This window comes from Aythya fuligula, chromosome 14, assembly GCF_009819795.1.
Source record: "Aythya fuligula isolate bAytFul2 chromosome 14, bAytFul2.pri, whole genome shotgun sequence".
In the NCBI taxonomy this organism is placed as follows: Eukaryota; Metazoa; Chordata; class Aves; order Anseriformes; family Anatidae; genus Aythya; species Aythya fuligula.
In genome coordinates this window covers 19,139,860-19,400,542 of record NC_045572.1, presented here as the reverse complement: position 1 = coordinate 19,400,542, position 260,683 = coordinate 19,139,860, and the positions used below count along the sequence as shown (strand labels likewise).

At 45.8% G+C, this 260,683-nt stretch overlaps 6 protein-coding genes and 1 long non-coding RNA gene across 21 annotated transcripts; 4 read left to right on the top strand and 3 right to left on the bottom strand.

Annotated features, from left to right (window-relative positions):
* Positions 1-2,099: 2,099 nt before the first annotated feature.
* On the bottom strand, positions 2,100-3,454 carry POU4F3 (POU class 4 homeobox 3). The gene is made up of 2 exons (XM_032197229.1): positions 3,280-3,454; positions 2,100-2,984 (listed from the first exon to the last, which is right to left on the bottom strand). The coding sequence occupies exons 1-2, from the start codon at positions 3,397-3,399 to the stop codon at positions 2,100-2,102; spliced, it is 1,005 nt and encodes a 334-aa protein (XP_032053120.1). The 5' UTR covers positions 3,400-3,454.
* Positions 3,455-20,439: 16,985 nt separating this feature from the next.
* Positions 20,440-40,479, bottom strand: RBM27 (RNA binding motif protein 27). Of its 5 annotated transcripts, none has more exons than XM_032196831.1 (22): positions 40,383-40,479; positions 38,854-38,972; positions 38,053-38,177; positions 36,814-36,905; positions 36,295-36,306; positions 36,025-36,218; positions 35,016-35,276; positions 34,233-34,466; positions 32,785-32,919; positions 30,519-30,668; positions 28,528-28,675; positions 28,085-28,238; positions 26,694-26,957; positions 26,436-26,564; positions 25,594-25,716; positions 25,035-25,109; positions 24,764-24,928; positions 24,240-24,344; positions 23,937-24,128; positions 22,808-22,894; positions 22,244-22,354; positions 20,440-21,618 (listed from the first exon to the last, which is right to left on the bottom strand). In XM_032196831.1, the coding sequence occupies exons 1-22, from the start codon at positions 40,439-40,441 to the stop codon at positions 21,532-21,534; spliced, it is 3,021 nt and encodes a 1,006-aa protein (XP_032052722.1). In that variant the 5' UTR covers positions 40,442-40,479; the 3' UTR covers positions 20,440-21,531. The 5 variants fall into 5 exon arrangements, with proteins under 5 accessions (XP_032052722.1, XP_032052723.1, XP_032052726.1 ...); XM_032196832.1 differs by having other exon boundaries at positions 35,016-35,273; XM_032196835.1 differs by lacking the exon at positions 30,519-30,668.
* Positions 40,480-40,807: 328 nt separating this feature from the next.
* LARS1 (leucyl-tRNA synthetase 1) lies at positions 40,808-68,798 on the top strand. Its single transcript, XM_032196781.1, has 32 exons — positions 40,808-40,856; positions 41,081-41,199; positions 43,475-43,562; positions 44,272-44,352; positions 44,785-44,925; positions 46,033-46,194; positions 46,454-46,566; positions 47,003-47,066; positions 47,595-47,662; positions 48,005-48,230; positions 49,538-49,625; positions 49,732-49,808; positions 50,457-50,510; positions 51,487-51,627; positions 52,275-52,352; positions 53,378-53,463; positions 53,556-53,621; positions 53,722-53,804; positions 54,450-54,588; positions 56,099-56,311; positions 57,702-57,759; positions 58,719-58,782; positions 59,275-59,458; positions 59,687-59,777; positions 60,655-60,795; positions 61,396-61,536; positions 61,639-61,749; positions 62,863-62,973; positions 64,332-64,436; positions 65,581-65,676; positions 66,653-66,785; positions 68,383-68,798. Exons 1-32 carry the CDS (start codon positions 40,851-40,853, stop codon positions 68,586-68,588), a joined length of 3,534 nt encoding a protein of 1,177 aa, XP_032052672.1. The 5' UTR covers positions 40,808-40,850; the 3' UTR covers positions 68,589-68,798.
* A 9,291-nt stretch (positions 68,799-78,089) lies between these two features.
* Positions 78,090-112,225, bottom strand: SH3RF2 (SH3 domain containing ring finger 2). Its single transcript, XM_032196915.1, has 9 exons — positions 111,854-112,225; positions 99,143-99,412; positions 96,615-96,710; positions 94,535-94,858; positions 89,360-89,454; positions 85,362-85,591; positions 83,113-83,480; positions 82,161-82,456; positions 78,090-78,183 (listed from the first exon to the last, which is right to left on the bottom strand). Exons 1-8 carry the CDS (start codon positions 112,223-112,225, stop codon positions 82,163-82,165), a joined length of 2,049 nt encoding a protein of 682 aa, XP_032052806.1. The 3' UTR covers positions 78,090-78,183; positions 82,161-82,162.
* Positions 83,217-128,812, top strand: GRXCR2 (glutaredoxin and cysteine rich domain containing 2). 7 transcript variants are annotated; one of them, XM_032196919.1, is made up of 10 exons: positions 83,217-83,506; positions 93,526-93,625; positions 94,327-94,431; positions 96,940-97,118; positions 97,574-99,382; positions 99,765-99,856; positions 120,353-120,369; positions 123,315-123,805; positions 125,833-126,048; positions 127,690-128,812. In XM_032196919.1, the coding sequence occupies exons 8-10, from the start codon at positions 123,461-123,463 to the stop codon at positions 127,867-127,869; spliced, it is 741 nt and encodes a 246-aa protein (XP_032052810.1). In that variant the 5' UTR covers positions 83,217-83,506; positions 93,526-93,625; positions 94,327-94,431; positions 96,940-97,118; positions 97,574-99,382; positions 99,765-99,856; positions 120,353-120,369; positions 123,315-123,460; the 3' UTR covers positions 127,870-128,812. The 7 variants fall into 7 exon arrangements, with proteins under 7 accessions (XP_032052810.1, XP_032052809.1, XP_032052807.1 ...); XM_032196918.1 differs by lacking the exon at positions 94,327-94,431 and having other exon boundaries at positions 123,417-123,805; XM_032196916.1 differs by lacking the exon at positions 94,327-94,431.
* Positions 128,813-129,551: 739 nt separating this feature from the next.
* On the top strand, positions 129,552-146,830 carry PRELID2 (PRELI domain containing 2). Of its 5 annotated transcripts, XM_032196927.1 has the most exons (7): positions 129,552-129,648; positions 134,499-134,556; positions 136,533-136,606; positions 137,686-137,846; positions 140,226-140,331; positions 145,700-145,765; positions 146,221-146,287. In XM_032196927.1, the coding sequence occupies exons 1-6, from the start codon at positions 129,574-129,576 to the stop codon at positions 145,742-145,744; spliced, it is 519 nt and encodes a 172-aa protein (XP_032052818.1). In that variant the 5' UTR covers positions 129,552-129,573; the 3' UTR covers positions 145,745-145,765; positions 146,221-146,287. The 5 variants fall into 5 exon arrangements, with proteins under 5 accessions (XP_032052818.1, XP_032052817.1, XP_032052819.1 ...); XM_032196926.1 differs by lacking the exon at positions 145,700-145,765 and having other exon boundaries at positions 146,221-146,830; XM_032196928.1 differs by lacking the exon at positions 146,221-146,287 and having other exon boundaries at positions 145,700-145,766.
* A 69,475-nt stretch (positions 146,831-216,305) lies between these two features.
* Positions 216,306-225,662, top strand: LOC116494663. The gene is made up of 5 exons (XR_004253893.1): positions 216,306-216,434; positions 217,731-217,909; positions 219,630-219,810; positions 219,906-220,192; positions 224,583-225,662. It is a non-coding gene; the product is annotated as an uncharacterized LOC116494663 (long non-coding RNA).
* The last annotated feature ends 35,021 nt before the right edge of the window (positions 225,663-260,683 follow it).

The following is a 260,683-nucleotide window of genomic DNA, read 5'->3' as shown; positions in this document are numbered from 1 at the left end:
CTCACTGGCCAGCACATGTGAAGGAGAGAAGGAGCACACGGGAGCTCTTGTTTCAGGGAGAGTAATTGTAGATTTTGAGGTCTAAAGTTCGTTTAGGAGTTGTTTTACATCTTTAAGCCATTTTTGGGACCTGGCCAAAAAGGACAAATGCAAAATTGTCACACAAACATGGGCAAAATAAGAACAGTCACAAAAAATAAAACCTCGTGGACACCTTTGCTGCTGTAAGAACAAGCACAATCCTATTTCCCTTCCAGAAGTGAACAGGTGAGAAGGGCACCACAGCTGCAGCGTAGGCTTAATAACTACCAGTGAGCGGAAACACAGGCTACGTGAGCTAAACCTGGCTGAGCTGGGTTTAACACAGGCTGGAGAGAATCGTACACCCGTCTGAGGGCAGCGCTAGGAGGCTTGAAGTTATTCCTGAGCCTTGCTGGAAGCCAAACGCCGTCAGGCTGCGACGTGCCGCCGGCAGCAGCACGGCCCGGGTGCGGTGCGGGTGCGGTGCGGGTGCGGGTGCGGGTGTGGGTGCGGGTGTGGGTGCGGGTGTGGGTGCGGGTGTTCCTCTCCGCGGCGCCCGGGCACCTCCTGTCCGGAGAGCTGCTGGCACCGGCCGCGGGCTGCGGGACGGGGGGCGGCGAGCTCAGCCCCGCAGCCCCCGGCAGCGCCCCGCGGGCTGCTCCCGGCCCGGCCCCGGCGGCTCGCACGGCCCGGCACGGACCGGGCGGCCCCGGCCCCCTCCCGGCGGCTCTCAGGGCACCGCAGCCCCGCGGGAGGCGCCGGCAGCCGTGAGCGGGAATGGGGCGAGGTGGAAACGGCTCTTACCTGGCCTTCCTACAGCACAGTGCCCGCTCCGAGCCCCGGCAGCGCCGCCGGCCCTGCCTCGGAGAGGATCTGCTGAAGTCCTAGTGGACGGCGGGGAAAAGATGCCGTCTGAATCGCCTTCTGCCCTTTTTATACTCCGGCAGGCGATTAATATTGCATCACCCTTATTTTAAATTTTCAGAACCCGCAATATAATGTAATGGCATGAGGGCATTTATTATTAAAGGACGTTTGATTGGGGGAAAATCATTGGGGCCGATTGGAAGCACCCGGAGCCAGGGAGCGTTCAGGCTTCCCGCGCCCCGCAATTAAAAGGCTGAGTTTGTCAGGGCGCTGCCTAATGGGGCAGGAGGGGGGGGCCCGGCTCCGCGGCTCGGTGTTTGTCACTCAGTGAAACGCCGAAGTGAAATATTCAGAAGAGCGCTTCCACCATTAATTTTTAATCGTTAAGGTGCTTCTGGGAATCATAAATAAAAGCCTTTTCCCCTCTTAAACAGCATCAGAAATGAACCCGCGGTAGGTGCTCTTTGGGTGAGTTTTTGTTCGAAGCCCGGCGGAGGGGCTGCGGCCCCGCGCGTAGCCGCGGCGGGCACCGGCACCGGGCACCGGGCACCGGGCACCGGCACCGGGCACAGGTCGCCCGTGCCGGGGGTGGCGGCGCCCACAGCACAACGGGGGCCCGGCGGGGCGAAGCCTGGTCCCGCTTCCCGGGGGAGTCGCACCGCCGGCGGCTTTTCGTTGTTCTCGCACTCGCGCACGTTTCCTTCGGTCCTCCCGGCGCCGTCCGCCCAGCTCGGGACACGAGAGGGAGCCAGAAAAGACACGGCCCCTTCGGGTTGAAAAATAAAGCCTTTATTCCAGAGTCGAGGTGGGGAAGAGCGCTCGTGCCGGAGCTCTCCGCGGAGGGTCGGGACGGGACGGGGCGGGCGGGACGCACAGACCGGGAGGGGCGCGGAGCGCGGCCGCGGGGCTCGGCTCCGGTGCGGGCGAGCCTCCGAAAGCCGCTCCTCGCTCCGCCACGCCGGGTCCGGGCACCGCGGAACGGCCCCGCTCGGCGGCCCGGCCCCGGCAGCCGTCGGTGCCGCGGGGCGGCGGAGCGGGGGGCTCGGGGCTGGGGCCGGGGCGCCTCGGCCGTGCCGGGGGGCTCGGGGGGGGGCTGGTGGCGGCCCGGCCCGCCCCGTCCGGGCGCTCGGCGGGGCCGCGCGGCCTCGCCCCGTCCCGTCCCGCCGCAGCCGCGGTGCGGAGCCGTCGGGGCGGCGGGGCCGGGGCCGCCGTCAGTGCACGGCCGAGTACTTCATGCGCTTCTGCTTCTGGCGCTGGTTGCAGAACCAGACGCGCACCACGTTCTTCTTGAGGTCCAGCTTCTCGGCGATGGCGGCGATCTTCTCGGAGGACGGCCGCGGCTGCAGCGCGAAGTAGGCCTCCAGCGAGCGCTTCTCGGGCGCGGCGATCGAGGTCCGCTTGCGCTTGCGCTCGGCGCCCGCGAAGAGCTCGGGCTTGGCGGCGCGGTCGCGGTGCGCGGCCTCGGCCTCCTCCAGCCAGGCCTGCAGCACCGGGCGCAGCGCCGTCATGTTGTTGTGCGACAGCGTCAGCGACTCGAAGCGGCAGATGGTGCTCTGGCTGAGCGAGCCCACGCCCGGGATCTTCAGGTTGGCCAGGGCCGCCCCCACGTCGGCCTGGGTCACCCCCAGCTTGATGCGGCGCTGCTTGAAGCGCTCGGCGAAGGCCTCGAGCTCGCGCGGGTCGGACTCCACGTCGGGCAGGCAGGGGGGCGCGGCGGGCAGCGGCGGCGCGGGGCCCCCCGGCGGGCCCATGCCCACGGCCAGGTGGCCCATGGCGCCCAGCGGGTGCGGCGGCAGCGGCGGCGGCACGGGCGGGGGCTCGGGCAGGCCGCCGACGGCCAGCGAGGGCGAGAGGTGCTCCAGGAGGTCGGCGTCCAGCGCCGGGTGCGCGGCGTGGTGCGGGTGCGAGGTGAGCGCCGCGGGGTGCGGCAGGGCGGCGGGGGCGGCCGAGGTGCAGGGGACGCTGCTCATGGTGTGGTAGGTGGCGTCCGGCTTGAAGGGGTGGCTCTTGCCGTGGGAGACGATATCGACGGCCGCCAGAGCCTCCGCGCGGGCCAGCAGGCTCTCATCAAAGCTTCCAAATATATTGCCCTGGAGCTGCGAGCAAGAATGCGCATAGTGGAGTCAGTGGGGAATACTGTCATCTCCGGATTAAAAACCTTGCCGAGCACAGAGATTCCTCCTCAAAGCTCAGGTCATAAAAATTAATATGAAGGCAGAAGCTTTGCTGGAAGAGACGTGTGGATCAGAGACGAGAGCGAGAGGGAGAGGGGAGAGGGGGGGAGAGAGAGGCTCGGAGATACGCGATTGTTCTGGTGACATGAAAAAAACATTAAGCGAGTGCCTGTCAAAAATTGTGCCTTAAAGCGGTAATTATGCTTAATCTACATACCTGCGGGGCTGGGAGGCAAACTCTGCGCATAGCCTCCGAGCTGGAGTGCAGGCTGGAGTACTTGGGCTCCTGGAGGGCAGCGTGCATGGTGAAGGGCTGCTTGGCGTTCATGGCCATCATCTTTGCACACCTCGCAGGTAGGCAGCCCGTGACATCGGCTCAGGGTTGTCTCTCTGCCTCGCCACTGTCAAAGTGAGCTATTTTCAATGACAGAGCTTCCCTCTCCGCGCCCGCTCGCGCCCCCCCCACCCGCTCCTTCACTCATCTTACACGCTGCCTGCCAGCCCCGGGCCCCGCGCAGGCGTGCTGCGGGGCGGCACCGGAGGGCACCGGCACCGGGGCAGCGCCGAGCCCCGCGCCCCGCAGCCCAGCCCCCGCGGCCGCCCGGACGCGCCGTCGGGGCCGGGCCGCTCACCGGCGTGGGGCGGAGGGGAGAAGAGGGGGGCGGCGGGCAGCCCCCGGCCGGGCAGGGCCGGGCAGGGCCGGCGGGGAGCGGAGGGGCCGCGCCCGCCGCCCTCGAAGCGCCCCGGCCGCAGCCCGGGAGCTGCCGCCGGCGGCGGCCGTCGGGGGGAGCGCCGGGCCCTGCCCGCCCGGCGAGAGGCCGGGGCAGCCCGCCAGGAGCGGCCGGGGGGCGCGGGGCAGCCGGTGCCGGGGGAACGGGGCGGCGGGGGCAAGTTTCTCCCCGACAGCGCGGAACACGGGCGAGGCCCGGCCAGGGCCCGGCGGCTCCTTGGACTCGGCCAGGAGGAGAGCAGAGCCCGCACCCCGGGCCCGGGCGCGGGAGGGCTCCCGCAGGGCCGCCGGTGCCGAGGTTCACACGAGGTTCCCGCACGGCTCACAGAGCCCCTGCAGCCCTGGCTGAGCACCGCACGAGCCGCTCGGCAAACTGGAAAGGCGGCGGCGCCCCCAGCTCCCCCCAGGCGCCGCCACAGCAAACGCCCCGCGCCGCCCAGGGAGCCGGGCTCGGGCTGCGCCCCCCGGGCAGCCCCGGTTCCCCCCCCCGCTGCCGGGCCCGTCCTGCGCCCCTCACTCGGGCAAATCTCCCCTGAAACCGGGGCCGCGGGGTCAGGCCCCGGGGCCGCAGTACGGCCGCGTTACACGGGAGGAGGGACCCGGGAGTAAAATTCCGCTGATTTCAGCGTTTGTCGGCGTTACGAGGGTACAACATTACGGGGGGGCGACATTTCCGTTGAGGTCAAGATAACGCAAGGAAATATTTCCATCGAGGAATTTGTTTTCATAGGAAACCGCGCGTGGGCAGACCGCGGGGCTTCCTAAACGTCGTGGGCGCAGCTTCAGGTCCCGGCAGGGCTCCGAGGCGCCCCGCGGCCGGGTCGGGAGGCTGCTGGGCGAGGTAAGCCCCTCGCAGGCTGCCCCGGGAATCCGAGCTGAGCCGTGCTCAGAGCAGGCAACTCCACTCCCAAGCGCCCCAAATAGGCTGGAGGTGGGCATAATTCTCCTTTGGAGCAGTTGCTTTATTTTCGATTTCTCATAATCGTCGCACATGGTCAGACGTGACACCTACCAGACTTGATGGTCCGTGAACTTAAGCATTTTGCAAGCGTGAAATTTCCCGTTCTTAAGCAAAAATAAAATCTACGCCCAGCTTTAGAGTTTCCAAGAGCTTTATGAGCCCTAATGCACACCGAACAAGAGCCAAAGGACGTGCTGGCTTGGTTTCCTGACAAGCTTGGATGCGGCCAGAGGAAAACAGAGGCACAGCTCCCGTGGGGAGATGCCCTTCGTTCAGGAGACACCCACATACCCCGAGTACACTCACAAAGTCCTGCCTCCACATCGCACAGCAAGGGACAATGAGGGCTAAGGGGGCAGCAGCCTGCTCGGTAACCCGCTCCAAGGAGAAAGTTGCACAGCCCCAGGCCGTACCCAGTGCTCTCCTCCCCGCGCCGACCGGGCACGGCGCAGGAAAAAACCCTTCCTCGCCGAACAGGCGGCCGGGGCGAGCCCCCCGAGGCCGGGAACGGGGCCGGGAACGGGGCCGGGAGCGGGACGGGCACAGGAACGGGCCGGGCCGGGCCGGGCCGGCAGCACCGCGGACAGCGGCCGGGCGCGGCGCGGCGCGGGTCGGGGCTGCAGGCACGGGGCTCGGCGGAGCAGCCTCCTGCCGTCGAGGGGGAGGCGGCGTGCTGCCGCACAGCTCCCTGCCCTGATTTATGATAAAAAATTTAAAGGAAATCATTTATATTTCAAAGGGCCTAAATAGCTGCATGAAAGTTTTATCTAAAGTGGCACCATATTTATAGGCAGCCCCGCTTTGGTGGAAGTAATTAATAGAGGGATAAATTTCAGACCTTTGTTTTGTTTGGAATCCTCCCTTTATTTAGGCCTGGCTGGTTAACGTAAATAAATAAGAGGATACAAGCAGAGTGCTGGACGTGAAGCTGGAGGTACTGCCTGCTCGCCAGAGCACGTCTCCACCCCCCCAGCTCCGAGAGCGTTTGCAGGGGGCCGATGCTCTCCTCTTCCGTCCCTCGGCTGTTGCCAGCCTTCCCTCTCGAGCACGGAGCTGCCGGAGCCCTCAGCGAGCTCCTTTTCCCATCCCGCGTGAAAGGGCAGGCGCTGCTCAGACGCTGCGCTGCAGCCAAGCGCCACGTGCTTGGATGGAGAGCTCGGGCTGGGGCGGTGCCGCAGCAGCACACCCCGAGAACGCAGCTTGCCGACTGCCCCTGGTAAGGACAGCCTTCCCCTTCCCCTTCCCCTTTCCCTTCCCCTTCCCCTTCCCTCCCGCAGGCAGCTGTTCTGAAAGAAACCGGACTGGGTAACCTAGCTGCCGAGCTCCCTTTAATTAAAGCTGTAAAATATTGATGCTCCTGGCCCCGTCTACTGACGTTACACCTTACAAACAGAGGAGAGAAGTCCAAAGGATAAACAATAACAAGTTAAAAGAGCCCAGATGGTTTGCCATCAGAAACTATCTGCAGACTCAAAGGTGTCACTGCAATAGATTTCAGAGATCATTCACCTACTGGTAAATAATTAATGGTAGTTCTGGAAGGAAAAAAAAACACCAGACCCATACCCTGATGAAACATCACTGGTGAGTCATTGAAAATCTGAAGGTAGAAGTCAGATTAAAAGCGTGCATTTTACCCGCCGTGCGGTCTTGTTCAGTGTCACAATTCAAAGATCATTACCCATTTTCCTAATACATCAAAATATTCTGTTCTCATTTAGAATTTAATTCAAAGCCCATCACAGTCAGCGAGTTGTCAATAGGCTCAGTTTCATTATATAATTGAGTTTAGGAATTATGTAGTAAACGCTTACACAGGACTGACGGAAAGCTTTGAAATACAGCAGTATGTTATTTAACCACAGGTCGTTCTCATATATTCTCTACAATGGGCTGTAAATAGCACTACTTAACACCATCACAAAGCCAAAATGACCCATGAAAATTTCCTCAACTGCGATTTACAACAACCACATAATTTCCTGCAAACCCAAAAGCATACTGCTGTGATAGTTTACATTTCAAGATGCACGAGCGAGCTGAAGCACGCATACCAAACACAAAGATGTTTTCCTTGTCCTCACTGGGTGAACACAATAGTTTATACCTGCCTTCTGCTTCCTACCATGGAAAACTAGATCCCCTGCCCTGGCCACGAAGAAGCCTGAAAGGGGAGGATTTCTTTGTTAGTCCCTAGTATTTTTCTTTACTGTGCATCTGAAAATTATGTCTGTTTTAGAAATAATATTTTTCATTTTTCATTCAAGATTCAAGTCATAAGTTCTTTTTGCTGAGATGCAGCGTCTTATCACAAATTGTCTGCTTGGAGGAGGAGTGAAGAGTGCTGACTTGTGCAGGTTCCTGCAGAACCTGGGTTTACGAAGCACATTTCCAGCCCCATGAATGAGCAAGCAACGCTGCACACAGCATGATATGGCTGTTCCACTGCACAATCTGATCGAGGAAATATCTAGGATTACCCAGACAGTCAATTATTCATCAGCTAAACGGCCAAGCATCAATTACCTGGCTTGATTCTCTTATTCATTAAGGAGATTGAAGAGCCCAACTTAACAAAGCAAAAAGAAAGTTGCTAAGTTACAGGAGCTGCCCGGCTCAGTAGCGAGGCCGCACAGTGTCAGACTTCCAAAGGAAACCGGCCTAAAGAGAGGAAGTCTCTCAGGCTATAGGGTAACACTCCCAGCGCTCGGGTTTAGGAAGCCCATACCTCCACAGGGTTGAAAGCAACAGGGGGTTCTGCAGAGACAGGGCTTTGCTGGAGGCTTACCTCCACCTCTGCACAGCGAGACGTCACCCGGGGCCTTGACTCAGGAGAGCTTGAGAAAACAAGAGGTGGTGAGAGGGTATTTTAGAGAGGAGCTTGAGGGGTTAGGGAAGGACTGGCCTCATCCTGGGAAGCTTTTAATTGAGGTGTGGGTGGGATGGAAACTGGTCCCGTGTCGGCACAGAAGGCTGTGAGTGGTGTCACCACGAAGCTGCCACTCGGCAGATAGCCTCGGCAAGGTCCTGCACCAGTGACACCTCACACCAGGTTCCAAGACAAAACACATCCCTCCTTTCAGCTGGGCTTCCCAGCTCTCCTGCTCCCCGCTGTGCCCGGGTCCCCACGTCCCGCTGCCGAGGCAGGGAGAGCCGGGGGGCTGCAGGGCTGGGGGGCTGCAGGGCTCCTGCAGGGGCAGCCAAGGTGCGCAGGGAGGGCTGGCTGCACAGCCAAAGGCACAGCCCGCTGCCGTTCAGCAGCACATCCCTCACCCCTCTGGTGAAACCCCGCAGGTTTAAATTGCTTAATGATGCCCAACACTAAAAACAAATGAACATTTCCAGTGCGTGTTTGATGTGCAGCCCCGCTGCACCTGGGGCCTGTCTGAGCAGCCTGGGGCACGGTGCAGGAGGGTAAAGGATCCCGGCGATGCTGGTGTGTGGAGAAGCAGGAGGAGAACCTGGGCTTTGTCTCGTCGCTGTGCTTGACAGGAGGCACAAGCAGCCGCGCCTGTACGGTAAGGACCTTCAGCAGGACACACAGCTCCAGCTGACAGACAGCCTACCCTGAAGCTTGCTGGAGCTTGGGAGAGAGTAATTAGAATAAATTAACAGTCAGAAAACTGTAAGCACGTACAGTAACACAGCCGATGACACTTTCTCAACCGTCCTGTGACTGCCAGACCACTCTTTCTTTAAGGGGATTTGAGAGAGTGATACAGGGCGTAGCATCTTGATGAGACGAGCAAGGTTCTTACTAAACGGGTTTCCAGTAAGTACTTGTCTCATCATCAGTATTGATCTTCTCTGGTAGGGAGCCTTCCCGGGCCATATAATTCAGCTGACATCACCGAAGCGGATCAATGCCGTGTGCTCCGAGCAAGGGCCTTCCTTGGGCAGCTGGGTGGCTCCCTGTTCTGACGCTGCCCCGCGTCCCCTGGATGTCACTCACGTCCCTGCGAGTGCTGCCTGGGCGCTGGCGGCAGTGCAGGAGCCGCAGTGTGCGGTGCTGCAGCGGGTGGCTGCCCTGGGGCACGCTGCCGAGTGAGGAGCAGAACAGGAGGGCCCTGACAGCAAAAATCTAAATTAAAATTGGATGTGAAATTGGATTTTAATTGGCCATTTTATCTCACTAGATATGAAACAGACATACAATAATAATAAATAGATTAATTGATAGGTCCATTAATATTATTAAAAGTTTCCTTTAGACACCATCAGGTGAGATTTTTTTTTTAATGTAAGAATCAGGGGGCTCACATTTGCTTGAATATGGAATATTCAAATGGTAACCCATAGGAATGTGCTCTTCAGAAATAATAATAGAACTTCTTTCCAAAAAGAGAAATGAGGAAATACTTGTGATGTCCATGCTGTTTAAATTAAATTATTAAGGCTCTCTCTCACCTTCTGTGGTTTAAAACAAAACAAACAAAAACTTTTGCCTTTTTAAATTTTCCTTCCATCTAGATACATGCAGGGGAGCCATCAGAAATCCAAGTTCTGGCTACATTAGTGATTACAGACAGGGGGCATGGACAGTCCTAGAAGGCTAGGTAAGGTGTTTGCAGGTATTCCTAGAAAAAAATATTATGGCCGTATTAGAAAATTAAAAGGGCCAAAGCTACACTGCAGCACTGAAATGCTTGGGTGATGGGAGGTAAGCAGCGTAAACATCCTGTCTTCCAACTGCACGACTTGGGAAACTGACGCAATCTTATTTCTGAATTTTTCAGTAAACAAGGTTTTGATTTGAGGTAACAGGGATGCAGGATGCCAGACAGTTCATGCTAGCTGGGAGGTCTTCCTTGTACTCATTTGTAATGTGCATGAATTATAGAACTTGTTTCTTGTATCTTTCCCTGAAATTAAAATTGTAACAAAGCAGACTTCTGTGCTTGTTAAAAATAAAACCTATCTATTTCTGATGAAGATAATATGAGCAACACAACGATATTTTCCAAGGCGGGAGGAGAGCAGAGTGCTTATCTGTCAGGCATCTCTTTCTTCTTATATTTGCTCCTAATTCTAGAAATACATCTAAATGTAGTCTAACAAGACTCTGTTCCACAAGAAATTAATGAGGAACAAACATTAATTATTCATGCCCTGAAACAGTAGGTCTGCTAATGTTTCTGCTAATCAACAAGTCAAACAGCTGTATCTTTGCAAGGGCAATCTTGGGGAGTATGAAGAAAGAGCAACATTGATCCTCTTTACTGGACTGCCCCCAAAGTTTTCTTCTAAGCTCTTGCATTTCCCTAGCACAAATCCAAGATTCCTGCTGCTTTCTAATGACGTGCATTGTAATGGGACTGAATCGAAATATATTCCAGCAAAACATCACCTCTGACTTGACACGACTCTGCTGGGGAGGCTACTGGGAACTCCTGTGCTGACTTCACTGACCTGGATTCAGCCCTACATAGGGAAAGTGAAGGGAATGAGCCAAGGAAAACCAACCAACCAACCAACCAGAAAAAGGAACAACAGGTTCAGCTGCACGGGTCTGAAGCAGAGACTGAACAATGGAACAAAAGCTTCGTTTCTGGTCTTCTGAATCCCAGCTCCAGGTCAGAAGGCTCTTTGCATTATCTAAAATACAGCAACACACAGGGAACATCCGACAACATGAAAAATGAAAACTGTAAACAGGTTTTAAGGTCCCTTCCAACCTAAGCCATTCTATGGATCTATGTTTTTTAGGGCTTACTTTTCCTGCAGTCACCTTTATTTAGGTGAATGTAGTGAAACGAACCTAGGCAAATGTCTAAACAGTGGCATTTTGTAACAGAACACACTTAAAAATTAATAGCTTGGTTTGGAAAACAATAAAATAAATGGAAGCATAGTTAGAAAACAAGCTGCCTTCAGACAAGAGCTTAAGATATTAAACAAAATTTAAAAATGTATTTCCTTCAAAGGAGTAAAGATTATGTAGCCAGGAAAGGACTTAGAATCCTCCCGCTTTGCCCAGATTCACTGGCCTGAAGCTGTGCTTTTGGTCGCTGTGAGACTGTTTATTGCTTGAACAAAAGCAGCATGGGGACTGCTCAACGTGTGTTTAAGCAGACACTCCTAGGCAGCCTCCGTCTGATTCAGCAAGCAGTGTTTGCCTCCACATCCGGCTAAAGGAGCCACAGAAAGCATATGGTGGAAAAACTTGTGAAATTACACTAGCCAGCAAAATTCAGCAACAAGCAAGTTCAAGCAAACAGTGCCAGAGAAAGCAGTTTAGCATCCTCAGGCATTCCCTCCAACATTACCCGTTTGCCTCATATTTACCACATTTTGGCCATCATCCACAAGCTAGAAAGAACAAATATTTCCACTTCATTAATAAGCAATCCATGATAATTAACATAAAGATGAGAAAAACTACATGTTTCTGTAGGAGAAAAAAAAATCAAAACCTTTTGAATGCTGAGAGGCAGCTTTGCACTCCCCCCTTTAAATGGCTTCTGAAACATTGCAAATCGTGTTGAAGCACCGTGAGTTCAGGACTCAGCCTCACACACATCCTCAGTGCCAATGAGTTTCCACAAACCAAAGGGATTTTATGACTTGTCCTTACTATAAAACCTCTCATCTATGCGTCCAACACAGCTGGAAATTCCATCAGCATTGCTGCATCTTAAAACTAGCCCAAGGAGCAGGTCAAGCTGCTTAAATCCTGCCTCCACATCACAGGCTCCATATCATAGCTGGCGCTGCAGCAAGCAACGCACTTTCCTCCCAGGATCCCCAGACGAGCTGGTTATCAGTTTAATGACCAAACCCATAGCACATTCCTGCTCCTATGCTCCAGCAAACAATTTTCCATCACATGTGCCTTGGGAATCGTTCTGAATTTGTTCCAGTTGTACAAAGCACTATGGGACCCCACACCGAGGATTACGTGTTGTGTCCAGGAGGGAACGTTTGTCAAGATCTGCACCCCTGAAAGCTACTGATAGCCCACAGGCTGAAAATTATAGGGAGCATGGATGTCTGGGAGGTGGTGGATGCTTGTGTGCCCTGTAGCTCTATAAAATTATTCAGCTTTGTGCTGCCTTCACATTCCTTTTACATTAATGCTCTCTGAAATCTTCATTAAAATTTGAAATTAAAATGTAACAATCAGAGGGGGATGGGGAGAAATCCTGTCACCTGACATTAAACTCATCCCTTCATCCATTTACATTTCCTGGATTTTTAATTAAAGAAGTCACACCAACCGCTATATCAGAGTTTGGGGAAAACAAATTGTCACTGGCCAAAGCGTGCATGTGTTAGCTACACTCCCTCAGCAAGCCCCACGTACGGTGTCGGTGTTGACAAGCCAAAGTTTCCTCTGCCACTTAGCTATGTTTTATTGAAGAGGCAGCTCTGCAGGGCCACGTCGCTGGCAGCGCCTGCTGTACACACACCAGCTGAATTCCCTTTGCCACCGCAGATGCTCTACGGCTGCGTGCATTACGCTGTATTTTTAGAAGCTCTGCATGTCGTCTTCCGTGTGACATCTCTTTGCTTCTTGCATAGTTTTTCACCTATCAAACCCACCAAGAAGCCTTGTTGTGATCAGGCAAAGAAAAAACTTAAGTTCCTAAGTAACTTTACATTTAGAGGAAAACACCCCACCTAGAAAGCCCTATGGGCAAGAAATATTTCCAAAGCAGCAAAAAGTTTATGTATAAAAACCTCCCCTTCGATGCGAGGTCTATCACACCGCCTGTTTTCCCAAGCTCTTCTGCTGAATTGTGTACCGGGATGAAAATATTGTCTTTCCCGTAGGTGAACACGCACACCCCTGCACTGTCCTTCCCTGCAGCCACTGCTGCCTGCGGCCCGGCTCCAGGGGCTGGAGGGGCTGCAGGGCCAGGCTGGCCACCAGGACACGCCGCCCGTGCTCCTGCAGGTCAGTCCCTCTCCGACCAGGTCTGCCCCACTCCAGCTAAGATAACATATACAAATATGCAAATGCACGTGTACTCGTGTGTGCAAATATGTACATGTTTATATGCACATGTAAACATATGGAGTGCTGAAATCTCAGAGGCATTAGTGTAGCACTGATGCGATTTTGATCCCATCCTTCTTTTGTTGCTGCTCCCACCTCGCTGCTGTCCCCGCTTGTTGGTTTAATGCCACGTCCATACCAGACAGCACTGCTCGCTCAGAGAGGCTGCACTGGTGCTGGGGCAGCAGTGACAGGCCTGTGGTGAAAGGAAACTGTGGGGCTGGTACCAGCTCCTGATAATCTGCATGTAACTAGAAAAATAAAGGAACAACCTGACTGCAAAGCGGACCTGGTGCTCCACATTACATAACACACAGTGGCCGCATTATAGTTAAGGTAAGTCTCTCAGCAGAACTTCCCGTGGTGACCTTTCCACACGAGCAGCACCAGGCTGAAGTTTTCAAGCCTGTAAGCACACAGCTCTGCTGCTTGAACAAACGGACTAAGGAAGAAGAAATTCACACCGAGCAAACAGGAATCAGAAACAGACCAGGAGCCCCTTCCCTTTAGGAGGAATTTAGTTCAAGGAAGCCCAAGCCACGTATAAGAACTCCTCAGGCTGACAGGTAACAAGCTGAGCTCGGAGAATTCAGCTCATGACAGACTTTTCTACCCAGCAGCCCAGGACACCCGCAGAGCACAAAACGTCTCTGCCTGGGGAGAGCCCCACGCTGTGCAGGTCCCCACCGCACACTGTGCCCGTCCCCACGCTCTGCCTGGAAGCCGACCCCGCTGCCCCGCACCTTCAGCGGTGCCTGTCTCAGCGGTGCTGCTGTGCCACCTCCTGTGGAAAGCGTTATGCTTCCTGCACAGAAAGTTTAGGTTTCCAGGGAACACTTATATGTGAGGGTTGCCAGAAACGTGCTCCCAGGGAGCTGCAAAGTTGCAGAGGAGGTGTTGGCTCCTCTCAAAGCCAGTCAGAGCTCAGACAACTGAGAGAAGTGTTTAACAGCAGCTCACTGAAGCATAGCAGCGTAAGAAGCATGCCTAGGGCAACACTCAGGCATCTTGAGGCGTAACCATGGGCAGGAGCTTGTTTCCTGTGTGGAAGCAGGTTCAGCAGCACCGACCAAGGCAGCACCGAGACTCGCAGGGTCTGCCTTCCCCACTGGGCTGCCTCCAAGGGTGACCGTCCCTCCTCCCAGCTCCTGCAACAGCCCCAGATGTCGCTACGCCAACTGCTGTGCTAGGAAACGAGGGCAGCGGTGCTGGGGCTACACTGCAGCAGCAGTGCCTGGCACAGGGAGAGGGGAACCTTTGTTCTCCGTAAGGTCTGTGCCCCTGCTTGTGGAGTAAGCAAGGAGGCTCTGGCCCAAACCGTGCAAAGGCTTGCATTGCTAATTGTAAAAATACTTTCTTATAGGCCTAAATACGTGTCAAGTTACACATACGTCTATCACGATTTATACTTTTCTAATATGGGTATCAGAAGTTGGAAATTTGCTTGTTAGAGAACTCCTCGTCACTTTTCTTTGACCTACAGATAACCCAAAGTCACATTAAAAAGTGAAAACGAAGGGTGGATGAAATTGTTTGACATATCTTTAGCCACCAGAGACCACGCAGAGGTACATTATATTGAGTTGACTCCAAATAATTTTCACATGAATTACTAAAGTGCCAGAAATGTATAATTTATTACCATTTAAATAAATCACGGAGCAGAAGTGCTTTAAGGCTACCAGTATAACATGCGCAGACTAGATAGACTACATTTACCTCAGAAGTACCGTGGAGCTTTACCACACTCACACGACCAAGGCAAAGAGCAGAGGAGGTTTGGCTCCTAAACAAATCAAACCAACGATACCAGCAACCCAGCCACTGAGCGGCAGAGGAAAGCTGCTGTGCTCCGCTCTTCTTTTGAGAGGCGGCCAGAGTGAAAATTATCATTTCTTGTAGTGTCAAAAGGGTCCTGCCTCATGTGTGCAATATTCAGTATTTGTGCAATCACAAGTTTAAAAACCACAACATCAGCTTTTTCTATTAATATGATTTTTTGGGTCATATGAAAGCTGCAAGATCACAGCTGAATATGTTTATAAACTTTCAATTTATGCCAGGGTTAAAAACAAGACATCAAGGAGGAAAATATTGAAAAAACACAGCAGCATATAAAAATCTGTATCATCATAACTGAGTTTCCTATTGTGAAAGCGCATGTAAGATCAAATTGAAAACAAAGCAAGCAGACAAATCACAGTAAAATGCATTAGATTTGGATGAACATTGCTAGGGTCACAGAAGATATTGCTTTAAAATATATTTATCCTGGGATTAACATAAATCCTGTGTTACATGGTTTCCAATAAATTTTCTGCATCTCCCTTCTTCCCCAGAGATGCAATCCACCGTGCAGGCGGGGACGGATGAAGCTAGGGGCGAGACTCGAGACACCAGCCAAGCAGCCCGCTGGCAGCGCTGCTGCACTCACCTCTCTGCAGGCCTGCACGAACCTGGACGGGCAGGGAATAGGCACAGGTGTCCCTCTGGAAACCTCTCCCCCCAGTCATTGCTGCTCAAGGTCCAAATGACACAAAAAACCAACACCAGCCAGCAGAGGGGAGGGCACGGCCCGACGGGCTCACCCCTGCCACAGCCTGGCATTGGCGGGCCTGCGTTGGGGGTGCTTGGGGCACCAAACGAGGTGCCCCTGCCTGACAGGGGCATGAGAACACAGGCTGTACTCACCTATCCTCAGGCGGTGTTGGACACTGGCCGAGCCCTTCATCCTTATTGCAAAAGTCCCAACTAACCCCCAAAAGCCTCAGCAGGGATGAGCAGAGGGCAGTGAAAATGCTGTGGGGTAGGCACCGGGTGGGAGGAGGGCATGGAGGGGCACAGGCACCGGACACCTGTAACTGCAGGAGGTGGAGGAAACTGCTGGCCCCCGACTTGTAAGTGGAAAAACTGTAAGCTGATGAGCTCCAGCAGCCGAATGCCAATGTAATATGCTCACAGTTTTATAAGAAAATAAACCTTGGGCTGCACCCTGTTCGGAGCAACCCCCACCACTCCAGACGAAGCAGCTATCGAGGCGCTGCGGGGCACAGCTCCGTGTGCAGGCCTGGGACAAGCCGCTGAGGGGAAACGCTCCGTTCGTGCAGCTGTCTGACTTTTAACCGAGTGATGTGAACTCAGTTCCGATATTCACAATGTGCAGATACCTAATGATGCAGATTTCTAACAGCAGCAACAAGTTCAGATAAACATTAGGTTCTGGTGCTTCTAACTGCCGGTTGCATCCGTCTCCAACGGGGGGAACACCCGAGGGATGCTGAAGCACCTCAGGTGCCGCGGAGCAGTTCCCGGCCTTCTCCTGCCCTCTGCAGGGGAGCTTCACCAATGCCAGGTGAGGTTCTCCAGCCTACACGGCTCACCCGCTTACACCTGGCTCCTACAGCTGAAGGGAAGGCCCCCGGATGGAGGTCAAAGCCCTTTGAACACTTCCCTGGCGCAGGCACTTTCTGTCGCCTGCACCCCCCACCCGTACCTCAGGGCACTTCTGTACCTCAGGGCACTTTTCTGGGAGCTGCTGAACCTCGCGGGGTGAGTGCCCGATGCCAAGCACCACGCTGTTGCTGTTGTCCCTCACTGGCTTCCCCCATCTGGCTCCCACCTGCAGAGCCACAAGCCCTGGGTCTAGCACAGATCAATCTACCTTAAAATTAACCAGCATCAGCCGGAAACACTCCAGGGGCAATTCTGAGGAAAAAAGAGAAAAACCTCTATTGAAACCAATGGTGGCACGTTGGTCACCGCAACTGTGGATCCATCATAGAAGTAAACAAATAAACAAACAGAAAACCAGCAGCGCAAGTGCACCAAAGTGTTCTTTAGAGGAAGTGGAATAGTAAAAACTGGCATAGCTCACTTGTTTAACTGCCTACAGAGTCCTCACACCTAAGAAAGGTTTCAGGTTCTCATCGCTTTCTCCTCAAGGACAGACCCCAAGCCCAGCATTCTGCACCGTGCTGCTCGGCCAGCTGGAGCCGGGACGCCGGGAAGGCTGCTGCTGGCACCGGCCAACACCAGGCAAACCATTTCACCATCTTCAGCCGCACGCTTGTGTCAGTACTCCTGACAAGAAGCAGAAAGGTGTTACACTACCAACGGATACATTGGATACACAAGACAGAACTGGATCCCACGATTCAAGAAAAATTAAAATTATATTACCATATTTAGGAAACCTCTCTATATACAATTACTATTGAATTTCATACAGACAGAAGTGTAACTACCATATTAGGCCAAGAACCTCTTCTTAGAGCAACAATTTACCTTTATGTATTCGTTCAGCTAAAGCAGTTACTTGGCGTACCTTTCTTTAAAATGGCTGAAATTCCTTTCCGTTGATTTAGTCACATCCTACTAAAACATAGTTCTTTCCTTAATAGGGAAAATTTAAATATTTGAAAAAGGCAGGGAAAAAATTATCCAAAGCCACATATGTACACAAATAGAAAATGCTATTCTCCTTTCTTGATTTATTTTTATTTTTTTTTTTTTTGCTATTAAGATTAATTTTGATCATACAGAAAAATGCTTTTTTTTTTTTTTTTTTTTTTTAAAGGAAAAAATATTTCCCATTCAAAGTCTAGACTCCATTTCTTCAAGGGATTTTATTGCCTCTTGCAAAATAATGAGGATAAGTTGGTGATTGATTATTTATATTATACACAGGAAAGCGGACTGTGGAAGGATTCTAAAATTAAATTGACAATGAAAATAGGGCAAAAGGCATAGGTTTATCATGAGAACTCTGTTCTACGATAACAAAAAGCCAGTTCATGTTCTAAAACATTTATATTGCAGACCACAGAGATGAGAGAGAGAGAGAGAGAGAGAGAGAGAGAGAGAAAGTATAATCACAACAATTAAATGTACTAGCAGGTTCCTTCCACTCCTCCCCCTATCCCTCAGAATGAACGCAGTGAAGAAAGGAGGGAGGGAAAAAAAAAAATCACATCCCTGTAAAACGTCTCTTTCCAAAAGTCTTATTGCAGCACACCAACAATCCAGGTTAAAAAAAAAAAAAAAAAAAAAAAAGGAATGTGAGAAAAGTGTAAGAAAAGATCACAAATGTTTACATTCATGAAAACAAGATTGAAAGGGAAGGGAATAAGAGGAAGTAGAATAAGAGAAAAAAAAAGAAGGAAAGACCAAAGATAAAGTTAATGATAAACAGAGTAAAAGAATAAATTAGTTTTCAGACCAAAATGCTGAGGGGTTAAAGATTGCATTTATACAATTTTTGGTTTTGCACTCGCTATTTTCAATAACCCAGCAATACTGGAAATCTGTAAAAGAGACCATGGAATCCACTGTAATCTATAAAACAGTCGTCTTTTCATATTAGAATTTTGAACTGTCCCCAGAGCGTAACATTGTCTTTACTGGAACTCTGCTCCCACTTAAATATGACTAGGGCTTATCACCTGTGTCTTCTCCCAACAAGTTAGCTATCTTAATCTGCACCATTTCAGAGCACTGAAGCACTTGATTTTTCTCCTACCTGATTCAGCAATTACTAATGAACATTCACTATTAAGCAAAATAAACTTGCTTGCATTCTCCACATATAAATACCCTTCACACATACTTCCAGAAAAAAAAAGTGATAACGCTCTTTTTGTGATAATTGTATTTTTTTTTTGAATGGTTCTGCTGTCCAATTTATTTAAGTTAGTTTTCATTTTTTTCTAAATCTTGAACCATTCCATAGTATATCTTTATTGCAAAAATTCAACATGCATCTTAGAAATTCAGATTGTAATCAATAAAACAAACATTACATATATGAATTTAAATGTATAAACAGTTAGAAATTCAACAATATCTCCTATTATACTATTACACAAGTTCACAATTTTGTAAAAACTATAGTACAAGTTTACTATACACCAAGAGGAACTTTATTCCTTTTCACATGATTTTGCTAAGGAAAAAAAAGTGTTGGGATTTTCCACAATAAGCAGGCAACTGTTTTCATATTTATCCTTTTAACTGTTGGGGTTTTGTTCTTTCTGCTTAGCTTAATTAGATAATGAAAGGGAGGTAAGTATAATTCTATGTAACAGATAATTTCTTTTCCTATCGCATACACTTTCAGTGTTCATACACTATGCTTAGACTGGTAACATCTTATTATACATGTCCTGTAAATATACTTGCTGGTGTACAGAAGTCCCAGTGTTGATTATAAGTTCTATCTAATGTACTCTCTGAAGTTCATTAATTTCACAATAAAATGTTACCATAAAGCAAGCTGTACTGTCATGTTACCTATTAAAATAAACAAAAAACACACGCAAAAAAAAAAGAACAGTTTAATATTGCCTAGTACATACATCCTAAGGTACAGGGAGATAAGCTTTGGCAAAATGAAGGTCACTTTCAAGCATCTTTTCTACTCCTTAAACACCGCAAGTCAGATACTGCTATGCTGCCCATCACTTAAATCCCCAATAATATAATAATAGCATGCTTTCAATACACAAGCTGAGTTCAGAGGCACAACTCATTTTTGTGCCTCAGCATTTACAAATCATGTTTGGGATGTCACTTGAGGATTTATGTAAGCCTGCCAATGTGTACTCTAAAGGGAAAAAAAAAAAGTAATCATGTGAAGCTCTCCAAAAATCATTAAATAAAGCTACCACAGTCGCTTACTTCCTGTCTTGCCCAACTTGAAAAGCCAGCACGTGTGGGAAAGGGCGAGTGTCCCTGAATATAGCGTGCCAATCAGGTGTCATTTTAGAGCTAAAACCATATGAAAAGGAATCCCATTCTACGCGTGTCAAAGGCTACTGCAATTTTTCTTACAGCTTCATTCATTCACTGTAATTTTCATTTTCCAAATACAAAAATACAACAGTTCTTATTGAAATCTATACGCTGGTAGTTTTAGTACACAAAAAGCAAAATATTTACAAAATTATACAGTTTAAGAAAAAACTCTGTACAAAAAAATATATAAATCCTTTGTTCCCTCTATCATTTTTAAACTGTCAGGACTCAAATATGGTTGCTGCAATGGATTTTTCAAAATATACACTGACTGAGCCACAGACATTAAAAAAACATTAGAGATAATGGGAGAAAAATCAAGACATTCTAAGTATGTAGGATTGGCTTTCCCTTGTTTCTTTATGTACGCAATTTAGCCTCAATATTAGCAGGAAAGTCCTAATTATAAAAAGAGGTTTTAATGTGAAGAAGAATACTGAAAGGCATATCTTCAACTGACAAGGAAACAAACAAAAAAAAAATACTATTTTGATTTTTAATATTCCACCACAGCAAAAAGGTAACAGGGGAACAGTAAATTCAAAGGCTTGCTCAACTCCATGTCATTAGCTAAGTTCAGAGCCACTGAAATTTAGAGGTCTTGATGCAAATTTTTCTTTAGTTGGGAATTTGCTGACAAATAATTCTGGTAAACTATTCAAAAGAGGAGCACAGTTTTGCACCGACATTGTTTATTTTGTATAGAAAAGTACATAAAAATGTACTGAAAAGTGTACGGTACAAATACAGAGAGTTAAGGAAAACGCTTCCTATATAACACTTGTTCATGAACTGCAAAAGCCACATAACAGTTAAGATACATGGCTTAAGTATCTAAACTTGTTATACTAATTTCTATTATTATACACCATTTTTGGTGTGTGTTTGCTTTTTCCTTTTTTTTTTTTTTTTAAATATGGTAAAGTGACGAGGCAAGTAAGAATGTAACGGTATTCACCTTAAATGTGTCTGAACAAAACTATACTTGAAGATAAATGGTTAACATTCCCAAACCAGGTCTGAACACTACTCTGAGGGCTTGCTGACCAGCAGACTGACATTTTTTGGATAAAAATATTTTGCTCTGAACACTTTACAGATTTGGCTTGAACATAAATAAAACAGGGATGGAAGAAGAGTTTCTAATGGCTGGTGAGCAGTTCCCAATTTCATTCTTTTTGTGGAAAGCATAAAACATCATATTCACAAATACTGAGATGCAAGAAATGAACAGTATAATTTAAATTTGAACACTGTACTGAAACTACAGAAGGAAATCTCAAACACTCACTCAAATCTGTGTCGTTGCTGATGTTTTTGTGGAGCAGGATTTGAAGAAACAGAGTGAACTGGACAATATTATAATAATAACCTGTTGAATTACTTTTTCCATCTCCTCTGACAAAAACCAGAATATAGAAACTGTGTGGCCTTCAAACATCCTTAAATAAGTGAAGGATGAATTTAGCCACGAATAATTTCTACAGTGAGTGATTGCATATGAAATAAAATGCTACCTTTTTTCAATTAGTAAATGAGGCATTTTTTCTTTCATAACATTTAATGAAAGTTTGTGTCTTTCCCCCAAGCCTGTAATATTGCTAAATAAAACCTGTAACATCTTTTCAATTATAAGCTAACAAATCAATCACATTATAAAAAACAAAACAAGGTAATACAGGTGACACGAAAATAGGACAGGAAAATACTAATATTCACTTTCTTTCTCTCTTTTTAACCTTCTTAAATAGAAAAGAATCACCACTCTGGTGAGCTTGATAATTCTGTAAAAAGTTACTGGGCCTTTGGCTAGCTTGGCATCACAGCTCTTATCTGAAATGTTTTTATAACAAACTTTGCTCACTTTAAATCTTGTGGTTTGAAAAGAAAGTAAAGCTTTTTTTGGCTCATCAACTTTCTTAAATAAAAGTTTAAAAGATATAGCTTGAACTATATTCCTAAAATTATACATTTCCAACATCAAGTTTCATCTTCTCCAAGAACGGGATTCATCCTCATCTTCATCATCATCATCATCATCTTCATGCAAAAATAAATCTGAGGTTTCAGTCTCCTAGATAAAGAAAAAAATGGTTTTTAAACAAAGAAGTTCCATGCTGTATCCTAGGAAACTTGTACGACAACACAGACTCCCCATTGCTCTTTACATCAGGTTCTTGTTTACAGTAAATCTCACTGAAATGCACACAACTATTTACCACAAGCTTTAGGAAAGAACAGTAGTCTCACACATAAGAAAGGGAAAGGAAGCCAAACTTCAAAGAAAGCAGGAATAAACAACCACCCACCCTCTCTGAAACAAGTTTCTGTCAAATGCCTAGGCAGAAAAGCCTTTAAAAGCCTTAAAGTGTTCATAATTACAATCTAAGAATATACATGTACAGAACTTATCCCTCAGTAGAGAATTAATAAAGTGAAAAAAGATTAGCAGCATGTACATATGTGAGGATGTGATGTTTATCATTTCAATTTAAAAATCTAAGTTTTTGGAATGGATTTATTTTTTTCTTTCCTTTTTTAAAACATGGAAGTTGTACCTGACTATTGAAAAACAGTTCAGTTTCTGGCTTGCAGAAACATTTAATGGAATTTCTCAGTAAACAAAAAACCTATCTGAAAAGAGCTCATAGCTTTTAGACTGTTAAAAGAGTGATAACTTTATCAACATATTTTCATACCTCTTCCTTAGGCTCCTCTTCCTCAATTTCTGTTGACACAGAAGGTACCTTAGGTTTGTACCATGATATCTGTAGTCTTCGGTCTTTGAACCTGGATCCCTGGTTAGCAGCCTACATTGTGTTTAAAATGAACATATTTTCAAAAAGAGAATCAAGTAAAGGATTTTTAAGATCATCAATAATGAGCTAGACCCAGTGAATACCTATCACGGCAGAGGTGCATCAAAATATCTCAAACACATAATAATCATCTGCTTCAGTCTCCAAGAGCAACTTCATTTAAACCTGAACCTATAAACAATGCTCATCTACTATCAATCTGAAAAGACTAACAGAGTTCTACACTGATGGGAACATTGAACCTACATCAGAAAAGACCTTTACTAACTCATGTTATTAAACATGAGTTATTTCACCTTTTAGCAAACTATACGTAAAAGCAACAAGTATTTGCACTATCTAGCTTGAAATAGCAGGATCAAAGCTAGCTCAATTTTAAAACACAAGAAGGCAGACATGAGTAGTTTGGAACCAGGAAAAAAAATAATCCATTATTTCACTTACATTCTCAGCTTCAGAGCGAGATTTAAAAGTTAGAACAACACTTAGTGGGGAATCCTCTTCTTGAAGGTCTTCAATATCTCCAAATTTCTGTAAGAGGAAAAACTGATTAGGAAAAATAGTAATATTCTCCTCCAGAAACATGATCATCATGTACTACAAATACATTGTTCTGTACCACAGCACTACTGAAACCTTGCTATTTTTTGGGCAGAAAAGAGAGACAAATCTCAGCTGCATCATCTGGCAATGCTGTAGCATTTGTACTTGTATTTTTGGGCAACAGCTCAGACTTATTAACGTTCTAATAAGCGGGGGTTTATTTTGCAGGAGAAAAGGCACTATATAGCTGACAGGTGAATCCAGAGAATTCACCACTTTATATCTTCTGCCTTTCAATCTTGTACTACTACAGAGCTGTTAAGTCCTTTAGAGCTTATTTACTTGCAAAAGAAGAGATTTGATCAGTAGGAATCAAACTTTGCTATATAGCTCCTGAATATGCTAAGTACAGAACATTTTTTTCATGGAACAGGAAAAAAAAAGTCTAGTATGGCTAGATTAACAGAACATTGCATCTTTAGAAACGGTATACTGCATAATGTTAAAAAATTGAATGTACACAGCAATGATAGATGTAAAAAAAAAAAAAAAAGGACAAAGCAAACTAACAAACACACACACAAATTTATCTATTTACGAAGTATTAGATTATCTCCCGTACAAATTTACTACGTTTGCAAAGGGAAACATTTTATTCTGGGTAGTGTTAACTGAAGGAAATGTCCAATGTGTTTATCTTTTATTGTGTTAACTCAGGTCTGATACTAACATATCAATTAACTCAGCTTGCAAACTACCAGCTATTTTCTGTACAAGTTTGTAAATAAGTTTAACTTACAGAATTAATAAGATGAAGCCATTTGGCTTTTCCTATTAAAGGAATGCATTGGGCAGCTACTGTAAATCACCTATAAAAGACATTATATTTACATCCTTGATAACTCTTGAAACTGGTTATCCATAGCCTGTTCCATGAATTCAGGATAAATTTGTTTGTATTACAGAAATAAAGACTTGCATCTCCAACTCTCTTCTCCCGTTTCTCTATTTAACGTAACCTAATACTTACAGAGAAGTGCTGTAACAATTCGTCTTTTTCTTCTTCAACAAATCCTCCAACTGTTAGTGCTTTGGGACGATGGTCTACCACCATGTGATTCAACATGCCCCTTCCTCTCCCACCACGACCCCGCCCTCTTCCTCTTCCTTGAGCTGGCATTGTCTTTCCTCGACCAACAGGCAAGATACCTAAACGGGCAGCCTGTTTAAAAAAAAAAAAGGCAAATAATATATAAAGCTTATCTGCAGCTTGAAAGGATTTAAAACATTTATATATCAAATACATTAGAAACATAAATGCAGACACACTTACTTCTACTTGTAACTGATTTAGCTTTTTTCGCAGTTCAGTTGTGTCTTCTCCAGAAGAAAGTCTTTTATGGAAGTCCAGTTCTGCATCTAGAAGTTCCTTTTGTGCCTTTAAGAGAAATGTATAGAAAGAGAAAGTGCATGGGAAAAGCAGAACATGAATGTCTGCTTTTAATATTTAATTCCACCTTAGCAATAAATTTATATAAAAGATAAAGGCGGACCAGCACACAACTTCCATATTTTCCTCTAAATTCAGTTGTTTGTTTTACTTGCCTCCATGTGCTTCCCCCCACCTTTTGGAGGGACCCAGAATTCTACACTTCAGAACAGGAACAAGCTCGAGTAGGTTATATGCAAACTGGGTCACCCAAGGTACTTAAAACTACTGCTTGGTTCTCCATAGCTATCGCTCAAATTCAAAATACTGCTGGGAAGTACACCGATCTAACAGTGTTGTGTTTTTAGGACACATCATTAGAAACAATTATAGGAGATTGATGACCAAGTGTCTTGTACAATAAATACCTCTGTCTTGGACTTTAATTTTGATGGTGTAGAGGTTGCAGATGAAGTTTTTAACTCATCCTTTAATTGAGATATTTTTCCTGCTAGCTCTTTTAAGGTCTTCATTATTTCTGCTCTCTCTTCTGGTTTCATAGTCTTATTTTTCTCCAGCTTGGATATCAACATCTATGTATTAATAAAAGAGCAGGAATATAAAACTTTAGCAAGAACAGCACTGAACAGATGCCTAAAAAAATCAAAACACATTTACTGGAAGCCATTCCAAACTTACCTTCTGACATTCTATTTGTTTTTCTAACATCTCTTGCTTCTTTTTCCTCATGTCTTGTTGGAGTTTCATTGCCTCCTGTGAGAAGAAAACTCTTCGAATCAGAAAAAGCAGTCTAGCATTGTATGTACTCGTATGTCATATTTTCTTCTTCAAGATATATAAGCAAGAGCCATAATAAAAACTACTAGTCTGTGAACTACACTAGTATTAGTTATATCTGCTCTGGAAAGTAACAATTAAAACTTGCCCACTTCCTGCTCTGAGGTAATCTATTATTTTTTTCCTTTCCTTCCAACACCCCTTGAATATCCTGTGCTGTCGTTTAAGTTTTCACATCTACAGAGATTAAAACCAGAAAAATATCAACAACCCCTTATCGCTCGCTCTTTAAAAACAAAAACACCAACCCTCAACCTGCATCTGCAAAAGTGAATCATAAAAGTTACACTGATCATGTGTAGAAAGCTACATAGCAGTATTTGAGGTTTAATGTGTCTTTCAGTCCTTTCTTTTTAAAGTACTTTGACCACTACACTGTCGTCAACATATAGCAGAGCACCTGTTTTTTTTTAAGAGCTTCTTGCACATCATGAGGTTTAGACCCTGCACCAGGCTTCATAGCTGTCTTTAAATTTGAAGTACTGTAAACCGTTTTTGAGTGGCTTGTAGAAGTAGGAAATGTCTGAAATTGTAAAAATACACACACACAGAAATATGTAATAGGTTAAAAAGAATGTGATATACCACCATCATATAGTTTAAAGGGAGATATTCTATAAAACAAACACAAGCTTCCAGATTTATGCAACGATTCGTAAATTAAAATACATGCATAAAGTCATTAATCTAACGGTCAACTTGCTTGGAAGCAATCATGTTACACACTTTTGCAGAAAATGTTTTAACAAGATAATTTATTTCAGTCGTTACCCAAAATTGCCTTTGTATCCCAATATCCACTAGGAACACTGCTGAAGCCAATCTTTTGTAACTGCACTATATTCAGCTTGGTAATACAAACTAACATCACGCTTACAGATCAAACACTTAAAAGAAATAAGGCAGTAACAGTCACTATACCTCACTGGGAAAAGCAATCAGATTTATCAACAAAAAGCTGACGTCCCATGTAGGCTGTCAAATTTGTTTAATAGGAAGCACTGCCAAAAATATTTTATGATACTTAAAATAGTGGTACTTTGTTTCTGAAATAATTCTCCCTAGTATATATAAGCAGCTGATGAAACTAAGAAGTGACTGACCACATTGTATAGAACTTCAGTGATAAGGAAATAATCTACTAGGAACAGAATTGTCAAGTTCTATTTGCTAGGTCCCTTTTTCAGCTAATGGGTAAAAGCTTTAAGCGAGTATAAAGATGGTCAGCTTTCAGAAACATACCTGAGAATCCTCTCCTACAGCCCCAGCCTGACTTAAATCAGACTGACTTCCACCTGCTGCTCCAAGGCGACGTTTCACTGGGACTTTATTAAGGACATAGGCACCAGAGGCCAGAGGTTTACTCATTGCCTGTGTATCAACAGATATTAAAAAAATAAATGGGAAAGGCTCTGTACTCTGCATTTTTAAAGTCAACAGCTGTCACTTAAGAACACTGATAACCTTCAGCATATCGAAGGTTTGTTTATGAAAGCATACCTTTGACATATTGCTATGCATCGTTACGGCTGGAGGCGTGGTCAGGGCTTGCTGCTGAAGGTGAAGCTGGTGATGAAGAGACTGTGAGGGTGACTGCTGCTGTGGTTGCTGCAGCAATGGGGGATTCTGTTCACTTTCTCTGTGCCACAACACCCTTATAAACCGGTTGTTTAAAACTGCCTCTGTGCTTGAAATTGCCTTCCTGGCCTCATCGTTAGTTAAGTACTGAATTAGTGCAGCTTCAGGATCATTCTGAAAAGCAACCTAAAACAAAAGGTCATAAAAATACATTATTTCTCAAGAAAGAAAACATCTCAACCAGTAGCAAACGAACCTACAAATAATCTGCAGGAACAAGTGGAATATCTAACGATATTAATAGCTCAAAAATGAAGGTAACTATTTTATATAATTAAAGCCAAGTACATTTTGGAAAACACACATAATTACAGCAAAGACTATATGCAGTAAAATAAAATCAAATAAATAATAAAAGAGACTTCTCCACCAAATATCACTGGATAATCAAAGCACAGTAAAACACTATTGGGATATGACTGAAGAGGCTGATACAAAGCCCAAAGCTTTTTATTCTACTCTTCTGAAATAAAAATATTGTCCAAGGATACGTAGTGCAAAGATTCACCATATTTCCAAAGAAACATTATCCAGCAATCATGAAACAGACAGATTTTCCCCAAAAAATTAATCATCACAGAAATAAAAACATACTTCGTAGTACGATATGGTTGAGGTAATGTGTTTTAAATGCATCATTTAATTACCATCTTCTGGGCTAGGCTAAAACCGTCAACTCAAGAAATAGGGAGGCCTCCCAGGTATGTCTTTATTCAGGCCTCTAAGCAAGGACTCTGGAAGCCATTGTTTTGTGTAAACAAAACAAAAGGAAATTAAGTAGTACTTTAACAATGCAACTACCTGCGTTTTGCTTATACAGTGCTTTTCCACTTCTTATAATGCAAGAAACACCACTGAATTTGAGCCAATTCTAGGATGCAAAATGATAGTAAACTGATGCATAAAGACTCTCCTGTAGCATCATTGCCCAAATCCTAAGAAATAATGCAGGACTTCCATACAAAACAGAATTTGCTGGAAGATCTCTCTCAAAATTTATGCTCAAGTTGCTCAAAAGCCTGATAGATACTGTTAAATTTGCAAGACTTTCAAATGTTATAAGACCTCATGAAGGCAGAGGACCAAGAAAAGGCTTTTTTGAATTTGATTACCTACTTTTGTTAGTCTCCGCTAAGATTTCTCAGAAACAAAGTACGGCTACTGTATTCAAGAAGGCTCCAGGGGAAATAAAATACCCACATGCAGAAATAAATAAAATAAATAAATAAATAAAATTGTACTTTGTTTTTTACCTGAATGTTTACAATAGTTCCAAATTTACTGAAGTGTTCGTTGAGCTGTGTAATATTGTTCATTTCTGGTGGAATTTTTCGAACTTCTAATTTGGTATTAGTATACTGATTCTTTTTCAAAAATCCTGGCTTATTCTGGTTGTTATTTGCTTGCCTAGAGAAAACGAGAACAAGATATTTGTTCAGAAAGACATAAATGCACCGAAGTAGGGCAGCCATTGTTAACACACATTTAACTTTTATTTTCTCATTAGAAGTACAGACTAGAGAGTAACAACAACTGAACTACCCTACCCCCTAGTAGTTAGTCTCCGATTATTATTTGGACATAGATTTTCTGACTCAGCCCACTCAAGTTACAGGGACTAATGAATCGCTCTATTTACAGCACTGATAGCATTAAAGTGCATTCCAGTTAGTCAACTGCAGTCATTAATTCTTACTTTCCCAACCATGGTTTCTTCAGCGGTGGACATTCCATGCTACTTGGAGATCGTTTTCTGCTGTCTGGTTCAAGCACAACTCTAGTTACATTGCTGCTATTATTCGTAATGGGAATGGGAGGTTCAGTCTGGATGATAATATTGGCAGCTGGAGGAAAGGAAAGGAATGGAAAAGATGTATTGTTTATCATACATCAATGGAAACATTGACAGCTTGCATTTAAACATCAAGATCGAGATGATTTTAAAAACCTAAGAAATAAAACTACGTTCTGTTTATAAAGTTACTTCAGAGATTGCTTGCTAGCCTAACAAACCAATCTGAGGAAAACAAGCATTTAGTCCTGCAAGCAGAGATGGGATTTTCGACCTTCAAGATTAGTATCAGTTTGAAGAAACAAAAATAAAACTTAATTTTGCAGGTACTGAAGCTTTAGGTTCTGCAGACCACCAGCACCACAAAACAAAACAACCCACTACATTCTGAGATTTTGGCTTAGAGTTCTGGAATGTGGCATGGGCTTAACAAACAACCAACTTTCCCTGAATTAACCTTTGATAGTGAAAGGCAACCAAGAACCCATTCCTCCCACTGCTATCCCCTCGCCACCCCTCCATCCAGTTTTCAGCAACAGCAACTGTCAATTGAGCACAGCTACAGCATGAGATTATATTCTCTGAGATGTTAAATTTATTATTTGAAGCAAATTCTACAAACACAAATCCGAAGCACTAGATCATAACTTGCCAAGTATTTATTACATCCATTTGAAAATTACACCATTGCTGTTGGCTTCTTGTGTATGCCAAATATTCAACTCCTAAAAAGAAGTCTGAGTTGTAAATCAATTTTCTGTGGTTTTTATATATGCCAGAGCTCTGCTGATTACACTCGTAAGAAAAAACAAGACTAGGCTTTTTCAGGCATACAGTTTCAGTCTTACATTGGAGGATGATTTCAGAGTAAACCTTTCAGGTACTTGACAAAGGCAGCAAAACAAGCGGCCTGAAGCACCATAACCAAACACAGACCCATTCCTTACAACTGGAATGGGTTCTTAGAGAGACCAGCAATAGAGCCCCAACCCTGCCTTTATGACATTTATTAAGATGAAAACAGCAACAACAATTTCTACAATAACATTTAAAAATATTCTTTATAGGATGAGTCACAGGAAGGGAATACTGGGAAAAACCCCTTTCTTATCCACTAAGAAGCACTGAAGTGTAACAATAAACACTGAAATTTACCAACTTTTCCTTTACAGATCATGGGGAGAAAGCAGGAAGGAGAAAGAAAGCTATGCTAGCAGAACAAAAATTTCTTTGAAGAGCCTTGACTTCTTCTCTATCCTAAAAGAGGCTTTGTACATGCCACGCTACATCCACATTCATCCAGCTTATGATTCAGAATTACTTAAATGTAGACTGGGATTTCTACAGGCTAGGAGAATTAGAATTCTACCTGCAACAATTATTTTAATATAGCATCTGGCTGACAAAGTCAGACCATCAAGTACAAAAACATGATAGCTCCCCTCGCAACTACTATTGAACCAGACGAGACAAGTATTGTGGATCATCACATCTGTGCCCCAGCTCTTAAACATGCCCTTGGCAAATCAGAAATTTCTTCAAAACATACTGTTTAAAGTCAGCTTGCTGTATCATTGTTCCTTCTAGAAGCAACAGCACTCAAAAAGTACCTTTGTAGGCTAAAGACGAATAAAAACCCAACCAACCAAAAAACACCAAAACAAACCAACCTTGTAACATTTCCAAGCCAGTGGTTATTTTTAATCAGTAAGTCTGCTGTTACTTCAATATGGTCGTATTAGCGTTTTTAAAAAAAGTTGAGATGTCTGAAAATTGCTCTGAAATACTAGATCAGTGAGAAAAAAAATATGCTGCTTTTAGCCTGAAAAGGGGAAAATAAGTGTTGACGTTCTTGGACAAAAATAGCAACAGCAATGACTAGAAACCCTTCCTACCTCTTGGATTTGTATCCATCTCCCCAGATGTTAGGCCAATTAGATTTGGACGCTGCGTTTGTGCTCTTGTAAAGAACTGTCGATATTGAGATCTACCAGCACTGGTAATACTAGGAGCTTCAGGGTTATAGCCATCTGGCTCATATGTATCTATAAAAAAAGGAGAGAAATGAAAGAATTTTTCAAATGCGTTTAAGACTCAGGGTTAATTTTCCTTTAAGGAAACGCATGGATGTCCAAGAATCAGAAGCTGTTTTGGACGAAGAGAAGAGAGAACAGAGGTTGTAGAGCCAATGTGTGTAGCTATTTAAAGCCCTCATCTCAACTTACGCCTAAGTCTATTTGGGCATATTCCCCTTCAACGACTGCTACTGCTTGTACGAAGTGCATAGATCACAACTATCGAGTACTGATGATGAAGTGCCTGAAAAAGAAGTGAGGTTCCTGTATCATATCCTTCACTGAGTCTGACAGTGTTTCACGGGGAGCAACAAAATATCGAGTTTGAGCATTTATTCTTACATCTTATCCTGAGATGTAAAGAGATTTTGAGTCTTTGTTGCGCTAACAGATGATGTTACTTCAGGGAAGGATTTTTGGAGAAGAATGGGCTTAAACGATTCCAATCAAAGCAAGCTGAGAAATCAGGAGATTTGACCGATACTTACCTATTAAATTATCTTAATTTATGCGAGATTAGCTGCCTACCTTCATTAAAGTACTAACGATTACTTAACTACAAGAGACAACTGTGAGAACACAAGATGACAGAATTGACTCATGTTGTTCCTCTAGTCCAAGGTACATCAAAGATGATGTATTTTTCCAACAATAAAATGGAAAAGCTATACAAGACCTTGAATGAATTAAACCCATGAAAAGCCTCCATAGGAACACAGCACATCCTGGAACAGAAACAGGTGCAAATACAGGGGGATCCAAAAGACCTGAAGCACTCTGCATGTCAGCTCCTTGTTCTAAAATGACAACGAAGACTTGACAATTTAAAACAGATGCCTCAAAACTTCAACACTGATGTTTTGTCATGCAGTGCTGAATCTGCAGTCAGGAGTTTCAGACTCTGCCGAGAACTTTCATTAAACTCGTGTGAGCTGAACTAGAAGTTTCTCTTCCAAGATTCTTCGAGCAATTGCAAGAGCAGTTCATCAGCAGTTTAACCATAACAGTCCAAGAACAGGACGTGAGAATCAACCTCCACACAGGTTTTGGAGAAGAGAATTACATAGTGCAATTGAAGTCAAAGATGCCCCGTGAGTTACAACACACCGGATCACTCCTTAGAAGAAGCTCTGAAGCTGAAAGAATCTGATGGTAGCATGGCCTGACAGCACTTGGAGACAACTGAACAGAGATCCTAACAAGATATTTGAGTGACTGATGTTCTAAAAAGCATGGAATTCATGAAGGAAATGACATGGACCATAAACTGGAGCTCTCATTTGAATAAAATCTAGAATATTTATGTTAAAAAGAACAATAAATATTATAATTACTTATTATTATTCATTGTATTATTTATAATATTCCAGAAAGGTATATTAGAAAACAGATTTTAATCACCTTATTTTGCTCACATAAAACATGAAAATGTCATTACCATTTTCATTATCAAAGATATATACATTTTATTTGATTTAAACTGAATGATTTGGGTTTCTCCAGCTATTTTGTTATTCCTTTCATGAAAAAAATAAAAAAGTGCTCTGTAAGGAAGATATCATGTCCATTGAGTTAGAAAGCCAGGATTAAGTCAATTTTGAAACAAAAACAAAAACAACAACAACAGAAATAAAATACTAATGCATATGAAGAACCTAAAGAAAATTTTGGTACACAGATGAGAGAAAAAAGTCTCTCATATGAAATAGTAGCCAGAATTGTGTAGGAATAAAGACCAAGTTAAACAGTAATTACAAGTTTGCAGATGCATCTTTTCTCTACTGATGTTCTACTAAACAGCTTGAAGATGAACACATTTTTTTCTTATCCTACAGTTTTATTATTTTGAAAATATGAAACCGAAAAGAAGCTCCTGACAAATGATCTTTTCTCAGACAGTGACAGAACACTACTGCTATCTCACACAGTAACAGCAGATGAAGCACTGACCACAAGGAAAGCCATCAGACTTCTTTTTAGATTTGTATTCACTGGAGGAAGATAAAGGTAATCACTTCTAATTACACAAGCAGAGGAACTTTTAAATTTACATGCCAAGCAGATTTTAAAAAAGAAATTTGCTTACGTTCTGATACTGTGTACAGTAGGTTCTGGGGTAACGGAGGAGGTAGCCTTGCTCCTACAGAGGCAAGACTGGGCACGGCACTTGTCCCAGGCTGGTCACGATTATTTATCAAACTTGACTGTGTTAAAGGTGGTCCTACAACGACATCATAGAATCACTAAGACTCCACAGATAAAATGTACAAACAATTCTGTGTGATTTGTTTATTCCTTGTAAATAATCACAACGCATGAGAAGTCCCACTCTGTTACGTTACTCTGATTCCAACACTTTCCCTTTCCCAGAAAGAAGCTTAAGGAGGGGAAGGGGAAAAAAAAAACAAAAAACAAAAAAAAAAAAAAAACAAAAAACAACCAACCAACCAACCAAACAAACAAAAAACTATTTTTCTTCCCCAGAGCTTTATTACTGTTAGAGCTTGCATTAACAAAAGCAGCTCCTCCCTCAGCTCTGCCATGGAGAATCAAGGCTTGCTCAGAGCAAGACATACCAGCAACATTTAGATTACAGTTCTAGAACAAAAAACTACAGGGTGAAAGGAATTAACAGGCAAGGAATCTGACTAATTTTTGCTTTGTTTGTACCATATACAATATACATACTTCAATTTACTATGTAGCCAAAGAGGGGCAGTGAATTAATCCTATGCAATGTACTAAAGCACAACGACAATCAGAGAACTCTGAACAGCAGCAAGCCAACTCAGTACCCTCTAAAAGGCTCAGGCAAAGTTTTGAGTAAGTTATCCTGGTAAGCAGAAAAGCTTGCCTTAGATAAGGTAAATATGGTATTTCCTACCTTTGCCATTTTAAGCTTTTGCTATTAGGGTTTGTGAAAATACATAATCCAAGGAAACAAAGGCAGGAATAAGACTAAGTGTGTACGAACAGATATAATCTACAGGTGCCTTTCACGTAATTGTAGCCAGGCACAGTTTCACCAGGAGCACCACTGTTTTGGAAATAAAACTAGCACAAACAACAACTATATTCCCCAAGATTAATTTCATAATTAATCCTTCTATTACCACTGTAAAATGTTTTCTAGAAGCCTGCCCACTAATTGCCTCGTGTTAACCCTATACAAAAACTATTTCTTATCCCATAACTGCTGCTACTTGTTACAACTATGACAGCATGTATTGTGTAACTGGAGTCAAGAGTACTGAAACAGAGTGACCATATATCCAATATACTAAGATTTTTCTTCACAGAATTTACAATATGCAACGAGATAAGAAAAAAGGTTGAACAGACTCAGATCACTGTTGAGCTAAAACAGATCTCAGCTGCTAAGAACAACATATAGTATAGTACAAACACAGATGTATTAGAACTTTCAATAGATTAGATCTCAAATTTTTTTCATTAGGAAAAAAATTCCTTTCCAGAAAGAGCCATCATTTTAACTTTGTGACATACAGTAAAACAGAAAAATGTTTAACTTACTTGGTACAGGAAGCACAACAGGAGGTGGTGCCTGTGGATGAGCTTGTGGTACTGGCATCCTCATATTGCGAGCTGGACCTGGCATCGGAGGCAAAAGCATACCAGGAGGAGGAGGAAGTCCAGGAGGTGGTGGAGGAAAAGGAATCATACTTGGCAAGGAAACTTCATCTACTACTAAAGGATCGTTTCCATGATCAAACTGGCAAAGATCACCAAGTACACAAAATCCTCTCTCTGCAAAACAAGAAAATTATTTATCTTCTTAAAGGAAAAAAAAAATAGTTGTCAACAATTAATGTCATCTCAGTTTTTGCTGGAATTTCTTACTAAAGAAAACATACAATCAATGAATTAACATTATCAGATAAGGTTTCAAATTACTTCAAATTATAGTAATCTTCCATAAAAGCATACAGACATATGTATGTATGCACAATAAAAGCCGTGGAAAAACAAAGCATGAATATGTACGTTTTACATTAAACACATGTAGTGAAATCTTTTTCAGAACTGCCAGTCATTAAGTTATTTGCCAAGGCAAATCTGCAGCATTGTGAACAAAATCCTTATGTTCTGTCCAGCAGCTGTCACATTATGAATGAACTGCTGTCAGCAAGGTAAGTTCCTTTCCCAGTAAAATATTGGGCATTCATGCATTTTTACATATAAAGGTACACCACAATCTACTGCATTTTGACTTGCTACACTTAACTTGAATACCTAAAAAAAAGTTACAGAATTATTGAAACGAGGTAGGAAACCGAAGACTAGAAAAGAGTTTACCATCATAATCTCGACATCTTCTTTTAGGTGGAGGGTTTCTGCCAAATGAACTGGGATTGCTGTGATTGTTATAATAATTTGACCAGCTCTCTGTTGTGTTTTCCAGATGGTGCGCAGGTGCAATTACAGTAACAGCACTGGGAATAGATTGTGCAGAAGAATACTGTTCAGTAGAGTTACTTGGAGACACAGAAACTGGATTATATGAGCCTTCAACATCATTTCTTTCACTCTTGAATTTTGATCTCTCACGGTGCTCTGCTTAGAAAACAAAACAAAAACAACAAAAACACAAATTAAGTACATCTTCATACTTTGTTCTGTGCATCCGAGACCTGAAAAAAAGATACTACACAACAGCATAGACATTTACTTAAATATTCAGTGTTCTGCACATTAAATTGTTCTTAAAGCAGATTAGTCTTACCAATGGAAGACAAACTAAATATAATGCAAACAGGGTTTTAACTTCAGAAATTAGTTAATTTCTGCTCCTTATCCCTTCTTGGATTACAGCTTTCTTTTGAAGTAGAAAGGGGGAGAAAAGCAACAAACCAGTAACTAAAGTGGCCTCAACACACACTGAAATGTGTGGTAATCTGTGCCTCTTAGTTTTCCAACAGTTCTGAATCAGCCCTAAAAGCACAACGTGTGGTAACCACCTTGAATTAGAAAGAAAACTTCTCTAAAAATATACAATAACAAAGTGAAAGAGATTTATACTACTTAGCAAAAATATAGCATGTCTTTGAAAAGTCAACAGCTTTGTTAACACATACAGCACATAAATATCAGCTACTGATATACACCTGTGGATAAATTAAGATGTTAGTGAATAACACAATTCCCTTAATTATTCTACTCTGAAGAACAGCATCTTAATGATTTCAGCAACATGAAGTTCTCAAAATTTGCTCAGACTGCTCAAGGACATCTGCAGCCTGGTAGACTGTACACCACACGTCACTGACATTAGATCTTGTCCTAAAGCAACACCTTGAGTACTCACCAACATTTCTGCTTGAATCGCGGTCTTTGCTTCTACCCCTACTGCGGCTACGACTTCGGCTTACCCCTCTGCTTTTACTACGACTTTTACTCCTGCCTCGTCGCCAGCTGGACTTGTCTCTGTACAAGTCACTCCTGTCGTAGTATCTGTCATAGTCCCTCCATTTTCCATCATCTCTCTTTTTCTCTCTGGTTCTAGAAAAACACATATGTAGACCATATTTATGAAAAGAGAAACCCAATTCAAAAACAAGTTTGCAAATTAACATACCGTTTTTCCATCCTGTCCAGTTTAGACAGCAAAAAAAAATAAAATATATTTGAATCAGAATTTCTCCAATTACACAGAAAAATACAGAAGCACTCATTCATAGAAACCCGCTACAGGAGGATGAATAAAAGTAGGAAAGGTGGAAAAGTTATAGATGAACAGAACAAGTTCTAAAAACAACGTTGACAGTGTGTGTTGGGGGTGAAGTATAGGGGAGGGGCAGTAAGAACACTGCCGCACCCCAACAATGCTTTTCATTTATCTAACAAGGGAAAGAATGGAACCGAGAGCATCCCTAGGTATTAACATTTGAGAAGTACTGTCACCTTTCCCAAAGAGACTAACATCTAGTGAAGGGTTCTCATGCATGAGATCAGCACTGAAACACATTGCAGACAGAAAAAAGTGGGAAGGAAATCATTGCTTTTGTGAAAATCCTAAGAAAGAGGTAAAAATCCTCAGTTAAAGACTGCCAGCAAATACAGAAGGAGATATCAGCATTTTGGTTCAACTACTAGCCTTTGTTCACTGGAATCTCCCCGGCTTCTCTGTGGACTAGAATGCTTCTTTTTCCTGCCATCCCGCTCTTCTTCAACTGATTCTTGAAAATTCTGCTTAAGAGACAGCCACCAATTAAGCATGAGCATAGCTTCTTTTTTTTTTTTTTTTTTTAATGAAAAGAAAAAGACCAAGATTAATTTCATAACAGAGTTAGTATCTTGTATAAAACAACATTTTAAGTATTACTTGCACAGAATACCTAAGCACGTCAAGTAATCACACTGCACAGGTTGATGGGCTCTGTGCTTTAAATCTTTCAGGATTTTCTCTAGAGGAGAGGCTCCAAAGTAAAGCTACTTTGAATTTTTGTTTTTAAACAGGATTCACAAAAGACAAATGTTATATCCACTTTCTATCTCATTAGAATTAGCAGTTATACAAACCAGGCATTTTCTGAATCTCATAGTAGGAACACAACAAAGGAGAACTACTTCTCTCAACATAGACAGGCCGGTAATTCACATTTTGAAATAAATGCTTTAAAGCCAGAAAAAAAAAGACAAAAAAAAAAAGACAATAAACCAAACCTGTTCACATAGTTGAAGTAATCACATTTCTCGCTGGCCTCAACAAACGCAGTATTATAAGTCTGAGTTTCCCCAATACTGTAAATCTGTTTGAACGCATTTTGTACGTTTTCATGCATTTGCTATTTTACTTTGCTTAGAAGTTACTGTAAAGTTGGGTGGCAAAAGTTTTCCTGCAGTAATATTTAAGAGTTTTTGAAGTCAAAACAATACTACAAGGCAGGCTTATTAAAAAAAAATTCATCCGTGTTTAAGATTATATATAAAGAATTGGTAGAAACACTCAAGAATTGGCTTGACAAGGCTCTGGATAGCCCAGTTTAAGGTCCTGCTTTCAAAACAAGATCGGATGACATACAGAATATACAAAATTGAAACAGGAAATGATTTGGGATGTTTTTCCTTCTTTCTCATCTCTTAAATCCTTTCAAATCACTGTCAGCTCTTATTGCCAGGGACATCTGAATAGGATTTCTGAATGATATTAACCTAGATAAAAGTAAATGTTCTTTCTGAATGATCACCTTCCATTTCCATTCAGATACACAGGGACAAAAAAAGATTACTAGCCACAACAAAATAGATTTTGCTTTTGCATTTTACCTCACAGATGATACAGCAGGGATAATTTGAAAATTAGAAACAAGTAGAGAAAAAAAAAAAAGGTTACCTCCTCCTTGACTTCTTCTTTTTCCTGACTTGCAGGCTTTGCTTCTACTTTTGTGGGTTCAAGAGAAGGAAGGTAACTCTTTGTGTACAGACTTTCAAAAAGTTTATCTACAAAACCTGAAGTTTCTGCGGATAGGGAAGACAAAGATTATATACCAATTTAAGTTCGTTGTTTGGAATGGCTTTACCAGAAGAGACCACAAAAAAAAATAAAATCTGGGTAGACTGCTTAAATCAGGAGCAGCAATGCCTTAGGTTAATGAACGTTAGTTCCATTCGAGGAGATGGAATTACAAGACAAAAAAAAAAGAGACTTTTCCTTCAATCACATTTACAAATTTGCAATGTTCTAAGGGCCAAGCGTGACTGAAACTTACATCAAATCCACAGTTAGTCTGCTAGCTACAGGGTTAGCAATTTAACACTTTGAATTTAAACCAAATTGCCCTGAGAAGCTTGTCAGAAGCCTGAGAGATCAACGTGGGTCAGGTTTTCAGAAGCTATCAAATATCTGATACGGAAACTTCTGGCAGCATGATGTATGTTTTAAAACCAAATCAAGTGGTAGCTTTTATTTTAGAGGATTTCCTCCCACCCACTGTGAACACGACAGGCTACAAAACCATCTTGTGGAAAAAAACACACACACAAGATTTTTGTTCCTTCACACTCTGTAAGAAATAATCAGTTTATAGATAACAAGAAATATTTTGAAGGAAACATTAGCGTATCACTCTCCCCCCACACACACACTGAAATGAAAACCAGGGAACAGGAGATACAGAAGCGTAGACCACGGTACCTTTTTGCAGAAAGACGTCCAGCTGATCAGCACAGAAAGCTTTCAGCTCTTTCTCCGGTTTGTCTTTCTTAACTAACGCCACAACATAGTTGGCTAAAGCCGACGGGTCTGCATCACATCTACGGAGAGAAAGAACCATTCCTGATTCTGCTGAAGAACGCCCAAACCACCGCGTGTCAGACGGGCGCTGGTGCAGGAGGGCCACTGCAGAAAGCCCAGCAACAGCCACGGGACGCTGCTCTGACACCCGGCACGGACACAGCCACTCCTGGATATCTGCGATGGCAATCTTTTTTCCCCAATTACAGCCAGACACTTTAATCGCCTTGTGACCACCTCCCGTGCCCTGCCGCAGCTGGCAGCCTTCCCAGTCTTTCGCCCCTTCCTCAGGCGTGCTTCGGCAGAGCTACCTTGCTGCCTTGTTTAACAAGGATCCAACTCTAGGGCAACTGAGCAGCCGTCAGTGTTTTGCAGCTTCCTCAGTGCATCGCAGCCACCACCAAGTGTGGCCGTCCCAGAGCAGCCCAGCAACTTCCCGGAAAATCACCGCGTGCCTGCTTTGCAGCACTGAACTGGCTTTGCAGCACTGAGGCAGGGTCACAGCTCCTCACTCTGCCTCTCTTCAAAAACACGCGAATGCAAACTATCAGAGGGTAGGAAGGACCCCAAAAGAGTTGGGTGATTTATTTTTAAATTAACATTTAAAGAGAGGAGCGATTTTTTTTTTTTTTAATAACGTTAACCATGGAAATACAGGGAAACAGCATAGAGCGAGTAGACCCCCGAATTACCTCAAATAATGAAAAACTAAACTAACAAGCCTAAAGAAAACTGCAGATGACAACTGGTGAAGGAATTCCCAGTGAGCTGTCAGTCAGGCAGCTCGACTCCAGATTAATTCGCCTGTTTCCGAGAGCTGACGAAAGCCGCATCAGACACAGCAATTAACAACAAAGAGCCCACAGACCCTCAGACCGCGCGGCTCTCCGCACACGCTCACCGAAAGGCGCAGCCCCTGAGCGCAGAGCCCCCGCCGCTGCCTCTGCCCCTCCCTGACCTTGCCCAGCCCCTGCTCCACGCGGGAGCGGCTCCCGGGCTCCTGCACCGCAACGCGGCGGCCACAGCCGGGCAGGGGCTGCGGGCCGAGCGGGGCGGGCCCTGGCCCCTACCCCCTGCCCCCTGCCCGGCCCCAGGGGCGCGGGGCCCGGCCGGCAGCCAGCGCTGCTGCCTCAGGGCGAGGCACCGGGCCGGCAGCCGGCACCCGGCAGGGCAGCGGGGCCGCTCCGCACCGAGCCCCCGGGGAGCCGCCTGCCGCGGGGCCGGGGGCCGGGGGCTGCACCCCGCGGCCGGGATCCGGCCGGGCCCAGCCCCCGGCCCAGCCCCGTCGGCTCCCGCTGCCGGTGCGGCCCCGCCGCGCTCCGGGCCCGGCCCTCCCCGAGCGCCGCCCGCGCCCCGCGCCCGGCCCCAACGGCCCCGGGCCCGGCCGTGAGGCGGCCCCGGCCCCGTCCCGCTCCCCGCCCGCTCCTCACATGGGCTCGAGCAGCCGGGCCAGCCAGGACTTGAGCGCGTCCACGTTCTCTATGATCATGGCGCCGCCGCCACCATCGCCCCCGGCCCGCGGCGGTTGCTGCCCCGGCCCCTCCCCCGCCGAGGCCCGCTCCAGGAACCAGCGGCCGGCCCCGCCGCGGAGCCTGCCGGGCGCGGGCGGGGCGGGGCTGGGACAGCAACCGGCCAATGGGGCGGCGGCGCCGCCGCGCGGCGGGCCAATGGCGGCCGGCCGGGAGCGCGACCCGGAGGTCGCCGCGCGAGGTCGCGCGAGCGCGTGAGCCCTGCGGCGGCGTCCTGGGGGGGGCCTTAAAGGCGCAGCGCCCCGCCGCCGCGCGGCCGGAAGGGGCGGGGAGGCTGCACCCCCCCCGGCCCCATCACACTTGGTACGGCCCCGTCGCGTCACGGGGCGACGCTGCCCCCCCCCCCCGTCCCCTCCTCCTTCCGGCGCCATGGCGGTGAGCGCGACGGGCGCGGGGCCGGCTCGGGGCAGCGGGGCCGGGGCAGCCCCGCGGCCGTGCGGGCCCTGCCGGGGCCGGGCTGCTCGCGGTGGGGGGGAGGGGTGGGGTGGTTACCGGGGGGTTGCCGGGGCGTTGCCGGGGCCGGGCAGGTGCTCGCGAACGCGCTGTGGGGTCCGTGCAGGCAGCGGCAGCCCCTTCAGCCCCTGTTCTCCGCTTCGCAGGAGCGCAAGGGCACGGCCAAGGTTGATTTCCTGAAGAAGATCGAGCGGGAGGTCCAGCGGCGCTGGGAGGCCGAGCGGCTCTTCGAGACCGATGCTCCGGACGCGCGGAGCCACGGCAGGTACGGGCGCTGCGGGCTGCGTGTGCCCGGAGCTCTGTCCCCAGGGAAATCTTCCCTCAGTAGCCGGGCAGGGAAGCAGCGGCTTCCTGTGAGCGGGCAGCGCGCCTCGGCCGCCCGGAGGTTGTCCCTGGGTGAGCGTTCCCCTGTCGGGGGCCGTGAAGCGGTGCCGGGCGCCTGTTGGTGGAGTTCCAGCAGCCCCTCTCGTCCCTTGGTGTGTTCAGCACCATCCGGGACCTGACACACAAGGTTCCCGTTTGAGGTGTTCGCTTCCTGACACATAGGAGCCTCTCTCAGTATGGTAGAGGAGTGGCAGGGCCTGGCAGCCCCCAGGCAGGAAGGAGCTCTCCTTTATCTGCAGCGTGGACCCGCTCTGCTCCGCTGAGAACAGAAAATCCTGTAACAAATACCTCGGGTCCCGGCGTAGGTCAACCTGTTCTGCTCTGTGTATAAACGGACAAAGGCCGGGGGTGTGATCATTACGCAGATGAGGTGCTGTGATCTGTTTTATGTATGAACTGTATTGATGCTGTGTGACTTGTTCGTTGCTCACAGAGCTTCGGCTGGGCCTGCTCTTGTTGCGAGCTGCGGCTTCAGCACTGTTGGTCTCGGGACTGCGCAAATTGTGACTGACACGTCTGCCCCTAAATGGGTCAGAGGAGTTGAATCCTAAATCTAGGAGGCATAAGAAAAGTGGTTGTCTGGGTACACTTGTTGTTGGCATTGTAGAGTCTTTTTTTGGTTTAAGAGAAATGCAGTCTGAAATGTAGGGTTGTAATTGATACTGAGTTTCTGACAGAAATGAACACGGTAGGGCATTTTGCAATATTGAGCAACTGTGAAACTTCAGTGTTCACTGCGACTACATATGCCCACCCTATAAATCAAGAAAAGTTGCTTTGCTGACTTGATTTTGTTATACTCCAGGTAAAACAGTGTGCTTTTACTTCAGTGCTTTGTCAGAAACTTCTGTTTTCAGAAAAGAGCTGATACTACTGCAAGCTACCCTAGAAGAGAGAGAGGCGCTGCCATGTACGTTTCCGCAGTTGTTGCTCATGTAGTCACAGTGGGACCTGATGCTGTGCAGGAAAAAGCTTTACCTGTGATGCTTTTTGTTAAGCTGAGCTCTTGAAGCTCCGTGGTAGTGTGATAGAACTGCTGTAAGAGATTTGGTGCCATTCGTGCAATATTCAGTCCTAGGAAGTGCTAGCAGAAACGTCCGCATCAATATTACATAGCGCAGTTATTCAGAGAAAACGAGCCAGGAGAGATGACTTATTGTGTGGTTGATTGCTTCCAAAATTCAGGCTTAATGAATTCTTTGATATAATCTCTGCTTATGCTTAAGGGGATTCCCTGGGAAAAAAGAAGCCCCTTCCTTAAAGGGATGGTGTTCCACCACAGCTCTTCTTTGGGTGCTTTAACAGCTGATGATATTTTTGTTTTATTTCAGTTACCTGACCTCAGTTCCAATCACTGCATTTCGTTGCATTTCTGCTTCCTTGCTTAAAGCTTCCTCTGCGAATGTAACTTCCGTGTGTTTCTAGAGGTGCTGTGCCTCAGCCTCTTCTTGTTTTTTGCAGTTTCCATTTCATAATGCCCTTGATAGGATTACTTATGTTCTTTCATTTTGTTAAAACAAAATTCCTTTTGTTGGTGTTATCTGCGTGTGAATCTGTACTGAGTTACCTAGGCATTTTCCAATCCTTGTTGGTGTTTGTCACTTCAAATTCATTTGAGCTACTATGAATTTCACTGTGTTTTTCTTATTATTATTATTATTTTTTTTAATAGAGCATTCTACTTTTAATCTGTGCTGGTTTCAGTTAACGTAACGCTTTCCTTTGATAACGGCCATCTGGTCTTGTGGTGGAATATTCCCGAGCTGCTATCTGCCTGTTATAGAAGGTGCTTCTTTTGGTGTTTAATTTCCTCCCGCTTGATTGGTTTCATTATTGCTCTTAGCTTTCTGCAATTGCTTCTTCTAAAATACCAGTAGCACCGGTCTGGTCTCTGCTATGTGTAGCGCTGGTGTGGTCTCTTCGCTCTTTCCCCGAGACAGACGCTGTCTGCTCTAGTGCCTGAGCAGCTGCCAAGTTTTAGTTTTGTGCGAGTTCCCTCATGATATTGCAAGAAAAAGAAGTATTTAATGTTGCTGTGAGCTGATAATATGGGAACATACCTAGATGTTAACTGTATTATTTATGCTTTTCCTGGTGCTCACTTTTGAAGGATGTTTCTATGTTTGTACGTTTCAATTCTTTGATTTTCTTTTCAGCAAAGGAAAGTACTTTGTTACTTTTCCTTACCCCTACATGAATGGACGACTTCACCTGGGACACACGTTTTCTTTATCCAAATGTGAGGTAAAGTTTTCCATCGCTAATACTTTTAAAGGCTACTTTTAAAGGAGCTAATGCTACTTTTGTAGTTACTGCTAATTTTATAGTTAAATGTCAAGCTAATGGAATGCCTTGCTAATTACTTCGTAGATTCAATCATGATGTATTCAAACTTTCCTTTTTTCATATTTCTGGAGGCAATATTGGTGGTTGAAAAGAAAGACTACGTATCACTTTTTTTTTTTTTTCCAATTTATTCTGGGAAACTAGAATACAGGTGTTTCCTCTGGTTCTTCCTTCACATTTGCAGGTATTTTTAGGAGGTGCTGCTTCCTATTGTTTGTTTAGCTGCTAATTAGTACAAACTTCACAAAGAACTTTATTGTCTTTTTTGTTTGTGAATACTGTGCTCTGTTACCTGTATGTTAACAGGTTTTAGATACTAATGGATAGGATTCCACAAAATTCATTTCTTCTTTGCATTCTTCACTAGTCAAAAACAGTCCCCTGAAAATTAGAAGGCTTTGTACTCAGGCAGCCAGTCAGTGGCAGACCTGGTCACAAAATGTGTTTTTACCTTTTCCTACAATTGGCTTCTTAGATGCTGTTGGCTGCATTTGTTTCTCTTAGTAGCTTCATGTGGAAAAGGAATTACGTTTACGTTTTGGGAAGGGTGTTGATTTAGCCCTCTACCATTCTTATTTCATTTGTTTTGTTTTTCCACTTCTTATAGTTTGCAACTGGGTATCAGCGGCTAAAGGGAAAGAGTTGTTTGTTCCCGTTTGGCCTACACTGCACGGGGATGCCTATCAAGGTAAGAGTTACTGAGGGTTTTTGCTCATGCTTTCCATGTGTAAAGGTGTTTGGAGCATTGACTGCTGTCTGTCTGGAACATTATGGTAATTTATTCAAAAAATTATTAAGACAGTGTGATTTGGAACCTGAATTTGTAGTTAAGATGTGTTTTGTGCTTGAGCTATTCAGTGTGACGTTCTAGAAAATAAAATGCTTCAAAATTAAGTCCAAGTAGTTTTTTTTCATTTGCAAGTAAATCCTCACTGTAAGCATCATCCTGCCCTGGCAGGCTTTCTTTAAGTTGCAAGGTGTCCCAGAAGGTCACGTAACGTCCAGTAAAAGTTGAAGTGTTGTAGTAGAACAGAGTGTTATCAGTAGAAACTGATCCTTGTCAGTTGCTTCAATCATAGCTATGGAAAAGTACTGATAGTCTACCAATAACTCTATTTAGGCTTGTGCAGATAAGCTAAAAAGAGAAATGGAATTATATGGCTGCCCCCCTGAATTTCCTGATGAGGAGGAAGAGGAAGAAGATAACTCTGGTAAAAAAGAAGAAGAGATTATCATCAAAGACAAAGCAAAAGGGAAAAAGGTAAAGTTGATTAAACAAGGACTCAGGATTGGCAGCTGTGCTCACAAAGCTTCAAAGTACTCATTGTAGTTTGGTGTTCCTCCTACACGCACTTCAGAGAAGCCTGTGATAAAAAATATTTTGATTTTGTTTTCAAGATAACTTGGTCCTTTTAAGGTTGACTCGAAAAAAATGCATTTACTGCATGGTTCCAGAGATACCACTTTAATACATGAAAACTTAATGATAAGCTGGTGCACTGTTTGATAGCCTCCTAAGAGAAATCAGATCATCTGGAGTAATATAATATCTGAATCTTTTGCTGCACAGAGCATTCACAAACTATGAAATAACCCTGCTTTCTTAGTGGTAGGGGTTAGATGTGCTATTCTGAGTACTCTATTTTAAATGCCTTCAGGAAAATCATTCAAAATACTGTGATTTATCCGATTTTTTAAGAGATGCATGATTTTGTGAGTATCACAAGGCAAGGAAAGAATCAAGTCCAGGAAAACTGTAGAGGTGTTCTAATCTGTACTATTTATTCCAAAGAGATTGTTGCAGTATAAGTATTAGATTGAGGATTCTGCCTGTTATGCATCAACAGTAGGTAGGATCTTGATTGCTCTTGCAGATAGTTCCAGTTGGGTAGAAACATAAGATAGACAAAGGACAATAGCTGGAAAAAGTAGTATGAGCAAAGTACCAGCAGAAAAGGCTTTTATTACAAGGATTTGGTATAGGACCGCTCCACCTTTTCATGGTAAAAATACACATTTGTTTGACCAGCACATCAATTAACTGGTCATTTCTTGCCAGTGTCTCCTGGCACACGTTTTCTGCAGATGTATCCTGATATCGAAGCATGTATCAGTTGAAAAGAAGGGAAGGGTACAAAATTGTGTATACTTGAACTTGAGATAGGAAACGAAATACTGTAGATCAAACTGTAGTTGTCTTCACTGCTTGTGAAAGGCAACTAGAATATTCACATTAACTTCTATATCTGGAAATAGAAACCACAATGTAAGTGGAGGGGAAAATGCACTAGAGCATATGAAGGTATTGTCAATGTGAGAACATGCATTTTTTTTTTTTTTATTTTTCTAATCACAATTCTCCTGTTAGAGTAAGGCTGCTGCCAAGACTGGGTCTTCCAAATACCAGTGGGGAATTATGAAGTCTTTGGGTCTATCTGATGAAGAAGTAATTGGTTTTTCTGAAGCTGAGCATTGGCTGGATTATTTCCCTCCCCTTGCTGTCCAGGATCTGAAAAGCATGGGATTGAAGGTAACTGTATGAAACCTAAAATTCAATTATGCAAGCAGCCATACTTGACTTGTTACTACATTTGTGGATATGCTTTTGTCTTTAACACATCAGCTCTGAAAGACCAAACACATGCACGTTGCTCCCTTAGTATGATATGTACTTGCAATATGTTTTTGGAGAAAAGTGTCTTTTTTAGTTTTAAAGTTATGGTTTTACTGTAATTCAAATTTCCTTCAATTTCTTTATTTACTTACTAAAAACTCTTACACATTTCCAGGTGGATTGGAGGCGTTCTTTCATTACCACAGATGTTAACCCTTATTATGATTCCTTTGTACGTTGGCAATTCCTTACCCTAAGAGAAAGAAATAAGATTAAGTTTGGGAAACGGTAAGTCTGCCATGAGTTTGTGAGTTTGGATGAACTCAGCTTTATAAAACATGGAGCCCTGTGAAATGTTTCTAGAACTTGCCTATGACTCGAATTAAACTAAAATCCTTTTATTTCAAATGCCCTATAAACATTGTAACGTAGTGTCTTTATTGTGCTAGCCGCCTTTGTGAAATAGCGTCCCTGTGTTTTAGTTTGACAACAGATGCCGACTCAAAATAAGGTCAATACTGAAAGCTCTGGCAAAAACTTACTGACAGCAGTGGAAACAGAGGCAAAATTTGAAAATAACCATTTAGGGAATTTCCTTTTAGGAAAATCCCTAAAAATTAGGAAATATTTAGGGAATCTCCCTTTTGATACGAAGCTTTTTTTCCTTCTCTTCATCTATAGATTATAGTACTTACTACTAAGTGAACATACACCTTTTTTTTAGGTACACAATTTATTCTCCAAAAGATGGACAGCCTTGCATGGATCATGACAGGCAAACAGGAGAGGTAATATTTTTAGTTGACATTTTTATGCGTTGCTTATGGTTCTTAAATACTGAATGGAAAAAATGTATCTTGGTCAAATGTATTTTGTACATACTGTACTATCTGTTCTCAGTTGTCAGTACCTGTGAAAATTGAATGAACTCCACTTTTGAGAATACTTATCCTGAACTGTGGATAGTATTTTCCACTGTAGCTATTTCCTGTGATTATCTGGCAATTTGTGCCACCAACATCACTACAGCATATCATTATCTATTTGTTGAAACAAAACAAAAAGCTTTTGTTATGTTGCTGAAATAGCTGCTGTCATGAATAAATTTTCAGACGGAGGAATAAAATAGAACCTCTCTTTTCAGACTGCATTTTATTAAGCAGCCATTTCTATCAATAGAAATATGATTTTATTTGAAGAAACAACTGGTGCTTTCAACAGCGTTTGTGTTAGGTGACTACAGAATAGAATTTATTTTCTTTATTGCTTGAGTCAACTTCATATATTGATTGGTGCATTGTTTATGTGAACTGTAGGGTGTCGGACCTCAAGAATATACTCTAATAAAAATGAAGGTGTTAGAACCTTACCCAGCAAAATTAAGGTAGGTCTTGAATTCATAATGGCAAATAACTTCCATCTTATGGCCAGAAGTAACCATTAAATTAGTCTGTTCTACCTAATGCAGAATTTAATTTTGTAGTGTTATTTCTGTCATGCAATGACTTGGTCTCTGTTTTGAGCTGCCATATTCACTAATCTGTGTGGAACACAAATTGGGAGTTCAAAAACAAAGTTAAATTAAAAGCCCCACAAAGAAGCTAATGAGCCACTTTCATCCCTTAGGAAGTGTTACTTACAGTTCATATTAGCTTAAGAGCATGTTTTATATTACCCTGAATGTTTTTATTTTGGTGACTTATAAAATACTTTTTCCCCCCCCCAGTGGCCTAAGAGGAAAAAATATCTTCTTGGTGGCTGCTACGCTCAGACCAGAGACCATGTTTGGACAGACTAACTGCTGGGTTCGCCCAGATATGAAGTACATCGGCTTTGAAACTGCGAATGGGGATATTTTTATCTGTACACAAAGAGCTGCCAGGAACATGTCCTACCAGGGCTTTACAAAAGACAATGGAGTCGTACCTGTTGTCAAGGAACTGATGGGAGAAGTAAGCATCTTGCAGCTTGTGGGCCAGGTTTATCTACTCCTGTGAAGCTTGTACTTAGAAAGGTGGTTGTAGAATTCTGCTTATAAAGAAAATAGAGGAACTACAAAAGAAAATCTGAGTGTCAAGTAACTTGAAAACAAAAATTAAAAATGCAAAAGAGCTTCTTTGGCAGCTACTACTACATTTGGGAGATTAACCAGATGCACTGTCTCATTGACAAATGCATTACTGTTGCCTTTAGCAGTACTGATAAATGAATGATTTAAGTAGCGTTTTTGTGTGTGCTGCAAAGAGTGATGACTTCCCTGTGCTAGGAGTAGAAAAAGAAGAAAAGTAACAGCTGTAAGGTATTATGTGAAAAAGACCAGTGCTGAAGCTTCCATCTTTGTGAATACAGCTTTCTTAGTTTTGTAGTTGAATGTTAATTTTTGGTATTTATGGAGAACAGAAATTAAAGGGTAGTAAAAGCGTGGTTAGAGGCATTTGTTCATCCTAATCCAGAGTACCTTCATGCTGTTTACCTCATTTGATCTTTGTTGACTAAAATCTTTCCATCCTTCTTGATCCTGCTTTGCGTTAAGTAGAAAGCACACTTTTTTTTCTTCATTAGTAGAGATGATATGAATCCAAGCAAATTAGAGAGGGAGAAGACAACTGCAGCACCTGGACTACCTCTTGTCAGTGCATGAGTCTTGACTATATGCTTTTACTGCCTTTAGTTTAATCTAGCTTTCAAAAGTGGTTAGCTAATTCTTATAAAACATAGTATAGAATAGATTCAGTTGGAAGGGACCTACAAAGGTCATTGAGTCCAACTGTCAGACTACTTTGGGGCTTACCCAAAGTTAAAGCATATCATTAAAAGCACTATCCAAATACCTCTTGGCTGATGCCTCGTGCCTGTCCATGTCCACCTCTCTAGGAAGCCTGTTGCAGTGGCTGCCTACCCTCTCAATAGTGTCTTGATGCTGATGTGATCAAAACGTTTGGACACAAACTGTTTTCCTGCTTCTTATCTTTTTTCCAGCTCTAGACTTTCTATTTCAGTAATTTTGCTTTGCTCTATATTATTTTGTGTATATTATCTGCTAGTTGATTTTTTGACTAGTAAATAGTCCGTGTATTATCTCAAATGGTACACGGATGCTTTTCTTTGTACTTCTCCTTGTCTAACAATACATGTAGTTAATTTGTTTATAATATGTGAGGAATGCCAGCAAGTTTAACATACTATCAGTAAGCAGAGCTTACTCAGCTAGACTGAAAAAGTGCTCTTTATAGTAATTATATTCTTTTGCCCCATGTAGGAGATTCTTGGTGCTGCACTTTCTGCACCTCTCACCACCTACAAAGTTATATATACCCTTCCCATGCTCACAATCAAGGAAGATAAAGGTAACGTTGCAACAGCTTCGTGCCTAAGCCTGTTTGCACACCGTACATCACGTTGTCAGTATGTTGACTAATTTTTTAAATCTGTTTTATCTTTTTCTTTGTCAAGGAACTGGAGTGGTAACAAGTGTCCCTTCTGATTCTCCAGATGATCTTGCAGCCCTGAGAGATTTGAAAAAAAAACAGGTCAGTCTCATACCTGAATCACTTTTCTTTCTATTTCCTTTCCAGAGTGTGGAGCAACAGAAGTGGATATCCAGTGGGTAAAATGAAACTCCCTTTGGTGGTTGTTCTGCCATCTCTAACTTCAAATCGAAGTAGTTAAACAATAAAAATAAAACCAGCTGAGGTCAGCAAAGTTTTTATTCTCGGTCTTCAAGGAGGGTTTTTGATGAGAATGTCACTTCTGTATCTTAACATACAGAGAAAAGTGGCAGTGAAATGGAAATGAATTCCTGTTGTGAAAATAACTTCCAGAGATGAGCACTCTGTATGAATTCCAAATTTCAAATGCATTTCAGGTTCTTAGAGTAGCTGTTGCTATCACAGCTTCAGAAGGACATCACTGTCTAAACAGTTGTCCACTGGCTGTTGAAGTTCCATTCTACACAGCTCTAGTGTGGCTTTTTCCATCTTAGAAATGTATACATTCTGATAGAAAATCACGTGAAAATGAGACCGGAATTAATGTCAGGTGCGAGAAATGGTGAGCATGAAGAGAAGTATTTTTGTCTGTTTGATAATAAAATATTGTGTCCATGAAAGACAGTAAAAACCTTCAAAGATAGAAAAGTTTACTTCTATTCATGTTGTGTTTTTTTCTGATTTTCAAAGGCTTTCAGAATGAAGTATGGCATTAAAGATGAAATGGTCCTGCCGTTTGAACCGGTGAGTACACCCAGCTGTGTGCATCTGCAGAGCACATGGCTTTGTATTCACTGATGAGAAATGTGCCAGAACTGCCTGCCTCTCTCAGAATTTCTATCTGATTTCTCCCGAACTTCTACTTTTCAGATGAAAGAGATTGAAAATTCAATGTTTTCATGTTTTGTTACAGTAGTAATATTTGGTCTGTTAGGGTTTATAGTCAAGATTTATTATTCTGTGCTATACCAGAGTTAAATAAAAGTACCAATTCTTGTGGAAATTACTGTTTTGGAGAAAGTGCATCATTATATTGATAACCTATTGGTTGGTTAAAACTTAAAATAACTATCTTGTCTTCAAGGCTGCATCTGTTCTGTGCAAAGGGCTGAAGTCCCTTCCTATTAACACAGACTCATGGCTGAATCAGTTTGCATTGGAAAACAGGTGATGGGTAAAGCTCCCCCAGCATTCCGTATTACCCTTGCTTCCACAGGCTAGCTTCAGTGCTGGTACAACTTGGTACTGGCATGATGTGAGGAGATAAAAGTGGGTTATTGTTGGTGGGAGAGCAGATCAGAAGTCCCAGCAGGGACTACCAAGAGTTCTTGAGCTGATCAGTGGAAGTGCACCGATACGCCCGTGTAATTTGATTACTAATAGATGCTGCAAATTTACACACAGAGTAGCGCAATGTGGTAGAAGTTGGCCCTTGTCTTAGCAGCTGCTTCTGTTGTTATTAGGGCCGTTTAATACTGCTTTTTGCCAAGATATCATTCAGCACAAACACTGTGCAAGTAATAACCACCTCTTGTTTCCCTTCTTGATCTCTGGTTCAAACTCATGTTAGCCTAAGGCCTGCAAATCAAGCAAAATATTGTCTCTCGTTCAGTGCATCACTTCTTGTGAAGTATGTCAAATCTAGAAGACGAATCCTTGTGTAGATATTACATTGAGATAACTTGAAGTCAATATGTGACACTGTTTTGTTAATTCTCAGGTGCCCATCATCGAAATGCCAGGATATGGCAACCTTTGTGCTTCATCAGTCTGTGATGAGCTCAAAATTCAGAGCCAGAACGACAGAGAGAAACTTGCTGAGGCCAAGCAGAGAGTATACCTGAAAGCATTTTATGAAGGAGTAAGTAATAAAAGATTTGGCTTTGTTTGACTGGGAGAAAAAAAATCATGGGGCAAGGTAAATAAATAATAATAATAATAATAATAATAAAAAAAAAAAAAAACAGCAGGAAAGAGGGAATTTTTTTTTTTCAAGAGTCCATTTTACATTAAGAATTTTTCAGCAGTTGCATTCTACAGTTGGAGGAGTTGTGTAGAAATGAAGAAAGAACAGAGAAATGTATGAATACAAACCGAGGCTCATAATTTGGTTTCTTAGCAAGTGGTCACGTTAAAGAACTGATCAATTTGGTTAAAGTATTGATTTGGAAACTGATAGGGAAAGATGGCAATACATTTTTTTTTTTTTTTTTATCTACTTGTGTAGTGGGTTACTGTGATGTAATCCTCAGCTGTTTTTTTGTAAACTGGAAAGAATTTGCTGTTCCTACTAGCTATGTGGGGTTGGCTATATGCATGTATACAGCTTTGGTTTAGGTAAAGAAGATTGTCTATTAAATAAAACAAACCAACAAACAACCTGGAAGCTTGATTCCTATTTGTGCCCATCAAAAATCCAGTAATCACTATTTCTTAGATCCAAAGACCTACTGCACCTATTTCTTCTTAATTTAAAAACAATCAACTCTCTTGACTCCTCTTTTACAGGTAATGTTGGTGGATGGATACAAAGGACAAAAAGTTCAAGATGTCAAGAAACTTATTCAGAAGATGATGGTGGATAATGTATGTCATAGAATGCACGCAACTTCTCCTAAATCATCCATTTTGTCTTTTTTCACAGTAACAGTCTCTGAAGAAACCTCTCTTTTGTTCTGCAGTCCTCTCAGTGGTGCTTATGGGTAGCTACAGAGTATATTGTACTGCTCAAATCGCTTGTGTTCTTCTGTTAAGTGGGATGAATAGCTTAAGTAGAGATATCTTATTCCCTGCTTCATCCCATCACCTTGTCTAGGAAATATTTTGGTCTGATTTTCATCTTTGATATAGCTGTGAAGATACTGAAAGTATAGGATCTGAACTTAAAGGCTCTTTCAAGTAGAAGTAAAGGGTAGTCATTACATGCAGACACCCCATGTCTGGGTGGGGAACGTCAAGCAGAGGAGAAAGAGTAAATGAACAATGATTGTCATTTCTCTGGTAAGATTTTTCCTAGTGAGGACTGGAAGTGAGAGAGTAATCTGTTACTTTGTCACTATTAGCTTGTCATTGCGGAACTGTATGTTCAGCTTATAACATAACACTTTATCCTGTTTCATCCTGTATCAGAATGTATGGTCTGAAGGAAGAATTAAAGCTCACCATTCCATTTTTATTTGCCTTCCCAACCTCTTTTTTTTTTTTTTTTTTTTTTTTTTAATGGTAGCTGTGATTTGTTATATTTTTTAGATTCTGTTGTGAATAACTTTTTCCCAAGAATATTTTCAACTGCTAGGGGCATAACTAATGAGTAAGTTTTCTTTGCTTCTGTCCTCCTTTTCGTAATGAATGGAGACGTTCTTCACAGAATTACATGAACTGACACATCTAGGAGGTACATAGTCAAATGTTATCCTTATTTTGCTGAAGCAAATACTGAGGTAGACAGCCAGTGCAGTTATGAAGACCATGCAATAAATGTTGTAAAACAAATTAGAATAAAGATGGTGGTTTTTAGATGTGAGGATTTTCAAGGCTCTGATAAATTAGCTTTATTGCCCTTTATCTTGGCTGTATTGCCCTTTTAGGTGCATAATGATCTCTTCCCATAGGATGAAGCCATGATTTTTATGGAACCTGAGAAACAAGTTATATCAAGGTCTGCTGATGAATGTGTTGTGGCCCTTTGTGACCAGTGGTAAGCAAAGTAAATCTGTAGTTAAAGCATTACTGTCAAGTTATTTCCAACTTGCTGATTGCTTTGTTATGATAAACTTTTCATGGCTGTAGGTATTTAGATTATGGTGAAGTGGGCTGGAAGAAACAGACGTCAGAGTGCTTGAAACATCTAGAGACGTAAGTTATCAAAGCAGATGTAAAGAGGAGTGATCATGTGGTGGTGGTGGTGGTCTAAGAATACTGAGAGGAGTGATTAGTAATAGCTTATTGCTTACAGGTTTTGTGAAGAGACTAGAAGAAATTTTGAAGCTACTTTAGGATGGCTACAAGAGCATGCATGCTCAAGGACGTATGGGTTAGGTAAGCAATAAACTTATTTGCTCACTCATTGCTTCATGAGCATGGTACTCATTACTTCATTTGGAAGGCTGAAGCATACCTCGGATCCAAAATGGGACAGTTAAATCTGTTCTATGCTTATCCAATTTAAATCTTGACACCATATCCCAGAGAAGGCACCCGTTAACTCGTAAACTTGTGGGGCTATGGATAATCTCTCTGGCATCTTGTTTTTTGACTGGGCAGTTGATTTGGAAGGGATCTTAGCAGAAGGGACTAATTCCATTTCTTGGGTGTTCTCCTCAAATGATGACTAGCCTTTGGCATGTGTAGCCTGCAAGGTGTGTAAGCAGGTGCAGCTTGACGTGGGACAGCTGTTATAACTGCATTATAACCTGCAACAAATAATCATGAATTAACATTTGTTTATTGGTTAGTTAAGATGCTGGCTACAAAAATGGCAAGTATTTTCTATTGAATGAAACTTTCGAATGCACGGGTTTCTTTTAAAGGATTTTTAAATGTGTAAGCATGAGTACTTGCAGAAGGAGAGAGATTCCACTAAAAGTCATGAACTGCTTATGTATGCTTGAATGTCTTGCTTGTTAGACCTGCAAGTAGGGATGATGCTGGCTGTGTCTGGTACCAGGCTTCCATCTTTTCCAGGTACCCGTTTGCCTTGGGATGAGCAGTGGCTGATAGAGTCTCTCTCTGACTCAACTATCTACATGGCCTATTACACAGTTGCTCATCTGTTACAAGGAGGGAACCTGAGCGGCCAGGGAGAATCTCCTCTAGGCATTAGGTAAGGAGAGTGAAGCACTGAATTTGCTTGTTTAATTTTGTGTCCTCTTCTGAATTGTTCTTGACAAAGACTTGTCAAGCAGGCTGATTTGCTTTTGTGTTTAAAAAGCATTACTGTCAAAACTTAACTTACTTGTTAGATAAGTTGTAGCAATGCTATAGAGAAATACAAAGGAAAAAGGGAAGTAGTACTGTGGCTGGAGAGTGGGAAGGAATGTCCTTGAGAGCAGAACCTCTCCTGTGTTCAAACCTCTCTAATTACAGAGAGGTTACCTACATCCTAGTAGTGTCCGGGAACAAACTTTGGAGTGACCATCCTTAGCACTGAATTATAGATTTGATGTATGTAATTAAGTACTTAAAATTGCTTTGTGCTATTACATGAGTAGATAACATCTTTCTTTTTAGTATTAGCAAATACTTTTTTTTTTTTGTTGACTAAGACTAACTCTGTAACTCTGGGTACAGTAAATAAGGGATTCATGGCACATGTCATTCATCATTCAGATACACCAATCTTTAGCACCAAACATAGAAACGAAGTCACAGCACCCAATAGTAAGTTAAAGCATAGAGCAGTAACCACCTGCTAAAGCAGAAAACTGGTGCATATATGGCTATTCTGAACTGCTGGTATTGTCTGTCATTTGAACTGTGTTTAATATGTGCAAAAGTAGTTTGAATTCAGAATGTTTTTTTTTCCTCTTTGTGTAATACAGGGCCAAAGCACCTTAGTAGATGTTAAAAGATGGTAAATGTGGATTTGACATGATGTAATTTGAAATGTTTTCAGGTAGTATATGGTAGACTCCAGTGAAATTCTAAGAAGCTAGGAATAAAAAACTATGTAAAACAATTTCTTTTAACTTGTGGATTCTACTTCCAGTAATTGTTGGAATGTGTCTTATTTGGTAGTAATTTTGAATGAATTTGGTATCCCAGCTCTGTGTTGGTAATGAGGGGTGGGGGGCGCACAGGAAGCGGGACACATTTTTCCATGTAAGAGGGTGATCTTGAATTGTACAGAAATTTTCTTGTATTCCTGCTATTCTACTTTCATAGAGACCAGAAGGAATGACAATATGACCTAGTGCAAGCAATGCAGAGAAACTTACATACTAATAGGTTTTCATTACAGAATTAAGGTCACAAGGGGTGCCTAGAGGGGAGGGCATTTGTAAAATAAATGGGTTTTCAGGACGTTCAAGATTATACTTTAATTATTAATTGCTTTTTCTTTAAGGAAGTCCTTATGGTTATTAGGAAATATCAAAGGGCATTTTAAGCAGGGCATGGCATGAGCTGGTACATCTGAGCTCTGATTTTGTATTTGATGTTTGACTCCTTCAATTTTGAACAAAATACCTATATTTTTTCTGTTCGTGTTTGCTTTTCAAATGTGGAGTATGTTGTGAGAATGAATCAACAGATTTAAGAAGTTTTGTTCAAAATGCTGTGGCTTGTAAGAGGAGTTTTTAATCTCAGATTGAGATGTCAGTAATTCTGTGCAGGGCACATCAAATGAGCAAAGAAGTTTGGGATTACATCTTCTTCAAGGCAGCTCCATTTCCTAAAACAGATATTCCAAAAGAAAAGTTGGACAAGCTGAAGGAGGAGTTTGAATTTTGGTATCCTGTGGATCTCAGAGTCTCTGGCAAAGATCTCGTTCCAAATCATCTCTCATACTACCTCTATAATCATGTGGCTATGTGGTCAGATCAAAGGTAAGTTTGGAACCAATGTAAAACAAAGGTGTGCAGGAGATAAAGCTGGAGTGTTTTTAGTTTTGATGGCTTTGCTAATTTTTTTGATTACCTAACATTCAGGATTAGCTTAAAAACTTATTCTTTATATTGCAGTGTTTTTACTACTGTCTATACTAGAAGTTATTGAAATTGAAGGCTTTTTACCCTTGTTTTTCCTTTTTTTTTTTTTCCCTAGAATTCTTTAAAGATTTTAAGATACAAGTTTTTTTTTTTTTTACATACAGATTCTAAAATACTGGCTACAACAAAACTGAAATTTAACTGCATAATACGACTCTCAGTCAGCTTGTTGAAACCCTGTTCTAAACGCTGGAATGCTTTCATGGAGCAATCAATTTGGCAGTTTAAATCATAGCTCTAGATCAAGCCGAAGGATTTGCCTGTTCTAACTAAGCAGTACCTTTTCTTGTTACCTCTTTAGAGGGTACATGTTAAAAACATGTTAAACCAGCATTGCTGTATCTTTAAAGCTTTTTCTGTCTTTGAGAACTGGAGAATATACAGTAGCAACATCTAGAACTATATTCATATGCAGCTGTTGAAGGAAGCTCTGGTGTTTGCCACTATTTTTCGTTTGTTTTGGCTATCTGTGGAGGCACGAAAAGCTCACAGTTAAACAGCCACATTAGAAAGAAAACATATAAAAGTAAAGAATCTTTGCTGTAGCCTTCATTCACCTTTCTAAAAGTCAAATGTATTCTGTATTCTATGGATTTTCTGGTGTTGAATCATATTCTTGTACTGAGATTTAAGTGAATTTATTATCATTGCTTTCTTAATTACTTCTCATGGACTGTTGAAACTGTGTGTGTGTGTGTGCATATAACGATGTGTAAATAACGATGTAGTTCCTAAGCATGAATATACTGTTTGTACTGCCTTGAACCACTAGTTAAAAGATGCCTAAAATTGTACGTAGGAAAAGGTGTTTTCTCATATGCAGTAACAATGATCATGGAGAAGGAATCTGCTTCCTCCACTGGTCGAGATATGTGGGTTTGCCCTACAGAAGACCGTGTAGCTCTATCCAGTGCTGTTGAGCAATGCTAATCACAGTCTTTTAAACTAAATATAGCTGAAGGGAGGGAGGTGAGGTAAGTGAAGTGTAATTGTCGGTGCAATGCTCCCTGCTTTGCATGTCAGCAATGGTAAGCCCTAGCCCTTATATTATATTTCTTTTCATCTTCAAAGACACTCCTTGATTTTTTTTTTAAAGCCACCTCTCCAGATACTTTTTGAAGATTCCATTTAAATTATTCATCCCAAACAGGAACATAAAATGTTTATTTTATCTTTTAAAAGGAATATTTTTACTAAATTATATGCTTTGCATCTTGTCTTCAAACAGAGAAAAATGGCCAGTAGCTGTGAGAGCAAATGGACATCTCCTTCTCAATTCTGAAAAGGTATAGTAAGGTTCTATGTATGTAGCTGTCAAAATAGGCACTTGCCAGCCAGATTGAAAAAAAATCTATCTAGGAACTTAAGAGGAAGAAATTGTGAAAACTTCAGTTCCTTCTTTGGTGCTCTTGAGTTTTTCATTCACTGGAGGCAAAGACATGCCTTTCCTCCCATACTGTCTTAACTCTTTTTCCTGTTGGCTCTTGTATTGCTTCATCAGTTTAGGGAAGATTTCAGTGGATTTTTATTAAGTTTTAGGATAATTCAGAATGTAGAATGCTTTTTTTTTTTTTTGACTGCATTTTTGCTTTGTTAAGGCTTGGAGTAGGTATAAGAAGAAGAAAAAGTTTGTGTGACTAACTTTGTAATTCCAACAAGTTCTGAAATTGAACTTTATTGAATTTAAAAGTGCCTGAACCTTGGAATTTGACCTTGGAGACTGTCTAATTGAAACAAAAACAAAACAAAAATAATAAAAAAAAGCAAACAAGCAAAAAAACAACAACAAAAACACAAACAAGACTCTACCTCAAAAATTGATGTGGGATAAGTTGAAAATGCCAATTACAGAGTATTATTTTGATTTCAGAAATTTAATTCAGGTAACTTTTGGGATTGAATTTTGGTATCATTTGTCCTATTTTTCAAAGTCTCATGAATTCTAGTTTGGAACCCAAATGAGACAGAAAGCTACTATTTCCATGCAGTTGTGGTGTATGCAGACCTTAGTAGAAACAATTTGTTCAGTCTCAAGAAAGATCAGGAACTGGATCAATACCTGCAAAATTTCGTCCGTCTTTGCTATGAAACGTAGTTCAGTTTTACCAAACTGCTTTTGCTGTGATTCATGAGAAAAATTCTCAGACAATCAACACTTTCTCAGACAATAATTCTTGTTGTCTGTCTTGCTTATCCAACAGCAAAATGAATTTAGAGAAAAACAAGGTTTTTCTATTTCTTTCAGATGTCTAAATCTACAGGCAACTTTCTTACACTAGCTCAAACTGTTGACAAGTTTTCTGCAGACGGTAAGTATGTTTTGACCTGTTACTGTTTTTCAATTTTAGTCATTTTGGCATCATTAATGTTTTGCTCCGGAAGGAGCAGTGGATATATTGGAGTATTTAGCTGCAATAAGTCTACCACTTACCAGCTGGTTTTGTTTGAAAAGACAACACTTGTTTAAATCCAATACTTCCAATGCTGAGGCTTTCTAGAAGGTGCCTGGGTGAAAACCCGTTCTCGCTGGAGTTCAAAACATCAGACAAATGCTGTTGTGTGTGCATAAATGCATGCCATGCTCTTTCTTGCATCCTCATGTTTTTTGAACAGTGACTGTACTACGCTCTTGTTGTCTGTCTGATCTTCTTCCTTTTTATAAGAAGGGCAGTGTATGCATCATGGGTAAAGGGCATCTTTTGAGATATCTCTAGTAATAGAGCTTGAGTCCCTTGCCTCCTACATCCCTATCTACCAGCTAATTGCATGCCTGCCATGTTAACTAATGTGGTTTCCTTCAGGCATGCGTTTAGCCTTGGCTGATGCTGGAGACACTGTTGAAGATGCCAACTTTGTGGAAGCCATGGCTGATGCTGGTATTCTTCGTCTCTACACGTGGGTGGAGTGGGTAAAGGAGATGATTGCAAACAGAGACAGTCTAAGAAGCGGTCCTGCTAACACCTTCAATGACAGAGTCTTTGCCAGGTACTGTACAAAGGCTAATGTAGTTTAGTCTTTTTTTTAATCTTGCTAGGATCATTTTTGTAGGTTTTTTTTTCTTTCTACAAGTTAACTAATTCCATAAAGCAAAACACATTTTTGACTCACTTCCAGAATAGTGATTGTGTCACACTACTGACATTGATTGTGTTGCTTTACAGTGTTGCTGTTAAGTGAAGTGGACAATATTGATGATCTCACTTTCCTCCCTAGTGAAATGAATGCAGGCATAATGAAGACGGATCAAAATTATGAGAAGATGATGTTTAAGGAAGCACTAAAAACTGGCTTCTTTGAGTTTCAGGTAGGTGATCTCTCTTCAGGTGTAGAAAACTAATACTTGCCATTTATTACTTTTGTGTGGATTTCTTTTGATCCTAATGTCTTTGATCCTTAATTGTACTGCTGAATTGGAATCCAAATTATATCAGGAAAAAAAGACCACTTCAGTAGTCTTAAATTATAAAGGTCTTTTTGTGGCATTTTGCAAAAGTCCAGAGGTGGGCACCTGTGATGCTGCAAATAGTATGAGCAAAAAGCTGTTTAAAAAAAGATGCTATTGAGAAGGGTGTTTCCTTTTTGCTCCTTTGGAATAAGGAACTCTGCATAAGAAATACAGGTGATAATCAACAGAATTGTTTGGAAGTAGAATGCTTTTTTGATATGCTCTATAAACTATGTCTCCAGAGTGTCTGCTGAACCATGCCACTTCACATAATTACAGAGACTCCTCTATGTGGTTCCTTTGTGTTGCAGGAGTGTGATTAAGTAGGCTGTATTGTATGCATAAGGATAGATCATATTCATTACCTTTTTCTTACTACTTTTTAGTATTAGTAGTAATATAACTTACTATTTAGCAAGTTATTGAAAGTGTTAGTACCTGATACACAGTTGTGGATATTTTTGTATGTTATGTCTGCTCAAAAAAACACTTCTTCTTTTGAAGTACCATGCTATTGTACAATGGTCAACTGACAGCTTTACACTCGCATGCTTAAGAATGTAATTCTTTTAATAATACATTATTGAGTTCTAAACTTGTTACGTTCTAAAGGAACGTTAGAGCAAAGAATTGTTTTTAAGTGTTTCTCCATGTCAATTAATGTGTTCACAATGGTTGTTTTAACACATATAACATTATTTTAACATTAACAGTGGTTAAACTGGCTTTATTTCAGGCAGCAAAAGATAAATACCGTGAGCTGGCAATAGAAGGAATGCACAGAGAGCTGGTATTTCAGTTTATTGAAGTTCAGACTCTGATCTTGGCTCCCATTTGTCCCCACTTATGTGAACACATCTGGTCACTGCTGGGAAAGGTACTAGTAGTATATGTTTCAGTATTGTTATTTCATTCAGAGCTAAGCTTTTGCTGATTTTCAGTAAGGCCAGTATCAGACTTGAGGATGTCATTCAAATGCAGCTAAAAGAAACATCTGTCCTATATCAGTGTATGAATTGCCTTAATGGGTCATCACCCATATCACAGCAAGCATATTGAATTAATCTGTATATTCATGGTTACTGTAATGATATATGTAACTTTCATACAAGTCACTTTGACTATCTTCTCACTGAGAGGTGATCTAAAATTAATCCAAGTAATGAAACATTTCTACATTTATGCATGAAACTTAGCTTTTGAACTTGTGTTGGCAGGTCAAGTGGAGAAATAAGTACTTGTAAGTGAAGTTACGTGGCTATATGGCAGGTGTGCTTGTATATGTAGTCTTTAACATACTTGTAAACTAGTGCTTGTTGGCTGTACGCTTGTTCCTTTATAACTGAGTTATGGGTGGGTGCTCATTGAGATTCAAATTGTGTAAGCCAGTTTCCACTCAAGCTATAATGGTTTGAAAAACCACCAGACACTAATGTATTTTTATCTCACTGCAAGTAATTTCTTCCTTTCTTCAAAGCCTGATTCCATCATGAAAGCCTCCTGGCCAATAGCAGGTCCTGTGGATGAGATACTAATTCGCTCTTCTCAGTACCTCATGGAAGCAGCTCATGAGCTCAGACTTCGTCTCAAGAGCTTCATGGCACCTGTGAAAGGAAAGGTGAAGTGTACTAAGTCAGCCTTAAGTCTTCATACTCAGTAATTTTGGATTGCCTCAGAACTCCCTCCTGATGTTACTTTTTTTTTCCTATTGTTCCCTTAGAAAAGTACTAAAGAATCTCCCCAGAAGCCTTCTCACTGTACCATCTATGTGGCAAAGAACTACCCGCCTTGGCAGCACACCACCTTATCAGTTCTGCGCAAGCACTATCAGGTGACCGCTTTTGTTTCTTTGGGCTGCTTACCTGCTTTTTTGTACTCTTATTTTCTATCTCTAAAGAAACTTATAAGCTGTAACTTGCTACCTAATTACTTAAATATGAGGCAGTTTTGATTTCCTTTATGCTTTTATATCTGTCTAGTAGTTTTCAATGCTTAATGAAGATGTTTGGAGGAACACCACTGATTGAACAGTATGACCTTGTTCCTTTTGACAATTTGAGTGAAAACTGGCCCATGTTTTATTATTTTTCATTTTTAAAGTGATAAACTTTTAAAATATTCTCTTCCCCAGGAGTATTTCTGAGGCAATGTTGTTGACTAAGAGATTAATGTTACTATGCAAGTGGGTTTAGAAGCATTTTGTGATCTCTAAGTAGGTGTATACCATTCAGTGATGTTGCAAGAAACATGTTGAAATGCAATATATCTGTCATAAGCAGAAGAAATTAGCTTCTGTGAAAGCAGAAGAGTCTGCTTCTGATGTGCAAACTGGTGAGAATGGCTTTTGGCATGCTGATGCACCATCATCTTTTTCAGCTTAAACAATCAGTGTTGTAGCTGATAGATGAGAGTTATGACTCTCAACGTGCAATATTGAGTTAAAGCAATGTTCTTTAAGTAAAACTTGTCTTTAGAGTATTAAGTTTCAGGAATTGTATAGCCTTTCTTGTATCAGTATTGAATTCTGCTGTTCAGTCTGATGCACTGACTTGGAGTGTTGGCAAATATCTGAACTGTGAAAGCAAAATATAAACAATTTGGGAAAACCACTGCATGAAAATCTGCTTGAGGCAAGACTTAAATGTGGATTTAAAATGCATCTTAGATAATTCAGGTACCTTAATATATAGTCAAAGGTAAAAGAAGAAAACACAGAATAATACTGAGTTGCTTGAATGGCAGTAGGTAAGTGGTTTTGGTCAAGATTTTACAGTCTTACTTATAACATTTTTTAAAAGGATGAGAAAATGATTGTGTGGAAATCAATGATAATAGTGTTTGCTGGTATTTTGGGAAAACATGAAGGATATATGATATTAAAGGGCAAGTATTTATTTTTTTAAATGATGCCTGTTCTTTTAAATTTATATTCATTAATATCCAGGACAGTGGAGGTCAACTGCCAGATAATAAAGTAATTGCCAGTGAGCTTAGCAACTTGCCAGAGCTGAAGAAGTATATGAAGAAGGTTATGCCTTTTGTTGCCATGATTAAGGTAAGTGATAGAGGGACACTTCTTGTATAGAACAAAATTAGTGATGTCCTGGGCTGCAGCGGGCAAAGTGTTGCCAGCAGGTTGTGGGACACGATCCTTACCTTCTGCTCAGCACTGATGAGGACGAACCTCTAATACTGTGTCCAGTTTTAAAATCTCTTGCCTCATTCTCTTGCCTTCTAAGGTCATTCTAAATTATTCTGTTTTCTGATAGCTCAGACTTTTAGAGGAATAGAAAGTACAAAGCAGCTATGAAGCTGTCTGTATAAGTGAAGTTTTTAAAACGAGGTAGTATTTATTAGATCAGCTAGTACAGTTTAAACAGATCAGACAAACTTTCAGATGAGTAAGTTTAGGTCTGAAACACGCCTGGTTTTTGATAGTGTTCATCTGGCAATAGTTAATGATTCTGTTGCATGCAGGGAATGGGTTGGCGTGCTGAGGCTTACCCAATAATTGATCCTTGCCCTTTCTAAGATGATTGGTAAGTGATTACATATAAATACATAGAGACTTCTGAACTCAAATTCCTTCGACCAGTATATTGTTCTGTGAAACTGATTATTCAGCAGTTCCAATGTACAAGAAGCATTTTTGCTTTTGCTTCCTATTTCTTCAAAAGAAGGCTTAAATCCCAAAGCTGTTTCTGTGTTTACAAAGGGGAGAAACTCATTGTTAATTTAGGGAATCTCGTACATTAAACTGACGAGGAAACTACTGCCAGGATAAGTCTGGAGCAGAGCTTCTAAAGAGACATCTGGCTCAGCATATGAAAGTGAGAAAGGGACAGGTTAGATTCCAAAGACAAAGTTCAGTTTTTTTAAGGTATTTTTTATATTGCCATTAATACTTCAGATCTTGTGATTTGGTTTTCTGTACTAATGAAGTTACCTTTATGTTAACATATACAGTGATTGTTATTTCCCTGCAGAGAACTTGTTTTACAACTGTTGTGAACATGTCCAGTTGTTGTATGCTCATTCTTTGTTTTAAACTAGGTCATAAGACTAAATTTCCTGCTGTGAAACAGCACTGAAATGCTGACTTACTTGGAGAATTCTCAACCTGCACATTAAATAGAGATTATAAGTAACTTAATATAGAACACCTTTTGAATTCTGTATTAAAGATGCGTTATAATTGCTCTTACTCCTCCCATCAGTGTCACTAACACCCTAAGGAAGAAACCCTATTACGAGAGAATTGTTGCTCCTGTGCTAGCATATTGTGCCAGCAGAGAGCTCTTATATTTAAAAGCCTGTTCTTTTCATGACTGATGTGTGTTGCTTGCCACTTTGAAGCATTATTTTACTTGCCATATTCAGAGGGTTTTAATCATTTTTTTTTTCCTCTGACAGGAAAATCTGGAGAAGAAAGGTTCACGTGTTCTTGATCTGGAACTGGAATTTGATGAACAGGCAGTGCTCATGGAGAATATTGTCTATTTGACAAATTCCCTAGAGGTTAGTATATATTGGCATCTTTGTTGCTTGATTCTTACTGGGATAGCTGGAGGATTGTCTCTTCGAAAGTGTCACTGGACAGGCCATTTTTCTCAGACCTAACCAATATCTTAAATTTTTCAACTGAAGAAATGAGAAGGAGATGTTCATAGGCATCACTAGTAAGAATGATCACAGCCTCGTATCTTCAGACTCTTACAGTGGCACATGTTAACTGCAGCAGATTACTTCACCCTCTTCAAGGAGTGGATTCTAGGCAGGGTTTTTAAAACTGTTATATTGTGAAAGGCCAGTCTAGAAGCATTTATGCCAGTTTTGTATGATAACCAAAATATTTGAATGAGAGAACAGCTCAGGCAGGTTTATAAGAAATAGCTTGTTTCAAGAATTAGAAGTTGCAAAAAAATAAACTACAAAACTTCATTTTTTTCACCTGTGCAATATAATAAATGTGGGTTCATTGGATTGCTCCTATATCAGAGCAAAGTCAAAAATGAGCAATAACTTTTGTTGTAAAACGTGTAAATTTGAAAAAACAAAAACAAACAAACAAAACAAAACAAAAAAAAAACAAACCACTAACTGGTAGAAGAAGCAGTTGTCCTGCTAAAAGGTGGAACTTCCATGCAGGAGAATATACAGAAGCATAAGAATTAGACTCCCAAATCATACAAAGTTTAACAGGAGTTGTCATGTTCTGTACCAGGGCATAATAACTCCGTATTTCCAGATAAGCTGGGAACTGGCTGTCTGTCTATCAAGTTTGCTACAGAAGACACTGTGGTTACTATGGGGCTGTCAGGTTTAATGCAAGTTTAATGTGAGTGTGCTGTCACTGCAAATGAGCCATGCTGTTTGTTGACCTACATTAGAAAGAGTTATCTATATAGAACGTGATTTGGGAAGTCATCCCTCTCAGCTCTGCTGAGCTCAAATCTGGAGAATGTGTCATTGTTTTGCCCGTCTCATCCTCCCCCATTCTCTACCCCTATTGTTAAAGGGATGAGAAATTGCAGCTTGTTGAATAGAGGACCACCAAGAATGTTGGGGGGGGACCTGGAGTGCATGGAGGTCTGATAATTCCTGTTGCTCCCTCCAAAATGATTGAACTCCTATTTACACGCACACATATCCTTTCTTACAGCTGGATCACATTGAAGTGAAGTTTGCTTCTGAAGCAGAAGATAAAATAAAAGAAGAATGCTGTCCTGGAAAACCGTTTTCTGTATTCCGAACTGAGGTAAAATCAGAAATTTAGATACTGGAAATCTGAAAACTTAAGTTAAAACAATCTCACAAGCATGCCATTTAAAAGTTATTTAGATATACAGAGGAATTTTTGCCCTTAACCCAACACCTCATCAAGACAGGAAACACTTCCTGAAGTGGTTGTAGCTGTATATAGGGGGCAGGGGAAATAGTAAATGTGGCTGTAATTGCACCTTAGCCTCAAGGCTCTTTAGGTCAAATCTTTAAATTGTGCTGACTGGGACTGTTAAAAACGAGTGACTTGAGCATCAGCATATTATATTTGTTTCTTTGAGCCACACGCCTCGATTACCACTCTTCAGATAATTAGATGGTATTCTAGTTAAAACACAGGTCAGAAATAGAGAATTGAGTAGTCTTGATTCTACTGGTCTTGTGTGAGTGTGACTGAATCTCACTTTACCATGGTTATTTAGAAATTCTGGCAGTTATGCCTTTTTTTTTTTAAAGGTGCTTTAAACTTCCATATGAAACTTAGCTTGCTGAATCCTAAGGTGTTTTTTAATATTTTCAATGATTCTCTGTTAGTTTAAAATTGGCTAATAAAACCACATTCAGTTGCATAAAAATAAAGCTTTTTGAAATTATTCCTACAGCACAGTGCAATGTAGTCCTGAAAGATTTAGTGAGTAATGTGTAAAATTAGTGAAACTCTATGGCAGTAGTATCATATATGAATATTTCTAGCTGTAATACTTTTCAACAGTAAAAATTTCATTGATTTCCCTAAATATGTCCTAAAAAATTATGCATACTGTGGCTTATATTTTAAAGATTCCTGTGAGTGCTTGCATTCTGCCAGTGGCAGTCAGTGTTTCTAAATGAAGGTTATCCATCCAGATTATTTGTTGATAGATTATGTTTATTTGTTTTATTTGCATGTTTCCCTGAGGCTTTAATCACAAACACAGTTTTTGCTTTTACTGTTATTACCGACTCTCTTATAGCCTGGTGTGTCTGTATTTTTGGTGAACCCTCAACCATCAAATGGCCATTTCTCTACAAAAATTGACATCAGGCAAGGAGATAATAGAGAGACAGTGATCAGGCGCTTAATGAAGATGGACAGAGGAATCAAAGGTAAGTTACTAACACAGAAGCACAGCTATCACATGCTGATCAGATTCACGTTTCAAGGAGCCAAGTGGGAAACAAACATGAAGTTTCTGGCCAGTGTAATGAAAGAAAATAGCTTTCTTAAAGGAATAGCAGCTGTGTTTGTGTTGAAGAATACAGAAATTAAGATTCAAACAAATCTGAATCACTGTAGAGCTGGGCATTAAAGGAAAGATGGACTTGATCCAACAGCTTGTGACAGCAGAGACATCTTTTCTTTCCTTATTTTTCAACAGCTTGTGTTTATATAAACGTTTATCTGTCTAACAAAGACAACTGCCCATTGATGGTGCACACAGAGGGAGGAATATACGATAATGTGCAGCAATATGCACTTGGGGAAATGTGCTGTGTGTGTAGTAGATGTGTATGCATATCTACTACCCTACTGCTGAGTGAACATTTTGAAATGATGGAAAAAAAGTGACTCTTCATAGCTTTCCATCTTTTCCAGAAGGTGTCACTGTTCTGTTGGTGCACAAGGGATAGGAGGTGGTACTGGAGGAAGGCTTGACTAAAAGATCTGAGGCTTCACAGTGATTTTCCTGGTCTGCTTAGCAATCTCTTATCTTGGTGTGAATTCTAAAATGGAATTGTATTTACAAAAATCCTCACCTTCCTCTTTCTCACAATTCCTGAATTCTTTCCTCAGAAAATGAAGACAGTAACTGCACAGTTACTCATCGCTGTCACAGAAACAAATAAGGGAAATATAATCCTTAGAACATGGTGTTGGGACCTGGGGATAAAACAGACAAATACTGTTTCTGCTAGTAATGTGCTCTGTAACCACTGAATGACATCTTTGGAGTGGGTTTAAAACTTAATGTGCATAGTATCCTTGAGAGAATATATTTCCTTGGGGACGATATTTTATGAGTACTAAGTCTTAAGTGTTGTTTTGGTGTCGTGGTTTAACCCGGCTGGCAGCTAAACACCACGCAGCCGTTCGCTCACCCTCCCCCCTCCCTCTCTGGGACGGGGGAGAGAAATGGAAAGTGAAGCCCGTGAGTTGAGATAAAGACAGTTTAATAAGACAGGAAAATAATAATAATAATAATAATAATGATGATACAATGGTGATAATACGAAAGTAATAATAGTATGTACAAACAAGTGATGCACAATGCAATTGCTCACCACCCGCTGACCGATGCCCAGCCTAACCCCGAGCAGTCCGGCCCCCTCCCCCCGGCTAGCCACCCCTATATATTGTTTAGCATGACATCAGATGGTATGGAATACCCCTTTGGCTAGTTTGGGTCACCTGTCCTGGGTCTGTCCCCTCCCAGCTCTTACTGCAGCCCCCAGCCTGCCCGTTGGCAGGACAGAGCAAAGGCTGAGATGTCCTTGGCTTAGTATAAGCACTGCTCTGCAACAATTAAAGCATCGGGGTGTTATCAGCACTCTTCTCATTCTAAGCCAAAACACAGCATTCCACCAGCTACTAGGAAGAAAATTAATTCTGTGCTAACTGAAACCAGGACATTTGGTTAACTTATTTGATACTATAGCTTGTGGGTAGATCCTCTAACCCAATTAATGAGTCTTTTTCTTGCAGATCTCTCTAAAGTGAAACTGATGAGGTTTGATGATCCCGTCCTTGGACCCCGTCGTGTTCCAGTCCTTGGCAAAGAAGAAGTGGAGAAAACACCTATTCTAGAGCAAGCCATCTTCCATATTAACCTGGATGAGAAACGTGTTCACATCACTGAGAATGGCCTCACAAAGGACATCGGTGACACAATTGTTTATTTAGTTCATTAAACTGGCACGCACATGGCTCGATTCCTGACAGTGAGAAGGTTCATAGAGTGACTTTGAAAGCATTTGTAACGAACAAAGATGCTTATTTGTTCTTAAAGAAAAAAAAAAAAAAACACACACCCCAAACAACCTAATTAGGCATGCAAGTTTGTCCCTACTCTTTTAAATGTGGATATAATAAAATTTAATAAAATTATTTTCCTCTGGCCATTTGACTTTGCTTCCTTTTTTTAAAAATAAATAAAAATAAAAAAAAAATCCCAAATGCTAACATGATAAATTTTCCTTTTCAGCTTTTCAACTGTGGCCTATTTTCAGTATCACTTTTGAGTACCATATGGAGAGAACTTGGCTGTAAATATCCCACAATAGAGGGAAAAACATTGCTTGTATGCTTACGTGTTTTACTTTTCAATGACCCGAGTGACCGACCACCGTTATGGTATTTTTACATGGACTTACCAATTCAGAAATAACTTGATACTGGGGAACTCTGGGTGCATTGCCTGGACCTGAATATTGTTGCATATTTGGCTTCCTTGGAGACAAATTTGTGCCAAGGCTGAGAACAGAAATTTCTTACAAAAGATATGAGCAAGGGCTTTCTAAATAACTTGAATTAGACGCTAGATTTGCTCTCTGAGCTCCAGGCGAGAAGGCCACCGTTTTGGTTAACTGCTAGCAAAAGCAGCACGTGGTAAAACAAATCCTTGTACTGCCCTGGATAGCAAGGTGGGACTTACAAACAACTCCCAAATACATGTGTTTTGGTCACCACGACTCTACAAAAAAAAGTTACCAGGTGAAGTGAACTGATCATTTCCTTGTACAAAAGCACCTTCATTTCCAAGAAGCAGGGAATACAGCAAGAAAACATTAATTTATCTGGCTGCTGCTTTGTCAATAATCCGAGCAGAGAAAAGTTACTTCAGAGGTTTAGAGCAAAAGTTGCTTTGTTGCTCTTACGATACGGGCTTTCTTGTTTCAGCCACCGCCTGGAGAACAGCCTCACGTGCACGCTGCACAGAGCTGGTTGGGAAGCCTGGGGGGTGTGTGTGCAGTTGGTTTTTTCTCTCATAACAGGGAAGTTAACCAACGGTGGTGTTCCTTACATTCTCAGTGTTTGAGTGAACCAAACAAATTGATTCTTAATCAGCAAGGCAGAGCTAATAAGCTGGATTTTTTTCTGCAATTGTCTGTTGGCTTCCAGGAGGTGTCACTGCTGTGCTCGTTCGGGTGCTTTTTTTCTCTAGTAAAAGCTGGTAACAGGATAAAGAGTTTTTGTGTGTGTGTGTGTTGGATTTCCCATGTTATTAAGAAAATTCTGGTCTTTCCTAATATTCTTCCTGGTATGATTTTAGTTTAAAATAATAAAAAAAAATAATAATCTGGAGAGGGAACTTTTTTTTTTTTAAACCCGAGTATGTTTTTGAAGGATATAATTTCACAGGTACAAGAACAGGCCTCTTTCTTTTATTTCCCGACTTCCAAATTTCTGCTGTCATGCAGTGGGGTATTTCCTTTACTTTCATTGTCCTTGGGTTTTCCTCTATTCAGAGGAAAGTACAGATACTTTTCGCAGAAATGCTACGAGCTATAAATAACATCACGGAAGGAAGTTAACGTTTTGGCAAAAGTTCAGTGGGACAGCAGGGGACTTCGGCCACGTCCCTTGACGCCAAGACTGGATGGGATCTGAAGCTGCACAGCAACTTCGGAAATGTGAAACTAAGCGCTAAACAGCGTGTAGATGTTTTGATGTCTGGATTTTTCCAAAGCAGAGTGAGTACGGTACCTGTCTGTGGTAGTGCCCTGCTGCCCGCCTCATGATGTGCAGGAGGTGGCAGGTTTGATTCAGGTTGTCTCCTGCGTGCATCCTGCCCAGAGCGAGCTCATAGCGAGACGAACGTGGGCACCAGGGCAACGGGGAACTCTTTTTCCCACCCATGTGCCTGTTATGCAGGCACTTGATGAATTTGCCTCATTAAAAAAAAAAAAAAAAAAAAAAAAAAAAAGAAGCTGTGTTAAATTTCCCCTGATATTAGTAAAGCGTTTTGCTGACTGACAGGATTCAGGTTTAGTATGTGTTTGGAAGGAGGAATATATTTTGGCTGTCCCTCAGAAGCGCTGAAGCTGCACCTAACTTCTTGTTGGAAGGATTTATGTCTGTCCTCAGCCGATTCAGCCGAGCACTGAACCTGATGTACCTGAGGACCTTCAGCCACCCCGGCCCTGCAGCGCGCTGCTCGCCTGTGCTCTCGCGTTCCTCTGGCTGAGTTGCTGCTGGACTGCTTGGAGTAGTGCAAAGCAGCCAGCTTCGAATTCTGCCTGGTAATTGCCACGAGTTTAAGGGCTAAAGGATGTGCTAGCACTCTTTGTGGAGCAGCACCAGAAGTAACAAAGAGCTTGCCCAGCACCAACCCCTCGCCTGGGGCCGCGGGCAGCGGCGTGTCCGTGGGGCAGGGCAGGGCGGGCGGCAGCGGTGCCCTCACCCCTCGGGTTGCTCAGGTTCCTCCAGCAGGCGGATCCATCTGTTTCCACCCCCCGTGAGGTTGTTGCTCCGTGGTGAACGCTGCTGGGATCCTGTTGCTATTTATTCCTTCCTGGATGACCCCTGGGGTTGGGACCTCTTTTTCTTTCTGGCCTCGAAAGAGGAGTAAGGTCAGGAGGCTGATCTGTGGCTAATGTTATAAATAATCTGGTATAGTATAAAAATCTATGTAGGAAAATCTATATAGGAACCATATAGATGAGGAGAAATGAAAGCTCCCTGTTGCATATTTCACTAAAATATCTTGTTCCTGACACAAGACTTAAGCAGGGCTGCCTCTGACTCAGGAATTCAGTTCAGAGAAGTTTATTAATCCCTGTGGGTTTTGCTGGCAGAAGAGAGAATTATTGACTCTGTGGCACCAGCAAAGTATCCCGGATCTATATTTTGTTTAAAGCAGTAACAGTTATTCTTCAGTGCTGTCTGGCTGTGTTAGAAGGATTGCTTGACCTTCGGTGAATTATTTTCCACTGAAGGGGGGAGCAGCTGAAGGCACCGAGTGAGCTGGAGGTGCCATCGGCTGCTGAGCAGCAGGGCGGCTGCCAGGGAGCAGCTACCAGCGAGGTTCTTTTAGAATGTTTTTTTTTTTTGTTTTTTTTTTTTTTTTTTGTTTTTTTTTTTTTGTTTTAATATTTGTGCAGCGCTTCCAAGGGGTCGCCATTAACACTGACTGGTTCTTGAGCTGCCTGTGTATGGAGAGGAGCCCCCTCAGCACGCACCCCTCTGGCAGCGGTCTCTGTCTTGCTCCTTCCCCAGCTTTGAGGCCCTCCAGCAGGGAAGGAAACGCAGGCTTCTGGTGGCTGTTTTTGGTTGATGGGCTTTTTTGTTCCTGGTTTTGGCTGGGTCAGTTTGATTGTGCAATTGTGTTGTGAGGTCTGGCTGCTTAACCTTGAAATCCCCTCCCTGATCTGCAGGTCCCTGCTCCGTGTCACCTCCAGCAGCTGCCTTCAGAGCTTTGGCTGCTGCAGGACGCAGCCGATGTCCAGGTACAACTCCAGCCGCTACTCAAACCACGGATTAGGCAGAAGGGTTGAGGCCGTGTTGTTTCCTTGCTTTTGGTATTTTTAAAGAAATCTCTTAAACCGTGCAGGGATTTCATAAAGAGGGACTTACAGGTGAGTTTAACAGAACGGGAAACGCTATATTTTTATAACAGCCTGGTGTTTAAAGTACTGTCATTATTTTGCTAAACCAGATTTAAACAATGCGATTCCATAGCAAAGGTCCTAGAGCATCAGTTTTGCTGAAGATGTTGTGCTTTGCTAGATGTATTTACTTCTGAATTGCAAACAAAAGGCAATTTAAATGAATTGCGAGCCTGTGATAGCAAAACATTATTGAATTTACTTCGGGCAATAACAGTGAGAGAAAACCAACACATCCAAATGGAGTCAGCACTGAGCAGGTGCTCTGAGGCTGGTGCAGTTTATGCTCAATTCTTTTGTTCCTCCTGGAACAATGTTTCACAGATTTTGAAGTCTCTTCACTACTGTTGGGGCCACAGCTAGAAAAGGGTTTTCTTTCATCCAGCTAGCAGCACCGTGTCAGCAGGCAGAGATGACGCCTGGAACCCAAAATGTGTCAGGACTAAATTCAGTGTGGGGTGTAGCGTTTGCCATAAATACAGGAAATTTGTTGGAATTCAAGCAAAGTTTTAAATACACATGCACATTAGGAAAGAACCCCTTTTCCTGTGGCTTAAATCTGTTCCTGTAGTATAAATCTGTTGGTGATCTGGGACCTTCAGCTGAGATTTTTCTTGTCTAGCAGCCTTGAAAAATTTTGGCCCCACAGCTGTGCAGGTTTATTTCCCAGTGCATTTGGGAAAGATGAAGACAGGCTGAGGGAGTTGGGGATGTTCAGCCTGGAGAAGGCTCCAGGGAGACCTTACAGCAGCCTTCCAGTACCTAAAGGGGGCTGCAGGACATCTGGGGAGACGGACTGTTCATCAGGGATTGTAGTGATAGGACAAAGGCAACAGCTTTAAACTAAAAGAGGGGAGATTTACGTGAGATATACAAGGAAAATTATTCACTCAGAGGGTGGCGAGGCACTGAGCAGACTGCCCAGAGACGCTGTGGATGCCCCATCCCTGGAGGTGCTTGAGGCCAGGCTGGACGGGGCCCTGGGCAGCCTGGGCTGGTGGGAGGTGTCCATGTCCATGGCAGGGGGCTGGAATTAATGATCTTTATGGCCCCTTCTAACCCAAACCCTTCTGTGACTCTGTGATATGCCCACTGCTACGGCTGGCACCGCAGTGTTTGGTCACTCCTTCAGCCTGCACGGCCGGGCGCTGCTGGGGCAGGGAGCCCAGTGCCTGCCCCTGGGGCCGGATCCACGCTGACAGCGGTGGGGCGCGAGGAGCCCCGTCCTGGGGTGCGCTGCAGGTGGGAGCCGTGTCCCGCAGCGCGGCGCCGAAAGCGGTGACGTTGGAGTGACGCAAATGTGAACAGCCCGTTTGGGACTCAGTCCCGGAGAAGATGGATTCCACCCACCAGCCCCCACGCTGTTCGCACCGGCTTTTGCAGGATCCTACAGCCAAATTCCTTTTTGATCTGAAAATCTGTTCTGTTACCTTGATGCATTTTTAAAGCTGAACTAATGCATTAAATCTCAAGAATTGCCCTGTCTCCTGCACCGAGGCAAAAGCGGTATTTGTTTCATAATAGAACGGCAACTCCAAGCAACTACTCATGTTTTTAAAGTACTTTGTTAGAGCGCGGCTGTATGTGGCTGTGTAGCTGCTGTAGAATTACATAGCCCAGAGCTGGTGCTGTAAAATATACATTACTGCGTAATCAGGGTGGCAGGGAACAAAGAGCCCTTTGAAGCTGTGCTGGAGCCTCCATTAAGGCTGAGGCAGGGGTGTCCTCAGAGCTTTCCGCAGTGAAATCTGCGGCTGGCCAGCTGCAGACCCCTCCGGACCCGAGCTCCCTGCTGAGCGCAGCCAGCGGGTGGGAGCGGGGCCTGGCCTGAGATGGGCGTCGGGGTAATCCTTGGGCTGGGTCTGGGCCTGGCCTGTGAATTCCTTCTGCTTGATCTTGGTGTGCAGGGTGAGGCGGTGAGCTGGCCCCTGCTCACACGGAGCTGCCGTCCTTCTCTCCCAGGGGCTCCTGTCCGAAGCCCGGCCTGCCCGCTGCTGGCCTGCTGCCGCCTCGGGGCTGAGCACTGGAGAGGAGCGCAGCGACCCCGCGCCAAGTCCCTGCTGCTGCTTCAGCTGGGGGCGGCGGGCTGAAAAAAGTCCCCGGCAAGGGAGCCTGAGTCATGATGCTCTCTATCCATCCACTTCTTCTCCCTCACCACCCACTGTGCAAAATGTCTTGCTTTTAAAAATAAAATGTATGAGTATTTTATAGCCATCTCTCTCAGCTGCTTCGCGTCGCATGATGTTAAGCGTGGATATGATGCCCAATAACCCGCTCTTCATGCTAGGCAGTCATATCGAAGCAGTTTACCGATCCAGCCGCGGCTTGAAAGTATGAACCTAATTTGTCATCTTGGGCTTGGACAAGTGAGCTGAAAACCATGCAGATTTACTCGCTTTTCTGAGAGGGAACAGCAGCGACCCAGTCCCGCAGCAAAGGGGGCAGTAACACAGCGCAACAGCAAGAGATGGGACAAAGCGGGGCAGGAGTTCCCCTCCCCTCCCCTCCCTGCACTGTGTCAGTGCCTCCTGCAACTTGCCTTTAACGAAGCAAGAGCGGAATGAGGTGACTTGCTGCTCTCTTATCCAAAGGTTTCAAAGCAGTCAAAAAAAAATTTTTTTTTTTTTTTTTTTAAAGTCAAGCATTGCTTAGTGCTTAATGTGATTGTTGTATTTGCTTGTAGGGAGGCAAAGAACGTCACCAGCACAGATCGGTGGCTGCCGCTCGGCCCGGCCATGGTGCCAGCTGCAGCCGCGGCCCCGAGGCACCCGGAGCCCCGCGGGTGAGGTGGGGGCGAGCACAGCTCTGGCTCCTGCCACCGCGGAACTGAGACGAGATCAGAAATAACCATTCCTGCTTTTTCATGCAAAAACTTTAATGGTAGCACAACAGCTTCTACAGGATGGAATAATGCACGTTTGGCTCTGAAAATGTCATCAAGACCCGTATTTTCCACCCGTTGACCTCCACCAGGCTAGCGAGCGAGTTTTATAGAGCGCTCATGCCGCAAATCGGTTCTGCCGCTTACACTTCCAGGTACAAGGTGCAGTAATCCACTTGTCTTCAGTTAACTTCTTAATTAATCTACAGGTTACAGACCTAAACTGCAGTTTTATAAACTTAGATAAGTAAACTTTTGAGAACTTAAAATATTTTTAAACCATTGTTTTTCAGTTACAGAAATACAAAATAAATATTTTGAAGATTATTACAAACCAGAAAATTAATATCTTTGTTTATTGACTTTTGTCTTCTCCTTAATAGTACGATAAATTGAAAAAGCCTTTTTAAAAAATGAACTTCACATCATGGAAAAAATATTAAGCATCACTGAATTTGTACAAGTATTTCCAAACAATAAAGTAAATATATGTATTCTATTTTTTTTTTCTACCCATCACCAAATAAGAAACGATTATATATCTTACTGTTTCTAAACATATACATGTAAAAATAGTCATTTCTCTTTTCTTATTTATAGTAACATGGCAGTAACATTTCACTGTAATGTTTCCTGGGCTCAATGCAGAAAGTAGGCAACAAAATTCACTGGTCTGTTATGCAGGTGACCACAGTAAATCACTATCCATTGATCCTTCCTGTCTCTAAAATATATTCAGGTTGGAAGTTTGGTATTAACAGATCTTTTGTCTGCTTTTATTAAGTGTATAGTCTTCATCAGTGCGACCGCTGTTCGGTGCCCTGTGTGCCAGACCAAGCGGAGGCCTCTGGTTTCTCCACAGCTTTCTGTTTGAAGCAGGCGCAGTCGGAGCGATCGCCCGTGAAGCTTCTGCCAACGCGTCCTGTAAGTCCCCATCGCTTCACCGGGGGTGCTGGGTTCTGAGCGCTGGTTTGCCGAGTGTTTGGAAATGTTACTTTTTAAATGGGACATACTGAGACTTGGGGACGGGACGGGACAGGACACATGACTTAAAGTCTATACAGCTATTATTACATTGAATATATGTAGTGGCACAAATGAACCTCAAATATTTGACAACAAATAAACCTTCCAAAATACTGATAAATGTGCATAGGAACTTGCTCATTCCTGGGCTGCTCTGGTGTTTCCAACCTAAATGTTTTGAGGTCAGATTTGTCCCTTTCACTTTCCTGGAGCTAGGTACAGAAAAGGGCTGGGGTGAGGGGCTCTGCCCCGGGCTGTTTGGGGTAAGGAGCCCCCCCGAGAGGGGGCTTGCCGGGACGGACTGCTTGTGCTCCTGGGCTTTTCTCTCCAGCTAATTTTTTTTTTCTTTTTCTTTTTCTTTTTTTTTTTTTTTTTTTTTTTTTTTTTTCTGAATCTAGCTGAGGTGCTTGGTGCTTTAACTGTTGTGGTTTTGGGTTGGTGGCTTATGAAAAACTAAACAAGATCAAGTCAGGAAATGAAACACGTGGAAATAAGTGTTCATTAGAGCACCTGGTGACTGAGAATATATCACGGCTTGGGTGTCTCAATGAGCTACAGCCTTAATGTTTGTTTGTTTGTTTTCTAATGTTTTAGGAAATGACCCATTACTAAAGGGAGCGCAGGGTGGTTGGGAGAGTGCAAGAAGTAAATACTGGTGTTGCACAACGTGGTCTTTCACTAACTTAGCGGTATTGCGATACCTTTTTTAAAGTCCCATGTTCTTGCAATCATGTGATCATCTAAGAAAGAAAAAACAAACCCTTGACTTCCATTTATAAAAGAGGAAGAAACTCTTGAGAATGACTGTCAAAGGCTCAGCAACTGGAAGACATAGAAATCACAGCCCAGCAGGGTTTCATAATTATTGAGCTACTGGTGGCACTTGGGTTTGTCAGACCAACGTGGTTCCAGCCAGCAAAGCCTCGAGCCTGCCCTTGCCCTCTTGAAGTCAACGCTGTTTCCAGTAGCACCTTTCTGTAATTTTTCAGCACATGACAAGATGTGATCATAAAGGCATTGCATTGCTTTGGATGCAGCATCCTCTTACGTGACTCGTGTCCTCTCACCAAGGAATAACGAGATCCTCTTCACCACAGAGCAGGTGCCGGTCCCCAGGGACGTTTTATAGACCCCAGTCTGGCTACAGTTCTCAGGCTCCTAGGAGAGCAGCCTGCCAGCTTCCCCCTGAGATGGCCGTGCAGAATTCCCTCCTGAGGTGCCCTATCGCTGTTATTTTCCCCAGGGCAGCCGTGGGAGGGAGCCCTTTGGGTGCAGCTCTGGGAGGCTGGGGGGCTTCCCTCACCCCTGTGCCTGAGACGAGTTGTCCACTGCGTGAAGTGTGGGGAGGGAGTTAGTTAATGCTGTTTTGTTACCTCTGCTGCCTTTGTTCGTAATTCATCAGGAAACATGACTGCAGTTCAAGCTCAGGGGGGTAGGTTACTTACTGAAGTGCTCCAAGGTTTCTGCCAGGCTAGGCAGGCAATTAAAGCAGAGCTGATGAATGGTCTGATTCAGCTCCAATTCATTAACTAATCATAAGAAATGAGCAGATAGAAAATAAGCCCAACTCAGGGACTTGAGAGAGGTTCGTTAAGGGTCCCTCTGTCCCCATGTGCTACCCTGTGTGCTTTTCCAGAGCTCTTTCCCTGCGCTCCCTGACAATGCGATGCTGCAGATGGTTGGAGCCCCAGCAACCAAGTGCCTTTGCATTCAGCCGGGGAGGCAGAGAGCAATGTGTTTTCATTACAGAAATGCATTATGCTGCAGTACAGTTGCAGTTGTATTTTTCCTTTCCCGCTGTTGTTTCCTTTGAGCTGGGTCACGGTGAGGCAGGGCTGAGCCTGGGCAGTTCAGTGAGCGGGGCCGGGGCCACTGCAGGGAGCAGCACGGGTGGGGTCCGGCCTTTCCCGGGCTGCTGGAGGAGATGCAGCAGCAGGGGCACGGTGCTGGTGTCCAACCTCTCTTCACTGGGGAAACTGGGCTGAAGAGAGTCTGGAAGAGGGCAAGAGAGGAGAGAAGATAAATATATACATATGAAAATGAACACACACCCTTAAAGAGCTCACCCGCCTCCATGCAGAGCTACCACCCTCCTGCCAACATGTGATGCTCCCTTTACATTGCTAACGATAAAAAAATAAATAAAAAAAAAAATGAGAGCAGCCAGAGGACGGACAGGGGTTTGGAGCAGATCTTCATGAGAGATGGAGTGCACTTCTGGTCCCCAGCCCAGAGCTGAACCAAGAAAATGCTGTTTGTGCTCCAGGCTCTCCCTGAGTGGCTGTTCTGCTCACAGAACAGAGGTGATTAGAGTAATTGTTCCAGAAGAGACATTTCTGGTCTGGTGCACTTAGAGAATTGCTCCTGGCAGACCCCGTGGATGTTTCCCCTGGTGTGAGCAGCCTTCCCGTGTCGATGAGGACTGCCTGTGGGGCACTGCCTTGCTCAGCGCTTGTGACACAGCTGCAGGTTAGCTCCCACTGGGGGTTCCCATTTAGGCTGGGTTTTTGGGAGAAAGCTCTTGAACCCTCCCTCCTTTTGCCTGCAGTGTTCCTCAGTGAAATACTCCAGTCCAGATGCTGCACCCCACCATTTTGCACTGGGCTGCAGGATTAAACCAGTGGGAGGTAGGCGTGTGGCTGGGAGTGCTGGGTGCTGGCAGTAAGATGCTTATTGGAGCTGTTGCTTTAAAATGCGTCCTGTTTTCAGTTCTTTCTTCCTGCACATTGTGGATACATTTAGGGAACTTATCACCATAGCATCAAAGCACTGAAATACCCTGTGCAACAGACTCTGAAATCTGTCCCAAAATAGATTCCTGCTTTTTTTACCAAGGCACCAATTTCATTGTCAGTGCTTCCTTTCCCTCTTGGTGCCTGTGACTCTGTGTGTGTGTGCACGCATGGGCACAAGTGCCAGAGCTTTTTCTCTCCCCATCAGCCCAACGCTGTCACGTGTTGCCATAACGCAGTGGGTCAGCTCTGGGGGAGATCTGTGTGCTTTTGGTGTTTTTGTGTTAAGTCTCCAGTGCCGTGTAATGGGCTGAGCAGTTTTACAAGCTTCCCTGTGTGCATGGGTCTGTGAAACCTCACTGCTGTTTATCTTGGTGGAAGAGGGTGGCTTTGCTCCATGAAAGGCAATGTTCTGAGCTGACAACGTTATGAGCAGCATCCAGCTGTTGTGAGCTCAGATGTTCAGACTTTATGGCTTATTAAGTCTTAAGGCATGCTGAGCACCTTTGGATTTTCCTGATGCTCACGGAGTCTACTGAGGCTTGGCTTAGTGCACCTGACAAATTGGGTGATGCTGTGCTTCCTCCCCCCTGGGCTTTGGTGGCAGGACTGAGGCGTGAGAAGGAGCCCACAGGCAGCTCTGCAGGTGTCCCTCTCTTTTTCTTTTTTTGCAGTCCCAAACAACTTCAGATTCTTCCTTGTTGCCCGCCTCTTGTGGGAGCCCGCCCCACGTGCAGATTAAATTTACAAGGTGACTTCAGCGTACATCTCTGCCTGAGGCCCCAGGGAGCTCCCGTGTGCTGTTTTCTCCTTGTCGCTCGCGTTCAAACACCTCTCTGCATGCAGGTTGTGCTGAGCCCCTGGGTGTCTGCAGTCACTGATGCGCTCCCTGCTCTCGAGGAAGGCTCCTTTTGAGGTCCTGATGGAACGGGCTCTGGGGTCTCGCAGGGCAGAGCTAATTGCTGGCAACAGGCGAGGATCTCAGATCAGAGCTGCTGCAGGCTCCCCGGGCACTGCCTCGCTGCTGGCTCTCGAGGGACCTCGTGCTCTGCTGGTCCTGGCAGGCTTGAGGCTGCCTCTTGCTGCCGGGTGTAGAAGCCCACCCAGGAGGGGCAGCAGGCACCAGCAGGTGCCCCGCTCTGTGAGCAGCGTGGACAGGGCCCTGGTGTTAGGCTGGGCTCTGCTGTACTAGCGGGAGGTGAGGATGCTCCTTTCTGGGGGCAGTCAAACACAGCTGTTCCCCTTGCTTCCCTACGTGTGCTGTCCCTTCTCAGCACCGAGCTGAGCTTCACATTTCCTTCCCATTTCTCCTCTTTGGCAGCATTTCTACCTGCATAATTAACTCTCACGTGTAGCTCCAGCCACCCATACCACTATCTTGAACGAGTCTCAGGGAGGTCAGCTGGCGAAATGCATTGGATGCTTTGTCAGCAGGTTACGGGTCAGGTCACACCAAGCCACCCGGCCTTTATTCAGCACATACCAAGCGATGGTTGGAGCCAGGCGTGAGCCGGCAGCCCCTCCTTCCCCTCCACACTAACTATAAATTACCGACTGGGACGATCCTGGACATACTTAATGCAATTCTGTTTATTTCTGACCGTGGCTGGGAGAAGCGCAGTTGTTCTTGGTTATAGAGACAATGTATGAGGCTTTCTGGTTTAGTTTTAAAGGGTTGAGAGGAAACTCCAGCGAAGAGCTGCCATTTTCTCTGTGTTGTTCAGTTCCCACTGAAATGGCATTGCTAAGAGCTGTCTTCACCCTCTTACTGCCACTTGCACCACCTTTTATACCTGGGAAAAGTGCACATTTTCAGTTTGTCAGGATTTTTCTGCAGGACCTTAAATGGTGACAGACAGCAGCAGGCAAAGAACTTATCAGTACCACTGGTTATTTCTGTGCTACTGAAAATCCCTTCTTGGGGAGAAGCCAGCTTCCTGCTTCACAAACAGAAAAGGCCTGAAAGAGCAAAAAGCAGGGTCTGTGGGCTAGTGGAGGTTTTTATCCATTTCATTTCCTTAATTCCAGAAGAAAACCTCCTTCTCCAAGGCACAGCCTCAGAGAGTTTCCATCCACCAGCAGAGTTAATTCTGTAGGTTCTGTATGCGATTAACCAAGGGTGTGATTTTACAGCAGTTTCAGAAGAAGCACAGCTGCTGCTGTTAGTAGCTGCTAGGAGATCTAATGTTTGTTTGTTGTGGCTCAGGTGGGAACCGGTGGTCTCTCAACCAGCAATGAAAGCGAGGTGTGAGAGCCAAAACCTGCTGTGCAGCAGCCTGCTGGGCGCTGCCCGCTTGCCCGTGTGCTCCCAGGGGGGTGGCTGCAGGGCTGGGCTGGGGCTGGGGCTGCCCCGGCAGAGGGGTGCTCTGTGCTGGGGGAGCGCCGAGTCCTGCTCTCTGCTCCTTGGATGATGTTTCAGGCATCCTAATGTAGGCTCAAACCCAAGAATCCCATTTAGGGTGTTTACAAAAGCAATATCCAAATGGGTGGGTGGTGAAATTGGAGTAAGCTCATGGCCAGCTGGGAAGCGGCTGTCAGGTAGCTAGAGGAAAGCAAGGGACGAGGAGAAGCAAGATTCAGTGCCCTCGTCTGCACAGTCTAAGTGGATGTTGTGAGGACATGTCCCTTTCTATTGTCCCTTTCCTCAGCAAATCACCTTTTAAACTATTTTCTGAGTTACAGCTCCTGGGCTAAGACCAGTGAGAAAAGCAAGCAACCGACCTAACAAAAAATCCGAGTGAAAGCCCCTCAGAAGGGAATGCGAGCATCCAGCTAGAAGCTGACTGATTTTGATTTATGGTTTCTTTATCCTGCAGAAGTAGAAAGGTAATGAACCACTGTTTTGATCTCTGTGGGTTTTCCTGTGGCAGTGAGGAGATCAAAACAAGTTTAACCGTTTCTGATACCTGTGTGCTTTCTTCCCTCTCCCGCTCCTTCCCCGACTCTCCTACAGGCAGCCCTATGCCGTGCCGAGGAGTGCTGGCTTCGTGTTGCCCTAAGCCCAGCTCCCCGCTGCTCTGCACAGTTCCCCATGGGGGTCCCGCAGCCCAGCCCGGGGCCGTGATGCCCGGCTGGCTGGGGCAGGGACAGCCGCTGCCCTGTGGGGCTCCCGAGCTCTCAGCTGGGCCCGGGTGCTGGCAGCATGGCCCATGGGGAAAATTCCCCGGCAAGGAGGGGTGGCACCGGGTGGGATGGGGAGGCACATTGCGGGGGGACACAGTGCGCGGCGGGGATTACCGTCAGTTCGCGGAAACGCTGCTGTAGCTCTTCCTGATGGGGAAGGTCAGCTGGCCCGAGAGGTCCAGCGATGCCGCCTTCGGGTGCAGCGCCCTGCGTGGGTGCAGGGGGCTGGCGCCGAGCCGGGGCGAGGGCAGCGCTGGCAGCTCGGGGCCCGGAGGGCTCCCCTCGGGCAGCGGGGGCTCCACCACGGGTGCCGGCTCCGTCCTGCTGCGGGGCAGGCGCGGGGAGGGCTGCAGGCTGTGCCGCTTGGGCGGTGGGGGGCTGTGGTTCTGGAACCTCACCGTCTTCACCTGCTGCAGTGAGAAGGGAACACGTCACCACGGGGAAGCAGGAGGCTTGCCGGGAACGCTGTGGTCCCCCCTGAGCTCCCAGGGCTGCCCCCCTCGGGGTCGGTGCAGTGACTTGCCCTTTGGGTGCCCCGGGAGGGGAGAGCTGTCAGCAGGGCAATGACGGGGTGTCTGCCTTTTTACCCAGGCAATGTCGCTCTGGCTGCCAATGGGGAGAGAAATCTCCATTCCAGGCAGCTCAGCCAGTGATGTGAGGGAGATTTGGGGGCACACAGGAGTGCTGCACAGCCCGGCCCAGCGGAAGGTCTGACATCCAGGTCTGGCATCTGCTCATTTGATACCAGACTCCTGGCGACCTCTGTGGGATTCATGCCTCATTTAAGACCTCAGAAACTCTCAAAATTTGATCACGTACAATGTTCATTCATTCACTCCGAAGGAGACCCTGCAGCACCCGGCCTTTCCAAAGGGCTTAATTTGAACAGCAGAGTCAGCAACACCATTACCTGATCACTTAATGCAGGTATGGATCCTGCCGATTTCTATCAAGAAAAAACCTGGTGAGAAGGGAGCGAAGCCCGTAAGGGATTGGGGCCATGGCCAGTGCTGGGCTGACACCAGCTGTGGGTCCCTAGAGGGCTGTGAGGTCCCCCCGGCCGTACCTTTTCGGTGCTGTTCCGGGAGGTGTCTGGTTTCACCAGGATGGACGGTGGAGCTGATGCAGGCGGCTTTGGGGCTGGCTCACTCTTTGCTGGAGGGTCTTTGGCATCCAGGATCACTGAGCTGCAGACAGAAGGCGTTCTGCTTTCCCCTCCTCTGACCACAAGCACTGGTGAAGCATCGTGGGAGAAGTTTGGCCTCATTCCTGCCTCAGCCACGCCAGCTCCAGGAGGGATGCTGTGCGGCTGGGCGCTGATGTGCTGATAGAGCTGAAACTGCAGCGGGCGCACCGCGGCCGTGGGAGGACGCCGCAGGGAGCCGGCAGCCTGCACGGGGCCCCCTGGCTGCCCCGGCCTCTGCAGGGACCCATCTGGGGAGCAAGAGCCACGGGAGGAGGTGAGTTAACAGGAATGCGGTGGGTCCCGAGAGGAAGACAACAGCAAAGCAAAGAGCAGAAGTGAGCGGTGGTTATGTATCAGCAGCCCTGTTCGCAGGCTGGTCCTCACCTCCCCAAGCCCTGTGCCGGGCAGAGACCCTCATTGGGAAGTACCCGCAGTGGGGAGGCAGCACATCCCCGTGGGTCTGGGCACCTTCTGCCATTTTTTTTTTTTTTTTTTTCTGAACAAGCAAGAACTGTAAGCACAAGCCCTTATGCCTGAGCCGTCCCCACAGTGCTCATGGTTTGGTGCTGTTTGTTGTTCCCACTTTGGCTGCTCCATCTGATACCTGCTTTCCAGGCTGCAGTGCTGGAAGTCACACACTTTATTTCTTCTGCAGCTTCTTGCTGTTTGCAAGATTGATTTTTTAAACAGAGCCACCACAGGGGAAGGAGTCCTTTGCAGTAAAATAACTTTTAAGATAAATCCAATTTTGAGTCTAAAACCACTGACAATAGTTCTTGCAAATGAGCCTCACCCCTGCCTGTGACACTGCCTATCTCCAGCCGGCAGCTCCGCCTGGAAGTATCGGGGAGTATGCCAGAGTTGCTCAAATAGACTTGGAAATATATTCCAGAGCAGCATGTATGTTCTGAAGATAAACCCCACCAGTCTCATTGGAAAGCGTTTAACAAACTGAGCTCTGAATAAGCTTTCAAAAAGAGTTTTTCTTTGCCAACTCAAAAAAAAATATATTAAAAAAGGAATCACCAGAATAACCACAGCTGGGGAAAGCCCGCAGTGCTTTCATGGGGCATTTGCTTGGGCATCCCCTGCAGCCCGGGCACGTGGGACCAGTGGCTGCAGAGCTGCGTTGGCTGGCAGCACGGCTGACCACAGAGTGACCCCTGCTCCTTATTTTTGTGAAGTATCCTTTCTCACCTTCAGCCTATTGATGATTTTATGCACCCTGGATATTTCCAAGCTGAAAAATTTTGCTCCAGAAATAGAAGTTATTCCATTCTCTTGATCATTCTTCTGTATACTTACTTCTAATTGTACTGTATTCTTATTGAGGTAAGAGAAATGTGAGGTATTTGGGATATGAGTTCACTAGAACTCCTACAATGACACAGCTGAGTTTTACTCTCTTGTTCTGAGTTCCTTTCTTAATAATTCCTGCTTCAAATAACATTTCAAATTAACCTTTTTAAATTGCTTCTGAGCATGGAGTTGGAGCTCTCAGAGTCATCTGTGACAACTCCAAAATCCCTCTCTAGAGGGACGCAAGTAATTTAGGGCCCAGTGCTGTGTGTGCATAATTAGGGCTTATTCTTCTCTACATCCCTGTATGGATGTTTCAGCTACCGCTCTAGCTCCCCGTGTTGCCTGGTGTTGTGAAATTATCTCGTGGATCTTTGCAGCCCACCTCAGACATGACTGTGCTGAAAGCCCCAACACCAGCGGCAAACTTTGCATCCCCGTCCTCGTGCCTGATGCCAGCCGCGCTCCGTGCGGGCGCTGCTCACGGCTGTCCCCGGGGGCCCGCGAGTGAGCTGCTCTGCGCAGCGCTGGTGGAAGCTTTTTGGCCGTCCGCTGTGCTCAGCAGCCACCTGTTTAGGCACTCCAGCTCCTTCAGGGAGCTCAGGCTTGTTGAAAAGACTGCTCTGATTCCCCTTTCCCCCGCCATGTGCAAGGTTCGCCTGCCTATCCTCTGATTCCACTTAGGGACCGATCGTATGGTCTCAGTACAGTTCACCTTTAGCTTGCTGGCACTTGTTTCACTTACTTTGACGGCCAGCCCTTTGCTCAGCACCCCGTAATGCTCAGGGCCCCTCCCAGCCCCCCGGCAGCACCCCTGGCCCTGCACTTACTCTTCCTGGTGCTGCCGCGGCCACGCCGCAGTGACGCCTGCCCCGTGCCCCCCAGCGCGGCCGCGCTCCTGCCAGGCGAGGGCACGGGCACGGGCAGCGCAGCCACCTTCAGCGGCCGGCTCTGCCGCTGGCCGCTCTCCGAGATGCTCCCCTGGGAAGAGAGCGAGGAGGTCGACAGCGTCCACGAGGCGTACAGGGAAGGCAGCTTCGAGTCGGAGAGGCTGGGCTTCCTGCTGGCAAGGGAGAAGGAAGGGTGTGAGCTGGCGTTCAGAGGCTTTCCATAAGGAAAGCAGCAGCTGGCCCCAAATGTGAACTGGGTGGGTTTAAATGCTCCTGCACTGCTCCTGTGCCAGGGTTTTGGTGGAAAACACTACAGATGGCACAGGTGGTTCAGGAGGGTGGAATATAGCGCCCAGATCAGTGGTTGAAGCACATTTGAGGCTCGTTGGGGTGGCTGAGCTGTGCTCTCCACTGCTTGTTCTGCTCTGTTTATCAGTGAGGTGGGGCTGTGGTGTTATCGGAGCTACTCTGTGAGCTGTGAAATGATATTGGGGGTGCAGGTGAGCCACCAGTGTGGGTGCACGGAGGGCAGCACGGGGACCCGAGCAGCACTGGGACTTCTGGTTCTAACTGGGAGATTGGGCAGAACAGAACATAAACAGGGAGCGAGGAGCTGAGAGGAAGATGAACCAAAAGTGGCAAGAGCACCTTGGAGATCAAGTAAGTTTTGGATTGACATCAGGATACTCCGAAGAGGCAGAGGCTGAGATCCCCTTGATCTTCTGATGGCAGTTACTCAGAACAAGGCAAAGTTGCTCATGAGGGAAGGAGGGGATCTGTTTTGTCTACCTCACAAGGAAATGGGGGAGAGGGAATGCTGGCTCTGGGCTGGGGACAAGCAAGGCACTGGGCGCTACTTTTCTAAATAACAACGTGGTAATCTGCAAAGAGGCTTCTTGGCTCATCCCCATGCTTTCTGTTTCAGACCCAGCACTGCATTTCTAAGCTCTTTGTCATGTCTTTGCCGAACCTGAGCAAATATCAGGGGAACTGAGGGCACAGGCAATTTTTTTCCCTCACCTAAATTGCATATTTTAATTATTGCTCTTTCTAATGTATGTTTGTTTAGTTAGATCAGCGGCTTCTAGCATTTAAATGCCTGCTCTAAAGACAGTATTTTGATGCTAAGAGAGCCTTCAGCTTATAGTTTCCCTTCTGGCAGAAAAAAGAAGAGTGGTGTCATCCAAAATGAACAAAGGCGAGTCTGAGACCAGACCAGCTGCTGCTCAGCCTGGCTCCCAGACTAACTCATCACTGTGTGGTGGCACCTGCAGGTCTCTGCCCAAGCTCCTGGCCTGCATTAATCAGCCGTGTGAGAAGAAAGAGATGTCCCTGCCAATATCCCAGACTTAAAACCAGCAGACGAAGGCTGACCGCACCATTGGTGTATTTAGGCTGTGTGCCACCCCAGGGCAGTGCTGCTGAACCCATCAGCTGCCTGACTTCTCCCTGCACCAGCCCCTGGGTGTTGGGGGGAGATGTGATTCCCACATAGTGCACGCAGCCAGGCAGGTGTGCAGAGAAATAAAGAGCAGTGGGAGGTGTCCCTCCCATGGCAGGGGGTTGGAGTTAGATGATCTTTAAGGTCCCTTCCAACCCAAACCACCCTATGATTCTGTCATCACAGCCCTGCGAGCAGTCACGGGCTGTTATCAGTGCTGCAGGAATCCCGTGCGGTGATTCCACCGGGGGGAGGAGAAGACACAGCATCCTACACGTGACCCGCCCCTCTCCACATGTCTCCGTTCCATATAAGAGAAATCAGACCTGAAAAGAGGAGCGACGTAGTTGCTGGGGAAGATGCCCACTCTCCCCGTGACCAGCGACATGCCCCGCAGCCAGCCGTCGTGGTACTTCCCAAAGATGCGGACCCCTTCTCCTTTCTGCAGCTCCAGCTCGTCCGGCCCATGAGCCATGTAGGAGTGCAGAGCCACGCACCTGGGGAGACAAAGGGGGGGTGAAGGGAGGGAAGGCAGCCTGCAGAGAAGCCACTGCCTGCGTGTGAAGCGCCTGGAGCACGTCCCGAAGCGCCTGGTTTTAGCCGTGCTGAAGAGGTGATGCTGCGGGGTCTGGGTGAGAGGCTGTCTGCCTGAAGCCTCCTCAGCCAGCGCTTGCATCAAATCTTTGGGTGTTGCTGGTACTGTGGAGAGAATGTGCAGGGAAGGAACAGCCTGTAACTTTAGGCCAAAGGGGATATGAATAAAAGAAAAGCCAGCAGGAATGAAGAACAAAGCAGATCTCATCAAGGCTTCTGTCCCAGAAGAGCCAGCCAAGCCAGCCAAGGGCGACAAGCATCGGGGAGGAGAAGGCTGCTGTCCTTACACAGCAGGTGCTCCATTGAAATAACTGGTTAGGGACCAACGGGGGCCTGTCCTGAGGCAAGGCACCCTGGAAGAGTGCAGCATGGTGCCCTGCCCAGGCGATAGCGTCAGGAATGTGTTCTGCCTTTGAAGCACCCCGTGAGCAAGAGGCCCTGAGACTGCTTGCCCTGAGCATCCTCTGGAGGCGCGGGAGGGAGCACGGCAGCACGGGGCGGCAGAGGCAGCGCCAGTGCTTGAAGCCCGTCCTCCTCGCTCCTCTTGTCCTGCCGCGACCGTGCAGAAACACGCTGGGACCCCAGTCACTGACACTGGGGGGGGGGTTAAGAGAGAAGCAGATGAATGAGGAGGGAGATGGATCTCCTCAGGACTAGTGAGGAAACTGGTTTAGAAATTCATTTGAAATTTCATTTTTCTGTGGAGAGGGGGATGTGATCTGCTCCCACTATTACGGGCTGTGTGGCAATTAGTGGTTATTTAAAAAAAAAACAAAAACAGGGGACTGTCCAAGACTATCCCATAACTTTTAAAATGGTTTGTTCTCTCTCGCTGTTGTTCAGAACAATCAGCTGACAGTTTGTCTAAAAAAGTCTAAGATAACTTCTGCTGCTGCTACTTGCACAGACCAGACAAAGTTCAGCGTAAGGGTGTTCTGATTCTGCAGTGGCTTATTTTATACAGGATTTGTCTTCAAGGGCAGGACAGGCACAGACTGGTTTCATATTGTAGGGTTGAAAAAGGAGCTGTGCAGAACAGGCAGCTGATAAAACGCTAAAATACAATCCTCATTCTGAAAATTATTTTAAGGCTTCAGGAGCGTTCTTATAGTTAGAAATCACTGCGTTTGTGTGCAGCAGTCTTGGATGACCTATGCTAATGCAAGAAAATAGCAAATACCATGAACATAGAACAGATTTCTAGATATTGCTCATGTGTACAACTGTACCCAAAGGTCTGGCTCAATACTGGGAAGGTGCTAATTACCATGTAGACAGCTTGTTGCTATTTGGTTGTTATTGTGTAGCTTACCACAGTGCCAGGCTGCTGAACCCTATTCAGAGGAAAACAAATAATCACAACATACTTACCTACTAATTTTAACTCTGGGAAACTTTTAAAAGATTGGATCATTCAAAACATCAGTGACCTTCACTGCCTTAGAGTAAATACATAGGCTCACTTAAGGTGTGATTAGTTTCTTAATATTTAAAATTTTTAAATGTACCATTGATAAGTGGGTGAAACTATATATACATAAATATGTAAGTGAGGTAGTAAGGTGCAAAGATAGTTCACCTGCGGGAGATATAATAATTCAAAAAGATGAGCACAGTAATTTGGAATCTGTCTCAAATCTTTCCAGCAGTGTATCTAAATTCTTCCATATCCCCTGATCTCCCTAAAATTAATCTTCAGCTGCCCCAGTAGGTCTCTGCGACCTCCTGCTCAGAACTGCCATGGATACTCATGCCTGGATGGGCACTCGGATCCGGACACACGGCACCCGCGCTCTGCTCTGCCTGCATCTCCTGGCACACGACAGCCTCAGGCAGGGCTGGCTCAGCTCAGGTGAAGGTACAGGACATGGCACGACACCACAGTGTTCGTTTCCTTACGTACATGTTGGCTGATAGGTGGTGCTGCAGGTGGGGGAGAGTGACAATGGCTGCTGAGTGTCCCAGCGATCCTGAAGCGGGGTAGTAAGATGCACTGACCTGCAGGGAGAAAGAAAACCACTGTTAGTCTGAGTATAGGCTTATTTTAGCCACTGGGAGAGCGACTGAAAGCATTTAACAGGCCTCACCCATGCTTCCAAAAAAACGAAGAAAAAAAGACACAGTCTTAAAGAGAGGATTTCTGTTGGCCTGTGGCTCTGAGGAGCACCATGTAATGGTGGATCTAGAGGAGACAACTGACTCAAGCGTAACCCCGTCTAGCAGCAATTACTTGCTCCTCTTGATATCTCCAGAAGATTGCAGGGAATGGAATGAGTATCTCAGTGTATTACATAGGAGACAATTGCCTGGCTCCATGCCCCGGTCTACATGGCAAGTAATGCTGGCTGTTGGTCTCAGTCTCAGCAGTGGAGCTGCAGGTGCACAAGAAGAGGGTTGGTGTGCACCATCCCTCTGCCATGCAGCCACGGACCTGCTGCTGGAGGGGTCTTCTGGCTCAGCTGGTCCCTTCCCTGCCTGAAGCTGCACTGGCCTCGGTACAGGGTCAACTAGGGTACATGCCTTTGAGTTTTTTACAAAGACATTTCAGGTGTGAGAGGAGTTGAATAAAAGTCCAAAATGTAGTAGGAGGACTTGTGGTCCTTCTGATTTAGCACTGACACACTTTCCAGGGTGCGGCTCGGTGGGGCTGGTGGAGCTTCTCCCACTCTGTAAGCAAGGAACTCAGCTTTCCCTCTCCCCATGAGGTTGTCTACCTGTGTCCGATGCACTTACACCCCCTGTGTGCATTGCTAAAATGAGGATGAGTTCCCTGAAGTAAATAAAGAAACAAGGCGTTGAGCAGACAAATATCATGTCTATGTATAAGTGGGATATGTCTAGATTTGCTGTTGCAGCTCTTGGTGCAGGTTCATCTTTGATTCAGGAATAAAAAGGAGCTTGGAAAAAAAGCATTTCTGACCCAGACTTTGCTAACCAGGAGGAGACTGTCACGTCTGCCAGGTGAGGGACTGTATAATCCTTGTTCTTTTACTTGTTTACCTCCAGCTGGGAGCACTGGCATTATCTAAAACCTCAAAAAAATACAGCCTTCACCCCAGTGATCCTTTAATAATTGTTATTAAAGCTGTTTACCATGTCCGTGGCTGAGGAGCTCCACAAGCACTTGCACGTGCATAGTGCAGCCCCCTTGGGCAGAGGAGGGAAGCAGCGAGGAGAGCCCCGCGCAGATGGGCACTTGGCTGGAGCTGCCCCTTCCCCACCGCCCAGAGCTACCAGGGCCCCAGCGCCCAGCGTGTCCTCCCCTCGCAGGACTCTTCTGTGCTTCAACAAAGGACCTCAGCCCCCTTCTGCTGTTGGAGTTCTGGGTTTAAAACTTGCTTGGGTAACAGCACTGAAGTCCTGCTGCATAACCGCAGCAGGCTTTAGGTGTTGAGGACAGATGGACAGATACTGGTTCCCTTTTTCTTTCTACTGTTCTGAAAGAAATCTCTTTCAGATACTTCTGTCTTTGTTCTTGTGCACAAACACAAAAACACAAAATGTGGGATGAGGCCAAGTTATGGGAGAGAAAACATGCTTCAGATGGGGTTCATCAGCTTGAGAGGCTGTGACAGCACTTCCATACTCGGGGCAGTCTGGGTGGTGGTGTGCCCTGCAATGCCAGCCCGTGCTCATTAGCTACCAGCAGCTAACAGATGGCATCTGCTTGCCTTGGGAGAAAACATTTGCTCAGCATGGTGGCTAATTTATCTAGGCCAGTAAAGGAGGACAGGCACAGGTGGGTCAGAGGCTCTCATGTACATCCTTCCTCTAGGAAAGGGAACCAGAGAGGTGGTGTGGGAAAAAGCAAAGAGGAAACTAAATATGGATAATGTGAGGGCTGTGATTACCATTTCATTAGTTCAGCAGTTAATTTCAAGGGTTTAGGATAAATAGGATGACCTCTCTGAGGCTAGTAAACTGCTCTTCCATCTCCAGTGTACTCTGCAGGCTGAAGGAAGCTTCCAGATGTAGGGAGCATGACATGGAGATGTTTCAGTCAGCTGCCAGTGCAACATAGGTTAGCGTTCAGAGCTGCTTGATGGAATGAGCAGTAGAAATGGGTACTGGAGCTACTAGATATGGGAAATGCTAATCCTATTCCACAAGCATATACAAAAATGCAGATAAAAAAAATCCAACAAACTATATTAGCCAACTATACCAACTAGACAACATTCTTCAGTTAAGGAATTCTGCTGAAGGGCTCAAAGGACGTCACAGGTCTGTGAGCTGCCTCCTGCTCCCTCTCCCCTCTCCTCGGGCTGTGTCCCCTGGCACATACAGCAGCACCTGCCCCTAGCCAGCAGGCTTGCAGCACGCTGGTGGTGGTCCCTGCTGTACCAGGAGGGAAAGGCACTGGCCTGTATCCTGTTGGGAGCTGCAGGACAGCATGCTTTAATGGAAATACATGTATTTCCTTGCTGCTGCAAACTGATTCATCAATCAAGGTGTAAGGCCTTTCAAAGAAAATAGAATTTTTCTTGGGAAGGTGGACTCTTCCCTCTCACTTGAAAGTCCAATTATCTTTCAAATGGCAAACGCCAAACAATTTAATCTGAACTTTTTTGATTGGTTTTAGCTGGCTGCCTTGTTTACACGCTCGGCAGGGAGACAGAGGATTAACTGGAACAAGGACAACGCAATCCCTCTCCTCTGAGGAGTGGTGCCAGGCAGGGGGCAGCACGTGGCCGTAACACCCTGCACTTCTGCAACGCCTTGCTTGGAGGATCTCCAAGTGCTTTACAAACATTAGGAGATTAGCCAGGTCTCTCAGCCCGCACAGGCGGGGAGGTTTCGTTATCTCTGTCTCACAGACGGAGGCCGAGGCCTATGGCGTGAGGCGGAGGCAGCAGCGCTGCTGCCTGGCCCTCACCAGTGCTGGGCCCGTGGGCTCGTCCCTCGGCCACTGGCAAAGCGCGTTGAGGGTGAGGAGTAGCGGTGCCCGGCGCTGGTGCAGGAAGGCCCAGGCTACTGAGCTCACTGCTCTGTGCCACCATTGCACTCCTCCAGTTTGTGCCCAGTGCCTCTTGTCCTGGTGTCATGCACAACTGAGCAGAGCCTGGCTCTGTCCTCCCTGCACGTATTTATAGGCACTGATAAGACCCCCCGAGTCTTCTCCAGGCTGAACGGTCCCAGGTCCCTCAGCCTCTCTGCACAGGAAAGGAGGGATAAACCGCGGCCTACTTTGTTCTCGAAACTTGCTCAGCCGGTGATTTCCCTTTCCTTCCCAGTGATGCTCTGTTTGTGAAAGGAATTGTCATGGAACCACCGCCCTTTCAGACACGCACAAGCCACACGAGGCTTTTCCAAAGCCCCAGCACTTACTACCAAGGCTAAACCTCCACAGGAGGCTGCCGCCTGGGCAGACTAGCCCTTGGGACAGCATCAGCTCTCGCCTCTTCCATTGCTCCTCAGTCCTGCAGCTTCTGTTGTAATCAGGAGGGTTCCCTTATCAGCAACTTCAGCACCGCGGCTGTTCAAGCTGATTACTGTCAGGGAGCTGTATGCGTCCTCAGTGGGATACGACCAGCAATATCTGGCTGGCAGTTCGTATCGAGGCTTGCGCTAGAGTCTCAGATTTCCACCTCAGTCAAATACCGTAACCCAGAGATGGAGATGGAAAGAGGAAAAGCTGCAACCTCCGTGGCCACGTGCACAGCACATAGATCCCCCCCTAAATCTGCAGGAGAAAAATTACTGTTTATAAGAAAGGAAATTCAAACCGTTCTAAGGCAACAAGTTAACACATTCACTCTATTGCTTATGCTGTTGACAATAGCTCACGCTGAGACACTTTTGGTAAAATTATATTGGGTTCATGAGACATGATACCATTTCAATTGAATTATAGTTCTATTGTAAGGCTTCATTTCCTCTCACATAAACCAGGATCTAACATCCAAGGCTCTTCACAGGCTATTGCTAAGTACAAAATGCCTGCTGGGTTTTATTGCATAGACACTGAACTACCAGGGGCTGGCTTATTGCTTTATAAAATGTTAGAGCAACCTTGAGTATGAAAGATGCCATATAAATCTAAACAAAACCTTTTTTCTCCCATTTCAGATGATCTGTGAAGATCCTGTATTGAGATCTTTAGTCAGAGTGTGAAGAAGGAATGAGACTCTTTCGCCTCCTAAAATAAGGAGAGGATATAGTCCAAAAGGTCAGTCTACTTTTATTAGCTCAGCCCCTAGTTCAGCTTCTCTCAGCACAGGCTTGGGTTTAGCCTGCCGGCAGGCAGGGGCTCCCTGGTAATTGGCCTCCCGTGGCAGGAGCCATTCATCTGAGAGAGGCAGGCTGATTGAGGACAGCGCAGCAACCCTGACTGCTTTTCGGGAGGCTTGATATCCCTGCTTAGGAGCAACAGGAAGCTAGACCACTATTGCAGCAGACGTCCTAATGCGGCTTTTTGTGAGGAAGCCTGTCCTGCTGACAGCTTGTCTCTGAGGGTTAGAGCAGCACGCTGCCAGCTGCTTACGGGGCTGTGCCTCGGTGCCAGGGACCTGGTGGGCTCTGGGCGTGCGGCCCCATTTGCTGTGGGCTGCGCCACGTGCGTGGTGCCAGCAGAAGCGCTCCACAGGTGTCCAGCGTCCCCGGATCCACCTGGACCAAATCCCCATGCAGAGGAAAGGCTGTTACCAGCCACTGCCTCCCCTACACAAGGTGGGAGTGAGGCCTGGTGAGTGCCCCTGGGGATTTGTGTTCCACACTGACCCTTTTAAAATTAAAAATACTGGATTTTGCAAGTGAAGGTCTATGTTTTCTCTGAGAGCTCACCGCAGTAGTGTAGGAATTGGAACAGGAGCACTTTATCTGAGTTTAGTTACTCTGATAACTTCACTTCTCTTTCTGTGAATTCCCCAGAGTCCCCAGACCTACGGACAGACCTTTCAATTCAGAAGGAGGGGAAAACATCACAGGCAGCCTGATGCTGCGGATGACAGTATCTCACTGATGCTGTCAGCCTGGGTATTGTGTCTCTGTATGTGTGTGCTTCAGCTTTCTGGGCACCCGCCTACACACCCAGTGTTTCTGTCCAGAGCCCACACCCCGCACCGCACCGCTCCCTCACCTGGGCAGGGGGGCCCTGGGGGGCGTCCGCCTGCTCGCTGCTGGGGGTGGCCACGCTGGGGTTGCTGGAGCTGATGAGCACCGGGGAGCTGATCTCCAGCACCGGCCGGTCGGCGGGTGCGTGCACCATGCGGTTCAGGGTGTTGAGGGCGGTGGTGATGGAGAACGGCCGCAGGCTCTTCCGCCGGGAGTCGGGTGCCTTGTGGAGCGCGGGCGGCTCCCTGCCCTTCGCTTTGGGAGAGGCCGTTCGCAGCGACGCGCACTTAAACGGGGGCGGCCAGTGGCTCTTGCTGGTCTGCAGGAGCTGCCTGGCTGTCGTGTTGGGCTGGAAGAGGCAGAAGAAAAGGCTGGTGATGCCGCTGCAGTGGTTCCCCTTCCCGCAGGCTCAGCCCAGGGGCTGCTCAGGAGCTTTAAGCTGCCCAGCAGCACAGCAGCGGGCAGGTTGCAGGTTTACAGGTTATCTGTACAAATTGTGGCTCAGTTATGTCCTTGATAAGTTTTCAGTGACAAATTCTGAATGCAAAATTACCAATGCAGAGCTCACAGTGAAATTTTAATTGGTTTGAAACATTTGTTGCTTAGACAGAACATCAGTGAGGCTAAATGCCCCACTCCCCACCGATACTCTGCGGAAACTTCATCCCTTGCCTAAGCCCTTGACTTGCAGAGGTGCACAAAGATGGCAGGCTCACTAGCAGCATTGCAATAAAGCCAGCAATAAATCAGAGGGGACATTTGGGCACACCTTCCTGTTCTGCGTCATGCTGGCAAGCTCAGGTGCACCTGGCAATGGGATGCTGCATCTCTACTGCCGAATTTAGGAACAGACTTGGAGAAGCTCTCACTGATAGCAGCTTCCCAAGCAAAGCTGGAGCCTCCCATTACGTCTCCGTAGCCCAGGATGTTCATGGTTCATTGCTGTTGCCCCTGAAAAGAGCCCAGCTTGGTAACCATCGGTTTTAATGAGAGAAGAGCCAGGCCCTGAGTTTGCACAGAGGCAACAATCAAGCAGTATTTCTTGGAAACTGCTGATCACTACAGTATTAATAGCAAAGGGCATGTGGTGACAATGTTTTTCACCATGATGACTGCCAAAGGAATTAATCATGATTTACTGCTGACATTAACGAATTGCAAAACTTTGAGATTCTCACCCACTCATGTGAGGCAATATGCCTGGCTCCGCGGATGAAGGAGAATTAGGCTAACACAGAACAGGTAGTTGTCTCTCAAGCGTTATCATTTTAAAGCATGGATTGTTTTCACATTTCCCTCCTCCTCACTTCTTAAAGCAAGTTTTAAAAAGCATTGTGTATGCATACGTACACATATAAGGTGGTAATATTGTCATTTATATATGTAATCAAACTTTAGCCAGAACCAAAACCAATTTTCTGCCTTTTCTAACACCAGGGGACTTGACAAAGAGGGGCACAAACTGGAACATCAAAGCCAAAGAAAGCCTCATGTTCCCCAAAGTAGATCTACCTTTGCTTTCTCCATAACTAAGAACTTTCTCCATAACGAATTCCCTGGTGTCTTTACATGGCCCTAGCTAACTTATTTCTGTTAACACCAGAGTTAAATAAGTCATTTCTGAAGCTAAAATGATTTCATTAAATGAAAAGACGTTCTACAAAATGTATTAGAGCTTCAAATTAGATGTTTTACTGATGTCCTTTTATAAAATAGCCACAAAGAGGCGCTTGCTGTAATTATGATGATTATAAGTATTAATTTTATTTCTAGGAATTCTTGTTGGTACCATGTACACCCTGCATCCCCAGCTGAGCCGTAGGAACACAATTAATGTCTAGACCGGTGCTCACAAAGGGCTGGCCGGGAGCGGGCGGCTGCAGGGGCTCCAGGGGAGGACGCCGCGGCCAGGGAGCGCCGGGACAGGCGCCTGCGAGGGGTGGCTCTGGTGCTCGGCCGGGGTTTGGAGCTTTGCCCCCCCCATTTCTCTGTGCCGAGGAGGCTTCGCTGCGGTGGGACGGGGCGCAGGGGCTCGCTCTGCCTGGGATGTGGCAGCGGCCAGCGCGCGGCGCGGTGGAAGCGCAGGTGCGAGCGGCTGTACCTACCTCCACGAACAGGACAGGGAAGATCCCTACTTTGTCGCCTAACTTGCCCTCTGCCCAGTTTCCATCAACTCTGCTGATGACGGTGATGATATCACCCTGAAAGGCAGGAGCACATTGTTACCAGCCGTCTCTTGTGGGAGAGGTGGATGGTGGGTGTGAAGATGGGCTCGCCCTGTAATTTCACAAAGCAGCCTTGTTAGGCAGCCTTGCCGGTGTCCCCTACAAAGTCCTCTGTTTGGCAAAGCTTTTGGTATGTATTTATTCTGAAACACAAGCTCCTCTGTCCTTATTCAGCACAATGCTCAAACACGTTTTTAATTTAAAGGTGCAAGCGTGGCTGAATCGGGACCATGGACACGCGTCTGACAGAGGAGACATGAAAAGCAGAGGAGCTTTCCACTTGTTTGAAGGTTTCCACCGCGTGGAAATGCTTCTGTAATCACCATGCCCAGAACTAATAATGAAAATGGTATTTTAGCTACGAATTAAGCAAAAAATCCCTGTGTAAGTGTCCAGGTAATTGGTGTCATGATGCCAAGAAACTCCGATCATTACTTCAGGAGCTGAAATAACCTGATGTTGCTGGCGTGTAGGTATTGAAATGCTCTGGAGGAAAAAAAGCTAGTTTGTGTTGACGAATAGCTAAATCTCTTTAGAAAGACTCACGTTTCTGAGCAATCCAGCAAAATTAAATCTTGTCAATTTTTAATATGCTTTGATTTCATCATTTTAATGAAATCTGCTGTAGGTTTATGGGGGGCAAGTAAAGAGAACTCTACAAGATTTTTTTTTATCTCTTTTGAACCAATGAACAAAGTTTGGGTTTAAACTTTTATCTGCTCTGAGGTTCAAGGGGTCAGAGAAGGCTGGGTCCTGCCGGCCAAAATATTTACGCCCATGCAGGGTACAAGCACGAACCTTCTACCTGAATTGGTGGAAATTTTATGTTTCTCTTGCAGCAGGTGAATGACTCTTCAGGCTCAGACAGGCAAATGGGAGCTGGCTACTGGCTACTTCCATGAACAAGAGCAAGAGATTGCTCTTCAGTGCCGCACACAGGTCCAGGCTTGTGGCCAGCTCTCTGCAGCTTCTCCTGAGAAGCCAGATGGACCCGGCGGCCCTCAGACATTCTGTGACTTGGTGGTTCTGTGAACTCTGGCCTCACCCATCCAAGGCTCCGCTGTGCCTCTGCTGGGGTTCCCCTGCCTGCTGCGGCTCCTGGAGGGAATCATTTACAGGGCTTGCAGTGAGAGGGCTCCCCAGGCTGCTCTGCATCACTGAGCATCGCATCACCTGGAGGCTTCTGCAGAGGGGAGCTGCTGAAGTTCCTGTGCCAATCTTCCCAAACTCAATGCAGAAATAACTGATGGGTGTTGCAGAGCTCGGGGAGAGGAGGATGTTCGTGCCTCTTTGAAGAAGCATCTGTTTGTTTTAGATGTGTGCTCACTCCCCGTGTGTGAACTCTGCTGTGGGAGAGGAGAGGAGCACAGCCTCCCAAAAGCAAATAAACAGAGTGAGTAAGCCCTGAAACAAAGGCAAATAAAGTGGAAGAGAAAAAAGACACACAGACAGCAGGAAGCTGAGGAAGGCGCCTCCTGCTAATAAGTAAATCCTAATGACAAAGGAAGGACTGCTGGCTGCCCAGGCTCTCTGCATCGGCGCTAGCAAGCTGAAAACCCCCACTTCACAGGGCTGCTGCTGATGTGCAGCGCTGTTCCAAACCGTTTTTTTCTTTTGTTTCCTCCCCTTCTTAGTCAGAAACCACATCTGGCTCCTGGCTGTTTGATTTCCCATCCCCTGGCCTCCCCACATCCGGCTCTGCCTCCTCAGACACCTGGCCTGGACCACAGCCTCCCTCCCCTGCCTCTCCTTTCTGCTGGGGAGAGCTCGAAGAGCCTCGGCCTGTGCTGCCAGCTGGAGAGAACAGAGGTGGCTTCTCTGCTAGGACATTGATGCCTCCAGGCACTGCTTTCTCTGCTGTGCTTTGTGATGCCTCACCTCCTTTTGACAGTATAGGGACAATTGACTTTGCTGGGAGGTGCAGTTACTCAGAAAAGTGTGTCCTCTAACCGAGAGCAAATGCAAGCTCCGCAGCCTTTGGGGAATAAAAGCAAAGGCAGTAAAAGTTCAGGTCCTACCCTGCCAGTGTGTGCATTGGCTGAATATGTTCGGGCTGCAGAAGTGAGGTATTACCAGACTGGAAGCAATTTTCTGTAACGTGTCAGTGGGTATCTTTTTGGTGCGTTGTGGTGCTGAGAGCAGCCCACCACCAGCAGCTGCTCCTCGTCAGCTAAAGCAGCTGAACCCAGGGGCTGAAATTGCTGCTCAAGATGACCTCATCCTGACTGTGTCTGTGCATGCCCTCGGGGAGCCATGGGGCTTTAGCCACTGCTGCCAGTGTCTGAAACCTTCCTGACTTTCAGAAGAGCTGCTCTAGCGCTGTGAAGCAGCCAAACGCGATACAATCCACAGAAGAAAGCCAGCCCAGCCCGTGTCACCCAGCCTTTGGCTGCGCAGGGTGGTGTTACCTTGTGAAATGTCAGGCACTCTTTGTTTTCACTTTTGTCCCTGCTTCTCAGGTCAAAGTTGTAAAGTGCTCTGCAGAGGGGTGGTGGCAGGGGCAGGTGCTTGATGACTTGCACAGAGCTGGCTGGGAAGACGCCGCTGATCCCGTTGGCCTCACCCAGGTACCAGTTCTCATCCAGCTGTCGGAGCAGCATGATGATGTCCCCTTTGTTGAACCTCAGCTCGCCGGGATTGTGCCCTCGGTAGGTGTACAGTGCCTTGGCTCGTGGAACCTGTGGGATGAGAAACAACCCTTAGAGCTCAGCTGTGACAATGGTGTTTCACATAGACAGAATTCCCCAAAAGTACTTGGTAATTACTGGGAAAAAGTTAGAGGTCTAAGGCTGAAGCATGCATTTACAGTGATTAACTACCCACATCCTTTCTTGATGTCTTTTTCTAATGAAGAAGCTCCAAAATACTTATTCCAAATTTGTATCTAGATGAAAAGCAGGCTGAACTTGTCTGAGAATATTAAGAAACAATTAATGCCTTAAACTCGTCTTCCCATGGGATTTTTCTGCCTGCTCTAAGCTCTCTTCTAATAAAATGCCTGTTGTAATGAACACGGTATTTCTGTTTCAGCATGTCCGGAGGTGACAGCAGCTGTGGAGCACCTGATGGCTGTCACCTGCAGGGCCCAACACAGCATCTTCAGGAGCAGCTACGGGATGCAGGTGGGTGCAGGTGCCTTCCTGTGGGCATTGCCCCACTTCAACACTGTGTGACTGTGGTTTTATGTCAGCCTTTAATCTGAGTTACAGGAAGAGAGGTTTTCTTAATGTTATTGTTGCTGCAGTATAATATGAGAAAGAAGAGAGATACTAAACCTAGCGGAAATGAGGGAACTTTACTATCTTGACTCTCATTGAAATGAAGCCACAAGGTTCACTTAAAATAACAGCTTTCCTGACCTTTATCTGTACTAGAAAACTCAATTTAATTTAATACACAATGCAACAGATCATTTAGATGGCTGAATAGATGCAGAGCCAGCCCTGGCCTTGCTGCTGTGAAGCCAGGCGGTCTGCTCTGGGGCTGCCTGCAGCTGCTTTCCTGCAAGGAGCGCCGTTAGGACGGAGATTTCTGCTGAGGTCCTCTAGATGTGTGTTTTGAAACGGCAAAGCCGAAAGGCTTGCTCTTTATGAACTTGTGTGGAGATCCCTCGAGCATGGTGCTGTGTCCCACAGAGGCACATCCTGAAACAAGGATCCCTCCTGTGGGCCCCGCAGCCTTGGCACAGCCCCAGTGGGTGCAGAGCCCTGGCTCTGCAGGTAGCTGGTGGTGGAAGTCGTAGTCAGGGGAACAGACGTCCTCGTGTGTGCTTGTGAAGCATTACGTGCGTACCGATGCTGTTTTAGCACAGGCTTGTGTTTGTACACCACATTTCCATCATGTATTGGGTGAGCAGTCCTTGCCTCACATCCAGCTGGGAACAGCAGGCACAGCAAGATGCTTGGCAGTGGTGTGCCGATGGGAGAAATTGCTTCTTCACTCGAGGCAAATAGTGATTGGTTTTGGCGTGAAGTAAGGCAGCAGTATGAACTAAACTGTAATCTGAACTATTAGAGGTGCAGGTATTGCTTTCTTTGAACTGTACCAGATTCCTGGCTTTGATAGTATCCTGTGTTGTGGGTTTGCTCTCCTTAATCCCTCCTGATTAACAGTAACGCTGTTTCTGACCGTGGGAGCTTTGCTGCCTTCGGTGCGAATCCTGCGTTACGGGACGGATCCATTTTCTGCCTTCTGACATGGCAGTGTCAGGGCTCCTTGGACCAGAGGGGAGGCTTTGCACTGGGGCTGGGGAAAGCAGCGCTGGCAGAAGGGACCGGTCCCACAGCGCGTCCCCCTGCCTGCCGTGGGGCTCCATCTCCCGGCTTTCTGTGGGGGGCTGCGGCATGGACGGGTGGGTGGCGAGGGGACCGCGGGGCTAGGGGCTTCACTTCCCCGGGTCGGTCCCCCTGGGAGGGCAGGAAGGGGAAGGAAGACGCAGCGCTGATTCCTGGAGTGTGGAAAAGACCACAGAAAATGTTTTGAGTCTGGGGAAAAGATCTTTCAGCACTCCTAAATGCTGACACTTGGTAGGGAAAAGGAGCCAATAAGTGGAAAAATTGTATGTACTGCGCTTCCTTCAAAGCATTTGGAACAGGAAGCAATTAGTTTAATGTTTAGTTCTAATTGACTCGTCCGTTAATTTGCACTAATAGTAAATGCATGCGCTTGGCTTGTTAACACTGAAAGCACATTGCTGAAAAAAAGGGAAATAATGAAAATCAGAGTCAGGCAAGCTTTGTTCTGCCATCCATCCTCAGAGCACAGACTGGAAATACTGACTCGGGCAGCACTCGAGCAAAGAAACCATTGCAGATGCCTGCCTGGGCACGCACACCTCCTCCAGCAGGGCCCAGGCTGCGGGTCTCCGGGGGAGAAAACCTGCAGGGTCACGGGAGGGCTCGGCCGCATCCGCGAGACTCGGAGACACTCCCAGTGTCAAACCAGGACGAGGAGCACGGCTGGAGTGCTTTAGGAGTGACCAGAAAACGTAAAGGACTCGTGCAGACTGTGAGAGCAGGGCTCCTAGAAGGGGAACGCAAACGTCCGGGAAGATGAGAGAGTGGTTGCACAACGAAATAAGGCCAAACATAAAAGGCACCAAGAACGAGTTATGGAAATGTATTAAAAATAAGAGAAACTCTGAAATGAAATGCAAACCTATTACTGCTGGGAAATGGTGAACAAGCAATGGGGTAGTCTGGAATGTTCTTTCTCCAGCAAGAAAAAGGATGATCAGATACCCTGAGAAATTAATTTTAATGAGACAGGAGTGTGGGCCTGACTAGAGGACTGAAACCTGGCTGGAACAGAGGTGTTTGTGACATGAGGGCTTGCAGAAACTCACCCCTGAGTGCGTGAAGAAAGGGTCAGGTACCCTCTGAGCAATTAGTGCTTGTCCGCAAGAGCTCCTGGAAGGCAGAACTGCTCCCGCAGGACGGGAATAAAGTTTCTGAAGCTGTGTGTGGCCACGACCCCTGCCTCCAGACATGCCCATGCAGAGCTGAAGTTTTGTTATAGGAAAACTTGTCTCCCTGGGTGCAGCAGAGTATTTCTGGCATTGCTAGAAATACCAGCAGCAGTGCACCTGGTGGGCAGGGTTGGCGCTTTCGTGGCCCTGCCACAAGTGCCGATTTGTCTGGCAAATAGCGCACGGGGGTCTCCTGGCTGTGCAGGGCAGGCGGGATGCGGCCAGCGCTGGGGTACGGGCTGCTGGCTCCCATGGTGGGGGGCCCAGCCACAGCTCCTGGCTGGGGAGGACGAGCAGGTCTGGTGCTCTCGGGCTGGGCAGACGCCAATGGAAATGGCCCTGGCTTGTGGCTCGGTGCCGGGAGGCTGCGGGGGAAGCGAGCGCAGCCGGCGGCGGGGCCCCTGGCAGCATCAGCGGAGCCTCCCAAACCCGTCCTGGGAGAAGGGCCCGCGGCACTCCCAGCTCGCCGCCGCAGCCCTGAGGTTCCTCGTCCCCGCTGCTTCCCCCGGCTGGGAGCCTGTGGCCTGGGCACCCCATGGCTGTGCCCTCTGGGACATTCCCAAAGTGGCGTGAGGGGTAACGGGCTGGGCCAGGCTGGACTGGGCTTTCTTCCTCTGGCTGCGGTCACAGCCTTCGCTTCTTTACCTCTTCTTTCACCTTCCTCTCACTTCCATGCCCTTTCAAATCTCACTGCTCCTTCTGCTTTCCAGCATCCCTCTAAGTCTCGTTTTTTCTCCCAGCTGTGTCCTGGAGCTTGTAACGATGAATTGGCAGAATCTCACCCAGATTCTGTGTGAGCAGAGCATGTATTCGCTCACTGAAACTTGTTGCAAAACATGTGGATGCAAAAGTATACTTAATATTAATGGTTATATGCTTCTTTAGCATCCCAAAAAATATTCAGAATCTTGGTCTTTTGGGACTTCTTAGTCGTTTTGCACACTCACAAGGTGAGGTCGGTGTGTCCCTTCATGGCCACCTCGCCAGGAATCGTTACAAGGCTGGTAAGCCCACGAGGCGGGTGCACCCCGTGGCTGTTCCCCACCCAGTGGATTTGAGGCTGGTGGGGGAGAAAGGGTTTTCTGACCATTCTTGGTATTTGGCACTGGCTGTGCTAGGCAGCCATCCAATACATCTGAGTTTCCCTCTGTACAAAACAAAGACGCAAATTAAAAATATGCACATGTGTGTGTAAAGAAGCGATTCAAAGCATCCCTTCATAGCTGGGAGAAATGTGCACTATAATTATCTTAAATGAGCTAGTTATAACGTCCTCGTTATTGACAGAGGGTTAACGTAAGAGCACACCCTCACAGCACTGGTATTGAAAAAAGAGAAGTGTATGGGGCTGCGGGGTGGGGGTCACCGGGGGCTGGCAACTCACGGTGCCAGGGGCGAGGAAGGGGAGCTCCCAGCACAGCGCTCTCCCCGTGCACCCCATTGGTGGTGCCAGGCGATGAGGCTGTGCCGGTGGCAGTGCCTGTGCTTGAGCAGGACGGAGGTGCTGGGCAGCAGGGGGCCGACACAGACACACAGACACACATGCCTGTGCTGGGCTCCGCTCGCTGCCTCCTGCCTGGCCAGGCAGCGCCCACCCCGAGCGGCCGCGGTGCTGAGCTCAGCGCTTCCCAGCAGCTCTGCCTGCTGCAGGAGGGTTGGCATCTGTGCCGTGCAGAGGCAGCGATATTGCCACGGCCCCACCATTCCCTAACACCTAACAGACTCCTTGAGAGGAGAGATTTATTCTAGGATAGTGCTAATCATTGCCAGGAAGAGAAGAAATCCACTCCTGGATGTTTTCCAGCTTGGTTTCTCTCCCAGTAGACACTTCGGATTCTGTGTGGAAGTGTTTTGGGGTTGTTTTTCATTTGAGGCTCTAACGCCTCGGGGCTGTTGGAGTGTTTGGTGCTGTGCGGGGCGGGGGGCACACAAGGAGCTGCATCCCTGGGGCTCACCCACGGGGCGATGCGAGGCAGCGCCCTGCCTGCCCCTGACGCCCTCGCGCTGGCTCCATGCCTGCGTGCCGGGAGCCCGAGTCTGAGCCGGGACTGGGACCCGCGGTGCTGCTGCATGCCGAGCTGCAGGCACCCACCACCCACATCAGGCTCCAAAGGGCATGGCGGCCTTTGGTAACGAAAAATAATCATTAAAAGCTGCATCCATTTGATGGCTAGATTTCTGCAAGCCTCCTTTAACGTCCTGCCAGGGACTGCCAGCCTTTCAGCTGGGATGAATGAGCCCTGCCTCGTTTCCTTTGTGTGATCAGTGCAGTTTTTAGGGCTCTTTAGGATCCAGTTGGATGAAAAGAGCTATTTGAATGTAAATTAATTGCCATTACAATTCTGTTTTTCTGCTTTTCAGCAGAGGAGATAACTCCAGCCTTGTCACATAGAACAAAACCATCAAAAGCGAACTTGTCATTTCAATCTCCTCATGTAATTATGTTCTGAGGCTTCAGACAGTTGGGTAGTTTCGGCATTCCTTCTCCCCGAGGAGGACGGCTCGCATCTTCCAGGCGCCAGCAGGCTGCTCGTGCAGGCGGAGCAGCTGGGGGGGCGCGGGACGGGCTGCGGCCAGGGGCTGGGGGCGAGCACACGGACACGGCTGGGTATGGAAAGCGTTGTCTGCAGCTACGGGTGCTGCTGGGTGTGTTCACCGGCTGGGGAGATGAACCCTGACCAGCGGGGCACGAGGCAGCAGGCACTGGGCACTGGCGCAGCCCCATGGGGTGATGGCAGCGGGGGGAGCGCTCGTGGCCTGCTCACCACTGGGCTCAGGATGGGAGCTGTGCTGAGACCTCCTGAGGCTGCTTCTGAACTTTGCCTGTTGTTATTCTGGCTGTGTAATGCAGGAGGGGGGGAGTGGGAAACAGGGAAAATGGTTAAAGAAAGTGCAGAGCAGCTTTTACCACAAGAAGCTCAGAGGATTCTGCACCCAGCAGCTGCCTGACTCAGTGCCGACGCGCACCCACCCCTGAGGTGGAGCTCAGCGGCTGCTTGCAGGAGCTTCCCAGCGGCTGAGAGGAGCACAGTGCCATATTAGGCCTCACCTGGCCCGCGTGAAACCGCAGGAGAGACTCTAGGCAGGCAGAACGAGTGCCAAGATGCAAGCAGCGCAGGCGTTACGCCAGGGCTTGGCTTCGTTTCGGGGATGTGCTCTCCTGGGCGCAGGTGGAGCTGCACAGGGGAGGACGGGGGGATCAGGCGGGGGGACAGGGGAGTGCTGGAGACGTGAGGGGGGCGCAGCGTGAGCACGGCCAGGCACCCAGTGCGGGACAGTGGCTGCAGCACCCGCACCGAGCCCCCCGCCTCCTCCCCGCCGGCGGCTGCTATCAGATGGCCGTGTCTCTGCTGCAGTCAGCACTCTGGGATAGTGGCTACCTTGTGTGTCATGGCTTTAAGCCGCATGGAAAACAAAATGTGTCAGCCCTCAGCATGCCTGGTCATGATTCTTCGGGACCTTGCTTCTCAGCCGTGGCCGTGTGCCACGAGGGAGGAAACCCAGGCACTGCTCCTCTCCGCTTTCTGCCCTCGCGTGTTCCTGCCGGCTGTGCTGCCTCCCTTTGCCGGGAAGGGGAAATCGTGCTGCCGCCCCAGCTCCCAGTGCTGCTGCTCTGAGGTCACTGTCCTCGCGGCCTTGGCTGTGCTCACTCTCACCCAGAGCTGGACCTGGAAGCAGGAGCCCTTCTGCCCTTTCTGCACTTCCATCTCCTGAAGGAGGCTGACTGACTCTGGAACCGAGTTATGCAAGAACCAAGCAGATGTGGTTTCCCAGCAGGCAGGGCTTGCTCTCCCTTCTCTGCAAAGCCAGCAGGAACTTCTGGGCCCATCAGTTGTTCAGGACCCAAAGGAAACCCTTGCAAAGGGATCCAATTTCCAAAGGACAGATGTTTGTCTCTTAAAAACAGTGCCTAAACTGCATTGCCCATCCTGGCACCCAAACAAGAGGGAGATTCCCTGAGCTAAGAGTAAAAGGCTAGGCTCAAATATCCACTCACAGGGTCCTAAGGAAAAAGTTTTCTTAAGAACAAAGACTATGATTCTTTATTCAGCTGCACAGCGGAATTCCGATGCTCAGTGGAGTTTGAGTACCTGACAGTTAGTAACAGCACAGCAAGAGCCTGCATTTAAGGGCGAGTGCTGCAGCTTCCCCTGTGAGAAGGGCAGAGGAGATGTAAGGGAGAGGAGGGGAGGCTCCGACTGCAGCAGGGCATTGGCGTCCTCCCTGCCGGCAGTGAGCCCCCGGGGCTGCCTCTGAGGTTTGCCCCAGCAGTGCCATGCAAGAGCTTTTCTGTCCCTGTGCCCCCAGCCATCGCGGGGAGCAGCACCAGGCAGGTGCCACATGGCAGGGCCCGGGGATGTGCCGGCCACGGGCGGGGAAGCTCGGCGAGAAGAAGGGGAGCCTCAGACTTTCAGCCTCCTCGCTGACCACGGCGCTTAATAGGTGAACGCGCTACCCTGCAGAAATCCTGTTATTCTATTCCTGACTTGCCAGCTGAGGCTGACTCATTGCCTTGGTAACAAATTAAAACACTTTCATGTGTTAGCTCAGCGCCCAGTTTTGTGGAACCAGGGAAACTTGCTCCTGCTGCGGGCCCCAGTGCCCTGCGCGGAGCAGCCCGGGAGCGCCCCGGCCCCGCTGCGGCCTCAGGCCCCGGTGGGAGCTGCGCGGAGCCGCCCGTGTGGGCCGAGCCGCCTGCCCCATGCCCTCCCGTGGCCCTGGGGCTGGCGTCCTGCACGGGAACCCCTGGCCAGGAGGACGAGTGGCTCCGCACCACCCTGTGTAACACCGGCTCTGCTCGTAGCCACCTGCTTCTGGGCAGCCAAATGCACTGCTGTGGAACGCGCCTCTGTGGGGTGCGAGTTGTCAGGAGATCGATACTGAGGCGGCTTTACTCTCTTCGATAGATATGGGATGTTGAAACTACATGCAAAGGGGGGAGAAGCCATACGATGGGGTGTGCGTATGAGGCCAAGCAGGGAACAATCCCTCAGGTTGCCCTGATGGAGGCAGCTGGAAGAGAACTGGGGCAAATCCATCCTCCCAGAGGGTCGCAGGACCCCACAGCGTGCAGCAAAATGCAGTGCCTTGATTTCCAGGGGAAGAGGCAGCCAGGGCAGGTGGCTGCCAGGCTCAGGGATGTCCTGCAGCCGGAGGGCAGCCTGCACCACCCCGAGGTGGAGCCGATGGGATGTGCAGAACTCCCCTGACTGCAAGGCCCATCCGGCTCCTGCCCAGTGCCACCCAACCCTGACACGTCTCAGTCCTGCGATGGCGCAGGAACCGGCTTTTGTTTTCCTTAGGGAAGTTGCTCAGTGATCGGGGTCAGAAAACGTTTGCTCCTGCTGGGTGCAAGCATGAAGGTTGCTTTGAAGAAGGTTTTGAAAAGAGCCAGCAATCCAAATCCTGTCTGTCAAATTCAGAAAGGAGCTGGAGATGTTTCTGGAGGAGCAGAAAATACCAAGGCGCAGGCACTATATATAGACGCCCATGTGAAGGTGGCGATGTTGGAGTGTGGTGTATTTTTATCCCGATAGAGGTGTTATCTGTCTATCTCCATGAAGTGCTGGAGGGGGCTGTTGCAGCACTCGGTTCATGCAAAGAGAGAACAGCCGAAGTCACAGGTAAAGAGGCACGGTCTGTTTCCACGGGCAAGCCGTCCCTCTCGCAACCCTTCTCCTCCGTCTCATTTGGCCTCGTGTTTGCTGCAGGACAGAGCCCACTGCCCCGGCGGCTGCTGCCCTAGCTCTGTGCGCTGCAGCACAGCGTCCTCATCCCTGGCAGCGCCAGGGCCGTGCTGGGCTGCAGCCCGCTGGGACGGACGCTTCGGCAGAGCAGGAACCGCATCTCGCACACGCCAGGGGCGGCTCCTCAGAGTTCAAAGGATTCAGCGTAAATTATTTACGCATTCACCTCCCAGCAAATCCTTTCATTTCTGAGTTCCAGACAGTTTATTACGTGGAGATCCTGAAAATCCTAAGTCTTGGCCTCTTGGCATAGACGTTAAAGATCTTAAGCCTGGCCAGACGTCCCCGGAGCAGCTTCCCAAGCAGTGCTCACCGGCCACATGCACAGAGCTGGAGCGCGCTTGGCCTGTGCTGGGACTTGGGAGGCACGTTCAGAAGGGCTGTCAGTGCCACCCAGTGAGAAAGAGTTTGGGGTGGGCTGCAACTGAAATATTCCCTGTCCTCTCAGGGCTTCGGCTCCTTGGAGCTCCTGCCTGCAGCCGGCATGGCGTGTTGATTGTGCAGCAGCTCTGCTGGGGACTGCTCGCACTTCACGCCGAATGTTGTGAATTCTTGGCTTGCTGTGTGACGAGGGGATTTATTTTGTTAATTATTTATTTTTGTTGGCTTCATGGACACTTGTGAGGCTGAAGAGCAACAAGCTGTCAAGAAAACACCTCCGAGAGGAGAAACTTCAGTCTAACTTGTGATTTCTCAGCTCCATGGAGTAATTCAGTTTATTTATAGAAGGTCTTTTTGTAAAAGTAAAGCATGTCCTGTATCCCGCTTTTGATGGCATATCTGGCTGCAGTGCGGCATGGTGCACATTAATTTTGTTTTGTAGCGTGGTGTGCAATATTGGCAGTAATTAGCAGTCTGTGCGGACTGGGGCAGTCTTTCTTTGGAGACCACACCACCTTCCAGCGCATTGCAGATGAACGCTGCATTTGGGGTTACCCAGGAAGCAGCTGCGGTGGGGCAGCTGTGCTGGAGCAGGGCCGCAGGAGCTCCGTGCCCCTTGGGGTGAAGCAGGTCTTGTCTGATGACACGAAGGCCAGACCAGTGCCAGCGCTACCCAAAACCCAGCAACAACCTCAGTGCGCCCTGAAACGCCGCTTGGTTATGTGCATACAAGCAAAAAAAATGCCTTTCAGGGCCATGTGCATCCCTCAGCGCAATGGTGCCACCTCCCCCCGTGCCAGCCCAGGGACAGGACAGGGACGGGCACAGGATGGGGACGCGCTGCCTGCGGGGTGGTGGGGACAGGCAAGCACCGGTCACGTTCCTGGGGCTCTTAGTGTCTGGGTGCCAGTGAGGCTGCAATCAAGATGCTCACGAGCTATCTCTGCATCTGACCAGCTGGTTTTACTACTCATCATTTTCCCCTGGTTTGGGCTTTTTGAACTCGGGTCATTTCAAGAGTACTATCAAATCCTTGAAGATGCAGAGATGAGAAAGTTAAAATCAGCTCAGAAGTTTGAACTTTTCCACAAAAGAGATCTAAAAATAATCTTAAAGCCAGATTTTTGTTTTGGAAGATGTCTTTGTGCTTGCTAAATAATAATAATAATGGTAGTAGGAGTAGTAATAATAATAATAATAACAGTAGTAGTAGTAGCAGCAGCAGTACAATGGTCTTAAATAAGCCCGTGGAGAGATGCTGATCTCAGACGGACATCATAAAGGGTCCTTTCCTGCTCACTGAAGTCTTCAAGTGTTTTGTGAGCATCCACTGGTGCCAGCTGGCCGCAGGGCTGGGCAGTGCTGGTGGCAGGAGCCAGCGCTGCTGCCGCTGCTCCTCCGATGGGAGGTGAGGTTCCAGTCCTGGTGCCCATCCTGCTCATGGGAGCCACGACCACAGACCGCCTCCCAGCCTCTTCTGCTGACAATCTGGCACTGTTTGGTTCTATAAAAGCCAGCTGCCACAGAAGTGTCTGCTCTGAAGTTCAAGTTGCTGGAGGCCTCTGCGTATCCAAATTGCTTCAGCGATGTAACTCATCACTTGTTCCTGGTGTTTGTGCGCTCAATGCTGCAAGCAGACAAGCCGTCCTTACTGTGCCTGGCCTCCTTGCAGCACAGGCACTTGCAGGGGTCCCTGCTGCTGCAGGGGAAGAGCTGCTGGTGCCAGGTGTCGGCCCTGCAAATGCTGTGCATGCACTCCTGCCCCCTCGGGCAGCTGTAGTGGCACAGCCCTGGCAGTGTGTGTTTGGAATCACCAGAATCCAAACGTGACTAATGGTCGCGTTCTTCACCTCGTAGTTGAGGTTTTCAAAGTATTTTCTAATTAATTAACTCATTAAGTCCAAGAGCATTCCAGTGTACTGTGTTTTACACCCCTTCATCAGAGAGCATGGGGAGCTGGGGCCATCCGGTGCCTTTCGGCAGCACCACGCGGTGCCGGCCCTGCTGAGCACCACAGCCAGGCTCAGCTTTGGCAGAAACACTTTGGGAGCTGCCAACGGGAGAGCTGCCACGGTGCAGCACCAGCAGCAAGTTTCTACCTGTCCTAAGAGCTAGTATGGAAACGCAAAAGGGGCGAGAGAGAAGAAAAATAAATATGAGCATGTTTGCTGGGGAGCGCCGCTCACTGCCAGGGATCGGGCTGCCTCTCTGAGCTGAGGCACGAATTCTTGGTACGGAGGAGCACGGGACAGAAGTGGGAGACACCCGTGGGGCCGGCCTGCCCACCGGTGGGCACACACAGCCACATGGAGGCAGCAGCCGTGGTGCTCCCACACGCCAGAGCCGCTGCTCCTCACCCGACTGCTGCGATGTGCCCCAGGGTAGGGCACTGGGCACCACGGCACGGGAATCGTGTCTGCTGCCCGTGGTAAAGGGACTCATTGCACATCTCAGGGCCACACCGCCACGTTTTCCAGTAGGAAAACCTGGGCACGAGCTCCAGAGATGGGTCTGGCTGCTGTGTGTGACACGTTCAGGATGAGCTATCAGTGCTCCAGAGCTTCCCTGCGGTGCACGCAGCAGCTCGGGCCCACACGACGCGCGGTGCCCTCTGCAGCCGTACAGCCTCACGCGCGAGGATACGCCTTTACAACACGCTGGGCAGAAAACCTGCTACGGGTCTGCCCCTGAGTTTGTGTCTGCAGTTCTGAGGAGTGCCCTCAGGTTTATCAGCCAATCGAGTCAAGCTTGTGAATGTTACGGAAAGCTTCCAGAGGTATTGTACAGAACAGTGCAGGTGAAAGAAATGGAAATCCAGGAATATAGCACAGGAACGGTGAGGCCACGAGTCAGTCTGCTCTCAAAATGCAAGCTGAGCCAGGCTCCTTACCAGGTCTCATACCACATCCTAATTATTTCAGGAAAGCTTTTGTACTGTTAGAGAAAATTACAGAAACAACTTACAATTTTAAAATTAGCCTAGGAAATCATCACTAGATGAAGCTGAGCTTAATTTTTTTTCCTTAGTGAACCTCAAAGTGTTTTACCAGGGATATAAACATCATTATGCCCACTCCTTCCTTTTTAAAGCCTGGGGAAACTGAGGCGCAGATGAGAAACACCTTTCTCCACCTCTAATAGCCTTGCAACAACTGATTTAATTGCTATCACTCAAAAATCAGTGAATCGCCTGAAAGTTAAAGCATCTGAAATGCCCTCCAAATGTCAGAAGCACCTGAAAACTCCAGAGAAAAACAGCTGCTGTGAAGTTTTTGTAAGGAGACAGGCAAGCTGTCTTTATCTAAGCCTGGGATTCGGTGCAATTACTGTTGTGATGAGCTCCAAATAGTCAAATATCACAAGGAAACAGCAGCCAGATTTGCAAACAAAAGGACAATCTCTCTTACTTCAAACATCAGCATGTATGCATAGCAGCAGTGCTAGCATGGAAGTTTCATAGCTCTTGGCACAGAGGAACAGATCTGTATGCCCACGGCAAAGTGGAGAATGTGGCTGGTGCTTACCCCATCCATGTGGATCCTGGGGCTGGTCGCCAGCCGGTGCTGGTGGAGCTGCAGACCCCGCGGCAGCCTCCGGATGGAGGCGGGGGAGGACAGGAGCCCCGACCTCTGCATTGAGCCGAACCGGGGAACATTCTGTCCGTATCTGACTCCGTCCAGCAGGCGAATGAGCAGCAGGTTGGACGGGAGCTGCTCGATGCCACAGAGGACGAGCGTCCTGCACTCGGGGCACCGGAGCTCCTTCTGGGATTTCAGGATCCTCTGCAGACAGGGCTTGCAGAAAGTGTGCTGGCACGGCAGCACCTTTGCTGTGGCGTCGAGCTTTTCAAAGCACACCGGGCACTCCAACAGGTCGAGCAGAGCCAAATCATCCATCTTCAGCACGGGGCTCCCGTCACGGGCCGCGCCGGGGACATCCACATGACACGGGCAGCCGACACGACGCCTTTGCGCACCCGCGAGACCGGCGCCGAAACCCTGGGCTCAGGCAGCTACCCTGCACGGAGAGGAGGGGAGGAGGAAAAAAGAGCAGAGCTCGACTGCCGGAGTATGTAATACATCCCACCTACATCGCAAGGCAGTGCCTCACGAGCCAATTTGCAAATGCATGCTTTGCGCTCCCTTCCAAGCCCCAAGTGAGTCATCCGTGATTCAGGAGCGCGAGGGGGCCGTGCCCAGGCGGGTGCCAGCGGCCGGGGAGCCCCGCGGCGGGCCAGGGGCTGCGGCGAGGCCGAAGGCTCCGTGCCGGGCAGGGCGGCTGGGGCAGGCCGGGTGCCATCCTTCCCACTCACGCTCCAGCAAAGTTTTCTCAAACACTGCCTGCTCTGTGGGTCATAACTGGCAGCACCGCACGGGTGCCACCAGCCCAGCGATGCGAGCCCCATTAAACATCGCCTTGAACCTGCTTTCTCTCGGCTCTGGCTCAAAGCAGCCGCCGGCTGCCCGCAGCCCCTCACACACCTACACACTGCCTTGTTTGCAAGATCAGTCCTAATTAAGCTTTCTATCTACCGGTTTTGACAGCAGTTCTATAAAAAGCCCTCCAAACGCAAATATAATCCTGCTTTACCTTGGAGAGACGCGGGGAGCTGCAGTGACACCCGCGCCCAGCCGGGCTGCCTGGGCTCTCCCTGCAGCCCGGGACGATTACTGCTCCCAATTCCACCCCCAGCCTGAAGTCACTCAACCCGTTCGGCTCCTTCGGGGTTGCGCCGATCTTCACTCAAGCAGGCGGCTGCGGGTTCAAGTCACAGCTTGTGGGAGCAGCACATCTCCCGAGCACCCCTGGGCTGGAGCAGATGCTGCAGCCAGCAGCGCCGTGACACTCGTGCGCCCCTCGGCCTGCCCTGGGTGCGCGCTGCGGGACGGCTCCGGCTGCGCTCCGGCTCCTTGCTCTGCTGCCCTACAACAGCGAGCGGCGGGTGGAGCAAAGATCCGAGAGATTCGCCTTTACTATCTCTTCCATACCTCAGCTGTGTGTTTGCAAACTATGAATTAGAGGAAAGGATTGTAAATCTAAAGGAGTTACTTCAGTCTGGTCCTTCTGCAGACAATGCACAGGACACCCTTCATGAAGGACTACTGCAGCAGGCGCTGTTAACATGGTTCTTTTAAAAGTTTTCCCTGCTGATCATGATTTTGTTGAAGCAAAGTTTTCCCTCTCCTGCTCTCTCTCTCTCTCTTTTTTTTTTTTTTTTTTTTTAATGGTGGCCATTTGGCTAAATTAAAACGTTGATGAACATCTTCAGGATAATGCAAAAAAAACACAATTACTTCACTCTGTTTCATCTCAGGTTTCCATCTACTTTGGTATTTCTTTGTAGCCTGTCATGTGTTGATTCATGCTTGGCTGACTGAGTGCACCATTTTTAATGAATGACGTTGAAAACATCTAATCGACTGGCGTTATAAAATGCAGCGTGCGACATCAACTACATTGAAAACAGTTTTTGAAGTTCTTTCCTTTTTTACATATTCTTCCCTATTTCTGTTCTGTGGTTAATACCTACATGGTGCATTTTCATCTGCTTAGAAATGGAAGAGAATTGTGAAATACTTTGCAGCTAGGAAATGGTGGGAGATGAAGCTGCCCAGCTGATTTTGTGCATGCTAGGTAATGATAATCTTTCACGGAATTTGTTTGTGAGTCCTTTTGCAATTTTTCTTAAACTTTTGGTAAGGCCCAACCTAGTCTGATTGTGCTGTCCAAACAACGGGTGGGGTTGAAAGTCTGCCTGAGAGGACACTGCTTCACGGGGCAGTTCTCTAGAATGGCAGATTTCCGTGGAAATCCCTGGGTGCTGTGCAGCGGGGGCGGGCGCGCTGCTGCCCCATGTCCCAGCCAGTTCCAGCCGTGCTCCTGCCACCTCCCAGCCGTGCTGAGCACTCATGGCCAGGCCAGGAGCCAGGTGCTCAGTGTCTGTGAGCCTGCGGCAGCACAGCAGCAGTCTTGGGGCTCTCCAAGGGCTGCATCTTCATTTTCTCTGCTGAAACGTGTCGCTGTTGGCAGCCCGCAGTGTTTTTTTCTCCCAAGAATGCCACGATATGCTAGAACTTTGGGCAGCTCTTTGTCCGTGAATTCAATAGTGATCACAGCCCAGCTCCAGCCTGCCCCGAGCGTGTGCACTGGGAACCTGTCGGGCAGGGAGCGGGGACCTCTCCTACCAGGAGCTTCCAAATCGCCCCGTGCAGTGAGGCCCTGATCTTGATTGCAGTCTCTGGGTTCTGCTGCAATATAAAAAAATGATGATGCCAACTCTTAGCATTTATATAACTCCTTCAGTCTTCAAAGCACTTTCCAAACACTAATTCATCTGTGGAACGCCCCTTGGGCTGTCACCCCCACCTTGTATGGAACTGTTCAGGGGACGAGGCCACTCCGCAAATCAGTGCCCGAGCGGGACCAGGCTGTGAGGCTGGTTCTGCACCCAGTGCTCAGACCGTCCCACCGAGCTCCACTGCCTGGCGGTGCGTCTTGTAACTGGGGCTGAAACACAAAGGCAGAGCTAGAAAGCTGCCAGGGCTCCCCTTTCATTTCAGCCGTCTGCGCTTGATGCCGATGCTGTAATTAGCTCAGGGCTGGATGCGGCGGGCGCTGCTCCCCCGCAGCGACACCGCAATGACCCAGCGTGGTCGCCCCCAGCCCCCATGGGGTGCCCTCGGCCCCAGGCTGCCCGTGGGGCTGTGCTGGAGGGCGGCAGGGCAGGGCAGGGCACGCTGCCCTGGCTGAGGCGGTGGATCGTGCCGCTGGGAGCTGGGAAGCAGCATTCTGGGCAGAAACAGCCGCTCCGCTCTGGTTCAGCGCCTGTGCCTGCAGGGAGCAGCGTCCTCTGGCCTGGCCCCATCTCCAAAGCTGTCTCAGGAAGCGGCTCGGAGGAATCCCGGACAGCAAGCACGCTTTGTCACCTCGGCTGGCGGCAGCCCCATGCCTAGCGAGGGGTTCTGTCCACCCAGGTCAGCTGCCACAAGGAGAAGCTCTCGGTGTTTTCTCAGGGCTGCCCTGGCGGAGCCCCGCGTCCCGGCGCATCGCTCCTGACCTCCCCGTGCAGGGTCCCCGGAGCCCACCCAGCGCTCACCTGCCTGCAGCTCCACCCCGCTGCTAAAACATTCTGCCTGCGAGCTTCCAGCGCACGATCGCACCACTGCAAATAGTATTTCCTTTTGCCAGTTTTGAATTTCACACATTTTAACATCGCTATTTCCAGTTCTTGTGATTATGAGACACTAAGGTATAAATAAGCTTTGCATTTAATGCCTTTAGATCACAAAGAACTCCATGCAGCTAGATGTAATTACTGCCTTTTATGGAGGGGGGAAACCAGAGGTGGGGTGGCTTCGCAAGGTCATAAAAGCGACCAGCGGCAGTCAAGAAGGGGCCCGACATCAAATAACTGCTGTGATCAGCCTTGCCTCACGCACGACCTGGCATACTGTGAGGCATCCTTATAACATTGAAATGAATTTCCTCTTCCTACGGCTGCCTGGGCACGGTTAACAGAAGACAAAGCATTGCTGTAGGAAATGGGAACCTCCTCGCCTCTCACCTCATGCCTCTGTGTTGAAGGGTGATGAACCTGTGGAAATCCAATGCCATGGCAAAGTGAACATGCAACTGGTTCACACAGCCCCGCTAACTTTTAAGCTGATTGCTGTGCCAAACAAGAGCTTCCTTCGGACCTCGCCGTGCCCTGCTGCCATCCCATGCTCCGGCTGACCCCGTGAGGGCGCGGGCGCATCCCTGCGTGGCTCCTCGTGCAGGGCTGCCCGTGGGGGCTCTGCGGTGTGCGGAGCAGCTCTGCTTCCCGCACCTCGTGCTGGCTGCTTGAAATAACAACGCTGAACGGTGTGAGCGGGTGGAAGGAGCTTCCCCCAGCAGCCCTTACAGCCTGTGTTTCAGGGTCCTTCACCTCGCCTGCATGCTCTGTCCCTCCAGGCGACCTGCTGGGTTGCTGGGGACCAGCCCCGCACCCGGGGACCCCGGGATGGGCACGGGGCTGTTACGTGGCTGCTGCAGCCACAGCCTGCATGTGAGGAGCCAGAGCTGGCAGAGGGCAAGGGCTCGGCAGCACCTCACCAGGAGCCTATAAAAAGCCTTCTGTCACACTGCTTATCGCGAGTGGGTGCCACACGCCTCCTCCTCCGGGGAAATAAGGGACCTCTCGTGCTTTTTTTAGATCCTGGAGGGCAGGGAGAGGGGGTGCCACTCACACGCTGCTACAAATTATAGATCTGATGCTAACAGCTTGTCCTCCTACCACCCACCACCCAGGCATGCTGAGCGGCTGTGGTGGCTGCGAGGGGAGGCGAGCGGAGCCCCCGCTGCCCCCTGCCCGGGGCAGGGATGGGGGCGCCTGCCCCAGGCACTGCCCTGCTCGCGTGGCTGCGCCCCATCTGCGGGCAGCGGCACCGGGGCTGTGGTGTGGCTGCCGCACGGGCAGTCCTGTGCTGAGGGAGAGAAGCTGCTGCACGTTTAGCAATTAGACATAACAAGGCAGCGTGGATCTGCAGGATCTGTGCAGCGTGGGGCCCTGCAGCGAGCAGAGCAGAGCAGAGGCCACCCCGTGACATCCGCCTGGGCTGCAGTGCCACTGAGGCAGCGTGGGGACACGGGGTGCTGCTACCCACATGGGACATGGGAAGTGCTCGGCCAGGTGTGCCACAGCGGATGGAGGGGCACCAAGCACCGAGGAGCCGCCTGCACCAGACAAGAAGAGAGAGTGTTTTGGAGCGCTGGTCATTGATCTTAGGGCAAGTCAAATGATGCCGTTTGTACCTAATGGCCTTTAACAGGCTTGCTGCTGGGTAACATGAAGCCTTCAGCCCATCCAAAAGGAGCTGGAGCAGAGTGGTACCTATCTAGAAAGAGAGAAGTATTTTTAAATGAAGCTCAGATGCTGATTTTCCTCAGGATAGCCTGCTACACACCCGCTGAGCTGGCATTAGCAGCAGCATGGGCACCGTCCCGTGCCCCTGGCCCCCGCAGCCAGTTCCCCACACGGGGCCGAGGGCAGGGCTGGGCAGGCTCAGGGCTGTGGTCCTTTCCCTGCAGTGCACTGAAGGACCACAACATGTGCAGCACTAAATCCTCCTTCACTGGGATTTGCCCAATAAGGGCTGAATCTGCAGGGATGCAATTTCCATTTTTTAAGACAAGAAGAAATAAATGTTCTCAAGTAGCAATAGACCCGAGCACCAGCCTAGCAGGCCTTTGAACATTGCTGTGAGTACTTCTCAGCTGCTCTTCACACAGGTCTGACCACAGAAAATGTCAGGCTTCAGTTACCTAATTAAACACAGATGCAAATAGCAACGCTACTTGCAAGGATACATCTCCCTTTAGTGTTCCCAGGTGCTCCTGGCCAGCAGGAAGGCAGCGACTGCCGCAGCCCAGCCAGGGAGGCGAGCTGGGTTATAAATGCACAGTGAGCACCAGTGCTGGGTGTGGAGTGTGGGGGTGAGGCTTTAGCAGCCTGTGCAGAAATAAATCTGCTGAAAATGTGTTTGTGCCTTGCTGAATTAAGGAGCAACCAGTCCAGCTATTTGCTGCCTCTTCGCTGGGTCTGTGGCTGGGGGCTGGCAGCAGGGCTCTGCTTTCCTAACAGCCCCTGCCCGAGCAGTGCTGCCTGGGGGAGGTTTGGGGAGCGGGAGCTGAGCGTGGCAGGGTCTGGGGAGCAGGGCTGCTCTGTGGGGTGCTCTGGTGTCTGTGCTGGGAGCACCCAGGGGCTGTGCCGCAGTCCTGCTGCAGGCTGGTGGTGGCTGTGTGCTCGCCTCCCATGCGAGGCGGTGATAGCGCAGGAGCTGTGGCTCCGTGTCACCACCTTGCTGGGAATGCTCACTGGGAAGTAAAGTGTTCTGTTGGTCGTTGGGTGTGCTTTTTCTTTTTTCTTTTTTTTTTTTTTTTTTTCCTGGGCTCTGGTTTCATGCAGATCAGTTCACGCTGCTCCCAGGAGGCAGCCTAGGGAGGTTTGCTTCTCAAGGTAGAACTCAAGCCCTGGGAATTTCCCTCTTTGAAGCACTTTTTTTTCCTGGTTTTTGTTTCCTTGTGACTTCAGGATTTTTATGCTTACTCAGGACTCTTCCCTCACCTGCCCATGCAGTCTCTCGGGCTGAGGTGGGTGCTCAGCGAGCTGACTTTCATCCGGAGCCTGCACCGCTCCTGGAGGTGCCAGGCATCCTCCGCTCCCGTTGACTTCAGCCCGCAGGAATGCGTGGCAGGCCCTGCCTTGCACGTCAGCCAGGAAGCGGCCAGCCAAATGAGACGTTCCTGGCTTGTTTTCCTAGAAAAATGGAGCCTTGTGGATTGGCGGTGGATGAGAATGTGGGTATGTGTAGCTGTGCCTGTCTGTGCACCCCCGCACCTTGTGAAGCCAGTTTGGTGGGGAGGAAAAGTGCCCAGAATTTTAAACATCCAGTAACTTTTATGAAAATGGGAAGCTAGCCCCGAAAAGGAGACCCTGCTAGCCCCTTCCTGGTAGGAATGATGCAACGTGCCTTCGTGAATCTACTTTGACTTGAAAAGCAGGTGCCAGGCTCAGAGATGCTTTCCTCAGGCTGGTGGTGTGATGGTCTCAGCCACCTCCACCCCGCTCCTGCTGCGGCACTGCAGGCGCTGCGAGACCCCCATGAGCACCACTGCCCCCGAAGCGGTCCCACAGCAGTGTCCTGTCCCCAGGGCCAGGTGCCTCTCCCTGTGCCTGCCCCCCCGCCTGGCCCCTCACACCTCGTCCTCAGGGGTGGGCCCCAGTCTGTGCTGGCAGCCGGTGCCTTTAAAAGGGAAGCAACTCGTCCTCTTTAGCTTATGAGATCAGAAATAGGAGGATACTTTTCCCTGGGGTGAGGACAGCGATGGAGGCAGGCTGCTGGGCAGTCTTCTCGTGTGGCAAGGAGCTGTGGCAGCCGCTCTGCGTGGTGCTGGGTCCCTGTGGCTGGCAGCTCAGTGCAGCCAGTCCGGTACCGCTGATGCTGCTGTGGGGAAGCTGTGCTCGGTCTGCTTGGCAGGGGATGGAAAAAAACACATTTTGCAATGAGTGACGGAATTAAGCTCTGTCTGTCAGGACAGGTGCAGCGGTTGCAGTGCTGCTTGCCGTGCCCTGCTGGGAATGCCAAGCCCTGCTGTGCCCGGCTGCCACGCGGTGCTGGGAGAAGTCCCTGCTCGCTGCTGCTGTGCCACCAACCATGGTGCTGCTGGCGGTCCCTCTGCAGCCTGGGGACAGTGGGAAGCAGCTAAAGGGAGCCCAGGGGCTGGAATGAGCTGTGAGCACATGAATTCATGGTTCTCAGGCCAAGAGCTGAGAACCAGCCTTGGCTGGGTAGCCCACGCTGCTGTGCAGGGCTCTGGCTCTGCTGCTTGGCATCTGCATCTCTGCTTTCGCAGGGGCTTATCTCAAAGCCTGAGCTGCTGGCTAACAGGCATTCTGCTCCCACCATCTGAAGGAGGAGAGAGGCTGTGGCTGCTCTCTGTAAGGATGTCAGGAGGTAAATCTTCCAAAGGAGAAGTGCTGTTACACTGGAGGACTGTGTTTGTGCAGGCACAAATGTGCACCAATTGGCAGCGAATAGACCTAGTCAAGAAACCAGAACATTCCTAACCATGCAGTGAGCAAGGGTCTGAAACAGCCTCTGACAGAGCCGCAGGGCCAGAGCCTGCAGGTGCTCCTGCCTGCTCAGCTCCCCACGGCGCGGTGCTGCGGTACGGGGGCAGCGCAGGCACCATGGGGTCAGGAGCCCCCCAGGAGCGAGGTCTGGGGCCAGCCCTGGCCGTGCAGGCTGCCTGCTCTGTGCTGCCCACGGGGTGCCTGGGGACAGGCTGCCCCTGCTGCGGGGAGACACAGAGCAGCAGAGAGGAGGAAAGCTTCCTTCTGCTAACACACAATTATGGTTAATGTGGCATGCTGATATTTCCTCGTATTCACCACCACTTTTACTGTGGTAATGCCACTATCTCCTCACCATTAGGTCTCACAACTGCTTTGTGATTCCTTCCCTTTCTCTTTGTGCATCCAGGAGGTGTCTAAGTGCCGGTGAGTTTTTCCCAGCATTTATATTAAAAAATATATTTTCCATAGGCTAGCAGCAAGTAGCTCTGTCTGTGACTTCGTGCAGTATCTTTTCTCTCCTGCTTTTACTTCATCTCTTCAGCACACACACACAGGGCCCTCTCCAACTCCATTAAATTATTGGCTAAAATTATCTTCTTGACCTGCTGATCTGAACCTTTCTGCTTGCTACTCCCACACTGAAACAAGCTTAATGCCTGTGTCCTTCCAAGCTTCTACCTTGCTCCTTTGCTTCCTTCCTATCTGCCCTGCCCTCTGCTCCATGCCTGCCTGCTCCATAGCCCTCTGGCCTCTTTTTGTGTCTGCCAAAGCTGGCTCAGGCGCTTTTGTGTCCCCTCTCCGCCTTACTGTAAGGAGCCGATGTTGTGCTTAGAGTAATGCGACCAGTGGGGCAGGGCTGCGGTGTTCCGGCACTGCAGCAGCTGAAGCCGTGAGGCCTTTCCACATCCCTGCATGTTGCCTGCCCGGTGCTTGCACAAGGACGGGCACTGCAGTGCTTGCTGTAAGGAAGTAAAAATGGGCAAAGCACAACAAAACATTTTTCAGCGAAATGTGCAGGTGGAAACATGTCCTCGCATTGTTGCAGGGCAGTTCGCGCTTGCTTTTCTATCTGTCCTAGTTTGTACATACCCGGCCTTGTTGCAATAGATCTAAACCAGCATGTTACACTCCTTAGGGCAAGGGCTGTCCATCTCTTTGTTCTGCAAAGCCAGCACGCTTCCAACAATCAGTTAATGTCTCTTGACGTGGAGAGGAGGATGAAGACAGGGTGCATGCTTGAAAGACAGATGTCATTAGAATTCATTGGAAAAAAGGCTGAAGTAAAGCACAGTGCGGTGATAACCCAGATCACGAAACAATGATTTCACTGCTGTATGCAAAATCGCTGTTACATCTTTGGTGAGGACTGACTGGCTGCAGGAGACAAGCCCGGGCTGATGCAGGAGAGCAGAGCGAGTGCTGCTGAGCGAGTCCCGCTGTGCTCCGTCCCGTCCCATCCCTGCCCTGCTCCCGGCTCCGTGCTGAGTGCTGCCTCCCTCAGCACGCTGCGGTGCTCCCCTGCAGGAGCGAGGCTGATGCGGCATCAAAACCTCTGCCTGGAAAGCCCCAGCCGGGCACACGCGGGGTGGGAAGGTTGGGGAGCGCGGCCCAGGCAGCCGCAGGCGGCTTGGAGCCAGAGGAAAGCTGTGTGATACTGCTCCAAGGATGGGATTGTTCTCACACGAAAATTACAGGGCCGTGGTAGGTTTGCTGTGTTGTGACAGCACCTGTAAGTAACTGTGTGTACTGGAAGCCACTTTGCTCGTCTAGCAAATGTAGCTTGTGACTGTGGTGCTCTCATTGCTGCTTTCAACTTCTTTTCCTGTTTGATTGTTCCCTTAATCAAAAGAAAATGAACACCAATTAAGCTATCTTACAAAGTGTGATTTGTGTCAATTAAGACTGCTGGTGTGCCTTTGAAAAGCAGTGATGCCAAGGCCTGGTTCACGCAGGACATGTAAGAGAAAGGGGTGGATCAAGCTTCTCGAGTAAATGCAGAAAGAGCTGAGCTTGATTAATGCAAATCAACGTGTTCTTATAAAGTGAGATCCTCCCGTTTGAGATAGGACGGCAGCCTGACGTGAACATTACAGAAATGTTTTGGAAATGCACAGGGTGTGTCCGGGGCTGTGTGTTTACACGGGCAGGTTCGTGCAGGTTCTCTCTGCAGAGCGCACCCCTCGCACAGCCCCAGGCACCCGAGGCTGCCCCAGCACGGCCCGGCCAGCACAGGAGGGCTGCTGCAGGAGGCTTCTTCCAAGGGCCGAGTGTGTGCTCCGTGTTTAACAACAAACACGCTTCTGAACGGCCTGCCTAGTGTGTCATGAACAGGAATTAAATGAAGCGTTGGCATTTGAAGGAAGAGAGATTTGAAATATTGCTGTGTGTACCTGATAAAACCAGGTATTAGAAGATCTTGAAAAGCCGGCCAGCAGTTGCTTTATGGGTGCATGTTGCACGAAGCACTCTTCGTTTTTCCTCTCAGAAGGAGAGGGGCACGGTGACCGAGCACCTCCTTCAGCAGCAGGGTGTCAGCCGCGGGCGGGGGGCTCCTGTGCGCTCAGAGGGGAGCTGTGTGTGGGGCACGCGGCTGCACCAGCACCAGGGAAATGCGGCCCTGTGGGGTGCTGGAGGAGGCCGGGGAGCTGTGAACCCCGCGGGGTGCTGGAGGAGGCCGTCTGCCCGCAGCACGGCTCAGAGCTCCCTGCCCAGCAGCTGGGCCCCCGCAGCCCCGTGCTGCTTGTCCCTGGGCAGAGCAGTGACCCAGTGGGGCGGCCACGGGGGGTGCTCCTCGTGCACGGGGCTGTGAGGAGCAGGGGCTGTGCCGCTGGCCTCTCTCAGGAGGCGGCTGGCTTTCGGAAATTAAAAGCGAACCAGAACGGTCAAAAGGCCTGGAAAGCCAGCAAGAATTACAAGTAGGGATTGAAAGCTAAAGAGAGAGAAAATCTTAATTAGATCTCCACCAACCTGTAGAGAAACACATTTGGATTAAAATGAAATGGAGCTTTGTACTCTCTGGGTTTCCGAGCAAGAATGGAAGAGGAATTATTCACAATTGCTATTTGTGAAGCTGGATTGCTTTTTCTGTGAACTTGTCTTTTTAAATTTTCACCTTGTCAGAAAACGGTGAAAAGCTGCGGGGATGGTGTATTTGGGATAGTTCTTATCACAGGACACGGCAGAAACATTTCCATGGCTGCAGAACACAGGCAGGGTTTCCCATTTAATCCTCTCCTCCCCACGGTAACTCCACTTCTCATTTCGTAGGCCAGCCTGTCCACAATTCAGCAGAGTTCAGCAAAACTTGCCTTCTATTTCAGCACCACAGATATTTTCTCTTTGTGAATATCTATCAATATTTAATACAGTGGTGTCGGTTTTGCCGTAAGATGAGAGGAACTACTAGCAACCTTGAATTATACATGGCGTGTCTGGGGGAGGCTGCAGAGGGTTTTCTTTTGGGCCCAAAGCTCTTCCAGTTGATCTCCAGGACCTGCGACTTGAAATCATAATCATGGATGAGCACCAGAAGAAGCTCAACCAAAGGCACGAGGGAAGGCCCCGCAAAGTGAGGTTCAAAATATCATCATCCTACAGCGGTCGAGTGCTGAAACAAGTCTACGAGGACGGGCAGGAGCTGGAGCCCCCGGCCAAAGAGCAGTCCCGGCGTTTCCTCCGGCACAGCTTCGAGCCGGGGAACCGCCCGTGCGCGGCGGGGGACGCGGCAGAAGGCAGGCTGTGCCCGCCAGCCAAGCTGAGTGCCCAGCGGATCAGCATATTCAAGGAGGATCAGCAATACAGCCTCGCCAGCACCTCGCCTCTCCTCAGCAACTGCCCCCCGAGTGCCGGCCACTGCAGGGTGAGTAACGCCCAGCCCCGGCTTCTGCCTGTTCTGTAGTGAGATGCAGCATTTCCGTGTGTTTCTATGCAGAGTAATCCTAATGCATCGAGAGCAGTCAAAAGTAAGGTGAATATTATCTTAATTAGTTATATTTTAAACATAAAAGTTGCATGATTTGAGCTGGCAAAAAGGCTAGTGCCCCTGGCAGCCTACCTGTGAGCCTCAGAGTGAGTCATGGGCATCCTCTGGAAACTCAGAATTGCCCTACACCCGCTCTGAAAATCCCACCTTAGTTTCACTGGATACGTTATTAACATCTAATTAACACCACTGATATAGAAGTGTCCTTTTAGCCATAATAAAAAGCAAGTACACATGTAATATGTTAAATTGATTCATATACGGGGATTATGTTCATTTTCTTGTCCAGTCAAATTAAACTTCTGTTATTTTTTACTGCCATTTGTTTTTATGAAACCTCTGTGTGCCAGCCAAACAACCCATGTAACAGCGTGGTGTATTGGTGCTGCTGCTAAAAACCACGTTATCCGGAAACAAAAACTCCAAATGAAGTCTGTTATTGATAGATTGATGTAATCAGCAGATTTGTGAAATTCAAGGTGGGTCTGCTCAGAAAAAAATGATAAAAAGGAAGACAGCAACAGGTAGCTAGCTTGTTCAATCAATGTACCAGGCCTTTCCCTGGCAGATACCTCATCTCAAATCCAGTTCAGATTGAACGACGAGCAGTTGTTATTCAGAGGCTGGTCTGTCCTTTGCCCAGGACACCCCTTGCAGACACCATCCCAGTCCTACACTGGCTGCTTGGTGGTACTGCCCCAGTTGCTAGCAGAAAGGTCAAGAATTAAGAATGTCTCCAGGGAGAAATTTGAGTACGCCAACAGCTGAAACACACAGAAAGTCGTACCGTCATCTGCTGTGGTCTCTTGAATAGACACTTTGACCACAACTAAAGGGACTTGGGAGTGCTTTAGAAAGCGTTTTATGTCTTAGTTTAAATACATTAAAAGTCTATTGGTGCTAATCAAAGTTTCAGAGTTGCATGTAGGAACACCAGACCGCTGATACTTGAACTATGTTTAGTTGATACGCCGGGCATCTAGTTTAACCAAAAATATCAAACCACTACGAATGTCTTTTGCCCAAAGACAGAGCACTTATGTGATCCTATCTATACCATTAATTTGTTCTGCATTCTTGGGTAATACTCATCTCTATTCCCTAGTCTCCCTAACCGTAAGTACTTTGAGTAATCATGCTATCCAATATCTGTTTTGTTTTGTATCAACATGCACTCAGTATTTGGAGACACCACGTCTGCATAAGAAATACGAGGTGTTTAAAGCCTTCTGCCAACGGGCAGGGTTTGAGCTCGCTGCCCCTCCATGCCTCTGCTGGTACAAAGCAGCAGGTGCCCGGCTGCCAGCAGAGCCATCAGCCAACCTGCACTGGATGGTGGGAGTCTGTCACGGCATTTTCTTAGGAGAGCATCTCCTTTTGCATCACTTCTTGACAGACACTTATACAGAGTGAAATATGAAGAGTGTGTAAAGCAATAGGCTATGGCAACTGCCATATGATACCTGGTAAAATGCTAAGGGAAAGAGGGACCAGGTAAGCAAAATGCTGCTTTCAAAATGTGTTTGACCAGATCAAGGCTAGTTTAAAAATAATTAGAAAAGAATGCAAATTCGAGTTTCCCCATGGATGGGTATTTAGCCTGGCTGCTAGGATCAAAATTTAACATTAGAACATTAGAAAATAAGCTTTTTTTTTTTTTTTTTTTTTTTTTTTAAATCATCTGACCACTTTGCCAGCGTTAATGGCCTGTCTTTCCATCTCTCCTCTCCTGTGCCCCTGTGTGCACCGTGCTCTGGAGGGCCGTGGGAAGCTGGCCTGTGGGGCAGAGCCAGCCTCGGGGTGGCCAGGCAGGAGGGAAAAGGGAAATTCTTCTGGGAACCCAGGGGTCGGCAGTGCTTGCAGTGTATTCATACGGGCAAGGCGTTGATTAAATCCTTCTACAGGCTTCCCCAGTCATAGATTTTGGTAAGATCATCATCTACACAAATAACCTGAAAATCATCCGTGCACCGATGGACCAGAAAGAGCTCATGAGAAGAATCATCCAGACTGAGGGAATAAATGACTGGGCCTTCATATACCACGAAAGGAAAGACAGAATTGGCACTGGACATAAAAAAGAGGTGGAGAGAAAGGTTGCCTGCAACCAGTATATGCAGGTAAGTGCATATATAAACAAAATTGCTTTTGTTCCCCAAGGCTTTTGGGTCTTGCAGCCCCAGTCAAACAGCTCAATATTCCCATCCAAGCCCCATCCATGTCTGTATCTGACACTTCAACTACATTTGGATTAAAAGCATCACTTTGTTCCTCTTCCAACATGGAGATAACTAATCAGTGCTGCAGCACGGTTTGCACTCTGGGGACAGCTGCTCTGTTTCCAGCGTCCTCATGTCTCCCACTTGATGTTTCCCTCGGAGATCGCTGACATTTATGTAGTTTGGCTTAGGTCCATCTTTCTTCACTCTCTCCCAGCGGAATAAGAGCAGGCCTGAGTTTCTCCAGCCTGACAAGGCTAAACACAGCTGCCGTGTGGCTGAGACTGCCTGAGGCTAAAATTTTAATATCAGCTGAAATAGGATTGTGTCTTCCCCTTATTTTCTCACGGGTTAGTCTTTGTTGGTCAGAATCCCAATTAGTCTGACCATAATTTGATCCCACAAAACAATGTTGTCATGCAGGGTAAATACCAAGCATTACAAATTTGCCAACCTGAAACCAACCTCCTGTGCATAATGCAGGTTGCCTTGGATGCTCTGCAGCCATGAGCCTTGCTTGGGGCTCACTTACGTAAAGACCCCGTGAAAAGTGAGAACAACCCTGAGAAGCTAAGCAGCCTTTTTGTCCTTTGTCAGTATTGAAATAAACATAATTTTCAGAAAGAGGGCTTTGACATCAAAGGTAAGATTCATCCCATCTACTGAGAGAATTGCTTGTCTGAGATATTTGGGAACAAAGAGTAAAATCTGAAAGAACCAAGACTGTGGATATTTTTTTTCCAGAATAGTTTTGGATTCTTTATGCACTGGTAATACAAATAATCAATGAGATGACCAAACCACAGGAAGGTTATTCTCCTGAGAAGTCAGCTAATTTGGCCTGTCAGATTACCATGTAGGCATGATGTAAAGCATACCCAGCACCAACTCCCATGTCTTAGTTAAGCCTCATTCTGTTCTGCTGGGTAAGGCAGCACCGCGGCACAGGAATGATGCAGGCCACTGAACTGACACCAAAATGGTGAGCCTGTGCCCGGGTACGTGCTTCCTGCTGCAGATTTTCAATCCTGGGCTCTGTGGAAGTAGTGAATTTTAAGCTGGGATTTGAAAGAGGCTGGCAGCCCTGGGGCACGTTGCAGGCACAAGGCGAAGCCTGAGAGAAGCCGCGCGTGTGTCAATGCTGGGGGACTGGCGGGGGCAGAGGGTGAGGAGCAGTGCACGAGGGAAGGAAGCGTGGCTTAACACAGAGCTGGTAAAACGGCCACATTAAGAAATGACAGGAAGATGGGGAGCTATGCAGACCCTTGCAAGAGGAGAAAAGCTGAATTTCAAAGTATTGTGTTTCAAACCCAGCCACATTAACTTTCCATTTTGCAGAAGTATCCACAAATCGTCCCCAGACACACAGGAGCCTTTACCTTGGAGATCTCGCTATAGAGAACCAAATGCTATTGGCAGAGTGGCGTGTCAGGAACCACGATTGCTTTAAAGACCAGAGGAGAGAATTTCCTGCTTTCAGCTGTTACTGACTGTGATGTCTGATCTTGAGTACAGATTTTGTTTGTGATCTTTCTGTTGCAGGAAGGAGATGCTGAACACGCTTGTTCCCAGTGTAAAGGATCAGGCTCTGCGCCTTGCTCGCTGTGCCATGGAAGCAAGTTTTCAATGCTAGCAAACAGATTCAGAGAGTCCTACAGGGCTCTCCGATGCCCAGCTTGCAATGAAAGCGGTGTGCAGCCCTGCCAGATCTGTGCTGCATGACCAGGGCTGCAGCAGTCCACAAGCACTGCACCGATACTTTGTGAAGAACTTTGAATTATTTCATCTTCAAGCAGCCTCGCTCTAACAGAAAGTTTTTTAAAGATGAGAAAGGCGCCTTACACACGTCTCACCGTAATGCGAACACAGCACCTCTGCTACCAACTGTTCCTCTTGTTTGTTACACACATCTGTCCAGCTTTTTAATCAGCCCAGACCCTGCTTTGCAAACATGCTGCTTGTAGCCCTGTGGGGTGAACATATCCAGGCTGCTACATGACAAGATCTGTGTAAATGTCTCCTGCATCAGCTTGGCCTGGGTCTGCTGGCACTGCCCCTCAGCGCAGCCGCATCCCCCCAGCAGGCACTGTGGTAGTGCAACAAAAAGCAGCAGCAGTAGGCGCAGGTTGGGCACGTCGTTAACAGTCAGGGTGTGAAGTGTGTTTGTATGACAGCAGGGCAGAACCAGAGTGGTGCCTCCTCTGGGTTTTAATTTGCTGAACATTTTAACATTACACCATCTTTCGCGATTAACTCTGAACTTGCCTTGCAGTGTCACAAGTGTTTCCCGAAGATTTTACTGATTCTTACATCTGCTTTTATGGACACGGTGATTCCTGTGGGGTCTGATTTATGGGGGAAAACTGAAAACTCTTCCCAAATCTGAAGCTATAAAAATGCACAGTAATTTATTATTATAAATAGAAGTTAATGAGTTTTTGGCCTACTTATGAGGAAGTGCTGAACTAAAATTCCCCTCTCCAATGCTCAGCACTTTTCAGGATCAGGCTGGTGGTGAGCAGGATTTTTGTTGCTTAATATTAATCCCATGTTGTAATCTGCAAGAGGTAAACTCTAATTAGTTGAGGTGAAGCAATGATGCTGAATACTTTGCAGGCTGCCACTGGTGGTGCAGAACACAAGGGCTTCAAAAGGTGGAGGCAAACAGGGGAAACGTCTTTTTTTTTTTTTTTTTTTCTTTCCTCCCTCCCCATAGCCTTAAATCATCACATTTCATATTCATGAGTAATGGTAATGCAGCCTTCACTTGCATATTACCGCTGAGACTGAGGAGTTAAGAGGCTGCTCGCGCGTTCTCGGTGCTGAGGCTGCACACCTTGGCAGGGCGGTTTACGGCCAAGTTTCTCCTTCTCTACGGGAGGCTATAAAACTTCTCCCCAGTACTGAAATCACTAGAAATAACGCCCTTTTAGCTCTTAGACTTCCATGTGTCTCCTACTGAAATTTTTCAGTGGGTACCAAGGGTTTAATTACAAATAAACACAAATGTAGCCGATGCCGGATTCGCTTCATTTCTCCGCCAGGCTCTGTGTGCACCCAGGCGGCTCCCCCCGTTTGGTCGCTGCCGCTCTCGTTTAGAAGTTCGCCAGCCTCAGATAAGAAGGAGGCGATCAGGCAGTGCTGCTGCCCGACACTTGCACGTTTACAGTAAAACCAGGCGCACACACGCGTTTAGGCAGCGTGTTCATTGTCCTCCAGCCACCCCCGTCGGGGCAGCGCCTTCCCGGCCGCAGGGGGGCCCGGGGCAGGTGCCGGTGCCTCCAACGAGCGCTGCGGTTCCTCACGGCCCGCTCCGTCCCTCCCGGGGCTGCCCCGGGGCCGGCCCCGCAAGATGGTGGCGGTGCGGGGCGGGCCCGCGGGCGGGGCAGGAAGGGGCGGCCGGGCCGTGCCGGGCCGGGCCCCGCCATGGGGGTGACGGTGGAGGTGCACCGCGTGTACCGCTACCCCTTCGAGCAGGTGGTGGCCAGCTACCTCCGCAAGGTAACCGCGGCCGCCGCGGGGCTGCAGCGCCTCGCAGCGGGCAGTGCCCGGCCCCATCGCGGCTCGGGGCTCGGGTGGGCGTGCGGGGAGCGCTGCGCGGGGCAGGGGGCGGCGGGGCAGGGGGCAGGGGGCAGCGGGCAGGGGGCAGCGCTCCGTGCGGGGCTGCTCCGTGCGGGGCTGCTCCGTGCGGGGCTGCCCCCTGCAGCTCCCCCTGCACGCTGCTCTCAGACCCGGCCCCCGAGCTGTGCATCAGGGCTGCCCTTCCTGCTGGTGCTTTCCTTGAACAGTAGCACAGAAGTAGGGGTGAGGTGGAATCCTCATGAAAAACTGGTGCTGGGCGTTTGCCCTCCTGCTGCAACCAGCTCTTGGGAACACCAAAGTGAAAAACAGGAGTGGGCCCCATGACGGTTGGTCTGGCCACAGGTGTTTAAACATTAACCACAGAAGTGAATGGGACAGTGTGGGGATAGCGCGGGGTGTTTCCTTGGCACAGAGCCCCGGGGGTTTGTGACTGTTCTCATCAGGACAAGAAGTCTGCACAAATGCTGGCTTTGGGCTGAATTTGCCCTTGTTTTAGCCAGCGTGCAGGCGAGGAAGGCTGTGCCCGTGCCCGTGCCGTGGGCAGGTGCCGGCTCCCAGGTGCCCGCTAGCAGTGGCCGGGCTGTGGCGGAGCCGATGCCAAGGGGAGCCGGGGACGCGTCCACCCCCGGCAGAGCAGAGCCCGAGCCCTGGGGGAGCAGCCCCGGCCCAGCAGCGCTGGGTGACGGCCGGCAGCGAGCTCCTCACGGCCTGCCTGCCGCGGGCACAGCCGCCTCCTGGCAAGGAGCTCTGCGCTGAAACTGTCAGGCCATTAACAATGGGATCGGTTTTATGGCTCGTGGTAGGAGCACAAGGCTTTTCATCCAAGAAATAACAAGCTTTTATTGCTGAAAGCTTTTGGAGACTGCGTTGAAACTTGCTGAGGTCACCAGGCTTTTGCCGGTGGTCTCAGTGGGGTCAGCTTCCTGCCTGCTTTGTCAGTTTCGCGGGATAATGACTGACCAGGTACACACAGCTCTAAAAGATGTGGTGTGTTTTTTTTTAATTGACTGCCTCGTTTTTTCTGGTGTTCGGCTCATTATAAAGGGGAACTGAATCCCTGTGGTGGTGCCTTGGCCTGTAATGAGGACCAAATATGTGTTGTGTGGAACTCAAGGAAAAAAATTTTGCCTAAAAATGCTTTGTCTGGAATCTTTCTATTTCTCTTCTGTTTCTCTTAATCATCTACAGATGTTCTTTTCTTGTCCTAGCACAAGACTTCAGAAAGATGCATTTAAGGTTTCCTTTAAAAACAGAAAAAAAAATGGCAAAAGAAAATCTTTTTTGTCCTGCTGCAGAAAGCCTGAGCTGTATAGTTGGCAAGCTTGGGTAGTCAAATTTACTCACCATGTAGTTTAGACTGCCACACTATGGCTGACTAATGGATGTGCTTTGAAATATTAATTTGAAAGCTTTGAATGAACTTGGAGAAGAAAAGGCAGGAGGCATCTTTTGCTGGTTTTTGTGAGTGTTTGGGAGCTAGCCTCAGAAGAGAAGCAGGGTTAGTGCTTTTCATTGTGAAAGATACGAACCAGAGTAGAAATACACATAGAAATTGTATTCTGTAGTATACTTCTGTGTGACTTAAGAAGGGCAGTTGGAGGTGAACAGTGAGGCTGATTATGACAGCCAGAGGCACAGAGCAGGGAGGTTAAAATAATCCTCGTTTGTATGTGCCAGCAAAGCGCATCACTTGCTTTTAACCAGGAATTCAGTATGATTGAAGGATTGGTTTAGTTACTCATAAATCCCATAGTTAAAGTTGATTTTCAGTGCTCCCGATCCTGTTCTTTCTGTCAGGGTCCTGCGAGTTGAACCACTGAGTGTTGTTATGTTGCGGTAGGGTAGGAGGGTGCAACGGGGCTTGCTCTCAGAGAAGGCCACAGTCAGGGTTCCTCAAGGGCATGTTTGTGTCAAGTCATCTCCTGGCTCGCAGAAGTCCCACATATTGCCTGTACTGGGGCATTTTCTGTATTGACTGCATCTTTTGACCTCTCTCGATTGATCACAGAAGTCAAGAGGATCATTCTGACTCTGGACGGCGTTGGTGTGTTTTGTTCTTCACCCCCTGCAATCCTCGTCCCCCTTACACACCTCTCAGGTTCAGTTTAAAGCACTGCTGCCCTCCGCAGCAAAGTTTTCACCCAGCCTCTCTAAAAATGTGCCCTGACCGCAGAATGCTTCCTCCACTTTGATAAATCAGTGGTCATCAGACGGACAGCCTTCTACCTCAGATACTGAGGTATATACTTGTATGTCAGTTCACAAATACCCTGGAAAACCTTTTGCCTGTGTCATGCATTTCTCGAGACACAGGATCCAAGTCCTGCAGCGCATGGCAGTCGTGAAGCCCTGCAGATGCTGCCCACATGTCTAAGCCCTGCCGTAGCTCCTGGTGGCAAAGGGCAGGTAGTGGCCCAGCTCCATCCTTCCTCAGGGACGTGCTGAGTGAGGTGGACACGTGGTGGCTGAGGTGACACCTCAGGCTGAGCCCACGAGCAGTAACTCAGGCTCAGTTCAAGTGTGACAGATTGATTTGTATTTGAAATAAATGTATCCGGATGTGAGAGGCCTATGCATGTATTGATTTTCATTGCAGTAAGTAATCTACGCAGTGGGTTTGCTAGAATTTTTTTTTAATTCACGTTTATTCACAACCACCACCTTTCCGACCCAGTAATAAAGTGAAGGAATGTGGAAAGGTTTAGCTGATTTCGCAGTGTCACCGCTTCATTTCCTTGCTGTTGGAAAAGAAAGAATCAGAATATATATGAATTTAAATATTATTATTTTTTGCAAGTCTTTGAAGCTGTCATTTTGATTTATGTGGGCTCCATTTGATCTTGCATGTAAAACCAGCCCTTCATTGCTTTGAAATACTTCATTTTTGTACAAATCATTATGTGTAACTGCAGTGATTTCTCTCTGCTGCTAAACACAGTGCTGCTTTTAAAGGTCTGCTATTTCCCTCAAATAACTTCTAAGAAACACCACTGTGGTTAGAAACTGCTGCTTTTGATAAATGATCTGATGCATTCCAGTTAGGAAGGGTATGTAGGGTCTTAATTCCCTGGATTCAGAGTAATGACTGATGGAATCAATTCTGTGTTGGTACTCGTAGAAAACAATCAATACATTTGCAGGAAGACCGAGTAGGGGCACAGGAATTACTCCCTTTTTAATTGTCACATTTTTGCAAATAGGGAATGGAAAGCTTCAATTTCAGTAAGCAGCGAAATGTGGCAATAAGTGTGGTGACTGCTCAGACACTCCCCGTGCTGGAAATGCGGAGGGATTTTCTGGCTGTGGGACTCAGCTTCGGAAATGCTGTTTGCGGGTGCCACGTTTGTGCACTAAGTCTCTAAAACGGACTCAGCATCTTTGGGAAACACACGACTGGCAGTCACAAAAAAAAAAAGAAAAAAAAGAAAAAAAAAGAGTATTTTAAGGACAGTCAGCTTCACAGCTTCTGCTGTTGATGATTTGTTTGGGGTCTTTTTAGAGCGACGGAGGGACAGACGTCTCTAAAGTGAGCACATCGGGAGTCTCCCTCCTCCTTGGAGGTGTTCGGGACCTGTCTGGATGTGGTCCTGGGTGGCCCTGCCTGAGACACCCTGGGGTCCCTGCCAACCTCGACCCTCAAGGCACTGGGGAAGCACGGGAAGGCAATTTACTGAGGGAACTCGTTGGAACTGCATGAATGACCGCCGTGGATGAGCAGCGGGGGCTCCAAAGCCCTCAGTGGCGCTGGGCATGGTGCCCGGGGTGTGGGGGCAGCCCTGTGAGGAGCGGGTACGGCAGGGCTGGGGCTCGCTGTGCCCTGCTGCCCGCAGCTTTAGGGAGTGGGGCCGCGCAGGGAGGCTGCGGCTGGCAGGGCTGCTCCTGAGCCTGGCAGGCTCTCCAAGCCGCTACATCTGCTTGTGGGCCTCTCGTGTTATTTCTTTTTCTGAGCCGTGTAGGAGATTGAGTCTATGTCTGTTTAAGTACTCGGGTAATAGAGCCTGCTATTTAGTGAAAGATTTATGGAAATGGTTCTGTGTTTCGCACGGTTGGGCCTTACAGCGTGAGTTACGTTGATAATGCAATTACGCCAGTACTGCCACTTCACAGCAGCGTGTTGTGGGGAAGGCTCCAGCTCCTGTGCAGAACAGGACTTGAAAACCTTGCGCTTTTAGAGTTGACTTTTGTTCTGCAGTGAGAAGCAGGAGAGCTGGGTTGTAGAGCAGCCTGCTCTGAGTTGTCGACCTTTTTGGCCCAGAACCGAAGATCTCGTCAGGATTTTGGAGTACCCGTGGTTACACATCGTAATTGCATTACCCAAATTGATTTGGTCTTAAAATGCAATTTCTCCACCTTTTCTGAAGCTCCCTATTATGTTCAATGCTGATTTTAATTTGGTGTTCAGCATGTCTCCAGCCTGGCATTTTTTTTTACCATGGATGTTACAGTAACTTTTCAGTATTATTTGAGTTCAATAAATTTTCTTGTGCTTTACATTTTAGATTTTGTTATTGACCTGAGTGTTGATCGCTTTGTGCAGTGGAAGTAAGGTCCTTGTAGCCCTGTCTCTCTCATTTCTCTTCTAATCTTACTAAGCTGGTCTTACCAAATTCTTCCTGATCCGAATGGAGTCTGCAGGCTGTTGATGCAAAGCAGCCTGTACCTGTTGAGAGAAGCGATGCGACTGCGTTCGGCTCTCCGCGTGGCAGGCAGCCCTGTGCTGTTACCCACGTGGCGAGCAGTAATGTTTACTCTGTGCATTTTTATCCCAGTACCCCAGTCCCATGGACAAACACGTCATGGCTGTAGAAACAGTGGAAGAGAAAACAGGTAAGCTGCCTGACTTTTCTTAAAAAGCTAACTAACGCTTCTCATAACCTTCAGTGTTAACTATTGAACAGCTTTATTTCAGTAGCAGCTGGGCACTGCACACATCCAGCATGCAGGACTCCTAGGAAAGTGAGACTGAGAAAATATTTAACCTGCCCTTACAAGCATGTGTTTTAGCTGGATTAAGCATTTGGATTTTCAGCGTAATCTGAGGCTGTCAGAGATGGCTTGCCTACTTTTCCTGCAGCACGTTCTGCTGCTGTGCTGTTCCCTGCCACTTCTGTGACAATTTCCAGCCGTAGTGCTCTGCAGACCAGGGGTAAGGCAGCTGGAATTGAGCACGGTGAGCGCTGGGGTCAGGCCTCAGGCGCTCCGCAGGTATTTCCCTGCCTCGCTGTGCAGGTCCATGCCCGGGGGACGTGTTGTTGTCCCACCACACAGCGAGGTGGTTCCAGGGCCCAGCCACCTGCACAGTGGCCCTGTAGGGTGCAGGCAGTCAGCCGGTGAACCCGGACCCTCAGCCTGCCCCTTATCAGGGTTCCTGGAATACCAAGAGTTAGACGTTACCACTTCCCAGTCATAGTGACGGGCAAATAAATGTGCTCAGGTCGGAGCATGGTTAGCAGATGAGGTCTGGTGGTCCTGCACGGGCTGTTTCCCATTGCTGAGGTTGCAAGATGTGTTTGCACTCAGGCACTTCAAGTAACGTGCCTGTGAGGTATTAAACTGTTGTGCCACCATGTGGGAATCAAATACCGTAGGACTTTGCACAGTAATTATTCCCTTCTTCTAAATACTGGATTAGTGATCGAATTCTCATTTGGAAAGAAGTAAGAACCTGTTGACTCTTAAGTCTTAGTCCCAAGTGCTTGTGGCTGCTCTTTGTTGTACTTTTGGAGATGTCTTCTGCCTTGTAGCTCAGGGTTAGCGGTGGCCCTCAGTGAGGTTGTTCTGAGATTAAAGCAAACAGAACATTAGTGCTGCCCTGGCATTTTTATTGAAGGGAGTAAACCACTCGTCTTGGAGATGCTTTTCTGCTCTCCGTTGCATGGAGATGCTTCGTATTATTTATGTGATGTGTTTGTTCCAGTCCTGAAAACCAAACCCCATGAAGTTTTCATTTCACGGACCCAACCAAATGCTGTTTGAGAACACACTCTTCTATCTCTGACAAGTCTTTAACCTGGGCTGCCTGCCAGTTGGGTTCTCGTGTGGTACTATCCCGAGGTTTCTGTTCTTGATCTGGGTCATTAAATATTAAAAGGCAAAGTGGTTCTAAAAGCCAGCCATTTTCTGAGATGGTAAATAACTGTAATTTGTTTCCTAATAGATAGTTTTGTCCTTGTCGCTGCTCCAATTCAATGCAAAAATAAATGCGTAAGGAGACACGGCGGCTCTGCAAATCATGTGTGCAGTACGTCTGCCCGGAGAACGAGCTCGAGAATATAAATCGGGGCGAGGGTAGAAATAAAGGGAAGCTTCAGGCTGCGTGTTGGCTTGGCAGCTCAGGGGCCTGAGCGCTTCCCTCGCCCCAGCCAGCGGCGTGCTGCGGGACAGGGCAGGACCAGGATGGGCCCTGAAGGCTGCCACCGGCACCAGGACCAGCCTGGCACTGCCTGCTGCGGGGCTTGGCCGCCCGGGATCACCGGGGCGGGCACAGGGAGGTGTTTGTGCCACGCTCTGTGAGGGTGCCTGGGTGCAGTGCTGGGTGCTGATCCCTCCTGAGGCAGTGCCCGTAGCAGCCTTGCTTACAGCCCTGTCTGGCAAGCAGCAGGCGTACTCTGTTATACTTAGAAAAAAAAAAAAAAAAAAAAAGTAAATAAATAAAAACCCTACTGCATTGCTAATTTGCCAACATTTCTGCTTGCACATTTGCTGTCTGTGAAGTCTTGCAACTACTTTTTTCTTTTTTTTTTTTTTTTTTGAAAAATGGTAATATCTGCTGCCGTAACTCTTCCCTTGGCTTTTACCAACAGATTTGTCTACAGGGATTGTTTACCGGAGGAGAATTGCAACGTGCAAGAATGTAATTCCTGAGATCCTGAGGAAGGTAACTGCTTGAGCTCCTGTCGGATGTCTGATCCATGACTTGGACCACGCTGGGCCGTTGTCTCTAACGAAAAGCCACTCTGAAAGGAAACTCAGAGGGAATTAAAATAATGCTCAGTGTGCCTCTGGCATGTTACAAGTTAAACATGGCATCGCTGAGTCCCTGTAAGGAGGATAAGGTGCGAGTCCTTAAAGGCTGTAGGAAATGCAAGGACCCGGGGTGTGCAGTCCCGTGGTGTTTCAGTCCCGTGCCTGGTGAGAGCAGTCCTTTCCTCACAGTTTGTGGGAGAGGACTAACCTCGATTTATTATTTGTTTGTTGCAGAGTATCTGGCAGCATACAGCCTGTATACAGAAAAGTATGTTTATGTTCGTGCATGGGTAAATAACTGTTTTTCAAGGCCTGCATGCTTCAAAGTATACATAGCTCTTTTTCCTGGTACTCTGAAGACTCTGTGTGTTTTTGCCTCTAAACATGTGTTTGTCTCTTCCAAGCCTCATCCGCCAAGGAGAACATATCATTGCCCTATACATGCAGAATGTAAAATAAGCCGATGGTGAGATTTCCATCCCTTCCGCAGCCCACGTTGCCAGATAAAAGCCTCGCAGGTTGAGTGGGCTCTAGAGGAGGCGGCTGGGGCAGGGCTGCCAGGGGCGTGCAGGGGGGCAGTGCCCGTGGCCCCCCCGTCCCCGTGGCCCTGGGGGGCGGCTCGCAGGTAACCCCGTGGGAGTGGGCTCTGTCCCCCCGGCTGTGAGGGAGCCGTCGGCAGCAGGGCAGGGGACACGAAGGGTCAGGTAACTTGGTGCCGAGCAGTCCTGCGAGTCTGGCTGGGGGCTGAGCAATCCCCAGGAATTTTGGAGCTTTTGCATGGCCTCCAGTGCGTGCTGAGGAGGTTGGCTCTGCTCGTCAGCGTGAGCCAGAGCTGATGTCCCCTCCTCAGTGGTCCTCAGTCTTACCCCCTGAGGCTACAAGTGTATGCCAGGTACTGAGAAGTGCTTCTACCCTCTTAAAATGCTTTTTTTTCTTTTTCTTTTTTTCTTTTTTTCTTTTTTCAAAGCTCTCCAATTCTTTTACTTGCAGGTCAGTGCCTTAAAAGTGCCCGACATCTACCTGGAAGAGGAATCATGGCTCAATATGCAGAAAAGAAATATGTCTATGAAAACTCACTGTCTCACATGGACACAGTATGCGTCCCTGAGCGAGGAGTCTGTCTTCAGGGAGAGCTTGGAAAACCCAAACTGGTGAGTGCCTGTGTGCCTGCTCCAGGCTGCTGTGGTCCCCTGGCCCAAAAAGTGTTTTCTGTTGCCTTTTGAATGCTTGGAAGGGTCTGAATAACAATTCTTTGCTGAGTCTTGACTGCGTTTAAAGCAGCTACTATAAATGTTCTGTGGCTTTCCGCTGGTTCCTTCAGATGCTGGGCTAGGTTCTCTGGCCAGAGCACAAATAATTGTTGGAAATTAATTTTCCATGTGCTCCTCTGCAGTCATAGAAGGCTGCCCCGCTGTTTCTGCACAGCAGGCACAGCCAGAGCATTCACTTTGCTCTCATGTCTACCAGCAGATGCTTGGCTAGCAGCTTAAAAATTATCAGCTACCTCCTGCTTGCCAGTCGTTGGCATGGAGCACACTTGCTCCCAAACAATTTTCTTTCTCTGGTGTTTGGCCCACCATGACCCAAAGGTGTAAGCTGGCATGGGACTTTGCCTGTGAGAAAGATAGACTTGTGTTTGTGCTGAGTGGAGCACAAAAATGTCTTAATGCATGTTTATGACGGGGTAGGAGTGGAATTTCTAATTCCTGCAGCAGTGAAACGAGCAGCTATGTAATACATGCAACCGTCTTTAAAAATAGATCTGTTTCTAGCTGATGTCAACCCCATTAGTTTTTACTATGCTCTGGTGTCCGCTGCAATTAGTCTTTACTTTTGCCGTGTGATGTTCCCTGGGAAGTGTGGCAGGGCTGTCCAGCAAGGTCTGCCTGGCTTCTGAGAGCTCTCAGGATGCTAAAGAAAAAAACCCACAACTTCAGGCAAAATTCAGTTTTGGGGGTTCAAGCAGTTTTGAAAGCCCAGTGCTGGGACTTTGCTGTTTAAGGATATGTTCCTCTTGGTTTTTAAGTCACGGTGTTTCAGAAGTTTGCTGAGCCCCCCTGTCCTTGCAGAGGGATGGAGCCTGTCCCACGGCTCCCTCCGGGGAGGACGCACCTTCCCCTGCACCAGCACGGCCTTGCAGCTGTAGGTGTTGGTGCTGCTGGTGCAGACACTCGGGCTGCCTCAGCTGGTCAGAGCCCCCCGCCCTGTTTTCAGGCCTGCTCCAGGTGAGGAAAGATGCTGTCCTCGGCGTGTTTCTGCCTCCCCACGCAGGAGAGCTGCCCACGGAGGCAGGCACTGCTGCTTGCTCTGACCCTGAGGCAGACTGGCACTCAGGAAAGCAGAGAACTCCAAACCCGGCTGTGCAGCTGGGCTGCCAGCAGCACGGGGCAGCCTCAGCAGTGACACAGCCCCTGGAGCAGGCTGTGCGCTGCTGCAGGGCCCCCCGTGCCCCTCCTCGGGCATCAGATGCAGTGAGCACTGCTGGCGAAACAGGCGCTCTGCCGTGGGAGGGCAGTGAGGGTTACCTGGTGTGTGATGTGTGCACGGTGCCCTGCACCACAGAGCGGGGTTAAGGATCTCCCACACAAAAGCTGCCCCTCGTGAAGGGCCAGGCGCCGGATGTTTTGAAAGCCTTGCAGGCTTTGGGGACCCTCCCTGACACCACCTGAACAATATCGCTAAAGACGCTTTAATTAAACTCCCATCACGAAAACAATTAGAGCAAATTTGTCGTACTTAACTAGTCAATAATTTAGTAGTTGGGTCTCATTAATAGACTTCACCCTGTGACTGTGCTGTAACGAAGCAGCATTGCCAGCTGTGTGCTACAGAAATCAATCTCAGATCGATATTTTCCTTGAGCTGCCCTTTTTGGTCTCCAAGAATGGTGAAACAGCAAAATTAATGGATCAGTCCCAGCCAGCACAGCCAGGTCCAGGGGTGCCCAGCATTCACTGCTGACGTCCGTCCTGTGCCGGGGGGAGGCTCCTCATCTGCACCAGCTCCTTCACTTGAGCTCCGTGTGTTTGTCTTCCTGATGGCTTGCATGTATAAAAAGTGGCTGTGGCCCGCTGGGGGCATCGGTGGTGCTGGGCTCAGGCGAGTGCTGCTGTGGTGGGAGTGGGAAGGTGTCCACGTCGGACCTCTTCCCCCCGCTGTCACTGCCTCTGTCTAGCTCGATGTCCCGAAGACCTGCAGAATCACACAAGCTTTGTTTGCTGTTTCTGTGGTAGGCTCCCATGACTTAGAAGCCTCGGTCTGTTGCCCGTAGGGTACAGCACCTCGCTGGCCCAGTCCTGGCTGGCGCTGCTGCTCCCGGCACTTGCAGCAGCTCCCGTCTGAGCTGGTCCGAGAGCCGTGACTGGCACGCGCCTCGTGCTGCTCCGTGCCTGCGCCTCCCAGAGCCTGTACACAGCGTGGGGGGACGGCGTGATGCCTTGCTTGGGAGTCAAGACAAAAACGTTATAAGATTTATGTTTGATTACTAAGTAGGCGGAGAAACAAGTTGGTGTTGTGTTCCTGTTCCGTAGGACAGACTTCACCCAGAAAGGCAGAATATCGGTTACGGGGGCCGGTTTGCTCAACCGTGTGTTGGAAGCTTTCGCTCAGTCATTCTTAAAGCAAGGCGTGAAGAAGGTAGGTTTATTTACTGCCTGAGCTTCTTCCTGGAGTTATATTCAAAATGTTTCCAAATCACCGCATTGTCTGGGATTAAAGCTAAGTTGGTGTTTTAAGCCTGGATTCCTAACATCTTGTAATTGTTGAAAAAATATTTGACCTTTTCTTTTGCCTACAGAGAACAAGCAGAACAGAAATGGATTTAGTTTTATTATGGTAATAGTTTTATTTCAAATACATTTTAAAGCATGGTATATGTGTCTGTATCAATTTCTGTAATTCATTCTTATTCCTGGTTTCCCTGAGGCATTGAAACAGTTTTTCTTCCTAATGTCTTATTGTACCAGCTAATACTGTAATAATAATTTTAGGTTCTATAGCACCTTCACACTGAAATAGTCAAAAATAGCCAACATGAATTTATATCATGTCACACATTTTTCTCCAGTAACATTAGATTTTTTTTTGGCAGCTTGATGTATTTACAATAGCCACAGTCAATCTCCCTGTAGCAGTTCTGTATACTTCAATAGTTCTGTCTTTCAGCAAGAATTATGAAAGAGGATAAAAGCTATCCAGTAGTGCATCCCAGAGGAATTAGCGTTCAAAGGCCTCAGTTTCTGGGAGCCGTGTCATATTGATAAACTGGTTTTAACGGCAGTGTCTCCTGTAGCGCTCGCTGGGAAATGCAGTTACACGGCAATCCTGGTTTGGGATATTTGTGACTTGGATAGATTTGGGGGTTCAGGCTGTGATAAATAAAATGTTTAAAATTTGTACCTGCTGAAAAAGGAGCAAGAGGAGTAGCTGAAAGGAGTATTTAGTTAAACCCTTTTGATGTAAATGAGATATTTTTTGCCTCCCACACAGTTTGTATATTGTTTCAGATGAGTGAAAGCATATGTTCGAGCCTGAAAACATGGCAGTTTCACAGCTGGGCTTATGAATCTCATGTGTGCGAGACTATAATGAACCTACACCTACCGTTATCCCATTATTTTTATTATTTTTAAGTTATCTATTGGAGAAATTTGTTGTTCAGGTGTACTTAGAAGTCCAAAGCCAGATCATGCCTTATGCCATTCTTTAATTTTTCATGCGGACCAAGCAGTTAGTAGTGTTAAAAGTTCTATTTTAAAAATGTATTTATTTTTATTTTTTATTTTACTGTGTCCGTACCAGTGTCCCGTGCTTCCTCCCTTTGCTTCAGTGGGTGTGTGAGCACGTGGTGTGGGCAGCAGCCTCAGCCCTTCCCCAAGCAGCGCTGGGGGAGTCCCCGCGGGCAGTGCGGGGGGCTGGCAGCTCAGCCTCTCCCTCCTGATGTTGGAGTCTGTGCCCCAGGAGCCGTGGATGGAAATGTAGTTCAAACCACAGCATGACCATTTATTCCTTTGCTTATTCTTGATAACTGTAAGATCTTTGTTGCTTTTTAAAGTGGAGAAAAAAAAAAAAAGGAAAAGCAGACAACTGTGCTGGTGGAAGCAATGGAGTGATGGCTGGGTAATGAAACCCGTCCTGCAAGCTTAGGGCAGTGCAGAGCTTGCAGATGAGACAAATGAGCTCACAGCATATCTCAGTGCTGCGTTAGAAACCCTTTAACAATTTTGGCTATGTCTGCAGAGCTCTGAAAAACACAAACGGGTGTCTGGTACACATCTACAGACTTGCCTGGTATTTTTTTTTTCCTCTACAACGTCAGTCTCCCTGTGGCAACAGCTGCGTGTATGCATTTCATTTCTTCTGAGCTGTTAGGTAGGATTTCTTTTGTGGCTTGGCTAGAGAGTAATTTTGAGACACATTTTACCCAAATGTAATAAACAGCAATGCAAAGGTATTATATCAAGGTATAAAAGAAATGTCGCGTGAGTGACACTGCCTGATAAACGTTCTCTGGGCTCCCATTGTGGCTGGTTTACTTCTTATCTTTGGAGCCTGATTTACATCATTCCTAACGGTCTGATCAAACAGGTGCTTTTCTTGCCCCTGGTACACCTGGTTGGGAAAAGTAAGGATGTTGCTGCCAAAGCCAAAGCGTTATTCCTGCTTTATCTCCTCCATCCTGACAGCAGTGTGCTTCTCCATCCCTGTGATGCAAGGGTGTAAGAAAGCAGTGGGAGGCAGCAACCCGTGTGGGGCAGAGGAAAGGGAGAAGAGTGAGCTACCTGGAGAGCAGGAGAAAATACTGTGGTAATATTAAACTTTGTGAATGAATACCAGAAAACTCATATATTCACACAATCAATGTTAAATATCTCTGTGTTACAGAGTGAGAGGGCAAAGTTGTGATTAATAGAGCTATCCTTCGATGCGAAAGGCAGATCTTTTTAACCGTTGTTTGTTATTGACATGAGCCTATTCTGTAGTGTTTTTTTTTAATGCATGACAGAACAACCGTGATGTTTTTATATTTCTCTTACTTACTTTATTCCAACCATGAACAAAACAAAAAAGATAAAATTCCCCTTCCCTGCTCTTGATTGTAGAAGTCATGGTGTGTTTTGGTGGAAATTGCAGCATTTATGCTTTTTTTTATTTTCTTGCCTGTTCAGAAAGGCTATTAATGAACGATACGCACCCAGATAATGGCCAATAAAACTTTCCTCCTGAACAATTTAAAAGTCTGAGCAGATACGCCAGTAAACCCCAGCTGCCAGGACAGCCTGCTCTGGGCCTGTTGGCGTGGGCTCTGGCTCCCTTTGGAAGGGGAATCGCTCTGCAGCAGGTGAGTAAAGGCTGCAGGAAGCCTCCTGCCGGGGGGTGCTGGAGGCCAGCAGTCAGCTGGCGTGTGTATGTGGTGTTCAGAGCTTGAAACACGACCCGATCGTCCCATCTTTCTCCAAGTTACGATGATCCCTGCTAGTGTTAAGCAGTACAAACGGCAACGTTAGGAGCGATTTTAAGGCTGCATAATGAAGGAGCATGTCTAGCAATACATTTTTGTTGTATTGATATGTTTTATCCATTGGCTCTTAAACGTTGCAACTTTTCTGTCATTTTCACTTCCTGATTTCTTTTTTAGATTCCTTTTCCATTACTTGAATATGTAAGGGGTGGAAAGGAACGAAAGGCTGTAACGTAGTCTGGTAAATGGAGCTGAGCTCAAATAACAATATTTAACTGAAACATTTTGTCATGGTTACAGCAAGAATGCAAGGTATTAGGTGCTCTTTTCAGAGGCAGCAGAACATTTTCTGTTAGTCCATTAAAACGTTCCCTGCTTTTGTGCTGGGAATGGAAATGGGCCGTGCACTGCAATGTGCATTGCCTTCAGATTAAAACAAGCCACTTACACCTTCCTGCGTATCACTTAACCTCTTGCTTAGACCTGAGTGTTCGTGGAGGTGTGGAGCACATTGCAGACATAACGCCTGCTCTCTGTCCCACCCAGCTGCAGTTCCAGTTTGGCTCGTGGCATTTATCTGGATACAAACATCGGCTCTTCAACAGGTCCATGGTGTGGGAAGCTCCTCAGACTGCCGTTCCACGTTTCCCTAGCTATGCTGTCGCCCAGCTGCTGTGTCCTGTGCCCTGTTTGCTGTGCTGCGTGCTGTCAGCAGCATCAAACTGGCCCCACTGGAGCAGTCACCTGGAGGCCGCAGCGCTCCGGCGGTGTGGGTGCTTCGGGCTGCTGCAGGGATCCTGGTAAAAGCACGGAGATGCTTGCAGCACGTTGGCTCCTCACAGCAGAGGAGTTCCTCCACCTTTGAAAAGTGGAACTACTCTGTGGCTTGTCAATCAGAGAAGCTTTTAAGCTGTAGCTGTGGAGGTGCAGAGTTTAATGGGTAGGCAATGTTTGCTCTGCATTTCGAGTGCATCATTGCACTCTAAGTAGTGTAAATTTAGCTCCTTTAAGCCTGATCTCCTGGGGCTGAGATTTAAGTGTTTGAACTTCAGTTGAAAGGAATATATTGATTAGGCTTTGATTTAGTCATTCCTTGCTGAAAAGATACTGGGTAATGAGTTGTACCTGCCCTTTCGTATTTTTATTCATTTAATGGATTCCCCTCTCATTCCCCTTTTCTTCCTCAACACTTTTCTGCCTAAAAGTCTGCAGTGCTACGAGGAGAAATAAAAGAAAAAGCAGTTGTCACGCTGTGAACATAATTGATTCAATAAATAACATTTTTAAATTCCCTAGGCAAACCTCAGTCCTCACTTATGTCAATTAGTGCTTTATTCTGCAAACAGTGGCACGTCTGGTTTAGGCTGATAGACTGAGGTAGTCAGCTCATGGCCTTCTATGAAGGGTAGCCATGGAAGAGGAGCTGCTTTTTGTAGACAGATCTTGTCCATCTGTCATGGAGATGTGGAAAGAAGTTCTCCTGACCTATTTGTTAAAGTTGTCTTTCTTTTGTTGTTTTCTGTCATGATGGCTCCAACTGAGAACCCTCTTTTTCATTTATCTTGGTAAACAAAGAACATCCTAGGGTAAGCCTCAGTCCCACTGAGGTTATAAGTAAGCTCCAGGCTTGCTTGCTGCGTCTGCAAGATCTGACCAAACATTAGAAGCAGGGCTGGCAAATGGTTGTAACTGTCCTACAAGGCATTTGGGAGGAAGGGATGTTCTGGATTTTCTTCACTACAGTGACTGGTTTTGCTTTTCCACCAGATGCGAAGCTGCTTCTTTCTCACTTTGTACTGAAGAGCTCATTTCAAAATAGGGAAGAACTTTGCTGTGGAGCAGTTTTTAGCCCTGATATGGGAAGAGCACTTGGTACCATCAAAGCCTCCCCCAGATTTTTTGATGGCTGCTCTGTTGCCAGCAGTGCAGTGTGCCCGAACAGTTGTTGCTGGTTGGTAAGCACCTCGGGCTGACCTGCATTGCACCCCACACTCCTACAAACAAACAAACAAAAATCCTAGAATCAACCTAAATTTTGCTTTAATAACAGCTTAATGCTTGACAGTTCCTCTTCTCTTCACAAATCAGTCCTTTAGAAGAAAGATTCACTCTTGTGGTCCTCTGATGGTATTTTTGACTGTGTTCAGTATTTCTTTCCTGCATTAGTAGAAATATTCATATGTAGAGCTTTGATTTGCACAGACCCAATCGCCTGTGAAGAATACAAGTGACAGTATTTCCATTTTAGAGGAATTTCTCATTCCCATTCCTAACTGAGTGCCCTGGCTTCATGCTGCCTTGCCTTGCAAAAATGTGGAAGCTGCAAAGAGTCTTTTGTCTTCTCCAGGTTCCTGTCAGAGAAGTCAGCGTTGTAAGTGCTGTTTGTGCCATCCAGGCAGCAGAGAGAACTACACTGAGCTAGTACAGGATCATAAAACACAGTTCTTTTTAGGGTTTTACTGGTATATCGTGGGGCTGTTCTTTTGAATGTGTGAAATAGTTATACCGTGTGTAAAGTTGGCATGTATTTGTGCTTTTTTTCAGGGTATTAAAATAATGGAGACTCTTCTTCAGGAGCAGTGTGGTTGATTGCACTCTTTATGAGCTATTGTAAGTGCAGCATCCGTCTACAGATGAGGAAAATTGTTCAAAGCTTGTGATAGCTATTGCACATTGTGGTCTTTGTAATTCCACAAATAAACTTTTTTTTTTTTTTTTTGTTCCATTATAAATAGCAGGCAATTTTTATAGACTTTTCAAGAAAAATAGTGATCTACTATTGCATTAGGCTTAACATAATTCAGAAAGTTTAAAACAGTATTCAGTAAGACAACTCTTGTGTCCGGTCTTTTGTCCTCTCCTCTCCGTGAATATATGAGTGTGGAAGTCTTGGTAAAATAAGATGTTGTTTCTTTCTAAAGATTTCCTCCTGAAGAGTAGTATCTTCAAGGTTTATCCGTGGCGGGAATGTTTGGTCAACTCTTTAAGTAGCTTCAGGACAAGAGCAAATGACTATTGATTACCTCCTAATAAATGTTCTAAAACCTATTTCTCTGCTTTTGCAGGAGAAAATGCATCTGTGTAGTTTCCTTGGAGCAGCCTATCTTCATTGCCGTCGGAATTCTGTGGCTGTTACCTGAACTTCGCTGGTGCCGTTTTATCGAGGAAAGAGAATTTAATGTGCATAGGAGAAATGGACTGTAGACTGCAAACCTTTTACAGAAGACTAAGGAATCATGCTATGTAAGGGAATGTTGATCTTGAAAATCACGGAGAAACAAATGCAAGCTTGGAAGCAGAAGCATCTTGTGAATTTGTTCTACAATCTCTAGAGATTAAGCCTTCGATAAGGGAAGGCAGAACAACAAAATAGCCCTCGTTGCTATGAAGAGACCCTTGTCTCGTTAACCAGTTGCTTTGCGTCTTATCAAGGGAGGTGCAAGCACGCCCCGTGTGCTGTTTATTTCACAGCTTAATTCTGTGGGATAGAGGCTTCATTGTACAAAAATGAAGCTCAGCTTCAACAGCGGAGTAGGGTTACTATTCCCTGCTTGAATCAACATCGCTCATTATTTCAGCCCTGATTGCTGTGTTGGAAATGTTTGGTTATTATGCTCCTGCCAGTGTGATTATTTTCAGTTGTAAGACCTGCCTCAATACAAGTTTTAAATTACATACGTCTGAATTCTTTCAGCAAGTATTTTTCTCCTGTTGCGCCTGAACAGGGGAAGAAAGCCGTAGGAAAACTGGTGAAGTGCAAGCAAAGTTCCCAACCGTGTCTCATTTGCTTTTCTTCCTTTTGTTATGTGCACTGCAACAGGATAGTTTTATTTCTAAACTTCCATTGAAAATTCAGGTGAGCACAGACCAGCTTCGATACCTTTACTGAAGTTGGTTGACACCACACTTGAATTCAGATGCCTTGAATCCAGCATCTGTGGAAATTTGAGCCCATTAGCTGACTGCCATAAAGCAGAAGGGCCAGCTGCCGTTCTTGGGGGCAGGTTGGGTGTTTTCCCAGATGCGATGTGAACCCTGGGTGGGCTCTTCCCTTTGCTGCGCCCAGGTGCGGTGCTGCCAGGCGTGGTGTCACCAGGCCGGGGGGCTGCGGCTGCAGGGCGAGCTCTGGCCCCTGCCTTGGGATGAACGAGACGAGACCTGGGCCTCTGTGCTGGATGGATTTTGTACTGGCACAGCAGAACAAGATACTTCCTTTCTTCCTTCTTACTTTCGTTGGTAACTGGCTTTTGTGAGTTTAGACTCTGGATGCCAAAAGGTACATATTTATGAAACACGAAGGCCAAGACTAAATGCATTCATTAATGTATTTCTTCTTCTTGAGTTACTGCTTTGTGTGCCTGAGGAAACTATCAAATTACTTCCTTTTTAGTTACAAAGTACAGTTTTAGGAGTAACATTTTTATTCTTGTAGTGCTCTGGATTTTGGGATTAGAATAGTAAGCATAGGCATTCTCCCTCCACCCTGAAAGTAGTAGTATGTGAATAGTAAAACCCCAGTGAAATCCAGTCCCTTCTTCAAAGACTGCAGTCATGATTGTTTAAATAGTGCTGTGAGTTATTCCTGGGGCCCAGATGGTGCCGGGGCCTTGAGCAGCTCTGGCCCTCCAAAATCAGTCCCAGCACTTCTACAGCCCTCCTTTTCTAAATAACAGGATGGCAGCAGGAAAAGAAATATTTTTTTTTTCAGATTGTTTTATCAGAGTAGTTAATACACACTTGCTTAATTCTAGGAATTTAATTAATTCTTGCTTAATGCATGGACTAAAAACACACACAGGTAACTTTGGTCAAAGCCTTGAAGTAACAAATTTAAAAATTGAGAAAATTAGTATTTTATTCTCTTAATTATTGTACTAAAGTGACTCTGTGAACATTTCCATTAAAAAGTCATCTTCTTTGATCACCAGCTCTTGTCTCTGGCGGATGATGCCGGGTGTCAGCTGGAGTTCATCTCTCGGTTTGTGGTGTGTTTGTGAAGCCAGCTCCCGCGGCTGCCCCGCGTCTCGCTCAGGATGTTTGCCGTCTTGCTGGGTTTCATTTCGCCTCAGTGCCTGAACCCCACGTGGCGCTCTTAGGAAAACCTTGGGGTGCTTTAACTTCACGGATGTAGCAGAGCATTTTCATAATGTGCTGCATTTATGAACGATTTCCTCTTCAGACATCTCCTGCTGTGCTCAGCCTCTTGGGTGAAGTCTACGAAGTCCCCGACCCTCGCTGCGTCAGGCTGGGCTGGGTGGGGATGTGGTGGGGATGTGTGAGCCCAGCGGGGACACGGGAACCTGCAGCTGGCTTTGGAAGGCAGCAGGATGGTTAAGGATGTAAAAGAAGTGCTGACGCTGCTGGCACGGCACCACCCCTGCAGTCACCTAAAAGCCCCTCGGCTCCAGGTGCTGGATGAGCTCTTGGGGCTCGGCTTCACGCGGCCGAAGCTGCCCCTGTGTCACTCCTTCCCTTCTCTCTCAGCTGCCTGCTTTCCCCCTCCAGTGGGCCAGATGATTCGTATTTTCTAGTCTATTTACTGTAAATGTGTGCAGGTGCCTTAAATATCACACCCCGGCTGCTGGCTGAGGTTTGGGAGAATCACCATAAATGCTGCAAAAAAGCCTGCAAGTTTTCAAACCCTTCCTTGCTGTGACATATGCACAGCTCTGTGTATCCAGAAAGATGACACATTTTATTACACGAGGAAATCGAACAGTTGGCGGAGGAAAATAATTTCACTAGGAACAGGTTTCTGCTCCAGACATTTAATTGCAACAGCAACAGTGTCAGGATCCGATGGGCTGCTCTGGTTTGGGTTAAAAATAACCCCTTTGTGTGTTCAGGTGGGAGCTCCAGCGAGCCCCGCGTGGCGCTGAGGGGGCACCCACAGAAGGTGCAAGAGGGAAACGTGGCGTGAGGGGAGTGTGAGGAGGAGGCTGGGCCGGGAGGTGCAGGGCAGAGGCAGCGCTGGGGCCTGGAGGGCTGTGGTGGTGGCCAAGAGGTGGCCCAGCAGTGGCCCAGCGGTGCCCAGTGGTGGCGGGGTGCTGGAGCTGCTGCTCCTGGTGGGCACCAGTGAGGCCGGAGGGCAGCAGCCGAGGTTTGTCCTCCCCGAAGCAGCCGCTCGCCTCGTGCTGGGGAGCTGGCGGCTCTGAGGGACGCAGATTGATCAGCCCCCGTGCTTTGAAAGGGCTCGTTCCCAGTTTCCAGGTATGTTTTTTTTATTTATTTTTATTTTTTCCTGTTTGTTTCTTGTTTTGTGAATTCTGTTTCATGTTTGTCTGCCTAATGATACAAACACTTCTGTAGGAGTGGCAAGATTTAGAGCACTTATCTGTTTTAATATTAATTACTTGCCTTACTGGGAGCACTAACGGGGCCCTGGGGAAAGCCAAGCTTGTAGCTCCCTTTGCTGTGGGAAGAGCTTTGCCCTCCGGGAAGGAGCTGAGCAGAAAACCTTCCCTCAGCAAGCCACCGTGTGTGTCTGTCGCCAAGTGAAGGACGTCGGGTGCTGGTCCCCCAGGGCGCAGAGGGAGCAAGCAGAGCCCAGGCCTGCAGTTTGCATTTATTTCCCCTTTATTGTACCTTTATTTCCCCTTTATTTTATATTATTAAAAGTCCCTACTGTTAAGGACAGGAGAGCCCCTGATGCAGTGAGCCTGGTAAATGCTCGCCGTGCCGGCGATGGAGCCTGCCTGCCCCTGGGGACGTTCCAAGGCAAAGTGGGAGCCACGATCCTGCGCTGCTCCCATGCAGCCAGGCAGCGCCTGAAGCCATGGGAACATTTAGGACACGTCCAGCAATTAAAGCTGCTTTAGGGGAGCCTGCTTAGGAGAGGAAAAGTGGGCAAGGAGCTGGAGTGGATCTGGGGAAGGGATGCGGGGGGTTTCATGGTGGAAGGGGCAGGGATGGGGACAAGACCCCATCCAGTGGGGTTCCTAGGACTGCTTGGGCATCTTCCTCCCCGGTGCCGTGGTTGATGCCCTGTGCAGAGCACAATCGCGGCAGGGTGCGGGGCTTCTGGTGCTGCAGCGAGGAGCCTTCGGTGCCCGCTGCCCCGTGCCTGTGCCAACATCCTGTTTCCCACTGGTTTGATTCTTAAAACTTTTATGTCCATTGGAAATTTCGCAGTATCTTGCTTCATGGTTATCTATGCAGATAAATCTTTTTGTTGAATTTGACTGGAACTTTTTTTTTTTTTTTAATTTAATTTTTATTTTTTTTCTTCCAGCCAATAAACTGCTCTCCTTCACTGCAGACCAGAAAACCTGGTTTGGCTGGGAGCCTAAAACAGCAGACATGGGCAAGCAACGAGCAGACAAGAGACCAATTAAACGCAGAACACTCTAAATCCATCTAATGCCATTATGCTTTGTTTTGCATTAGCTGAAGAAACAAAGTGCCCAGATAAAAATGGACTCTGCAGACTGGCACTGATCTTTTGTGCTCCTTAGAAATCAAGTTTTTAAAGCGCTGAATGTGTGGTGAACAGTATTTTCCTTAAAAAAAAAATCAACAAAAGTTCCATTATACTTTAGAAGGAAATAAAGAACATGCATGATTCAGTCCTTTCAAAGGGAAAATAATTTCATTTGCTCCCACAATCAATTAGGAACGCCTTGTGAAAAGGGACATTGCTATTGAGAGGCAGGATGTGTTTCAGAGCATGGCATTGAAAAAACTGTCACATTTGCTGCTGCCTTGTAAACAGAAAGTGTTTTAAATGTTTCTGACATTTGGAGGGACATCACTGTAATCTTAGGTCACTAACACTGTCTTTGTGGGGAAGAGACAGTAAATTTCCACTGATTTTTTTTTTTTAACTGCCAGACGCCGGGCGCATGAGATATAAATTGTTCCAAATGTCAAGAATGGCTCTGCTTTGTGCAGAAATTGAATGATTTGGCCTTTAAAAGCACAGTTCACCCTCCCATGCACGTGGAGGGTCTGCCGCCCACCCGGGCTCTGCAGAGCCGGGACCTTTCTCGGTGCCCGAGCTGCGCACAGGGTGGCCGGCACGGAAACCTGGGAATTGCCGTGTGCCTTTGGTGTCACTGGGGCTAACCACCAGCGGTCTTGAGAAAGTGTTTGTGTGCCTAAAGGCTGTGGAGGGGTTCCCAGGACCTTGGCTGGGGTCCTGCCACGGGGGTCCTGCTCTGGGGATGCGAGGTGGCTGCAGCACATTGCTGCCTCCTCCTCCTCCTCCTCCTCTTCCTCCTAATCCTCCTCCCTGGCAGCTGCTGGGAGCAGTGGGGGCTCCCCGGAGCTGTGCTGGGGGCATTGAAGGGCCTGGGCCACCTTCACTTCAGGCTCCCGTCCTGGCAGGCACTTTTCAGCTTCTGTGTTGGCCCTTCCCTACTGCTTCTGTCCCATTCTCCCTCACAGATTTCTGGTTTAGTAACAGACAGCCGGGGATGTCCGACCCAGGCGCCGAGCACAAACTTTCCATTTCAGAGGCATGTTCTCACATTTCTCTGTAGAGCTCCTTCAAACCCATTTTTCACTTCCTTTTGCTTTGTTTCTCATTTGTTTTAAACACCGGAGAGTCTTCAGCCAGAGAAGCAGACTGGACTCTCTTTGGCAATCCTGGTCTCTTGCAAAGCGATGTGGAGAAGCTGTTTAAGTGCCAGGATTTTATATGCTTTTTCCATTCACACCGCTCAGAAAGACCTTGCAATGCGATTGCCCTGCCTTGATTGATTCATTCTTATTATCAGCCCTGAATTATTTGCAGAGGTAAATGACAAGTCTTTATTTTCTCATAGTGCTTTATCTTTTTACAAAATGCATCCAACAAAGTTGCTAATGGAAAAGCTTTTAACCTTCCGCGGCAGCGGGTGATCTTTGCCCATTTGTGTTAGCGTGTGACACGTGGAGCTGACTAAAGCTACGTGCTGCAGAAAAACGCTGCTACCCTTTCTGCAACCATCCCTGAGGTTATTGGCAAATTTAATCGGCAGCCCAAGGTGACTGGCACAGCAGCGGGGATAAATTGTTTGCTTCAAAAATTAAAGAGAATAGAAAGGACAAGTGTATTCCCTTGCTTCAGAGGCAAGGATGCTTAACTTGTGTTTCCCGACTGCACCGCTAGCTTTCCAGGGAGCTGGGAGGCAGCAGAGGTGGTGCCAGAGCAGCGTGAGTGTGAGGCAGTGACAGATGTCAGGCCTGTGGTACGGGTATTTGTGTACGTACAGAAATGAAAAAAGAGAAAAGCCAAAGGCTTTGTTTTCAAGGTCTGAGGAATGCATCTCACCTGTCCCAGCTTTGAGACCTGCAGTTGCAGGGCTGAGCAGGGCTCCAGGCTCTGTCCTCCCCAGGACGCGGGCTGGGTGCCCGGACCAAAGGCCGTGTGGTTGGGTGCACCTGGTGAGGGGCAGCGCACCCCGCTCACCCCGCTGCTCCCACACTCACCCCTCACTATTGCAGACGTTTTCTCTCCATGCCCAGCCCCTGGCTGCTGTCAGGGCTCTGCCCAGGAGGCTGACGGGCCCCTCGAGTCTCCGCAGGTACTGCCTGGTGCCGGGGCAGCTGCCAGCAGCGGTGCAGGGCTGGTGCTGGTCTCTCCCCGGACTCAGCCATTTGTATGAGCACATTGTTTTCCTGGCCATTCCACGCAGTTGCTGCATTTAAACCAGTTGAACTCTATGTAGAAATTATAATAATCCCTAGCTATGGCATTTCTCTCTGTCCTTCACTCGCAGGGTGACAATTTGTCCTGTAATGATGGAACAGATGGGGGGGAAATATTAGGAAAATCAGATCAAATCGTGGTATAATGCCATGAGATGACTCAGTTCTATTATGGTGTAGTCTTACAAAAACAGGATGTTGGACAAAATGTACTTTTATAGAAAAGGATTTTTAATGTTGTTATTTCTTCCTAAAAGCTGAACCAACACTCTTCTGATCTATATCCGTGTATGATGTTGCATTTCTTTGTTTGGGCTCATGGTATCCTCAATGACTTGGTGGGAGGATACTGACAAAGGGATGATAGTGGAATGGCCCCACCAGTACCAGCATTTGTGTGCTGGACATGGTCTGGGATGAAGGTCAGTGAGGACAGCCCAGAGCACCGTACCCAGCTTCTCCCCCTGCTTCCCCAGGCCCCGTGCAGGAGCTGCTCACAGCCACGCTGCTGCCTGGTGCCGCGGGCTCCAGCCTGGGCCCTTATGAGCAGCAGCCACCTGGGGTGCCTTGTAAATTTTGGGTAGTTTTGGGTACTAGGTTAACTAGGGCAGCAGCATGGCCGTGAGCAGCTGGACACCACCATGTTGGTGTTGTGGCATGGCAGGTTTCATGGCACGACACCCAGCCTACGGTTTGTGCCACAGCCAAAGTCAAGCAGGCTGTCAGCTCCCTGCTGTCCTCGTCCATCGCAGGGGAAAAGCCTTCCCAGGGAGGCACGGATCTGTGCTGGGTCATCTGCCTGGTGCTGGGCCCGCTCTGCTGCTTGCCAGAGGAGTGGGGCTGGCAGCCTTCCTTCTGCCCCGGTGAGCCTAACGCACGGACCGCTGTGCTGTGCTGCTCTGACAGCAGCTCTGCTTCCTTCCCCAGCTGGGGGAAAAGGCCTGCCTCTAACCTGGCTGTGCCCTCGGACGTGGCAGCCCTCCAGGACCACTGCCTGCTTGCAGTGACGGGGCCGCAGCCTCAAAGCCCCATGCCTGCTGCGAGCCCAAGCCCCGGCCCAGGCAGGCCCTGGCCAAGCGGGGCTGTGCCGTGGCCGTGGTGCCTGCTGTGAAACGCTTCCCTCCCCACCTGGAGTGAGAACAGAGCCTGCAATGAGCCCTTGTCAGGTGTGCCGCTGTGCTAATAACGCTGCTCGCATTGCTGCGCTTTGTTGCTTTGTATTTTTTAAGCCTACAGCACTTTGTTCGTGGCTAATATGAAAAGCAGCCAGCTTCCGGAGCGCTCGGGGAGAGAGATGCAACTCTTAGGAAGAAGATAAAGAGCTTCTGCAAATATTTATGCACAGAAAATCGATCAAACTGTAATGTATCTCGTTTAAAAAACAATTGTGTGTATTTGTGTGGTTGTAGCTCCTGCAGCTGGCGTGAGAAGGAAAAGCTGTTTATCTATTGCAGGTGGATGGGTGGAGAAATTGCCCACCAAAACACTCATCCAGAGGCAGCGTCAGGGACAAGAAGGGAGAGTTCCTGTGCCACGGGGCAGTGATGCCACCTGGTCCTCAGCCCACCAGGAAAGCACTCAGTGCTGCAGGAGCACAGGCTTCTGCTGGTGCCTGTGATGGAGACACCTGGGGGCATTGCCAGGATTTTATTTAATGCTCTCAGTCGCCTGCTGGGGCTGTTGAGAAGCAGGTGTCTGCATCTCCTCTGGGGGCCTGAGCCTGTCCTGGTAGCTTCGTGCTGCTGCAGGGGCTTGGAGTTTGCCTCGTCCTCCTGCTGGCTGCTGCCGCTCTCTGCCTGCCCCTGAGCACCTCAGGTAGGGGCCTCTGGCTCTGGGGTTTCTGTGCTGGAGGGGACGGCCGTGTCCTGCGGTTTTAGCTGGACGCTGTGACTGCTGTCTGAAATCAAGCTGGCTTAACTCTAGATTCTGTGTGAGGTTTATAAGCAAGCTTCTCTTTCCTTCTCCATGTTCAGCTTTTCCCTTTGTAACGCCTCAGAAAAAAGACTTTAAATACTAAAAGCTGGTCAGATAAGCTGTCGTGTAATAGCTGTGTTGCTCCTGAGTTGGTGTGCTACAATAAAACAAAGGACTAGAATAAATCTCATTAACAAGTAAGCATAATGTATGTTGTTCTGAAAGCCCCATAAAATCTCTGCTACCTGTCAGCAACGAGGCTGTAACTGCTTTTCTCCACAGGTACTGCGGAGACCCACAAGTTGCCCTTTACTGTGAGGAAATTTAAAGCAAAGGCAGTAATTAATAATAACCCAGCATGATGGGAAGTGTTCTGCTAGGCAGGAAATTGTGTTTAAATACAGATGAGCTCTTTCTGTTGTAGCAGCTGAGCCTGAGCCTCCAGGAGAGTGCTGCAACTGTATTCAGAAGCACAACAGCGAATTGCTGACAACTTTATATATATATACATATATATACACACACACACATATATACGTATATATAGTCATGGGTTTTATTTAGTTATCCAAATTTTCTTTAGTCTTTGACCTGATCAAGTACGTCTATTGTTATTGCAAACAAACCACCTGGCCACCAGCTTCTCTCCCTGTATAAGGAGAGGAAAGTGGGCTCATACCTGGGCTGGAGGAGCACCTTGGGGGTGCTGGGCGGGGGGCTTGGGCTGTCGCCAATGGGTGTCTGTACCAGGACCTGCTCCTGGGGGGCTTCACAAGTGTTTGGTGGCTGGGGTTTGCTCACTGCGTTGCCATCGTCCTTCTGAGCAGACGTGCCCCAGTAGGAAGGAAAAAGCCACCGACACCAAACCAGCCGATGGCTGGCTGCTGCCAGCTCAGCCCTTTGGCTCTGTAGCGCCCTGCCCTGCCCTGCCCGCAGCCCGGCCCTTCATGTCAGGGTCCCGTCACCCTTTCTGTGCCCCTGGGGTCTGGCAGTGATGCGGGCGCTGCCTGCCACAAATCCACCCCAAAGCTGTCCCCTGGCTCCTGGTGGTGCTGGAGTGGCCGTGGGGTGATGGGGTGGAGAGGGCAGAGCCGGGCGCTCCCTGTCCCGCTGCTCAGGGTGGCTCGGTCTGTGGGGACGCTTGCTCTGGGGCAGGAGCGAGCATCTCACCTCTCATCTTCTTCCTGTCAGGTGAATAAATCACTCCGTGGCAATTACTTCTGCCAGGAGCCTAACATCTCTTTAGAGAGAGGGAAGTAAAAATAGAAAGAGGAGGGAAATTAACGTTTGGGGAACATGATGCAACATCTAGATTCTCAGTACTTTTCTTTGCTTCTAAATCCAAGGAAGGATAAAAAATGTAACTGTGCTTAAATATGAATTAAAGGCTGGTACTGAAACCGCAGGCTTTGGACACGAGGGAGATCTCTCAGAAGCTGTGCTGCCAGTTCCCCTGCTGGTGCCGCTTCCTCCCTGCAGCATCCCTCCCCGGCTGCCTGCAGCAGCCTCCCCGCAGCGGAGCCGTCCTCTGCCGGCTGCGTCTGCCTCTGTGCCAGAGGGGGGCTGAAACAGGGCGCTGGGTCGCGGGGCTGGCAAAGGAGCCCAGGTGTAGGACGGGATGGTGCAACACGGGCATCCCTGCGGTTTGTGCGATCAACTTAACCTCTGATCCCCAAAGCTGCTTCCTACAGAGGCTGATGTGTTTTGTATTGCAATACGTGTTTAGATTTATGTCAGTAAGCACAATAACTTTATCCTTCATTATATGTCTTGGGAAAATGCTTTTACTCGGACATCTTGGTTCAGGGTCAGCTGGTCCGTTCTGCTGCTCCCCTGCTGTGGGCTCCTGCTTGGTGCGAGCTCCTCGTGGCTGCTGTTTTCCTCGTGCTTGTAAGATCAATGCAGAAGCTTCCAGGGTGTTTATGCTTGAGTTAGGGTTGATGCAGAGCTCTCAGAGATAAATGCTCCCCTTGGTCTGCCTGACAGAGCTCGCATAACATCAAGTCATGCAGCCTGACTTTTAACATGAGAAACCAATGTTTTTTTCCTCAATCAATCTTGCCAGGTGTATTATTTTTAAAATACATGAGCACATAAGAGCCAATGGTTATATCTAAAAATCCGCATGCATCCAGTCTTAGTGACTTTCTGCAGCCATCAGGTCTCTTTTTTTTTTAATGTGATAAATTAGCAGGAGCTCCTGAGGAGGCTGGGGCTGACAGCGTGGCATTTCTGCAGTCAGACAGAGCTGGGGAAGGAGTGGGGGTGAGGGGTCTGGCAGGGCGTGCTCCTGGCCCGTCCCGCAGGAGCCGGCCGTGTCTGCAGCTTTACGGGTCTGGGACTGTGACATCTCGGCTGTGTTTGGCTGCTCCAGGAGCAGGCTTCCTGAGCACAGCATCAGCCCAAAGCCACCTTTCGTATTTTGAGATGTCCCCGAGCCTGTTTTTCACTCACAGTACAAGTCCTTCCCCTCTGGTGTTCACCTTTATATGGTGCAAATATCTGGGAAATTCCACGCTTTATGCTGACCTACTTTAAGCAGTTTTTTTAAAGTACCGGGAAAAGAGCCAGAAAGCGAAGTCTTAAATTTTTTTTTTTTTTTTTGAGGTTGCTCATTAGCTTCTGCTGTTCCCTACAAGATGCAAAGCAGGTGTTAGGGTCGCAGCTGCAGCCTTGCTCCCCAGGTGAGCCCAGAGCATGGTGCAGCTCCTGGGGGGGCTGTTGTATGCCCAGGGCTTTGAAATTGGCTCGTCCTTCCTCAGCTGGGGCAGCTTGTACCTACTGAGCTGCAGGACGCAGGAATAGCCGGTCAGTTTTTCTGAGAGGAGCTGGAATTACAAGGATGCAGTTTTTATATGTAGAGAATCCCAGGGCTAGCTGAGAAATATTCCTGAGCATATGTGGAATCCATTTAGTTTTCTCTAAGATCAGCCCTGTGTGTTGCTAGGAGGGGGGTACATTTGTGTACCAGATCCCTGTACCTACAAGTCCATCACTTTATTAATAGGTCTGGTACAGAGTTTGAAGTGGGGAAAAAAGGCATATTCCTGGTTTCTCAAAAGCAAAACTTTTTGGGAAAAGGCTTAAGCCTTTTCTACCTGCAGTGGCCTCCTCTATGAAGGTCATGGGAGAGCCTGGATGGGAAGGACCCTCTGGGGGGCTCAGGTCCCCAGGTCTTGGCAAATCCCTCAGTGAAGAGGAAGAGGTGTTTGGATAATGCCCTTAACATGCCATAGCTGTTGGATAAACCTGGGAATGGTTTATTGTGGAACTTGTGTTTTCAGTCTTGCCTTTGCTTTGCTATGGAGAAATCACGTTCCAGCTCCTGCTGGAGGAGTTGCAATCTTCCCATCCTTTATGGTGGGCAAAGGACAGAGGTGCTCCAGCTTCTAACAGCAGGGAAGTGTTGACTCAAATCCTTTTCTTCCCACTTAAAGTTCCAGAGGGGACCGCACTTCCCTGTTCCTCCCCAGACTGCAGCAGCATCAGCTTCATGCAGCCCTACCAGGTCTTCCACCTGCTGATTTTAAAGCAGCCTCTGGTAACAAGTCCCAGCTCCTAATTAGTGCCTTACCAAAAGAACTGTCTGTGTGGTGGTGTTGGGGTGGTGCCAAGGGCTGTGCTGTGTGGGGACGCCTGGCCCAAGGCAGGCAGGCAGCAGGAGCCCGCTCGTGGCTGCTGTCCTCGCTGTTTGCTGAAGCCTCTCTGAGCACGCTTAAGGCACGGGCATGCTGGCTCATAGTCAAAATGATTTTTTCCTGGGTACACTTTATTTTACTTTAAAAGGAAAGGCAAGAGTTGCGCTGAACTTTGCAACTAACCTGGGTTGTTTTCTGTGGCCATCTTTGAATAGCGCTGGGAACACAAATGAGCACTGGGTAGGAGGTTGCTGCGCTGTAGTTCCAATTAGAGTGCCTTCTGCTCAGGTTCATGGGCTGCAGGTAATTCGTACAAAGTGCTTGCAGTACTCTGGATGCTTGCGCTTGATGGGGAGAGAAAAGGAGGTCGGTGTTCACCTGAAATATGCCTGCTATTAGCTGCACTTCTTGGTGTTTCTGCAAGGCATAATTTAAAAACAATTTTTTTTCTGAATTGCACCATCTGGAGGAGGAAGAAAATCAATAATGTATTTACATGAGGCTCAGTGGCTCTGCCTACCGCTCTCACATCAGTGGGTGCACCTCCTATTGCTCTGCCACTCTCCAGTTATGGATCCGGGCACTGTGCTCTGCTGGGGCATGGGGCTTGCAGTCCCTGTCCCTGGGTGGGGGTGTGTGGGCACTAAGCTCTGCTGCACTGCCTGCCAGGGCTGGCGGTCACTATTTGGGCTTTCTTTTGTCTGGAGGAAAAAAGAAAAAGAGGATTGAGAGCTTCTACTTCCAGTCATGTTGGCAGAAGGAGCACCTCCTGCCTAATGAGATGAGACCCAGGCCCGATGACGTTAGCTGCTGGGGGAGAGGGCTAAATCCTGATCTGGTGGCAATGAAGTGCACTTGTCCATGGCTTTTTGTCACTCCAGAGATCAGGAGCATGGACAGCACACTTCTCTGATTTTATTGATGAGTTGATCCCCAACTGCTTGTTGTCTGCTGCCTTTGTTAGCTGGAGGAGGCTGCAGGATTTGCTGGATGATTTCAAATGCTCTTTTTTTAGGTGTCACCGAAATAACATGTTTGCTCTGTTGTTTGGATCTCGGTTTTACTGGAGTTGTAGACAAACCAAAGGTGAACAAAGAAAGCTTTGCTTTTTGCTATGTCCCAGCATGGTCTCTAATACGCAGCTGGCAAAACTGTGAGTGTGAAACCTACAGCCAGAATTATCTGCCTGGGAGCAAGTCTCCAAGCTGTAAAGTTGGTGCTGAATTACATCTTAAAAGAAAGCTAGGCTCAACTACTGTTATAAGTGGCCAAAGTAGCTTATTCTAGAAATAAATTGTTGATAAAAAATCTTCTACAGTGATTTTTTTTGTGTGTGTGTGTGTATGGCACTCCATCTAAATACATTAGAAATTATTGGTGTTTTGTACTGCTAGTGAGAAGGAAAATGCAGCTGTTCCTTTTCCAAGTGGATTCCTTCCCCTGGCTCAAAGAGAACTTTGGGGTTAGCTCTCTGCTGCTGTACTTTGTGACCAGGATAAAATTTCAGCCTGCTGTTGGGGGACAGGGCTGTGTCTCCCTGCAGCGTGGGGAGGATCAGGGGCCGCCTTCCCTTTGGTGCTCCCTATCCAAGCAGTGCTCTGGGGCTCCTGGCCAGGCTGTGGGCGATGTGTGCTCAAGCACCACGAATCGTGCCTCCTTCCCACCTGTTTGGGTGTGGTGCTAGTGCTGGGGACTCTCTGAACTCATGAGTCTGTGGGATGTGTCCAGCATTTCAAGCCTTATCCTGCAAGGACACCCAGTACCTGAGAGCCTCACGTAGTTGTGAGACCCTACAGTCTGGAGCTAATGAGAAGTGCTTGTGTTGGCTTTGTTGTTGACTGTATGAGAAGTAATCGATGGCTTCTGAATCGTGTTGTCACCTCTCGTACTATCGCTGTGTGGCCTGGGTCAAGTGGCACTGCCGTTGTCCTCCCCCGGTGCTGTGCAGCACATCCAACGGGTCACCGGGCCCGGCTGCAGGGCTGTGAGCAGCGAGAGGAACCAGGAACCCGGGGAAAACCAGCAGCTTGGAGCTCAGTTCCTCGGCTGCACGGTGGGATCAGATGTACTTGGGCCCTGCAGCGGGCTCTGCTTGCTCGGCTGTGCCTGCTGCTGAGAGGCTGCCCGCAGCTGGGGCTGCGCTGGGGTGGCAGCGAGCACTGGTCCCATCCCTTCTCTTGGCTGCCCGCAGAGACAAACGCAGGGGGTCAGTTAACAGGGGACAAACGGGCTCAGGGACAAGTAACAGGATAAGCCCCTGATGCTGGATCAACAATTAGGGGATTTTCTCCAGCGTGCTCTTGCTTGGAGCAGCACCTCGGTGCCGCTGCTGCTGCTCTCTGCTCCCCTCCTTCCAGGCAGAGCCAGCTGCAGGTGAGGGCAGGGCAGTGCTGGGCAGCTGGCTCCTGGTGGATTAGGCTGCAATTTGGGGGCTTTCATCTCTGTAACCAGGGGAAAACTCTGCAATTTGTAGCAGGACTTCTTTTATTTTCTTTCCTTTTTTTTTTTTTTTTTTTCTTTTCTTGCTATTTCATCTTATGTTTCTTTTGTACTTGTTGCTGCTTTAGACTGTAATGAACTCTTTATTTCTTTTTCTTTTAGGAAAAATTCCCATCACTTTGAAATTATTACTTTTTTTTCTTTATTGGAAGATTTCTCTTCTTAATACCACTGACCGAGGGCCCAGAAGATTATGAATTAAATAGTAATTCTTCTGTCTTCTCTTCCCCATTTTCCTTCTATAAAATCCCTTCCTAATGACCAGTGATCGCAGCTTAGCCTGTAAAGGCGAGCCTGTGAGCTGGGGGTTACTTCCAGCAGTAGCAGGTGATCGTTCAAAATCCCATTAAACATGCAATTTCAGAGTGAGCTCGAAATGTGTGAGCAAAGAGCGAGTATCGGGTAAATGCTCCTTTGTTTCACTTGCAGCAAAGTGTTCCCAAGAAAGAACTACCTGCTCTGTTTGGTGTTACCTGTGATGATCAACTGATTGAATTTCATTGACCAGGTTAATATTGAGCCCTTGTGCAATTACTGGGAAAGAACAGAATGTGATTTCTTTTTGCCTTGCTTTTGTGATGTGGAAAGGAAGGTTTATATTTCAAATGGTCTTTTAATTTGTGCAAGCAGTCTCTTGAAAAAGACTTATTTAATTTAGGCCAGGTTAGGAAAGCAATTCTTGAGGTCATTCTTAAAGTAAGGCTTTGTTATACCCCTCCACCCCCCTCTTTAATGCAGAGCTGCAGGAGGCTGTTAATCTTCATTACAGAATAAGCCTGAATTAAGGCTGCATGGGTTCTGCAGCCAGAACGGTTTTACCTGTGTAGTGCACGGAGCAGGATCGGAACGGCTGCTGGCAACACGGGTTTTGTTCTTGTTCTTTGCTTCATGTCTGTTCAAAATCTGTCGGACCTCTTACAGGTCCAGGTCTGCGTTAAAAATCAGAATAATCCCTGCCTTTATGGCTCTCATGCTGCAAAATGGTTGATGGGAAGTCTGTAAACAGTTCGGGCTCCTCGTGGGGCAGGGATCTGCCACGTGGGGCAGGGGGGACCAAGCAGCACGATGGGGAAGGAGTTCCTAAAAGTCCTGGTCCTGGTTACTTCTATCTCATGTGCCTTTCTGAAAAGGGTCTCAAATGGGATCAGAAATCATATATTTTGGCATTAAATTTAACTGTTGAGTTCACGTGAAATTTTGGAAGTCTAAGATCAATAAAAATGTCTTTCTGTGCTGAATCTGCCTCGTATTAAAAATAACAAGCTTGGCAATGGAAAACTAATATTAAAATGCCTTGTTTTGACACTTCTGACAGTATTTAATGAAATGTTGTCAATTGGTTATTTAAGAGCTTTTAATACAGTAACGTCTTCCAGCGGAAAACAGGTTTGGTGTAAACTTTCTGTAAATGTTTTCAATTAGCAGGGCTGGCACAGAGGCAGAAAATGCCTTTTCATGCATGGGCATATGGAAGCTGGGGATGGTGCTAAATCCCAGCAGCCGTGTCAGCACCCGCTCCATCTAACCAAGAGGAAATCCATTTCATTTCCTCTCCATAGGAAGTGAATAGTCAGTGGCTTTTTGCACCTGTTAAGTGAACACAAAGCATTAATCGTAATACGTCCACACAAATAAAAGCTGTCCGGCTGCCTTTGTGACCTGTCCTGCCCCTCGGTGGCTCTGGGATGGCTTCCTGCCCTGACAGCCTTGTCCCCAGCCCCTGCCCATGTGGCCAGCAGCACGCCAGGGTCCCTGTCTGCTGCCGGAGGGGGGCCAAAGGCTGACTTTTAAAACCTTGCTGCTCTGCTCCATACCTTGTGCTTGCGGCACAGCTGTCACTGCTGTGAGCACCCTGCTGCTGCTGCAGGCCCTGCTGAGCGTGGGGGGACGTGTCCCAGAGGTGGCTGCAGCAGGGCGAGGGCAGGGTGCGGTGCTGCGTGGGACATCCCTGCCTGCCGGGGCTCCGGGGCAGGAGCCTCTCTCTGCATTGTGTCAGCCTTTGCCCATTATTTCCACAAACCCATTCTATGGCTTCTGTGCAGTTTATCTGTGTTTGGTGTTAAAAGGATCGCCATCTGTTAGTTTAACTTCTTGCTTGTCACTTCATTTCATGCCTCCTTATTCCTGCATTATGAGAAACAGCAATCAGCCAATTCCCTGGTTACGTCCTCTGCTCACGGTTTGATGTAGCTGCATCATAGCTGTCCTACTGCAGTCCCTGTGTGCCAGGGGATCCTGGGCTTCGTTAAGCTGTCACTGGAGCTTTTCTGCTACTTGGTTCACTGTTGTCAGCAGTCTGCACCTCTCCTTCCTGCTGGAACTGTACTCAGAAGCAGCAGCCAGAAAAACAAAAAAAGCCACCAGTTAACAATATCAATTAATCTTTTTTTTTTTTTTTTTTTTTTTTTTTTTTTTTAAAAACTACTAGCATGTGCACAGGAACACACATGTGAGCTCAGGTGGTAGTTGTGGTGTATGGGTTTTTTCACTTTTAATTTCTTCCCTGTGATCTGTGCCTGATCCCTTAGAAGCAGGGCTTAAGATGTTTGGTTATTCTGCAGTATGCAAATGGTGGCATGACTTCTGACTCTGCACAGATCAGAGCATGTGGACTCTGGCTGTGCTCATGAACTCCTTGTGTGGTTATGACAAGCTGGCAATAAGGAGCTGGGGGAAGCAAGCCAGGTGTTGTCTTGTTGGGCAGTTAATACAAATGCCATTGTGCTGACCAGGTAACACTTCCCCAGCCCCTGTCTGTGCGATGCTGTGCAGCTGCCTGCATGCAGCACGTCTCCAGCTGCATTGCTGCTGCTGCTGAGGGGCAGGGCTGCCCCTTGGGTGGTGGGGGAAGGAGGCTTCATTGGGTCCATCTGGCGAGAGGGGTTGCATCTTTGTTAGAAAATGATCCTAAATGCAGAAGAACTGCAGGGGTCAAACGCTACCCTTGGCCTTGCGTCCTGTGACTCTTATGGAGCTTCCCTATAACGGAGGTTTGGAAACAAAACTGTGCAGGGTGAGATGATCCTGCCCCAAAGCCCATGGAGTCTGATCTCTTGGCAGCACGCTTCCAGGCCTGTGTATGGGGTTTAAAAACACCAGCGCTGGACAGTGGGTAAGCTGAACTCCACACTGATGGGCAAGGGACGTGGTAGATGGTCGGGGGAGGCAGCAGCTGCTGGGGCGTGGGCTGGCTCCGTTCTCACCTCCCTGTGCTCAGCCTGGTGCTCTTTTGGAATGTCAGGATCTGGTGCAGGGAATAAAACACGTCTCTTGTGTTATCGGGTGGAAACCTGCCATAGTGATGAATATCTCTTCAATAAAAATAAATCAAGAAGCCAGAGCCTGCATTTTTCTGTATGGTGTAGAACACCATCCGTGTGTGTGGTGTACAGCAGGGTCTGTCTCCAGCATGCCATCGCTCCCCTTGTGGCACGAAGTATGAGCTGTGTTCTCCACAGAGTTCTTGTGTGGCATTTGGAGCTGTTTTACCTGCCTTGAAGCACCTCTTGGACAGGAGTCTACAATCCAAGTGTGCCCTGAAGATGTGTAGGATTAGAGAGAGCCTCCGTCCCAAGCCGCTGGGTGCCTTCTGTGGAGCACCACTAAGGCAGCGGGCGGTTGAGGTGGTCAGCTGCTGCAGTTAGGCTCCTGCTGTGTTGCAGGCTTTGGTAACTGCGAGGTTGCTTTGTGCTGAATTTGAAACAAACCAGTCACGGTGCTGGGTGCGTGTTTCCTGCTACAGGATTTGCAGATGAACAAAATGTTTTTTTTTGCAGTTACAGTTTGTGCTGCCAAGATAGCCAGCTCATAGGACGTTAGCCTTGCAAATTGTAGCTCACAGATCTATCTGACGCATCAGCGTGCAGGCTGGAGACACAGAAAATGGTAAAAACTGCAGCCTTGCTGCTCGTGTCATGGTAAGGCCTAGGTCTGCTGTGTCCTGCTGAAAGGAGCCAGCTGTTCCCGAGCCTCAGGGCACTGCCTGGTAGCTCCTGGCTTTGGTGATTGGAGACCGAGTGTCTCCGAAAGTCTCCAACTTTGGTTGTTGCCAAAGTACCTCGGAAGTTCTTCAGAGCTCTGCTGCAGGTCACTGGAGATGAGACTTCCTCCAGGCACGAGATCATCTTGGTCCTGAAGTCAGAGGTGATGTAGACATCTCTGTTTTTGGGAGGGAACAAAGCCCAAGAAATACAATGCAATGCTGAAAACCAAGCTTTCTGAATGGTATATTAAGACTGTAAAACTTAGGAACTGGTGAAGATTTTTCTACCGCTTCCAGAAAGTGCTCAGGTTTCCTGTTGCTCAGATTCCTGAACTGGCAAGAGCTGTCTGCAGCTGCTGGCACCGGGGGCTGCAGGCACCTCCAGCTCCTCCCTCATCCACACGCTTCCCGAGATTGCTTGGGACGGGAAGGCAAAACCTCTGTACCGCAGCTGCTTTTCTTTGCCTCTGTACTGCTCAGAAGAGGCAGGTAGGGGGTTAATTCAATACCAAGTGAAAATTGTTTCCCCCCGTTTAGAATGAAAGTGCCTAATGAAAACGTATTAATCGTTCTGCCAGAGCGGAACGGAGTGTTTAGCAGAGTAAGCAGCAGTCGGGTCACTTCAGATCAATCTTCCCCTGATTTCTGTGTTAACCTGAAGCCACAGGCAAGCCAGGCAGAGCTGTGCTGCCGGGGGGCTGCTGGCCCTGTGCTGTGCCTGGCTGTGGGGATGTGCCCCGGCAGGGCGAGCACGGGAGCGGGCGGTGAGAGCTGGCACAGGGACACGGGGCTGTGCTGTGCCGGTGTCCTCGGAGCTGTGCAGAGAAAGGCCTGCTCTCTGGATGCCATCTGCACTGCACAAATTGATATGCCTCTGAGAATATGTCAGCAGCTTTCGAGAATGTGTTTTTGAGGCAAGATGCCAGTTGTTTAGATGGAGAAAATCAGGGGGGTATCTCTTCATTTCAATTAGGCAGCCTGCATATTAGCATTTTCCCAGTAGAAATTGGGCTCGTTTCCTCCTTGGAAGCCAATCTTGGTTCCTTCTGTTATTGTTTACTGTTTTAGATGTGCATTTCTTCCTGCCTGCAGAACCTGCTGCAGATACGGGTCTCCTCATCTCTCTCCTCCTGGGCACAGACAAGAGGAAGGCTGGGGGACTGCATTCATCTGATTTCATCTGATACCACATTTCCAGTAGGAGCTGGTCCACCTTCTACGGTTAAACAAGGACCAGCACGGTGATGGCACAAAGCTCCTCATGGTATTTAAACAAGCAATGGAAGGTTACTTTAGTGTTTAGGAAAGGCCTTAAAGATATTACTTTTCTGAGGCTTTTTAAATTGCTTCTGCTATGCACCTATGTTTCTCCTGTGTATAGAGCTGATTATGCTTTGTGGCTACCAGCTGATTATCCTATTGTGGACTGAACTGCTTTTAATATGCCAGAACACTGAAACTGTGCTCTTGAGCTCCTGGTGGCCACCCTAATCAGCTACTCCATTTCATAAAGGGCTGTTCACTTTCCTTGAGTGAGCTGAGGTATTTCTGAACTGACTTCTGTGATCTCTGCCACTTTGTTTGCAGCAGCTGAAGCTGAGCAATCAGTTGATCACATCTGAAATCAGGACGCACCAAGCAAGCTTGTGTTTTTCTCTGCTCAGTATTCTGCAAATGTTGTGATCCTGGGACAGTTCTGTGGGCTTTTGTTCTGGAGTGAAAGAATGCAAAGAACAGAACTCTAAAAATGATTTTTCAAGTAGCTCCACTTACAAAGTGTTTTGAGAAGCTGGTGGATCATGAACTCCTATTAGTGTTTTTCCTGGCAGCTGCTGTGGGTTAGCCTGGCAGGTGGCTCAGCACCACGTAGCCGTTTGCTCACCCTGCCCCTCAGTGGGATGGGCAGGATCGGGGCAGGAAAAAAGTAAAAACTCATGGCTTGAGCGAGAGACAGCTTAAGCAACAGCAGCTTCCCAGCCAACTCTGCTCAGTTTTATTTCTGAGCATGATGCTACGTGGCGTGGAACGTCCCTCTGTCCAGGTTGGGTCCTGTCCTGCTCCTGTCCCCTCCCTGGCAGGGCGGTGCGAGGGGCTGAAAAATGCTTGGCCTGGTGTAAGCACTGCTCTGCAGCAGCTGAATCACAGCTGCGTTATCGGTGTTATTTTCCTCCTGAATCCAAACCACAGTGCTGTACCAGACACTATAACGGAAATTAACTCTACCCTATTCAAAACTAGGACAGAAGCATTTCTCTTCCTTGTGAATTTAGACACTGATATCGTTAAGCTAGCTCCTGGAGGATGGTTTTCCCGTCCGGTTGTTTAGCTCAAAGTAAATGACACGTCTGAGCACATGTGAGATAATGTTTCCCCATGGATGGTCTTACGTGCTGGACAGAGGACCCGAGTATCTAGTAATGTGCTTGAAGGATTTCAGGCCTATTTTATGTTCTGAAATGCAATATCCAATTTAGGTGATTTTCAAATGGATGTGGCAGCATGGAAATTTCAAGAGCATCTTTTAGAGCTTTACTGATTTTAATAGTATTGGGCTTGACAGCTTTAATGTGCACCAATGATGATGAATATAAAAATTTGTGATGCTTCCTGTAGTAGTGTGGTTGCTGCGTTTTCTGTGGGTAGCAGCATCCATCGTAGCATGATTGGCACCAGTGAAGTTCCTCTGATGTAGGTGCAATAAAACACCTTTAATTACTGACACAATTAGTTCTGCTGATGTTTGTGCTACATTGTACAATTCATTGAATGCTTCATGAATATTTATGCCATCATCCACAGATCAGAGGTTTAAACCAACTTCTACTGGAGTCTGTTATTTCATCCACCATAGATGTCTACTCCTCTTCGGAATATCCTGCTTATGATGTGAAGTGCTGCAGTTTCTGTTCTTTCATTCTGGGTGAATTTGTCTGGGTTTGTGAACGTTTCAATGTTTTTTCAGCCATTTTGAAATATCAGGATACGCTCTGCCTTCGAACAGAGCAATTGAATAAAATTATGATCGATGTTTCAGTTTAAGAACTTGTTTTCTGCTTTTCACTATGATGGCCCTTTTTAGTACAACCTCTTCTCTGGTGGTGTAACGTAGGCTACTTACTGTCTTCAGTAAGCAGATATAAAATCTGTCTGGAAATTCTGGAACTAAATAACATGGCATTAATGAGGATCAGCTGGGACACTGAGGGTGCAGCTTGAAGCCCCCAGGTGGCAGGATGAGGACTGCTTGCTGTCTAGCTTTGTCTGCAAAGCAGGTCAGGCAGTCCTGTCGGGGGTGTCTCGCCGCACAGTGTCACTGACAGAAGCGATCTAGAGACGACGATGCAAAGGCTGTAAGATTGACAACTGCCGCAGGTTTTAGGGAGTATTGGTACTTCTAGGCAGGACAGCTCTGCTGTGACTATATAGCAACGAGCAACACAGTGACTTCAAGAGAAGAAAGTCACTGTGGTGCTTACCGCAGGGTATGCCGGCTCTAGGATAAGGCTGCTGTTCCCTCTTACACAGACCCTTATGGCTTTTATTGTTATGAGTGGCGATGGAGACCTGGTCACACCGGTGAGCTATGAGATGCACCTGGTGAAATGCCAGTGCCCCACGATGTGACACTGAGTGCGCCCTGTACGGGGCAGCAGGACACAGCCTGTCCCTGTGGCTGCTGCGTCTCCTGGGGACGGTCAGCACCCCTTCAGTGCTGAATACAGTAAGCACGCGTTTGAAATGAATACCAGGCTGCATGGAGACGAGCTGAGGATGGCTGAGGTTTCTTCCCCTGCACAGTGATGGACATGTAAGCTGAAAGCCGCTGGAGATGAAGACTTAGAAATAAATTAAACTCTGTGCCCAGAAGACTGAAAGCTCCCAAATTCATTAATGAATAGTGCTAGAGACCTCAAATCAGTCATTTGGAAGTGAAGACAAAATGAGTCCCAAGGTAGCACATCTGCTCACCCAGGGACTGCCATGATGGTGTCAGCTTGTCGAAAAACTCATGAACCCAGCCACCTTCTGTACATGTGCTGCTTGTAATGTAGTTTCCATTCTGATGGTGGAAAGATTTGTAAAAATAAGCTTTATATGCTTTGTGTGCTGCTGAGGGTTTGTGGAGTGATGCAGTGCCTTCACGGGCTTCTGCATGTTGTGCAATGAGGAAGCAAACGACCCTGGCAGCAACAAGCTCTGCACTTTGCACTTGTGTGCAGCGATCTCACTGTAGTCCTCTGGAAGGAGGAAAGCTTGATATGGCTAATGAAATTGAAGCCCTTGCTTGGGATTGTCTATATTTCAACAGTGATGGGTGCACTAAGGTGGAAAACATATTAGTGTGATGTATGCACCTCTCTCCCAGGTTTGAAAAACAAAGAAGCAAGCCCATTCAGCGGTAGGAGTGTTCCCCCAGTGGTCTGCAGAGCTTCCCTAGGGTAGAGTTCCTGGTATAATTAGTTCCTTGTTGCTGGCCATTCCCTCTGTCTCCGTGCAGCCTCCCCTGTAAGGTCTGAAATGGCAAATTAACCAAGTTAAACAAGAACCTTTGTGCACTTTGTGATATATAATCACACTTTGGAGACGTAGCAAAAGCCCTGCGAATACCAAATGTTAGTTACTGGAGGGAAGGTAAAGCCCAGACAAACTTGAGACCCTGTAACAAAAAGCATGCCACTCTGGCTGTAATGTCGTTTTTGGCATCTTACTATTAAATTTGTAAGTATCTGTGCATTTCTCTTCTGGGTGAATGGTTTGTTAAGTGGGTCACACCCCATTCCCAAAGCCTTTGGATGTGTGTGGCCTGCTCGTCCTCATAGAGTAGATTTTAAACAAAATGACATCCAAACTGCACCTACGTGCTTCCAAAGAAGTCATTTCCTTTATTAACAAATTGCTTTGCCTGGTAGCCAGTTTTGCAGCCACCTCAGAGAGCTTTTCTTGCCTGCAGCTCAGGGCAGGGCTGCTGCTGGTTGCTCCTTCCCTCGCGCTGTGCCAGCCGGGTGGATGCTGCTCGGTGGCAGCACGGCTTGCTTCCCCGTGGCCCCGCCACCGGGCTGTGTGCTCACGTGTGTGCAAACACAAGTGCTGAAATACTTCAATCCAAAGTGCTGAAGGGGTGCCAAGTGCTGTGCTGATTTCTGGTGGTGATGGTAGAAACATGCCAGGGCTTCAGTAAGCACCAGATCCTGGCTGGTGCCATGCGTTGCCCTGCGCCTTCCCAGTGACCCTGGTGCGTTGTTGCAGCAGTAAGCTCCTTTTGGTGTGCACACTGTGACTGGTGCCTGAACTGCTCAGAAATAAAACCAGCTGGCTGCAACAAAAGTTGTTATTCCCAAGGCTTCATAATTATTTATGAGTCAGACCACTGAGGCGAGTGCTGTAAAAGCACAGTGGTAGTAAACAGCATCTTAGTCTCTGAGAACTGCTGACTTACAAAATGCAACACCTCCATCTCCCTGAAACAGAATCACTAATATGTTTATTTTCACGTTGTTTTATTTACGTGAATATAGATGATTAATTATGTCATAGTTCAGCCCATGCAAAATCCAATTTGAAATGTACTCAGGGTGATCTTGCAATTTAATTATCCAGTCTGCCTAAATTTGGCTTTTGGTGTTTTAACATTAACATGTGTTCGTCTGAATGAGGTATGGGTAGCCCAATAATTAAGTAAATAGTTTTTTAATTCCATCACTGTTAGGGTTATTGGTACTAATACGTATGGTCAACAGCAGGCCTTACCTGGGGAGTGCTGCTGCTTCAAATTCTTGTTGGGTGGAAGACCTTTCTCTTCTTTTTGTGATGCATGTCTTACTTCTACTTCTGCAATATTTGTTTAACTTCAGCTGTCAGTAGTTATATAACACTTCACTTCTGTCTGCAGTTTTCAAGGTCAGGCTTGAGATTTACTTGAACAAACAGTAAGTGCCTGCATGGGGAATAGGAGAGCTGCAGACAGAATGTGTTCCCAATACCACGGGAATGCCTCAAAAACCTGGCTGCTAAAATGGGCTACTGTAGTTGTCTGCCTTACGTGCTTTGGAAGGACTACTGTAGAGGTGTTTTTTATTTTTTTTATTTTTTTTTGTGTATGAAAGATAGGTTAAAATCTTAATTTGTTGAGTTGTCTCCTTTGGTTAGCATGTCTCTTCACGTAAGCGCATCTTGTTTTATCTGATCATTGTCCTCAGTTTTCTTTATGTTCAGAGAAGTTAATGAAACCTGTGCTGTGGGTTTTTTCCTTTGTGAGCACTTAAATTTGGAGTCAGGTTATTATTTTAATCATTACACCCATTCATCTGCCTTGAGTTCTGTCTGAAATTCTGCACAACTTTGGGATAGGCTCTCTAACTCCTGCAAGGTCTGGAAGTTGTTGTGGCACTGAAGACTTTGGGTACCAGAGCTGATCCGACACCAGTCCCCATATTTCTCATTCCTCCCTTAGTGGTCCTGTCCCCCTTTGCTTCCTGCACAGGGTCTTCCCCAAAATGAAGTCAAAGATGGAGAAGGCCACGTTACTCAGAGACACTTCCAGGTGGTTTGCAGTCACCACAGGACAGCACGCCAGATGTAAGAGATGAGAAGCACAACACGGACAGCTTTGATAACGGCTCAGAAATCAGGGCAGGGTAAAAGGTCGGTTTGGGCAAGGTGAGCTGCTAGACTGGGCTCGAGACTGACTGCAAATGTAAGTGTGGAGGCACCCCTAAGCATAGTTCATCAACTGTTTCAAAATGTCCTGGCAGTAGGCAGAGGCCCTGTTACTGCTTTCTCCTGGCCTCATCCTGCACCAGAGGGGGCTCAGCGGTGAGCACTGGGAGAGGTCTCATCCTGCAGCACGCTGAGGTTGCTGCACACGGAGGCGCTCCCGGCACTAGGAAGAAGTTTTCATATAGTCATAATGGGCAGTGGCTATTTAAAAGGTGTCTGGGAGTTTGTATATCTGACAAAATCAGTCTCCTTTTCCAGCTGTACAGCTCCTCGGCCAGCTTGCTGAAAGTTGATTGACTGCCTAGCTTGAGGGGAGAAGACGATTAGGTTCTCTCCCACCCATCAGCCCTAAAGGAAGAGTGTGATAGATGGAGCTTCAATTATTTTCAACAGTGAAGTCTTGATTTCTCTGTGTGGGGAGCTTGCAAAACATCTTTCCTTACTACGTGTGGTCGCTGTCAGCAGACCTGCTCCTTACCTTTGGGAGCAGCATGGTCCCCGTTCTGAGGTGACTGTGAGAGTCAGTCCGAGGCAGGATCAGGTCTCCATCTCCACATTCATGTAAGGAGAACAAACACTGCATAGTTTAAATCTCTGAAGCTCAAATATCTTGGAAATCTGACAAAACGTATTGCTGCCGCCTCTCCTTTCTGACAGATAATTTAGTTCTGTTATAGCTGACTGGATAGCTGTAAATACTTTGTGTAGTGTGGATTAATACTTCGAGTGTGCTGCCAGTCTAGGAGGAGGAGAAGGAAGAGCACCAATATCGTCAGCTGTTGCTGATTGGCTTTTCATCTCCTGGATGAAAAGTTGTAAACCACTTTTAATCTAAGTAACATAGCAAGAGAAAGCTCTAGCATTTTGTGTTTAATTTACTGTTTCTGTAGCTTGTTACTTTGGCCTCAGTAGAGGCTCTCCCATCGTGCCCACGGAGGGTGGATCCATTATCTCTCTCTTACAGGTAGAAAACTGAGGTGTGGAGAGGCAGCGACTTGCACAGGCCTATGAAAGGTTTTAGTAGAGCTAAAACTTCAAGATGGATTTCTCAGATTCCAGGCTGACACCATAGCACAGTCTGTTTTGGACTTTGTGTTATAAAAACACCAGGTTTTTTGTTTGTTTGTTTTACTACTAACTTACTAATTGAAATTAGTTGGAGGAACACAAATCCATGATGCATGTGTAAATTTAAACTCATTTCACTCGCATTCTGTCTGCTGTAGCAGCTCAGGCTCTGACTAGCCCTCGGGAGCAAGGTGAGGTTAGAGCTGGAGGTATATTAACATGGCATCAACAAACCGGGCATTTTCAACTACAGATAAAGCTATTTATTGAGGCTTCGAATCTTGGATATAAGAAGAGAAGAATTTCTTAGGAAAACCAAATCCTTTAACTGCAGTGTTGGCTGTTAGTTATTCATGGTGGATGGCTGGGGAGCAGGCAGGGAACAGAGCTTCGAGGGCAGCGAGCAGAGGTGAGTGACGGCACCTGTCAGGGGTTTGTAGCCGTGGTGTGTGAGGAACAAGCCAACCCCAGACAACTCAGAGCTCTGGAAATAGGCTATTGCTTTGATTTGGAAGAGTGAGCAGTCTCTGCGGAGGGTGAGGCTCTGCACCATGCGTGTTGTGAGCACTCCAGGGACCTCCTGGTGCTGCTGTGCTCCCCCCATGGCGCAGGCTGTGCGTGCTCCTGTCCCTGTGAGCGGCGCCAGCTGGATCTGGGGGAGGCTTCTGCTGCATGTTGTTGTCTCAGCAAAGATCTGAGAGGCAAGATCCCTCTCATGTTGGGCTTGAACAGAAGTATGAGCTGAGATACTAAAGCTGTCAGCCCGTGCAGTGTTGGTGAGCTGAAATGGGAGCCTGACACTGGGCACCAAGTGTCCCTGGGTGAGATGGGGTTCATGTGAAATAATGTCACCCAGAGCCTACCCAGAGTGGTGGACCTGTCCCAGTCCTTTGATAGCAGCCTGGACCACTGTCTTTTGACTTGTTACTGTCCTTCAGGATTTGTGTTTTTTATGAAACCTTTTTTCCAAATACAGGTTATTGAACCTCTTCACTTTGCCCTTGCACCTCTTCTCCCAGGAGGCATGAGCTGTGTAATCTGAAATAATCTGAAATCACATCAGGCTGTTTCTGTTGAGGGGTTGCTGAGGCATCTTGTCAAACATGATAACATCTATAGGGCCTGATTTCCCCAAACTTTCATAGTTTCCCCTCAGCATGTTTGTTTTTGGAGGACATTAAGGTGAAAAGAAGTCCTGTGAGGTCAGTGCTGTTCAGGTGAGATGGCTGGCTGGACAGCCACTGCTGCGGGGATGGCTGTGTGCGCATTCATGTCAACATGGGCTGGAAGAACCTCCTGCATGAACACAAAAGGTTAAAAATGGATAATAAGTAATAGCAAAATAATGGGCTCTAATATATTCTGCCAAGATACTGCACTGTTTTCAGTACTGTGTAGCTGACAGTCTTCTGTTTTCAATAACTTAAAGTGGAGCCATAGAATTTCAATCACCTTCCATCTTACGAAGAGCCTAACTCCTCCAGAATAACTCAGAGGAATTGACTCAACCATATTTTTCATGTTTCCCAAATGAGCAGTGCTACGGCATGGAAATGAGGGTGGAACAGGAAATAGCTGCACTATCTCCATCCTTCTGAGGAGATGAAGGTCAAAGACACTTTCATTCTTCTCAACACTTTTCCTCCCAAGTGGGTTGTAAATAAGATCACAGCCCAGTGCAGTTAATTGTGAAGAGAACCAATTCCTCTTCCCTCTTAAAAATATTGAGTGTGAGGAGTTCTGATTACGTTAGGCACTGTATTTGGTAGTGTTCTCTTCCTTCCATATCTTGGACCTTGAATTGATTTACATAAGTGATAGCAAAACTAAAAGTTTCTTGCATGCTTGACCCTAATTTACCTCCACTTTTTAATTTCCTCTGTTGTGTATTCTGCTACATGAACAAACCCTCAACATTTCTTAGGTAGTCAGTCTGGAAGAAACCCTTTGTTCCCATGGTATACGGACCTGTCACTGACTTTCTGCCTTCAATTCCCAATGCTATATGACAAAGTTGGAGATAACCTCAGTGATCTGTCATCTTCCTGTTCCCTCCTAGATATAGCTACCTTTTATTCTTTTCTGTGTAGTTCAGGTGAGCAACCCTTACATTACACAAAACTCTTAAATTTGAGTATGGGCAACTAAAAATCGAATGCAGGTATCGCTGCATGTGTCAAACAGAAAACAACTCCATCTTATAATGAGGGCAAGTGCAATAAAATCTTGGTCTTGTGTTTTGATAAATCATAGGCACGTTTTTTCTGAAACCTTCATCTTCTGCTGTTTTCTTATCTGAAACATTACTTTTGCTTGTGGTATCACTTTGCTTTCCACAGCCGCTAACTAGAGAGATTTCCACTTCTTCACATATAACACATTTCATTTTATTTTTGTCTGAAATGGCACAAATGAATTTTCCAGGAAATAAAATTAAAGCTCACCTTCACCTGTCAGGTAACAAACATTCAGTTTAAATCTAAACCATGGCCAGTTTCTATACCTTTAGTCAATGTATTTTGTCTTGATTCTCACAGATAATTGAATGTGTTAAGTAATAGACACCTACGTAAATACTCTATATTGATTTATTAAATTACAATATTCTCCTGAATACCACTGAGGACATCACAGTGAATGTACCCATCATTAGCAATGAGAGGGTTAAGGTTGCTGAGCTCACTAAAACCTCTCTTAAGCCTGTGCTTGAAAAGTAAAGGAGGATTTCTAAGTAATATACTATTTTGGCTGAGGGCTAAAATGAGCTCTTCTTAAGGAAAAACCCATCAACTGCATTAGAAAGTATACATACTGGTCATTATTGAAGGATTTCAGGTTTCCCCAAGGAGATGTTTAACTAATGAGAAGGTTAACTGTGCATATATACTTGTCAGTCAAGCGAACAGTACTCTACAAAATCCTCCCACAAAGGAGAACAAATAAAGAGAAAAAATAATGGAGAGAACATGCAATTGCCCACATCCATAAGGCACAATTTCTCCTCTCACTGGATCATTCTGTTTTGTGTCAAAAATCCTATGAAAGAAACTGTTGCTATTAGTGTGACCTTAACTGCTTAATGCAGCATGGTGCCATCTGCATTATTTCTATGCTTTCTCTGCTATGTAATAATCATTCTCAGTTTAATTTAAGCAAATTCCTGTTTACATGTTATACAGAGCTGGAAGATAGCAGTAGGCAAATGGTTGTTGTGTTTGTTGGCCTTTAAACATGCACAGTAGCATTTAATGATTTTTCTAAACCGAAGTTGTTGCATCTCCTTTAAGAACTGCAGCATACAGAAATTTAAGTAAAATCGGTTGCAACTAATTTAGTGACAGAAGGCTCTTGAACTTGCTTATACTAAAACTTGAAAACAGTCCAGATAAGGATTTTTCAAAGCAGAACTTGTTTAAGAGGAAACATTGCAAGTAACTTTACACTGTGACATTAAATCTGCATTAATCTTTATGTATGGCAATTTAATCAGCTTCCAAAATTCTTAATATGGGCCAAAAATGTGTGTGTAGAGCATACTATTGACTGCACAGTTTTTCATATAGTTATTAACGTGAACTGCTGGTGCTGTTTGGGAAGGCTCATTTTAGTAATGGCCTAAAGCACCAGTTCCGGGAGCAATAGCATTCTGGGGAAGCAATTCTTGTGTGGCAGAAAACACAAAATGGAAATACAAAAGGCCTGCAGTGGGATCCTCCCTCAAAGTAAAATTAGAAAATCTAAAGGCTGCTTCTTCTGTTAGGTGTGTGATTGAGGAGGCAAAAACCCACCCGTAATGGCCAACGGAGTGCATGCAATGGAACGCCAGGAGACTGTGGGGCATTCTCATGCAAAGCTGTATCGGCAGGACTTGTTACACAGCATTTCAGTTTAATGAAGCCATCAGGTCAATGGACACGCTTTTGGTTTCCTATTAGTGCATTCGTATTTGTATAAAAGTCGTACTGCTTCCTTTTGATTTAACAGCCTTAAGAAGATGCCCAAGAGCGCTCTTGTTGGTGCTTACTGCTGGCATGGTTCCCCACATGTTTGCAAAGCGAAGGGGTGAACCCTGCTGCGAAACGTTCCTCATCCCTGCTGCTTTGATGTATTGTCGGTGTAAAATCATCAATTACACAACGCATTTTCAGTCCCTGTAACATCATGTTGCCAAACTACTTAATAATGGCATTAGCAAACTAGGATTGAATTTCTTGTAGGTGGTTTGAGCCAAGTTTGTGACAGCTGATTTACATCTGATTCACTCTTATTCACCACTTCCTAGACCCTTGATAAATCAAACTCTTTAAAAACATCTAAATGTGTGTAATTTGCATCTATGTTATGGAAGTGGGAGGAATTCAGTTCCTCATAGGATGGCAGCACTTCCCAAGAGATTAAGTTTTGTGTATTTTGCAGAAATTCACACTCACGTTCTTAGCTCCAATCCTTTCATTTTTTCCAAATCTGACAGCGTGAGAAGCCCTATTGCCACATGACCTGTGCCAGGGAGTTATTAGACTGGTGCCTTTTCAAAAATGTATTTTCTTGTAGCTTTTGGTAGCTTTGTTGGGTATTCCTTGAATTCTGCCCTCAGAAACCAGGCTCAGATCCCTTTCCTCTTGACTTTGGTGCCCCTGCCTAACCTTCACAGTAGCACATTGGCATTAGCTTCCTCAGACAACTGACTGAGGTACGTGGATGGCTTTGTGGAAGGTGAAAACTACTGGACTGTAGCTTAGCTTTTTGCTTCCAAAGCAAACAACTCATACCCGACCCCTATCTCATAATTCAGCTGCAATTTCACGTGCAGGCAAGATCACAGCTGTCCTTGGTGCCACGCTGCTGTCAAGGAGAGTGGCTGTGAAGGCAGGTGTGGGGAAGGGCCTGGTCAAGGGGCCATATGAACATGTTAGTTTTGAGGAGGAAATGTGCACAAATAGGTAATGTTACAGGGTCTGGAGGCAGGACAGTGCCTTCCCCATAGCCCTCCGAACTTGTTTTCTCCAGTTAGCGAGATGTGTATGTACAATTACAGGACTTCTGCAGGAGGATCTGTATCTTAATGCATAAAGGAGTGCTGAAGTCCTCTAGAAAACCTGGATGCTTTCTTTGTATGAGCTTTTTCTTGATTATAATTACCAACTGCTGTTTTAAGGTGCTTGAGAAACAGAAACATATTGCATGCGTTGATATCTAAACATAAAGCAAAAAGTTACTGCTGGCTGGTAAATATGTCAGCCTTCAGAAGCATGAAACAGCCTGGCTTGCTACTGCATGTCGTGTAACTTCTCATATGGCTTTTTCTTCCCTGCTATCTACTGTGCTGAGGTTTGCTTTATTGTACAATAATGCCAAATTCAGCAATTTACATTTCTCTTAGCTTGAACAACTCTTTCCGTTGCTTATTACTTTGCAGATGCCATAAGGTATCACTACACAGGCAGCTTTCACGAAGGGAGCCTATTGTGTTGGTATTTCCTTGATTACACTATCCTCTGGATCCTCTCTGTGCTGCTTGTTAAAAGAAAAAAGCCCTCGGCGTGTCAAATGCAGCTGGATCGGCCTCTTGCCTTTGATATGGAAAGTGCACTTAACATTTTGAAGAAGAAGCAGCAGCAAAAAGGTGCTGCAGGAGAGAAGAGGGTAGGTTGTTGTTTTCCTCAGCTGCAGGATGAATTTTCTGCTCTGGTGAGCAGAGATGTGGCTGGGCAAGGAGCCTCGGGTGCCCAGCAGCTGATGTGGGGTTTGCTCCATGTTCATTCCTTCCCCATGCCATTTGTACACGGTGCCTCTGCATGTGGCATGCGAGAAGGGGGGAGCCTGGGGGAGAAATGTAAATTGCTCCTTCAACAAGAGCTGTAGCAGGTGTCAGCTGAGGAGGCAGAGCTGCCCAGCCTCTACCTCATGGCCACGCTGCCACTGCCTAGGTTTCTGTGAGCGCTGGAGACAAACTGGGTGTGGGCACTCCTCTCAGCTTTGGGAGTCTTGAGTAGCACTGTTGTGGTTGGATTGTAAAATGGCACGGCAGGAAATTAGGGCTCAAACTAGATGAATCAGGTTTGGAAGTGACCTTTGGTGAGCATGGAGGTGTAGTGAGTGGCAGATCCATTGGCCTGAGACACGTGTGAGGTGCCCACCCAAGGCCATGAGAAAGTCAAAGTGGAATAGGATGTGAAAAATAACGACTTGGAGCACCTGTGGGGGAAGAAACCTGTCAGAGCATGGAGTTTTGGGAGCTGCCATGAGAGCGGGCGCAGCCCCAGCACTGTGGGAGGCAGCTGCCTGACGACTGTCTTCTTGGAGCAAATGGGAAGTTCCTGAAGCCTGGTGGCCTTTGGGCAACCTGTCCGTGTTGTAAGGCAATCAGGTTGCTCAAGCGTTTCCACTTTCAATTTCATCTTCTTGACCCTGGGTGAAAGAGCAGTAGCAGTCAGCCTCCTCCACGTGTTGTTGTGCAGAGATGTATGAGCTCATTTCAGTGCTGGAAAGCTGCTGGCTTGACCAGTCGCTGAGGTGCCTCACTGGGGACACAGCTGACAGATCCTCCAGCCCTGTGCTTCTCAGGGATCTGCTCCTGGCTGGCGAGCTCCCTGCTGGGCACCCTGCTCTCCGCCCATGGTGCAGCACCTGGGGACCTGCTGACAACTTCACTGAGATTCCTCTCGATGGAGACGTGCCTCCAGTTACATGAGCCGTGTTTCATAAAGCAGCCGCTGTGTAAGGGCAGGTGCTGTTATGCCAGCATTTAACAGCGTGTCCTAGAACAAGTTATTTAGTCTTCAGAGATGTACTTGAGAAGCTGCACGAAGTAACCAGCTCCTACCGTGGTCTTTGTTCTTCCTTTTGGCTTCTTGATGCATGAGGGGCACATCCTTTAATCTTGTTTTATGGTTTATTAGGTTCCATAACAATATTTCTGTAGCTTTTAACTTCAGAGAGACTAATTGCTTTATTGCATCTCTTTCACCGAGTGTTTTGATACCTACCTCTTGATTTCTTTTTTCTCTGCTCCTTTTTCTATGAGAGAATGCAGCAGTACTGGTATCTGTGCATTGATTAAAACATCCAGGCTCCACTTAAGCTGAGTGGCCCAGAATAATGTTCAGTGATGTTCTGGCACAACCAGAACTGCGCCTTATTTTCTGTAAATGGTGCTGTGAGCATGAAATGGCCTTTATGAAATGTTTTCTCTATCAGGAGCTTTGAAGAGGCTTTTTAGTTGAGGTTTCAAGTCAGATCTTCATATTTATTATCCTGAGAGGTTAAAAAATAGATGAATTGTAATATTCTTTCTTCTCAGGTCATTATATAGTACTCTCTCTACTTACTTAGGAGGGAGATGCTTTTTTTCATCTTTTCTGAGACTGAAGCCAAAGGCTTTTTTGCAACAGAAACATAGAATGTCATGAGAGTGATTTTTAATAAAGCTATATAAAGTAAATATATTCTACTCACTTCTTGTCTTATGTTTTATGCTGAGCTCTTCTTATTAAAAATGGGCAGAAGTGTCTACGGAATGATCTACTGAACTTCACAAAAAGCATCTTAAGATCACTTCATTTTTTTACTGTAGTGAGTAAAAACTGAGTTTTGTCTAAAAGTTTTAGACAGTGAATTCCAATTTCATATTTCATTCATGTGTAGGGAGTTAATTTGAAATCTGAGCAGTATGATCTGATTAGTGGGTCAAGTGGTCTTCCAGGTCTGCACTGGAGAAACTGAGCTTGGAGCTGGATTTCAGTATGCGTGAAGGCTCATGGTTCGGCATCTGGAATTGGATTCTACAGGTCATCTACAGAAAATATTTTCCTTTAACGTAAGCATTTCTGACAATGAATTGTTTACTGGAGTATTTATAGAAGTGAACATACAAAGACAGAAACTTCAGAAATGAAGTAGACTGATTTAAGGAGTATTAAGCCCCCTCTTTTTGTTACTGTGTTGAACATGGAGTACTGGGCACCAGCTGTGTGACAGCAAAGATAAGCAGTCGCAGTAACAACTCGCTGCATTCTGATGTCTTCAGGGCCTTGCAGAGCTGGTGCCTGGGATGTGCGAGTGCCAGCAGTCCAGCAGGGGAACGCTGACTTGCACAAGTCTGCTGCACTACACAAACCTCGGTTCAGTTCCTGTGGATATTGAGTAAGATACCTCATGGGAAGGATGACTGAGGGGGTGAGATGACTTTTTTATCTGTGATGAGATGGGTACAAGTGCATTTCACGCCTCCAGCCTGGGCACCAGCCCCCCCAGCTGCCTGCTCTCCTGTCGTATTCAGATTGCAGAAATCACACCTCGATTTCAGGTTTTCTGCCAGGAGCACTCAATTCCAGTTTCTCTGCACCTAATACAAAATGGCTATTTGCATTTATTTCCCAGACCATTGCCTTAGCACTTCCAAGATTTTATCCAATATGACTTTTTCTAACCTTGTGGAAATTGCAATGATGGAGGATGCTTCAGCAATTTTCAGTCTTATTTCTTTTTCCGGCAGTGCCTATCAGCTTGCTTAACAGCATAATGAATGAGTTCACAGGTGCTTTTCTTTTACTGTCTTTCAGTTGTTTGAAAGGAGCCGTATTTTGGTCAATGAGACAGATGATAGAGAAGCAAGGTGAACTAAAGTTTACCTTTTTTAGTCCGTGTCTAGCAGAATATGATTAAACGTTAAAACTATGCAGTTAATTCTACTGTATTTACCAAAAGTAAATTTGCTGAGGAGTGGTTGTTATGGAAACAGTAGCCCTCTGTCCTTCCGAATGGAAAAGATTTATTTTAAGGGAGCTAAAAACCTTTAAATATTCAGCAAGTATAAAAAGGTGAGATCGTAACATTCCTCTTGCATATCCCCTACAAAGCTTCAAAAATGTTTGTGGAGATAAGAAGATAGTGCAGTGTAGCAAGTAGGAAAGGCTTGAGCCTGTGTTTTCATGTGGAAAAGTGAAGGGGCTCATAAATAAGGGGAAAAGGACATTTGTAAAGCGAAATGAGACTGCTCAAATACAGACAAATGATCATCTGCAAACCCTGCTTAGATGAATAATCCACCAGTCACAAAAACCAGCTAGCATGCTGGCATCAACCTCCTGAGTTTGATGGGGAAAAACCAGGGAGTTTGATGGGGGGGAAAAAAAAAAACACACCACAAAACTACAAAAAAACAACCCCCACCATTCTCCTCTTTATCTTGCTTTCATCAGGGAACAGGCATCTCAGGATGGCTTCTGTGCCTTGCTGCATGAGCAGGATCTGCTCACAGGGGCTGTGTGTGCCACAGGGCTGCGTGTGATTAAATCTGTGATGTCCTGGCAGCGTTCTTCGCACATTGTGGGGGAGCTCCAGAACCGGGCTCTGGCGTATGAAAGGGATTTTAGACACGTCATACCAGAACTCAGCACGCCAGCAGCTTCAGATGACAACTTAACATACTATAGTTTGCTGAACCATGATGTGGAAAAGTTCAAATTAAAGAAACAACAACTCATAAATAATAACAAAATAACCAAAGTTCCAGTAGATAGCAGGAAAATTGTTCCATGAAGTACTTTCACGTGGAAAATTGAGCATCAGCTTCACTGCATTCCTGTTTCTTTTGTGCTCAATTCCCAAAACCCTTGAAAGCTCAAATACAGATTAAAGAATTACATTTTTTTTCCTGAAAATTATTTGTAAATGTGTTTTGAATCGGACTTTTTATTTTATTATTTATTTATTTTAATTTAGTTTTGCTTCTGACCACATTTAGACTCACAAGTGCACATATCAGGTTGCAGCCCTGATTTGGCAGAATTTAAGTATTATAATGAAGTATAAAAATTGATATCTTCTTTATGGTGGAGCATATACATGATGATAAAACTGCAGTGATTAACAGTAAGGGCTGGCAGTGGGATCTCCCATGTCCCTGTTGTGAGGACCTGGTGTGATGTCCTCTCAGTTATTGAAACTGATGGAAAAGGTGAAAAATCTGGCAGCTCAGGGGAAAGGAGCTGCCTGGTCTTAAAGGCAGCTGGTTAAATGCATAACAACATCTTATTTCTTGGGCTCTGCGTAGGCATGGCATTTCCATGGCAGTGTAGAAAGCACTGATGGATGAGTGGAGTGACAAACTCTCAGTCAAGATGGCCTGTTTTACTTCCATTTCCACAGACTCTTCAGTAATATTGAAATTATATGCCAACTTGAATAGTTTCCTATGTAAGTATTTTGATTTTAATTAAACAAGACACTGCTTGCAAACTCTCATCTGAATTTAACTCACAATGTTTCATTGTATGCCAGAAGTAGATTTTTAAGCTTTCAGACCAAATAGAATTTAACGTAAGTAATAGAAAAACAATGCTGCTTTAATATATATATATATATATACACACACATATATAACATGACTTTCAATGAGTTAAAAATGAAATTAACCATCTTCCAAACTCCTGTGAAAACACAGCGTTTGGTAGAAGTCCAAATATTGCAGGTGCGATGGAGAAAGAATGAATCATGGCACACTGATATCCAGGCTTTCAATGTCATGAACGTGTTTGCTCCCTGCAGAAATAAATATCAGTCACTACAGTCAGTGGATAATCACGTGGAACCACTGTACCTACCCATGGCTGTATTTTGTTTGCTATTTCTTTTGTCTGAGTGAGAATTGGGGTCTGTAGAAATCATTAATACTGCTCCATGTCTCTTATGGTCTGTTTTGCTGATCCTTTCCAGAGAGTGCATGTCACCTTTGTGCATAAACTTGCCAGCTGTCTGGGGAAGAAAGCGAATTTTAGTTCTACCTGAGGTGCATCACGTTCTTTTCCTTGGGAGGTTTTATAATGATGTGCTATTTTCCTGTTAGATTTTACACTACAGAAAACAACATTTGTGTAACTTTAAGGCTCTGTCCTGTCAAATCCACTCTAATTTGCAGCTGCCAAATCTCTGTTAGACACGGCCTTTTGCTTTTTCAGCTGCATTTTCAGGGTTCAGGCCTAGGGGCGGCAGCTCAGGGCAGCCTCCAGCTACAGCTGGGAGCAGCTGGATCTGGAATGAGTGTTTGGTCTGGCCTGGGTCCAAATAGATCCATCCCAGAGGGGTGGTGTGCTGTGTTTGTGCATTGCAAGAGGGAAAAAATCACTTTTTTGCAGAACTTCTCATGAATTTCAGTGAGAATTAGGGAATAAATTGCCAAGGAGGCTTTAAGGAACACACAGAAGGTGCAGATAGGCTTTTTAGAAGAAGTGCATGACACCGAAACCCCGAATTTGCCATCACAGGCAAACCCAGAAACCCTTCTTTTGCTGGCAGGCCTTGAAGCAGCAAGAGGCCCATTTCCATGTCTAGTTATATTCCTTTAATAGTGCTCCAGATCTACCTGTCTGATTATCTGTGCTCTCATCCTTCCTCCCCAGGTCCTGCTCTGGCAGCATTCTCCTCAAGTCTGCCTCTGACTTTGTGTTTTGTTAATGGCTCAGCCTTTTTCGTAATGGAGTAGCAATAATACTCAGAGGTCAGCTTCTGAACTTTTCCCAGTGCTCATGAGAAATGCAGAGCTACTTTGGAGATCCTTGCAAGCGAATGACAATTATATCCAGATCTTGATCTCTGAACCTTGCGCACTATAATGAGCATTTCTGGGGAATTTGTGCCCTTAATGAAACAGCACTTTCCAAAGGGAAGCGGTCCTGAACACATCAATGGATGTGTGTGGGAGCCCTCTAGGAGAGTATCTGAGCAAAGTGCTGAAAGACTCTGTGCACTTTTTTCTTTCTGAATCTGAAATGCCAGTGCAGACCTCTGAAGTGCCTGCCCGCACTCACGTTTGTTGCATTCTGTATAGCTGAACTGCATGCTTAAGTGCTGCATTTGTAAAGTCTTTGTAATGATATTTTCTAAAATATTTAAAACATATGGAATCTCCTGAGTCCATAAAAGAACACTAATGCTTGGCAATGAAGTGCTTGTGTAAGGTGGGTATAGAGCTGAAAGTTGTGGGTATAAAAAGGGCTTTGCGATGGAATAAGAAGGTGAATTCATCGCCTAGATGTTACTGCCTGTTTTCTCTTCTGTGATCTGGTGATAAATCACTTGCTCTGTGAAGATAATGGCCTTGGCTTCTGTTGGGGCTCATTTCTCTACAGCAGGTTGATCTTCACAGGTGGTCAGCACTGCAAGAGCAAATTCTACCTCTGGACTCCGATTCTGCAGCATACTGTGAAAATTTTAATGTCCTTTTGTTAAACTCCATTTTAGAATCTCTAAAACACATATATTTTGGTTCTACATCTTGATTTATTTTACTGAACCACCAAAAAACCACAACTCCACTCCAAAACTTATTGTCCCTTCTTCACTCCTCCTCCTCAAAAAAAAAAAAAAAAAAAAAAAAAAAAAAAAAAAAAAAGATGGTTAGAGAAGACCTATTTTAACCAGAAGAAAATGCTCTAAAAATGAAATACGAGAAGAAAAGATTTTGTTTGTCCCCTGGTTGAGAAGAGGGTACAGCTGGGCAGTACACAGAAGGCTGGCTATTACAAAGGAAACCAAACTCCTCCAGACTGGTGAAACTAAACTTTTAATTGCAGCTACCTACATCCTTTTCAAAACTATTTCATGTTAAATTCTGAGCTGTATATCATTGCTCTTGCCATCACTATAAGTACTGGTAAATTGTAGAAGTCATTTTACTTTGTATGCCTACACAGTAATTTTGGTATTTGATATGTATGGCCAGAGGTCATTCCAGTCCAGTTGTTTTTATGTATATTTAAGTATAAAATGAAGTCATCAAGAAATGGTTCAGCACTTCCAATTAATTTTAATGGGATACTAGTTTCAACCTCATTGGATCAGACCCTGGGATTTGAAAAGTAGCTGAGCTTCTTAATATACCCTTACAAATCTTTTCCTAAATGTTGCACGTGACTTATCAGACTTGGGCTAAGGAAGAGCTTACTGTATCACTTTATCCTGACAGCATGTGTCTCTGATGTTTAATTTCATTAATAAAGGAACATTTGCACAGAGCATTCAGAATCGTGTGGGGCTGCTGCTGTGGCAGAGAGTTAATCATCTTGAAACAAATGACTGCTTCGGGGCAATTGAGAAGAGTGGCAGGAGGAGGATGAGGGCATTTGAATTTTAAGAACCTGTCTTCACGTTAGCTACTTGGTGCGAGTTGTGCTGGGGCTGTGGTGCAGCTCTTTGTGGGGAAGTGACAAGGTATCACAGGTTTGCTCTGAGCATACAAAAAAAAAAAGTAGCAGGACAAAGTTTGTCCATTTGTTAAATTTGGTTGCTTTTTTTTTTTTTTTTTTTCCCCCTTTTCTCTCTACAAACTAGACAGAAACTCATCCAGCCCTGGTCATATGCTGGAGTCTGAGCTTGCTGTGGAGAGGCTGGTGCCCAGGCCTGGCAGCAGGGCAGGGTTAGCCGGGGTGGTGACATTCCCTGTGATGTTCCCTCTGACATTCCCCGTGTTTCCACACATCAGTTTAGAGCAAGACGCTCTAACGCATCACCTCCTTTTTGTGGGTGCTGCCTGGGGAGCCATGGCAGCAGCCGGGAGGTGTGTGTGCTGCTAGACCCGGAGCAAGCAGCCCACGCTATTGCAGGAGCTGCGCCCCAGGTGTTCTGCTGCAGCTGGGGGAAACAGAGGGCGGGGGGGCTGCTGGTGGGCGCCCTGGTTTCTGTGTGAGGTCCTCCTCAGCATCAGTCTTACTGGTGTCTGTATACCATAGCTGTGAGCCATTGTTAAGGTACAAGGAGAGTCTCAGAGTCTTTTGTCTTAAGTCTTTTTTATTAATTCTCTCATCATCATATGTAAAGCACAGAAGGCTACATCTGTTCCTGAAATGTGCCCGTTTCTGAATGAGAAGGTGTCCTAGGGAGGAACATAAGGAGGGTGAAACCAGCAGGGAACTGGATTTTGGGTAGAAAGGAACAATGAGCATCCAAACGAAGGAAAAAAAAACAATAACCAATCCCTGAGGATGAGTGGACAGTATCACAGGGAGACTCAGCTGAGAAGTAGCTGCTGTTCTGCCCATTGAGAAGGAAGAATTGGAACTGATTACATTATTTTAGCACCATGGTGTATCATAAGGTGCTTTTCATCCAAGTATCTGATCCAGCCCTATTTGGTTTATGAGATCTGACAGGAACCCTGCATAAAATCTGATGGCTTCAGGCAGGTGATTAGTGTAAGCACAGTTTATAATTAGTGAAGATGTTTATCGTGCAAGTTAATGGAAATGAAAGCTTTACTCACACCTATTAAATTGAAGTATGTGTGTGGGTATATATGTGCAATGAATTCCAGTATTTTATCACGCCTGGCCTTCAGTGTGAATCGGCCTCCTTCCTGTGCTGACTTGGATTTGGGTCTGGTCATTGCTGTGAGGAAATAACATTAGATTTTCCAGCATCTGTTTTCTGGTGATATTGTTATTGCAGTCCTGCTTTGCATCCCGCAAAGCTCGTTCGCATCTCCCCCTGCTCCTCGCTGCTCCTGCCATAAGCTTGCTTCACACCTGCAGCAGCAGGCTGCAGAGAGGCACATCCCAGCCCAGCAAAGGCTGCCCGGCGGCCAGGCAGGGGGGAGCCTCCTCTAATCCGGGCTGCAGCTGAGCAGGCTGCAAGGGGAGCGGCACTCTGCGGATCTGCTGCTGCTGGATGAACATTCCGAGTATGCTCAAAGCTGTTTTTGTATTTTATCTTATTTCGTGTTAAAAAGTGGGTGGAGTGAGGGAAGGGAATTTGGAGAAGCATGATGTATGGTGTGTGTTTGTAATCCGTTTGGGAGACCATTCTTATCTTGCACATGCTTCGCCTTGGGCAGTCTAGAATATTTTATCAGCTCTTAGGGTTTTATACCCTCCCAAATAAATTCCCTGTGCTGGAAAGCCATTGTTGAAGCACCCTGCTTATATCAGCTCTGTGAATGATAGCTCTGAAAAAAAGAATGTACTGGAAAAAAATGAGGTTCAGAATGAAATATAAAAGAAACAACAGCAATACTCTCTCTGACCAGAAAATAAATTATTTTTAATTGTATCATTCCCTGGTAGTAAAATTATATATAAGTAACTGCCTCAAACAGAAATTTTGACTGTGACTCAGAACTGGAGAAAACTCTGAAAAGTTGTAAGGACTTGGCTGTTTTTGTGGGTTTTATGGGGAGTAGGTTTGGAAGAAAACATGATGGCAGAGTTAGATAAATAACTTTTTAAAAATAATAAAAAACCCCAACAACTTGAGGTCTCTTCCAACCTAGAAAATTCTGTGATTCTGTAACTTTGGGCACTTAATCTTCATTTCATACATTGCATCTCCTGAAGAGGCTGTGGATGGATTACCGTGTGGTTTAGTGAATTAACTTACATGCTCTTACCACATACCTGAGGCTGGGGAATCTGAACTCATCCCACGGAAAACTGACTGAAAATCAATCAGCTTGGATAGATGTAAAGAGCTCACTGGGGAAATGCAGTCAGGCAACTCCATCCCGCACTACTTATGGTATGACAACAGCAGCCTGCATTTCCACTAATTCAGCTGTCTCCAGGGCACCCAGTGTACGTGGGTCCAGGAAACGTGTTTTTAATATTGCAGCTGCACAAACGGCTGTGGTAGGAGGCATGGCACGAGGTGACTGCTCGCAGTGTGCTGCAGGCACGTTGATTCCCTGCTGTCCATCCACGCGTGCCGACTTCCAAAAACAGTGAGGCTGTTGGTGCCTTGCAGGAATCCAGGAGTATTTATCAGTTCGTCAGCCTAAATTATTTCCTTGCATGATTCTGGAGAGAAGGAGCATTTTCTTTAAATATGTATATTTAAAAAAGGACAAAGCAGCAGCTCCAGTTAGCTCCATCACTTACCTGCAGAAGGGCTGAGTCCAGCAGTGGACTATGGAGTTGCCCACGCTCCCTCCCTCACTTTGTTCTCAAAAACTATGAATGTGGTTTTCATGTCTGACACGAGATGGTTTGCAGTTATTTCTGCCTTACCCTGCTACCCCTCAGACAGCTGCTAACCAAAGCCCTGCTTTCATTCCCGTTTGTGCTGGGTAAATGCACCATTCGTGACTGAAATGTGTTTTCTATGTCATCCTCTGCCTTTTTTCACCAGAAGAGCTTGCTGTTTAGAAATCAGTGACCTGATGTTGCGATTAGTGTGTGATGTAACAGGAAGGATGCTGTGCTGTGAAGTCAGAACTGGGGTGCAGTCTTGGTTCCCTGAGTGCAGTTCTGAGGATGCAATTTTCCCTACTTTTTCCTTCTTCCATCTCTCTCATAACCATCTTGCTATGAAGGAAGCAAGAGATGATTAAAAAAATACTCTGCAACTGGGTTTATTAATCAAGACTTTATGTTTCTGAGAAGTTGTGTCCTTCTAGTCTGACCCAAGCTGTAAATGTCTGGGTTAGCTGGAAGCGAGCCGTGCTGCTGGTGAGGGCTGGTGGCTCTGCGCCGGGTCCTCGGATGTACCAGGAAGTGGTCTTGGGAGAGCCATGAAATTTCTCTTTATTCCTAGCACTCATAAAACAGGCTTGTTTCTGAAATAACCCAGAGGAGCGAAGTTAACGTTTATTCGGGCTGACTGATGCTTTGCAGCCCTTCGGTGAAGCTGTGTGCGAGTGGAAAGCTGCTGCCAGCGGCGGGATGCTGGGCTGCGGGGCCAGGGCTTGGGCGGCTCTGTGGGGAGCACCAGAGGAGGGGGTGGGGTGAGGAGCATCAGTGAGGGGACCCACTGCGGGGGTGGGGGCAAACCTTGAGAATTCGGGTCTGGCCCCAGCTGGAGAGCTGGAGCTCCCAGAGCAGCCCTCGGTGGGGCTATGCCGGGCAGGACCCTGCCTCCCCCCAGCTCCTCTGCTTCCTCTCACTGAAGCTTCTGCCCAGGGGCAAAGAAACTGAAATGAGTTTTACCCTCCCTTTCCTTTGAACATTGGATTAGCTGATTTCTCTCTAGGCTGAAGATCAAAAATAGATCCCTAGTTCCTGGTAGCAAGGGTCAATAACGAAAGGGCTGAATTTATTTGAAGTCCAGTTAAGTAATATTTCTACACAATGCCATTTAAACTCCTGGTGATCAAAGCCTTAAAAATAAGGAGTCTGTGCTCATGCCAACATGTTCTTTTTGTATCCTAAATATTTATAGGTGCAGTGCTGGCTGCTGCAACCCAAAGGCAGCATCCAGCACCCTGCTGCGGGCCTGGCAGGGTCCCGCTCCCTCGCGGCTCTGCCCTTCCCTTCGCTGCCTCTCACAGGGGCTGCGGTGCCCACGTGTCACGGGGGTCTGAGTTCAGGTCTGTGTTCAGGATGTGTGTTTGTATGGGGGCTACTAAGGGTGGGCAGGAGGCCATCCTGCTGCTGAGAAGCAAGCGGTGCTGCCTGAGGAGGGTGTCGTGTTCTGCTGGCTTGCCCAACAGACTTTTGTGCATTGATTTCTCAGTTAGCAGAGAGAAGAAAAGACAAAAACCAATAAGAAAACACTAAACCCCTACTGAAATTCAGGGAGTCTGCCCTTTCTGAGTATTTAATATTATTATTATTATTTTACTCCTAGGTGGAGGATTATGGTGATGACTGAAATCCCTCTCTGGAGGGCCCAGGTCCAAAGGGGAGCCCTCCCTTCCCTGGCTGCCAGGCACCCAGGCAGGCTCACTCACCTTGAGGCAGTCCTAAACTGACCCAGATTTCTCTCAAAAGATTAAAGATGTTGATGACCTGTGATCACCAACTGGATGATATGATGGTGTACTCCAGGGAAACTGCTTCTGTTTTGTTCCCCAATCCTTCCCAAATTATCATTAAATTAATTTAGAGAGGAGAATGGCGTCAAGACTCTGGAGCTGCATTTTTTTTCTCTGTAAATATGTGGGCATCTCTGTGCTTTCTCCCTTCTACTAGCTGTGCCTTCAGGAGGGTGAAAGGTTTAAGCTGATCCTATTAATGTAAAGGGTAAAGTAAACCCTTTCCATGCTGGGTGCTGAGTGATAAGGAAGAAAATATTATGGAAGGCCACTGGATTGCTAGGTAATACGGTCATGGGTCTTAGTGAAATAACACGGAGAAACAGTTGCTCACTTTCATCTATGCATGACTGGGGAGTTTTATTCTGGAAGGGTTTGGGGGATGAGGCAGTCTGTAGCTGGTGGGGAGTTGCCTCTCCCTGTTAGGAAAACTGAGGACTCATCACGGTACTGCTGGTGCACACCAAGTTTGCAGGACTGAGGCACTGCAGGGAAAGCTAATCAAACCTGAGTGTTTGGATGTGAAAATATTTTTAAACAAGATATTTAAAACAAGAAAAAAAAAGTGTTTACTGAACAGCTTCCACCTAGGATGACGCAAAGCTTTTGCATTAAAGCCCTCTTTAAATGCTAAGGAAACCCTCCAACCAGTCCTGCCATCTCTCTGAAATGGCTCAGAAAGGCCAGCAGAGTTCACAGTGCTGGTATTTCACAGTTCGGTTGTGCTTTGCTCTTTGGTTTGCGCCACGCTCTTGCATCAGAGACTGTCCCAGCTAGAAGAGAGTGTAGCACTGTCTGTGCCGTAGAAATTTGAAGTACTTTACATATTTGCTGTTCTTGATGACTATAATAATGAAGCATTAGCACCTGAGTTTGTAAATGTCTTTGATAGTACTGGATTGGGGTAGACTGATCAGCATAGACACTGCTACTAAAGGGGATTGTAGGAACCAAAAGTAGTACTGCCAGCAGTGCAGGCAGAAAAAGATGTTCCCTTCCTACTTTGCTGTAAAAAAAAATTTGATACTGGAGTCAGCAGTTTCCAGACAGAATACTAGCAATGCCTGTCTGGTCTAGGTGTTCAAAGTCAGCTGCCTGCTTTGTAGCATGAGGTGTAACAGAGGGGCTCGGCACTCGGTGCAGCTGGGACTGAATTCCCACGGGAGCATTGGGTCACTTGGCTCTGAGAGGTGTAGGATTCGAGTTTGGTTCCCAAGTTAATATATGATGAGACATCATATCTTGATGCTTGCACACAGGAAACAGGCTTGGCAAAGCTCCAAAATGTTATCTCAGTGTTGATAATTTTATTAGTACTGGACCTGAAGACATAGTGATGAGTTGGGAGGGTGGGATGGGTGAGGACCCATCACCTCTCTGGGTAAAACTGGTGAGGGGCCTGGAGAACAAGTCCTATGAGGAGCGGCTGAGGGAGCTGGGCTTGTTCAGCATGGAGAAAAGGAGGCTCAGGGGTGACCTTATCGCTCTCTACAGATACCTTAAAGAAGGCTGTAGTGAGGTGGGGGTTGGCCTGTTCTCCCACGTGCCTGGTGACAGGACGAGGGGGAATGGGCTAAAGTTGCACCAGGGGAGGTTTAGGTTGGATCTTAGGAAGAACTTCTTTACCGAAAGGGTTGTTAGACACTGGAACAGGCTGCCCAGGGAAGTGGTGGAGTCACCATCCCTGGAAGTCTTTAAAAGACGTTTAGATGTAGAGCTTAGGGATATGGTTTAGTGGGGACTGGGTAGTGTTAGGTCAGAGGTTGGACTCGATGATCTTGAGGTCTCTTCCAACCTAGAAATTCTGTGATTCTGTGTGATTCTGTGATAATTCAGCATCACTTGACCCTGGCTGTTTTGCTCTAACTTGGTGTGCAGCATCACAAAGCTGTGCTGAGCACCGAGTGCCTCTGACCATCTGGGAGCTTCAGCAGGGGCTCACGCCTTGAGGACTTGCAGCTGCAGAGAGGAGATGCTCTGCACTGTGAGTCACAGCTGAATTTGGCAGGGATTTTCTCCCAGGTCCTTAATCTGGTTGGCCACCCATGGGCTTGCAGCAGTTGAAAACACAAGCTGCATGTGAACATAGTGGCTGGGAGCCCCTGAAATGTGGGTCTGTGGCTCCAGAGCCCAGGGGGGCAGCACCCCCCATGCAGCAGATGTCTGCGGGGTGCAGGGATGCCCCAGGAGCCTGGGCCAGACCCTGCCGGAGCCCCTGCTCCCTCCGTGCTCTGTGGCCACTTGTTTCCATCTGCCTGTGCTGCTCTTGCTCTGTGACATGGTGTCTTGCCTCGGAGCTTGAATTATTGCCTACATGCATGGGTAGAGCCTTTGGAAAACAACTAAGCATGTAATTAAGAGAGTCAGTGTGTTTTATGGGGATAGTGACGAAAGGAAACAGCTTTTCACTTTAGTAATTGTGAGTGCCTGTCAAAAGAGATTTGTGGCAAAGAAAGGTCAGTTGGGTAGGGAGCTCCTGCTGCAGAAAGCAGGCTTCCTTCTCAAGTGGATATAATTGTGTTCACTAGAATTATCAGACTTTCACCTGAATTCGTCAGACTTTTTACAGATGTAATGCATATGCATTGGCTCGGTGTTCTCAGGGCACACACAGCCTGCTCTGCAGTCTGAGATTAAAAATCTCCTGAAACCAAACCCCACGGACCTTTCTGAAGAGGGAGGAAGTGTCAGCAGCTCATGCAGGGCCAGAGGTTTCGGTGCCAGCTCACTTTGTGCAACAGAAATCTCCATCGCTGGGAGGCTTGGGCAGAGAAGCTGTGGTCTGAAGGAAATCTGGATGTGCTGTGGCATTAAGAGACTTAGGTTTTTTACTTTCAGCGCCTTGCAGAACTTCCACATATGTTAACAGCAAGTGCTTTATAGTCACAAGGCTTTTGTATTTACCTTTAAACATACAAACAAAAAATACTAGCTAAATTAGGAATAAAAGAATCGAAAATGCTTTTAGATCTTCTTGTGAAGGCTACGAGTAAACAAAAAGCAGTAATTTGTTTAAAGTTGCAAAAAGTGTTTGTTTCTGAGCTGATTTGCTGCCATTTATATGCCATGGTGATGGTGGATACATAGATAAAGACAGGCAGAATAAAGGAGGTTTTTGCTGAGATATTCAGATTGTTGCGCTCTTCAAATACTTAATCAAGTGGCATATTAATGTATCTCCTTTGTTTTCCAGTAAGTCATTAGTCGCTTAAGTGAAGTTGCTCATGCCAGTTTTCCCTTTCATTAAATATTCATGTCTACTAATGGAAATTATCTTGACAAATTGGTCAAACTGAGCAACTTATGAATTTATGCCATAGACTAAAAAAAGTTGTTTGGAACTCCCAGTGAGCTGAAGTAATGCTCGCAATCATTAACACTTCATTGATTTTATAATTAAAAATCTGTAGAGTAAACAGAGCATCCTTTTAAATGTGGCAGAGCTGTTTATCTCAATGGTTGATGTTAATATTCAACTTTTTCCTGAGAACACCCACGAACTCCTGAGATGCTCCCTGTTGCCCCATCTCAGGGCTTGCCCCCCGGAGCTCCAGCAGGTGGCAGTTGCAGTTTTCAGCTCCGAGGGCATTTCTGCTGGGCACTGGGCTGTCCCCGCTGGTCCCGGTGCCTGGTGCACGCGTGTTCCAAGAAGAAAATTTCATTGCAAAACCAAGAGGCTGAGCTGAGACAGAATTAACATTGCCTGAGGCCACTGTAATGAGTATTAATTAATGGATCTCTATCTTCTCTAAGCAGGCTTATGTGGCCGAAGGCTTATGATAAAGTCAAACGGGGGTAATTTTTCATGGAGACTAATTCAGCCCATTAGCCAATAACTAATAGCCCATAACTAGTTTCATGGAGAATAATATTTCGATTGCTAGCCCCAAAGCATGGCTGCTAGAGTGTCTGAAGGAAAGATAAGATCTTTTATATATAAGATACATTTTTTTAAAAAGCTTGAACTCATTTTGGGAATAACCATGCTGTTGCTTAAAACCAAACCAAATACAAGAAAATGAAGTCTTACTTACATACAGATTTCCATGCCTTGCATAGAAGGAGCTCCCTCTCGGGTCAGCAGGCGTTAGGGAGCTTTGCAGAGAAGCATTCTGGCCTGCTGGCGCACGTGCACCTGCAGAGGCCTGCCGCCATCTATGTTCTTATTTTTGAAGTATTTTTGTTCCTCTATTAATACTTAATATAAATGATATATATTTAATACATAAAATGTGCATACACAGTATATAATGTTTATTTTAATGCTCATATAATGTTTAACCAAGGCTGCTCTCAGTCTCTTGGTGTGATAACAGGCTGGCAGTGTTACTAAGAGTGACATTTTGTACGATGTGTGTACAACGAGAGCCGAGCTCAAAGCAGGGCTGTGAGCACTGCAGGGCTCGTTGCTCTCAGCAGCAGGCCCTACATGGGATCTGTTGAGAGCAGTGCTGAGGACAAAGGCGTCTGCATGGGAGATCAGTGCCACGCCGAGCAATGCTCCAGAGCGCACAGAATGGGACAGCAGCGTCTCCTTTCTCTGCAGTCATTAATGTTTGATCTCCTTAAATGTAAAGGAGCACAAGTGCCTCTGGACAGGAGGGCTGTGGGGAGCACAGCACAAAGACTGCTGTTAGTGCCTCCAATGGCCTGGGAGCTGGACGCTGATGGGCAGCATCTGTGTGAGGCTCTTACAGCTGGTATGGCTGGGGAATAATTCACAGCAGGTGAGGTAGGGAGGCAACAGCAATTTGATTTATAATTTCTTTTATATTTTTAGGAGATAATTTCTGGATGCCATAGGGAATGTTAGTTTGCTAGCCTGGGTTGCAGAATTGAGTTAATATCCTCAATTAATAGATTTAATTTGAAGCTTTAATATTCTAAGATAATTGGCTACCTCCTGGTGCAAATGAGCAAAACTACACTTAAATGGTTATAGAACACGTTGATTTGAAAATCTTTTGGGCTATGTTAAAGGCTTTTATTTTCATAATTCCCACCACCTGCAGAAACGTTAGGCTTGGACTGGACTTGCAGAACTGCCCAACGCTGACCTTTAATGTCCTGTCATTTTCAGTAGGAGTCTGCCATTCCTTCAAGACAGAGGCGTACTTGCCAAAACACCCAGATGCCGCCTAACTTCTTTCTAGGAGATAAAATAGGAGAGTTCCTTGTCTGTGCTGTGCTCCGAACTTGGCCATGAGTATGCAGAGAACAGGTGGGACTGTGCCCTTGCATGGACTGGGTGGCTGGCGGGCCAGTATGGGAGCAGACCGAATTAATACAGAGGACACGAGTGGCACATCCCAGAGCCCTGGCGGAGTCACCCGGAGCCGGTCGTGCTGCCATCCCTGCTGCCGCCTCCCGCACGTGCTATTCAATGAGAAATGTGAGTTTTATGGGGGGGGGGAATCTTCAAATATTCACTTTATTGTGAAATGATTTTTTTTTCCTTTACGTGTGAGATTTCCAGAAACTTGCCAGCACGGCGGTTCTCTAAGGATGAACATTTGCTGAAAGCCTGTTTTAAAGGATGTGTGTGTATTCATAGAAACAGCCCTTCGCATTCTAACACACGACTAACTACAGTGGGAGTTGTCCTTCCCACAGCTACTGAGACGAAACTGGGCCTTGTTACTTATTTTATCAGTTGCAGATAAGCAAGGTAATGTGGAATTAACTATCTACGGTATGGGATAAAAAACTATTTAAAGAGGCTGCTTCTTGGTTAAAAATCATCAAAGAGATAACAACCCATCTTGTATCTGCAGAGAGAAAGATGAATCAGTTACCCTACTGTAGAGAAGTACTTAAAAATACCCTTAAAGTTTTTTTTTTTTTCATCTTCTCTAATGATTTGAGAGACTTCTCTGTCTAGATATGTTGATGAAAATCCAATGGAAATTCACAGCTTTTCTGACGCTGTTGGCTCTGGCTATGCAATGTGCTTAGGAATGTTTCCAAGATAAGGATGTCAAAATTAAGCCCAGTATTAAGCTTTCATTTCTGATACCTTATAACAGGATTCATCAGGATTTAGTCCTTTTGATCAAGCCAGGAGGTTTAAGAATCCCACAAGACTCGATACGATCTTACCAGCTGAATGCTTGTCAGCGTCTTATTTCTACACATCACGCATGATCCCGTGATTTGTCTTTGTTTCTGTCTTTTTACTGTGTTTTGTGGATCTTTAGAGGAAGTACATTGCTAAGCTTAGTTTAACTAGAACAATCTCTTTTAATAGAAAATTTGTTCTGGATAGATAAGTGTCCCTGTTCAAAATCTGAGAAGATATTTATTATGATTCTTATTTCAGGGTCTGATAACCAGTAGAAACGTAGACGTGCTCTTGTGTATTTATCTGGATATTCTTGTTCTTGGCTGAGTTTTCACTCTCAAAGCGAAGAAAAATTCCCTGAGAAGAGACTGGATAAATCAAAGCAGAGGTTCCACACCTTGGAGGATGCTGTTGTAGAAGGCTGATGAAGTTAAAGTACATGGTTACCTAAACTGGGTGATGTGACCAGATTAGGATGCTAATTGTCTCAGCTGTCCTGTCGAGATACTGTAACTTGGGGTGATTTAGATTAGCTAATTTAGGCATCTGGTCCCTCTCTACTGACCCCTTAGAGACCTTAGTGGTATCAACCTCTTATTTTAATGGTGAAATCCCGAATCTGATAATGTCAAGCTTTTCCATTTGTATTATTTAAAGCAAGGAGCTGGAGAGGTGAAAGGATAGGTAGTGAATAAATTAAAAGATTCAGTGATGTTTATGGGGTTTTTACCTATTCAAATCACACTGCCAAAGGCTTTATTTCCTCTTCATGAAGTCTCTCTCTGGTGGTCTTGCTGGGGCGGGCCGGTGTTTGGAGGCCAGCAACAAGGCTTCCAAGGAAATTGCACAGAGATTCATTTGTTTACACGTATGATCTTGAACACTGTCCCAAGAAACATCCTTTTTATTGCTTTGCCCTGAGCCTGAGATTGTTTACAAGTTCTTTTATAAAGTTTTGCCTCATAAAGGAAAATCGGTCGGAGCTCAGTGCCGCTGTGGCCATGGTTTGGAAGTGGGCGCCTTCAGCTGCCCGCGCCTTCAGCTGCCCGTGTCTGAGTGAGCTCAGAACCAGAAGCTGCTCGGGGTCATCATGCTACATCCAGTTTCATACTCTGACTCACAATAGACTTTTCTATGAAATAACATTGTGTTATTTCATTCACTCTGTTGCCAGCTAATTAGTCTGATACGATTTCTGGACCACAGCGAGCACAAACAGCTGTTGTTTGCCTCTGGAGCATCATTGCTCTAGCTGCTTCTCAAGACTGTTTCCCACGTCCTTGCTTGCCTTGCCAACATCTCACTAATGCTCACATCCTCCTCTGTTTTTCTGCCCTCGGTTCTCCTCCTGCCAGCTGTGTGAGTTCTGCTTCTCCCCATCAGCCGTTCGCACGGAGGATGCCTCGTGCGCAGCCCTGCTGGGACTCCTCCAGCAGAAGTGTTCTTACAGCCCGGCCCCACCTGGGCCCAGCCCTGCGTGACATCCCTACCACGGCAGGAAAATCTCCCAGATCTGGGAGATTCTGTAGAAAGCGTCAGTCCAGGCAAAAGCTATGTGTATAGAATGAAATGGTTCACATTTGTCACTGGAATTAAATTGTGGGGCATCTAATGAGTGAACATTGTATAAACATCGGGGGGGGGGAATAGCAAAATCCCTTGTCTGGATGATGAAGGAAGTAATTGGAGCAGGGAAGTAGACAATTTAAAGTGCAAATAGCCTGTGAAAGTCAAGACAGAGCAAGCAAAACCCCATATCCAATCCAAACTCAGAAGAAAACTACTGAGGGTACACTGTTAGTCCAAATCCTGGGTTTCCTAGGAGATGAAAGGCATTTCAGATATGGCTAACGACTTGGTTCGTATTGCTCAGTGAAAATAACTCTCTCTGCCAGTCCCCAGCTGCTCCAGGCTTTTCCTTGGCTCCGTGGTAATGAACACGCATTCAACCAGAAAAGCAGATAGCGTGGCTCTCACCCTGCCTTGCTCCTGGAGGTAGTTTGCTGCTTCAGAACTGGGTTTGAACTGAAATATGATTATCTGACAGCTCACATTATGCTCCATTGATTGCTTTTCCCTGATGACTAGAAGAGTTAATTTATTTCAACAGTGACACGATCAACATTTAACTTTAAGTCTTAAAAAAAAGAGTGAGAAGGCAGGGAAAGGATTGGGAACATTCTCCTTAGGTTAAGCCACTAAATTTCAAAGTTATGTAAGGATGTGATCTGGAGTAAATCAAAATGAAATGATACGAAATTTCTCGTGTGCCATCTGCTTTAAATTTAGTCAGCGCTTGCTGTCATTTAAAGCACGTAATTCTGGGTAGCATGGGTACTCAGAACGTGTTGGTCTGACTGAGCACAGCTGGATGTCACTCCGGAAGGACAGCCTGGAGTCGAGCGAGCCCTGCTGAGCCACTGGGCGCTGCGTACCATCAGCAGGATGTGGCACAGCCCACGATTTAGACATCTTTTGTACATCACAGACTTAAGTGCAGGTATGAGATATAAATAATCTATTTAGCCTTAAAATTTTGGAAATTGTTGCTTAAATCTGGCTTTGCGTTCATGCTTTTAGTGTCAAAAGAGTGGCGAGATGCTGTACCCAATTTCTGCTGCTATTCCCACAGTGATGTGCCCACCTCTGACCTGGCACAGGTTCACATGCATGTCCTTACATGTGTACCCAGCATTTATGCAATGTATTTAAATATTTGTTGTCTTTAAACAAAAGAAAGCAAATAAATGCAAAAAAATAAAAATATCTGAATGCTGCTTTGGGCGTGACTCACAAACCCAGCACCCCTTACTGCAAGTTACCTGTTTCAGATTACTGTATATTGCCCAGACATTTGGTTTGAGAGTTATGCATAACTCTGTTGGCTGATTTCACAGGATTTGGCGATTTCCTGTAGCTCTGTTATTAGCTCTTAAGAGTCTTAATTTAGCAGATTTTTTTGTGGCACATGGTCCTTGATGTAGGTCCTTAAAAGTGCATCTATGCTGGGCAAAATGGTGCATTTATGTGTTTTAAAACTGGAAAGGATCAGCTAGGAAATAAAGTCATGGCTCTGGTTGCAGAGGGGCCCAGGGCATTGCTGCCTGATGCAGGGCTCAGCCGTTTGCACAGGTTTGGGATGTGCCTGTGGGATTCTCCAGGCTGCACCACGGAGCTGGCATCGAAGGGGAGCCTGGTGGGATGGCGGGGCTTGCTGGGTGACTGCAGGAGGTGCCGGAGTGTCACAGCAGAGGTGAAAGCTGACTTTGTATCTTTAGTGGAGATTTAAAACAAAAATCCCAGAATTTTCATGTCTGGAAAACTTTTTGGAGGAAAAAAATAAGAGTTTGCTGGATTTTGATCTGAGCCCAGCTCTATATTTCAAATTTGTTTCAGATCCTTTTTGTTCTGTATTTTAACGTATATTCTGTGTGTCAGTACAGATTGAACAGATGTCCTATATTCTGTATCGGCTGTGATTGTACAACAAACATTCTGTATTCTTCCCAGATACGCATTTAGTGTCGTATTCCCTACACTTGATTCCCCTTGCTTTTGTTTTGTATTGTTTTACTTCTCTCTTTCCCTCCAATCTTTTCTTTCTTAACAGTAGTTGTATTTAAGGTAACCACAAATGCAATTGCCTGAAAACCCTTGGTGGTTGCTTAACTGTGTACGTAGATGAACTGCGATAATAATGGACTAAAATGTTCCTTTTGTTGCCACTGTTGTAGGCCTTTGTGGTTTTAGCGTGGATCCTCAGCTCTGCAGGGCACTGCCAGCCCCTCGGCACAGCATCCTCCAGCTCCTCCTCCCACTCCCCCCAGGCTGGGGCAGCTCCTTCTGCTCCACGTTCATGGCAGCACCTCCAGCTCCTGGGGACACAGGTTGGTGCTAGTGCCGGGTACCTGGGGTGACTGCACTGATGTGGCAGCGTGGTGGTGGATGGTTTACATACTTACAGCCTCTACAAATTAAGTAGTGCTGTTCATCATAAAGCATTATCTAAATTTGTTACAGAAATGCTCCTAGCCACAGGGAATTTGCTTTATGACTTGAAAAGAGTGGCACGTCTTTCAGTGCCTATAGTAATGGCTGTCTGTTTCCTGAGCTTAAAGATCATTATCCAACACTCTTTCATTCAGCATAACTTTTATGTCTAGCAAATTAAATTCCTGGACAAAATAATTACATGTAAATGCTGCTAGGCTATTATTCACAAGGGGCCAATTTTCTAGCCATTTGTTGGCATTTGAAATGTCAAATTTATGGCACTGTAATACTTACAATATATAGTTCAAAAATAGAATGTGGAAGGCTCCAATCTAGTCTGCCGATGTAAATTTTTAAGATAGCTGGACATCAGAGAGGGAAAATAAATTATCTAAGTTAAGCCAAATGGCTGCTTTATTCCAAATGCCCTTTGGTGTCTGTTCCATGCCCCCAAAAGTTGCTGAGCTCCTGGCAGCCTGTGCTGCTGTTCCCGTGTCTCCACTCTAAGCTAGAGTTTTTCCAGACGTTTTTCCTACTTCTCAGCAGGAAACCTGACTTTGCATCCAGTTAAACAGCCTTGCTGTTTCTTTTTCCCACCCGAGGTGGAGGTGAAGCAGGGAACTTTTTATTGTTGGTAGTCTAGTGAATGATTTTATGTACAATTTTTCATTTACCACCTAACATAAGGAACAAAATTTGAGCTAAGCTTATGCTATGTTAAGAGCAGCAATGCCATTGTCTGGAGAACCGTGCCATTGTCTCGGGGCATGGCTGGCTGTGGCTGCAGCCAGCTCTCCTTAAGCTTTTGTTGCGTTTCCCAAGGAATCTCGGGGGTCTCTGCTTAGGTGGGGAGGACCTGCATTGGTGCTGGCACAGGGGCAGCCTCCCAGCCTGGCTGCCCGATGGATCACAGCAGCTCTGCCATGGCACTGCAGCTGCCTCTGGCTCGGGAGCCTCCTGTAAATTAAGATTAAAGAGCTGTGTATGCATCTCACTTGATGCTATCTCCTGGTAAAGGTTTTGTTAACACAGACACCCGCGTGTTCTTGGTTTCTCTCACGGTGCTGTTGGAAAAACAATCAATGGAAAGCCCTGCCGTCTCCTCTAAGATGGATGACTAATGAGTTGTAATTGCTCCCCAACCCTATAGGAAACTAACTTCATGAGGAGTTAAGGATTATCTAGCTGTATGTCCCTAGGAGGTTATTATTCTGGGAAATTAATTTAATTAGCTTAGACCTATTAGAAATATAGAGATAGCGCTGAAGATTGGCAGGGCAAAGGCAGAGCAACGCATTTTTTTTTTAATTTTTTTTTAAATTGTAAAGACTGTGAGTAAAAGGGCTAATTTTGCGTTAACAAAACTGCTTCTGCCTCCTTTGGGGCTTTATTGTTCTGAAAACAAAATCCTGTGATGAACTTGAGGGCAAACAGCTTTATTCTCCCCCGTGCCTGCACGCTGTGCCTTCGGTGCGGGCCCTGCCTGCAGCCAGCCTCTGCCTCGCGACCCCGCAGTGTGCTGGGGGGCCAGGGGTGCTCTGGGCTCCACCACGTCCTCTCCTGGGTGGCCGTGAGCAGATGCAAGAGGAGACCAAGGCTCTGATTCTCCTCATTGATGCCCCCCCAGATACTCACCTGTCCCTGGCTGGTTTCAGCTCTCGAGACTCGCAGAGCAAGAGGGGTCTCTGCTACGTGGTGACCCTCTGTGTCTCCTCCGTTGCACTTGTCCCATCTTGTTTACTTATTAATAGTGTAAAATCTAACTGCGCCTGTAGATAGCTATATTGGAATAAAGCAATTTGGTGCCGTGCTAGGTAATGAGCTTAGTGCCTAAATGAGCGCGGTGTCTCATCCAGACAGGAGCGGCACTATTCCCCCAGGGTGTGCTTACAGAGCGAGCCCTGTCGATGACAGAGAAATTTAAAAATACTCTTTGAGCTTGCTTCAGCCTCAAAGACTGCAGTATTGGCGCGGCATGGCGTGCTCAGCGGGGCCACGTGGATAACCTGCGGGTTACCGAGAGTGGGTGCGCTCCCGTCTGCTGAGGGAGCCGGCCCCATCCTGCCCCACTGGCATCACGGGTGTCCCGGGCACCTTCCCCAAGCAGCTGTACCCCTGCTTGCTGGCTTGTAAAACAGGGCGAGGTCTCTGCTCGTGCATGGGAAAGCGTTTGCTCCTCCGTGGGGAGTGTTGGGAAAATAGTGAATTATTCGTAATTATTTTAAAAACATATGTATCTGTGACATAACGTATGTTCCCAAGGAAAAATACCGAGAAACACTGCTGCTTGTGAATTTCCCACCAGTGCTGATCAAGGGAAATCTGCTCTTTGATGGAAGTCTCTCTGCTGGGTCTCGCTTCCCATGGGGAGCCCCTCTGCCCAGAGGAATGCCCCCGGAAGAGGTGTATCTTTGCTAAAATATTGCGACTTGTGGCAGAGCAGTTCCATTTGGGCTGAAGCTGAGGCCAACCTTGTAATGCGGGGCGAGAGGACCCGGCACAGCCCGGCTCTGCCCTGTGCATCAAGAGGAGTGGGAGGAAGGGGCCAGCCCCAGCGCTGGGGGTCCCAGCAAGCCCCTGTGCTCCTGCCGTGCAGGGAGAACTTGTGCACGTGCGGGTTGTGAGGGCTGGCAGGGAAGGGCTGCTGGGACCCTGCATGTTGAACACTAATTGTGCCAAGAAAATAACAAGTTTGGGAGTTGTTTGTGCTTCCGGTAGGAGATTTATGCAGCGCGCTCAGGACGGGTTTATCTCAGCGAGTGGGGAGATGGGCCCTGAAATGGATTTTCATGCTTAAAGCTTCCAAACACAAGCGCTGTGCAGCTTTCAGTTTGTTTTGCAAATCCTTATCATCCAACAGCTATTGCTTGTGAAGTGGAGCAAAAAATGAAACCCACCGAGGAGCGGGTGGCAGGACTCCTGCTGGTTCGCTTGGCCCTGCTCTTGTCCTGGGAGGGCACGCGTGCACGTCGTACAGAAGCCTCCAGAACAGGATCTGCATGCAGAAATTAGTTTCTGAGTTTAGCCTTCTAGGAGCTAAGTTTGTTGATCTTCCGCTCCTTGTGAGTTGTTAACAGACAGTTTGCTTCTTGGGTTCTTCAAAATTATTTCGTGTCTCAGTATTTTATTTATTTGGTAAGCGAATTATGATTTATCAATGTAACAATTTATTTAAGACAGGAGACTGGAAATCCAGCAGTCCATCACTTTTTAAATGTTACCACAAACCTCACCTCTTAAAACTGAGAAGGCTGGGAGGGTGTGTTGTGTTGAATATTTTGCAGGCAATTGAGTCAAAACTAAGACAATTTTGCAGGTAGTTTAAGTTTCATTGTACTGTCTTTGTCTGGAAAACTGCCTAAATGTTTTGTTAAAAGCTCTGCTTGTTGCATCCTGCCCTGCCTACTCAGAGGGTCTGTATCCTTCTTTCAGAAGCATGTTAACATCCTTATCCGTGGACACCAGGGCACATCCTTATCACACTAAATTATTCAAATCCTGTGTATCAGACTTTCAAAATTATGTACATAGTAATAGCAAATGATTAAGATCCTATGGAAGTACAAGATAATTTTTTGTAAGTAAAACTTATGCAAAATTTCTCAATAGACGGGCTCTTTTCAGGAAAAGAGGGATTTTGGATTCCACCAATAATGATTGCATTTGTTTAACACAGACAAAATGACTTTCAGTTTGTCAAGTGGCTTAAAGCTTCCATGGGGTCCATGTAAATGGTTGGAAAGTAGGTCAGTGTGGCTTTGCACATTGCACAATTATGATGCAGTTGTGTGTGAATTCAATTACAGAGCTGTAAAAGCTTATAGGGAAAGCAGTGTGGTATGCAAGTTCTTTGGCGTGCTCTTTTGCTTTAATCTCTCCAAGCTGGTGAGTCTGGGGAGAGCTTAATTAAAGTCGGTGAAAGTAATTCTGAAAAACACAAGCCCGTGGAGTGCCTGGATCTGCTGCGCATTCTGGCCTGCTAGCCGGTCTCCTCACCATATGCTTTCCTCTGTTTCCCCTGCCTGATTCCCAGGGAGGACGACAGGACCAAAATATTGGCTGACTCTTGGATACCCCTCCCTGTCGGGCAGGAGCTGAGCCGAGGCTGCCCGTCTGCGTGTGGCCGGGGGCTCGGGGCGCGATGCCAGGGGCTGCCGAGCGCTCCTGCCCTGCAGGCAGCAGGGTGCCGGAGCTGTGTGCTGCTCTGCCCCTGGTCCCATCACCATGGCCTTGTGCTGGCAGCCCTGTGGGCAGAGCAGCACACGTGAGGACCTATTGGGAGGGCTCCATCCATCACAAACTGCTGGCTGCAGCCGGTCCTGTTCCTTCCTAAAATCCCGTGGGCTCCAGGCACGAGCTGGTGCTGTCAGTGATGGTGGAGCGCACACCTCCAGCAGAGTCAGCTTCTGATCCCTAATAGTTTGTGTGTCTGGATTGCTGCTCCAAGTCCTTGAGCAAGACAAGTGCCGAAAGAGGGGTTTGAACTCGGGAGGAGAGAGCATTTAATGAGGGAAGGCAGACGGGGCGGCAGCTCTGGTACTGAAGGCAGGGAGCTGCAGATGACAGCATGGTGGAGAGCAGGAGCTGGTATTCAGAAGGCTTTTCTTTCTCTTGGAAATGGAACAGATTAGAGATGTGCTGTGATAAAAGAGGGAGAAGTGAGGCTTCTCCAGCGGCAGCACTGTTTCCAGCAAGCACCCTAGTCACAAAAGCAGCAGCATCTTTCCTCTCCCCCTACCAATTTTCCTGCTCCTCTGCCAACAGCTGCCACTAAATTCTCCTGTTCTCTCCTGTTACTGGTTATTGAGTGTTTGGATAAGATGGATTCAAATTATATGCATGTTCAAAGAGAGAAGATAAAACTAGACTGCAGCATACTTTATGGCTTTTATAAAATTTTGATGTATGTTGTTGAAATAGATGGAAAGCCACCACCACAGCTTGAGGGCAGAGCTCTTCTTTGAGAACCTTACTGCTGAATTAATGCAGTCAAATAGTTAGTATAAAGCAAGCATGTGCAGTTAAGATTGGAAAAATAAATGTTTTATTTTTATATATGGGCTGCCAAGTAAGAGAGATACCCGATTAAAAAGTTGTGATTTTGGTGCATCTCTAAGGTTGTGCCAGAAGTATGTATAACTCAGATCCGTACAGCTTCTCATTGCAAACTGGGAAGGCAGAGTAGCAGAAAAATGGGAAGAGCAGGAAAGGGAAGCAAAGCAAACATAGCCCAAACTTTACCGCATTTTGAGTGTGTGTGTGGATTTGTAAGTGTAAGCCTAAAATGTGCTCTTCATAGTACCTGATTTTTCTGTGGGACTGACACCTCCTTAATTTTGTTGTCAGCTGTCAGGTGCAATTATTTTGTCTGTCCATCTGCCCAGAGATGGTGCACCAGGTTGGAACAGCAGCTCCTGCACAGGAACAAGTTGCGCATCCATGCACAGCTATTTGAGACCTAGGATTTATCTGCGTGGAGAAGCCACTCAGAATCCTGGTTTTCTTCGTATTAAGCACCCCAAATAAACCCCAGGTAAGGATTAAGGCTGCTTCTCGCTACCTGTAGCAAGGAACATGCACTTCTTGCTCACTCACTGACCAAGGCTGTGCTTATGGGACTCATCCTGCTGCCACCTCCAGCGTGTAGGAAGCTCTTTGCTGGGGGTAATGTACGTACTGAGCTTTGAAATGACACAGGGCAGCAGGGTCCTGCAAAGTCAGTCCTGCAACTCTTTGCAATATGTCCGTGCTGTGTTTTGATGCAAAGGCAATGTACCAAATGTTTATGCACAGCCGCATAAGCTAAAGCTAAAAGCTTCTGAGTGAATGAGCCTGATTTCTTTTACGGATTCAGCATTAATCTGTCAATATTATTTACATACCTGTCTGATGTGACATGGCTTTGAGTCTAGCATGACTCCTTTCATTAAAGGCCTACAATTACCTCCAGATAACCTTCTTTTTTTTTTTTTTTTTTTTTTTTTTCCTTGTTTTATTCATGACTCTGACATTTCTGGTTGATGTGCTTCAAGCTTCACTTGGGTTTTGAGGAAGCAAATTTTTGTGCCTTGGTATAATGATTGCATCGTATTAGTATTCAACATACATGCACGGGATTGCGGCTGTATTGTTAAGGTAATGTCAAATAAGAAGGTTGACACGTTGCCAACCTTGCAGGCATTTTGTTCTTCAGAGTTGATCTCCTGACTTTAACAGCTTCATTCCAGCAGTACTCTTCTCAGGGTTGTGTTCTGGAATATTTATTTGTGTTTTGACAGGCAGGTGCCAGATGGACTCCTGGGTCTAAGGGATCTCATGGAGTCCTAAGTTCTCTAGACCTATAAACTTCTGTTCCCTGAATTGGTCCCTAATTACCCTCTCGTAGTATCTCTTTCTCCAGCACATCACAGAGCATATTTTTTTGGGCCTAATAAGACATCTACATTCAATATTCAGTACATCTGAATATCGTCATACTTAACCCACTTTAGGCATCACGAAGACTAGAATCATATTTTTTGCAGTTTTACCAGGAATTGCTTGGAATATCACACCTACAAATAAACAGGCGTTAATTCACCTAATGTGAGTATTTGCATGTTGTCATCATGCAAGAACTTACATATACACAACGCATACATGTTCAGTTGTTTAGTTGCATATAGAAATTGTGTGGTTATGTGTGCACATGGATCTGTGACAGCTGCTACATGCTTGTTTTAGGAAAAGAACTGGAAATAAAATCCTTGCAAATGTATATAAACTCCTGAAAAGCAGGAAGAGCTCAAAATGCTTTTCAGTCTGAAGAGTAAAGGAGCGTGTGCATGCTTTCTCTTACACAGACACGTACATGAGCCACTTAATTGGCTCTTCAAGAATTAAGATAAATATCTCTTGGTTGTGTTTTCATCTCTAAACTAACAATCCAGCCATTTGCATAATCTCCATCACTGTAGCAGAAATGTGACTGTCACCACGCAAGGTTAGCATGAATTGCTGAGGATTTGCCACACTACATTATGCAATTTTTGTTGTGGTTTTAATGAATAAATTCCAGAGAAGGCTGTTATTAATTAAGCTACAATATGGCATAGTCAGCTAGCAGTGAGAAGATGCTAACTTGATCTGAAGGACCCATCTGTGGAACTTTCTCTTTCAGAACCACAGCCCAGTTGTCACCATACAGCAGAGGGAATCTTTGGCAGCGTTTCAGTGCGTCACTATGCCAGAAAGGTGCCTTTGGAAGACAGAAATAAATTGGAAGCATGGGGATTCATTGTGAAATGCCTGCCAGAGGTAGGTAGCATGGGGACAAGGCACAGTCCAATATATTACAGTCTTGGGTGTGAATAGATGAAAAAAACTCCAAGCATATGCTAAGCTACTCTCCATATGAATAACAGTTTCTAATTTGCTCAACACATCTCTAATAGCCCTGACAGTCTCTCTTTTCATAATTAACATCTTCATTTTGTTGCTTTCTAAAGGTGCGACGTGTATCCAGTCTCAGAGGAGCTCAGCCCCTCGGTGCCAGCTGCGGGCAGTGGGGGCAGTGTGGGATGGGGGCCCCCTCCTGCACCCCGTGCAGCTGAGCCAGCAGCGGCACGGCTCCCCTGGGGCCCTCTGGACCTGTGGCACTGTTGCAGCCTGCCACGTGCACTGAAGAAGTTTAGAAAAAGTGTAGATGAATATAGACTTTTGTATGTGTGTAATACTGGTTGGGTATATTTTAGCTCCTTGTTGGCATAGCTTATAAAACTGCCCTATTTCATCACTGTGGTGACTAAAACAACCGCTAGCACAAAGCATGTTACTTGGGCTGTTGTTGTTGGATCCTGCAAGGAGTGGAAGCACAGTGCTTTTACACTCGGTGTCTTGTTGCTGTTAAAGTCACGGGCAGCAGCCCTGTGCAGCCTTGCTTCTGGAGAACTTCGAATCCCAGCATTGCCTCTTATTTTGTGTGTAAACAAAACCCAGAGGGGAATGCCACTGAAGCATGGGAGTTTCCTGATGCAGATTTGTGTACATGGTCCAAACCTAACCAAACCCATCCTTATTTAGTCAGGAGTTGGAACTAAGTTGTGAAGAGCTGAGATGTGTCTCGTCTCTTACCTGCTGTAGGGTGTGTCTGATTTGGCGGAATGAGGGCTGGTTGTGGACCCCTATGCACAGATGCAGTAGCAGCCTTGACAGAAGCAGTCCCTGCTTGCAACAGACATTTGTCACGTACAGATTGTCTGCACAAGGACAGCTCTGTTGCATAGCATATGAACACAAACACATTTTCTAAAAGCAATTGTAAGCATATCACGATTATCCCCATAAACTATATCCAGAACATATTCAGAATCATTCCTGGGGAACGCATTTTAAATCTTATTTTCAGAAAATGAAACATTCCCAAGGTGTCTGTGGCCAGACGCTGGCAGCAGGGCCCCAGGGCCCATGGCACTGCCAGGCACCATTTCACCCGCACTCCTTTCACTGCCCTGGAGGCCATGTAGCTTGCAAATATTCAGCAGTTAGGAAAGCAACTTGGATTAAGCACTCAGTTACCCTTTTCTCCACTGGGTAGCAGAGCAACACACAATTTGTGCCATTTATCTGGGCTGCAGAGCACCTTGGAATCCAGGGGCATGTGCGGCAGTGGTGCTGCATCCCCAGCTGTGTGGTTCTCCTGGTGGGACGGCGCCTGGCCCCCTTGCTGGAAACTCTGGCCAGCAGGGCAGGACAAGGTAGCGATGGCTGGGGCACTGGGGAGTGCGTTGGCCCTTCTGAGGGTGCTGCTGGCCAAGCCCCAGGCTGCGGAGCTGCCCCAGCACTGATCGTGCCCCAGCCCCATGCTGCCTCGCAGCAGGGAAGCTGGCTGTGTGAATTATCCCCAGAACACTGAAGTTATTTCTCTCCCACAGCTTCTCCTATCTGTGTGACCTAGTTACTGACTCAGAGCACATTCAGAAAGCCACAGGAGTAAAAAAAAAAAAAAAAAAAAAAAAAAAAAATAATGCAAAACAACAACAAAATCCATCACGTATCTATTGAAATAATGAAAGTTGATTACTATTTTAAGCCCTTTATCATGTAGAGGCATTTCAAGCTCAGACACCCTACTCATCTCTAGCAGTGAGAGAACTATAAAGGCTTTCCCTGCCTGCCCTGCAGTTTGACAGTACTGGAGTTTCAGGCAATTAAAATCACTTCACACGTCTCTAGTGTACCTGTTAGTCTCTGTATTCTCATGCCAACATGATTCAGACTTGAAACAGCAAATTACCTTGTTTGGAGGAGGTGTTTTATAGGTTCTTTTACTTAATTGCTGCAAGGTGAATATTTCAGTTGGATTAATTTAACTAAATGACACTAGAGTTACTATATTGCTTTGGGACAGAGACAAGGAAAAGCCCCTGTGCCAGTACCTGATGCAGATAAAATGCTTCTTTTTTTTTTTTTTTTTTTTTTTTTTTCCCCTTCTAATTTATTTATTTATTTATTTATTCATTTCCCTCTATCCTCTAAAATAAAGCTGCAGCCATTCCTGTGAGCACTTCCTGAGCAGCTTACGAATACCCTGGAGATGCATGTCCCAGACATCTAATGTTTAGGACCAGCATCCCTTGCAAGTTTGGCTGTGTGCATCTTAGGCAGGCACCATGACCCTGAAAGAAGGTACTGTATTTATGCGGTCCCAAATAGCAATGCCTTTATGCAATTACATCCATGCCTGAGCTAAACTCCAGCTCCAGAGGCCAGCCCCCCCTCTGGGAGCTGCCGTCCTTGCAGCACAAACAGGGCCGTCGGCTGGTGGTACGCCAGGGGCAGTGCTGACACAGTTCAGGCTGGTCTCTGTGGTCTGGTGCTGGGTGTGAGAAACCTATCAGCCCTACAGGTGAGAAGACGACACTTTGTTAAGTTAGATTCTTTTTTTTTTCCCCTTCCTGAATATGTAATGAAAGCTCTGTGGAGGAGCTCCAGCTCTCCTTGGGAGATGGCTGCACTGTCCTGGCACAAACAGACCCCAGGGGCACACAGCTCAAAGTCCTCCTGGCAGGCAGGCGGGAGTGTGCACACCCATGTGTTTCAGCCTGAATTTGGCATCCTGCAGACATCCAGCTCCTCCTGCAGCACTGCCAGCAGCACGTTCCTCATGGGAGGCAGCTTCACCCCCAGGGTGAGGGATCCGGCAGCAGCCGCCTGCCCCAGAGATGCTATCGCAGAATGACAGACTCCGGTCTGTGACTGATCACACAGAAACCCCAAATGACAGGCTTGGTGAAGTCTGATAAAGAGAACTTGGGCAAAGAAAACAGGGGGGAAAGACCCTCGATCCCATAACACTACGCTTCTTCAGTTGCCTTCCATTTTTCTCACAGAAGTAAAGTGATTTTCAGTTGTCCTTACTTTCCCCTGAGTCTTACAGCAGATATTTATGGCTGAATAAATACATTCTCCCTGCAACCTCTGTTTGTGTTTTGCTCTCTCCAGCAGCTGCACATCTGTTTCTGCTGAGCAGTCACCTGCGCGTGATGCAGAAAGCACCGGAGTGACTTTGCTGTGAGCAACCAGAGCAAGAACCTGGGAGAGCTGGACTCTGGGAGTCTGTGAAGATGGACTATATTTTTGGCATAACATCACTGACAGGAGTGTCTTGGGAGCTACAAAACAATTTACAAAATATATCAAGGTATGAAACATTAATTTTTCAGTGTTCCCCACCCCTATATTTTGGGTGAAATCTCTCTAAAACTCCCTCCCAACAAATGATAGAGAGAGAAACCCCTTCAGCTCGGCATTCCCAGGTGGGAATAGCTGAGAGCCAAGGCTTGAACATTGCTCTGCCCCATCCCAGAGGCTTGCTGGGGGTGCCAAAACCAGCCACGAACAGATCATCCTAGGTACAGAGCCACATGGCCAGGACCTTGTATCCACCATCCAACATGGGCAGGCATGGCATCGCCGCTGCTGGCATGCGAATGGCCCTTCGTCTGCCTGGGGTTTTCGTATCTCTCTGTATTTAGTGTTTTCTTGAACTGAAGATCAAAATGCAGCTGCTGGATAATGGCGTTGGGAAGATGTCCTGTCTTCCCTGGGGGATTTTTTCAGTAGGGAGGTGTTTGATGTGGTGTATCTGGGCACAAAAGGTTAAAGAGGGCCAGGGTGCTGCTTGTCCTTCCTCCTCTGCCTGGAGGATGATGGCAGGCCCTGCTGCTCTGACAGTGCTCGACACAGGTTTGGCAACAGAGAGCAGCAAAGTTCAGAACACATTTGGTGTTTCTTTAGTTGGCTTTGAAAGCTGTACATTCAAAACAGTGAAAGCAGTGGGCCCAGCTGCAAAATACTAATCTTGTGCTGCAACTTCATTTAGATAAATTACTTCTGTGAGTTACTAATAAAAACAAATGTTGGCTTGTGTCAGAATTAGTGAGCAATTCTGATAACAGGAGCATCTATTTTTAGTTTTCTATTAACCCAGTTCAGCCTAACATCAAGTTGTATTAAACTTAGAAGATACAAATAGGATCCATGCTGGTTGGTTATTTGCCTCGAAACATGCCAAAAGCATCTCTTCTGCTTCACGTAGCAGGTGGGATAAACGTGTAGCTGAAGGCAAGTTATCTGTCAAGGCTCAAGCAACTCTTATCATCCGGTGTGTTAGTAGTGCGTGTTGAAGCATTAAGTAGGGCAGCAGGCTCAAGCCAAGGAATGAGAATAGCAGAGGGCCACCAAAGACGCGGACCAAGGAACCTGCCCTACAAAGAACATTTTCCACAGCTGGAACAGCTGCGCTTGGCTGGCTGCACGGCACGGCTCATGGAAAAGCAGGCAGCCCGAGGCGCTTGTGCACAATGCTGGGAAGGTTTTAGCATGGCAGATGTGCCTCTGCAGAAGGAGGCGTGTTATTAGGGACGTGTTAGCATCTGCTTTTGAACATTTCTGCTACTGATGATTGAGGAGGAAATCGCACATGGGAAGCTGAACGCCTGGTCCTGTGTCAGCAGGGCTGAATGCCAGAGGCACGGCACTGTCAGTCGCATCCTTCCCAGGTGTGTTTGTCCTCCCAGTGCTGGGCTGTGGGGGTTAGGGAACGGCCGTGGGCTCTTCTGCTGACTTCTTGAGAAACTGAGGCCCAAACAGCATGATTTGGTGTTTACCTAATTAAGTTACCTAATCAGTCTACAACTTCCTCGTAAGGGGGTGTCGAGAGGCAGGAGACCTTTTCTCCATTAACACTAGTGACAGGACCCGCGGGAACGGGGTTAAGCTGAGGCAGGGGAAATTTAGGCTTGACGTCAGGAGGGGGTTCTTCAGAGAGAGGGTGGTTGCACACTGGAACAGGCTCCCCAGGGAAGTGGTCACTGCACCGAGCCTGTCTGAATTTAAGAAGAGATTGGACTGTGCACTTAGGCACATGGTCTGAACTTTTGGGTAGACCTGTGCGGTGTCAAGAGTTGGACTTGATGATCCTTAAGGGTCCCTTCCAACTCAGGATATTCTATGATTCTATTCTATGATTCTAAGTTTTTTGCTGTTTATTGGAAAATTTGTTTAATTATCTCAAAGGTTACTATTTAGAATTCATATCATATGAAGTTACATTTTCTTCCAGAGCAACGTAAGTAGGAAGAAACACCATGTAAACAGAAAAATCCAGACCTAGTTTAGTTTCACTTAGTTTAGAGCACAGAGAATATGCTTGATGATAATTCTTGAGAAGTTTTGCAAGTTTTCTTTCACTGATTCCCTTTTCCACCCTTTTCCAAATTTTTAGATTTTATCATCTAATTTTATTTTATCAACTAACAGTAGCTTTGACATTAAGTGCATTGCTAAAACAATTAGCATGCACAATTAAATCTCTACTTATACTAATTTTTCTCTTCATGGGAAGAATTTTATTTCAGCTCCTCATTATTTTAAAGCAATCTGCAGAAAAAGTATCATTAGGAAAATTAGGCTGATGGCATTTGGGGTGAGCTAAACGCACTGTTAAGCAAATCAGAAATTAGTGTAAATTTCTTTCATTTGACTTCATTTGCTGTGGATCAAGTTTGATACTAATGATGAAAAACAGGTCAAGCTTTTAAAAATATTGATGTCTTACCGCACAACAAAACTGAATAAAAGTGCAAAAGTAAAACCTAGATTATTATTATTTTTTTTCATGATCTGAACTGGAATATTTTTAATAATTCTTTTTTCTATTGAAACCAAAGTGCAGCCTGTCTTAGAGAACATCATATGTACATGAAGAGCCTTTCAATGTATTGGAAACAGGGCAAGGTATGCTTTGTGTGTGCCAGCAGAAGGCAGAGGGACCTTGGTGGAGCTGTGAATATCCACATCTGCCTGGTGCCAAGATCAGGTTTTTGTTCACTGTGCTGCTCCAAAAGTGCAGAAAAAGAAGTGGATGAGTTTAGTCCAGCATGATAACTGATAATATTCGGGATCATTTTTACCTAATGACTTGTATTTTGCTGCTTCACACTGAGCTCAGATGTTGCTGCATTTTGGGATGCTCCCTGAGTCTTGTTTTGGTGCAAAACCACTTCCTCTGTGGCACAACTGGTCCTTGGCCTTTGCAAGTGCGTGGCTTATGTGTATTGTGAAAAGGCTCAGTACCTGGACTGTATCTTGTGATGTGATAAATATGTAAAGGGTAGGAGAGAAAAGAGAAGAAATTAAATGCCACAATTCTGCAGTTACTTATATACCTGTCTAATAGCAGTTGGAGTATTCAGGGTAGAAGATTACATGTCATCAGTACACTTGGGGTAGTATGGAAATGTATCCTGTGGGCATTAAAACACCAAGGAATACGGAGAAGCTGCTGCCGACTAGCAAAATAGCAATCAATAGATAATACAAAAGGAGAAGAGAACAAGCATACAAGTAAACCAACTGACCAAAAACAAACAAAACAAACAAAACCAAAAAAAACAAACAGAAAAATACAGAACCCCAAGAGTATTCCAGAAATTTTGCTACTTGTTGAATCACTTAACGTGGTGTTTGGTTGCATCAATGTCCTCTGTCAGAACATTTTTGCATGAGAAACCAATGCATTATTTACAATGTAAATGATCATTTTGTATTTATTCAAAAGCTTTTTCAATTGTGCTTTGTTAAATCATGAGTAAAGCCCTGAAGACAGAAGTCTCTGGATAGTTTGTGCTGCATACTGCTGCAGCTCATGCCCTCTTCCTCTGAAGTCAGCAAAAGCCACAGCAGAAGAACACAAGAATACCTGGGCCCTTTTCTGTGCTTATCTGATAAGACCCTGAGTGCATCAGGTACTATGGCAAAATGTTGGAAGGTTCTGAAGAGCTGGTGGTTTCAGCAGGAGTGTGAGTACTCAGAAGATCCATGGATTGGTGATACTAAAAGCCCATCTCACTCCTATGAGCCCGACCTGAGAGAAGGTGATCCCATGCAGGAGGTGTGATTGAAGGTAAGACTGAGAAAGGGTTGAAGATGAAGCAGAAGATAAGTCCCATGCTCAGAATCTCCTGATCAAAGACAGACAAATACTGAAAGTTTGCTTCACTGTATTTTCCTTCCCGCCTTTCACTGGATGTGAATGAACAGGGAAATCTTCCACATACTCCCTCAGTGTATAAAAAAAGATGTGCTTTGATTTGAGAATGGGATGCCGTTTTGACTGGAATGGTAGAAAGCATGTCAGTAGTTTAACAGTTGTAAAATTAGAAGGAAAGAAAACCCCAAAGAGATGAGAAAATAACTCGTATTAAAGCAATAGAATAGTTTTATGCTATAATAGCATTCTGTGCAGCTTAAAGCAGCTCAAAGCAATGCTTTTCACACAGTATCTGCCAAATCCTATCAGGAGTGTAAGGTGACATTATGAAGTCTCCAGATGTATTTTCATGTCATTGGGCTGATTTGTGTCATTTGATGAATTGCATGTTTGTAAAATCAATGTTATTCACCCTGTGTATTTTGCTTTTGTCAAAGTTCTCTGCTACAGACAATAGCAATTCATATAAGAGTTATCACTTCATAAGATCTTACCATCACTTTATTAAAAATATTAATTTTCCAGTAGTGTTGGTATAAAAGATTAACAGGATACAGGAAGAGACATAAGGTAAATTCTCTTTAATTTTGCCTAATCACATCTGCTATTTTTTAACATGAGGCAAAAGGGAAAATTAAATCTGCATGAGAGGCGTAGGACAAACTCTTGTTCTCTTGCTCATGGCAGTCGAGTCCAGGACGGGTCCATTAACCCCTGATGCGGCTGGGGGATGGCTCAGTCCCAGCCTGCCTGGGCTGGACATGTCATAGGCAATCAGCTCGATCCTGTGTTACCTCTCAGGGCTTCTCCAGCTCCTTTCAAGGAAGAGAATGGGCAGGTGTGCTGAACTCGAGGTTCTGAGGAGTACTCACCGGTGGTGAGATGAACCCACCTCTGCTGAGCACTAGGTAAGATGTGCACCTGGGCTGGCAGGAAGGGCTCTGTGTTTGTGTAGGCACTCCAGTGAAGTGATAGGTGGGGTTTTGTCTTCAGTAGATGTATGCAATAATTAATCCTGTGAAGGCTTAGAAACCAGAAAAATGTCTGCAGCAGAACACTGAGTGGGAATGCTTTTAATATGCTCTTGATAGGTGCTGGTGATTTTTTAACTGTACTGAATTATTTAGATGGAGCCTTTTGGTCCTCCAGGATCTGTGCTGAAAGTGCTGTGGTAGGCATTATTCCTCCGATTTGAACAATGACCTTGCAAGTGAGGAACAACTGCCTGTTACAGCTTATTGCCATAGGTAAAATTGTTCTGGCAAGCACAAGATAAAAAGAAGAGCATCTTAGTAGTAATATCACTTGCGACAGCGCGTTGTTTACAGGTTTAATGATCGCTTACAGATCAATGTACATTGCAGGAAGTCTCGTTCATCGCAGTTTTGACTTGATCATTACCCTGTGGCAAGTTCTCCACACCTTTCTGAAAACCATCTGCACCCCCCCAGCAGTTTCCTTTGAGCAGTGCCTCCCCGACGCGACCACCTCACACCTCACTCTGGTTGGTACCCTCCTTGAAAGTGTTATTAATCTCTTGACTTTTGAATGTGCTGCAAAATCAGAAGTGGCCCTGCTGCTGTTGCTACATTTACGTTAATGTATTAACAGAAGTTTTAATAAGTACTGGACTACACGTGGCATGTCTGACTCACTGTGATTCATCAAGGTCTTGATTGATAAAGACTGTCCTTCCTAATTTCCTGGTTTTAAAAACAGAGATAGTAATAAATAAATAAAAACCTGTTTCTTCTGATCATGTGTTCTTTTAGACAAATTATTTCCTGACCTTTTATTTTTTTTTTTTTTCTTGCAGCTTATCAGCTTTTGCATTTCATTTTCAAGTTTTATTTATTTATTTATTTATTTTGGCTTAGGTCTTGTCAGATAAGCTGACTTTGAGAGGAACATTTATCAGCTCTATTTTAGTTTCATATGCAAAGTTTAGTGGCTTTCCTGATGACCCAGCATAATATCTTCCTCATTTGTTAAAAACAAAACAAAACAAACAAACGAACAAAAACAACAACAACAAAACACAACATAAAATAGAGCTAAAAAGGACAATCATAAATTCTATTTTCTGTCTTTTCTGTCTTCTCCTTCTCTTTCTCTCCTCTCTTCCCATCTCCTCTTTCTCTTTCCTTTTCCTTTCTTTTCCCACACCATACAATACTTCTATTAGATACTGTATTTGATCACACATAACAGCGAGCTTTATCAATAATATGAATTAAGTAATAACATTGAGCAGCTTTTTTTCTCCATTCTGGCTAATTTTTCATAGTGGTATAGGATTTTAATAGCCTCACTTGAGCTGTACTGCATAGTTAACAACACATGTCTGAAGAATAAGTCATCCATTTGAATAGTCTAAATAAATGGATTTGGTCCTGTATTGTAATTAACTGAAGTTTTCAAATTTGTATTTGTTATTCCAAAAGGGAGAACAGAATGAAAAATTCTGAAATGTGTCATAGTGTAATTATATTTATGGCTGTATCTATCCACCTCTTTGTCTATCAAAACCTGCATCCTTTCCTTCCTCTAGAGCAGCATAAGACTTGTTAGTGCTTTCTACACCAGTGTTTTAAAACTTTGGCTGGGCCATTGCAATCGTAAACTGGTAGATGTTCGAAGGGAAAAAAAACAAAAACAAACCCAAAAACTTGAACAGTGACTTTACTGTCAATGAGCTGCAGCAGATGAGGTCTGTCAGACCACTTTTTGTGTGTGTGTTTGTGTGTAGGGGGGAAGTAGTACCAAATTAAAATGTATCCTCTTGACTTGACTCTCACAGGAAAGCCTTTGAAATACCTACAGACAAATGCAGATCAGTTACTCGTCCTTTAAGGTGCAAAGAGAGAGAGAGGTGCATCACTGCTGTTTCCTGAAGCTGAAGTGTTGAGGACATGCATCAAATCCATGTAATGGAGCAGCATCACATGGGAAACACAGCCTTCAAGAGAGATTTTAATGGTAGGTTAAATTCTAGTTCTAAGAGTGATAGTTGAATGAAAGTACGACATAATTATGGATTACAGGTATTAAGTTGCAGAGCAATTGCAGTTGTCTCTCAATATACGTTTCTTGTCATCCTCTACTGGGGCTCTGCTCCTCCTGCCAGTTCTGGGAAGAAGGAGATGATTCAAAGAGCAGCTAAAATGATTAAAGCTAGGATGGGATTTATGAGGAAAGATTAAAGAATTAAATATGTATAGGCTGGCTAAATGATGACTTAAGGGGAAGTATAACTTTTTATGAGTGTTTGAAGGTTACAAATGTAAAGGATTGGAAGAACCATTCAGGATGGCATATGCAGAATTGCTTAGAGTAATGTGGTGATGCTAAGAAAAAGTAAATTTTCAAATGCCAGTGATACCATTTGATCACATTTATGTAAAGAAAAAAAAAAAGCCAACCTAACTATGTGGAAATGACAGGAATTCAGGAATGTCTTCAATTCTCAGGTTCTTAGGATTTTAGTTGTTACACTTCTCACAGGAACACAGCCAGCTCACTGATGCACTTTTTTCTAGGTAATTCATTTTTAGATCTCACCCAGAACTCTGAAAATGCAGGGAGGCCTTCTTATTGTTATCCTTGAGCGATAGCCCCGAATTAAACAGCATCAACTAAATATCTGCAAGGTGGCTGAGAACAAGTTTCTGAAGACTGTTCTGGAAAGCAATGGTGGGGTTGTCACGGCAGGAGCAGAGCTGGTGCACGTGTCCTAGCACAGCTCCTCCAGCCCCTTCTGACACAAAGCAGCTCATTTACTTTGGACAGGACTGTGCCCCATAGCCCCAGGGGGGACAGAGTGCTAACATGCCGGTACACAGCATCACCTGGGACCTGACCCTCATTTTCCTAAGGATTTAAAGTAAAATGAGAGCCAGCTTTGCCAAATTGCCACCTTCTGATTAACTGTCCTGAGGCAGACAATATTTTGTTGCTCTGTAGGGGAATTAGATTCATATATTAGACAAGAAAAACCTGTAGCACCCTTTAGGAGCTTCTCTAGGTTTTATTTTGGGATCTATGTATGTGTGTATATATATATATATATATATATATGTATATATATAAAGAATATATGAAAATCAGAGGAAGTATTCTTATTAACTAGCTAGGTTGAAATATGGTTGTGTTGACAACACATAATAAGATACAGACATTTCAACTAAAAAAAAAAAAAACAGACAAACAAACAAAAACAAAACACACAGAAATCAAATTATTTCCCAAAGATAGGCATCATGGATGAAATTGCCTCCATACGTCACACTAATTAAAGTCTATGAGATTTGCTGTGACTGTCAGCTGGTATTTACTTTTCTGCTTAACTGTCTGATAATGGTGCTGAATTAACCAAACAGATGATCTTTATGACATTTTGATTTTTTTGCATGCCTGTATCATGTCTTACACTGACAGATAGCTTTTCTGACCATTTCATCAAAACACAAGCACTGAAAAGTTACAGTGGATTTAGTGTATTTTTGTTTTTGTTTTGAAGCCAACGGGATCAATGGGATGTTTCCACTGCATTCCAAGAGATCTACTCTATTAAACCTCCTGTGAAAGCCTCCTGTGACAAAACAGCAGCAGAATGCATTTTTCTCTTTCCTTAAAGCACCTTTCTGTCCGTCGAGGAGCCTTGTTGCCACTTTCACATGGACTTTCTTCCTGTCTGCAGGCCATCAGTGGTGCAGAGACCATGCACCAAGCAATGCTCATTCTCCAGATGTACTCAGAGGTGGCCGGGCAGCCAAGGAGCAAACATCCCTGCACTGACCCAGCACTGGCAGCATCCTGGTGGGCTGGACCGAGGGAAGTAAACAGGCAATAAGAGCAGCCGGCACTTTGAAAAAGTGATGGTAGGCCAGGTGGGGTCAGCAGAAAAATATTTATAGTGGAAATGGTGGAGCTTCCTTTGCACAGCTGATTTTTGATGTGATTCTGTTGTCTTTAGGAAGATGAAACTCCAGTAAGTGATCCTGCATCTTAACAGAGTTGTCAGCAAATGACTTCTGTCCCAATGTTTTGGTGCCATTTTTCCTGAGCTGCCTGCGTAATCGATGGTGAATCTTTACATGCCCAGAGTGAGTTACTCAAATCCAAAGCCGTTCTGGAAACGGTCTGTCTGACAGCCTTTTTATTGGCAAAGAAGCTATTTAAATGAGAAACCTGTGTGAGAGATGAACTGGCTGCCCCGTGTGATGGCAAGCGGAAGCTGATGAATTCTGCTCGGGCAACCAGGTGACCTTTCTGCTTTCCACTCTAATTACTTTCCTGTCAGATGTTCAATTAGAGTGACAGGGTCCCAAATTCCCAACGATCTCTGTTTTGTCTTAGAAGATTAAAGGGTGGCAACTATTTTCAATATGATTATCATCATTATCTCTGGGAGATTTTATACTTCTGAAGTCAAAGTCATAATAGCCCAGCTCACTGCAATTATTTGCAAATTGCCTTAATGTATTTTCCAGAAGCTTTTCCTGCACTTTGTAATTTATTTATTTGCTAAGCCAATAGCACATTAAAATGCTAAAATGTCTATGAACCTATATGAAACCTGGCTGATGGTAACTTGCATGGACTTTGCCAGCATCCTCTTTACCCACCAGTAATCCTATACATGTTTTGTTAAAATACCTTTATGGATGTTCCTTTAAGTAAAATACCTTGAAGAATTCCTCTTTTTTTTTTTTTTTTTTTTTTTTTTCTGTTTGGAGATGTTGCAGTAGTTCTCTATTGTGGTAGAAATGTTTGTGAAATTATTTGTACAAACCAGTATAGGAGAATACCAACAGACAGGAAACATGGTCAGCTTCTCAAAATACACCTTTTCTCTGGAAGCATGTTTCTGAAGTGGGAGACTGACCCACCAAGGAATGGAAACAGCAGTTTACTGGGAACCATGCAGTGGGGCTCCATTTTCTGTTGCAGGAACAAGCAGGTCTAAGAGCTAGTAGGGTGTTTTTGGGTGCGCTCACTGAATGCACTTTTTATTCTCAATGGGGAGTAGAGGATGGAGAGATGATGTGCCCTGTGTATTAAATTGAAACTAACCCAAATAGCTTATAAAACACGCTCAGCTAATTATTCAGGAGTAATTTACAGACCAAGAGTTACATTGCAATAATTGTGAATAATGACTAAACCACAAAAAAATGGTAGATGGCTTGCAGGCATTTTGTGAACAGAAAATGAGGCTAAATTCATTGAATAAATTAATTGCTATGGATTATTCTTTCAGCTTTAATCTGCCGCCTGCTGAAAGAAATCTGTGCAAATGGAAAAGCCGGTCCATAGCTTTCATTTTGAAATGTGGCTGCTTTGCACTGAATAGAAGAAAAGAGGCCTGAAAGGCTTTTTGCTGTGTTATAATAATGTATCATGCTTGTAACACAATTTTCACCTTCAAAGTTTTACCTGCCCTTTGGGATGGGGCAGTTTTATAATCCCATTTTATTAGCGAGAAGCAGATGGAGAGCCTGCAGGGAGGAGAGGTGATTTTTCCCAAGGCCACACATTGTCTCTTTGGCAGAATTTGAGTTGGAGCTTGGGATTTTACAGTCCCTGGCTGATGCTTATGATATTTTTCTGTTTGAAGACTTCCCTTTCCTGCAAAAACATGCATACGGGGAGATGAACAAAACAACCCTAAGCTGATTTGAAGCTTTGCCAATGAAAATGCAGAGAAAAAGAAGAAACGAGAAGACATGTCCTCCAGTCCATTTTAGAAGATCAATCCTGGCAAAGAGGAATTATATTTTAAGAACCAGACAGATTGTCTCAGATTTACTATCTTAGAGGACAGCAGTGAAGGCAAAGCATTTTTCTGTAAGGATTATGATTACCTGACAGGGTCTTATCATTACCAGGAGAAATGACCCTGGTTTAGAAATGATCCGTTCATTTGTAAGTAGTTGCTGCTTTTTAATAGTGCAGGTTTTTCTTACTGCTATTAATATTAATAAAAATAAAGTTAAGGCCCATATCTTTACTTGGATGAAATTTGTGATTTAAAACATAATTTGAAGAGTCTTTTAGATCAATCTCTGGATTTTATAAGCTGCTGGCAGCAATTTATGTGGATGTTAGACCACAAAATCCTTTCAGGTACTGAGCACAAGCTGTCTGTAATGCCCTAGCTTGCGGCAGTCTTTTCTTTCCCGACTTGGTTTGGCGTGGCCAGGTGCCTTAACAGGGTGTCCTTGAGCTGGAAGTGTCTTGTGACAGCCCGACAGCTTAGGACAAGCTCTTTGCTATTAATGGGACTCAGAGTGGTATCACTTGGCTCAGATTTATATACTGTGCAAGTCATCCTTTTGAGAAAGCTTTAGCGTTCCTCCCTGTGCTGGAACTGACATCCCCTTGCTGCTGTTATTTATAGCAGGGCACTTCTGCACCCTGCCTGACTTGCTGCACAGCAATAGTAAACAAATCTATAAGTACTCTCGCATTTAGCTTCCAGTATGAAGTGATCTGCACGACACAGCAGCCAGCTTGGCCGTAAGGGCGTGCTGTTGCTGGAGAGTTTTGTTGAACAGAGTACAATTACCCCATCTGTCATGATTGTATCCACTCATTTTATCAAAATAGATTCTTCCCCTCCATTTGATAAAGTTTAACAGAGCAGAACAAGAACCCAAATGTTAACATGAGCCATAAGGTAACACGAGGGGAGGTGCAGTTCTGTCAGGCACAGGCAGCCATCGGAGGGGCCAGGCTCTGCCCGCTCCCTGAGCAGAGGGATGCTGCTCCCACCGAGGGGTGCTGCAGTGGTGCTGCCCTGCCTGGGCTCCCAGTCTTCTTTACTGTAGATTTTAGTCTCTGGCGATCCTCACAGAAAAAAAAAGTCACCTTTCTTTTTGTGATCGCCACTGCTGGAATAGAGTTACAAAACGCTGACTGTTACATCATGTTTTTTTTTAAATCTGTTGTTGACTTCTTTGGGGCATACCTTTTTTGAGCACCCCTCAGTTCCTGTTCTTTCTGGACAGGAAAGCCCTTCCTCTTCTGAGGCTGCAGGTCTGAGGGCTGTGTTTATCAGAAATGTCTAAGCCTGCTGCTTCCACGGGGCACTCCCAGTTTGCCTGGTGTGTGTGTGTTACGCCGGGTTCAGTGCAGTGATCTGTGTCCCTGTTGGTTTACTATTAAAAAAAGGTTCTTAGTTCTCTTGGGCAGCTTCAAACATTAATTGAGAGTCAAACTTCCAGCATTCCCTTGAAATGACACCAACATAAAAAAAAAAAAAAAATGTGTCTTTTCCTGACATGACCAAAGCTGTAAAATGATTTGTATAAAAAATGAAAATCAAAATAAATAAATCAAAATCTTTCCTGCGTGTTCAGGAAGGTTAAACCTCCGGTAGCAATAGTAAAAAAAACATTGCACTGAGTTTTGCAGAATAATGTCACTCTTTTATTTTATTATACAATGCAGTTCACCCTAAATTACATTTTCTTCTTTTAATTTATTTGCATGAAAAAGATGGCATGGCATAAATCATCTTGTGTAGGTTGCTGGGTTATTTGCATTTCAGAGGTTGTTTTTAACTTTGGATTAGAAAGGAATTTGCAATTGAGAAGCTTTGAGAGGCATTAACTTTTAGTGACTGGTGATTCTCAAAAAGTGATGAACGATGTTCATTCCGCACAGGACAAACCTCCTGAAGTTTGTGTCTTGCTAAAAAAGCTTGTCTGAAGCAACGGCTGCGAGCCAGAGAGCTCGGCTGTCATTTCAGGAAGCAGCTCCCGTGGGGAAATGGGGCAGGGATCCCATGGGATCACAGGCCGGTCTCCGCAGCCTTCAGCACGAACCCAGCCCCAGAGGCACGGCGGTGCAGGGCCTGGTGCCTCCCGAGGCGGCTGCCTCCAGGCTGGCGACCTGGTTGTGCCTGGAGGTGCTGGTGCTTCAGTGGCCAAGGGCCCCGAGCTGCAGCACGCTGTGGTGCCCGGCCTGGCCTGCCTCGGTGCTCTTTGAAGATGAGAACAGAATTTTTAACACCTAAGTTGGTCAATCCCGACACTTCTCATTTTTGCTTCAAATAGGACAGTGGGAGGAAAAGTGCAGTGCCACGTCTGTGCTGTTGGAGCTGCTTTTTGGGGAGAGAGGGAGGAGGGCTCGCTGGGCAGGAGCAGCGCCACAGGGAGGCCGGAGCTGCGGGGTGTGCGCGGGTTCTGCTCGCAGGTGGTGCAGCCCGGTCCTGCACCAGGCAGCCCCCATGCCACAAGCAGAGCAGGAAGGAGGCCTGCGGGTAGCCGGAAAGGTTCCTCACGAGGAGGGAGGATTTGGAGAGCTGCTTAGAACAGAGGTTGGTCACACGGGTCTGTGCAGCATCTCCTGGTGCATTTGGTTCTGCTCTTCCTTGCTGTCCTTGTGTAGCAGCATCTGGTGCAGGGCAGCTGGAGCTCTGGGAGGCTGTAAGGAGGCTGCACATGGCTATTTCCTGCTTTAAAAAAAAAAAAAAAAAAAAAAAAAAAAGTATGATGAGATGTTATAACTTGAATTCAATACAGCGTGGAGCACACAGGGAACAAAAAGGCAGAGTAAAATGTATTTTATTAGTGATGAGCTGAGGTTGCACATGAAAGAGCCTGTTAAACATCTGACATGTTAAATGCATTCTATTTCCCTTCAGGAAAGAAGTAGTCAAAGGGACAAGGCTGATGAACTGAGCTTATTAACTTGACTTGGTGGTGATGAGAGTGGTATTGACAAAAAGGCTGCAGGAGACTTCAAACACACTTCCTGAAGTCGTGAGTTGAGAGCGCTGCTTTGGCAAAAAGTGGGACCTGCTTTACACGGGGATGCAAAGTCTGCAGCGGGAGCCTCATCGTCAGAAGCTGAGCACAGGTCAGGAGTTGAAAGCAACGAAATATATCCATCTCCTGCAGTGGGTGGGAGCTGGAGACCATCAAAGCCAGCCCCACTGTGGGCATAATCGAGGTGAGTGCTGAATCACGGGATGAAAGGGACCTGCTGGAGGAACGAGTCCGCTTGCTTGCTACCAGGATACTATTCACAGCTCTTTAAAAGTGTGGGGAAATTGACCATCACTTCACTATTCTCCTTGCTGATTCATCTGGCTATAAACTTTTGAACAGGTTGCTTACTGCTCCACTCAGCTTATTCTCTATTAGGGTAGATCTACAGTCAAGTGGTCCTTAATGATACACAAACATCCTAATAACATTTGTAAATTGAATCCTGGAGCTGACTGGGACTATCTCTAAGTGTCCAATGTGGAAAATAATTTCTAAAGTCCAAGGTGCCACCAAAACACTTTTACCATGCTGAAATATGTAGTATAACAATTATTTTTTTCTTCTTCTACAGAGGACTGCTCCTTTGTAGTTTTCTTCCTGAGATGGCTTCCTTAGCCTGGGAGACTACACGCCACAGCTTTTGCTTAGTATGACTCTGACCTGCTTGTGCTTGAATAATGAGTTCTTGTTATTTGTTGTTTTCTCTATGCCTCTTTTTTATGTGTGGGCAACAGCTATCTAACTTCCACTAGTAACATTTTCTGTATCTCTGCTGTATCTGCCCTCATGTCCTGGATGTACGTTGTGCGCTAGTACTAGTAGTGCTTGTCTTTCATGACATCTACTTGTTGCTGGTCCCCCAAAGACCAGCAGAGAAATGCAGAGGAAATTGACAGATCTAATTTGATCACTGTTTTGTCAAATATATACTTAAACATGTGAAGATTTGTCCAGAAGATTTCTGCCTCTTATTACATTTCTTCACGTTGAAAGGTACTTTTTGTTTATTTGGTTGGTTTGTTGGTGGTGGGTTTGTTTGTTTTTAATGAAGGTGAAAGAACTAAGTGAGGCAATCTGATATCTTCTACAAGCTGTCAGTTTAATATGTTCTGCTAATGTCAATACTGTCTAGTCAAAGCACCAAATCCTGGTCGTCTCCAGGTGAACATCCCTTTTTGTGTCTGTTTGCAAGCCAGGGGCTGTGCTTTCCAGTGTGTTTCCTAAGTGGTAGTCCAATGCATGTTGTTCTTGGCCAAGTTTTCTGTGCAGTGGGATAACGGAAAAACGTAGATCCCAGTTGTCAACGCATTCTCAGTGGAGAAAATGAATAATTGTAGTTCTTTAAATGGTGAAGAGGAATTAGTATTGGTTGTTACAGCTCTCATAATAAGCAAGGGTTTCATGGTGGAGGAGTTGCACAAACCCACCATTTCCCCCAATGTCCATATTGGACTCCTTCCCAGGCAGTCCCGCGTCACCACAGGGCTTTGTGGGCTGCTGCGGGCGCTGCGTGGGAGGGTTCTGCTGCAAAGCTCTTCTGCTCCGACCCACGGTGCCATCTCGGTTGTCACAGAGACAGAGAAATAGCTTATCTGGGAATGTATTTCTTGGTGTGGTTTACGAAGGAAGAACTGACTCTGTCAGTATTATGAGAGTCGTCCTTGTAAGCCTTGCCTGTGTATTGGTTTGTATGAGTGGCTTGGACTTGAGGCTTTAGTCATTAGCTCTTAAAAAATTTGTTAGTATTTGAAACTATGGCCATCTATTCTGCAACAGAAAGCATCTTTGCTCCAATGCCTTCCCCTTATCACTCCGTGTTATCCCTGCTATTTTTTTTCATGTTACTGCTCCTGGAGAATATTGAGGCATTCTCTCATAAGAGATTCTTGTATTTATTGCTGAACATTATGATTACTATTGTGTAAAGAATATGTGAAAATGTTTAAATCAGCTCTTTTGCATTCACTAACTTGTATAAAGCCTTTAGAAGCATGAGAATTAGAGGGAGTGTCATTGCCTGGTCTAAGCAATAGCAGATACACTACTTTGAGGGCTAAAGGAACTTATCAGTATCTGAATTATTCTACATATAAATCATTGCCAGGAGGTCTGGATCACATGCTGAGTCTTTTGGCCTCACCCATTTGTCCTCAGTGAAGTCTCCAGAAGCTCTCCATGAGGATATCACAAAGGAAAGGATACTGAAATTTCTGGGAGGTAAAACTGTACATCTAATTGTGGAAAGCACAGGCATGGTGGTACTCCATGTTAAAAATATCTGTCTGTACACTTAGGGAGGTGAAGAATCCTGTAAATCAACACCCATGTCTATTCTGTCATAGCCATACAACTTAGGGGTTACCTTAGAATACTTATAGAGATGCAGGTGTTGTTTTCCTATTTTTTAAATTTTTTGTTTTGGTAGAATTAGTATTCGCTGGATTGATGTGTATAAATTTTTGTACTTTCTGTTGCCTATGGCTATTGCACTTCAGTCTTTGATCTTGCACGCTAAGCTGGTTGGAGGTTGGCCAGTACTTGGATGAGAGATTTCATATGAATTTCATGATGCTGGGGGGAGTTGTTTTTGACTGGAGATGGCACTTTCTCCTGTGAGTCAATGCTGAACAAATACCCCTGGATGGCACCAGGGTGCCTGGAATGCCACGGGCTCCATCTGTAGAGGAGACATAAAATGTGGCCATGCAATCTGATTTCCTATGAATTACACATGTCCCGGCCAAAATAAGATCTATGTAATTAATCCTGCAGTCAAAAGTTTCAGATAATGTATTATCACTATCTGTCCTAACCTGTTGCTGAGGTTTTCTGTGCACAGCTGCAGCATTTCTGAGAAGGATGAAGAAGGAAATCACGTCTGTGGACAGACGTAGTCATTATGACAGCATTTATTGTTGTGTATGTCTAGTGTGTGGTGAGGTGTGCAGGTACAAAACAGGTAACCATATAAATGTTTAGCCAGTCAAGAAAGCCTGTTAACTCCCACTTGAATAGAGGTGGGGTTGTTTTTGTACACACCATGGCCCATAGACTCCTTCCTTTCCCAAAGGGACATGTAATGAATCTTGGCACAGAGGTGCTTGGAGCTGGATCCACAAATCTCTGAGAGACCTGTGGAGTGCGCTTTGAAGGGCTCTCTGGTGCTGCATGGGGAATGTCCTGTGGTGGGAGATTTCCCTACATGAATGTGGAAAACAGTGGTGAAAAACTGGCCATAATTTTTAAAGCAGGGACTTTTATAGCAATATTCTGCAAACAGTGTCTCATTTGCTATTAGAGAGTGACCCCTTAATCACATTGACAAGTAATCACTCACATGAGTAATCCTATTGACATCAGTTGGACTGGAGCTGCATCATTATAATTTAGCAAATAACTACTCAGTTGTTTAGAATATAAATGCTTCTAATTTATGTGGAAATTGAAGGCATTTCTATCTCATTCATTAAAGAAAACATGTTGTGAATTATCACTTACTTAACATATCCAAGGAAAGGCAGTTTCAAAGCAGAATAATGCAATAAATAGAATGAATCTTCTTTTTATTTATTTATTTATTTATTTTTCAACCAATGGCTATGTGAGATTCCCAGTTAATGTTTCCTGTGTTTTTCTATTACCCAAATGGTAAACTCAAGCTGAATTTAACACTGGCTTCTTTCCAGATAAGTCATTGTCAGTGGTGAAGACCTTTTGTTTTGAATTTGCTTAGTTTATTGGTTAGTGGTGGATGACTCCAGGGTGGTCCTGCAGAGCTGCATGAATTTATAGAGTTAATATGAGTGAGGAGCAACAATATTTTTCTGCTGGAGATTTGCTGATACAACGCTTGGGTTATTCAAAGAGTGTGGACAAGCTGTAATAACCTGTTGCATTTTTTGTGGACTGGAGTATGACTCCACTTTTTTGGAAGCCATGAAAGCCATTGTTTTGCCAAATTCTGGTTTGGAAATTGGATCTCCTCTCCTTAAACTTCCCTGCAGTTCCATGCTAGTCAAACCTTGCCTTTAGCACCTTTTCCCAGGCAGTGATCAGCATTCAGCTGCTGCCACGTTGTGCTCAGAGGACAGTCAGACTTAGTCCATGTTTTGGGGTCCTTCTGAAATACTGAAATAGCCAGCACCGCCACCACCCATATTGACTGTCTTTGCACAAGCATAATAATTTTCCCTCATTTTCAGCCTGGTGAAATGTTAGGGGTTTAAATTTTGAATAGGATGGAAGGTGGTAGGCGTTGCCCAGATAATAGTTTTTTTATAGCTTTTAAGGCAATTTAAGACAAGTACTGTTTTCCTCTGATCTGTCCATCATGAGCTCAATCCAGCATTCAGTGAGGTGGTGGGGAAGCCTTTTCCCTTGGTGCCTCTGGGGTCCCATGCATGTGAGGGGTGCCAGACCCTGAGGTCGTGGACAGTGACCCAGGCTGAGACTCCTTGGTGTCTGGCAGCCTCAGAGCTGAGGTGAGACAGGGAGGAGCTGAGAAGCTCTTCGGGTTTCCCTCTTTCTCAGTGGGATCTCATTTTGCCCTGTGTATACTAGATAGCACGTACTGCAAAGAGCAATACCTGGTGATGCTACCAGCTCAACTACAAGGTGTGGAGTGGGCTGGAGAAACAACAAATGTCTTCTAGAATAAAGAGAGAATGCAATGAAGCATATGAACAACAAGAAAATCCAGACCCAAGTGTATGTAAATACATATGGCACAGCTTTTCTCAAGCCACACTTTTATTTGTTTTGGTAGCAGAGTTGGAATGCTATTTTTGTCTCTTCACCCTTTGTTCTTATTGTGAAACACATTGTCAGAGCATTCCTAATCAGGAAGAGAGGAGTTTCAAATAAAAGATTGTCTCTTTTTCAGGGCATTCTCCCACACCTGAGAAATGGATGCATTTTTGGTAAATACCTTTTTTTTTTTTTTTTTTTTTTTTTTTAGGAAAAATTGTGTGCCAGCTGAAATTCATGCATAATTTCCTGCATAGCCAGGATAGATGACTTAAAAAGAAATCTCTGTAGTAACACAGGAAGAAAAACAAACTGATAACTCCTGCCAGATTGATGGCTTCTTCCTTCATCTAAATCTTTATAGATTAGCATGTCTATTTTCTTTTCATGGATATGTTTGTTTGCACTATATCATCTAACCTAATCTGTAAGGGAAGTATATTTATCCTCAAGCTGTGAGGCATTTATACTGTTCACTTGTCACCAAGAATAATGGAGAGGATAGGTAAGATAATTTCAACTGTATTAAGGGCTGAGAGATGACTATAGGTATTTTGATAATAGGACACTCAGAGTGAATAAACTGAAATGCTTTTGTTACATATTAGCTAAAAATACACCTTCTGTTATGGTCTTTTTTCCTGTTTTTCTTCTGTCCCACTGCTGAGCGAGGGCACCTGGTGTTGCTCAAATCCAGGTAGACATCAGTAGCCACTGTGGGCTCATCCAAGAGACCACCAGGGTGAAAGATGGGAGGGTGTGTGAGGAAGAGAACCTCCAGTTCACAGACAGTGGTTTAGTTAAAGTGCCCTCAGGTTGCAATTTCCCCACAGTTCCCCCCTTCTCTTGTAAATGGCAAATAGTTCTGAAGATGGGGGAGACACCTTTGGGCACAGTCAGTGATGCAAAATTCCTGGTCACAAAGGTACTTCTTCTGGATGACAGTTGGCTGGGGATTTATCTCCAGACCTAACAAAGCAGAAGATGTCTGAAAGCCCTCTCCCAGTCTTTATTCAGTGGGCAGCCCACGTGCAGGTAAGTCTATGTTAGCTATCTGCTATTTCGTATTCAGGTGTCAAAAGAGCTTTCCTGCAGCCCTGCTGCTTTGCCAGATGCTCTCCATTTTCTGTGCATTTGATCCTTCCTTTCTAAGCATAACTCTTTGTAACTGCCTTTGCTACCTTTCATCTTACTGATTTCACAGTACTTCCACAATCATCAAGAGTGTTTTGAATTCTGATCCTGTCCTCCAAAGTGCTTGCAACCACTCCCAGCTTGTTGTCATCCACAAATTACATTAGTATCTTCTCTACTCCAGAATCTGAGCCTGTTCAGGAGCCTCTACTTCATCTGTCCTCTCAGCTTCACAGGGGACACTAATAACCACTCTTTGATTGGTGGTTTTCAATATATTTGTAGCTACTTTATGTTAGTCTTATTTAGACTATGCTTTTTTAGCTTTATTTATAAAATTGTTTTATGGAATTGCATATAAAATCTTGCTCACTGAGATACGTCGTACCTCGTATGTCTTCAGTGATGAGGTCACTTACTCCCTCCTGTGCTTTCCCTCCCCTTCTCTGCCCAAATCCTCCATAAGTTAGACTTTTTGTTATTTATTTATTCTTGAGAAATTTATAAACTTATATTGGCTATGTCTCTTGGGCCACTGTCTAATCTTCTAGGTGATGACAACTTGATTGATGAATAATAGATTTCAGTATCTTCGCAGCTGCCAAAGGGAGTTGTAATTTCTAAATGCATCCCTTAAGATAGAAGTAGTGTTTGTCCTTCTCCAGGAGTTTGTGTTTAATCAGCTCAGTTGTCTTTTCAGTATTGAAAAACTCTTTTCATTGTAATTTATAACAGAAATATTCAGAAATAAGCTATTTACATTGTATGACAGTGTAGATTATGGGTTTAATGTTTAGAGTGCTACAGAAATTCTGTAAGTGATATTCCTGGCTCTAGAAAATTTTATTATTTAGTAGGCATAGTAGACAACTGAAAGAACTGAAAACAAATACAAAGGAAAATTAATTAAAGTGCTGAGGTTTAGATTAGTGGCACAACAGAGTTTGAGTATTTTGGAATTTTTTGGTGGAGTATGAAAAATATGGAAAAAATTAAGCTGGTCACTTGAAGATACTCCAAATTGAAAAGTAATATGAAATGTAATTTTATCCTTTCAAAGATGGGGATTTTTTTATAGTCACTAAAATCCCGCCCCCAAAACTCCGAAAAGAGATTTTTTTGTTTTGTTTCTGTTATTTTGTATTATATTTCCAATGTGAAAATTGATATACCTGACTCATAATGTTAGAAAAACGAGCAAACAAACAACAACCTGGGGAAAGCCAAATTCCATCTTCTACTATTACTATGAATACAAACAAAAAATGGTTACGAATTACTTTCCATTGATAGAAGGAATTTATTTATCCATTTATTTTACTGGGGTGTCTGTTGAAATTGAAGTTCTTGATTAATGATCTGCAGGAAGTAAAGCTGAAGAAATCTGCTTTTGTAACCACAAGGAAACTCTAAAAGGATGTGGTGGCTTATACACTTACCCTAACCAAGATTGGAGATATAAAGCATGCAAACACACCTGAGCAGAACGTCATATAGAGGTAAGGGTCACTCACAACTGTGCAAAATATTACTCCTGCAATGTATTTATATGGAAATGTGGCAGGTAACTTGTTCAACAACCAGGTTGTCAGATATAATCACTAAAGAAATTATAATTCACATATAAATAGATCCAGGGTATGTGTAGGACATTCAACTTTCCTCAGCATTCATTACTTTTCAGAAACCTCTTTCTAACAAAATCATGGAGCTAGAACAGTGCAAGTGCTCATACAGAGCCTGTTAACTCTATCGTTGCTTTAGACAGATCCTCTCTTCTATATTTTTATTTACTTTCTTCCTAGGTCTTTTTTTCTTGTGCATCTTATACTTTACCATACAGGATATAAATTCTCCCTTGTGCTGTTTACTGGCCTGCACCACTCTATTCCTTTTAGCTGCTTATACTTGCAGTTACAAAATGCAGATATGCCAGACAGCCACTTTGCTGTTATCTGAGAGCTTTTCTGCCTATAGGCCCGTTGTATTCCTGAAATAGCACAGCTTTCCCTGCTTCAGCAGGGAAATTAAAAGGCTTTTCAAGACTGCTGTAACATCTTATAAATCATACATCATATGGACTGTTTATTGTACACAGATCTTAACAAACTCATTTTTCAGCTTGCTGGTGGCTTTCCTAAAGCCTACGCACGGCATGCCACTGATGAGGCTACGGGGCCGGCTCTCAGTTACTACCTCACTCTTTCTGTTTGGCTTTTTTCAACTATTTTAGGATTACCAGTTTTGCAAGGCCCTAACAAACCTAGCCTTAGTGGTGTGGAAGATTTCACTGTAGATGGTGAATATATTTCCATGCAAGAAAGGGAAAGGTATGCAAGCAGATGGACTGCATGTGTTCCCCTTGCAGAAGCGTAGCATCTAATGAACATCTGCCTTATAAATGCATGGCTTGATCTGAAAACTCCCTGTTACTCACACAGGTACTTGCTTAATGTGCCCTCATCAAGTTCAATTTAACCTACCTGCAAGAAAATGAAGCTCATCTCAGTGCTTGGCTTGTTGCTACATGCGTGATCCAGTCTGCAGCAGTTAACTACAGCCGTAGCTTTGTGCTGACCCACAAAGAGACACAGATACAGAAAATTTGAATAGTGTGCAAAAAGACTATATAGTAAAATTTCTACTCTACATCCTGAGCTACTCATTCAGCCTCCAGTTCAGACAGAAACCCTCAGCTTCAGGGTTCTTGTGGCCAGGCTGGAAGTGTGAGCTGCAGCCCGCCGGGATCACTGCTGCTAACCTACAATAAAGAAAACATTTTTCTGCAGAAGCTCCTTCTGTGGAAAAATAGTATTAACTTGAAAAATCTAATTTGCCATTGAAGAAGTCTTGACCTTAAAAAGTTAATTAGTCCTATTAAGTATTTAGCAGGAAATTGTTCGCTAAGTCCTGGGCTGGCTGAGTCCTTTGGGGGTCCTTCATTTGACTTGAGTGGGAGTTCAAGCAAATCTTTTGTCAAAAAAATAACTGGAATCAATACTTAGATTTCATCCTAAAGAATGAAAAGTGTGATAATGTGTTAACTGCTATTCTGGCTTCCGATATACTTTTTGCATTATGAGAACTGATGAAGCATTTTATGAGAGAAAAGTGAAAAAATAACAACTCGAGGAGTATTCCCCTAGGCTGATGAGTACATGCGATGTGATAAAATACCATTACTAATCTCAGCTGGTGGCAAATAATGGTTTCAGAGTAAAAAGAAAAAAAGAAAAAAAAAAAAAAAAAGCAGACTACAACCACTTGGAAAAACATGTTGAACATAAAAGCAAAAATTGCAGATGTTACATGACTCGTTGTGGCTAATGGTCCAAAATCCTGCCAAGTATTGAACAAAGTTTTGAATGCAATTACTTCTCTATACTCAAAAGAAAACAAACAACAACAACGCCCACCACCACCACCAAACGCCATTACAATGAAGATATCCAGCATTTCAGAGTGCTTATTTACAAATACATGTCTGGTTTTCTTCATTCTCAGAAGGTTCTCTCTTACACGAAGCATTGTCCATTTTGTGTCCCTGTGTTTGCTGTGCTGCTGCTCATCCCTGCAGCTCTGCAGCCCCTCTCCTGCGGCCTGGTTTTATTGCCCAAGGGGATGGGGCTGCACCCGCTGCCTTCCTGCCTGGTGACAGCAGCCCCCAGCCCCTCGGTGCTGCTCCCCTGCCGGCTCCTCGGGGCAGGAGGTGCTCGGCCAGGGCCCTCCCCAGGCTGGGACTGGGGCTCAGCACTTGGTGGCTCTGCTCATCTCTGGGTGCAGCAGCCCAGGAACGCTGCCCAGAAGAGGTGCTTATGGGATGCTGCAATAGTTTTTGGCCGAGCATGTATAATTAATTTAATCTTAAATCAATTTACAGTATAAATAATGAAGCACCTCTTAATGGACTTTCAGCTGGGTGAGTGTCAAGGCAGATTGCGTGGCGCAGAGAGAATGGAGAGGAACAACTTCCCTTGTTGCGCAAGCTTGTTGCAGAGCATGAATAAATCATCCTGTCTTACTGGCAACTGTTTCATACTGCTGGAAGATTTCTGAAGTTAACTTCCTTCTAATTTAACATATGCCAGCATTTTAAAAGCAGCCTCGTTCTCATAAGAAAAAGCACCTAATTTATGCGCTGCTTTTAACTTTTAATAAAAGAGCATGCTTATGAGCTCTGAAAAAGAGAAATAGCTGGGAATGAAAGTCATGCTTTCCACCAACTCTGAGATGAACAGCTACAAAGGGAAGCGATCAGGACTTAACTGCATCTCCAAAGTGCTGAGAGCCCTGCAGTGCTGCTTTGAGCTTTTTATTTAATTGTATGAACTGTTCTGTTTTAAAGGCACTGGGTAAGCTCTTCCTTCACTCCCATTCAAATATTACCTCATATTTTGAGGCTGACTTTCACATTCTGTCTTTTGGGAATTTTGATACTTTTCTGCTCGGGAATGATGTTACTATGAAGATGCTGTGTGCTGCTGCTGCTGTTCCCCTGCACTGAATGCTGCACTTCCTAATTTCTAAGACAGTATGGAGAGTTTTCACACAGTTGCATCTATTAAAAACAACCACAGATATAATGGCAAAGCTGTTCACAGTACTTCAAATCTGTAATTTGCTCATGAATCCCAGTAAGTTTTCCATAGCTCTTGAATGTGAATGAAACAAAGATAATTCATTTAGCAAATTCATTTATAACCTTGATTTCTCCTCTGTGGTGCACTTATCACCATACTTCACTTTGGAAGGGTTCTAGGGACTTCTCTAGGAGAAAAAGCTGGTAAATTTAGGGAGAGTGACTTTTACTAGCCAAACAGTTGGTTGTTGGTTGCTTGCACCTTTATACATGCTTGTGTGTCTCTTCCACCCTAAAACAAGGTCAGTGTGATCCTGGCTTTGGCAGGTTGCTCAGGGTGTGCCTGAGCCAGCACAACATCTTGGTTGGTGTTGTGCTCTCTGCAAAGCTCTGCTGCCCTCCCGGCTCACAGGGCTCCTGCAGCACCTCCCGGGCACTGGGCAGCCTTCGCTGGAGACCGGAGCTGGCTGTTGGGTGGGCGTCGGGAGCTAGTTCAGAGCCTCACCTTCCCGAAGGCTTCAGCTTGAGGGTTTGAAGGGTGCACGTGATGTCGGTGACCATGCAGTGAGGTGTTGCGTGATTTGGGTAAATGAGGCCGGTGAGGAGGGAGGGAGCTCACGTTGCTGCCCAGGCAGACACTGCTCGGCTTTGGTGCCGGCTGTGCTTTGTGCTGGCATTGCAGGGCACAGCAGCTGAGCCGAGGGCTGCAGAGCTCAGTGTCTGTCTGCCCACTGCCCACCGGGAAATTCAATCCTCTCTGCACCGTTGTCTGTAATGAAGGCTTCAGTCACCTTGGCTATTTAGAGTCTGCCCTAAATCTAAAAAGAAAGAGATTGGTTTAGATTCCTCCTCAGAAAATAGCTGCTTGTGGTAAGTGTCATGTTATAAATAAATAAGAAAATCCCCACGTTATTTCACAACAGGAAATATTGTGTTCTGAATAGCTAGAGTCCCAAATCAGTGTTTTTTTTTGTTTGTTTGTTTGTTTGTTTGTTTGTTTGTTTTAAACAAGTATGGTATTTTTAATGGTCAAATTTACAAGATTGATCAAGGTTATCAGGAGAGTGAGTTTAGCTTTGTGTGTTGTAAATTCAGTTAGTGCTGCCCTGCTACTGACTTTTTGTCTTCTTGTTTCTTTGTCTTCTTGTTTTACTTAAATACAGGCAACCTCCCCACAATGAATGGCTCTGAGCCCAGGCATCCCTTTGTTGCGGTATCAGGAAAAAAACAGATAGATGTTGCCATTTGCCTAGGTAAGATAAATAATGATTAGGTGGTGGGTTTCTCATCTGAAGATGGATTGAGCAATAGAAGCCATTCTCTCTTGAATTTTTCTTTTCAGGTGACTGAGAAGCAATTTCAAGCAACAGGGAAGTTCTGCCCTGGTACTGTTCATCACTTTGTTACTAGCAGAGAAATTAGTCACGATGTAAATAAATAATGGAGGGATTGTAAAAGGCGGAGTGATGCAGCACTTTTCTCCATCTTTTGATTGCTGCCTTGCAGAAGCCATTGCCATGGAGAAGTGCAATCTGCAGCGCGGTAGCTTTCCTCTGCAAAAAGATGGCAGCGTGATTAGGCACATCACCTTCTGTGAATGCCTCCCAGTTTTACAACCAGAATGCCCTCCTGATTTTAAAAACAAATCTTTTAGCAGCTTGTAAAGGGCTTCTCCCTCTGATCACCCATGTCCCCACACCTCTGCTGCAGGAGGCTTTCTTTTCAGCTTCCTTCTGGTTTCCTATGGACTGGAAAGTCCAGAGGTGCAAAACAACTGTGAAAGTGGTAGCACATACTGCATCTCCACAAGAGCATGGCTGGGAATTTGTAACTTTATTTTGAATCCAATTTTGCAGGTTAAAAGGATGAAAGTGCACTGTGTAAATATTCAAGGTCCGCATGCCTCTCTGGATCGAGATTGTTGCAAAATTAAATTTCATTTATTAAACCAAAGCATTACTTCTGTTGAGAGACCACCACCGCTTTTCCCCAGAAGTATGTTTAAAATTTTCCATGGTCTTTTGAGATACCAATAAGTTATTCTTAATATTTACTGCTTTGTACTTCCATATATACTGTTTGCTTATATTAACGGTAAGCATGTTCTCTGCTTTCTGTAACTGCTACCAGCAGAGACTTCATTTCTGAGAGCAAAACAACACAAGTCCTGGGGATTTCAGCTTGAGAAAAATGAATCTTATACACACAAGAGTGTTTTGTAGGCCTAGAGCACAGCTATCTGTCACTTAATAAAAGATATATCCTGTGATTTTTTGGTCTGCAGACAGACCCGAATAGAGGTTTGTGGTTGGGCCTGAGCTTGGTGCCACGCACACCTTTCCAGTTTACCTTCCTTTCCATTTCAAGGTCATGGGAAAATTACTTTTGCTGCTCCTTCCACTTCATATTCATTCATCATTTCATATGGTAACTACACAGAGCGGTGTCATGTGTTGTGCAGCTCAACCACACTGAAAGCTGCCAAAGTTAAAAATCAATTTTTTCTCTGAACCAGAAACAAGGAGCTGTTTCTTATCACACTTCAAGAAAGTGAAAAGTAGAACTAGTTCAAAAGCTGTGGGTTTTAGTTTTCCTATTCCTCATACGTCCTTGGGAATTCAGAAACTTTTTGTGATCATTTTAGATTGAAAGCATGAGCTTTTGATGATGTCCTTAGAAAAACAACCTTAAAATGCTGCTCAGTATATAACCAATAACATAATTTGAGAGGTCACTAAATCATGTTCCTGTACATCACTTCTTTTTGTTTCTACCACTACCCATCCTGAACAGGAGGAGGAGTTGTGTGACACTGGGGGCTGGATGATGGAAATTCAGCCCAGATTTGGCATTTGAATTTTCTTGTGTTCCAGAGTTAAGCAGAAATGAATGCTAAAAGTCACTTTAACTAATGTGTAGGATGCTTTCCCTCACTGAGATCTGTAGCTGGTGGCTTCACAGGTAATGCCAAAGGGCTTGATCCCAGAGTTAATAAAGACCCAGACATTTATTGATTTATCTCTGTTGTTCTCTCTGATAAACAGGTCCCTTTCTGAATGAAAAGCATTCTTCCTGCTGAGACAGAAAGTGATTGTGATTGAAAGCACTTGCGACCCTGAAGCATGACAGTTTGGGAGGTGGTTTTTTTTTCAGTTAATGAATTTTTTTTTTTCTTTTTTCTCAGCCAACTGGCTGGATGCCAGTGAAGCTTGATCCTTGGTCCTCTATTCCTCTGCAGGAGCTGGTAGCTGGTGCCTCCTCCAAAGAGGTGACACACAGAGTCAGAGGGGAGTTTAGATCCGTGTAGTGTGGCATTGCTGCAGCCCAGCAGCACATCTCCAGCTCCCCATCATGCTGTTTCAAGGAAGCACACGTGTCATTCTCCTAGGTACTAAGGTGCCTGGAAAAGAATGTTTCCATCCAGTCTCTTGCTTAAGTAGAAAAGTTTATTTAAATAGGTCTTGGATGTGACTTATCAGGTTTATGCTTTGAGACCCTGCAATAATTTAAACTGTATTTTCTCAGAGCTGACACTGAATCTATGGAAATAAATTGTTTCAGTGTGAGCTACACCACCCCAGCACTGGAGACATGGCCCGGCAGGGGTCTGGGCCACCAGGAAAGGGTCTGAGACCATCCCGGGGACAGCTGCTAAGGGGACGAGCTGTGGTGGTGGTGGTCCCATCTTGAGCAGAGCCTGGAGGCTGTCTGGGAGATTTACAGGAAAAAAAGCTTTCTTCTTCAGAAGAGGTAACATGAATGCAGGTGGGAGCAGTGACAACAAAATGTGGGTGGTTCGTGTTTCTCATCAGCTTCTACCAAGCCCAGCTTCTCTCTGCGTTGTCCCGCTCTGGGATTCCAGGTCTGTGTTTCACAGCTAAAATTGCCACTGAGGAAGAGGGGACTGTCTGACGCCAAGAACACGGGCTTGGCAGCACATAGGTTTTTCCTTTCCAAAACAGAAGATTTCTTACTCTGCCATGTGGGAATTCAGTTTTTCCCAAGCTCTTGTTCTGATGTCTGTTCCTTTCTGAGCGATCTGTTGGTTTTTGAGGCTGGCACCCCATGTGAAGCAGGCGGGATTATACTTACAGATTAGTGCTGCAGTGATAGCACAGCACAGTGACAAGATGCTCTACAAAACACAGAAAAGCAAAGACATAAGATACAGGGGAAAGAAAAAAAAAAGACATTTAAATTTGTTACTAGGAGGAGTAAAATAAACATGGGAACATTTCCCAGGAGAAGAACTTGTTATGGTATATATGTAAAACTTGAGAGGGTCACATGTGTGGTATTTGCAGAAACATGTCGCTCTCAGTCGTGAGTTACTCTTCTGTGATACTGCTTCTCTTTGCCAACTGCATGAAGCATACCAGGTTAATTTGCCCCAAATTGGTAAAGTACTTGACCTTTTTGAACATGTTATAGTCAAGAAAGATCAAAACAGGGAAAAGTGCAGTTGTTTGATTTTTTTTTTCTTCTGATATTTCAGCCACAAACAAAACATCTTTGAGGTTGTTGAAAACAGTTATGATATAAAAAAATGTTTCTACTGAAAATTTTAAGCCAGCTTTTCTGAGCAGGAGTGGTTTATGGTTTCCTTAAGGAGTCTGTGTCACTCGGGCAATGCAGCATGAATGGAGTGGAAATCTGGTCTGTATGTCCCAGGGTAACTCCTATACCATGGGACTCTGTGCTTGGATATTCCTTACCTTATTTTTCCCTTTTATTGCGGTTACAGCAATTAAGCACAGTTATTTAATAAAGGTAATTATGAGGATATTGAATTAGGAAAGGTTAAACTTGTTGAACTGTAAAATGTTTGCTACTTTTGGCATTAAACTGATTAGTTTGTTGCAGGCATTTATTGTTAAGAAACTTGAAGAATCAGCACATATTAATACAAGGCACTTTTCTAACTCTTCACATCAGTTATTTGATTAGCATTACTTACAGTTCTTACAGAACTTAAACAAGCAGAGTGCAATCAGTTGTTCAAGCACTGAGCCCAGTCAGTTGGTGCTGGATGAGCTCTGAGGGCAGAGGCAAGCCTGGGAGCAGCAGGACAGGTGAAGGAGTTTGGCAGCCGGCGCATGGGTAATTCATGGCCATGCAGCGCCGCTTTTCTGTCGCCTCATTTCCCAGGGAGTGAATGAGCTTTCATAACATAGAGACCTTTCTGCATAGGGCTAACAAGAAAGACAACAAAGATATTAGCAGGAACTTAATATGTCACTGCTGCCTCCTTGGTGTAGACTGAACTGCTGGGCATTCAGGTATTTCCACATGGAAAATAAATCTGTGTGGATTCCTCTAGCTAACTTCGGTTGGATACCCAGCAAATGTCCTTATGCTGCCTTCTGGTACTAATTTGTCTGAATTTGTCCAGGCTCTACTAAAGGTATTTAAAAAAAAAAAAGTATTTGAGACCTCAAATCAGTAGAAAAATGCCCTCTTGTAATCAGGATCTTCTCAGCATTTATACTGATAAATACCTACTTCTAAGCTGGTGATTACATGTTGTTTTTCACACTGTGGTCTCACAAACTCAGGTGTCTTCATATAAAAATGTGGCTTATGTTCTGATTGTATTTCCATAAACATTCCCTTGGAGACCATCTAACAGATTATTTAGTGTTTTTCTTTTTCACAGGTGGTGTTAAAAAATGAGGCCTTTTAAATTTTTTTATTATTATTATTTATTTATTTTTAACTCATGTTAGTGATCTGTTTTCATCTCCTGTGGAAGCTTGTGAAGTACTTCAAAGCTGTGCACTGGCATAGATGGGGTGGCCACAGCCCTGCACCCGACAGAAGGTGTGCTTCCTGTACCCTGCATCACTCACGGTTTATTCAGGAGCTCAAACAGCTGAAGTGGTAAGGGTGGCGATATATCTGCTGCATTCTTCAAGGCACAAACCTAATAAATTTGTCAGCTTTGATATCCTCTGGTACCTGCATGCCTGATGGTATTAAAAGTGCTGGGACCAGCTCTCAGGAAACGCGGTGCTGTCACCCGGGGGTCACAGCTGCCCAGAGCAGTGTGCTTCTTGACAAGGGGTCTGTCATCAACGCTGCTGGGAGGTGGAAGAAACACGACAGCCCTGTTATGGTCTGATTATCCCCCAAAGCAATAAAATATGTTTTAAACTGGCTGAACGGGTAATGCTCCCTTGTACACACTCCTAATCTCTTTAATCAGGCAGACATTGTACACGCAAGAGTTACCAGGAATCGTATCCTCAGGTACATGATGCTGAAGTAGAAATTTACTCTGCATCATATACCGTTCATAGTAGCACTTTTTAATTCTGTGAAGCAGGGCTGTGCTAGAGAGATGCATGGCTAGATGATTTTATACTTGTCCCCCGGGTGGGGCCTGGGCAGGGTGGGCAGGTGCCACCCTCCTGGCATAAGTGCACCCACCCTGGGTGCTTGCAAACTGCTGAGTAAGCTGTGGTAGTCACTGGGGAGAAGAGCAAAATATAACACCCAGCCCTGGGTAATTAAAGAGCATAAAAAGACCAAGTGTACTTTACTGTATTTACTTCAGATGGCTCTTTGTATCTGATGAAGACTGGTTCTCATTCAAGCTGCACCCTAAACTCTTAGAAATCAAGAGGAGCACGGTGAACAAAAGTTAAGATGTTTAGCCACAGAAAAAGCTCTGTGTTTAACACTTCAGAGAGTGAAAAGGATGAGAGAACTGCAGGTGGGAGGAGAAATACATCAAAGTACCTCTTCTGTGTTGGGGCGGGTTGCTCTTATTTCTTAAAACAATGCAGTAATCTCAGTGTTGCCATTTTGGTGCTGTTTCATGGCATGATTAGATAAATTTGAAAGGAGCCTTTGAACTAGAATCGTAATGAGAACTTACAGCCATGGTTGGCTTGTGTGCCTCAACTAGTAGCACCTCATCTCTGCTTTGTACTGAGGTAGCTACAGGCATGGACACGAAGCTCAGAACAAGTATGAAGACTTCTTGTCAAGATGATTTATTTAATCCTCATGACAACTTATTGTTGGAAAGAACCAAAATACAATTTCTAAGAATTACTGGACAAAAGAAGAATTTAAGTTAAACATAAAGTACCCACTTTCTGAGATGTGGTCTTAAGCATTGTAAAATGAAAACACAGTCAAGATTGTAAGCTCCAGTGTCTAACGCGCAAAAATGGTGGAGTTAAGATTAACATTGTTGAAAAAATATTACAGCAGATATCTTCATCCTCAAACATACATAAGTTATTGATGGCACTCTTACTTCCTGTATTTTTATTTTGCTTAATAAAACACATAATTGAAACTTAAATGTGATAAAGAATTTTTCGGCCAAATGACTTTCTTACAGACCAGCTTTTCGCTGAAGTTCACTATGAAAACAAGCATCTGCCAGTAGGAGATGATTCTTATTCAAAAATCCAACCTGTAAGCATTAAAATTACTTACTTAGGTGAAGATATGGAGGAAAATATACTGTCATTTCTATAAATTCATAGGGAATTGGTTGTAGGTATTTGCAGTACATTATCTGGGAATATATTATTTTTTTGAATATGTATTTATAGGCAGACATATTTACAGCAACTGAATAATAATAATAAGAAGAAAAGTACAATAGTATTTTCTTTTCTTAAAAACTTTATATGTTGTGCAATGTGGCTTCCTCAGCTGACTGGTCCTACAATCAGGGCACGAGTCCAAGTGAGTAGAGCATCATCTCCAATCACCAGAGAAACAGCTCCTGCTCCTGGGTGCGGAGAGTCCGGCGTCTCCAGTAATTGCAGTCAGACCAAACCCATAGCCACAAAAGTGTTAGTTGACCAAGTCCTCTGCGAATTTATAGGACTGGAGAAAGTAAACAGGAATTAGGCATTTAAAAACACCTTCAGGCATCCTGGGGCTCAGGTCACATTGCAGGTCGTTTGGATTAGCAGGCCTTAGAGCAGCAGCAAGCCCTCAGTCAGGGATGTCTCAGGGACAAGTGTAGGTCTTCAAAGAGCAACATATCTTTGCAGGTCAGTTGTTTTTATTTGTTGTCCTCATTTGAAAAGACCTGTCCTAATAATACTGATGTAATGCTTGCCTCAAACATACTTTTGAGTTTAAAAATCGGCTTTTGATCGCTGCATTTAACTAATTTAGTGGAAAAGCTCAGTACTGGACAGATTATGGCTTTTGGGGAGTACAATGATGCCTTTTAGAGTCTCCTCAGTGAAATTGGATCTGTTGTTCTGCTTTAAATACTACTGACAAGGTCAATATAACCAAGTATGCTTTGACAGGGAACATTGTCTCATCTCATATATTAACCATCAATTGGAAGACAACAGAGTACAGCATTCTCTAAATACCACAATCAATAAGAGTTCAAGTGGCATAACATCCAGTGTCCAGTGAGAACGGGATGTCTTTAGCAAGCAGCCTTTCTGAAAGACATAAAAGGGGATGTAGGACAGTTTAGCTCATTCGAGAGGTATGCCTATCACTTCATCTCAAGAGAAGTAAAATGTAAGAAACAAAAAACATGATCTAGGAGAGACAAAGGACTCAACCCTGATTTCTTTACTCATCTTTTTACTTTGAGTGCAGTGGTACAATCTCAGCAACGAGGAGATGCAACATTATTATATTCACCTTGCAGAACAGAGGTGATCCAATACCTGGATGGAAGTAACTATTATATTGAAAAGTGACATTTGTGTGACATTTTCAGGACAGGAGAAGAATAATAATTAAGACATTTTTATGGAGTAGCACTGCTTATCTGCCCATCTCCATGTGCCTTTCAGAAGTGTAGAAGATGTGTCATCACCTTCTGATAGAGAAATGGCTTATCAGAGCTGGGAAGGACACTGGATGATACCTTCAACCTCTATCCCAAGTCTTATCTGGTCTGCCATGAAACAGCTGAGCAGCAAACTGTGGGGAATATGCTGCTGCCCAGATGTGTTTCATGTTTTCTCCCAAGCACTGAGCAGTGCTGTGGTTGGGCAGGAGCAACAGGGAGGCTGGTTTGGAGGCACAGACATGGGCCACAAACATAGCATAAGCAAAAGAGTGCTAAAGAGCCCCACGAGGTGCTAGATTATATCTGGAAAAAAAAAACTTCAGGGCATTCTCTTGGACTGTTGTGCAGCACCTTGACCAATACAGGGTGCCACGAGGATTTCACAGCTAACTGCTGACTACCAAATAAACTTTTTCTTGAATTGCGCTTGCCTCTATCTCATTTATGGAGACTTTGTGAGACTAATTTACACGAAATGACAATGAAATGAAAGCTGTAGCTAACGATCTCCCAGGTCTGGCCTTCTGCAGACACCAGTTTGCTCTCTGATGAAAATTTTCAAGATGTGCCTATCCATTGCTGGTAATGTGGACTGAAAGTGAATGTCTTTACGTCAAGACTGGAGAGGGTAAGGCTGCAGTGAGCTAACATGCACTCTTGTCCATAGGGTTACATGTCTAAGTTAAAGTCTATGAGATTGGACAGCTTTTATTGCCTTTGACATTCTCTGTTGGTCTATCACTTCTCAGGAATAAAAAAAACGTGCTCTGGCTATCAAAACCTTTATGATCTGAAACATCTTCTATTTGCCAAAGTACTTGAGCTCCAACTGAAATGAGGTAAAATTGAATCATATTAATGCTGAGGAGTTAAACTCAAAAGGAGGTTGTTTATTGTTAATAAACGTTAAGGCAAAATTTAAAAGCATGAGCAGATATCCAGGGAAAGACATGGTTTGCTATGACAGTGAAAGGTGACCCTCTTGGTAGGGTGTGTGTTCGTAAATACACACTGGGGTGGTAATGTAAGCAAGTTGCACGCAGACTCCTGCTGGCAGTGAATTCAGCCAATGCAAAGCCTTTAAGTACACGCTATAACTGCCTGCAGCATGGGGGGGCATTGGGTGGCCGATCAGCGTGGCCGCGTTGTAGGCACAGCGCACTGCCGCGCAGCTTTACCTACACACTGCTCCCCCAGGGACAGCACAAGTGCAATCTGCTCGTGAACTTGTGCACTGTGGTCTGGTTTGCTTGGACCTGCCTTTTGCCTTTAAAGTGATCTCTGTTCCTTCTGAGCAGGCAGCAGAGACCAAAGTGCACATTGGATGAAATTATAAATGGCTCCAGGAACTCGTCTGCAACTTTGGACTGCACGACCTGGGATGGTGTAGAGCCATGGGGCTGCTGATTGTGGTGTGCTAGAAGGACTGTATAGGGCCTGAACAAAGGTCTGTTTCAGAGTCCTGATGTGGTGAATGGTCATTAGGGAACATCAAAAGGAGGGAACCAGAAGGAAGCAGCTCTTACCCAGCTTCCACCTGCACCCTTGCATTTAGCACCCATTGACAGACTTTTCAGCAGGAGTTTGCCCCTTGTTTTCTGAACGCATTCACACTTTGTGCTTTTCAACACATTCCATGGCAATGGGTTCCAAAATGTAATTACATGTACTCTTTTGTGTTTGTTTTAAAACTGCTGTTAGATAATTTAATTTTGTGTTCCTTGTTCTTGTTCTATGTGAAAGATTAGTTTTTCCCTACTCACCCTTAATTTGCCATTCATAATTTTATATAACTTCATTGTAGCCTCTCCCATTGTACATACAAAACAATTACACACATCTCACATTTCTTTAGCATTTGATAAGCCATCAAATGTAAAAATAGGAAAAACATCCCCCTAAGCTATAGCATCAAAAAATCCACAGTTGAAAAATAGCAGGAGATTTGCACTGACTCCAGCTATTTTGGCCAAATAGAGATCAGCCTTCTGGGCAGATTTACACCTGCAATTACAGAAATAGATCTCCCTATGTGCAGGCTGGAAAAATGAAAATTAACTCTTGATCTTCCTCAGCAGTCAATGTGCTGTCCTTGCTAAGCTATAGGAGCTAGTGCTACTTGTGTTTTATTTCCTTTGTCACAGACACAGAGCTGTGGAAAGCTACTGTAGGGGAAAAAAAAAAAAAAAAAAGTTAACAGCAAAAACTGTGATTAATATGAAATAATTAATTGTGCCAGAGCTCTGGAGGGAGAAGTAAGGATTAGAGATAAGAGAAGCACAAATCTTTCTGTTTGTTCTTTTTAAATGAAAGTCTACTATTGTTTAAATTTCTTCTCATTGGTATGCTATATAGAGTGTAGCTAAATTTTCTTACTGCATTTTGTTTGCAAATGTTTAAGAGGGTGACCTTTCAAGTTACTTAATGAATATGCCAAATACCTAAATATCAATCTTTTCTTTTACTAAAATATTGGCTTTGGTCTGTCTTGCCTTATGGAAAGTGGATATTTCAGCCTATTTGCTAGCCAGCTATGGTGACAATCAGTCCGTTTCTAAGACTGATTCAGTGGAAAACACAGCTGGGCTTGCAACATCCAGAAGCTGCTCAGTTACACGAAAAGAGATGCTTTGAAAAACAAGGTTGTGGAAATCCGAGCGTGTGTTTGTCTGTTCAGATGGTAACTTGGATAGCTGGGAAACTGCTTAGACACCTGCAGAAGAGATTTAGCTTTAATATTTTCCCTACCCAGCAGTGCAAGGCCCAACTTTTCAAATAGTTTCAAATGTGTTTCCGCTTACCAACCACAGAGTTTTTACGAAGTGAAAATTTGTCCCAGGAAATCGGGGATCTCCACTGAGGGGAACTTTTGCTCCACTGCAGCTTTGAATGCATGTTTGGAGGAAGCAAAATGGCAAAGGGAGGGTGGTGAAGTTCAGTGTGTTTGTCTAAAGTACAGCTTTATATAAAGTGTAGCTCCATATCTGAACCAAAGCCATGAATTTACACAAGAAACGGTGCGTGCACATCATTTATTGTAGCAGCTGTTTACAGAGGCCACACATGGCATTAGTAAAATGTATTAGGCTTGGGATGAGGTGTTTTTAATCAACCCTTTTTCCCACAAACAGAGCTAGTTTTAGGATTATCGTGTTACAGATATGTTAAATGCACATAAACACACCATCAAACCCACTGTAAATGCTAACGATTTTCTATTCTATAGAGTAAATAAGGTTCGACAGAAAAAGAGGAATTTGCTGTAGGGTTTACACAGCCATCCCCCTGAATTATAGCTTTGAATTAGATGTGAAATCTAGAACGTACTAATTTACACCAGCAGTCCTGGTTACCCTCTGAGCTACTGCTGTGAGAAATATTAACAGATTGCTGAAGTACTTCAACTTTAGAGAATAAAATGGTTCAACCTCCTGATCAAATAAAGTATGTCTGGCTGCTAACTGGAGAAACATGTGCTCCAAATAAAAAGGTATTTCTGAAGGCAAAATAAATAAATAAAAACAACAATAACAAAACACCACAACAAACAACCATAGGAGGTGGAAGAGTAAAAGATATTCTGTTCTTATTTCTGGGAAATAAAACAGCAGATTTGTGCATTGATTTATAAAGCCTATTCCAGCCATCTTCCAGCCAGGATTCACAATCCCCCCTTTCTGTTTCTCAACATGCTACAGCACACAGATGTGGCTTTCGTAGAGGAAATCGATATATCTGAAGGATGCCTCTGATGCTAGCACATTCCATGGCTTCTTTGATTAAGCTCTACTAAAGCATAATTATCTGGAATGCCTTACTACTTCCTTGACAATGCTCATACCGTTTTCAAACCAGGAAGCTTTTTGTCCAGGCATTGGAGCCACACACAACACAGAGTGGATAGAGGAAATTACTGTCCTCAGGACAAGAAAATGTTTGTATGCCATCCAGCTTTAGCAGCCCATAGGAAAGTAGCCACACATTTCTTTCTGAACTGAGCGCTGATGGCAGACTTTGGCTCCACCTGGGTTCAGGTGTTCCACCCAGAGAGCTTGTGTGTGGGTTTTGCCAGTGGTTCTGTGCGATCAGTCACGGGGGCAGCAGGGGTGCCGACACCTGCAGAGCTCCCCGGAGCCCCCAGCCGGGGGTGTTGAGGTGCTGAGCCCCCTGGCCAGGAGATAAGGTGGCGGCAGCGGAGCCGGTCTGAGCGTGGTGTTGTCCTCTGCAGGCTGCAGCCAGGCCTCCCCCAAACAGGGAACAGAAGGAGAACTGTCATGTTAACATTTCAGCTGACTCCAACCTCCTCCTTTCTTCTTTTTTTTCCCAGCTTGTGTATGAAATCCGCTTCTTCTCCCCTACGTTGCCAGATGAAACTGCTGTACCGCACTTCAAGTAGTGTGTGAAAACCCCTGCCTCACAGGGAAAGCTTGAGTCACAAATGTCAGTGTGCAACCCAAGACAACGGGTGAGTCAGGATGGTTGCTGTGGGCTTCAGAAGAAGTGTTTTAATCCTGCAGTGCCGTGCCAAATCAAAACTGTTATTCTGAAAGATGTCTCTGCAAAATGGGCCTGCACTGGGCAGATGCCATCAGCCACTCTGCGGCCTCTTCCTTCCTTCTCCTGAAGCCTGGTGCAATTGGAGCTTGAGATGCAGCTGCTTCTGCTACAGAGGGGTAAAAAACACCTGAAGTTCCAGACAGCAGCAAGCCGAATGCTCTGCTATGTTATTTCACCTCACCTCTACCCGTAATGCCTCATGCCTGCATGCTTCGCCCCCAGGGCAGGAGGAGGCTCTGCAGGGGGGCACTGCAGGGGGACCCCACGGCCCAGACCTGATGGTGCTGAGGAGGAGCAGGCAGACAGCCTCCAGCTGCTCTCCGAGGGCCAGGAATGCCTCATGGAGAGCTAAGCTGGGAGGATACGACAGACAGGCACAAAGTCGCTCTGTTTCCAAGCAATGAAGATATTCTTAGGCACACTCGTGTTGCCAATTAAAGAAAGTAAAACAAAAGAGCTGTCCTTTGCACTAGCAATCAACTAACACAACTCTGGTAAAAATAATTCAGAGCAGCTTGCAGCAGATTCTGAGGCTCAACACCCAGCTAGGGAAGCAGGGAGTTTGTGGTTCCCAGCCTGAGCATGGATGGTAGGTGCTGCAATCCAGCTTTCAGGCTCTCTCACTAGGACCTGCTGCCACCAGCCTTGCAGAGGAGGCAGAGCAAGGGAATTCATTCCTTGTTGTCCCAACACCCCTGGGAATCCACCTGCTCCCCCTGGTCTGTGACCGACTTGGGGGAAAGCACATGGAGTGTTGCATCTACCATCAGCTTTTGTCCATCATCTCCCCAGCATCAGAGGAAAAACTCTGCTTCAGTAATGCAGATGACAGACACTGAATAGGTGGCTTTAGTTTTCTATTTCTCCTGTACATCTTCAATATTTCTTCAGACTCTAGAGAGAAGATAGTGCTTTGTTTTATTCTGGGAAGCCTAAGAGCAATTCAGATCTGCAGCTGTATCTTACCATACAAGATGTGTGGGGATTTCTTTACTGCTGAGGTTTATCCATTAATTGTAGCCACTTGCTAAATTAGGACTTCCAAAATCTTAGTGCCCTGGTGAGAGAGGGACCTAATACCAAGAATCAAACCTCATCTGCTCTCTTGACGATACTAGAAGAAGAAACCATAGTGCTCATTTTGACTTTGTGTTTTTTCAGATGGCCAGTAATGACGGAAAAGATGAACAGCATCTAATGGCATACTGGCTTTATAAAGATTTGGCTTTTGCAGTCTGCAATACACAGACAATTAAAGTGCAAATAATAGCTCATGAAGTTTGAGTCTCACTTGAGTTACGCCTCTTTTTGATCACACAAGCAATTGCACAGGGACAGTTTGGCCAACACGGATTTATTGTCTAACAGGGACACAGCCTCCCCAGGCTGCGTTCAGCACCCTGCACAGCCTGACCAGGGCTTTGCACCTTTCTGGGCTCTTTACAATCTAAACAAGCAGAACCAGCTGAGCACTGCAAAAACAGTGCAGAGCAGCACTTTGCATCCCATCCGGCTGCCAGTGCAGTCATGTTTGTGTTCTCTGCTAGTTGTACCATTTTTTAAAATTTGTTTTTCATACAAGTGTTTTGGGAGTAGTTTTCTTTGTACAAGGAACTGTATTTGTATACAAATGCTAGAAACTATACACAAATAAGGCTGTCTCTAATCCATCTGTTATGAAACATGCCATAAAAACAGCAAAGGGAGCATACTGTGCAATTTCTGCTATGGACACCCATCCTGACTGGCTAAGCTGTGCTGGGGGTGAGGGCTCTGCCCCCCTCCCAGCTGCTGATCATCATGTCAATCTGCCAGCAGAGCTGCGTGTGATCACCCTCTAATCCCTCCCATCCAAAATGAACCTGTTAAGCAAAGACCTACAGTTTAAATGGCTTGAAGCAATATAGCACATATAATTTGTTCCCCAGGATATGTCAGATGTCTGAGCAACTCTGTGGAAAGATCTGAGCAAGAAGCTAAAATGCAGATGAGCAGGTAGGATTGCAATGTGGGTGGTATTTTCATGAGATAGTATGGCTACAACAGCAGGAGAAAGCTTGCCTGTATGCTAGGTGATGCTTGCACATCCAAAACATTCAAAGAAAATCAGAGATCTGATGAGAAGCTTTTCAGCAACCTATAAGGAAATTTTATGCGGACAGCCAAGGTGAATCCATGTGAAGAACTACCTATGTTCTTCATAGCACTGATGTTCAAGGGTCAGCATCTGGGAGATTGGGTGTGGAATCCCAGACCTGCCATGTGAACATGAAGTACTGTGTGGGGTTGGAATAAACAAGTCAGATGCAGCCGTTAGCATGAAATATGTATGAACAAGGTTCAGAGGATATATGGTAAGGTGCAAACTGCCAGTGTCTTGGAGGTTGCAAGCTTGTTGTCTAAGTTAATGGAAAATTTCTCTCAAGTGATATTCAGGCAGAACGTGTGAGTCTTGCAGCAGAAAAGAGCTACTGTCTTGTCCATTTAAGTTAAATGCTCAGAATTCATTAAACTTAATGTTCTGCTCTGTCCAATCATTAACCTGCTCACACTGCCTGGTGCTTTCTTTTCTGTAATCATCAGAGACTGTGAAATTGACTTTGAGCCAGTATGGATTAGCATCTTTATTATTGGCCTGAATGATGTGACACAGTGGTACACCCTCAGCGAGTTTGCAGACCTCACTGAGACTGTCTGGAAAGTAGCTTTGCAGAAAAAACGTGGGCTTCCTGGTGGACACCAAGCCGAACATGAGCCAGCAATGTGCTCCTGCTGGGGGAAAAAAGTCAACAGCCTCCCGGGCTGCCTTAGGATGAGTGTTATAATCAGGTCAATTATTCTGTCAGAGCATAAAGAAAAAAACAACTTCTGTGAGTGGGATCAAACACTGGAATGGGTAGCCTGGAGAAGCTGTGGAGTCTCCATCCTTGGAGAGAGATGCTCCAAAAAGCAATTGGACTGAGACCTGAGCAACCTGCTGCAGCTCATGCTGCTTGAGCAGAGGGTTGGACTGGATGGTCTCCAGAGGTTTTTCCAACCTCAGCTACTCTGATTCGTGTGAGCTGCTAATGATGTTGGTGATGAACCAATTGAAGGAATATGTGACTTGATTTCTTCTACACTAAGCTCGGTGATTTTGGGGCATTCATTTAGCTTGGGGGCAATGTAAATACATGTGATTCTGGACATGGAGAAAACTAAATGCAATAGAAAGAACTGAGAAAACATATGGAAATTGAAAAGAGCTAGTACTGTCTTATCACCAGTTGATCACTTTGTCTTGTAGGTACTCATCCAGCTGGAAGAAAAGATAGAGCGACCTATCCACTGGAAATCCTTCTATGCAAGGACTGTACTTCTGTGTTTATTTTGTAAAGCCCCAGTTAATTTATAAATAATGAGTGTGATTATTCTAAGAGCTAGAAGGTTCTGCCAAAAAGACTGGGAGTTGTAACAGCCTTGAGATATTTTTCTCATTTTGTTCGCAATATAAATGATACTTGAATTAATATTCATGTTGAAATAAAATTGGAGGGGGGCTTGGTCAGTAACACAGTAAGAAAACAACACAGGGAAGAAAATGGCTTTTTTTTGGAGGCATAAAGGTGCAAAATACAAGATAAATTGGGAGCTTTTTTCACACCTTCCAAAAACCAGAACAAGTATTATGCATTTATATTATATCTTGCCTTTGTCCAAGGACATTAATTATCCTCAAACAGCACAACTGGGTGACAGAACAGTGAGTTGCCATGTGGAACTCCAGGACAGTTAAGGCATCATAATGAATCCTATTAAAGTGAAAGTCATTTATAAAGTGATCAAAAGCACTGGTTAGGCTGTGTAAATGACTTACCAGATACCAGAGCGTCGTTAACCATTTACCATATGGGAGTAATGGAGCACAGGCTGTGCAGGGTTGGAACGTGTTCAGATAATCCATTTACTCAAATGGTGAACGTACACCGTACTGTCTAGGGATGCTTTATGCTGCAGAATAATGACATGGATGTTGTTTTCACATTTGATGTCTTCCTCTGTTTTCATCCTGATTTGCTTCCTATTGTGATATTGCTAATCTTCCTTCTGCAGTAAGTGTTGCTGTTCTGTTTGAGCAACTTTGAGCATTGCTGGGAAGTTGTACCAACTGGCAAACACCCTGCGCTTCTGAGCTGTGTTGAGCACTACCCTTCCATTCCTTTGTCACTGTGAAAATTAGGAACGTACATAGATTAATTAGGACTGAGCTCTGTTTGTACAGAGCAAACACAGCTTTGAGTAGCTCTGCATATGTTGTTGAAGCAATAATGTTTAACCTGGAATGCATTTTGCAGCTATTACAAGTGGAAAAAGGGTCATTCTTCCAGTTGGTCAGCTCCTATTACAAAATAGTGTACACAAGGTCATTATCGCTATTAGAAACATCGCAGTAGAACCTGAATTTTGTGGATAAGCACTTATTGCATCATCTTTACTTCTATTTTAATACCAGTGCTCCAGCCAATTGCTTGTTTATCCTATTTTCTTCAGGTAGCTATGATGAACTACATCATGAGGCATCTGAACACCTGGATGAGCAAGTGAGCAACTTGGCCCATGGTCCTCCTTTCCTTCCAGAGAATAAATTAACTTATTAATTTAAATGTCATTGCTTGTATTCATTAATATAAGCTCAGAACACAAGGTAAGGAGGGGAAAAAAAAGGCACAAAAACATGTGATGGAGAAAGTCCTGCAGGAGGTATTTCTGTTTATCCCATACAATTTCTTGCTTTAGAGAAGATGACCATATGTGGTTCTAGGTAGGGAAAGAAGCCCTGCAGGGGTGGCGAGAATAAACAAATCCCTATTCTACATCCCTACTTTGGTTACACTTCAGGACATTTTTATGATAGATACTGGACAAGCAGGAGGTGTCCTGGATTATGAATTTGACACCCAGCTCTCAAGGGGGTCTAGGTCATTTTGCTCATTCACATAGTTAAGACCCATCCTGAAACTGACTTTTCTGCACTGAGTTATTGCCCCATCACCCTGTTCATTCTTTCCTCCATTTGGGATCTAATTAACCCACATTTTAGGTGGATTCATATAGACATCAATCTTTATTTTTCCCCCATCAAAAGCTAATAAAAGTTCTGGTTATTTTTAACTAGATTAAAGAAATAAAAAGTCGGCAATGTGGTCACAGGAGAAATCTACTGACCCCTTATGTTGGGGAAGCAAGAGTAAAGCAAATGGAGATGGCAGTGTTTCTGCTATGTGCTGATACTTGACTGGGGGCAAGGCTGAGGACAGACTAATGTCTGCTCTGTGGAAAAATGGCTATTGGTTTCATGGGTATGCTAAGCAGGCTTAGCCAAAAGACGTGCTTGTCATTAACTACGGCTCATAAACTCCAGCATTGCAGGAGACGGTGCTAGAGACAAACAGCAATGAAACCAAATGACTGTCGGAGTTTTCAAGAAAAATGGCAATGGCAAGAAAAGCAGAAAACTGTTGTGGCTGCCAGGAGCCTGTAAAGCATCTGCATCAAAATGCATCACAGCACAGAAGTCAGTTATTTCAATAGTTATATCAATGACTTTTTTGGCACATACAGCAAGTGGCTAAATAGCTGAAGAAGTGCCACTCTCACACAGTTCTTATGGTAACTGCTAGCAGTTCAGCGAACATCAGTTTGCTCATTTACCCAAATCCGAAACGCTTGCCGTACTTCTGGGTATTGCTGGAATGGCATTTATCTGGTGCTGTGCCTTTGGGCTGAAGCCGGGGTTAGCTGTGCTGCCCGGGCAGGGGGCTGCAAGAGGGGCTGGGTGCGGTGGGTCAGGCAAAAGCTTCTCTGAAGTCCAAATGCCTCATTCACTGCTCACTGGCCACTGGAGGGGAAAAAGCAGTCCAGCTGAGGGGAGCTAAAGCCAGTCTTTACGTCCTAGCAGATGTCCAAATAACTGCTCTGAAATCTACTAAATTTCCTCCTTATGGGATTTCCAATTTTAAAATTGGTCCCTTTGAGTGCCTTCTTGGTTGTCAGAATTTGGGGTGGAAAAAAATAAGGGATATTTGTCAGGAAGAAAAAAAAAACTGATAACCAATCCTGCCAGTGATGCTTGGTTTCTTCACAGTTAATATACTTTTTTCACTTTATTTTCTTAGAAATAGGACTGTTTTTCCCCCTGGTTTTGTGAAACCAATTTGCATCTGAGATGCATTTTCTGAGATCTCGGCAGTGATGAGACTGGCATCACTTTTCTGAACAGAGAGCCATATGCTTCCTTTTGTGTTTGTTTGCTGCCTCCTGAATACTCCCGGATAGTCTTGCTGGTGAGTGCATGACAAAGTACCAGAAAGATGTTAGTACACAAATGCTGCCATTCTCACAAAAGGGGGAAAAAGTGATAAATGCTTTTCTCATCTAAAGAAAAAGATAAGGTCTTATTGCAACTGTCAATTTGGTTCCAAAAATATCTGTTAGCATTTTTCAAGTTCAGATCAAGATTTTTAGGAAAGGTAGGTAGATTGTTAAATCTGCATTGGTTTCCTCTTAAAAAAAAAAAAAAAAAAAGTAAAAATAAATAAATAAATAAATAAATAGAATGTCCCAACCAATGCTGCTTGTGACTTTGAAAATGTCTCTTATTAGACAAGCGAAGAAAATGCAGTGTGGTTTTTAAAAAGCATCTGAAAACTACGTACCTTGTTTCTATTCACATAAAGTTAACAGGAGTAGGTCCTAGATAAGGAATGCAAAATCTGAGGCTTTTCTCTTAGAAGTGGATATCTGTTTGTCATGCAAGTAACAATACAGAAGTCAGAGAACAGACATTATTCTGCTGTGCTGGGCAAAAACAAAACACCTTAGAAAGTTCAATAAAAGAGGTGTAGTACAGGAAATCTGCCTGGTGTTGCTCCTAGCATGTCCTGTGCCTTTTGGGACTACCTGCGATATTTGGGGATGGGGGACAGAGCTCATCTTGGTTCTGCTGTTTGAAGTTTGTGAGGCTTTCCTGATTTTTTTGCATGCCAGACTTGGCTGCAAACATGATGACATGATGTAAAAACTGAAACAAACAAACAAAAAACACCAATCCCCCCCCCCCAAAAAAAAAAAAAAAAAATCTTAATCAGTTTTGGTTTCAGTTGATCAGACATTGACAACTCCCTTTCCTGTAGTACGTGCCCATTCTGCTCTCTGGTCAGGACAGAGGTAACTTGTCCCTCTGTCCCCAAGGACTCTGACACCACAGCAGGCACCACTGGGCCAGGGTGAGGCACAAGCACCGTGCTCAGGGCAGTTGTGTGGCAGAACAGCACATCTCCGGCATCCGTGCCTCGCCTGCCTCACCAGAACCATGGCACAACAGAAATATTGCTCAGTGCATCAGCATTACAAAACAAATTATGATAAAGCAGCCTCTGTGCACCCACAGGGGGGTTCCACCACGATCAGCAGCCCTCAGAAAGCTTTCTGCTCCCTGTGGTGGTCTAATGATGGCTCCCTGAGCCACCAGATAAATCACGGGAAGAACGACGGGAGGGCCCTGTCACTGGGTGGGCGCAGGAAGATTCCTCACTGGTATTGTTCCTACTCTGTTAAATCCTGCAAAATGAATGGAGACCATCTGAATCCGAAGAACCATATCAAGTACTCTTCGGCATTAACTGACAGCAGGCAGGACCTCTCAGTCTGCTACTTTACTCCTAGATGGTCAATCTTTTGTTAATTATCAAAGCTCAGAGCTCTGACTCCTTATTTGTTTCCTTCTGTTTAGCTTCCCCACATCAGCATCATTTATCACTCACAAGGTTACTCTCTGACCTTTACACCTGCCACGAGCGAGTACCGTATTTTTACATTTGTAATCTGTGGGTGATCTGTTCCAATTTGCCTCCTACTGCAATTCATTACTGCAGGTGGTGTGTTTATACAAGCAAGGCGAGGTAAAAGCTGCCCTACAGCTCTTCCCCTAGAGCCTGTCAGCCTCTTGTTCTTAATGGCCTCTCCGTAGGTGCCCTGCTGTCGAGCTGTCCTCCTTCCTGCCTCTGCCGTGTTGTGGGCTGGCTGCGGGTGTAGGTGCCTGCAGGATGGCAGGAGCTGTCCAGAAACCCTGCTGCTCTTACACAGGTAGGTGAGGGAGCCAAAGGAGTCGGCAGCAGACGAGTGGCCAGAGCCCTCCGTGTGTGTCCAGCTCCTGATGGGCATCCCCAGGCAGTGCTGCAGCAGTGCCTGGTGTCCCCCTGCCACTCCGAGGACGGTACCCTAGGGGCCTGGCCAGCAGCCCTGGCCACCAGCCCTCCTCCAGGTCCCAGCTGCGTGGTGTGGGCAGCCCCAGCCAGCACCCCGTGTGCCCTGTGGTGGGCAGAGGAACCAGCTATCTGTGGGAAACTGAAACCAGGGCCTGTGGGAAATGTTATTCAGAGCTCAGAGGACTCTTCTATCCCAACAGCAGCACGCTGCCTTCCTTGTCCTGCTGCTGGTAGCCCTGCCACAAGCAGAGCTTCCCAGGCAGCCGCTGCCCTGCTGCTTTGTAAATCCACTCGTAGCAGCAGGAACGCTGTTTGCCTCTGCTTCTGTGACGGGGAGTCAGAGCTACGTGTAGAGAAACCACAAGGCGTGCATAGTTATGTTATCAGAAGTAAGCAGTTATTTTGGAGACTGTTTTTTTGTGTAAGATAGCCTCAATTTAACCAGGAGTTTTAAAACACCTTGAGTTTAGAAATTTGTTTCATTGAGGAAAATTCCTGCAAACCTCTGTGAAAAGGATCAAAGTATACATGTATTTGATTTCAGAGAAAGCATTCAAATCAGTTACAATTGTTTCATTTTGAAATTAATTTTGTTGTAAATTTTTAAGGGTTGAGATTAACAGAATTTTCCAAGTGTGATTCTCAAAACCAAACAGTTCAGTATTCTGGAAAGCTTAAGTAGTTTTTTCTCTCATACCTTCAAAACAATCCCTTTGTCTGTAAGCACCCAGAATACTTATGAGTTGAAAATTCCCCGAAATAACAGCTCAGTCTAACTTTCATCTCTCATTTGAGGACTTGGAGCATGTTCAGCTCTGAGTGCAGGTGGTGCTGCAGGGAGAACTCCGGGGCTCATGCCCTGTGGGCCTAGCACTGACAGATTCCTGTTGAGTTTTCCTCTCAAAGCCAACAGTGTTTTCCTTTAATGCAGCTGGTTACCATTAAATAGAATTGATAGTTCCCCTCGCAACCGTGTTGTGTCACTTCACTTGCTGAGTTGTTTAAACCAGTTCCATTTGATCAGCTCTTGTCTTAGTTGCCTTTCTTTTCTGTATTTTTTAAGCTTTTTTTTTTTTTTCTCGAACATCACTGATGATTATGCCATCTGAATATAATGATGGAACAAGATGATCCTGGTGATCCCAGCTATAACACAAATTAATTTTACCCTTTCTAGCTGTGTTTGCTCTCATCCCCAGATCTCCAGTTGCAGGCTGCATGCTTGTTACCTCCGGGTGCCTTTATGAAGTGTGACAGGCTGCTTGCACGAGTGCCTGGTTTTTATACAAATTCACACACACATGGATTCATATGATATGTTTAAAGAACATGGATCTGTGTCTGTAGGTGTACACCTGTACCTTCAGAAGGAAGGTCGTTTTGCTCTGCCGGCTGCTGTGGCTGTAGCTAATTGAAGGATCACCACTCCTTGCCTGAGCAGAGCACATCGGGAATGCTTGGACCCAATGACATCTTGTTAACTCTTCTCTGAGGCAAAGAAAATTCCGGAGGCAGCCTGTAATCACAATACTTGCAGAGCAGATAAGCTGGAGTGCAGCTGAGTGGGCTGTGATGCAGAGGGCCAGCACAGGTAACAGTGAGGTGCCTGCTTTGGGGCAAGGAGCATGGGGAGCCTTCTGCCAGCCGGGTCCCAGCTCAAGGGGTACTGCAGGGCTCTCTGCCAGGGTGCTGACTGGCCTCAGATGAAAAACGAGCTACAGCGACCTCCGGACTGGGACAGGATGCTGAGATTTTACACGCAATTTCTGGTTCTTCCATTATCTAAAACATATAAGCCTACAGAAACTGCAAAGCTGGGGAGGGAAGAGAGCTTTGTCTGCTGCTTAAACCTTTGCAGAGCTTCTTCTTTCCTTGCATCCGTGCCAGGCAGCGATGGTGAGTAGGCAGCCCTACAAAGTGGTACATAAAGTACTCGCTGCCCAAACAGATCTGTGCATCCCCCCCTGACACGGCCTCCTCCCCGCAGGGTGTCACCGAGACGATTGCCACGGCAGGGACCGGCCACCCGTGCTGCAAGTGGCAGCTCTCGCTCTGCCCCAACCCAAACTGGTGCTGGGCGAGCTCCATCGGCCTCGGACCCAGCGCTGGGCAGCAGGAGGCCGGGCAGCCCCGGGCTGTGCTGAGCTGGGAGTGCAGACTGAGAGAGAATGCCCCAGGAGGTGTTTTGTGTGTTGTGGGTGGAAAATATTCAGGATGTCTTTCTGCTAAGCCAGGGCATCAGAATAAATCATGACTTGGGCTCTCGTGGTCCCACTGCTGGTTCCCATGCTGGTAAAAAAAACACTTTTTGTGTCCTCTCTGCCCAGCTGCCTGCTGGCTCAGTCTGTGCTGAGGTGCAGAGCTCATCACGCTGTGTCCTCAGTTACATCTGCACAGCATAGGTGTACAGAGGAACAGAATAATTCCTCTTTTTTCAGCTCACTCTCTGCAATGGCCTCGTGCAGCACTTCTGCCCTGGGCAGGGCTGGTGCAGGTGTAGGTGTTCAGGCCTTGACAAACGATCGTGTTGCAGGTGACCACCCAGAGTTACTTCACAGGGTAATGCAGTTACTGTTCTCCTACACCACGTACAAACGTCCTCTTGAGCAGTACATTAACAAGGGTGGAATGGCATGTGATAGCTTCTTCTGGCATCTTTTCTGAAGGGTGATAGTTAACCTGAAGTTTCTGTGGCTTTCATATTTTTATTTTATTTTATTTTATTTTATTTTATTTTATTTTATTTTATTTTATTTTATTTTATTTTATTTTATTTTATTTTATTTTATTTTATTTTATTTTATTTTATTTTATTTTTTTCCATGAGGTCTGTTCTGTGGTTCATTGGCAACCTTTTTCCTGCTCCTGGATTATCAGGTAACTGACTTGACTGGCTCTAAGTGGACTTTGCTTGTTCTCCACTGCTAGAGGCACACAGATTTATTTTAAAAGACATACATGGGAATTTGCAGAGTTTGGTCAAAAATGGAGACAGACAACTGCGGAAGGAAAATGCGTTAGAGCAGAAGGAGCTTTGTTTCTGCCATCAGCGCAGCTCCAGCAGCGGATTTTTTCTCTGCCTTCTGATGTGCTCTGTCTTGTGAAACGTGTCTGGGGGAGGCAGAGCTCCTGGCATGAAGCTGATCTCATGGGCTCCGAGAACTTTGCTTCCACCAAGCTGTTTACTGGGGGCGGAAGAAGAGTTTTGTTTCAGCCCCCAGTAGATGAGGATCTGTGAAATGTTTGCCAACACAGGGAATGGTATTTAGCTGGTATGGTATGTCATAACTCCTAGATCTTCGTGTAGCTGTGACAATTTACATGAGCTGAGGATCAGCCCCCATACGTTGGCAAACACTCCAAACTCATGCTGAAGGTTGAAATGATGCTCTCTCCCTATCTTTAGCCATGCATTTCTTATTTTTTTTTTCAATTATTATTAATTACTATGTTTTCAGCAGTTCTGCAAATGTGGAAAGTAAAGGTATTCTCTGAGCACCCCACTGAAGTAAAACCTTGGTTGCATCTACCCCACTCCCACGTGACTCATCACTCAGCTCAGCTGTTTTTGCCACCTGGATTATACCTGCACCACTCCTCTTGCACTCAGCAATCCCAGGACTGTCATCTGGATGCTAAGGTCAATGTAAAACACTCTAGGACATCACAGCATTAAACCACTTGGATGCAGGAAAGCAAAAATATGTTTAGAAGATGGAAAAGACTGAGGCAGAAGGAATGCAGCCATGAGATCTCTGAAACAAAGATGAGAGTCTGAATATTTCAGGACAGACTACTGATTGTCAGCAAAAACACAGATACACTTTCATATATGGTCATAATATTATAATATTAACATACCCATCAATTTCTAATTTGGGACTTTTTTTTTTTTTTCCTCACTGGTACTAACATATA

Bases quoted from the DNA above. Each gene is read 5' to 3' on its own strand.
- POU4F3 (XM_032197229.1), bottom strand. From the start codon at position 3,399: ATGATGGCCATGAACGCCAAGCAGCCCTTCACCATGCACGCTGCCCTC. The intron at 2,985-3,279 runs GTATGTAGATTA...TCTTGCTCGCAG, and splicing joins TTTGCCTCCCAGCCCCGCAG to CTCCAGGGCAATATATTTGG.
- RBM27 (XM_032196831.1), bottom strand. From the start codon at position 40,441: ATGATCATAGAGAACGTGGACGCGCTCAAGTCCTGGCTGGCCCGGCTG. The intron at 28,676-30,518 runs GTAGGAAGGGTT...CCTTTCCTCCAG, and splicing joins GATGGATACAAATCCAAGAG to CTGCCAATATTATCATCCAG. The intron at 28,239-28,527 runs GTAAGAATTAAT...CGTTTTCTCTAG, and splicing joins AAGAAACCATGGTTGGGAAA to GCAAGCAAATAACAACCAGA.
- LARS1 (XM_032196781.1), top strand. The intron at 43,563-44,271 runs GTAAAGTTTTCC...CACTTCTTATAG, and splicing joins TTTCTTTATCCAAATGTGAG to TTTGCAACTGGGTATCAGCG. The intron at 53,622-53,721 runs GTAAGTTATCAA...TATTGCTTACAG, and splicing joins TGCTTGAAACATCTAGAGAC to GTTTTGTGAAGAGACTAGAA.
- SH3RF2 (XM_032196915.1), bottom strand. From the start codon at position 112,225: ATGGATGATTTGGCTCTGCTCGACCTGTTGGAGTGCCCGGTGTGCTTT. The intron at 96,711-99,142 runs GTAACACCACCC...CCTGCCTTTCAG, and splicing joins AGTGCCTGACATTTCACAAG to GGTGATATCATCACCGTCAT. The intron at 94,859-96,614 runs GTAGGTACAGCC...TGCCTCTTCCAG, and splicing joins TCCCTGTCCTGTTCGTGGAG to CCCAACACGACAGCCAGGCA.
- GRXCR2 (XM_032196923.1), top strand. From the start codon at position 123,461: ATGGATGAGCACCAGAAGAAGCTCAACCAAAGGCACGAGGGAAGGCCC. The intron at 123,806-125,832 runs GTGAGTAACGCC...ATCCTTCTACAG, and splicing joins CGAGTGCCGGCCACTGCAGG to GCTTCCCCAGTCATAGATTT. The intron at 126,049-127,689 runs GTAAGTGCATAT...TTTCTGTTGCAG, and splicing joins CCTGCAACCAGTATATGCAG to GAAGGAGATGCTGAACACGC.
- PRELID2 (XM_032196924.1), top strand. From the start codon at position 129,574: ATGGGGGTGACGGTGGAGGTGCACCGCGTGTACCGCTACCCCTTCGAG. The intron at 129,649-134,498 runs GTAACCGCGGCC...TTTTTATCCCAG, and splicing joins TGGCCAGCTACCTCCGCAAG to TACCCCAGTCCCATGGACAA. The intron at 134,557-136,532 runs GTAAGCTGCCTG...TTTTACCAACAG, and splicing joins AACAGTGGAAGAGAAAACAG to ATTTGTCTACAGGGATTGTT.